Raw genomic sequence first — 279,908 nt, forward strand, 5'->3', positions numbered from 1 at the left:
GGTAAAATGATGTTTTTAACTTAAAATTAAATGAATAACTAAATCAATGAATGAAAAATAAATAAATAAAAAATAAAAGAGTTAAATAAATGAGTTAAGGAAAGAAATCATGAAAAAAGTTGTCAGATGTCAAAATTCGAACTTGAACGTCGCTCGTGTCTAATGCGCCATTAAGAATGAATGGGGGATTTTAAGGCACAAATTTGCTAATTATGCAAAAACGGTAAATGTTATGAACAAATAAAATACTAGCAGTCATGCCGTGAATTTTTGGAACGTGTGAAAGTTGGAATGGAGTGAATCGGTTAAAGCATGTGGGAGTAGTTAGGTGTCAAAAAAGTGGGAGGAATAAATTGTTTAATAATAATAAGAAGAAAAATAAAGTAGAATAACAATAGTGTGAAGGCCTTCGCCTTCACACTAATAACAATAGTGTGAAGGCCTTCGCCTTCACACTAATAAGAAGAAAAATAAAGTAGAATAACAATAGTGTGAAGGCCTTCGCCTTCACACTAAAGAATTGGGAGACACTGATGGTGTATACTCGCCTGTTTGTGTGACTTCGATTCCGCATTGACGGTGTGCGCATGACAAAATCATAAAAAAAAGTTTAGATTATCGATGGATCATTGTTTTGTGGCAAGCATTTAGTCCAACACGCGAAAATACAGATGTATTTATAATCTATCAATGGGCAGATAATTTCCTGGACGGTTGTGTAAACAAATGGGGCACTTCTTACGTTTCTAAAGGTGCGCTCGATTTTCTACCCAAATTAACGTTTTATTGATTTTACATGGATACAACATACACAAAAAAAAAAGGCAATATCTGGCCATTTATAAGTTATATAAAAATTAAATTTCAGAGTCAGTACTTAAAATGAATTGATTGTTTAATTGAAATAATTACTTGGGTAAATCGATCAAATTTCCCTCAGCCAATATTTTGTTACGTCGATGTTTGTGAAGTTGTGACGCCATTGAAGGCATGACTTCTAACCCCTGGGTCACAAATCGAGCATACCTTTCCTAGAAACTACTTGGTAGAGTAAGACGACGAAAGTTTCGAGCTCAAACTGCCATCTCAGTGAGTTCCTCACTCTGTCCTTATTTGACTGCGAGTACTTCTAAGCAGGTACAGAACGTGATCACTTTTGCCACCTGTGCTTCGTCACTGCAGCCTTCCGCTCACCTGTCCACACCTTGATGACGTAATAGGCTGCCATTGAGTGCGATAGACAGTAGTTTCGGTCTCAACGTAACAAGCTCCCCACACTTTTGAGTGTTGATGAATGAAACCATCATAATGTAACCTAACAGCGATGAGTTCAACCTGTGCAGCTAGTTAAAAGTTGACAGTGCAGGCAGGTGATCCCTTCAAAATGCTCGTTCCTGAATGAATTGGCTGTGAAATGTCTTCTGAATATACAGTTTGCTTCAGCAAATATATAATTTTACACTTTTATATTTGTGTAAAAAAAATTACAGACTGGGGAAAACTATGAGGCTCTGAGCTAACAACTTTTCCGCAAGCTGAGTATTTTACACAGCTTCCTATAGGTGCCACAAGGTGGCGGTAGACTGTTCAGTTCATTACGTTCTATTTAGTTGTTAAACAAAACACTTGGTACAAAACAATGTATGATGAAATATAAAAACAGATTCACAAATGCTCTTTGGTGAAATAATCTTTATTGTATTTCATATGATAAGCCTTCACTTGTGTGCCATTAACTCTCATTTTTACACACCAGATAGTAATATATTCACACAACGTTGCTAAACACGAGTAGACAGCATAGTTCAAGTGGACAGACACGATTCCGAAGAGCACAAAGCTGAGTATTAAGTTGTGGCAAGTCATAAAAGAGCGCAAAATCTACACCCCCCCCTTTTAAAATGTACTTTTAAAACCAGCAAAAGCCAAGGACCAAGGTGTTAACTTGAAACCATGCCCTAATAATTAGTCTGTGGTTCACACTGTATGTGTGTGTAAAGTGTTACCATGACAACATATGTATTACAAGAACTCCTTTCTTGCTGTAGGACAACTCCTTGAGCCTTCATCCCACTGAGTAGCAAACAATTGCGAATGTTTTCCAAGGCAGCTAATGTCGCATTCTCATCAGGGTTCATTCAAGTGTTTGCCAAACACTCACCAGATGTACAAAAGACGTTCACCTGAACATTTTGAATAAACTTGTTGGCAACTTTGAACAAATCTTGACCAACTCCGACGTGAGCACAATATTTGCTGCCTTCGAAAAACACTTGCTCAGTGGGATAGGGAGATAGGATCCCCAGCAGACACACAAATAAATAAAACAGCTTTTCAACATGCGTCTCAGCACATTTGGTCAAGCAAACAATTTTCATGTGTATGTCTGAGTTACTGAATAAATAATCACATAAAAACAGTTCTACACGAGCAATAATAGCAATACAGCAAAGGTTACTGCACCCAACGTGGCCTTTTTACAGCGGGTGTGTTAGTAAGCTTTCTTTTTTTTTTTTGGCGGACAAGCTCTCGTCGACCGTCTTGAGAAAACGACGACGGGTCGAAGCCACCAATCAGTCAGCTGGCTTCCCTTTTTCATGTATTTTACAATGTTTGTGGCTTGATTCAGTGCACAACGTTGGTGAACAAAACAAGCAAGGCATCTGTGTCGTTGTTCGTACAACTCCTGCATGGCGAGCATGCGCTGCGATTTAAGTGTGATCAACACAACACGGAGGATCAATGGCACGGTGGGAGAGTTCTCAAGTGGGATATCTAGTAAGGTCTTTGTTAGTATGGTGAAATTGGTATTTGAATGCTTCTGGCTGGTTACCAAGACAGTTTGGGGTTACGCGAGACGACTTTACCGCTTGGGATAGGGTCTCTAATGAATGATACACATGTGCACGGTGCAGTGAGTGGTGTGGTTTGGGACTGCTTTGCTCACTCTGGGTCTTGGATTATATAAAAAAAAATAAAAATCCTAAATTTGTCAATATATTTTGTTGATCTGCTGATCATCTATCTGTTGAATTTCCTTGATCAACTGCAAGTTCCATGTGCTAGTCTGCTCTTTGTCCCTGCAAGTGAGGCACTCCGAAGATAACTTTCTTGGGAGTCATTATTTTTCTTCAACTTCTACTTTTGGCTTCCTACCACACAATTAAACCAATGGTAAACTACCGTGCTGTGGCAATTTAATTCAATATGCACTATTAAAACTCAATTTGGCATACTAGTAGGACAACTATGTTACTGAGACAAAACTGTACAAGTTGACTACTAGTACTAATGACTAAAAAACCCGAATCGTTATAACCAGTGCAGCACAGGGGCTTACCAGAGTTGCATACAAGTAGGCTACTAGCAGAGGACGGGAAAATATACTTTACTAGTAAGACGCACTTGATCTATTTGATCAAATATGTGCTCCAACATTTTTTTGAGAACAACGATTTGAGCATTTGTTTGATAACCTTTAAAGGAAGCTACTAGTGCTATATGAATACTGATTAGTCTAATGCTAGTCTAAGCATAGTAAATTACACAAGTTTGAATTGTGTCCAATTTGGCTAAAAGTGAAACAACTAGCGGAAAAGACATTACCAGTAAGACAGCTATTCTACTAGTGGGCTAACTTGTAAAGGTAAAGAGCATTCTAGATGAACCCTAAACTGGATCTCAAAGTTATGGGATGAAAGACAAACAGCTTTCCGTGGAGCAATCTCATCACTCACTTATCGACGCCTCCCGCTGTTAGTATGCGACAAAAACCTTTGTGTGACGATTAGTAAGATCTTGTCTCTACTTCCTTAAAACACAACATAGATGTGAATAATAGTAAGTAGCCATCTTACAACTTCTCTATTGTAGATACAAAAAAAATGTTCAGAACCAAACCTTGCGCAGTCATTAAAACCACCCAAAGTGGTCTTTTTTTTTTCTACGTGCCCAAAAAAAAATAATATAAAAATCACAGCACAAAGACTGTGCGATAACCAAAAAAGCAGTTAGCTAAGACAATCTGCGCTTCAATTTATATATATATATATATATATATATATATATATATTATCGGAATGCCATGCAAGTTATCACATTGAAAACGCGCATCGTGTCCCTTTTAATGTCAATGTGGATTCTCTTGTTTGGATTCAGTAACGCATATCCACACGCTCACTCTCCAGTGTTTGTTCCCCGAGTGGCTACTGAGAGACAAGCTGTTGTTGTTTATGGTGGTGATGGTGGTGGTGGTGTGGGGGACTGAGGGTGAGGGTGAAACAGACTTGATGGGCTGGGCTCCAGTGTCGTGTACTAGCACGAGCAGCTGCTCTCGGTGACAGTCATCTCTGGCTGCTTCTCCAGTTTGATGTCGATCACTGACTTGGAGTTAAGCAACGAGCAGCCGTGACTTGCAAAATCTTAACTTCACTATTTCGACTTTGTTTTGTAAACCGGAGAAGAAACAGTCCTCAAAAGGAAATAGTTATACGAGCGGCTCACTTTTTTTTTTTCTTTCTTTCTCAGAACACTTACTCTTACTCTCACGGTTGCTAAAAAAAAAATTATGTCAAGTGACATTCTCGTTTTCTGTAGATGAAAGTTTGGTCTGTTATTAGGATAAAATCTTGTAATCTTTTCTTAGTTGTATTTTTCTCACAATAGTCATATTATGAAATGAATGTCAACATTTGGCAAAGGGAGAACAAGTGAATTTAAAAAAAACACAACTTTGAAAAGCAGAGTCATTTTGAAGGATACTGTCTTCTTTGCTTTTCTCCGCTGTGCTGTCCATCCCAGGTAACGCAGCCGCAACACGACGGAACAGCTGCAAAACAGAAGATCCGAGAAAAGAATATGAATAATCAACACGATTGTTGCATTTTTCAGAGATAACTTTCTCTCATTCTTAAAGTCAAAGTTTAGTAAAGTAACGTTTTGACAGTTAAATTGCAAAATACATACAATATTTCACCTTTTATTCTTGATAAGTTGCCATAATGTTCCAAAAAATAGGACCATTTTTATCAAATTTTGTACCAAAGAAACAACGCCAAAACTGCCTTTGCTTTTGTATTCATGCCAGCAGGTCAGATTGATACGATACATAATCATATTTGATTTTCAATTTTCCTTAAAAAAAAAAAAAGAAGAACCCCCCCCCTCCCCACACAAATTATTTTTCAGAACTCAGTCTACAGCGACTGGCTTACAAACCCCCATAGGTCAAGGAACTCCAGTTTCAGAACCTTTGGCTTTGAGGACAATGAAGCAGCAAATCTTTCTCCATCAAAGGCAGGGTTAGTGAAAAGAAGAGTGAAAGGGGAGTGTTGCATTGTTAGCAAAGTAGCCAGAGAAAGCATAATATCTCTACCTGCTTGACATTGTAGCCAGTCTTTGCGCTGGTTTCAATGAACATGACATTCAGTTCCTTAGCTCTCTGCTCGCCCTCCTCCGTGGTGATCTGTCTGCTCGGGTGGATGCAGAGGGAGGTAGACGCGGATAGGGAGAAAGAAGACAAGGCCGAAAGAAGAGGGAAGAGAGGGGATAGAGAGAAGAATGCTTGCTGAGTCTTTGTTTGAAAGCTACCGAGAGGTTAATGTGGTTACCACAGACACAGAAAGTCAGAGCCAAGAAGACGCTATGCTGGCTAGCGGCGGAGTCACGCTCTCTGACATGAAGGACAACACGGCCGCTTCGCTGGCCGCCACCAACCTGTTTGACGTTATAGCCAGCCTTGGCGCTGGTCTCTATGTACATCACATTGAGCTCTCGAGCTTTCCTCTCTGCCGCCTCAACAGAAACTTGCCTGCCGCGGTCCCGGGAAAGGTGGCGGTGGTGCGTGTAGGAAGGTGGTGGGTGGGAAGAAGACAAGGTGGAGAATCCAAAAAACACATGCAAACACACACGCAGAAATGAAAACAAATCAAAATGACACAATGAAACTGAGAAAATAACCCAAATCTGAGACAAAGAAAAAGACAGTGAACCCCCTCGTTGCAGAGCCAAGTGCTGTATGAAGAAACTATGAAAAATATTCATAAAATTGTTAATTTTCACTGTGCACTTGTTTTTTTTTTTTTTTTGGGCTACTAAATTGAACGTTTTTCAATTGAAATACTCTGCAGCACCTACAAATGCCTCTTGTTCACCACGTGACAAGACGTCACAGTAAATCGCCTTCCCTGCAAAGTGCAAAAAGGGCTTTACCCTTTCCACATTTTAAAAGCACTTCAATTTATTGAATTACACTTTTCTTAATGCTTGTTCTCACACTCACTGTACAGGAATGGGGAAACGGCTCTGAAATTTGGAAGACAGAGACTCGATCCAACCAGTTAATAATCCGAACAGGGTGTGCAGTGTGCTTTGCTTCAAATTGTCTTTTTGTCACACCAAACAAAATAAAATAATTTAAATTTTAAACAATACAATATTCAACCTAACCATAGAATTTTGTCTAAAGAAAGCTTAATACTAACATATAATGGGATACGCCAAAAACATGCTACCATTAAATTAGCATTGACGTTACAGAACTCCCAAACCTTTAAACCACCGCTACTTTAACACGGACAAACAGAGAACACGACAAATGTCAGGTAAGATTTTCTCTGTCCTCCATGGGAACGACAACTGTGAAGGCAGATCACATTGTAGCACAAAGTGGTGCTAGACACACTATGAATTCAGACTTGCCTGATTTCTGTGGAAGGACATTAAATTGCTTTGAAATCTGAAATATAGCGACGGAGGCACCAAAAAAAAAAAACCTGGTGTAATGGGGGTTCACTGTAAAAATTACTGAATCATACTCAAGTGGCAAATTATAAAGACAAACAAAGATGAATGAGGCACACTTTCAGGAGGAGATGTGGGATTCCCGGCTCTGGCCGAGATTTTACGAAAACAATCCTAAATGAAACCTCGCCATGGTTTATTTGCAGGGCTTTTTCTGACCAACACTGCAATTTTATCCCAATGCCATCCACACACAAGTGCAAACCTTTTATCCGCCAGGTCTGTTTTGTTCCCAACCAGCATGATAATGACATCACTTCCTCTCTCCGTCCGTACGTCGTCGATCCACTTTGAGGTTTGTTGGAAGGAGTTGAGATCTGAAAGTAGGATAAAATGACAAGGTATCAGTGTACACACACATTGCCGCATTTCCGAGCTGTACTTTGTAAAGGTGTGACAAATAGCTACTGAGTACACTTATTTTTGTTTGGCTACTTCTGTTAGTAAGCAGACGTATTAAGAGTCGGAAAATGTAAACAGAAAGGTTGCGACGACAGTGTCGGAGGAATCCCAGGTGACAATACTTACACCCAGTGCGACAATATTTGGTACATACAGCTCATTTAACAAAATATGAACTGCGCTAATTCCAACATTTTGGGAACTTGATTTAGGGGCACTGTCTCAATAATAAGCTATTTGTTCCATGGATAAGATAGGATCATTCGTGGATACGATAGGATGAATAATAAGTATTATTATTATGCAGTATCCAGAATTGTTGAGTTTCTTTCAGCCAAAGTCATTGCCAAGAAAAATGGCAAGGTGAATGAAACATTTGCAATGGCAACTGAGTTAGCTGAGCCTCTTCTATGACTACTCGTTTTGTCTTTTGGGGGATTTTCCAACAGTATGCAGCCACCACAGGTCAGTCTTAATCCGGTCATGACCTGGTCCTTTTTGTCTGTGGTGTGCTGTGTTGGTCATCTGGAATAACAGTCAGAACCGATGTGGTGGTGATAGACCAGGTTAGATTGCGCTAATGTAAAGCAAAAGTCTCTCGGGGGAACCTAAATAAAACGTCGGTGAACAGCCCTGACTCACTGGTGATGTCATACACAACCACAGCAATGGTAGAGTCACGGATGTAGCTGGGAATTAGGCTACGGAAGCGCTCCTGTCCAGCTGTGTCCCAAAGCTGGAGTCGGACCTGCGGGGGTGGAACGGTGGGGGAGAAAGGTTGGAGATAAAGAGCAGAATAAGAAAGGGGAGCTAGGAAGAAAGGACTAACTGCAAGCCACGCTGTTTTGGATGAAGGAATGGAGTGGGGGTGATGAATTGGAGGTGAGCAGCTTAATGCAGGGAAAGACAAAAAATCAAAATAAAATAAAAAGACGCCCAATCATTCTTTAGTAACGTTCCACCTGGGAGGAAATGTTGACTGATTCATTCCATCAGCCTGTTATAATTAATACAGCCTCTCAAAAACAGAGCGTGGACACCCCCCTCCTTGGCACCCCACCAGCCAAAGCATTTTGCCCGGGGCACTCACGGTGGTGTCCAGTGGGGTTCGCACAACATGAAATGCCCTCGCACGCCGTACTATATAAGCAAAGGACAAGGAGACGAGGGCGTGATACCTACTGGCTATGTCATAAACCACAACTGCAGCGGCAGAGTCTCGGATGTAACTCGGGATGAGGCTGCGGAAACGCTCCTGTCCCGCCGTGTCCCAGAGCTGCAGCCGAATCTTTGGCCGCCCGTGACACATATGAGCACGCGTGGGGGAACAGGTGGCGTTTCGTGACCCAGACAGATGATGGGAGAAGGAAAAAAAATAAATAACAAAAAAAGGAACTGAAAATATGATCATGTCTGACAAAATGAATGACACTGTAGGATCGGGTTAAAAAAAAAAAAAACTGTGAAAGGGTGATCATGTGGAAATGGTAGGGTGCTATACACAATCAGCCAAAGCATGCTTTCAGCATTCTAACAGTGTTCAATAATCCTTTGGTAGTCATGACAACAACAACAACAAAAAAAGGGATAAAATGTCTTACCGTGCGATCTTCGAGGTACATGGTTTTGGACAAAAAGTCAATGCCAATCGTTGCCTGCAAAACAATCACTGTATCAAAACGCTGACATCAGAGCAACACAAAGCAACACATGATGTAAACAGCGGAAGCAATATACAAGATGGATTATTGCTCAATCAGCAGTATGCAGAACATAGTCCTTTTTCCAAATGGAATTTCATAAAGCACGAGTTATCACCGTTTGTGCATTATTTCACCTTTCCATTTTTTTGTTAACAATCAAAATGAGAAACTGATGCAAGGTTTCAATGTAAGAAAAAAAAAAACGATATTTCACTATTGATCTGGCCTCAAGTTTCAATGAATTCACACATTCTGAAAGAGTGAGCTGCCTCAGCAACCGGGTTTCTGGTCTAGAAGAACGTGAGAGACGTGAAGACGACGAGACACACGACGTCAACAGATTCCAGCATCACCCAAGGTCGTCACTTGTTATCAGAATTCAACTTGAGTGTTTGATGCTTCAATTTATTTGGGAAATTGCGTGACGTGTATGCGTGGATTTACCTGGTAGGTGTTGTCAAAGCTGTCATACATAAACCTTGTGATGAGCGAAGTCTTTCCCACTGGAACAAAAACGCAAGAGTTTAAGCATCTTTGACGAAATGACTAAAACATCAAATGTCATGCATAGCTAAGAAATCCCGCACCACAGTGAGCACAACTACATTAGAACCATTTGTAGCATTCTATGAGTTCTAACTACACTACTAGACTTCAGAGAAGTACGCAACTAATGTGACCTAATCGTTCCACGAGTATTCTAGATGGTCTCAATTGTGAGTAAAAAGTGGGAATGTTCTATACAACTTTTTTTTCCCAGATCAATACCAATATGTGTACCCGAGTCATCACCGACACAGGGCACCTTAACAACCCATACTTTGGATACATAAAAACAATCCCTGATCATTTTTTTCCCCCTATATCCATATACATCTTTTTTTTTTTTTTTTACAATAGCACAAAATTAATGGCTAACACAAATAATACATTCTCGTTCCTGATCATAAATCGGACCCAAGAAACCACAAGATACCGGTTGAAAGTACTGATAACCTGGAAAAAAGGCTGATTATCGGTACTCGCCCATTGCTAATAATAAGAGAGCACTAGGATTTTCAATGGAAGCTCAATCGGCTCTTCTTGGACACACTGACGTGATTCACCGTTGTGAACTGTTTGAGCCCACACGCTGAGCTGGCAATATGGGTGGAGCCATTGAAACGGACGGAAAAAAAAAGATGTCCATATTTTCAACAAATTACTGCAAAGCCTGAGAGTTTGCGTTTCGTGTCTAGCACATAAAGACTGTGTAAAACCACGTAAGAATAATCAATTTATTCTGCAGTACATTGTCCGACGGCATTAGATTATCAGGGAAGGCCAGCGGTTTCTCCTAACCTCGATTGGCCGATGTGGCTAAGCAAGGTGTATCTCGAGCTATAAATTCGGGATGTTTAACACGGTTCATTGCTTCGAAACAATATTATACCGCAATCAGTAGTTTGACTGTCCAAAAAAAAAGCGAGTTGCAGCTAAAATGTACACCTCGTTCGCTTAGCAGAAAGTCAATAGCTACTAGCTAATGTTGGCTAACCTTTCACATTCAATAATGTCAAGGTGGAAATGAATTACAAGACGTTCGTTTTGTGTTCATTCGAAAGTAAATCAACAGTTTAAATTCCCCGGACGACGAGGTAATGTCATATGAAATCACATTTGGCTCAAAAGGTGAACGCTGACTCGGTAGCACGAAGTGAGCGATGACGTCATGACAATTTAAAGTGGTTTATTGTGGGGAAAATGTCCCCAATTTTTGTGTTTTTATAAACCATTAATTGCAGAAATGCGAAATTGTCGCCGTGTATCATTGCACTCTTCACCCCCCCATCGCAGACTTCAGGCCGCGAGCTAACTCAGCAGACTAGCTAGTTAGCCGGCTGCTAACGTTATTCTCCTCCACATCCCAGTTACCGATAGCCAACTCCGGCAAACGGCGTTCAGTCTTCAAACTCACCGCTCTGCTCGCCCAGGAAGACGAGCTTAAACTTCCGTAGAGGGTTGCCGAACTCCCCACCGCCAGTTGTGGTCGACATTTTGGCCCAAACAAAAAATATGAAGCAGCTCACTAGCCGGCTTTGGATTGTGATGTGATGTCTAGACCGGAGAAACGAGAGCAGTCACAGTACAGCAGTGGATCGTCATCCCCTCATTCTGCTTTCGCTTTTTCCCTTTTTTCTTTTTCTTTTGAAACTCCTTAAGACGAACAGAAGTGAAACAGCGCGACCGTGAGGCTTTGGGGAAGACTAAGCATCGCTTTGTAGACGGCAAAATGCACAAATTTGATGTAAAGATTAAAACCTGTCCTTTAGATCTGTGAATTATTATCATATCAGCAGCGTCATATCAGTGTTTACCATAAACTATGCTTCATTTATTTTACACACAATGACTGTAATTGGGATTATTCCATTCAGATAGTGGTCGATAAACCTATTCGATTCCTGTAATCAGGATTTTTCCATTCTATGATGGTGTTCGATAAGCCTCTAATACAATTCCTGCATAATTCCAGTAACATGTACGAACCAACGTCTTGATTTAAGATATAAATCGATGTGACAGTACCCTAACCCTAGTTTGAATCCCTAACCCTAGTTTGAAACCCTGACCCGACTTTAAACCCTAGTTTGAAACCCTAACCCTAATTTGAAACCCTAGTTTGAAACCCTAACCCTAGTTTGAAACCCTGACCATCGTTTGAAACCCTGACCATAGTTTGAAAACCTAGTTTAAACCCCTAGTTTGACACCCAAACCCCTAGTTTGAAACCCTAACCCTAGTTTGAAACCCCAGTTTAAATCCCTAAACCTAGTTTGAAACTCAAGTGTAAAACAGTAGTTTGAAAATCTATACCGAGTTTAAGACCCCGGTTTGCAACCCTAACCTCTAGTTTGAAAGCCTAACCCTAGTTTAAAACCCTAGTTTAAATCCCTAACTTTAGTTTGAAACCCTGCCCCTAGTTTTAAACCTTAGTTTGATACACTAACCCAAGTTACTTACCTTGATTTGAAACCCTAGTTTGAAACCCTAACCCGAGTTGGAAACCCTAACCCTTATTTTAAACCCTAGTTTGAAACCCTAAACCTTGTTTGAAACCCTAACCCTAATTTTAAACCCTAGTTTGAATCCCCAACCAGCATTTGAAACCCTGGCCCCAGTCTTAAACACTAGTTTGAAACCCTAACCCAAGTTTGAAACCATAATCCTAGTTTTAAACCTTAGTTCAAATCTCCAACCCTTGTCGAAATCCTGACACTAGTTTAAAACCCCTAATTTGAAACCCTAACCCTAGTTTGAAACCCCAACCCTAGTTTGGAACCCTAACAGTGAACATAACTGTTAGGATCTGAGAAACAAATACATTTGTATACAGACGTCATTCAGTTAACAATGATTTTGAAAATTCTTTTACTCAAACAAAAACCTTTTTTACTAATTCATGTTAATGCTGTATCATGGCACAATTAAATCCTCTTCAGATTTGCGGATATAATAAACAATACAAGGCTACCAGGTTATATTTCTAGCTCATGTCAGTGAACTTGATACATTACAATGACCTGGGCTCACGCCTGGTGCTGCAGTCGCCACATTTCTGCTGAGTGCAGTGCAAGTATGAAGAGCAAATATCAAGCCAAGTAGCGTCCCACTGAGTTCTGCACTCTGACTAGTAGAGAAGGAGGGAAGTAGGAGGACCCAATGGGCAATGCTCAAGGCGGGCAAAAATAAGAACGTCGAGGTTGATCATAACCATATGCTATTTTCTCCTAAAGTAAAAAAAACAAAAACAATAGGGGATAGGAACATTTGGGAGACTTAAGGAAATAAAACAAAAACATGGACAAATCCTTGAATGAGGCGGGAGCAAAAGTGAGGGCTTGCCAGGCAACACATCTGCAAACTCATTTTTCTGTTTGAATGTCAGGAAAGAGACTGGGCAGGGCCTGAGGCAGAGGAAGTGATCTGCTATTTCACACACTGCTGGTGAAGTTCAGCTCTCGACTACGGTCTCGGTCATCTGGAATGCGGAGTCACCTCCTCCGTCTACCAGAGGTCGTCTCTTTCCCTCTTCCACCGCCACCTCCTCGCCGCCGGACAGTGCGGACAGGACACGAAAAGCGGGATTCTAGGAGGAAGCCACATCTGAGCAGATTGCCTCTAAATGGAATCTGGCTCTGGAAAAGAAGCGGTAGAGTCATCAGCTGAACATTTTGGAGGCTGTTCCTATTCCCTTATATGGCAAGAGAGCTGGGAAATCAGTTGAATTAGTCTGGATTCTTACTTGTATGTCTGCCTGTCTGCTTTCAGTGCTGACTTACAGTTTTGCCAGCGGAATGTCTGTCTGTCGGTGTGTATGAGGCCTGGCTTGTTTGTTTTGCTTTTCTCGGTGCTTCTTTTCCTATTTGCATGCGGAGGTTTTGTTTTGGGACAACAAGAGAAGGGCTTGTGTTTGTGGTTGGCAGCGCCTGCTGTTTATCCCTCTCTTCCACCAGACTGAAATAGGAAAACACTCACCTGGAAGCCAAGAAGTGAAACAGCCTCTATACAAGGACGACTTGGACTCCAACTGAATAGCCATCATTGGTTGATTTTTGGACCCCCATCGCCACCCCCTCCTTCTGATTTCCCATGGAGCCAATACTTTTGAGAGCAACTTGATTGAATTGATGTGATACGCGATTGATAGACTTTAGCATCAATTCTCTCTCCTCATGAGGATTTTCTTCATTCGACTGTTTCTCAACATCGGTTGCCATGGCGACGGCAGCATGGTATCACCGTGACATCAGCCGCGTGCACGCAGAGGACTTGCTGGCACGAGCCGGGAGGGATGGAAGCTTCCTGGTCAGAGACAGTGAATCAGTGCCGGAAGCCTTTGCTCTATGCCTCCTGTGAGTACAATGACACACTTCTTGAATTGGAATCATCTGACTGACCACCATTAATGTGTTCGCACAACATTTCATATTATGTTACGGTGTTCAGCTTGGTGAGGTGTGGCTCAGACGTGGTATTTGTTAGATGAAAGTGTGACTCAAGGGTACGATCTAGTTCTAACACTCACATGTGTTTACGGTCTCAAGGTCGTAAGCCAAAGAGTGGCGTCATTACAGGTTGAAATTGGTTTCTTCTTGGCCTGACGCTAAGTAGCTAAAACAAATCACATTCATGTTAGTGCGACTCTAGATATACTTGTGTTGTCACGTCAACATCAAAAATATTCTTAGAATTGTACGTTTTTAAAAATTGTTTCAAAATTCTGTTTACATATACAGTATGTGTCATTCATTACAGGTAAAAGGCCAAAGCTAATATTAGCCAAACTCTGGTTAGCATGCTAACAGAAACAACTATACCCCCAAAACGCTTTCTTCAATCAAATTTACTGGAGAAGTATTTTGCTGAACTCGGCTGTCATAGATTTTTGACATGACCCACATAACACGACCCTACTACGAAAACAGAGGAAGTTAGTTAAAGCACCAAGAGCTTATAAAACTCTATAAAAATTAGAACCCCCCCCCAATTGGAAAACAATCCGCAGGGTCCACTCCCAAGATCGTCACTGTCAACATCAGCCGCTTTGAAACGCTGGCAAAAGCGCTTTTCCCATCGTACTGCTTCTTTCTTCCCTCGGGCCCCATGGAAGAGGGCGGGTTCTCCAGTGACCACACTATGCTGACTTGGTCTTGAGCCTGCGCCAGACGCATTCCTGAAACTGAGCCGGTTCGTCCGCACCGCTCCCTTGTGCCCCCCATCCCCCCTTTCCCCTATATATTCTCATCTAGCTAATTCTGGGGATTGAATGAAATTGTACAGATCAGACAGGAATCTTTAACAATGTGTTTCTGATCATCGTGGTAGTTTCCAGTGGTGTCTGCGTCCTCACGTGACCAATTCATGACAAGACATTCCTTTCATGATACCATGTCAAAAACCCAACAGCAGGCATTAACACTTTTGCTATCGGAAGTAAAATAGATAATCCATCCCATACTGCAAACCTGAACCATTATAATAATGACTGTGTCAATCAAACCCGAGTAATATATATGATTTTTTTTTATTGTTAAGGATACCTTTCAGGATCTAATTGGTGGAACTGTAATTGCCCATTATTGTATATGTCACAATACCAATAAAATCTATTCCAATGTTTATTTTTATTATTTCTGTAGATGGTCAATTATAGATTGAATCGAGTGCAGCTGGACTCGTGTTTGTTGTTTTGCCAATGTGTGTGTTTTTTTCCCCCTAATATTTCAAAAATGTAAAAAAAAAAAAAAAAAAAAGACATGGCATGGCGATTATCTTAATACGCTAATGATATTTAAAAACATAAAACTCTACCCACCCCACTTAACATGGACATACCTAATGTTATGGCAACTCACATCAAAGATTTCTTCAGCGCCTGTTTTTACTCTCTGGCTTGTACAAGTTGTTTTTTCACTGCTTCATGTCATCTGGTCCTAATTGTTTGTCTCATTTTGTTAAAGCCGTTTTGTTCTTCTCTAGGTTCCAACGCCATGTCCATACATATCGCATCCTCCCCGATGAAGACGGCCTCCTCGCCGTGCAGGTATGTGACTTGGTTTCCTCGCTTTCATCGTTTCTTCTCCTCCTAGTGTACTTGACCATAGTAAAAGCAATTATCCTCCATGTCAAAACTGGCCCAAGTAATCCAAATAAATGTAGTTTATTTGATAAAAGAAGGTATTGTTAACGCCTACTGTAAGGAGAACAGAACCACGTTTGTGTTTCCTCTGTGTGGCCTCGCAGTAGCGCCGTTGTTTTCCACGGCATCTCTGCCGTGCGGCCGCATGCTTGTCGGATGAGCTCAGCAGCTCAGCCAAGACTTGTTTTCATGTGTCACAGATTCTACCCCCGCACGAGGTCAGTGGCTGGTGTGTGCGTCTTGTTATTGTTATGCGCACTCCACGTTTTGAACCTATCGGAGGATTTTGTCCCAAAATAACCTTTTACAGCCCGACATACTTTGAAAAATATCCCTGGCACTCATTTCTGTGATGACCGAAAAACTCCCTTCAGTTTTTCCATGACCGGCAATACAAAGCTCCCAGATACATATTTTTTTTTCCTCTCCCAAATTTTTGCTCCTGTAACTTGCAAGTCGCATGCTTTCCCCTGTATTTTTTTTTTTCCCCTTTATTTTTCCAAGTGAACGACTGCGATATTTTGGGCCCGGTCTCACGTTACACTTCAAATTGGTTTGATTGTGTTCCAGGAGATCGTTGTGGTCTGAAATACCATTTGTAGCCAGATCGATTTTTTTTTACCAACTTAAAAAAAGACTAGAGGGAAAAGTGGTCTGCTATTACACTTTCATTTCCTGACTTTGTGCAACTGACTTCTTGATGCCATTCCATTCTTAGCGGAATTAAAAGTTGCATTTCTTATATCTGCACTTCTTTGTCTGCCTTTGAAACTTTGAATCTCAACTCTTTTTCCCAATCTTCAGCTTTCATAATCATTGAAGACTTTGAACTCATTCATTGGCAGACCAGTTCAAATGAATATTCGACGTCTATAGCCGTCAGTGGCAGTGAATGCGTTAACTGCTTAGACATGTATCATAAATCTCCTGCGATTGGTCAGCAACTAGTCCAAATTCATCTAGGATAACCTCCTGCTCACCTGCGGAGGACAAGCAACCGAAAATAGATGGATAAAATCGACATTCATTCCCACAAGTATCAGCGCTACTTATAATAAATGTAATGACGTTTGTGCGCGTCGATGTGTCAGCAGACCACACAAGGAGTGCAGGTCAACTGTTTCCGAACACTGGAGGATCTCGTTCTTGGATACCAGCACCCGCACAAAGGCTTGGTCACACCATTGCTTTACCCGGTCCCCCGTGATGCCGATACCGGAGATGAGAGTTCAGGTAAGCCTTGGAGATTTGAAAACAACGGCAACTGCAGATTGCAATTGCTTCCATGTATGTGTGCGCAGATGATGAGAAGACACCTCAAAGTTTGGCTCCTGCCAACACGGTCAGCATCGCAACACCAGCGGCAAAACCAGAGCCCCATGCTCGATTCCTGGATCAGTTGCAGGAACTCAACACATCCAGGTATCACCCTTTTTTTTTTTTTTTTTTGCCCGTGCTGCTTTTTTTGTTTTCTTGAGTGTGAGATAAAATGAACACATTGTGTAACATCTTTCTCGCCGTATCTTCCAGCACTGCCAGCGATGTGATCGGACTGCTCAACGATTATCTCTTCAGCCAGCTGCCCCTGGACATTGAGGACGTGCATAAAGGGGCGACGAGCCTCTTGCACCTCAAGCGGACCCTGGGTCTTGCCTGCCAGGGCCTGAACAGGTCAGCGTTTCCTTGGCATCATCACTGAGGCGCCAAATGAACAACACTGATCACTTTTTCACCATTTTGTGACTTAACAGCCTTATTCCAACAATTGATTCAATTCATTTTTTCCCTCAAAGTTCTCCTCACGTGAAAGTCTTAGTTTTGATACATTTGCAATAAAAAAAAAAAAAAAAGTTGTCATTTTAGTGCTGAATCTTAACACAATGTGAAAAAGTGAAGCTGCACTTTGTTTATTATTATACTAAGTAAACCTGGTTCTGATCCGCAGTGAGATCGACCTGACTCTCTCGAGTCTGGAAACTCTGGCCAAGGTTTTTGACCACCCTAGCTGCTCTTTATCATGCACAAATTCTCAGGTATGAAAACACCGAGTGTGAATCTAATCCTTTCTACCTGACTCAAACAAACTCTGATGCCTGCATGCAACAAAGGGTCCCGAGATGGAGATGGACGCCTTGCTTTGTAAGATTTCCGCCTTGGTCAGCCTACTTTCGTCTCTGGAGAAAAAGGTTTGCATTTCCGTTCTACCTCTGACTCATAATAAAAACAATGTTCTTACTGATGTGTGTGTGTGTGTGTGTGTGAAGGTACTCAAAGCTCTACAAGATGCAGTAACCAATCACAATCTGGCCGTGCAGCCGAACCCTCCTCCTTCGGAACCAACGGCCACCGTTACGTCGTCTGCCAAGAACCACGAATGTCGTCCGCTGCCAGTTCACTCCTTTCAGGTAACCTGCCAAACCTTTTCTCACAAGCAAAAAATTAAATAAAAAATCATCCGAGTAGCCTACATGGTCCTTAAGATGGGTGTCAAAGATATATAAGCATTTCCATAAAAACTGTGGTTAGTGTGCTGAATTTTGAAAAATGCAAGTACCGTACTTTCCGGACTATAAGGCGCACCTTAAAACCTAACATTTTCTCAAAAGCCGACAGTGCGCTTTATAGTCCGGTGCGCCTTATATATGGACCAAATTCCTACATTTAAACTGGCCCGAAGCATTGTGTCATGAAATCAATCATAAGTGGCCCGCTGAAGACTATGAATCATGAATCAAAAAGACTGGATCATTATTTTGTGATTATCAAGTAATTTGTTGCGTCTGAAGTTGAAATAAAAAAGATAAAATGGAGAATGGTTTGATTTGGATTAAAAATCTGGCATGATGCATTAATGGTGCGCCTTATAGTCCGCTGCACCTTATATAAGGACAACCTTTTAAAATGGGCCATTCATTGAAGGTGCGCCTAATAGTCTGGTGAGCCTTATGGTCCAAAAAATACGGTAAATGTGCACACTGTCAGTGAATTCAAGCCAACACAACCTGCTAGATTATTTGCGGAATGTGCTCGCAGGTAAAGATGCTACGCTACGGCAGGCAAAGCGTTTCTGTAGATGTGGATGCAGGCGTGCTGCTCTTTGACAGGAAATCCTCCTCATTCGACGTGGAGCGGGTCTCCCACGAAAGAAGTACGTACACGCTAATCATTAGGGCGCTCTCGGATAACTTGCCTAACATCCTTTTTTCTACATCAGTCCTTCAGGTTGTCAAATACCAGAGTAGTCCCGCCAAGGTACGCCTGGTGATTGACAGCCACCACAATGCGCCACGGGAAATGATATTTGAGAGTACAAGGGTAACTATCCATAGACTATTAGTTATTGATAACTTGAAACTTGTGCTCCAGACCCTACTTTGAAACTTTTTACTGTAACATTGTAGAAATTAGGTTTCATTCTTGTTTGAGAATCTCATTTTAGTAGGTTAAATGCCGCAATTCCATGTTGTCTTTCAGAAGTGCCACTCCTTCTGCCAACTCATCCAGCTGATGAAAACAAGGCACTCCGAGTTGAGCGAACCTGACGTCATCTCTGTTTTTGTCGGCACCTGGAATATGGGTAATCCCCCCCCCCCCCCACACCACCACCACCCGGCCTCCCTAAATACAGGCTATGTTTGAGAAGCGTCATTATCTGGGTTCTTTCTTGTACTATTTTGCATTCGCAGGCGGTTCCCCTCCGCCTCGCAGTTTGCAGTCGTGGGTCACCTGCTGCGGTTTGGGGCACACCCCCGACCAGTCGACGGCGTCGCTGCCTCATGACATCTACGCCTTGGGCACGCAGGAAAACCCCCAAGGGGAAAAGGAATGGGCGGAACATATTAAAGTGGCCCTTCGCAGCCACACACAAATTGACTTCAAACAAGTATGTTGTATTTTCATTCACATGTCGTTTTTGTGTTATGAGCACACAACCTCACGCAACAATATGGGTAAATTGATTTGTTCATCCTGAGTACAATTAAAAATTGTCACTGCAGCAATATTGTTTGTTTATTTCTCATTCTGTAAATTCCACAATATTCAAACTGTGACGATTAACATTTGCATATTCACACGTTGGAATCGAAATAACCAACATTTAGTTTCAAGTCAATATTGGCGCTAGTTGTAATGCAGCAATTTGTCCTGTAGGTGGCAGTGCAGTCCCTCTGGAATATGCGCCTGGCGGTGTTTGTCAAACCGGAGCACGAGAGCCGCGTCAGCCATGTGAGCACTGCCAGTGTGAAGACTGGCTTGGGTAACACTCTCGGTAAACTCCTTGACGCCACAAATTCTAATCAATATAAAGATGAACGTTTTCAGATACGTTTTTGTTTTGCAACAGGAAACAAGGGAGCAGTCGGTGTGTCATTTCACTTCAATGGAACTTCTTTTGGGTTTGTCAACTGTCACCTGACCTCAGGAAGTGACAAAGTTCTGAGGTACATATGGATGAATTTTGCCCTTCAGCTCCTTGTGAGAAAACAAATTGTGCAAAAAAGTACTGAAATGATTGCCAAGTATTCAAATGTTTAGAGAAATACAAATTAAATTCACCTCCTAATCTAAAAGCCACATATCACTAACTTTGTATGCATTCTACATTCACCTCTCCATCCTCTTCATTTTTTCGTTTTTCAGGCGGAACCAAAACTTCGTGGACATCCTCAGGCTCCTTTCGTTAGGAGACAAACACCTCGGCGCCTTTGACATCAGCCTGCGCTTCACCCACCTCTTCTGGTGCGGAGACCTTAACTACCGACTGGACCTGGACGTACAGGTGTCGTTAAAACCTCGGCGTACATTCGCCATACAAATTGTGCTCACTTGCGACCAATTTGCCGCTGATATTAATCATAATACTTTTTTGCTGTTTCTTTCAGGACATTTTGAAGCATGTATCCAAAAGGGAGTTTGAGGAGCTCATGTGTGCGGACCAGCTGACCCGAGAGAGGCACAAGAGGAAAGGCTTTCTCTATTTTCGTGAGTTGCACTTTTATATCGGCAAAAAAATGTGCTCTGTGGATGACTTAGTCAGTCATCACAACCGACTGCATTCCCTGAATGAAAGATTTGATTTGTATATTCTTTTTTGAAGTTTTTCTACATTTCTTTTTTTTTTTTTTTAAGAGGAAGAGAAGATTGCATTTCCCCCTACCTATCGGTACGAAAGAGGCTCTCGAGACTGCTACCTGTGGCAAAAGTACAAGACTTCAGGGGTAAGTAAGCAGGATTTTGGTCTAAATATGCCTTTTACAAAATCCTGTGGTGCAACATGATAAAATACGAAAACAACTTTACACACATCACAAGCATGCCACGGACTCGCTACTCCGAGTAGTTTATGTGTATCGCAATGCCAGCAGCTGCCACAACTTCTAAAAATAGCATTTAAAAGATTTCAAATGGGAATGCTTTGCATAGTTGAAAAGGTCTTTCCCTTCCATATGATAAAATAATCTCAACTAACACATGCACTGGTTTTCTGGATTTACCGCATATTTTATTTCCCCCGTAGGTGCGAGTCAATGTTCCGTCATGGTGCGACAGGATTTTGTGGAAGTCGTACCCTGACACGCACGTAATGTGCACGGCATACGGTAAGAATGAGATGATTCGAAGAACGGAGACAAATTTGTCAGATGAACTCATCACTGCCATTGACGGCTATAGACGTCGAATATTCATTTTAACAGTGAATGGAGTTGAATAAAAAAGAAATATCTCTCGTCTCTTGCCAGGGTGCACAGATGACATTTTCACCAGTGATCACTCACCTGTTTTCGCCACTTTTCAAGTGGGCGTGACATCTCATTTCAGCTCCAAAACAGGTATGCTTTGGAAAACATGATTGGAATACCAGCAGCTCTCCTCATCATGTCAACACTTTTATCTTACATGTCAAACAGATCCAGGTGCTGGCGTGGAGAGGGCCTGGATTGAGCTGGAAGGCATCGAGGCCATCGTGAAGACAGCCAGTAAAGAAAAGTTTTTCATTGACTTTTCTTCACCTTGTCTCGAAGGTACGCATTTTCAAAAGAATAAAACCATGTCACGTATTGCAAAGTGTTTTGTGGAGCCTCGCCTCGCGGATCCGTCCGTGACGTGACTATGTGTCTCCCTCAGAGACACGGCGTTCAAGTGAGAACGACTCTCAAAGCTGTGACGTCCCAGGATTTCTCAAACTGGCCTGGTCCTTCAAACAGCTGCCCAAGGTTAGCGGCTCTCAAACGCCGGTTTGCCTCTTTGTAGCTGCTCGCTAGCCGCTTGCTAACTCGTGTCTTTTGTGTTAGCTGCTTCCGCACAGATCTGACATGGACTACCTCCAGGATCAGCACCTGCTGCTGTCTGTCAAGTCATGTGATGGTTTCGAGTCATACGGTAAAATCATGTGACATCCAAATGTCACTCTTGTAGGTCATATTAGATGTTTTTGCGACCTTTATTGAGCCAGCATTAGAAAAAAAAAATCCAAAATGGTGGAATGAGCAGATTTGTGGCTTACTTACAATTGACTACAATTGTGTCAAACGTGATTTGATAATGAATAATTGTAAAAAAAAATAATTTGTTGATCTATAGGCACATACTAAAGTTCAAAATGTCACCTGACATTTTATTCCTCCAGGTGAATGCTGTATCGCTCTCCGCTCCCTTGTCGGTGCATCGGAACAGTTTGAGACCTTCCTGAGCCACCGGGGTGAAGAAATCGGCTCCATCAGAGGACGCGTCCGCATTCACGTGCCTAAGGACCGACGAGCAACCCGCCAGAAGTCCTACGGTGGGTGCGACGCAATCTTTCCCCTCTGGCTTCCTTCTTTGCACTCTGTCTTCCTTCTCAGCTTTCACCTCCAGTGGCACTGCGTTTCCCGGTCTCTCCTGCCAGTCTCACATTACTTCCTCTATTTGGTTCCTCAATGTCCGCCTACCCCACCCTCCCCCGGCTTGGCTTTGCACTTCCGCTTCCCCTTTTTGGCTCCCGATTTGACTGATCCTGACCAGATGCATCCTGAGACAGTTATTAAGTCGCCAAGGTCAGCACACACAGAAAGCAACTGTGCTGTCACGCTATAACAAAATGATCTCGCACATATATTGAGGAAGATCATTTTGAAACACATTGGCTGATTTGGTCACTTTATGGCTTTTGGCTTTTTCAGAGTGTTTCCGTTTCGAGAAGGACGATAAATGTCCCAGCCGAGGACACATGTCTCCTGCATCCGCACGAGTCCAAATGAACAGGTGAGGATTGACATTGTCAGTTTGTGTCCAGAGGTGTTTGGACTCACCTCATTAATCCTTACCTATTTATACAATGTCAACTCTGTATTGTGTGTTAATCACATGGTGACAACTTGAGGGAGGAAGCCACGACGAAGACGACCAATGTTATTGTACTTGGTGGAAACTAATCAAATACAAAAGGAAGTCAATTGAAATAAAAAAAAAAGTGGGCTTTAAAAAGAAAAATGAACTGAAATTGCATTTCAGAAGTGCCATAATAACTTGAAGAGAACGCACTCATGTGTGGCAGGTCCTCAGCAGCTCCTCCCAAGGCAACACCAAGCAGCTACACCAACCCGGCCTACTTCATTTTCGAGGGTGTGTCGGTGGTCCGCGGCATTGAGGAGGCCCTGCCCCAGCGGAGGGACCCGCACGTGATCTGGGCCGGGAACGAGGCTCTGCAGCTCCCCAAAATCTCAGGGAAGCACGTCTTCAACACAAAACCCTGTCGCCGATCAAACTTTACCGAAATCGAAATTCCCGCCGTCCTTCCCCAGTACGCCGCTGCGTCCGTTCAACTTCAGATGCCTCAAGCCAACTCCTCTTACGAGCTTTTCCCCGCCAAAAAGCCTTCTCCCATATCTCCCCCCAGCAGTAAAAGCCCCTCCCAATGTCAGGAGTACATTTCAAAACCTAAATACCGCGCTACAAACATTTGCCACGACTCCATATTACCGGAGAAGAACCTGAGAAACTTGTACATGAATCAATCTGCCATCATGCGGCAAAAAAACAGGAGGGATCTCCCGGAGAGGACCGATCCTATTAGGAAAACCAAAGCGCCGCCTGTTTTCCAATTCACCCCCATTCCTGTACCTTTGAGCCACTCTCGGCCTGCTCCTTGGGTGACGGAGCAGCAGCAGCAGTCCGGGCGAATCGGAGACAACTCCCTCACCGCTTTGCAGATTGCCAAGTCACTCAGTGAGGTTGACTTCTTCCCCTCAAAGCAGGGCGCTCCATCCTATCCCAGCCAGAAGCCAGGCTACCGGAACGAGCCTGCGTTCCATATGGAGAGGCGCCACAGTTGGGAGAATGAGGTACGAGGCTTCCAAATGTGCTAGCAACCCGTTAGCAAATAGGCCATTTTATAGCCTTGGTTTTAAGCACAGTCCCCATCCAATTTTTGGACATGGTATTGACAAGAGAAGAAAAATGTGCATACTCAAACGTCATAGAAATATGTATTTAAACTGGTCTCATTTGACCCAAGTGACAGATGTTTCTCATCAACGCAGGTATCTGTGCTCCAAGGTGCTCCAGAGACCGTCTGCGAGCTCCTCAGTGCCCTGGGCCTTCAGAAGTACACGTTGGGACTCAGCCTCAATGGCTGGGATGATCTGGATTACTTCAGGTAACACCGCCTTTCTTCTTTCACTAAAGGAAGGGGCCGCCGTCGCAGTTTATAAATCGTCCGCACACAGTTTACGTGTCATAGTGCAGCTCTCTTTGTCTACTTCACAGCGGCATTACAGAAGACGATCTATGTGCTGCAGGAGTCACCAATTCTTCTCACCGGCGCAGGATTTTGGAGAACCTGCCCAGGAACTGGAACTGAGATGCACTCCATTCATTCCATTCATCAAAGACATTTATGGCTAAAAGGATGGCGTTGGTCAGGTTTCATTTTAGCACTCCAACTTCAGGGATTTTGTCTAGACTTGATGTTTATGCCTCCTCCGTCCAATGAGAGTTTTTAAGGTACATGAAGTCTGCCATGTGCAATTTGGGGATGATTTTTCTTGAGCTTTTCACGAACCGCTGCTCGATACGGAAGCTACAAGCCAAGAAAACGATATCCGCTTTCCTTTCGCCACTATGCTAGTGTTCCTTGCCGCACGACGGGAGTCACTTTAGCTTTTTCTTGTTTACTGAATCAGAACTGGGTTGGGTTTTGATTCTCTTTGTATTCGCTTTGGTTTTCAAACAATTCAAACTTTGACCAAAAATATGCTCTGAGAAGTTCTCAAAACATGATCAAAAACAGGCGACGATTGGAAAGTCCTAATCTGCATCCCTCCGAATAAGTTTTTATTTGATCTTTTGCTGTGTGTGAACATTAATAAAAATTTGACAGTGATAATAGCCCGATTAAAATGCTAACTGCATTAACAAAAGAAAAACTAAATGTAAGCCTAGCCACATTTTTTTGTGTTGACAATGGCAATTCATGAATTTTAAAATTACCTGGTGAAAATTTGTTTTGATGAATTTTTAACCCCTTAATAGGACTATATTGTGCCACGGCTTTTTGCAGGAGTCGTGACTTGCCATAGAGAGATAAGAACTCAATTGAAATGAACTCTGACACAGCATATTGGCAGCAAAGCACTACTTTTGTCTGAACAAAGCAGATGACTGTAAAGTAGGTCCTTGACACCAGGAGACCACAAGATGGTGACCAATAATTATACAAAGCTTCATTTTAACATAGTTCCTTGCCACCAAGATACTGCAAAATGGCAGATATAGTACTTTTATTACTTTAACCCAAACACCAACATAGCAGCAGCTAACAAAGTAGATGTCCCCCTCCAAAAAAATCCAATCATAGATTCAAATACTTTACAAGTCAAATCCTAAACACTGTAATTGAGTTTAACCGGATTCCCATAAGGTTTCAAGTCGTACTGAATAAAAAAATTGAACAAAATATTTGCTAGTAGTCCCAGTGTACTCATTCACTGTAAAATGTGCACGATATACAATTAATATTGATTTTTCTTTCTAGGTGGCATTCATTTTATCTGCATTATCCGAAGGCAAGTGTTTGCTCTTTATTCACTCTCTCCCCACTGAGTGTATTTTCTACCATGTTTGAGCCTGCAGCCCAGCTCATAAAATCCCACAAATAAACCTATAATGGCATCATATCCATACCGTACATATGGAGTCAAGTCGATTGGGATCTCTTTACACTCTCATACTTTCTAATCAGCACATGTGTCTGTACACAAAAGTGCATTAGATGACCTTCAGCAAGCAATCCCATTTGTCTGTTTTTACAGTTGACCAGTAGGGGTAGAAGATAATGTTTCTTTCATTTGAGTGAGCAAAGCACACAATCACACTGCACTAGGCAACACACTCAAATTCAATTTGACAGATTGTCTTGTCTCTATTGTATTATTATTATTTGTTTGGTCTGGCTTCACATTGACTCTCGCCAAAATCCCAGTGTGACAATGACCATGTGCATTTTGCTGCTGTCGTTACTGATTAAAGATCAACCAAACAAATCTTGTCAGTTTACTGACCTCTAGCTGCTTTGTCCATGAAGTCATCACCTGGATGTGTTTTTTTTTTTTTTTTTGGCAGGACGTACTCTAGAGAGGGAAAAACAACAATCATTAATATTTCCTCTTATCTCTGTTTTTGTTAACCATTGCTCTCAACAGGCATTTTATTAGGTACATCTGCTCTTCCTACAACCTGCAGTCTGGCTTTACATACAAAATACTGTTCAGTTTTGTTTGAACGTCATGAGGGTTGACATCATGTGAGGGTCAAAGAGACACTCTAAGAAAGTCTCAGGTAAATTATTAAACACATTTGTTTTATACATTTATGTTTTTACAATCACGCATTACTGTTTCGGTACTCTGGGAACAAAGCAGGTGAATCAACAAAATGGACTGCCCTCAAAGGACATTCATCATCACAATAAACTTTAAAGACGGAAATGTTGCATCAGTGTAAATATATGACTCAACATCTTTGGGGAGCTCTCCGAGTTTTTTGGGAGGAGGATGAGGACCATGTAAGTCACACTTTAATCTTCCTGTTTAAGAGAATGACCCATGAACATGACCACATTTTAGTGTTTTAACTTTTTTTTCCTGACAGTTGTAATCACTGTTCATAGTAAGTTATGCTTATGAATTATTCTGATCATTGCACCATTCCAGATGAAGTTTGCTCCCACTCAAAAATAGACTAACATTTACTCTCACTGGCTGTGTCCATTTTTTTTTTGTTAATTCAGAGTCAAAATTCGCAGTTACTTCCCCACAACTGATCTTATTGATTTCAACTTTAAAGTATGACACGACGACTTTGATATAATAATAAGAATCACTGGGGGAAAAAATGGTTTCTTTTTTTTTGTTCATGCAACTACACAGTTCCCGCGTGAGCGTGCACTGAACTTCTTCCTCTGCAACAAGAGCGCGCATACAAACACCCACCCAAATAACTTTGCGGTGTGTCTAATGCACTCCAGCCGGACTTGCGAACATCGGCTTTTGACTTTGCCCGGAACAGCGATCGGAGCGGGAAAAAAAAAGAATGCCGAGGAGCACCACAGTGCGTTCGTTGGGGTCCCCTGTCCTCATCTCAAGCGGAGAGGACGCCGTAGACAACACAAACTTCGAAAGGTACAACTTTTTACTAACACAAGTTAAACATAAAAGTGCTTGAAGACACGCTTTCGGTTCGACCTAAATTTGTCACACTCCAAGTGTGTATACACGTGGAATGCATGGAACAATCTCTGGGTAGTTTTTGGAACATGTATGGACATTTTTGGATGAATGATTAAAAGTTACTTAGACTAAGTTACTTACAGCTATAGTATACAATCATGATTTGAAACTACAGCATAATATGGGATAAGTGACACGTTGTTTTAAAACTGTTGCCTAGTTTGGCAGCATATATGCTGATTGTATACAATCATTGGTACACATGCAATATGAGAGTTGTAGCGATTTTTATGTCATTCAAAAAATAAATATCCTCACGTGATTGATATTTCTTCTTCCGCCATGTTAGAGGTCAAGATGGGAAAAACTGTTGGACCGACCTGTCAGATTTTGGTTGTACTAAGTTCATTTTGTTTCCCTTGTCAATCCCTTTTTTGGTTCTTTTATCACAAACAATTTATTTTAGGTTACATTACTTGACATGTTTCGGCATGTACTTCATCATGAAGGCGGAAGTACATGCCGAAACATGTCAGGTAATGTAACCTAAAATTAAATTGTTTGTGATAAAAGAACCCAAAAAAAAAGTGACTGTCAGCTTTTGCTTTCTATCTTTTTTTCCCCGTGTAACTAACCTGAATCATTTTGTATCAGCTATATTATCAATGTTTTCAATCTTTTTATTTTATCAATATTTTTTATCAGCAGGTATTATGCACTAAAGTGAGACAATTTACAATTCTCAAACAACTCGTTGACTTTTGTACAGACGTGCAGCAAAACACAATGAACGGCAAAAGTTCGTGGTATCGACGAAGGCCATGTTTTCGCTATAATGATATATTTTTTGTAGTTAGTTTCATAAACAAAAGATGTAGTTTCAGTTAGTTTTTGTCGTTAAATGATTAATTTTACTTTATTTTGCTTCAATTTTGTTAAGTTGAATTTCCAAAAATAACCTTGATTCAACCCATGCAATCCTTGTGCGCACCTCAGAGACTCCTCATCCTCGAACGGTTCTCTCGAGACCTCCTGATTCGGGACAGCACTGGTCGCCATGGCAACGCCGGCGTACATCCCGGTAGAGTCCAACCAGTCAGTTTTGTTCACGTCTGTCTTCAACGCCAGTTGCCGCTTTGACGAGGAGTTCAAGTACATCCTGCTGCCCGTCTCCTACACGCTTGTTTTCGTGGTGGGTTTGGCGCTCAACGCTACTGCCCTGTGGACCTTCGTCAAGATGCGCCCATGGAAACCCAACACCGTCTTCATGTTCCACCTGGCGCTTTCTGACTTCCTATACGTGCTATCGCTGCCCACGCTCATCTACTACTACGCCAACCGCAGCCATTGGCCCTTTGGTGTGGCGGCGTGCAAAATAGTGCGCTTCATGTTCTACGCCAACCTCTACTGCAGCATCTTATTGCTAACCTGCATCAGCCTGCACCGCTACATGGGCATCTGCCACCCCATCAAGGCACTCAGCCTGGTCAAACCTCGCCACGCCCACTTGGCGTGCGCCGCCGTGTGGGCGGCGGTGGCGGTCTGCTTGGTGCCCAACTTGGTGTTCGTCACCACGTCCAGGCGGGACAACGACACCTTGTGCCACGACACCACCAGCCAGGATTCCTTCGAGGAGTACGTGGACTACAGCTCGGTTGTCATGACGCTTCTGTTCGGCGTGCCCTTCCTGGTCATCGTGGCGTGTTACTGCCAAATGGCGCGCACCTTGTGCCGACCCCGGAGAGGCTTGTCGGCCAATCAGGTGTCGCGGCAAAAGTCCGTCAAGCTCATCGTGGTGGTGCTGATGGTCTTCGCCGTCAGCTTTGTGCCCTTCCACGTCACGCGTACCGTCTACTACACGGCTCGCGTGTTGCAGCTGGATTGCCACACCCTCAACATCGTCAACTTCACCTACAAGATCACAAGGCCGCTCGCCAGCGTCAACAGCTGCATCGACCCCATTTTGTACTTTCTGGCCGGCGACCACTACCGCACCAAGCTGTTTTATGCGCTGACGGGGAAAAGACAAGCCACCGCCAGCCAAGCGCCTGCTCAGGCTGCGGCCAATAAGAACGCGAGTATCGCTCTGGTCTACTTGAGCTTGGAAGCTAAAGTCAAGCGCGAAGAGGAAAAGATGTAGAAATTGGAACGATTGTTTTTTTGTTTTGCACTGACAGACGAGTCAATTCTGCAATTGACATCAACTTGGACATACAGCAGCGAGCTTAGCAAGCACAAGTTGGAGAATATGGATTGTAAAACAAACTCAAACTGTAGCCTTTGAGTAGATTGTGTTACTTTTACTGTATTTGAACAGAAACAGCTTTGAAATAGTGTCCTTTTCACATTGGAACTCATGTTGCAGGTGTACCTAATGATGTGACCTGTGAACTGCAGAAAACTACTGCCAGCTGCTTTTGTCTTTCACTTGAACATCTGTTCATTTGCTCTCTCAACGAGAGGCGCAAACGGGGGTGGAACGTCGACTATCTGGTACTGACTCCTCCAAATCTACACGTGATTCCTCTATTAGCTTTGGGACTTGTGTTGAAGCTTAGTCGGCTACTAGGCCAAAAGCTGAAAATATCTTTTACATAAGAAAATTCACCCTGGTCTTGATATGATCACATTAAGGCTGCAAATGTTGATCTGGTTGTTGTCTTGGCCGTGTTGTTGTTCCGTGAGGGATCCCTTTCATGATTTTTCCAAGTCGTTGGCATAAAACATGAAAGAAAATCTTAAAATCCTGAAGGACAGTTGTTGAGAGTTGAGGCTTATTTAAAATGTTGAAAACAATCCACGTTTTAAAAATGTCTTTTTTCACTTTTTATATTATTATTCACTTTATTCTGAACTGGCCCATCAATCAGACGTGACTGGTCTAAAGACATTTTCCCAATGAATAATGTCTGACCCCAAAGGTTTATGATCCAAATTGCCTTTACACAAGCCACTCATCAAATTTTGAAACAGTACAGTATCAGCTCAGCTGCACCACCTAACGGTTTGGTTATAAAATACATCTGTGCTATCTGAATGATCAGTTAAGAAAACTGAGTGTGAATTTAAAATGTCGGAAATGTGTAATCTATACTAGTCTAGACATTTATTTGTTATTTGCTGCGCCTGACTGAATACCAAGTGACAGAACAACATTTTTGACCAGTCTACGGTGTCATTAAGTTCTGCTTTAGCCGACAAACTTTAGATAAACGCGATACAGCCGCTTTAATTACAGATTTTCTTCAAGGCTCGTCTTTAGAGGCAGATCGGTCTTGAGTATTAGTATTTATTATTCTGCAAGACGGCGTAAGTGAGAAAAAAGATGTGATGTTCTTAGATTTCTGAGCTCAAGGACATGAAGGACTATTATGATCAAAAACTTGATTTGTGACATTTGCAGGAGAGAAAAAAAAAACCATGTTTCCTTTTTGTGTCCTTCCTCAAGTATGAGAAAATAAATTGGCTGTGGGGAGCACGTGTCACACGTCTATTCAGCGCAAATAGCCTCGCCTTTCCGCGCCGCACTGTATTCACCACAAAATACATTTCCATCAGCTTTAAATCCATTTAGTCGGAGGACCTTCAGATATATTTTCACCTTTTTTACGCTATAGAAATGCCAATAAGTGTCAATAATGTTGTGAACTCCATCATGAGGGACCTTTTTTTTTTTTTTTTACTATTATTAAAGTGTTTCGTCAGAAATGCATGCATTTTTCTAGATTTGATGTCTAAAGAAAGCATCGCGTGTCTAATGTCAACCACAAGGTCAATCTGATATTATGAATTTAATTGAATTTAGTTCACAACAGTCATTAGTTTCTTATATTTGCTAATGAAGAAACGTTTTTTTGATAAATATGATTAGATTGTGAATGTAATTACCCTACTGTTCTCTCCAATATACTTAAACACTGTAATATAAAAAAAATCAATTTGTTGGACTAAAACAGTAATTAGGTTTGTAAACTACAAATAAATATGAATGGTGTTTTTGGCAAATTGTAAGCGTTTGCACAAGAAAGCATGCAAGTTGTCTCCTCCAAATCAATCTGCTGAGTTGTTAAAGGTTTGATAAACTCCTAATAATTTGATGTGAAATATGGGAAAGATCATTTTGACCAATTCAAAACATTAAAACACTGAGTTAAATTTCCCAGGTGCAAATTTGATCAAGTTTGTTGTCTTGAAATTTTGAGTTCTTCCATTTTTTTACTGTGAGATACATTTGTTGAACAGAAAATGTAACAAGAACAACAACAAATCTCCTGAAAGCGCACTTAATTTCTCTTTAAAAAAATGATTGACCATTGATTTGGTTGTATATTGAGAAATCTGTCTGTCTGTCTGTCTGTCTAATCGTTCTCGTTCGTCCGTTCATTCATTCATTCATTCATTCATTCATTCATTCATTCATTCATTCATTCTTCCCTCATCAGGGTTGAGGCGAATAAGACGAGGCAGCTCAAGGACGCCGGGCGAGCGGCTGAATGCGGCGGCGGAGTGCAGCGAGTGACACGGCAAGGAGGGAAGTTCATTATCCGGCTGAAAAGGAAACCAATGGCTTTCGGCGTTGCCACGGCAACAGGCCTGTCCTTTGCCGTCGGCCCCGTGATAAGGTACTTCACAGCATTAAGCGCAATTATTGCGAAGTAAAAGGGAAAATATTGCTTCCCATTGAGAACAGATGTTAGTCATTGATTGGCATGGCCTGTTCTTAAGAAACTCTTTCACCCACACGGCGACTCGCTGTAACCTTTGAGGAAATGTGATGGGCTTGGAGGGGCTGTTGTCGCACAGGCGAGTGTGAGTGACACGAGTGACACTCTGCTGCCGCTCTTGTACCTTTGCTTCGGCTTCAAACTGCTTTTAGAAACCCAAGAGCCACAAAGCTTTCCAACTCCGAGAGAGAAGTCCAAAGTAAAGAGAGCAAAAAACTTCTGGCTATTATTTGAATAGTTTAAGTGTGTCCAAATGTTGTACTATTATTTCTTAGGCCAATATCAATCCACATTGTCTACCCTGGCATTCATATTTCTAAAATACAAGTTTGATCGGTCTGCCATTTACTTTGTGTGTAATTCCACTGTTGGCCACGGGATGGCGGCACACGTTTGACATTATATAAATTCAAAAGAAGAGTGAAAAGCCAAAGTTTACTTTCAAGATCAACCAAATTTGTACTTAAGGTTATTCGATGTTAAATCTTCTGTTCTGCTTTTTGCGCCTCCAGAAATCGAGGGCTGTCGGGTCATTTTCTAGTGATGGGTCCACGAGGCGTCGTGTGTCGTCCCGACACATTGGCAAACTGTATTGACACTGTGTCGCTGACTGCTGACACCCGCGACACCTGCTGGACCTTAAAAATACTACAGACATCATAGTTGACAGAAGTGTTGGCTCGCGAGTGAACGATTCGTTCAAAAGAACGACTCCTCTCAGTGAACGAGCACGTTAACAAAAAGGTCAAAACTGCATAAAAGATATACATTTACAAAGTCGCCCTACAGCGTCATTACCGACATTTAATGCTTTGCGCCTGCAGACATGAAAGATCATAATAAAACATAATGACGACCATACTAGAACGCACATGCAGACGTGAGGAGCGTAGAATTCAAATAACATCTCAATTTGATTCCATCATGGTGAAGAATTGAACTGCAAACGCATCCAAAATGGAAAACCATGTCACGAGTGTAGCAGAGTTAAGGCTGATGATTTTGAGTTCAACAAGTCCCGTACAACTATATGTACAACAGCCTGCTTGAGCTGCTCCAATAAACCATATAGTGTACGTACCTTCCAAGCAATATGAGCCAAGGTTTCATAGTGTAGTGTTTATTGCTCTGGACTCTCACCCCAGCGACCCGAGTTCAAATCCGGGTGGGACTAAAAAAATGTTTTATCATGGATTTGCAACACACATTTAGGGGTTGAGGTTAGGGCTAGGTTTAGGGCCTAGGGTTAAAGATAGGGCTAGGGTTAGATCTAGGGTTAGGGCTAGGGATAGGCATCCATCCCGTTGACAATGCGCTTCCTTTAACAGAGCTTTGGCGCGCCTCCTTGACAGACTATACGACTGCTCGTCCGGTCCCGTGACCTTTTTAAAGCGATACGCGCACCTACACGGGGCTTCGCTTGATGAGCTCAACATGCACCGACGCATCGGTATCGCCGGAACCCTCACTATTATTTTCCAATGTACATTTTTGTGTATATTTATTGATATATATCGTGAAATTGATAAGTTCTGGGGAAAAAAAGCACGATGGTTACTGTGAACACATGGGTGGATCGGTACTCGATAACGGTCCGCGCAATATTTTTGTCAAATGTCCCTTTTTGCAGGGGATGAACTGGCACGTACTGTGCGACATATTGTGCGCAACACAGCTACGTTCCACATCATTAGTACGTCATTCTACCGTGACGAGACACAAAGGCGCCTCGGCCTTGGAGGTCCAGCAGCAGTGTGGAAGTGCAGGCTGGGCGGGATGAGTTGATTTGTCCGAGACCGGAGTGGATTCATATAATGGAAACTGTATGCCAGAGTGTGTGTGTGTGTGTGTGTGTTGGAGGGGCAAATTGTTTTAACCCCTATTACAGCAAGCGCACAGCGCTCCTCTTATCAAGGCCGTCGCAGCCTCTCATTAATATTCCCGACATATGGCTCTGCTGCGTGTATCATTGTCTATTAATGGAAGGGATAATCGCTCATTCAATTATCAGGCAGTCAGCAAAAGACCAACATTGGACGTGTTTTTCAGCAGCGTGGCGAACAGCGAGCCCCCCCTGAAAGTGCAGCCGGCGATAGAGGCGGATTACAACATATTAGCAGCCTGCGAGCGAGCGAGGCCAAGAGTCAGTCAGGCATTGGACGAGAAACACGAGTAACCGTCGGCACGCGTGTGCACCGACAGCCGCTTGAGCATTTATTTAGTATCTTTCATTTCCATGACGACAATTTAGAGCCACTATTGGTGTCATAGTATGCAGTTCAACCAAACCACTGTCCTGGACTTCTGATATTATTTGGCCCAATGGAAGATTTATATTTCACAGTTAAGCGCTTCAATTCACTTTAATACAGTTCCATGGCACCAGGATTTCACAAGAAAGTGGAAAATACTACTTTTGCATCAATGAAGCTCGTTACTTCACTTCTTCGTGGTTCTTTGGTAGTGGTAACCGTTAACAAAGCACTACTTTTTTCTAAAAAAAAGGCACTTCAATTCTCTCCCACGTAGCTTATTGGCAACAAAATGCCACGTGATGCGCCAAAGCACTACCTTTGTTTAGACGAAGCTCCTCAGTTCATTTTATTTTAGCTCCTTGGTAACAGGATGACAGAGGATGACAGCAAAGCACTATCTTTGTCTTATGGTAAAAGTTGTTTGATGGTTTAAGAATTACTGTAGCGTATATGCTAATTTCAATGAGCCTCTCTTTGACTTTTTACACATTAAGCTTAGTTTAAAACTCCATCAATGCCTTTTCTTTGGAGAATTATGCAGTGAGTCAAAGTTAGTCTTCTTTACCTTTTCTTAAAGTGATTTTATTTTTTCAGTTTTTTTATTGTTTTCATTTTTTTTATTGACGAGCACGAGAACGACAATAAAAAAAAATAGTTTTTGAGAAATACATTCAAAGATGTGTTGAAATTGTGTTGAAATGTTTAAAGAGTGTGGGATGGGTAAAACTATCACCTGTAGGTCTGAAATGTGTCCCCCCAGTGCGGGGGGGGGGGGGGCACTGTAGGCGGTAGCGCTACTGATGATAGTCAGATCTCTCCGACCTTGTTGAGCCAACAGGCGCCGACGCAAGGATCAGTCTGTTTTCCACGAAGACCTTTTAGTGGCATATCTGTGGAGCTGTCTGGCACAAATGTGAATGAGTGAGGAGAGGAGGGGAAGTGAAATGTTCACCAAAATCCACAGTTTGATACATTTACACACCCTGAATGCAGCACGGGGCCTTTGTTGGAAGTGCTTTTTTTTTTTTTTTTTTTTTGCAGAACGCTCACAGGGTCAGCCAAGTTAGGAAAGTAATTAAAGCTGCGGAGAAAAGAAAGCATGCTGCCATTCTGATTTTGAAAAAAAATAAAATACAATTTTAATAATGGGAGAGAGAGAACAGGGGTGGGGGAGGAGAGAGAACGGTGTGGTGGGAAGAAGAGTGTGGGGGGGGGGGGGGTTCTGCCTACTTATCAATAGTTGCATTTTTTTTTTTTTTGAAACGGCATCGCTTGTACATTGGCGGGGCACAAGTGGCCTTCAAAAAAAAAAAAAAAAGGCGGGAACATTAACATAGTGATTTGATGCGTGTGGCAAAGGGCCTGAGCCAATATCACAGAGGACTCAGCACTCCTTTTGTCTGCTGGGACTCTGCTCCCCTCTGATATGAAAATTCAATTATTTTATAACTAGATCTTGACAGTCCACGCTCGCGCCTCGCCAGCTGCATCCGCGCGCGGGGGGCCGCCGCCTCCTGATAGCGAGAGGGAGGCCTTTTCACACAGCGACGTGTTTTTAGAAAGGGGGGGGGTGGACAAGATTGCCTAAATGTGTTGCATTTAAGGACTGAAAGTTAATCTAATGCAGTGGCCATTATCTCACCTCGGTAATTCCAATAGGCTCCTCAATCTGTGTTTACGCCGCCGCTGCAGCATCCTCATTCTTCAACATCTTTGAATCGCTTTGCATTCAAACGGTTAATTTATTTATTTACTTTTTAGCAACTATATAGGAAAAAAGTTTGGCAATGAGGGATGTCAGCATTTTTCCAGGTGGAGGACAAATTCAATGTAGAATTGGAATTCTGTCAAGAGGTATTATTAAGCTTTTATCTAGTCAGACAGTGTATCGGGACTTTTTCCACATTTTGGGCTCTCCAGAGGAGTTTACACCATGTCGAGATTCGAGTCCGTGACTGACGCTCCACATTTAAAGTGAATGAAAAGACTCAAGTCGGCTGTGGACACTCCCACAGTGACGCAGCCCCCCCACCTTGTAGATCAGCCGGCCTGCAAAATGACCAACCAAGTCTAACTCGGTGCAGCTCAAAATGAATTCATACAATAAAAAAAGTTGGACATAAAATTCATTTTATAGACAATACCGTTACAGAAACCAAAGGAAACAATGGAAACAAAAAACAACGGTAAAACAATGGAAGCTTTTATTAACAAATTGAGGTAATAAGAAGATAGATAAAAAGCTTTTTGGAAATGTTTCTAAATGTGTTAAGAATAAAATTGAAGAAATCACCTCACGTAAAAGTAGTCCTAATTGCCATGAAGCTAAAAATTCCATATGCTTTACTTATGTCACCTCAAGATGGAAAACTGGATGGGTATTTTAATTTTTGACAATAATTGTTAAAACTCATTAGGTTAGTTTTCACCTCGAGATTGGAAACTGGATGCTTTTTTAAAATTCTCGACAATAATGATTAAAAGTCGTTAGGATAATTTTGGACAATCATGATTAAAAGTTGCTGGGTTGGTTATACATTTGCATTGGCCTGTTTTATTTCAAATTGCTCCAATGTGAAACAAACCTGTCATGTCCGTGCCAGAGCACGCTCGGCCGGCAACTAACCCTCAGCCACACCCCTTCATCACCGTAAAGTCTGTCACCTGCTTCCTCTTGTTACCTTATGTATTTAAGTCCTGTCCGTGTGTTACTCTTGTCTTCTGTGCCTGGTGTTCTGTCGTCAGATCCCCCCGGTCTTGTCTGGAGGTTCACGGTCAGAATTTTATCCTTGTCCAAGTGGGCTTCTGTCTGTCTGTTTGTCTGTCGGTTTGCTGGCTGTGAGTATCTGTCCCGTCTGTGTCTTGGGTTCCCCACCTACCTCCCTTCCAACTCCCTTTCCCTTCAATAGATCCTGGTTCAAGCTGCATTTGGTCACCCTGGCTCAAATCATTCCTGACAAAGGTAAATTGTGTCCAGATTTATTTTTGCCGAGTCAGCTCATTTTACTCGGCTTGTTTTATTTCTTATGTCACTCATGGCTCTGTGACCTTTGAACTAGAGTGTGTAAAGATTATGTAACCACAGTTTTGTGTTTTTTTTTTGTTTTTTTTGTCTGTTTCTTTCCATCCTCAGCTCTTCAGCATAAGTTTCCAGATGAATTGCACTCTCTACCTTTTTACTCAAACCCACCCACGTGGGTGAGCTATATTCTTGTCTGTGCCCCAAAACTTACATCTCGAGCTTGTTAGTGAACATCTGAACTGCCTCCTTGGTGGCGTCCAAACAGGCATTCAGCCAAGCTTTTTTTTTTATATTTAAAAAAAAAAAATTTATTACCAAGTTTCTGGTACAAACCTTTTCATTAGTGCCTCGGCCCATTGTGAGTGTTCCGAGGGGGGTCTCTTCAGATTAGGGAACAGGAAGCAAGACCCCCCCCCCTGTCCCTTCTCCAACTCTCCTGTTTTTTTTTAAAAATGTGAGGCCCACTGTGCATCGCTTATAAACCCACCCTGGGAGAAGACGTACCTGACTCCCCCTCATTAGGCCAGCGTGTAGTGGGCGCTCAGCTCCCACCGAAGAATGGAACTAATTATCATTCTCTGCAGGGGAGGAAGGCCATTAGCACTTAATCAGCTCTAAGAGTAGTATTCGAATCGGGCAGCCGGTGAACGCAATATGCTTTGACTACCAATTGGCATTTTGCACATTGTTGGAAAAAGTGTTCTCACCCAGAAATGACGGATACTTGAACAAAGTTGTGCCATGAACATAAATTGCACTGCGACCTTTTGGTTGCAAAAGAGATGGCACGAGTCACGGAAAGTGGTGATCCATGGATATGGATCAAACTAACACCTGTTGGGAATTTTGAGTACTTGATTATTTCTGATCATGTTTTGTACCTGTCACAACAAAAAAAGCTGATTTATGATTAAATTTGGCAATTTTAGGGGAAATAAATATCTCTATCAGTAATTACCTACAGCTACCAAAGAAATTAAAAATAGCTTACTAAGATGGGACATTGTGATTACCTAGGAATTTAGGTTAGCATTGGAAATGCATAAATAGTTGCATACTGTTTTCTTTCTGTTCTGACTTTCACTGCTGATAATACTGGTTAGGAGCACATTTTAAGTTTTTTTTTTTTTTTTTTTTTCCCTTAAGCTAATTTCAATTTTTGTTATGCGTTTGACCTAGAAAAGCTTGGCCAATGCAAATTGTCATTTATAGTTGTGTTTTAGAAAAGAAAATCTAAATCACTCTTCAGTATTGTTTTAGTATTATGAAATGTGCAAATAAAAAAGAACAGATTTGGAAACAAATTCATAAAAAATACTTGTGTATTTACAAAAGATTCTAAAATATCAAAAGCAACATGTCATTTAATTTTTTTTTTTTTTTTAATTAGTCTCTAAATGTGTATGACAAATACTGGATGATTTTTGCTCATGTAAATGGCAAGTGGGTCAGGATCAAGAAGAACCAAAGCAACCTCCCCTTTGGGTAATCTGAGCAGCAGAGAGCTGTCATTTGCCATTTGGGTCTGAATAGGATTGAATGTCGTTTTCCCACCAGGAAGGAGGGATGGAAGTATGTTGGGAGGGGGAAACAGGCAGTGGTGTGTAATGCTAGAGTAAAATTAGAGCTTTGATGGCAGCTAATAGCATGTGATTGGTGGCACCCATGTTGGGTTTCCAGGAAGAACGCCTCGGGTACATTTACGTCCCTCGGCCAAGTGCTGACACACCTTGGAGATTATGCCAGGCCAGGCCAGCCCAGCCTCCCTTCCCGCAGCTGTAATTTCTGCCCGATCGGCATAATTACACATCTCTAACTTCAAGCCTACCTGTGTCTCCTGTTTCCGCTAACTGTCCAGCTGGGTAAAATGTTTGTTCTTGTGTTGCAATGCCTTTAAACCCGTTTATTAAAAAATCTACAAATTCAAAACATTGTGGGTTTTTTATTTTTATTTTTTTTATAGATCCTATGGACAGTCGAAATCTTTGAAAAGGCTCAGCATTATGTGGTCTAAAGTAAATAAGAAAAGAACATTAAAACACTTCAAGCTTTGAACAATAAAGTTGACCAAAATTTGAGTATAATCGAAATCTTCAATTTTCATTTTCTGATTTTCTTAAAGTCAAAATTATGGCTGTAATAGAACTGGTCCATACCAACACTCTAAGGCTCACATTTGTATATACCCAAACCACTTAACTTTGCCTTGCTAAAATTTGATAGCACTGTTTAAAATAAACATACACAGGCTAATAAAACTTAAAGCGTCTAGAGTTGCAGCAGCTAGACAAACAATAACTCACTCACTCACCCGGTCTTACAAATTTTTAAAAGATTTCTGGATACAAGTCGTGTGATGTTGAAACTCCATCTGACTCTTCTTAAATCCACATCTAAGTATCCATATCAATCTGCACCAGTCAGCTCCAGATTGACAGACAGACAAGACCATGAGCTGGATCATCTTTATGTCTAACCCAAACTCAAAGTAAATTTGAAGCTGCATTATTACATTGCATTTAATGGCTTGCATTGTTTGTGCATGTTGTTTTGGCCATCACATCACTTTGTGCTGGCATCTTATTTGGGCTACGATGCTAGCTAGTGGTGAGCCTCGTGTGAAGGTAATTTGATTCCTTTTACTAATACTGTCAGGTATGTAACACCAACTTGTGTTTTTGTACATGGTGTTGATGCTTTATGATCCTCTCTGTTTTGACTGTCGCCACAGTCTTATGACATACCTTATCATTTCAGAATTATTTTTGAGCAAGTGCTGCCAAAATGAATCTTTTTCCATTCAGGATCCCAAAATAACATTGTTATACCTCGCAATGGGATAAACTAACCTTACGACCAAAGTTAAGCTCACTTGTTTTTGTCACCGGTCAAATAGAGTGTGATGCATTGAGCTGGATATCAAGCCTATGAAATAGATGCTTCCCATATGCGCATGCAGATTGCTTTGTTTTTTGGAACCCTTTCACAGCCATTTCCACAATAGCGCTCTTTTCGTGCCCGGCCGAGCCTCGGAAAGCTCCAGGTCACTTTTCCCGGCCAAGTTTTGCAAGCTGCCATGTTGTCTATTCTGCTCAGCTATTTAGGAAATGTTGAATATCAACAATGGCCTTGACTGGTGCATTGTCAACTTTTGTATGAAGCAATCTGGACTGAATGAGATGGCTCCCAGAGCGGTTGCGAGGGCTCAGCTGCACACCAGTGTGGGACCCAATGCCTCTTCTCTTCCTCTCCCTGCAGACCCGGAGACTGCCTCGGTGTCGGTCCTGGCGAGCTGTGGATGTCGCCGCTTATTCTCCCACTCCTGGAAGGTGTGTCCTAACGGTGGGGAAAGGCAGCCATCGGACAACCCGGTCACTACTCGGTGAGTGCTTTTTATTTTCTAGTCGGAGGGGGAGGAGAAGAAAAGAGGGAGGGAGTGTTTCAGACTGGGGGAGCTTGGGCTTCTTTGCTTCGCTGACAGGAAACACCATGATGACGCCTGTTAGTTTGTAGAAAAAAAAAAAAAAGATCAGATATGTATAATACAGCACACCATATGGCATTGATATGAAAATATGTCGAAAAAAAGGTCAATTGGTTACAGTGGTTGGAGCATGTAATTTTTTTTAACAACACAAAATTTGATTTGATGTTACTTGCAATGAATGTGACAGTAATTTCGATTCTTAAAATCATGTGAATTCACAAAACAGTCTTTTCAACAAGTTTGAAATTGTTTTCATTTACATTTAGGGATAGACAATATCATTTATATCAGATTTTTTATTGATGATCTTAATTTTTTTGCTGTGTGCCTTTATGTCTTGATTTTTACATAAAAAAAAATCTGCTTTTAGCTGTATTTTTACCACACGCACATGTTCAAGCATTTTCTCTTGTGAACCGCTTCAATGCATTTATGTTGCAAAATTTAGCTTTCTGTGTTTCTAACCATTTCATCACTACTTAAATGGACCATTTGTTCCCTTTTGCTTCGGGCTCGCATTGCAAATCTCACCGCTCATCCGTTTCTGGCTTTTGTCAGATGATGCTCGTAATACCCATGGGCAGTTTGACGTCAACTTACGTCCACCCCTTTGGGCTGACTGAAAACGGGTGAATTATTCTGCTTCATTGTTACTCCACAAATACTGTGTTTTCTCTCGTGTGGATGCATAGAACACGAAAAAAAACAAAACATTTTGCACTTGACTTCCACTTTCACTTCATATCTAGCACCCTCTGGCACCAATGTCGTCCTCCGGCTCACCTCTCGTCGCCCAAGCGAACGCAAGGTGACCAATTTCCTCCCGGGCCATCCATTATCTTGTCAACACCTTAGCAAGCTGCTAAGCTCTAATGAAATATGCCAGAATCAGACCGCTCATCTCACCACGCTCAAGGTAATTAATATATTTAGAGGGCGATGGCTAACTCTTAATTAAATTAGGCCTCCTTTTTAACGAGACCTTGACTAGGGCCTAAATGGATGAGCGCTATCGTCTTTATCAAGAGCCTGGCTGGCGTGCAACACACGTTTGTCATTTGGGCTCCATTACGCATCACGGCACACTGTGATTTATAAAGCTTGTTTGTTTCTTTATATGGAAGGAAGGGTGGGGGGTTAATAAATCGCCCCCTCTAATTAACAAGCTAAACCTGTTTGCCCAAAAGGCCGACATTGCCCCGCAATCAGAGTTGAAAACATCACATCATCATTTTAGAGGAGAGTACAGATAACAACCGAGTGGCATTAATCATGCGCCACCCTTTCCCAAAAAAGCTGCGCTTAATTAATGAATTAAAGTTGTACTGCACATTAATTTTGCATTTTGACAATATTATCTTAAACTAATGAATTTGACAAAGGGTCTGTTTAATTTTTTTTTTATTATAAACGACGTGAGATTAGTGGGATCTCAATTATGGGCTAAGACAAAAGAAGGGCTGCTTTGCTTGAGGCCACAGCACAAAGTGCCGACTTGGCATTTTCTTCCAAACAAGAAGCGCAAAAAAAAAAAACCCCGCAGAAAGTTCCTTTTGTTTTTGGGGAGAAAGTGAACATGGCAACGATTCAAAAGATACACAGGCAATAATGAGCAGCGTAATTAGCCCGTAATGGTTTTGAAACTGATTGTTGTCGATTGTTGCTCGATAGTGTCATTCAATGGCAGAAGCTTGCTTAGTTTCACTGTTTTTCCTGTGGGATGCTTGTCAGATTATTATTATTTTTTTATCACATTGCATCTGGTGCTGGTTGTGATTGCGAAAAACAAATGCCGCCTATAACAATAAATTTGTTATCATGAAAAGCTCAGAAGTCATGTTGTTGCAGTAAATGAGTGAACAGACAATAAAACTGTACTCACCGTTATATATTCTTTATCCTCTGCGAAGATAAACTATTTTAGTGCCGCACTGATGAGCTGAATTTCAAGTTACTAGATATATTAATGACAATTTAGTACATATCTTGGACTCTTTGACTGCTCCTGATCAAGGCCCTTCAAAAACCAACAGGTGCATGCACACAGGTTTATATTCTTCTCTTGTCACCTTCTTCTCCTACTGCCGCTTCTTGTTGTGTAAAATGCCAAAGCACAATATAACTTCATTCATCCTTGACCCAAGGTCTGGTGAAACATTCCCAGTAAGTCCCGTAAATTGGAATTATGACTCATCCCACCTACTTGCACAAACACAAAACGGTGCTAAACAAGAGTGCAACTCAGTGGCTCAGAAGCGCAAGCACATCCCGACTCAATTTCTGCCTCATCGCCAGCCGATCCACTGCGGCCGTGTCGTTTCAATGTTTTATTTTTCTATTTAACGCGCCATCTAGCAAATGTTTGAATGGGGAGAATTTCTCCTCATCTGGCCACAGCCAATTGTCTCAAAAAAGACCTCGAGGAGCAAAGATAATCATGAAGGAATGCCTGCAATGATGTGCTCTCGTCTGCTTTTAAGCCTCATTACGCAATCAGCACTATTATTAGCGCACAAGTCTTACTAAGACGCACATTAGGTATTTAAATTCATCATAGAGTTTTTCCCCTCTGCTTAAGTAAAATTGGCCTACTGGTGCACAAATAAAGATTACCAGGAAACTGAATACACTGAAGTTACCCACTAGCTTGACTATTCAAGACTAGAAAAAAATAGAATAACTTAATTGTCATTGTACAACACAATTAAGATATTCATCTAGTGGGAGGTATATATATATATATATATATATATATATATATATATATATATATATATATATATATATATATATATATATATATATACACATATCAACAATATATAACTTGTAACTTGTAGATACTACTGAAATGTGTTGAAATGCGAATTACATTTCTATAGTATAACTTATTTGTATATACTATGTAAATGTGTTTCAGGTTATCTATATGCCTTTATTTAGTTCATCTGTGACTGAGAACACGTACTGATGACGTAGATGGTGCAGAGACACGTTATTAACCAATTTTTCTGATGCATGTGTTTTTGTGTGCTCTGTAGCGCAACGTTTGTGACTGTAATAAGTGAATTAATCAAATTAACATGCTTAGTCGCTTATTGAACTAAAAAGGTGATGTAGGCGTGCTGGCTTTTCTTGCGTCAAATGAGCCGTGATTATATGTACCTTTTCTTTTTCTATTTCTTTTTTTTTTTTTTTTTTACCTGCTGCCTTCAACGGCAGCGACTGCTTCTCTGCGTGCGTACAAAAGGATCAGTAGAGCGTGCGTAAACGGCAACTTCATTTGCATCCTTGCTGCATCTCTTTCCCGGCCAAAGAAGAAAAAAAAAATCTGGGAAATCTTAATGAGACACATTCCATTGTTGGCCCACTGTTCCGCTGTCACTGAAATGTCATTATTGCTTAATGACTTTTTCTTGCTAAAGGTCCACATGCAGTCTCGCTGGCCTCAAACAAACAACAAAAACTTCCTGGGTGGTGCTGGTGATGGGGGCGTGTTCAATGCATGATGGCCACTTGCGATTATATCGGAGTATGCATGTTACCAGCAGGTGTTGGAAAAAGAAATAGCGCCTGATTTAAAATGAGAAAAAAAAAAGCAAAACGTAATTTTTCTGGAGAAATTGAGACTAAAAATGATCAAAACAAATGTGCCAAAGAAAAGTGAAGGCGCTTTAAAAAAATGACTATTGGAAGATTCCACCCTAGTTAATATATAATAATTTCAACAATTACTATGAAGATTAAAATGTGAAAATGTAATTGAGATTAAAAGTGGCTAAAAACTTTTGAAGGAATGAAGATTGACGTGTTTTTTTTTTTTAAGAATGTGCAAATACAAATCGAAAAAGAAAGGTGGGGATGCTTTTAAAGTACACATAAAGACTATTTTTAAAGATGGTAGCAACTCCGTCCTCTTTATTTAAAATATAAATACATTTTATGTAAACCAGGTGAAATTGATATTTAAAAAATGGCCTATATGAGATAGAAATCTTTAAAAGCTATAAATAACATAAAATCTTCTCTCACACAAAAAGCAGTAGAGGTGTTTTTCAATGAAATCGTTTTCTGTTCTTTTCTTTTATTCTAAATGAAATGTTCGCTAAAATGAAGTAATACGCATATTTTACACATTGTTTTTAAGAATCTAAAATTGCCATATTAAAATAATAAAATAGATCAAATATAAAAAGCAGTTTTTTATATAATAAACCTAATAACCAAATAAACCTAATCATTGTGATTATTGTTATTGTTCCTTTATGGGCGCTGGTGAACTTGAGTCAATAAATCACATCCACGTGACGTAACGCACACTATGCGCACGTCTTACATAGGCAGGCGCTCATGTAGTTGTATTGATGCGATTCAAGGTTTCTTTGGAGGCATCTCAAAAGTGAATGTATTTTTCAATTGTGGGTTTACTGCCCGTTATATTCCCTCTTTACCAGCTTCGAGCGCACACCATTTCAGCCTCATTTGGACCTGCTCTCTTTTTCCAAACACAATCGAATAATTGCTTGAATGTGCACGATATTAAAGTGGGTAATGCAGCCGTTTTTTATTCCAGACGATTGCAAGCGTCCCCCCCCCCCTTCTCGGGGTGACGTCATCCCCGCTGTGCTGGTGGTCCCACGTCGCTTAATGAGCAAATTAGCCGCTCTGAGGCCCCTCATTAGCCAAGGGCTGCCTTACTAGTCCCGGTTTGGCTGGTTTTCTCTGTCTATCTTGCGGTCTTGATGGCATTTCCATAAGAAGATTACAAGCGGATCAGCGCTGAGATGTGCGCACACGCACCTCAACAAAAACGTGCAGGCGCTAATTGCTGCTTACTTTTATTGGCCTGGTCCAATTTGTCAGGCGCCATTGAACGGGGAAATTAAACTGTTGAGTTATCCCCATTGAGGAGTCGTTCTCTTTCTATTACAAGCCATAAGCATGATTTCACTCTGTAGAAAGAGTAAGGTGAAAGCGCCTACATTTGCTTTGAACGTGAACGATTTGCTGGTAATTCATCAGACCTCAAATTAGATATTCGGATACAAAATGCAAATGATAATAAACAAATTGCTCTCAAAGTTGCACTATGATGAAAAAAAAAACAGTGAACAGTAGTAAATGTATTATTATTATTATGATTATTGCTAGCCAGTTTTAATATGAATAATTAATCAATTTAAATATACTGTACATACATTAAAATGTACCCACATCATTATAACAAACAGTTTTCAGAGATTAAATCCAAATTTGTTGAGCTCAAAAGTTAAATACAACTGAACTGTTCTGTTTTCCCCACCTACCACTAGAAGGCGCCCACGCGACATCAGTGACATCAACATTTTGTGTTCTTTTTGGTGGCCAAAACATTACTGGTGAACTTTTGAAAATGTCCTATTAAGAAATTCATCAGTGTCATGATTATATATTGAATGGATGGATAATTTCAATCGTTTTTTGTGCATGTTAACATCCTTGTTCAAATGCACTCCATTTTTTTTAACAGGGTACTTTTATAAAACAAAGAGCTGAAACATAAAAATCGAAAATTAAAAGTAAATAATGACAATTTATAACAATGAAAATGATGGATTCAGAATAAAAACATTGTTTTGTAAGAAAAATGCAAAAATAATACCAGTTTGTGGCATCCAAACACTTGCAGCCCCTCCCTCCACTGTTTCTTCAAGGCAAACTTACAGTACTCCATTACAGTGAATGCCTGCAGTTCAATCATTGGCCTGTTGGTGGTGGCAAAGTGCATCAAGATGTGTTCAGGGAAAAAAGAAGAAGTGGGTATTGAAAGTAGACAGTTCAAACAAAGTGTTTAATGTCAAATTCAGTTATTCATGGTCAAATATGTTTTTGTGGCTATTCATAGTGTTGTCCATCAATGTATTTTTGTGTTTGTGATCAAAAAGCTTTTTCAATGGCAAACTCGCGTATTAAAAGTGTAATTTTTTTTATTGAGGCATTTTGAATAGAAATAGTGTTTTAAGTAGAAAACTTCCATGGGAAACAATCACTTTTTCTGCCCAATTTCTTTTGTTGTTGGACAAAAAATACATTTTATATCATCATCCGATCCAATTTACAGGCCAAAATATTGCAATCTTTGAGTCAAAAGTGCCTTTCTTTAGCACAAACTAATGTTTTAAAGCCAAAAATATGATATTAGCTGCAGTGTTTTTGAGAAGCGTTTCAAAATACGTGGCAAGTATTTTATAGTTACAAAATCAACTGTTTGTAGAACCTAATGACATTTTCAATCACACATGCTGCATTATTTACTCGTTTATGAGTGTTAAGAATCTAGACGCTGACTTATTTTAGCAGGCAAAAAGAACCAGAACCCTTGACCCCTGACCCTAATCCCGCGTATCCCCTGCTCTCAATGGTTGTGTCATCAACAGGTGTGAGGTTTTGGGAGTTTCAGCTCATTTAGGGAAGCAAACACATGGTAATGTCTTCATTTTCATAACCATTAACAAACACGCGCACATGCACACAAAACAAGCGTCTCTCGGGAGGGGGTGGAGGGGGCTGGGGGAGAGATGGCCACTCCCCTCCACAAGAGGTCGTTGATGCATTACAAATTTCGCCTTAACGAGCAGCAAGAGCTTGTTTGGAACCGAATTTAGATCTGATATGACAACAGGCTAAGCTGACTGTGCTTGAAAACGGTCAAGAAAATCTTTTACTGCAGAAAACGCCATTTCTACTGTTACACGTTAATATTATTTTCATCAAATTTCAATATAAAGGCATCTCAAGCTGTGATTTATTTGTTGACAGCATAGAATTTTTTCTTTATTTTAAATAATTATTTTTTATTTTTGGCATTTTTGTTAAATCGGTTAGGTCCACAATTCCCATCTTCACCGTCGTGTTTTATGATGTCAACAAATTTGCACAGGCTTCTGCATTTCACTTGCATGAAAGAGGAAACAACGCCTTTGAATGTATGCAATATACTACTAAACTAAACAGTGAGAAACAGAGAATGAAAAAAAGCACACTTGGCAATATTTGTTTTTGAATTTGGAACTTCTGTTTTCAGTCGTTAAAAAAAATAAACCCGCCAAATGTCATTTTTGTAAACAAACCTATAGAAAACTCCGAGAAAATGATCATATTGTATTTCCTCCTCAAGCAGTATTTGCAAAAAGTTAAAAACTAGCTCAATTGTCAACTTTTTTTGCATTCACCTTCAGCAATAAACAGGCGCAGCCCTTCGAGCGTTCTGATTGGCTGTCGGGGGGCTTGGGGAGGCTCGTTGTGATTGGCCGTCACTGGCTCCATCAGACGGTCCGGGCCCCGGCCTCATAACACGCGGGGCTTGGCCAACAAGTTTGCAGATTTGAGAAGCAAGCCGAGGAGCACCTGCACGCCGACTTTTTTCCTCCTCTTTTCCGGAGACTAAAACTTCTCTTCGACTTTGGGCGCTCTTTGCCCAACTTTTGTTGTTGTTGCTGTTGCTTTGCCGCGAGAGCGCGCAGCCATCCGGGGTCAGCCATGTACAACATGATGGAGACGGAGATCAAGTCCCCGCTGCCCCCTCCGCCCAACTCGGGCTCGGCTCCGGGCTCCAAGGGTGGCGTTGGGGTGAGCGAGCAGGAGCGCGTCAAGCGCCCCATGAACGCCTTCATGGTGTGGTCCCGGGGCCAGCGGCGCAAGATGGCCCAGGAGAACCCCAAGATGCACAACTCCGAGATCAGCAAGCGTTTGGGCGCCGACTGGAAGCTGCTTACGGACGCCGAGAAGCGGCCGTTCATCGACGAGGCCAAGCGACTGCGCGCCATGCACATGAAGGAGCACCCGGACTACAAGTACCGGCCGCGCCGGAAGACCAAGACCCTGCTGAAGAAAGACAAGTACTCGCTGTCCGGCGGGCTCCTGGCGCCCGGGGGCGCGTCCGTGACCAACCCGGTGCAGGTGGGCCAGCGGATGGACGGCTACGCGCACATGAACGGCTGGAGCAACGGCGCCTACTCGCTGATGCAGGAGCAACTGGCCTACCCGCAGCACCACGGCATGAGCGGCCCGCAGATCCAGCAGATGCATCGCTACGACATGGCCTCGCTGCAGTACCCCATGATGAGCACGGCGCAGAGCTACATGAGCGCGGCCTCCACGTACAGCATGTCGCCGGCAGCTTACGGCACGCCGCAGGCCGCCGTGGTCAGCGCCGCTGCCGCCGCAGCCGCCGGCGGTGCCGCGGGCAACCCCAACCCGGCCATGGTGGGCCTGGGCTCCATGTGCAAGAGCGAGCCCAGTTCGCCGCCGCCCGCCATCACGTCGCACTCCCAGCGGGCCTGCTTGGGGGACCTGAGGGACATGATCAGCATGTACCTGCCGCCCGGCGGGGACAGCGCGGAGCACTCGGCCCTGCAGGGCAGCAGGTTACACAGCGTGCACCCGCACTACCAGAGCGCCGGGACGGGCGTCAATGGGACCCTTCCGCTCACGCACATCTGAGTGAGAGATGCTTGCTCGTGCGAAAATTCTGACTTTTCCAAAATAATAATTCAAAAAAAAAAAAGTACTTGGATACTTGAACTTTGGTTGCTGTAAAAGCGAGCCTGTCAAACTGGAGGCCTGGGGCGGGGGTCACGTTTGGCCAGTAAAGCAAATGAAAGTCAACTTGGGTACATTTCATCTGCACTGAACTGGTTTGAAAAGCATTTATGTCCACCAAATCGCTTCTTAGCATGACGCTAACAATACACCCTTTAAACTGCTGTGTCCAAATAACCCCAATATGGGTTCCTAAATGGAGCAGTTTTAAGAATGTACTTTAAAAAAACGACTCATTTCAAATCTTATTTCTTTAACAAAAAAAAATGTGGCAATTGTGTGTATGTAATCCTAAAATGAAGTGATGATAAGTGGCCAACAGTAAAAGTGAGTTTGACGCCCCTGCAAAAAAAAAAAAGAAAGCAAATCAGTTTTTTTTCCCCGTTTTGAACTGAGATTGAATCCACTTGAGTAAATTGCATTGCAAACAGAGGAAAGGCAGTTTTATGATCACGACGGTAAGCAATCAAAGTGATGTAGAAGAATTGGACTTCTATATATTACATAATGCCACATTTTCATCTGCGCGTGAAAAGGCAAGTGGCCTCGTGAAGAGGCTGGTTTATTTCAGAAAAAAATGTTTACACTTCATTTGTAGAATGACATCTGTCCATACTTGTAGACCTTTTTTCTTTCCTCTCACCCCCGCCTTGTTTTTTTTTTTGTTTTTTTAGTTTTAAATGAAATATTAAGACTGTGCTGGTCGCAAGAGCAAGTTTTATTTATAGTTCCCTCCTTCCTCTTTTCTTAGCTTGTGAGCCCGATATTTTGTACATTTTTGTGATGGTTTGTATTTTGCGTTTTTTTTCTTTCTTTTTGGCAGCGTCAAGTTCACTCGTTCTTCAGAGTGAAAAAAAGGTTGTTTTCTTTTATTTAAACTGACGTTTCTACTTATTTTAAGACCACCTCTTATTCTTAAATGCAGAATAAATTTGTATGAAACACAATTTTGAGATCTTTGGTTTTTATATTGAATGTGATAGGTGGAGTGCGGATGAACTTTATTTTTATGTCACAAACATTTTTCCTTTACACCATTCATTAACCTTTTAGCCAAAAGCTTCTCATTAAAACTGGTTAACAACAATATTGCCATTTATTAATAACCACATGAGAGATTTTAATTATGTGTGACGTGGTCAACGCTGCCACATTTTTAAGCCTGCTACATTTCAAATTGGTGTATTGTAATTACAAAAATAGACTTACAATGCTGTTGCTCAATCCTTGAGCGTTATTAAAGCTGTTTAGTCAAAAGCCTAAGAGAATAATTGCCCGATTTGGTTTTAATTTATAATGCCACAATATCAATCTAAAAAAAATAGCCATATGCTCGCTTAAAATTGTTGGTTTTTAATACACAAATGTTGAATCAAGGCATCTGGACTCTTTGTGTTTGTCCAATTTGTTGTTTTTCTTGTTTTCTGGAAACATCCAAAAAGGACTTGAGCAATATTAATGACAGATTATTTAACTCACTGAAAACAACACAAAAAGTTGACCAAATTCAAAATTTTAAGGCAGCAACTTCAGTAATATTTCAAGTTGGGCAATTCAACAACCTATTTCAAGTGGTGCTCATGTGAAAATTGCATCTCGTGCATTTTCAATGAAGAAATAAGAATTTGACATGCGTACTTAGAAATATACGGTAAACAAACTCATCTTACTTGCGTTGTTGGTTTAACTAACATTCTTGTCAAATTGAAAGTTGTTTTAACTTCAATTACCATTTCAAAAATACCAATTGTGTAACCGCTTTCAAATCGTCTTTTAAAAGTGATAATTGAGCCAGACAGAATATGTCATCTGCATCATGTGGACTTTCAATTGAAATTTGCGGCCTCTCCAGTCCCAAACATGCCTTTAGTGTAGCTTTAAGAGCGGCGAGGCAGCCTGCTGTTGTGGTGTATTTTGGCATCAGTGAGCGGCGGCCACCAAAGAGGTTCTGGGGAGCATGCGCTGGCGTTCCCGCTGGCCTTCCCACACTCTCCTTTATGGCACGACTTGATCCACAAGATGAGCACAGCACCCGGGATTAGCCCCCGCGCACCTTTGTGGAGCGCAAGATTATCCAGACCTCCCTGCATTCACTGGCCTGAGTCGTTCTTAAGTCACTCCAGTGTGCCAGCAAGCCGCCCGTCACTTAATCATACTCTGACTTTTTTTTTTTTAGTAATTAAGCAGCTTCTCTCATTCTTTGCTCCTCAACGTAGTTGTGTGTGAGGTGTGTTGAGTAATCATGCAAAAAAAAAACTCAATCATGGGCGTTTTTCTTGACAATGCCACGTCTTGTCGTTGAGCCTTACTGACATTCCGGGTCAAATTTGAACCATTTTCACATGAGACATCAATAATTTCACAATGAAATTAGATGGCTTTTGCTGAATTAGAAAGTATAAACGACACAGGCCGTGACTTTTTGTTCATATTGGAAAGTATTGGTTGTTGTTCAAGAGTGATCTTGAAACACTCCAGAGAAGTGTCAGTGTTCCCACAACATTAGCAGAGGTTGCCTCAGAAACATGCACTGAGGTCCTGGCTGGAATCTTAAAAAAAGAGAGTCCAAATCTTGCATGGAGATTTTCATATGTGCGTGTTCCAATAAGATCATGTTTGATATTAAAAGGATCGGATCCTAATCAAATCTTGTTTAACTTCACAGTCATCAGATTTGAATCAAATCTTTTTAACATAGCAGGGATCATATATGAATCAAATGCGGTTTGACTTTGTGGGAATTGAATTTGAATCAAATCAGATTTGACATTGCTGGGATGAGATCTTCATCAAGTCTTGTTTGAAATTACAGTGATCAGATTCCAAATAAATCTGGTTTGACATTGCAAGGATTCTTTTTATGTCAAATCTGTTTTGATATTACAGAGATTACATTCCAAATAAATCTGGTTTGTAATATTGCAGGGATCAGATTTGAATCAAGTGTGGTTTGACATTAAAACAATCTGATTCCAATTGAGTCCAGTTTGAATGAATTGAATCAAATGAGGTTTGATTTATAATAGGAATCAAATCAAATCTTTTTTGACATGGCACGGACCCGACCCCAATTAAATCTGGTTTGACAGTACAGAGATCAGATTGACATTGCAGGGATTTGAGAAACATCTGGTTTGAAATTTCAAGATCAGATCCAAATCATATCTGGTTTGACATTTTAGGGTTCAGATGTAAAAAAAAAATCAGTTTTGAAATAATTGTAGTTGAATTGAAATTGAATGTAATTCAAAATTCCCAAGATCAGATCTGAATCGAATCTTTGTACCAACGGCACTCACTCATCAAGTTCAACCTTGCCGATTAGAAATATGAACTCAGGTCAAGTACTGTAGCTCATATATTTGAGTCAAATCGCAGAATGCAATAAATGCTATCCCAATCCAATAGCAACTTTTCAAGTCATGACCCCATTCGCTAAAAAGTAAAAGATCTTAATCAATTTGGATCCCGATCAAAACCAATAAATCTATCCACCACACCAAAGCCGCAAATCTAGCACTTTTTTGAGTCATGACGATTCCAAACAAGAACCAAAACGCTTGATGAAAAGGTGGACCGATGGGAACTTTTAGCCTGGCGGAGGTAATGATGACTAATTTTCTATCATTATTTGTAATTATTTTTTCAGGGAGAGAAATATGTGAGGAAGGTGTGTGTTTGTGCGTGTTTGGGCGTGCGTGTGTGTAATTGTAGTCGGACGGGACGGAAAGGGACAACACTGAACGTTCTGGCGATGAGGCCATCCATGATGGGGCCCTCCCTTGTCGTCCCCCCACTGAGTACCCAGAGGGCCTCTCTCTCTCTCTCTCTCTCTCTCTCTCTCTCTCTCTCTGTTTCTGTGCTCTCTCTCTCGCTCTCTCTCTCCCTCGCTCTCTCCCTCTGTGTGTTTCCCAGTCTCTCGCTCTCTGGTGCCCACTCAGCAAGTGCAGGCATATCCCACTTCCATCTGCCTATGACCTCACAGGCCCTGTTTGTTTAACCTCCTCTCTCCAAAAACTAACCTAATTACAGGCCGTGCACATCATGGATTCAGCAGATTCCCCCTGCCGCACTTCATCGGGCAAACCTTTAGAGTCCGGGCAGCACTCACGCAAGGATGCCCTCATAATCCAAAAAGCCTATTAAACATAACTACCATGTGCACCCTGTAGGAATTGAAGGTATTTATTTTCAGGCAAAGGCAAGCAAGGCAAAGGCATAGCAGTTTTATTTATATCGCATATTTGACGCCAAAGCTAACACTTAACCCGTTAAAAGCAAAGACATTTAAGACATCTAAAAAAACAGAATAATTTAAGACTTTGTAAAGAAAAATTCGGAATGGGTGTTATACAATGAAAAATATTGATACTGAGCCAAAACCCGGCCTTTTTTTAAGGTATCAATACTTCCAATGGTGGTCAATATCAGCATTAGTCGCCTTCTTGTGTAACTAAAATCTGACTAAAGCCATGCTCTAAAAATATTATAATAAACAACAAAGTTGAAAGTCATATTTTAGGCAGCGCCTTAAAAGATGATACTCGTGTTACAAATTATTTTCTGGACCCCTGAGGTATGTTTCTGGGACTGCCTGGGGAGTCCCGCACCCCATTTTGAGCACCGCTGGCCTACATATGTGCACCTGCACCTCCTCTTTTTACTCTTGTGCAACGACATGCCCTGGCACTTTCTTCTCTTTCCTCTGCGTCATCGTGACGAGTGGAAAAAGTCATCGGAGGGCATCAGGCGGCGGAGAGACGAAGTTTGTCTCGATGACGTCACGGAAGCCGCCTGCTCGACCGGCTGGGCCGCTCTCTTCTGCAGAGACGCGCCTTTTTTTGCGAGGTGCACACCCTCGTTTGCGTAATCCCTAACGTGGGATCTCCCGTTGCAGAAAAGGAAGGGCTGATTTCCTTTTGGGGAATCATACTTGCTGTCTTCACAGTTTTTGTTAGTTTTGAATTTTACAGGTCACCAAGTATTGCGTGATAAAGTCAAATATAATTTCTCAACAAATCTGACCTTCCTCCTTCTGTTTGAGTTCATTTGTACCTTTTTTTGTTTTTATTTTAGTCTACGAAAAACCTTGTTCAATTATAGTTTTAGCTCTAGAATTATGGAGTCCCCCCCGCGTAGCGATTAGGGAACGAGCGAGTGATTCCGAACACAGCCTCCGTATTGATTTGCTGTGGCTGGGATCTCCAGGAGGGCCCTTGGAGCCCAGCCCGCAGGGGCCTGGAGAGGCCTGTCCGCCGCCTCAGCCCCTAGCCAGGCCCTGAGTCGTCGGGACTTGCGCGCTACCGAGATTGACAGCAGTGAGCAGTGTGTGTGTGTGCGGGGGTCGGGGTGGGGGTTAATCTCCCTGAACTGGGGCAGATGTTGTTAACAAGCTCCTCTCAGGTCGACTCCCTGCGTGGGAAAATGGCATCAAATCCTCCTGGGGTCAGCGCTTTGGGGCTGACCCACTGAGAGCCTTCCCCTACAAACGGGCACTCCCAGGAAGCAGATCCCGTGGAGCCATCCTCGTACTTTTTTGATCTTCTTCCTTAAGTGCGAGCGCCGCAGTGAACACTCATTGGCGGACTTTTCCCCCCGTCACACCAGTTCTCATTAATGACGGCTGCGGTCGAATCGGGGTCTCACACAACCGCAAAGAATGCCGAGTGGGAAGCTCATCAAAGGCCAGAGCGCCGCCACATGACAAGACGCATCCGCCCAGCAGCGACTTTCTTTGCTTGTTTGTTCCTGGGAAGAAAACAAGATCAAACCAAACGACTTTTGGTCGTTGGTGTTATTGAGGTTTGGATACATTAGGTCAGGTGTATAAATATGATCATGACATATTGACACGGACATGGACACGAGCGTCATCGTTTGGGCTCTAAATAGCATCACAATGGATTTGAAATAAAAATAAACAAGATCTTAACAATCATGAATCAAACTCATCATTTTGAATACTTGGTGGTTGCAAGTTCTATGCAGTCAATTACAAGCTTAAGTCTGGAATGTGTCAACAACTGAGGCTCCATTTCGTTCAGCACCTGCTTACTCTTGATGCAGTTTTGTCTTCCGCTAATGAAATGCATGCCTGGTTGGGTTTAGGTCAGGTGACTTCTTTGCCTTGGGAAACTCTTTTGCCTCAAGTCCATCTCCACTGTGAAGTTCCATATGAACAGATCCTGTAAAAGATGTATTTTGGTTTGGGAAAGGAAACTCTGGACTTTCTACAGATGTATTATTACGGCTGACATGTTGTGTTGGTCACCTGGCTTTACACCACACGCTACTCAAGCAATATGTGCAAACAGCGGCATTCTTTTTCTGTGTCATTAAAAATCAATGAAGGTTTTAATAATCGGCATGTGTGCTTTTGGTGCGGCCGGGCCTGCATACAATACAAAGTCAACTGATCCCGACCTTGCTGGTTAGGTCATCCATTAACATGTCTGCCTGTCAAGCTGTGTTTACTCTGTGCCAAAAGCATACGAGAACTGTCGAATATGAACGTAATAAGGCTGGGCGCCTCTTTTGTCCCTGTGCAAACAAACTACTAATCACACAAACAGCTCAAAGCAAAGTGGATGATGTTTTGTTCTCTTTTTTCATTCTCTTTTTCTTTGCAGAAAAACGTCTGCCTGTTTTCTCCAAGGCCTTTTTCATGTGCAGTGTACAGGTATTATTTATTTATTTATTTATTTATTTATTTATTTATTTATTTATTTATTCATTCATGCATTAATTAATTAATTAATTAATTAATTAATTAATTAATTAATTAATTAATTAATTAATTAATTAATTAATTTATGAATGTATGTATGTATTTATTTCGTTTGTTTGTTTGTTTGTTTGTTTGTTTGTGTGTTTATTTACAACTCTTGAGGAAAAAAAATCTTTGCAAGAACACATGCTAAAGCAACAGTTGGCTTTGTTGCCCATTTGGATTTCAGCCAATCAGAAATCAGATAAAGTTAAATCTGGTGAATGCATTATTGGCAATTGAGGAAAAGGCCAATCCTGTCTGTGTGCGTGTGTGTGTGATTGTGTGCGCTTGTGTGACAAAGGTTGTTATGGTTAAACATCACACTATAATATGAAGTTCACACAAGGACAAACTTGGCGCAATTTAGGATACAAAGACATACAATTTAGGATACAAAATGTCAGCGACCTAAAACACACCTTGAAAGACAACAATGTAAAATATTTTGAAAATAAAATCATTAAAAGTAGTCCGATACAGTATTTGGACTGTGATGCGTCATCCAACGAAGCATTGGGCGGAATATGAACAAATCATCTGATTGAATTAAAATTTTAATCCCGTAGCAGTCAAATCATCAAGAGACCCACTTCCATTACCATCCAGTCTAGTGACGAAACAATGCCGAAATTATTTTTATCGAAAAACTGGGGTCACTCTTATCTCCAGGCAGCACTGCGCTTTGTCGGGACGTTGCCTCGGAGCGTGACGCCACAAAACGGGCACAAGTGGACCGAGAGACGGTTTTGCCATGAACCTACCAATACATTAAGTAGACTTGAATGTGTCAAAGTGCGTTTGGCGCAGATGGTCCCTTTCTGTGGCCCGCATTAACTTTGTCTAGGAACACTGGAGCATGCAGCCTCGTCTTAAACCCGACTTCTTCTGACCCCACTTGTGACCCGTCTTGGAAGGCGGCAGGAAATGGGGCCACTTGTGTACGTGAGCACACGAGCATGTACGCCTTGGGACAGTGTGTGGAGTGGTCGCCCGGCTCCGGGGGGGAAGATTAGGTCTCTGATCTAGGACACAGCTATTGATTAGCGTTTGTGGAGGACAGTGAGAGGGAATGGGGATTGACGGACGCACAATGGAAGGAGCCCTCCGATTGTATGCACCTTCACATGCCACACGCGTGTACACACGCATGCGACCACACACACACATATGTTTTCTTGAGCTCCGTTTAGGCCTGTTGCCCACTTGCAAATGTCCACCTCTTAAAAGGGGTGCATTTGATTTTTTTTTTAAAATAAATCATTCGTCCCAATTATTATTCATTCAAATAAATCTTACATGTATGTACTGAATTGTATAACTTTTAAATATTTGCCAATAAATCCAACAAATTAGTGGGAAGAATATTTAAAAAAAAAACACCTATATATGGACGAACCAATTTTAAATTTGCCAAATTGAGACATAGGGTCCGACACCACAAATATAGTTTATAATTATTAAGTAACCAATTTTCTGGGTGAGGTAAATCAAGTAAATATGCAACATACATTTTTATATAAAATGGAATAAATTATTTGTTTGAATACTGTAAATAATCGAATGACATTGAATGAGCAAATTATTCCAAAGTGAAAAAGCTAACTAAGTTAAACTTCATTTTAAGTTATGTTGGTGGAATGTTTGTTTTGGTTAGGGAGGAGATTGCTAATCATGAGCAAAACTAAATTTAAACCTGCAATTTATATGACAGGGTTTCAACAATTTCAACAACAACACACGTAATGCCGACAGAATTAACAAAAAAAAAAAAAAAGTAACCTTGATCAACCTGTCATACTGCTCAAGCGGCCTTTATGTTTGCAAGCGTGTGAGGTTTATAATGTGAAGCCAAATGTAACCCAGGGGACCCCTTTTTTTTTTTTTTTTTTATAATCGTTGTTGGTGGGGGTGTTGAACACACTCAGCTGCTGACTGACTGTGTCACTTATTGATTAGTTGCCATGGAGAGTTAGTCGGGCCATCTCTCTTGGATGTGTGGCCCGCAGGGTTGCTTCGGAAGCCTCGGGAGGATTCAGCACAGGATTTTTTTTTTTTTTTTTTTAATTAATTGGTGTTGGGATTTTGAGGGTTTCCTTGGAAATATACCTCCCCTGGATATATAAAAAGTTGAGAGCATTTGCACTAAGCAGCGAGACTTAACCGCAGCTTATCCGGCAAAAGCATCAATATTTATGCACACTCCCGCGGGAGTCATAATAAAAGGGATTGTCAACAAATTGTCCAAACTTATCGAGCTGTGAAAACCCCCTCGAGGCCCCCTCGGATTTGCCTACTCATGATCCACTCTCATCTTGTGCTCTGTCATTGTTCCCGTCCAGTGCCGTGAAGAGGCTCTACGTGGGCCGCACCGGTGCCGGCCGGGGGGAAGCTCGGCCAGGGGAGGGGGGCACCGGAGATGGTGAAGGATTTAGCGCCTCAGGTGAATAATGAGATGGTTTGTAACGACGAGTCGTCGAACGAGGCCACATGCGGAGGCCCGAGAGATAAAGTCAATGAATAAATAAATATACAGCTGCTCTACTAACTGTTTTGCGCTTATCTGCAAGATTGGCGGAATTGCGTGGATGATGCATTTTCCTCACCTTAGCCAAATTTAAAAGAAAACAAGAAAATGTACCTCTGATCAAACTTGGCTCGGATCCAAGTGTCTCAACATGTTATACTGCATTTTGCAATGTTTAATTTGAATGTGCAATCAAAGCTCAGAGCCGATAAAACCTGCTTTACACTGGCATGGTTCATTTACTTTAGACTTGTTTTCTCATAAGGTGCATCTCACTTAATTACAAGGTAGAAAACTTTATTTATTGATTTCAGTGGTCCATTTTGAAGAGTTGAATTCAACAGATTTATTCTTACTTATTACTTGCTTGATAATGCTTTTCAGAAGACCGATTTCGTCATCATTTCTATATTTTAACCAAACAAAAAGTGTTTTTTTTTATATATATTGCAGATGGTGGGGTTTTTCTTATCTAACATGTATATTGTTTCATTATTTTTTTACTGTACACTACTAAAATAAAGGCATTCTGATTTATTGAGTAATAATTTGGGATTTTTGTCACTAAATCCCCCGTAACTGTTTTATTACCAACACAGATGAATTTGAATGATTAAACAATGAAAAAATAATGCATTTTTCTTTGCTCTCAGATGCTGTGGGCGTGTGTGCTGGATGTGCTGAAACCACACCAACTGTCAACCGTCAATAAAATACAGCTACCTCGACCTGATTGAAAAGGATTCATGTTCAACTCAGCAAAAATATATCTACCTCAAGTTTCTGGTGGCTGGTATACAACACATTGAAACAACGAGGCACTCTTATCGCCAAGATAAAGCCCCAGCTTACATGCTGGTTGTCAACTTAGACTTTTTGAAAAATAAAATAAATAATGTGGTACGGAAAATAAAAGAACAACACACACAAAGAAAGATTCATTGATGAACCTCACTTGCTTAATCCCTTTTCTCTATTTTGAATTCAAAAAGAAAGAATGAAGAAATCACAAAACTCTAGACTACACTCAATTATTGTGATTTAAATGGACTTTATAAGCTTTGCCTTGAGTTCAATCGTGTAGGCTGAAAATATATTTTTAAAAAAACACACACACTTTGAAATTGCCCCCCCTTTGGAGGCACTCAAAAAATGATGTGAGTTAACCTTAACTTAAAATTGTTAACGCCTCGTCAGAAAAATGCAAAAAAGCTCTCTCGGCTGAAAGAAAATGCGCACAAAGTTGTTAACCCGAAACTTGACGATGACGACGTGGCCCCACCCTATCGTCACACCTTGGCCGCATAAACATGACGGAGGTCCATGCATCATGTAACCCCCTCCTTGGGTGCGTGGCTTTAGTACCTCACTGTGACACCAATCAGAGGGAGATGGCGGCCTCCTTTGTCATGTAAACACCGATTGCTTCTTGTCTTATTCAAATGTCCCCACCCCCACCCCCCCACTCTGCGCCCCTCACTCTCACTCAGCCCCTACCCTGATACCCCCGCCACCCCGAAACACCCTCACACACACCAACTTGAGCCCTCTCTCAAGTCCAAGTAAATCCTCAAGCGTCGGATGCGCCTCGGGCTGGGCGGCCGAGTCGGGCCGGTAAGTGGGGGCGCTCGTGGGGCTATTTCCAGGCTCCCCGTTTCATATTCAAATGTTACAATCAGGCCTGGCTGACCACGGGGGGGCTCTTTATGGTCACGGCCTGGGGTTGCGGGGTCAAGATGCTGATTTAATAGCTCGGCCAGGGGAAAGAAGTCAGGGGGAAGCAAAGGGGGAGCAAGTGATTTCAGGCATGAATAAGCAAGTACATTGAAGCACATTTTTAATACTCCGTCCTAATTCTCCAACCTCAGTCGCTTTCATGTTACACGTGTGCTGTTCGACGGCTACCCAAAGCATTTATTCCATATCCTTCATATCCGTCACCTCACTAGTTGGAAGGCAATTGTGTACACTAGTTGAAAAATATTCTTCGTAATCGTTTTATTTTCAACATTAAAGCCACAAAGATTCCCAATTGAAAGTTGTTTTCGGACACAAGTGGAATTACTGTTAGCATTTTTTCCTTTGCTAGTCCCTCTTTTTTGCCTGCTAATATGCAATTAAATGTTATTCGGACCAGTTGCGCTTTTGTTGTCCGTTCACCACCGAAATGTGGCCCACCATGAAACCGAGCCCGTCTTATACACGGCGGTGGCGTTTTTTTTTTTTCTGCGGACCCGTAGGAGCAGATGGTAGAAGCGAGCGAGGATTAGGACGGAAGATAAGTAAAGTGAGCAGGCAGGTAGGGTGCCACGATGTCTCGAATACATCCTCGTGTTCTGGAGCGGCCTGTTATTCCTGTCCCCGTGGGCGTGTTCCAGACATGGCAGCTCTAGTAACATAGGCAACGTGGCCTGGTTAGTCAATGTCATGCGCCAGTGACCCGATGCAGGCGCGAGATCTTCCTCGTCCCGAGGGTGTGTCTCAATCAGGTGGGCCGGTTGGGGAATAAGGAATTGGGTGTCTCGCTTTGCTCCCTTGGTCGCAAAACGCCATGTGAACTTCCAGAGTCCAAACCTGATTCATTAAGTTTCTAAATTGTGTGCTCACGATAACAGATTGCGGAAAACTGGAAGCTGGTGGCGATGTGGTGGAGTCTGCCCTCCTTTTGTACTTTTTGCTAGTTCTCACCATGCTACCTCATCAAAGAAAGATCTAATGTTTTGTTTCATTCAATCTGTGGACAACAATTTGATGTGTATCTAGGATATAACTGGCTCTGAGTCCGTTTTAAGATCAGTAGTCACCAACCACTAGGCTGCATACCGACCGGTTTCATACCGGACCGCAAAAAGAGACTGAATAAAATACATTTGATTAATCAAGAAGAAATTGGCTTCGAATGTTTGCTTTATGCATTTTTTGCAACGACACCGCATGCGGGTTTGGAATACCTCGCTGACATTTTGATTGACACAGTCAGATAAGAATTGAAACAACAAAGGATAGGGCCCCATTTGGCTTGTTCAATTCAACTCAATGGCATGCTGTACATAGTTTAGAGTAATTGACGGATTAGCAGTTAGCATCTTGGATTAGCAGTTAGCTCGTCTGACTCACCGTTAGAAACTCAGCTGCAGTTTTTATAGATTGGTCGATCAGTCGGCTCATGAGTGTTAGTAGGCGGCCGGGGGCCAACGGTGGGACATACATTAGGGGCCATATCTGCTTGCTCAGATGAAAGGCTGGTGGACATTACCAGCACACACACACACAAAACACACACAAAAGCTCGCTGGTGCCAAGTGCGATCGCTCGCACTGGTGTGAAATCCTTTGAGCATTTTTTTCGATAGTCTCGGTGTCCATCTTCAGATCCACGTACCTCTTTCTCTTCACTAGTAGGACAATTCAACGCACTTGTACAACTGTGTCTAACCAGTCATGTGTTTCCCAAACTTTTAGTCTGCGAATGCATAAATAAAGCCTATGATGCACTTGTAACATGACTTGGCTCAACGAGCCTTGGATTGTTTGACTAGTTACTAGTGTAGTGTACTAGCGCATGGAGCTTCCTTCCATCTTTCCATAGCAACGTGCAGGATGGGGATGTAAGAGATGGGTGGGTGAAGAGGTTAAATCAGAGTGGGAGGGTGCTTGTGTGTGGGGCGGGGGGTCTCGGTTCCTTCCTCTCTTATCTGCCGACTAACCATTCTCTATTCCCAGCACCCCCCCCCCCCTTCCCTGAAAAACCCCTTCTCTCTCTTTTGTGGCCGGTGCACCTGCAGCCCTTGAGTCTGGGCAATAAAGCTGAAGGATTTGCCTACTGGAGGATGGAGTAAAAGTGTGGGGGGGGGGGGCGTCGTGTGGGAGGGTGATGGGGCGGGGGGGATTGGTCATTAGACAGCACTGGAAACACAAAAGCAACAGGTCCACACCATGTGTTGGATATGGCGCTATGCCATATTCCAATGCGACGTAATGCCGTTTGACACGGGGGGTGTTAGAAAGGGAGGAGGGAGCGGGGCATCGATTTTAAGCAGATTTGCGTGGGGATCTACATCTTGTTTGGGTTGGTGTCATTGTGTATCAACTTGATCCGACACATGATCTAATTGGAAGTCTTTGCTCCACTTCCTCGCACGCTGCCTACTCAGGCATGACCAATGTGTCAGAAAACAAAACAAAAATCAACTTTATATACTAGAGACGCATTTTCTCACTATGATCTGAACCTGCTACTCCAACTGTTGTTTTTTTTGGTGATCAACCATGTGATTTTTTTTTTAGACAATCAGCCAAAAATTGTAATGAAGCAATTAGTGTGCTGACGCTGAACTCAAATGCTCTGGGATGACGCAGAAATGGTCAAAGGTGAGATTGTTGGCTTGAGTTGAAAACTTGTCTGTCATTATTTTCTGAACTTGTCGCACGGCATTGTTGACTCCTTCACATTTTGTTCTCAAATGTGGAAATCTAAATAAAAGAAAATCTTCAACATTATTAATGATATGAATCAGTTGATAAATGATTTTTTTTTTTCCATGAATTAAATGATCTGCAAATCTAAACATAAGTAACCCAGTATTACAAAAAGATCATTTTCCATACAGCGCGTATTTTAATTCACCACCTGTTGTAATGTTATGTTCAGTCATGTAGAACTTGCTGCATGCCAGACCCCCCACATTGTAAATGGCATCAGAGGACAGGACTAAAAAAAAGAAAAAAATGTGACTCACTGGGGTCTTTTTTAGGGTGTAGACTCAGACAAAATCACTCTAAAAGTGACTTAATTGGGCCGTTAGATGAGAGCGAGCGCCGGCCCTCTATATTCACGGCGGCAGGGTGAGGCGTTGGCGGCCCGCTGGGAAAATGGCGGCGTAATCAGGAAGCCGCCGCCTGATCAGGTACGGCAAGCCTTTTTTTTTTTTTTTTTACAGCCTTCCTCATCTTCCACCTCCTCATGAGAGTTCGTAACCCACTGCGTGTGTGAGGACAGGGATGGAGAGATGGCGATCAGGTCCGAGGGGGAGTCGGGATGTATGGACTCGGGGGGGGGGGCTTTTTTTTTTTGTTCCCACATTTGATTATTCAGGTTGGCTGAACTAAATTCTAAACTCATAAAATTCGTATCCCCTCAGGGGAACCATTTGCATATATTTTAGTGCCGCCCCTTCACAAGCTAACTCCTCAAATCCCCTTTTTTTTCTGAGAAAGTAAAAGAGAGAGCCAAGCAAGCAGGCTTGTCTAGGCTTTAAGATGTCACTGCGGTGTGAAATATGGGCGAACAAGCAGCGGCTTTGAAACCCAAACTAACCCCCGCTGGACTCCCTATCCCCCCCCGTCCCCCTCGTCCCCCAATACGACCTGCCTGCCCATGTGCACTGCGCCTAAAGTACGAATTGGGCAACTCTGCGCTAAACTTGGTGCACCTGACATAGCTTAGCTAACAACATAACACAAATACTCCGGTGAAAGTCAAAATTGCGATTTCCGATACATTCCGAATCATATGTTTACATGTGAATGGATAGAGGTACTCTCACATTTGAATAATCAAATTTGAACAACAACGGAGTAACCAAATGGTGTTTTTATATATTCAAGTTTTGCGCTCGATTATATGGCCTTTAAAAAAACGAAATACTGCCAATATTTCGTATTTAAATGTATTCACTGATGTAGTCGCTGCAAGATTTCACATAGAATCTTTATGTATCATCACAACTAAGAGTAACTCAATCAAGCTGTACTTGGACAAGTTGGGTTCATGTTGGCATAACATTCTGTCAAAAGTCAGGCCTTCAAAAAAAAAAAAAAAATAACATTCCAGTTGTCAGTTAGCAACGTCATCAAAAGAAAAGGTTTGGCGCCAGGATTGTTTCTAATACTGGCATTGTCTTGTATTTGCCTCTTTATGCTTTATTAGAACGCCTCATTGTCAAAATGTAGAAACGCCCAGTGACAGGAAGATGTGATAGCTACTGAAGGCTTTACCCTCACGACAAAGTGACATTTATGTATTTCCCAGGTGATCGTCAAGGCAATTTCAGCATTTGAGACCAGCTTCACCACTTTCAAGCTTCATTCCAACCCAACTGTACTTCACTCAGTATGGCATAGTCTTGTTCTATAGCAATGCAAATCATAACCGCAATTTCAATCAACATTGCGTCAATCAAAATGAAATGAAATCATCTGGATGAGTCAAGAAATGTCACACCTCCTGATATGATATTGCCAACAAGGGCTCCAGATCATTGATAAACATGTTAAAGACGTAATGATGCTATTTTTTTTTTCTTCACTGTTGGGTGCAGAGGGTGGGAATTAATTGTTTTCTGCCCCCCTCAAAGAGTAAAAAAAAAAAGAAAACGGTCTGAAGCCCAGGTCTTAAAATTCCGTTTGGTCTGTGTAGCGAGCCGTGCAGATGAAGGGAACACGCACACACACACACACACACACACACACACACACACACACACACACACACACACACACACACACACACACACACACACACACACACACACACACACACACACACACACACACACACACACACACGGGCAGCAATTGGGCAAAGGATGCTTGCGAGACACCTGTTTGCTTGTTTGGATGGAGCTTCACTGTGCCAAGCCGGGCACTGCTGTTTACTGCCCATCTGGAGCCTTGCGGTGAAAGTTACGACTCCTTTGAAAAAAAGGTTGATGCTTGGCATTTTGGTCACATGGGGTGAGTTGCTGTCATCCTTTAACCCTCAGCCACCCCCTCTTTCCAATATTCCTCCCCCTCCCGTGCCCACTCCCCTGGTGCACATGCAGAATGCAGTGTCAGGAGAGTGAGCACTGAGCGCCCATTGTGCGTGCTAACCAAAGCGGAATGCCCGGGTGACAAAAGAGGGAGGAGTGGGCTCAGGGCACACAAAAGCCAGGGGGAGGAGAAGGTTGGAAGGAGGAGGGGAGGGGGAAGGAGAGATGGGCAATCTGCTGGGGGCTAAATAGACCCACTCAGCCCCAAAAACTCTAGGCACCCTAAAACCCTTCCATCAAGTCCCTCACCCCTTAAACCCCCCCCTTGTCCTTCTCCTTGCCTGCATGCATCCTCGTTCTGGCTACTGTATAGCAGCAGATGATGGAGGTCGTTTCGCCTCATGGTGACAAACAAGAGGATGAAGCTCCCTCTGATATGAGTCACCACCACCCTCGGGGTCTCAAACAGGAAGCAGCCAACGATGGCCAAGCTTGATCATATGTTGACACAACAAAGTGACAATTCAGGAATATTTGGGGGAGGAGCAAAACAGCATCCTGTCTATTATAGTAGAAAAATAATTGATTAGATTGCAGACACTTTAACGCACTGGTGTTTTAATATGAAAACAAAACCCACAAAATGTGATCATGTATAAACACATCAAAAATAGTTTTGATATCCGTCTGTCCAACCAACCGGCCCACCAACCGATCAACCAACCGACCGACCGACCGACCCAAACCCACCTACCTACCTACCTACCTACCTACCTACCTACCTACCTACCTACCTACCTACCTACCTACCGACCGACCTACCTACCTACCGACCGACCGACCTACCTACCTACCTACCTACCTACCTACCTACCTACCTACCTACCTACCTACCTACCTACCTACCTACCTACCTACCAAGGTCAACTAACTTACCGCTAGCAAATCATAGCCCAATATAAATTAGCATGTTACTGTAATTATATAAAAAACCGTCACCTTACGCAACCTCATTCGATTGTATTGACACATAAACGCAAAATACAAATCTGAAACGGAGAATGTCATTTATTATTCTTTCTTTGAAAAATCAATAAACTTGGGTGGGTTCAAACAAAAACTACTTCTGTCTTGTAAGGTGTGTGGTGGCGACGAGGGGGTTGCACATGTACGAGTACACACCTGTCTGTTGTCTACACTGAGAGCAATATCATGTGCGTGTGGTATCATACGTCAAAGCGCGCCGCTCCACTCCCACACACAACCCGCGGCGAGGAAGACACAGCCAGGGCCAGGGCGCTGCCTCGCTCTGACAAAACACCAAGACTCTTTCTTAATGGTGCTACTGTATTTCTCGACATGCATGAAGGATGAGCAACCGTCCTTCTTCAGTGCCTTGGCACTTTGAAACACTTGCCAAATCATTTTAATTAGTTTGATGACAATGGCTCATTTTTTTGGGCTCAGAAGATGAGGCAACGAGAAGACAATGAGCTATTAAGATACTGTATGTATCGATCTACTGTGGATCACTATCGGTGGTGACCAAGAGAACGCGGAATAATGAAATAAAACATTTCAACGTAAATGTGTATCTATTTATAGGAAGGCGCACTCAGCGCACAGGATTACTGATTTTACACTGGGTGACTTCTGATTGGCTCTGTTCGCTGTCATGACTTATTCGGAATGAGGTACAAAGAATTGCGTGAACTAGAAAGGCGTCTCAAGTTTTACATTCGATTCGCTGGAATCCTGGAGGCAAGTATGTTAACATTGGTTGGCAGCACACACTAATTATGATCACTAAATTAAGCATTACACACTTTCCAGAGTAAATTAGTGGAACATCTTTGTAAGAACTGGTTCCTTTGGCTTTTCAAAATGTTTCCATATGAATACTACAATAACATTGATAAGTTAGAGCTCCTACAACAATGAACCAAATAGTAAATGTATATGTGCAACAACAGTAATTTGCGACATTAGTTGCACGTGCAACAGCAGATTTTGCTCGAGGTTATTTCCTTAAAGCCTTTGCTGGAATGTAATTTACAGTATGTAAGCAATGTGGCTCTGCTGGAATCACCACAATACATATAAATGTAAATATTCTATATCATATTTTAAGCACAAATATTACATCAACCTGTCAACTGCTTTAACATTCTACAGCTATATATACTATATATATATATATATATATATATATATATATATATATATATATATATATATATATATATATATATATATATATATATATAACAACTACACATTTATAAAACAGCCTGATAATAAGTACAAAGTGTGAAAAGTGAACAATAATATAGCAGAGCAGTGACGTGATGTTGCACAACATAAACTGACACAATCAGTTAGCCAATTTCAATTGAGTCACAAGTGTGGCTGCCAAGTATTGTTTTAAAATACTTCATGAAAAATGGTCTTGTTGAAGCACACCATAGGCTGGCTGGATTTCCAATGCGTGCTTTGCACCAATACAATTGCCATACTGTACACGTCATGGAATCACATACCTGTTATGTTATGAGTGAAGTCAGGCCTAATGTGGATAAAATTCCATCAGATGTTTCTCAATGCAAGTTAAGCGTTACCCTGTAGATGGGATCTTGGCCAAGCCACTTTGTTTTGACACTTCCGTATCCAAACTCACAAGCACAAACGAAGAACATTTTCAAGTAGCTGAAGTTGATTAGAATTCAAGTCCAGACGCTCTCAGAGACACGATCTGACGTCATTAGGCCACGACCCCAAAAGGTCATAGACATTCGTAGTTGTTTTTGTGATGTAGCTTGTCACAATATATACAGTTCTCAACATGCATTTGTTTTATATAAAGTTTTATCACGTATTAGCCTATACGATCCAGTGTTTTGCTTACTTACGGGAACTTTTCAGAGTCACTTTGAAGTGAACTTTCAACCTTTGGACTTCCATCTCTTTGGTAAATGATGACTGCAGATCAAAGGGAGGGCAATATAAAGAATACTCCCTTATGCACGCTTAAGATCTGAACCCCCGCCCCCCCTTCTAATTCAGGCAAACCTCAGTCATTCCCGTGGTATTACCATATTGTGCTGCGGGGCACAAGGTAGCTTCCCGTTTTATCTGGGCCCAGTTCATAGGAAGTGGCTTGCTGTGTTGTTTTGGTTGAAATGCGGAGGGGTCAAATGCAAGCCCCGGGGGAATGTTTAGGTGAAAACTTGGCGGGCACGGACCCAACACCCCTCCACTTCCTTGTTACGTTGAAGGAGACAAAAAGTGAACCTCATCTAGACTACAAAGAGTTTGTTATCATATAGCCGGAACCTTGGAATAACTAAATCAGAAGTCCCGTCAAATCCCCTACTGCTGATTCTGTCGTGGTAGAACTATTGGCACTCAAAAGCTCCCAGCCATGCTGAAAAAGCGCAATGTGGTTAGAGAAAGAATCCAGTGCAGTCTGAATGTCATCTTTCTTTCTTTCTTTCTTTCTTTCAGTTTTGAGCTTGTTGAGAGACATGAATCGCATGATAGCCAGGCTAATGTGTGCTAGCTAACATGCGGACAACTTCAACATCCGTACACCACTGAAGTTAATATAAGGAACTTAACGGTAACATCAAGTCAAACATTTTCTTCCACGCGTTCCCACTAGTCTAAACACAGTATTCTGAAAAATAATGGCTTTGTGGAATATGAATAAAGTTTTGATCCATCAGGGTGGCCATTTTGCCTTTGTTTTTGTTCCCTTTAATTTCCATTACAAGTACATTTAATATCGGAAAACTATATTTGATGATCTGGGGATGAATGCCAAAGACTTTTTCTTCTATCAAAGTGATTTTCTTTACTTTAACCCAAATATAGCTTCAGGTACAAGACTTTGGTCTGTGAGTGCCAGGTGAGTTTGTTATGCAGCCTCCTCTGGCGTTGAGCTGGGCAGCCATCATTGTTCTGGGGCCGCAAATCACCCGTGCCGCAATCAGGCGCCCCGATCTGGGCTTCCGTGAGCCCCCGCCGTTCCTGATGATTCCTCCGCTGATTGGCCTAACTGGACTCCTGTCTGTGGCAGCAGATTAGCATGGGTTGTTTTTTCTCTGTGGCATACGGATTGGGCCGTGTTAGCATTCACACCTCGGCGGGGCACCCTGGGGCTACGGAGGGGCTCACACATGCAAAGGAGAACCTGACTTGGTCTCAAGGTCAACTTTGATATGATGAGTAATAAGTAGCAACACATTTCCCATGATTTCAGCAGCAAAGTGATCCACTAGCATAACTGACAGAATGTTACTTTAGATAATAGTGGCTGCGGCATGTATGGAAAATTTGGGGACGTATTCAATGATCTTGTTTCCATAGCGGTGAACCTCAGCACCGTCTCGATGGGAATGAATCGAGCAAAATCGTTTTTCTCCTGGGGGAGAGAAACATACTGTAAAATCAATTGCGCTTTGACACTTTGATGTGCAATCTGGAGAACTGTATGATTCGAACGCTTTGGCCTACTCAAAAACTCATCTGGCTCACAGGGTTGCTTCAAGCTGTCTACGGTATCCCATTGCAGATAATATTACAGTAAACACACCTCGGCAGACCTCTACAATATCACATCAGAACCTGTCGTGACAATAATCAAAGTAACGTCGTGTAAGGTAACAAATGATTTTATGTGTTTCATTAGAGCTGCATTAAAACTGAATGGTGTTTGTCTTTGCTATGGTTTAGTATAGTTAACAAACAGTGGGAAAATAAGCTAAAATGGAAGAAAAAAAATCAACTAAATCAAATCAAAAGGATATCCAATTGAAAATACATTCCACGTTTAGAAAGCTAACTAAAATATGTCTATCGTTTTCATCTTTGTCAATTCATTTTATTTTCGATTTCTATTTTATGAGTTTTTCGGGGTTATGTTGAAATAGTCTTTCGATCATATTTATTTCGGTTTCGACTTTTTGGTCATGAGGAAGGACAGTTGAGCAGTTGTTTGGGAATTGTTGTTTACTTCACTCTATTACACAATATTAGTGATCTTTTTTTCACTACAAATATGCATAATTTAAAAACATGTTAACTTGATGATAAAAAAACTGAAATCAAAACTAATTCAAAACTAACCAGAATGCAAAATTCCCAAAATATTAAAGCTAGGGCTGGCTGGCTGGCTGGTGGACGGATGGGCTGGGTGGCTTGGATGGTAGATGGATTGATGGATTGATGGATGGATTGATGGATTGATGGACAGACAGATGGATGCATGTGACCTGTGATCAGGGTTTTACCTGGATAGGCTCAGGCATAGTCACAACTCTATGATGAGAAGAAGAAGAAGACAGAAAATTAACAGAAGGATGTTTTTGGAGTGTTAATGAGACTGTTAAGACACCTTGAAAGACGTCAACAAACAAAGAGGGAGACGCATATAGGGAGATCGAGAATATTGCCTGGGGTGTACATGTCCTCTGTCCTCGTGTGACTGAGCAACCCTCCTTGACAAGAGTGTAATGAGACAATTATGCTGAGTGAAAACTCGTCCCTCCAGTTTTAGAGCATTATGTCACATTTCAATTTACATACCACGCCATCCGCCATTACTCAGATCTCACATTCTCAACACGTGCCAGTCACCCCTTGAAGTGTGCTCAGTTTGGTTGAAAGATAGATAACACAATTGCTATTTCAACCGATTGCCGTGATATTTTGTGGAAAGGGTGAGACGATTAGAAGTTGTGTGTGGGTTTTGATTCTCCACACAGCATAAACTGTATTGAGAATGGATATTTTGAGGTTGCGCAATTCGGGGACAGACACTATCCACACTTTACTTTTTAGCCACAGCTATATATACATATGAAATTACGAATAGAAACAATGAAATCTTACTGCCACTCCGGCCTAAACGTGTTTTTACCATCTCTGCATTTGTCATCTGGGTCAGCAATCACTCAACGTGCGTGTGAACTCGGGTCGGCTGTTTATCTTATACTCACATATTGACATTATACGTCTGTTCGCTTGCACCTATTGTATTTCCGTGTTTACTTTCAGTAGGGGCGGGGCTTGGGGTCCAAGGTGAAGAATGGGCAGAGGTGGGCGGGTTATCCCAGGAAGATCGGCGCGCTCCAGAAACTCGAGCTCGGGCTCTGTAAAAGACAATGAGCGGAACACGTGAGAGGCGTTGCACATGGCGTCTAAGGTTACCTGTTTGTCCTGCCTCACTTTGAACTTTTGGCCTAACGGGAGCAAACCACAGCTCATCTCACTTTTACCACTCCAGCGCCCCTCCACCTTGCTCCCGACAATTACCCGACACATCTCTGTTACGTCGCACCTGGCCTCGGTTTGTGTGTGATGGTTTTGTGTCCTGCCCCAAACGATTTTTATGTGCGTTCGTTGTCTTGTACTTGAACGAGTTTACGCAAAAAAACTACTGAGGTGATTTCCACGCAGCTTTGCAGGTGGAAGAAGTATTTTTCCCACATTTAAGTTATAATCCACTCACCCACATTCCCATTTAGTGTTGCTGTTTTGAACAGAACATTCCAATGGTTAGAAATGTAAAACGAGGCTTTTAAATCATAAACAGTTTGAAAACTATAGGCGTGTCCTCAAGATTTGTTGGAACACCTTGTTCAACTGGAATACATCACAAAGGGTCATTTTCACTCAATGCCAGCCCGAAGCGGTTGTTAAGTCGGATTTAAAAAATCCTTGTAGCTCAATAAGTTCTCATCTTTCAACAGATTTTCCACCGTTACCCTCAAAATTTGATATCTAATTGGAAACAAATTCCTGAATTCACTTGAAGAAATTCAGTATTGTTTTCCTCGAATGAGTGTCGTTGGGGTTGAATGACTGACTACATAACAGGTATTCATACTGTGTGCAAGTTTGCGCACAGGTTTACATCCAGCGCAGCTTCACTGTTCTGCTGCCTCCCACCCCGAAGGCCATTATGACTAATAATCTCTCGAGTGCATCACTCACCGACAGTACATCTCAGTTCTTCTATGTTAGTGTGTTTGCTGTCTGTCTCTATGGACAAAAGCGCTGGCTGGAAAGATACTAACACCTACGCTGCCAACCTCCCATCCACCCAATCCGTCCAAGTAAATCATCCATCCATCCATCCATCCATCCATCCATCCATCCATCCATCCATCCATCCATCCATCCATCCATCCATCCATCCATCCATCCATCCATCCATCCAACCACCCGTCCATCCATCCGTCCATCCGCCCGTCTAGAGTACACAGCTTCCATTCGCCAGGCAAACCGGACTTTCAAGGCCCACACCTGTTGGACTGTGGTCCTCTCACCTGTGCAAATATAAAGGATAGCAAGGCGGAAGGGTGGAAAAAGAGCAAAATGGAGCGCTACATCCTCGACCTTGGGTTACTTGGGCGCGGCGGAGTACAGCTGAGCAAACGCGCATAGCCACAGGACTTCACCTGCTTCTCCCCGCTAATCCCTCGTCGCATCGCGGCTCATGAGACGTTCTTTTATGAGCGCCTGAATGGAGATTTCCTTTGAGGTTACGCAGTTGATACACTCGCTAAAGTCACTTTTGTGTCGTGGTTACAATGTGGAGTAATTGCTCGCCTCGGGCGACACAGACTCCCTTTAAAAGTGCACCGGCATAGTGGAAGGTTTTCTACTCTACCATAGACATATGCGGATGTGATTCAGGGAAGCCTTTCATCTGCAGGCTGAGGTTTTTTTGCTCTTTTGGAAAATGTAACGCCAAGTAAAGCATCTCGATGACTGAGCAGCTCACGTGCTGACACTGAACACTTGTCTTGGGTAAAAGCTCTTCATCAACCTGGCAATTGTGATGCGAAAAGTGTTTGCCGCAATACTTCCCACACATTCCGGAGCACAGTGACAGCGCAGGAACAAACATGTTTCGCAACTGCAGTGAGCTAAGACCAACTATTACGATTATTTTCATTATTAAGTTCTATTAAAAAGCAGCAGGGTGTACTGGTGCAATTTCCTGACTTTAATTGAAATGAGGCACATATCTTACCTGGGAATTATTTTTTTTTTACAGATGGACAGAAATTTCGCCTAAACTGGAATTGTAAACCCACGATGACATTATCAGAGAGCATATTCAATAAATATAATTCCGAAGATGAATCAACACTGGAAAAATAGCAATTGTTGCCGGTTTCAACTTAATTTAGATTTGATCATGAAGTCTAATAATTCAAATCCTTTAGAAAAGAACATTTATGTAGGAAAGGACATTTTCAGAGTTGACTGGAGCACTTCAGCCAACATAAATGAATGGATGAACACATCCAATGTTCTTTTCAGCCTTAAAATTATGAACTGCCGTTTCCTGGACGTATTGCATCATTTGTTCTTGAATCTGTTGCAAAATGTGGCTGCCATGAATGCGAAATTTACACGTCAGGGGAGCAATGTTGCTGCGACGCTCGTTTGGGCATTTATGGGGATGGCGAAGTGAAATCAAGTGAAATATATAACGCCAGGACAACAAGCCTATATGATGACTCGGCTCCTCTTTTCTTGCCCTGTGTGCAGGTTCGGGCCTGAAAGACGTGCCAGACCTGCTGCCAAAGCATCGGCCGCCACCTCACCCTGCAGACATGGCTGACACACACGCACACACAAACACGTACACACACACACACTCATGAGTTTTTTCCATGATTATTTACCACAAAACAAAGTGACTTGCCTAATTTTGTGGACAGAATGAATGTGATGTATTTGGCAATTTCAAAACGCAGTCATCGATCAGCTGTGTTCGACTTGTGGAAGTTTTCTTGTCTTTCCATGCAAAACCTCAAATTGCTTGATACATTCCTTAATGTTCTGCACTGCAGAGCATGAACTATGCAAACCTCTTCAAACTCTGCTTTTGTTTTTTTTTACTCGCTTTTAGTTTGAACACTATTGAGGGACTGAGCACAGAGCAGTAGCTGCTCATCACAAGCCCGAAATTGACCTCGTAAAAATTTCGACATAAATCCCAGCAATTGTGGTTACTTAGCAACTTCCGTCAAAAAAAATTTGAGTCGAGACAGTAGACGAGAATTATTATTGCTGTTGGATGGAAGTCCAAAAAACAATATTTGATTTTAATGAAGTCTGTTTTGAACATTGTAATAGAGGGCGTTTTCTTTGTGAAATTAGACAACTGCCAAACAGACAGATGACACATGGGGCATGGCACAAACCAATCAATTATAATGAACATGCAAACTGAGTGGCACAAATATGACGTGATTGATCGGCAGGTGGACCCTGCCCTAGTGAGTAGAAGTGCTACAGAAAATAGTCCGATGGCCTTAGCTGAAGGTCGTGACGGACAATAAGGCTGCGTGCTGTTTGTATACGTCGCAGCTCCATGTGTAGCATTGTTGCTAATTTAGCTCAGTCTGTCTATGGAGTTTTCCATTCGAAGTTAGCATTAATCTACCAGACTTTGTTTTAAATGTCTTTTATCAAGCTTGTGAATTTCCCCCGAGTAAGCTGGGCTTGCGCCAGCTTTCAATATCCTCCAAATCAAAGCTGAGTGAATCCCTAAGACATATTTAGCATTGTTGATAGTAAACATCATGACTATTCCGGCTATTTGTGTGTCCAATTTTGTGCTATACATTTCTACGCATTTTGTTTTTCTGGCTCTTTGCAAGTTTGCGTCAACCCTTCTCTGCTCCCACGATGGCACACATTCTTGTCATGGCTCGGTCGTGTGTGTCTCCGTCTCGGATGAGGGAGCCGTCACACACTCCTGAAATGTCTGTGTTTGACACAATCAGGCAACGTTCACACGGTCCTTCCTGACATAAATACACTGTAAACACAAACACATGCACGCGGACGACTTGTCATTTGTCTCATGGTGACAGCCAAGTTCTCCCCTGTGCTATTTTTAAAGACCAGGTTACACCTACACGCATTCTCAAAGGGTTGGACCACACCCACCGGGTGGTGTCGCATGCGTGCCGAGGAGGGAAGTCAGTTGAAGAAACTCTCAACACTCGTGCAGTTTGCCAGTCTTCAATAAACCAAGGTACCACCCAAAAAATAATATATGGACGTACATCAGTATTTACGGTCGAATCAGACCAAATTTATGCCACACCAGCTAAAAATCAGCTCAAATACTCCTAAGCAAATCAAGTCCATACACTATTTTGAATGTATAACCAGACTAAGGTTGGGAATCCCTGGAGCTTTCTTGGATTTTCTTCAGAGAACCTTTGACAAACGCCAACTCAGCTGTGTGTGATATTCAGTTTCAGGTGTTAGCACGTCAGTGGTTGAGAATCATGACACTAAATTTCTCCCCTTCAAGGCATTACCGCCTACATACTTGGAAATACGGCGCCGACTGATTATCGCACGCGCCCAGCATGTCGGTACATAGCTCTCCCACGCAAGGGCCTCGCTTGTCACTTTGCTGTCCCAACGGTCAACTAGCAAGTCGGCCCTCCAAATCGAGAGAAATCTTCAGATAACTTTACTTTCAGATTGTTTTTGTTTGATGTGCGTGACTGTGCTGTGCTTTCAGATGAGTCACACCTGAGTGTGGTGCAGCGTGTTTCTCATCAGGAGATAACTCAAATGATCACTCGCAGTCCTTTGTAGTTTTTTATGCTGCATCACGATTTCTGATCGTATCTGCAGTTTGTACGTTTGTCCTCCTCTTCAACGGGCCTCAAAACCAACTTCCGTGATATTTCTTTGTGCTTACTAAGTGTACACGGACCACCCACTTAGAAACGGTTTGCAAGACTGGAATCCAACTATTGACGGTACTAATTGATTTCCACAAAGCACAGTACAGCTTTGATTTTATTGTTTTTTTGTTTTTCAGTCCCGGCATTAAAAAAACAGACCAATTATTTATAAATGCTCGGACAGATCCTGTCAAACGCCTAATAGGGCCGAGCAAAGCGATGTTTTATTATACTATTTTTATTTGAAGGCCTGTCTTTTGACAAGATGTGTTACACGTTCCGTATGTTCTGATGGAAGGTTCGTCAGTCCGTCACGTAATGGACGCCCATTTACTGATGAACGACGAGGAACTTAAAAAAAAAAGATGGATTAAAGCACTGACTGAAGTATTTTTATAATTATTTTTTTTACGAACCAAAACATGTTTTTAGGTATTTGATCAGTCTTAGCCAGTCATTTGTCAACATAGTTGAGAAACAAGATCGAATTCAAGCAGTTTTTTTTCAAAATAAGTACATTACTAAATGACACCAAATTTTCCTTTAGAATTGTTCCGCGACATTTTGGTACGATGGGGTTTCAAAAGATTTATAAATGTAAAATATGTGCCTTGGTTCAATAATGATTGAGAAACTTGGAGTTAGATTTATAATATGCCACGGGTGACAATTGCTATCTGTATTTTTGACTGAGAAATTGGCAAGCACATCAGAAAGTTAGCACAGTACTGTACTGTACTGTCATTTTCCTGGTATGCTGCCTATCTGCTGTTTGAAGCTTCACCAACTATTTGCCCTTACAACAACAACAACCAGTTGCCAGGTGTGTCTCATGAAGAAGTGCGGTCAAAGAGTCATGCTTCAACAGCAAAAACGCAAAGTCCAACTAATCCTACATGCATTTCACACGCATTACTGTCAACTTCGGGAAAAATCAACAACACACTGCACTGTGGAAGGAAACACTTTGGTTGTTGCTACAATACATCATCTGTCTATCTGTCTGCTCATCCGTCCATCCGTCCATCCGTCCATCCATCCATCCATCCATCCATCCATCCATCCATCCATCCATCCATCCATCCATCCATCCATCCATCCATCCATCCATCCATCCATCCGCAACATCTTTTGAATCTATTTTATATTTCAATTTTTGTACAGATAAAAAGTTTTTAGTTCTTGCGTAAGGCTGAAGTCGTATTCATACAGTCAATGACCGTTACGTTGAGTGTTTAAAAATCAGTGTACTAATTGAAAAACAAAACTCTTGTGTGGGAGAAGAAAAATGTGTTTGTACAAAGTCAGACGAACGCTTCTCAGTCTACCTGTGTGTAACTTAACACCCAGGCCCTCATTGCTTGTTTGTCTACCTGCCTTGTGGTGTCTTAACCTGTGTCTTTAAACAAACCTTTCCACAAAAATCACTGTTGGTTCCTTGCACTGTGCAAACAACTTTTTTTTTTTTTTTTTTAATTCAAGCCCTCAAGGGAAGGAGTGGTGTCATCTGTTCACCAGCTCCTACTAGTGGCTCAAAGGGGTAATATGTGCAAGTCAAGTGAACATGCCTCTCACACTTTCCCATGAGTGCTGCCTTAACTCGTGTTAGCCGTGTGTTGATGATCTAATTACGCAAAATTCTGGTAATGATGGCGCTGCAGGAATGGAGGAAACAAGCCAAAACAAACACGTGCCGCGACGTGCACATGGCGAGAATTTGCAGCTGACGGGCGAGTTGAATCACTTTGGCTTGGACGTTCAAGTGAATCATAGCACGGCCCGCCTGTTTGATCCTGTGCAAGCCGCAATGGCTCTTCCGGTTCGCTCATTGGTTCAGTCGCCGGCGATCAGTACGCACGTTACGATTTTTTAACATCTGAAATGATCTTCACAATGGGGAGAGGCCACACAGTGCAGGTTTACTCAAAATCTTGGAACACGTGTCACAACACATGATCATCTTTTAGAGTTATTAGATAATATCCATCCATCCATCCATCCATCCATCCATCCATCCATCCATCCATCCATCCATCCATCCATCCATCCATCCATCCATCCACCTGTCCATTCTTCCACTCATTTTATTTATTTTGATAAATTGGGGATGGAGGTGCTCACCCTACCTGAATTTTGGCATGTGTGTACCACGCTTTAATCAATTCTTAAAATTGGAAAGACCCAAAACTGTCAAGTGAAAATCATCTCTTATAGTGTTTATTGTGCTTTAGATATTCGAGAAAAAAACCTTTCTCAATGGATAATCAATTAATCAATAGAGCAAAAAATATCAGGCATTCCCTTTGATTAAATGGAAAAACGTTTAAGAAAAATCATTTTTACCTTGTGATAATTGCTCAAGATAATTTTTGGGAGACATCCAATAACTGTTCAACATTGATCAGAGGAAGTGAAAGACGATTTTCGGTATGCATCCATTGTTTAACGATTTTCTGGATTATCTGTATGTGTGTATTTTATCTTTCTCCCATCTCTCAATGTAAATGTGATCTTAGCTGAGGTTTAACATTCATTAATTGGACTTGACACCACAAAGTGATTCAGTTGTCATTGGGAAGGAATGGCAGACACAGTCGAACCCTTAAAAAGCAAAAAAGCCATTTTGTGGCTACTTAGCCAAAAAGGACCACATGCTTTAAATACATTTGATGTATAGTATGTTTAACAGAAAAGTTGGCGATAACACACAACCGTGAAGTTTCGAAGAGTTTCAACTCAGTTCTGTTAGCCTACTTCCGTCTTTGTTCGGGTCAAACCAGCTCCAAACTCAGCCTCCAACCAGTAACGTTTGGCCCAGATCGCAATATTGGGTTACAGATGCATTTCCACGGGATTGTCCTAAAACGGGGACAAGAAGAAGTAAGTGATATGACCATGAGGAGATCATATTAATGGAACGTATACACAAAATAATCCCACAGGACTTCCTGCCTGTTCCAATTAGAAGCCGCACCCAGCGAGACAGGTAACAGGAGAACGCCTTTCACAGGGAGAGATTGGGAGAGGTGCTAAAACGTACACACACACACACACGCACACACACACACACAGCCAGTTGAAATGTGATTAATGTCACTGTCACTTTAATAGTTTGAAACATGACCCTAAAAATAAAAGCTTTTTTTTTGCCAGAAATTCAAAATCAGTAACATGAATATTTCCTCAAAGGATTTAGTTATAAGTGCAGGCACTATATACAGAATTCGAGGTATGAAATAACATACAATGTGTCTAATTGTATGTAATCGACATTTAGGCTGTGTATAGGTTAAATAGCTCAGTCTTTAAGACTGAATTCAAAAAGGACAAAAATCATGTAACAAAAGATCAGTGAAACACAAAAGAAGCTAAACACACAAATAAAGAATATACAATAACAATAAAAAATGACGACTTCAGCTTTGTGACACATCAACAATAAATCGAAACATACTGAAATCAAGTTGGGAACTAAATACAGACAAACTGAGGAGGCGAGTCACACCTGGACATGGCACAAGTAGCTGGAAGGAGCTGATTGGTTGACAAAAGGAACAGGTTAACGAGAACAGGTGAAGATGAACCAAACTAGCAGACAAGCCATGGACGTGACACAGGAAGACAAGACATAAAAAAACACACATCCATTTCTGTAATAGTAATGAAACGAATTGAAAATCAGACTTAATTATTTGAAGATTTTTAGATTTATGTGATACATCGAAAGCACGATTAGTCCAAATCTAAGGTAAGGATTAATAATTGTCTTTTGTTTGGTTTTGTATTTGTTTTTACCACGTTAATGTCTTAATTGCAATTTCTGATTTGTTGCATGTTATTTAAAAAAAAATCAAATTGGCCCAAAACATTTGAACATGAGGGTAATACAAGATAATATACACCAAAATATATATTTTTAAACACTATACTAAACTTTCTCATGACCTTTTTTGTTGATTGTTTGCGAGAGGTCACATGGTTCCACTACCTTAGAGCAAAACCTATGCAAGTTTAAGTGAGCAAATCTATGATTCCTTTTAATAATATTCCACGAAATAGTGGCGGAGAGCATGTCGGTTGATATGTGCCTCAAACCGATCGGTGCGGGTTCGCCCACTGAATATGCATGTGTGTGATAGGGATCTTTTGTGGGCTGCGTTATAAATTTTCATCTCGGTGGTGTGTGTGTGCGTGCGTGCGTGCATGTGTGTGTGTGTATCAAGCAGTGTCACTGGAATCCACAGTGTTGTGAGAGCGCCATACCTTTCAGCTTCATTAAACCAATTTCACGCCGAGGTGAGCTAAGAGAGGAAGCTCTGAATCCAAGCGCTGCCGACAATGGAGCATTGAGGGGACGAAGCGAAAGTAAATTAGGTACCACTTCACAGATGGCAAATTAAAATCTGAAAGTTGGATAGGAAAAAGTTGAGCTGAGATGATTATGTCTTTATTGTGCCCTCACTCCTCAATCTAGAACCCCCCCCCCCCCTCCCTTTAGCAAGCACCTTTGCCCTCCTCCTCCTCCATCTGCAACCCAACTCTAAAAAAATAAATAAAAAAAATAATGATCTATTTCTTGTCCGGTAATTGCTTTCTAAGATGCTCCCACTCAAAGAGCCAATCTCTGCTTATGCTCTCCCTTTCATCGGATTAATTTGCTTGAGTCTTATCAGCCACAATTCATATCCAGGAAAATCATATGAATTAAACATTGATGTGAGCGGCTTATTTCGAGGCCGCCGCTGACCTGCCGCCAACGTCAGAGTGCCTCATCGTCTTAACGCCTCGTTGTTTGCCAACACAACACAAACTGTAGACGTAGCGTTTTAGTCCTTACGTGAGATAAGACAAACTCATTTTTAATGGCCGTTTGTGAATTTATATGTTTATTCAACAATGCAAGTCCTACTAGCCTCTTGGTGACCTCCCTGATAAATTTTCTTCTTGTTTTCCGATCATGTGTGATTACAAACATGTCAGGAAAACACCCACTAGAAAATTTCGAGATATATGGCAGGTGTATGCTTAACTCTGATCACAGACTCAATGTCAGTTTAATGAGGGTGTGTACACTTGTGCAACCACGAGATCGCAGATTTTTTTTTTTTTAAACTTCTTTTCCAATTGAGTTGTACAGGTAACGTTAATATTTTAGATCTTTTCGTTTCAAGCTCAAAGCTTTGTGTGGTGAAGTTGGTGGCAAATGTCAAACAAATTGACGAGACAACAAGGCACATCTATTTGGGGAAGATCTATATAATTTTGAACACCGTTTTTTAAAGTTTTTTTTACCCCCACTAGTTGTTAAACACATCATGATAAAAACATTTTGACACTGAAAACAAAACAACAAAATGTAAGTGTATATTTTTTCCTTAGTCCAAATTCCAAAGATTACCCAATATGATTTCTTTTTCAATCAGTGAGTCATGTCTTTACCGTTATTGAAGTATGATGGATGAACTGCATGTGAATGTTCATCCAACAAATGCATCAGCATGAAAACTGGGGTCCTTCCAAAGTGGGAAGCGGGAGGGAGGGGGCTTCGTCACAACAACCAGGCAACTTTAGTGGACTTTACTCTGCTTTTACGAGGGCAATGACGGCACACACATACACACAGATGGATCACCCCCCCCCCCGCGCAGCCTCCCGTCCACACGTCCTCCAGAACCCTTCACGACCCCCCCCCCCCTTACGCCATAAAAGCATCCAGAAGGAAACAAAGAGGGCAGGTGCTGAAGGCCGCATTGAGCGCTCACCTGCACCCGGCAGGGGGGGGTTGAGTGTGTCCAGCCGAGCCAAGAGGCCCTCCAACGCATTCACGCCGACACTCAGCAGGCACCGACGCTGACGGGACGCGTCCGCCGCACAACGCTGCAGCTCAAGTTCTTTTTTTTGATTAGGCTTTAACAGTATAGTACAATAAAGGTGCAGAACAAAGATGTGTGGAAAAAACAAAAAGATGCTCACATTTTGTCATTTTTCCGGAGAAGACCCAGAAACACCCGAAGGAAGCACTCCATCTTTAATAAGATGGGGGTGTCATAAAATGGGGTGTTTCTGAATAAAATTAATTAAAAAAAAAAACTGTTGACAACATAAACATAAGTGCACCAAAAATGGTATCAAACCCGAGACCTGGGGGCCATATATGTGACCTCTGAAAGCATATCAAGCAGTTCACCTTTCAAAATAATTGCTGAAATCTGTGTCAACGTTTCACATATTTCTATGCAATAAATTAAAATGTTGCGTTACTGCGAGCATTTTATTGTTCTGTAACTTGACAAAACTATTTGCTTCTGTCATCAGCCCCCAAAGAAGGAAATGTGGGCCGCGGTAAAAATGGGACACCTCGGAATACATCAAGACAAACTAAAATATGATTAACATTGTTATCCATTTCATAATAAATACAATTCATTAAAATGAACATGCAAGGTAAAAAAAAACAACCCACAGAGCCTTAGTCTTGAAAACTTTATTTTCAGCCTTGCAGGTGTTCCTAATAAAGTGTCAAGAGTGTAACAGTTGTTGCGTTTAGTGGAGGCGAAGCACAGGCAGGCAGATGGTGAAGCCCAGCAGAGCCGCAGGTAGAAGACACGGCGACGGGGCAGGCCAGCAAGCTGTCAGCAGGGGAAGGCCACCGCTTGCCGCCCGGCCTCGAGTGACAGATGTGTGGTGAATCTTTAACCCGGCTCGTCCGCCCCCGAACTCCCCCCACCACCTCCCGCTCCCGTCGCACCGCCGCCGCATCTGTCCCCTGCACCTCGCTAGTCGAGTTGGGCCCCCTCCTGTGAGAAATAGACGCCTCAAAGGAAAGGAGCCATCACTGGCCTTATTGATTAGTTTGGCCTCATTTTAATGACCTCTGGGAGTCATTACGGCAGGCAGCCATTGTCTTTGGGGATTTGTTCGCACTTTCTCCCGCCATATGGGAATCCTCCTGTTGCCAACTCAAAGACTGCCAAGAGTAATAACTTGTGGAATTAAATCTCAAAGTACAGTCAACCCTGCTTATTGCCAGGGTTACGTTCCAGACCCACGCCTGTTCCGAAAATCTGCAATACAGTGAGACCATAGAAAAGTTTGGGATATAGTTTTAACTCTACAACTTGCATTCAAACATTTTTTTTTTTTTTTCATCAAGTTAAGTAGTTCCTTAGCACCTGCTTTCATTTCAAAACATGGGAGCCTATTGTATAAAATCACTTTGAAGAAATGAAAAGAAGATTCACACACTGGCATAATTTTTTTGTCACTTCATATTTTGACGTTTATAAAATAGATCTATTAAATTGACAGTCTTTTCTGTGGGAATATTTGCTTTAAATTTTTTATTTTCTCATTGTAAAAAGGGAGGCTCCACAATATTACGACTATATCGATCGATCTCGCTTTCCATGTATCCATCCATCCATGTGTGTCCCCCCCGCCCCCCCCCCCATACTTACTGTGTCCGTTTCCTGGCTCAGCCAAGACAGTGGCCAGCGATGGTTTATTTTAATTGAAAATTAGCAGAACAAAACAAGGGCAAGAGGATCCCTGAATGGGCCCCGAGCACATCGCCCCCGCCCCCCCTCTCCTCCAGCAGCTCCTTTGCCGTTGAATAATGCATATGGGAGAAAGTAAACAGCAGCCGCGGGCCTTGCCGGGGGAACAATGGGCCGCACACAACCCATCCAGGGCGCCTGATTTTATTACGGGCTTGTCAATCCGGATCCCCGCCACCACCACTGCCACCCCTGCTCCACTAATACACCCCCACCTTCTTCACCCCACTACCCACCCCAGCCTGGGAAATGTGGGACCTCGGCCAGACAGCAGCTGCTGACCGCTCAGCACTGACCCAACGCACCCAACAACCTGCATGATGACTCTCACACCACTGCATACCTACACTGGACATTCATTGGATGAGCGTGCATGTGTGTGTGGTTGTGTGTTAGAGTGTACGTGTGTGTGTGTGTGTGTGTGTGTGTGTGTGTGTGTGTGTGTGTGTGTGTGTGTGTGTGTGTGTGTGTGTGTGTGTGTGTGTGTGTGTGTGTGTGTGTGTGTGTGTGCGCGTGTGCATGTGTAGAGCATATAAGCATGGAAAACTGACATCCTACTGCAGCAGTCGTATTCAAATGTCACTTGCTTTAAAAGTTATAAGACCTTTCCGTGACGTTGATGCTATTCGTTAGACTCTGTTTCGCATTTTGAATTGTTTGCTAGCATGAAGCCAAACTGACCAAACCCAATTGGTTGTTTTAATGAAACATAACTTTCAATTTGATTGAAAATTTTTAACACATAAATAAATAAATAAATAAAAATGGGAAAAAAACTAATAACAGACGAGTATGTGCAGCGAACGTGGTAGCACAGTCTGTAATGTTTTAAATGTAAAAGATGTAAAAAATATGACAAAGTTTTGGTGCATTTACTGTTGATGCTGAAGCAGCCAAATCAGTACTTTTACTTTTACCACTACTTTTATTTTTGTGTACAGGTATCTGTATAAAGTCCGAGTACTTTTGCCCCCTCTGCTTCTGGAGCATTCACTTGTAAAACTTGTCATCCACCACCACACACATTCTTTGTATGTGTGCGTCAGCCAGGCCATTGAGATTCAGGTCTTGCTCGTGGCCTCAGTCAAGTCCCAGTTGCCATGCCGACAGGCCAGTGGTCTCCCAGGATGAGTAATGATGGGATGCGGCCGGGCACTAACGTCCCAACAAAGACCTCATTACTACCGCAGCACCTCATAACGCACCATTGTTGTCGAGTGCTCCCCGACATTAACCTGCCTGCACTTTGGCTTCTTCCACAGCGTGGATGGCATTTGTGTGTGTGTGTGTGTGTGTGTGTGTGTGTGTGTGTGTGTGTGTGTGTGTGTGTGTGTGTGCACATGTGTGTGTGTGTGTGTGTGTGTGTGCACGTGTGTGTGTGCAAGTGTGTGACTTTTGCTCACGAAGGTTGGTCCAAGATTGTTTCATCCCAGAACTTAACACGACATTTTTTTAATTTTTTTTTACATTAGTTTACATGACAATAGGATTGGTGAGCCTGGAAAACAAAAAGTTATGTTTGGGGTGTGTCTTTCAAATTAGTGTTTCAAGCCTGGGTTAGGGTTTCAAATTATGGTTCTTAGTCAGGTTTTGGGTTTTTATCTTTAAGGTTCCAAACAAGGGTTACAATCCAGCATGATTGTTATTATTATTATTATTATTATTATTAAGTAGTGTTTTAAACAGAGGTCAGTGTTGGAGTTGGAGGTGAACCCAAAAGGGTTGTGTAGACTTGAGTTCAAATCCAAACATTGTGAATCAGCATTGAGCTGATATGCTGCACACAAATAAAATAAGATGCTAATAGCGCTTCTGTTTTTTTCTTTCAATAACCCAAAGGTCATGGTTTGGAAAAGTGTGAAAATTGTGCCAGACAGCGACATTATGTGACTCACTCCCGCCTGGTGCTTTGTGACTTCAAACATTTTAATGCTACAGAGGACATTCGCCAGCCAAGTGTGAAGTGCCATAAGGAAGTGCTGCGCAGAGGTGTTTGCGCATGTCAATGTGTGTGTGTGTGCGTGCGTGTGTGTGTGTAGGCTTGGATGATGCCACAGGATGTTTGAGTGTTTGACTTGGTCTTAAACAACATCCTCTGACAGAGACACCACGGGCTGCAGATGAGGCGAGAGATAAGACGTCAGCGTGATCTAGGCCTTCACCCCGTCCATTGTCCCGCTTATCTCTAATGAAGCGTTATTGCCCGCTAATGATGGGGAGGAGGAGAACCAAGGCAGGGGTTTCATCACGGATGGAGAGCAAAAGTATCAAATTGGAAAATGGGGAATGTGACATTTGATAAGGACGATAGTGTTAGTTTGTACGAGACTATATGTTTAGAGTCATCCACGTAATTTTACGTTTTCCATGAAAGCATTCTGCTCTGATGATGGAAGTCACAATCCACCTCTTTAAGTTTAGGTTTAATTAAAGAGGCACTGATTTCATACTAAGTACGGATATTTGGGGGTAAATACTTCAATACAGACATCTGGAAAAAACAAGTGACCATAATTATCACTGGATCTTTTTTTGTATTTTGAGGATTTTTAATCTAATGCAAATGCAATGATGATAATCCATCCATCCATTTTCTGAACCGCTTTGTCCCCACGGGGGTCGCGGGCGTGCTGGAGCCTATCCCAGCCGTCATCGGGCAGTAGGCGGGGGACACCCTGAACCGGTTGCCAGCCAATCGCAGGGCACACAGAGACGAACAACTATCCGCACTCGCACTCATACCTAGGGACAATTTAGAATCTTCAATCGGCCTACCAAGCGTGTTTTTGGGATGTGGGAGGAAACCGGAGTGCCCGGAAAAAACCCACGCGGACACGGGGAGAACATGCAAACTCCACACAGGGAGGGCCGGAGCTGGTGCGCCACCGAGCCGTCCTATGATGATTAATATACTACATAAATATTGCATTTGAAATTTCAGTTTTCCTTGAGATGAAAGGCAAAATGGAGGGTTGTGAACAGTACCAAAAAGCAGTCAGCATGAGCAAAACACACTCAGACTTTGACTAGAAAAAAAAACAACCAATTCCCCCAAATTGTTTTTTTTCCCTCAATTGTATTGCACCGATAATAGGTGGAAATAGTTTTGATATTACTCATCTTAATCTCATTTTTTATATCACAAAAATACTGCCATTTGAAGATGGGTGTGTAGACTTTTTCAACGAAGTTATTATTATTATCCAAATCCATCGCATGCATGGCAGTCGTATGTATTCCAATAATCCCTGACGGGGTGATTTATTTTCTCTAAGGTGGCGTCTTTCTTTCAACCCGATGAGGCGTTCACTCAGGTGCCTGACACAGGATGTCTTGCTCATCCTCTCTGGTTTCCCCCGCAGTGCCGTACAGGGTGGTGGGGCAGGTTATCGGTCGGAAATCACCACTCCCAGTGCCAAAGTCCACCAGAGACCCAGGAGTAGCTTCGGGATTCACGTGTATCACTTTCGTGGCGGGAAACTGAATACCCGCTTGTCGGGTGCAAGAATTATCGAGGGTTTCTGCGAGCAAACAAAGTGAAGGAGCATTGTGTTTCCAACCCTAACCCTAATCCATGTCAAGCGTGCTCAAATACAAATCCACAAATACTAATATATTATATATAAACTTCATAGTCGGTCAGGCCAAATTTGATAATACATGGCGGAATACAAAGAAACTTGGCTTGCCTTCATAATCAAGCAAAACTGCACGGACAGCTCAGGTGACGATTCGAGGGAGGGGGGGTGCGGAATTGTGCTTGGATGTGCCCCCGAGGGGTGAAGACTAATCCTGAACCAATGGAGGAATTGAGGGATAGACAGGCAGGATCTCGTGCTAACCCTAGCTCTAACCCTAACTCTGGCCCTAACCCTAGCCCTAGCCCTAGCCCTATCCTAGCCCTAATCCCAACCCTAACCAACCCTAATCCTAGCACTAACTCTAACCCTAGAGGTAACCCTAACCCTAGCCCTTACTACAACCCCAACCCTAACCTTGGCTCTAATCCTAACCCCAAATTTAGCTCTAACCCTAACCCTGGCTCTAACCCTGACCAACCCTAACCCTAGGTCTAACCCTGACCCTAGCCCTAACCCCAACCCTAACCCCAACCCTAAACGTGGCTTTAACCCTAACCCGAGCTCTAACCCTAGCCCTAAGCCTCACCTTAACCTTAATTCCAGCCCTAACCCTAACTCTAACCCAACCCAACCCTAGCCCTAGCCCTAACCCAAACCCTAGCCCTAACCCCAACCTTAACCCTAGCCCTAACCCTGGCCCTAACCATAACCCTCAACCTAACCCTAGTCCTAACTCTAACCCTAGCCCTAACCCCAACCCTAACCCTAACCCTAACCCTAACCCTCACCAACCCTAGCTCTAACCCTAACCCTAGCCCTCACCCCTGGCCCTAACCCGAGCTCTAACCCTAGCCCTAAGCCTAAACCTAACTCTAACCCCTACCTAACCCTAGCTCTAACCAACCCTAACCCCAACCCCAAGTAGGATTTCATTTGCCTGGTTTAAAAAATATATGCTTAGGGTGTCACTTTAGGGTTTCAGATTAGTTTTAGGGTTTTAAGACTGACACTCATACACTGGTGACCATTCACGGTGCCGCTGTGCATTTCATGTAAGTGTATAAAAAGGAGGAAGGGGCGGCTGGCCTGTCATGATGGAGTCATTTTTTACACCATCAAGTCATTTTTTACATCACAAGTCATTAAAAAGAAATCAAGTGTTGCAGTCTATTATTAATTATGCTCAAAGTCATTAAAAATCAATTTTCATAACAATCATTCTTGAACGCAATCACTTCAAAAACTTCATATTTCCAAATATACGATGATGATTGTGGTGTTGCTTATCCTGAGTGCCTGCAAATAAATCACTTAGTGGGACAACGCAAACAAGCCCGGAGACACCTTGCTTGATAGGAGCAGATATTTGGTTACACCTGATAAGATTACATTGGAGACAGAGGGATGAAGAGGAGGAGGAAGATGAAGAGAGAAGAATTCAAACCCAGCCTCAATTTTGTGATAGTCTTCCACCGGTCACAGCGTAGAGATGCGGGGTAGAGCTAATCCTCGGCTCGGGAAAGAAACGGTTTCCGGGTCAAGACGTGTTGAGAGCGGATGGCCAACGGAGGTCAAAGGGTCGTGTTTACCTGGAGCAGGTATTTCCTCTGGGAACTGATAAGAGTCGGGGAGGGGAAGTGCTCGGTTCCAGGTGAGTGCAGAGGGGCCCGCAAAATGACACCGTGCGCACCTAGTTGAACCCCCCCATACATACATACCCACCTTCACCTCACCTCCAAACCCCAAACCAGCATCAAGTCCCGTCCCTACGTGCACGCAGGTCAATTACTTTGAGTTTCCATCCATCCGTTTGCTCAACCATTTCTCCTCATGAGCGAAGCATGCTGGAGCCTATCTCAGCAGACTTTGGGTGAGGGTGGACACCCTGACCCGGTCGCCAGTCAATCACAGGTCACAGAGACGAATGAACATTCTCACCCACACTCACAGCCAAATGCTCGATCGGTTTACCATGCAAGTGGGAGGAAACCGGAGTACCCATAGGAAACCCATGAAGGCACGGGGAGAACATGCAAACTCTGAACTGAGAGGCGTGTCTTTTTAAATACTCATTATTTATAAATGTGAAAAAAGTGAGAAAAAAAGTTCATTTCAGGTCAGTCACAAGATACTTTTGAAGCGTCACCATATTTGTTTCTCCTGCTCTTCCTCCTCCACTTCATCACCTAATTTAGCAGACACGCATAGTGCGTACAAAATTTACCTCCCCCCAGGGTGGGACTGAGAAGAGTCAGTGAGCTAGAACGTGTTAACAAGCATAGTCTCGACCACTGTATTGAAAGACATGCACACACACACACACACACACACACACACGCACACACGCAGGCACACACACACGCACACACGCAGGCACACACACACACACACACACACACACACACACACACACACACACACACACACACACACACGCACACGCACACGCAGGCACACACACACACATGCACACACTCCACCTGCACACACAAAGTTGACTGGACACAAACGGTTGGGGGTTAGGGTTACTTAGGTTAGGTTTAGGTTATTTCACAATCAGGCCAAGTTTGTGTTTGTGGGTCAGGTCTCAAAATTGGAATTCAATATAGAATTTGGGTTTGTGGTCCACGTGGTCATTTAATTCATTGTCCGTTTGAATTAAGAGGGCATCCTTGTTTGAGCGGAACCTAAGGAGTTTGAGAAGCTCCGGTCTCAACGAGGCTGTGTGAGTGTGAACATCTGCGCAAGCGTGCGTGAGAGTGCCACATTGTGCAGGATGTACAATATGGTGAAGAGATGGCATAAGAGGCATAGGAGGGCAGGAGTGCGGCCTGCCTGCCTGCCTGCCTGCCTGCCTGCCTGCCTGCCTGCCTGCCTGCCTGCCTGCCTGCCTGCCTGCCTGCCTGCCTGCCTGCCTGCCTGCCTGCCTGCCTGCCTGCCTGCCTGCCTGCCTGCCTGCCTGCCTGCCTGCCTGACTGTGTGTGTGTGTGTGTGTGTGTGTGTGTGTGTGTGTGTGTGTGTGTGTGTGTGTGTGTGTGTGTGTGTGTGTGTGTGTGTGTGTGTGTGTGTGTGTGTGTGTGTGCGTGTGTGCGTGCGTGCGTGCGTGCGTGCGTGCGTGCGTGCGTGCGTGCGTGCGTGCGTGCGTGCGTGTGCGTGTGCGTGCGTGCACGTGATATGTCCTCCAACGTTCTCGGAGAAAGCCTCATTAGTGGCAAGGAGCTAGCGAGCTAGCACATGGCCGCCATTGTGACCAATCCAAACATCAAGTCCTCTCCATCCGAGCCCCCCACTTCAGAAGCCCCCGATCAAATCCTATTTTTTAGGTTCCGCAGCTGCCCCGCTCTGACAGAGCACTTAGCCGTGTCATTCTATCCGGCTCTCCGGGCCTCCACCGAAACAGGCCTGTTTTGTGCTCGCTCGTCTCTGATATGACTCCAGAAATGGAAATGAAGCCATGGATCTTCATTAAGGGGAGGCAGGTGTCCATGGAGACCCGGCCCAGGTGAAGGAACTGGGAGTGTGTGTGGGAGTGTATGTGGGTGGGGGTTTGGCAAACTACTGGAGAGCGGGCGGGGCGGAATTAGATCAATGAGGGTTTCGATACTTAACATGGCAGAAAATACTCTGTACTCAAGTACAAGATGGTTGTGTAAAAAAAATTGATAAGCATATTTACGAAAGTAAAATGGGACATGATGAAGTAAAAAAAAAAATCTCAAAAATACAAATTCATTTTCATCGTCAAATCATGAACTATTTTAACGAGTTGATGCAATAAATAAAAAAGCTGAGCATTTATAAATGGCAGTCGCTAAGGTCAGCCCTCACCGAATTGCAAACAGTTAACTCAGGTTTTAAGGCTCCATATACAGTATACTGAATTTTTTTAATTTTATTATTGAACCTCAAATAATGGCATCATGGTCAACCAAGACGTTAATGGCCACAAAGAGAATGAACGAGGGATAATAAAGAAAAAGCACATTTTTAGTCTGTTGTCAATTCAGTGACTGCATTTCAGTGACAGAGACTCTTCACGCTTTGCTTTCTAGCCACAGGAACATAGAAAATTACTATAAATACAGAGTTCTATTCTAAAACACAATATAGGTATTGCGAGTGACACTTTTGCTTCAAACCTCCAAACATTTTTTTTGTGCAAATTTTCAATTGACTGCAACAGCGTTAACCAGCGGTTAGCCGCTCATAAAAAAGTAGTAACCGTTACTTCAGACAATTCTAGCAGAATCATTTCTTAGTGAGGCCATGGATGTCCATGGATGGGTAATATTTTGCCACGTCAGGCCTGGCATACACACATTTTACATTTTCAGCATTATAACGTGCACATAAAATGTCTTCAAAATCTACTTAAGTACAGTAACTTTTTGTATGTGGTTACTTCCCATTGCTACTAATTGATAGGCCTGAGCGACCCCGCTACCCCACACACACACTCCTTCGCTGTGCCCCCCTCCCTCCCCCCAGTCCACCTCACCCTGCCACCCACCTCCACCCCAGCACTTAATTGCCCATGTAATGAGCTGCAGTGAATGGGATTACTTGTGCGGAGGCACTTGAGGACCTTGTGCATCGGGGGGCACCTCCTGCAGGCCCTCATCTCCAGGGAATACATTTTGGATGATGTTTTCTATGACGCATGGTTGGGGGGGGGGGAGGGGGTTGAAGGAAAGGCAAAAAAAAAAACCCTCATCTTCTTGCCGCATCTGTTGTAGGCGCATTAGGCCCTCCACATCCTCTCCTTCATCCCAACCTCCTGCCTCAGCCACTCACCCCCTGTCAGCCTTTGTTTCCCTAATTATTCATTACTGTGAGGTGGCCTCCGCTTTGAAACCTGTGGAGGTGGATGAGGCTTGGCGCTGACCCATGATGCACCAGAACATCCTGGAAGCCTGAAACGTGTCCCTTTGTGACGGGACACCTGTTATATCTCCATCCTTCATCGTGCATTAACAACTCGGGGGAGAACACAACCACCATACAACGCCTGTGCGTGGAAAAGGTCATTTCCATTTTTGTCTATGTTGTAAACGTGTTTGGCAGTTTGAGACTTGGCGCCGTTAGCGGGTAGAACCATGTGATCGTTCTCCCAGCATATGAGTGAAAAGAAGTTCATTAAGTTAAAGTAAATTATCAGTCAGACAGGAAAGTCAAATATAATTAGGGAAGCTGGCTTTACGATGTTGATGGAGGATTCAAACACAGAAAAACAAGGAGGCAAAAATCATTAAAGTTAAAGAGACACAAGACAAGACTGGCTGGAGGTAGCTGATTGGTTGACACATTATATCAAGTCAAGTTTATTTTTATAACTCCAAAACACAGAAAAGTCTCAAATATTAATGACATCCCCTGATCGTAACCCCAAAGATGGTAAGGAAAATTAAAAATACAAACAAACAAAAACAAAAAAAACTCGGGAAAATGACAAAACCTTTACCACAAGGCTACAATGAGTGCAGAGCGGGCACCATTTATCACACAATGTACTACGAAACAATCTGAAATAAAGTCATGTCGATGTTCGTTTAATCAAGTGAATTGAATTCGTTTTTAAAAAACAAAATGTTCAAATAAAGGTTTGTAAGAGTGATGTTAGTTTAATTAGCTTGGCTATGGTGTTTTGCGTTGTGTGTTAGCTTAAAGCTAGCGAGCATTCCTTTGTCAATGTTATGTGGTTGTTTAAATTGAACAAGTTGTAATTGTCTTTTTTTCATGTTTGATTATGGATCAAATAGAAGTGCCATTCCCCCAAAAAAAATCATGTTCACTATCTACAAAACCGCAGCTTGCTGTAAAGTACATCACCGCGTTACAGCGTTAATTTGTATCTGAAATGTTTGCTCGCCGGTGAAATAAAAATCTGTTGAGTGATAGCATCCCCCAAAACGTGATCTCACTGTATTTTTTAAATCCCGGGGAGCGCCAATGCAAATGTTTACGTTGCGAGTTTCCACATGTATTTAACACTGCGGTTTGGCGCTAATGCCCGTATGTAAAGTGTGAAGGAGGCCTCTCCATGGTGCCCACGGCCGCTTCTCTTCTCACGCTGTTTTTAGTAAAATATTAGCCCCCGCAGGCCTGTGCGGGGCGGCTGACAAATAAGAGAGCTGTTGTCCCCCTTCTCTCACAGGGCTGAGGGTTAATGATCCCAGTTTCGGGGGGTTAAAGCCCGCTACTAGGCCTTTCTCCCGCACCCCAGCAGATGTTGCCGGGACTTTAATGTGGTTATCAAATCGGAGTGCCCTCTGAGCCCCGGGAGCTCATTGTGTGCCGGCGCATTCCGGGGCTTTGCCGTGGTGACGAGGCATCCTAGGGGCCAAGCTGGCCTCCCGCTGGCTCCCCCACTCATAGCTGACAGTCCACCCCCGTCCTCCTCTCCGCCGCCTCCCACCACCTCCTTTTCTGGCCCTGAAACTGTCCCCTCTGTGTCATAAAGTCATCCTTCAGCGGACTCTCGCAAGTCACGCTGGGCTCACAAGGACTCACTCTCGCTGGACCACTTGGAGAGTTCAGAGGTTCTCAAACTAGGGTTCGGGGGTCCGCGAACTGTTGCGTATATTCAAAATACGCTCACTGCCAGTCGGTTCAGAGCATTTTGACATTTTCAAGATCAGAGGATATTTTGTTCAAAGGTTTATTTTTACACCAAATCTAGCAAATAGACACACGTTTGAGAATGGCTTTTTCATTCTTTAGAATCAGCACAAGGGTGTGTGTGTGTGTGTGTGTGGGGGGGGGGGGGGGGGGGTATAGGTGGGTTGCTCGAAATGCAGCCATTTCTTCTAGTGGACTCACAAACTGCTCACCTCATGTTTTTTCACTGCAAGGTAGATTTATTACTACAGGAATATAGATTTTGAATGTGTCTTCTACAGAATCAAAAGTATAATTTTACAAATATAAAGGAGTATTTTTTTCAGTTCACTTGTTACAATCGTTAGCCTCGTGACATAATTGCTCAAGTCACTTTCATTGTACTGTTACCAAGAACACTGATAATTGTGTTTTCCTTGTCTTCTGAAAATATTCAAATATGACTTAAGCAACCATGCTATCCGGCTAACCATGTTAAATTTTCATCTCAGAATGACTTACATATATGGCGTTTGTTTTTTTGTCAGATTCCTTTTTGTAAAGCAGCTGTGACATTATCAAATTTCAACTCGTAACATTACAAATTTATTTTCTCTCAAATAGACAACATTACAATATTAATGAAAAATGTGTAGTCACCAACCGGTCCAAGGATGTGCAGGGCACCTGGTACCGGTCTGCACAGCGCCCCCATCCCCGTAGAGAAACATTTACGATAAAAATTTGGGCCGAACGTATTCGAAGTGATCAGAAGTGACTTCAAAGGAACAAAAACCGTCGTGAACATTTTCCAACTTTTACTTCGAAAAATTGGGTTTACGAATGAGTGTCGATAAATCGGATGTATAAGCTGGTGAGGCTTGTCCACATGTAACACGCTACCGCCGCCACCGATCCAGGCAGGCGTCACGGCTCCTTTTCAACTCTGACACCTCCTAAGGTGTTGGAGATGAGCCTTCGGGTGAACCTGTGCTTTCACATGCACACACACGCACACACACACACACACACACACACACACACACACACACACACACACACACACACACACACACACACACACACACACACACACACACACACACACACACACACACAGAGTGAATGGCAGCAGCTGTGGGATTGTTTGTACACAGATGCGTGCATGCTTGATGATAATTGCCTCGCAGCTGCACTCAGGAGTCGGAACCGGGAGCTTTTTTTTTTCCTTTTTCAACCCCTCTCGTTAGCTCAGGGCAAGAATGTGGGAAACGGCAGTCATCTAGTAACTCAATTAAGGACCACCCGACCCCACAGGCCCTGAAAACCCACACACACACACACACTCATGCGACTGCTACCTTACACCTTGCTGCCAAAAGAGAGATGAGAGTGTCCGTATTCAAGCTTGTGACCCCTGCAACCTCTTTCCTGGCCTGGGGAGCTTCAAGTGTTTAACCAGTAGATGAATGGATGGATTTTTGAAGTATGAAGTGGGGTACACGCAAAACAATAATCAGGTGGATTTGGGTATTTTACTTCCCTTTTACAAAGACCTGATTAGCGGATACGTTAAAGATTGGCCTTGGGTGATAATCCCGTGAAGCAAAGTGTGTTAGGAGTAATTTTGGAAGATTTGAGTCCTCTGAAGAGCCAACAATCAGAAATTTTCAATCGGTTGATAATGTTAAACCCGGTTAGTATTTACGTTTGAAAATTATTAGCCAGAAGAGTTTGCAAATGAATTGTCATTGCTTGACAGACTTGCTAAGGGTTAGCCTAGCTTCTCGTGTTTCTTCTTCTCCTACTATTCTCTCTGGATGGCTTGTGACATCATCCTGCCTCTCACAGGTCAGTCCTGGTATTACGGCAGATAAGTAGTGTTTCACATCTACTTTACACCAAACACATAAAAAAAAAAAAATCTCTTAAGATATTAAAAATTGGTGGAACAAGTGAATAATTGCCGTTCATAGGAATTGTCATTTTTCATAGCACATTATCTTCGCACACCAGATGGATGGGTGACAGTTCGGCAGAATTAAAAGCACTTTTGCAGTTTATTTGATCACAGTTTTAAAATAGCTACTAATAAGGAAAGGAATGGTGGTGTAAGGCGATGAAATGGATTGCTTTAATGCAGTAATGTATCAGAATACCACGGGAATGATGACAGGCAACAATCAAGGTGCTCAATTAAGTGTGTAACGCTCCGGACATCAATTACCCGACTGATTGATGAGGCCAAATGATCCGACTCATTTTCTCCACGCGGCGTGAAAACAGAAAGGAAATTTTGTTGATGAATGATTTGAATGTGCAGCCACATCCCATCAGTTAAGTGCATTATTTTTTTTATTTTTTTTTGGGTGAGTGTGGCAAAGGAAGTCAAATTCCAGAAATAACACTTTTAAAGAATCGGAGCGAACATTGCAAAAACAAATATAGCTAATGGTTTTAAAATGCATTGTGTAAAAGCAGTTAATGTATCAGCTGAGTTGTATTTCTTTTCTTTATTTCCATTGAGGGCCGTGATGTTCCTGCGGCCCGCTGACAAAAGCCCGAACAATGTTTGAAGAGCGCCTTGAGAGCAGTTTGGACGAAAGCTTTGGGGTGTTTTATCCCGCGCATGTTGTCAATGTGTAGTGGGATAATTGAAGCGATCCTCCACGATGGGATCTATTTATACGGAGCATAATTCCCTCTGTATTCAGGCATTATCATGGTGTCAGTACAAGCACAAAGACACAATAAGGTCAATATAATGAAACTCCAAAACAATATGGTGTTGTTCAACCCAGAAAAAAAAAGGGGAACCAGCCCAGATTGTTTGCTGGGCTTTTAGTGAGCTCTTTGCAAAATGAGCATCATCATCGTGTCATAAATATGTTATTAAAATTCAAAATCCAATTCATAAAGTAGACACTAAAAAGGAAAAATAGTGGAAATGCACAAGCCATTTTAAAATCTAATTTTTATTGCAGCAATACTACAATTAAATCTGTATTTCTACAATTCACTACTTATAATGCCACTAATATCGCAGCCTAAAAACAATGTGCATACTGATCTAAATGGTCTAAAATGTTTTTTGCATTTAGGCTCTTAATTAATTCTTAATTCCAATTTTGCGTGAGAGCCAACAGCATCCGCAGCAACGCTAAAAAAAAAAAAATACATCGGTTTATCTGCTTTTTTTTCCCCCCTATTAACAATTTGACAAACAGTCGTTTTATAACCGGCCCATATCATTCTGCTTGACTTTGCCCCTCCGAGGCTGAATTCAGTTATTGATTGCCCGTTCAGTTTCACTTGGAAAAGGTTGATAAAAGGAGGTTTTCACTTTCTCAATTCGATGTGACAGCTCCCTAACAAGAAGAATGGACGGAGCCCATTCACAGGCAAATCAAGCTAATCCAGCGTGCCCCCGCGCTCTCAATGGAGAAGTCACAGTCCTTCCCGGCCCATTCCATCACTTGTCCCCTCAGCACCCCCCACCCCTCTCTCTTCACAAGCCTTCAAAGTTAGCCCAACTCCTCAGAGAGACAACATTGCTCTTTGTGCGAGCCTCTCCCTCACCAACACACGGGTAAATAGCTTCGTAAATGTGTACCGAGTCAGAGCGGAAACAAAAACCCGGGTGCATAATCAGTTTGCTTTCGCTATAATCTGCTTTCTTTGCACTTCCAGTTCTGTTTGTTTTCCACCTGTTGCTTTCGCAGGCCGATATGCAAACAATTTCAGTCACGAAAGTGTGAAATTGTAGAAAAATGGAAAAAAAAAACATTTAAATTTAATAAATTTGAACATAAACAATAAAGGTTTCAGGTGTTACCTGCAAAACTCACTTGTTTGCTGTTTTTTGCAATACGCATGCAACCTAAATTTAATGTTCAACTACATCTGTGTAGGATAATAAGTCTGTGGTTTAGCATTGGCAAAATGTGCCCAACTCGCCTTTGTTACCCGGATGCCAGAGGCATTTTTCAAAAACGTTTCAGCATTCTTAAATGTTATGAAAAACTATTATTCATTATTTTTTAATCCCCAAAATCTCACAGATTGTTTTGGTGAATCACACATAAAAATATGAACTATCATTTAAGTGTTAAAAAATAAAATGCATGAAAACAACAACAAATATTTCTAAATTGACTATTTAATGACTTAAGAGATAAACAATTTGAAGTTTGCATATTGGTTATGATATTGAATATCTGTGGCTGCAAATGTATACAAAACAACTTTTAAGATCATTAGCATAAAATAATATTTCCAGACACACATATTCTTTATCCTCTGTAAAGACCGTCTGGTATTAATGCAGTTTATTTTTATATCAGGATGTCTGTACTATACTGACCCCAAAAGGCGAGGAAAAAAATTGTCCATTGAATTGAAGCAAAATCTGTGATTAATTCTTTAGATTCTATTTTATTGTCATGACTCTACAAGCCATGTTCAAAGCCAAAGGTGTATTAGTGCTTAAAATAATTTTTCACCAAAATGATTCCACATCTTTCATTAACATTCTAGCTCCTTCCACATTTTTCATTCATAAATAGCACATGTCTCTTTCTAAATTCATTTTCAATCAATAGCATTCTTTCCTTCAGATTCAACGACATTGTTAACGCCACACTGGCAGTTTTCCAAAAACACATGGCTCAATTATTGTTTGATTAATTGCGGAGTTGGGGATAAAGAAGAGGACAGACAAGGTTCGTGTGTATCACACTGAGTAAGGAAGGTTTGCGAGGATTTGCGCACAGCCTGAATGTTGATTTTTCGTAAGGTTTCGTTCAAACGGTAACAAAGACGCTCGGCAGATAATCGCCAACAGTTTTAATAGACGTCAACGTTTTTTCTTCCCAACAAGAAAAAGTCTTTGCAACCATCTGCAACCGTTTGCAACCTTTTAGGAACACTAACAAAATGTGAACATTTGGTACGGCTCAGTGAAGAATTGGGAATGCATTTCTGTTGGCTGGCTGACAACTCAAACTCAAGTGGCGGCATCCAACATCTGAGGCGACACGGATAAGTCTGAATGTAGCGCCCAAATTGGTTTCATTAGGCAAGTTTTCTTTTTTTTTTTTTGGTCAACATAAACAAGCTCTTTGTGACGTCTTTGTGCCACTTAAAGAACTTTACAAGGTGTCGTCCGTCTTGGGTCAGGAGAGCGCCGAGGTCTCATTCACGTCTGACTTTGTGCGTCTTTGTGGTGGGCGTCTTTCAGGTGAAAGAAAAGCGGGGCAGATTAACATGACTTTGCTTTATCCGCCACATACAGTCCTCAAAACCATAAAACACGTCCCAAAGGCGAGTCGGCCCCCGCTCTGAATGCACACTTGTTCCTACTCTCAATTCAGCTTTCAGCCCCCTCTAAGGAGACAAGGCCCAATCACAATATTGTCAAGGCTCTGTTGGTTTTCTGGTTCAAATCCTTGTTCACGCTGTTTGCTGAGTACTCATCTGCTGTGACAGCCTTCAGACAAACACTGAGTCCTGAAAGAGGTCTCCCACAACCAGATCTTTCCTGCTGGGCAGTGGCTAAAACGCTCCTTTCTCTCCCCATCAAGTGGAACCCGGCCTATTGAGCCGGGCCCTGGGATCCTTCCATTGAGGTGGGCTACGGGCCAGCGCTTCGCCCCTTCTCGCCCCGGGCCACCCTCATTTTCCAGGGACACCTGTACCCCTGAAGTCCCATCGTGGGAAACTTCGCCACCTGAGCGTCGTCGGGAGGCAAAGGATGCCAGCGAGACCCGGCTCTTAGAACTTTGTTTACTGGCAAACGCTCACACGGATTGAAGCTGAAGGGGATTAGGACTTCAAGAAACGCAAGCCAACGCAAACATGTTTGCCTGGTTCTGCTTCTTTTTTGGGGAAGTTTGATCGTATTAATATTAGTCGTTTATTTTTTTTATACACAAAATATGAATGAATGAACACTAAGACAGATAATGGTGAATAAATATATTCCCGTTCTAGTAATTTATAGTAACTTTAGTCATTTTTGACATTTTCATTTATCACAATGGCACTCATGGTGATTTGCTGACATGCCAAATCTGACCAACTAAATACTGAGGAGCACTAATTCAATGTCAGGCTTTTTCTTTTCAGTATCAGTCGCTGGTATCAGCAGCTTCTACAAGTACCCGATACCTTACAACAAGCCCGGTCTCCTTAATTAACAGAACGGACAAAAAAAAAAAAAAAAATCCAAGTAGAGAGTGTGAGCGGGGCCTACTTTTGGCATCCCTGCACTCGTATAACATTTGGATGGAAAGCTCGCAAGCTCTCTCCGGGGCGACGCAACCCCCTCTCAATCTCCATGGCACGCTGCGAAAAAATGGCATCAATTAATCAACATTCATGGACCGTTTACTCGAGCTCCCCTTTGTGCGCGGCGGCAGGGTCGAATCCAGACAGAGAGCAGGCTGTTCTGCGGCAGCGCAGACTGCGTCACTCCAGCCTTTGTGCGAGAAGACCATCAACTGGTGTTTCAGGGAAGTCTAACCCCCCCACACCCCTCCACACCTCCCTTCCCCTCCCTCTCAGCCTCTTCCTCTCGTGCCCTCTCGGTACTTGGGGCAGGAAGCGCTGTCTCTTAGAGGAGGCCATCTATCCACCCATCTATCCTTCCTCTCGCAGTCCAATTGACAGCCATGTATGAAGAAGACATCTGTCCATATTTGAGCACATTTTTCTGCAAATGATGCCACCCCTCCATCCTTGTCAATGTGCTGACACTTGGCCCGCATAATAACCTGCCAATTCTTTGAGGCGCAGAAGAAGCGTCTTTAATTGCCGCCTGCGTTACGAGATCCCCCCCCCCCGCCCCCCTCCCCTACAATTGCACAATCAATTACGGCGGAGATGCCTTTCCCCACGTCGTGATGTTTGCCCCAATTTACTGCACTTTTCATGCACTTGTGCAACTGTGGCTCGCCCTTTTCACAGCATGCAAATTTGGCACATTTGGCTAGAAATGGCGCGTAATTGCCCATATTGAAATCTACACCTTTCTACGAGAAGGTTCCTGCCAGTTAATTCTCATTAAACCTTCTGCGTGAAGAAAAAAAAAAATCCAATTGCATCACGCTGCCTCACGAATGCCATCTGTATCATCTTGTGTTAAAAGCAAGGAAATTGGGGATGAAATGGATGCAAACCTGCGCCCTTCAAGATAGAAAAAAAAACCCACAAAAAAAACGTGCGGAGCGTGACATTTGTTTTGTGGAAAAATTGTTTGTAACTACAAAAAAAATGTTGCACTTATAAATAGTTTCAAAGAGCAAAGTCACTATTGGCAATAAAACCTGCAAGCTTCTATGAGAATTTAAAAAAAAAAAAAAAGAGAGCTACCGAACTTTATTTGGGATGAAACAGAGGCACTTGAAATGGTGGCAGGTGTAGGCTGAGTCCCAATATGAATATAAGTTTGAATTTTATTGGTTAGTTCAGAACACAGCCACATCCCCACTTATAAGAGTAGGCACACTTGCTTTTCTCCCCCTTTGAAAAGATATTCTCTATATTTTTTTTACCTCCTAATGAGATCACAATAGCTGAAAAATAAGATGTTTTTGATATCACCAAACACTTTTGAACAGGGGACCTTTCTGAGTCTGTCTCTTCAAAAGTGGTGACTACACTACCAGGCACAACTATTGACAACTCCAAATCATCCTTCTAACCAACAGGTTAAAGAATGAATTATAGTATTTATAATATTAATATTATTTTAAAAGGAAATACTAATAATGATAACATTAAAATGGACTTCCTGATACCTTAATAGAGCGATCACCAAGATAAAACAGAAGAACATAATTGACCATCATATGTTGTTGCCTGGTGACGGTTTGAACAACCAAGTATTGTATAAATGTTTTGAAGCATTTTTTGAAGCATTATACTTTCATATTTTTCAAATTCATACATGATGGTGTTTGATTTAACAAAAACACACACAGCCCAATTAGTAAGGAGGTCCAATGCGGCTGGCCTCTTCTACATTCCAAAATCTGAATAGTGTGTCAACCTGGACATGCGATCGCCACCAAAGTATTTTCCTTTCCTTTTATACGGCCGGCCGTGTTCAGCGTTGTAGTCAAAGAAAGACAAAATAGTCTCCTTCTGAAAGACCCTCTGAGGCTGAAGTGGTGGCCCGAGCCCACTCCAGACAATGCCTTACAAGATACTGTTTAAATTCATATCCGCTCCTCTTTTCTTCCAGGGGGGACACCTCCACAAACCGCTGACCCACCGATACACAATTAGAAGTGATGCGGCAGTTAAGGCGACAAGCAACTCTGTTTAACAGACTGTCTTTGACCCTCCGCCATTGAATAAATATAATGCCCCCCAATGAGGGTAAGACACTAGGCTGGAGTGAAAAGGGAGCCGATTTTAAGCTAAGTAGTTAAAGACCTTTATGGAGTATAACGCCATTATCTCGGTTGAATAAAAATAGGATTTAGTGTTTTTTTTTCCACTTAATTTCAATCAAAAGAGTCCCCACCTTACATATTGCACTGGTAATGTAATGGAGAGAGTGCCACAAAAAAGGCTTTGTGGTTCTGACACCTCCTATAGTCGCACCGTGTTGTCCTGCCAGCAAAAGGAGAGAAAGAGATTTTCTTCTCGGCGTTGCTATCTACAAACACATTCTAATTGATGCTGCCGCATTCCTCCACTGGACGCATTCAGTGAATAACGAGCCTCGGACTGAATGCCCATGAATTGGTCTCCACCGAGCAAAGCAGTAAAGCCTTACGGGCCCCCGGTCTCCCCACACTGTCGTGGCGGCCAGCGAGCAACGCCCCCCCTCCCACCAAACCCGAAAAAAAAAAAAAAAACTTCCCCAAAAGCTCTTCTCTTAGCTTTACCGCCCATTAAAGCATGACCATTGTGCGGGGGGGATGCGGCCCACAAAGGCTGTCAATCTCTCCGGGTGCATGCGAAAAAGCTCGGACTCACACAGACTGGAGTGACGGACCAACCCCCCACCACCTCCTTCACCCCTCTGTACCCCTCAAAATCCTCTCCCAGAAAACTTCTCAGCTAACTACCCCCCCCTCTCCCCCTTCCACAACCCACTCTCTCCCTTGCTCGCTCTCTCTTCAGGCCCAGCGCACAAAGCATCAATCTGTCTTCAGCCTCAGCACCCTTGGCCCTTTGTCCCATGTGCAGGTGCCTCTGAAAGCGCCCACGGTCGCCCCGGCCTCCGCGCACGCCACGCCTAGACCGCGGACAGGAACTGCTGACAAAGGCCCAGTGTGGGAATGAGGGATGCGTGCAGGGCGGGAAAGGGGGTAGCGGGGGTTGCGGCTGTGTGTGTGTGTGTGTGTGTGTAGGGGGGCTCTTCTAAGACAGATGGCTAGGGAAGTCTCCCAACTCTTCCACAGGGGCTGTCAGTTTAAATTCACAAGTACGACGGAGACACACCAGAGGAGAACCGGAGAGGGAATGCCCAGCAAATTCTGTAGGCCTGCACTTTCATTCAACAGCCAAGGCCTTTTTGTGTTTTGTCACAAATCCATCATGTGTTTTGGGGCACATTTTGTGACTCCAAACCAAATTTATTGGCCAAGTTATCAATTTGGCTCCGGTACAGTAGTAGTTTGGTAGCGCGTACCTGAGGGAAGGAACTGGAAGAGGTGATGGGGTTGAGAGAATTCTTCCCGCCCATGTCTTCATTCTTATAGCATGCATGTCAATAAGAGTTGTTGTTAATAAAAAATAAAAAATAAAAAATCTCGACACTTGGCATGTGGACAATATCAGAGACACCTGTGGTGGAGGATGTTTCCCAAAGTCCATGATCATCTCTACTTTCTTGTGCATCTTCAGCTCCAAGTTATTTTGGAGCATCAGCTGCTCCAAGACTCATAACCGTTCATCAACTCAAAAGTGTAGATCATCTGATGGGACGTTTTTTTGGTTGGTCTCCAATCCACTACAAATTCTAACTTTTAATGTCTTGTGTATGACAGAACTTACTCAACTACAAAAGAACTGGGAACACTACACTCTCAAATGCTTGAAACTACCTGAGAAATGTTTTAAAAAAAAAAATCATCCCTAAGTATGAGAGCATTTTGTCGTATTTTGTTGAAAAGTCTGGATGATTTTTTGAAGACATTAATGAAGGTTAGATACTTTTGAGTATGCCTGTTTTGTTAAAAATATATATTGCTTCAGTGCAGAGGGAAATGATCAAATGCATTCAGATTCAATTTGGCCTATCACACAGCTTGGTCAGGTATTTAAAGGTAAAGTATTAAAGGTTATTGATCTGGGGTCGGCGTGAGCACAGAATTGGATATGTATCCTACCATTTTAATTACTAATTGTTTGGCATTTTAAATTAGCAGCTGAACACGGTTTTATGTAAAGGATAGCAAGTATCTGTCATACCAATTGGATTTGACAAAAGCAAGGGAATATTTTGATTTCCTGTTGCCAATATGTATGTACATGTTTGTAGACCTTGCTTAGCAATATATCTATTTTTAAATATGTTGTTGTTATTATTATTATTATCATTATTATTATTATTATTATTATTATTATTATTAGATTTGTTATCTCTGTTAACAGCCATGACAAGGATACAACCTAATGTTTTTATGATTCGTATTTGTGTTCTTGATTGCTTTCCCCCCTTCCAAAAATAATTTGTTTAATGTTTATATGACTGCGACCTTACTTGCCTTTCGCCTCCACGCTGCAAGTTGACGCAGTACGTCATTTGTGTTGCTCGGCTGCCATCTTGTGGAATGAGATTTGAATGACAGCAATCTGTTGCACGGTCTTCAGCGTGCGATTTACGAGCCAAAAGATGTACGTAATGTTGAGGTTACGAACGTTGTGCAATAAATGCATCTGTAAGAATTTAGGATTTGTTATTTGTTTTATATTCAAGGCTTTGAAGTGTTTTAGCCCAAAATAATTAATTAAAAAAATTTAAATTAAATACTGACATTATTTAACGACTAAAATTTGTTTGAACGTCGTAAAAGGTGGACTCCAAATATCCAGAATTTCAATCGTTTAAGCTCTATTGAAATTATTAATAACGATTCTAATTCAAATTGTATATAGTGTGTCAAGTGTTTTGACAAAAATATTCTCTCAAGTCAAATAATGCATATTAGACTGGATAAACATGTTGGAAAACATGTACTACCGTACCGCATATTGTTTTCCACTGGCTTTATTTACATTTATGAATTATTTTAAAAAATCTAAAAAATCTATATCTCTTCTATAAGGACACTAGATGGTAGTAGAGCCTAAAATTCAAGACAGAGCCACATTCTATTTGGGCGCGCAGTATTTTTTTTCTTGATGATATACTAGTGCACTGAGAAAAGACAAATGACTTTTTTTTAGGCTAAAACAGCAGTCTAGTTTGGAACAACTTCAAATTAAAATGATTGACAATAGGTTCTGTAAAGTGTTATTTCTTTGTTGAAATTGAAATCGTATTTTCACATTAGAAAAATAGTATTTTGTTAAATTGCACTACTTATGTCGTGTGTTTTCTTGACATTGTAAATTCGCCCAACTTATTTTGTGTGGTGATAGCTCTTTTTTTTGTGACTGAGAGTGCTGACTAAAATCAGTAGAGGAAATGATGTGAATTGGATTGATTGATTGATTGATTGATTGATTGATTGATTGATTGATTGATTGATTGATTGATTGATTGATTGATTGATTGGAACTGCACAGTGGCCTTATGATTGTCATGTTTGCTTTAAAATATTTTAACTTCGAATATGTTGCAGCTCTACAAATCATATCTCCTTACATGGAGCGTTTTTAATTCCTGTGACAAATAAACGGAGTGGTCAGGTCACCCAACGAGACTTACAAATCATTTGGCACATGCAAATTGCTGCTTAAGTCAGCTTCAAACACAACACGCCCATACAAACAAATTTCCACCTACAAGGGCCAATCAAGCTCCACATCAACTTTTAACAGCCAATGTACAGTGTATGTGTTATCATTCACTATCACTCTCAATTGTGTGTAATAAATAGTAAGAATCCAGTATCTTTACACACAAGTTCTGCGAATATTTGTGGCTCACCTTGGAGATTTGTAATTGCCAATAACTGCCACTGGAGGGCGACAAATGACTACTTCGCTCAATAAGGAAAGGCTGTGGAGAAGAAATGAAGCAATTCACATTGTTTCTCCTCATATTGAGTATAAAAGGGTGTTCACACTTCTACAACCACGTTTATTTAGTTAACCCCCCCCCTTCCAAAATATATATTTTTTATTTCAATTGGGTTCACTACAAGTTATAAGCCTGTAGATAAATGATTTGTCGTGTAGAGTATAGCTACTGTATCCTTTTCTCATTAAAACGCTTTAATGATCACCAGAGGGAAATTCTGCAGTTATTTTATGTCTGTATGTGAATTTGAAGGGAAGTAAGCAGTCAATGTAAGGCCCTCAAAAGAATGACAGATAAAACAGGTTATATATATGGAAGATATAGATACAATATGCATACAGACTGTAGATTTGTGAGTGACCTAAAACTTTTGAACAGTGATGCATTATTAACATAACTGTTAAGTGGAAACCCAGATTTTAAGATTCTTTGATTAAAAGAAGTGAAAGATTTGAATGTGACTACATAAACAAAAACACCATTCAACCTGACGTCACACCTCACGTTCAAATCTGACGCTCACTCGGAGGAAGGAAATTGCGGAAGCGGCTATTGTAGTCCTCAGGACCACGTTACCCAGAGTGCACCGGGGGGCAAAGTTGCCGCACCTTCAGTCGGGAGGGGCGAGCAATGCTTTACTGGAAAAAGACGCTACCAGCCGACAGGCACTCCGCTCCACTCCACTTACGGAGACTTCTTCGCTCGGGTGGTGACGCCACCGGCACGCGTCGCCGGTAATCACAAGTTCACCGATTTTAGCGGCAGTATCCGGTATCACCGGTATGTGAGTCAGGCGAAGACGCGAGTCAACCCGGTTTCCTGGCGGCAGCAACAGGGCGCCCAAATCAGTCAGCCAGGCAGCCGCCAGTCAACCAGCGAGCGAGATGTCCGCGTCGGCTCAAGCCCGGAGCCTTGAAGGGAAGAAGAAGCGCGACGGGAGAACCACGACGCCTAGCCTCTTGGGCGAGAGAGGATGCGAATGGTGACGAGGTGGCAGAGTCTACGACTACAAGACCAAGGGAGAGGATGTAGCGTCGCCGCCGTGAAATTTCCAACTAACGTCCGTAGAGTAGAAGATAGATAGCCGAGGAGGAGCTAGCTTCAGTAATATTTACATGTAAAGTTGCTTGAGCTGGGGGGCGCGGCGGGGGGAAACAGTGGAACCGAAGCCGCCGGGGAGAGTTGAGGAAATCAAGATGCTACGAAGAAGCCTCAACCGACTGGTATGTATCAGTGTGTGTGTGACTGTCTGACATCCACACACATACACGCGGAGTTATGTCATGACACCCTCGCCTGGTTTGGATCCTAAGCTAGCTTTATTAAAGTGCTGCTTGCGAGCTGGGTATAAATTGTTTGCTCACAGCTGTTGGGCTCAATCGGACGAGATTGAACCCCGGTGGTAGAGGGCTAAGCGAGGCGAGTTCACAAGAGTCAGGGAGTCACGAACCATTTGCAAGTTGACCCTCACCCCTTCCCAATTTTAAGGTCATGCACGCACGCAGGGATTCCTTCAGCTCACTCACCACATCTATTGAAGTTATCAAATTGTTGGGACAACGTAGACTTACTTCACAAATATAGACCTGTGTGACTTCGGGAGGCAAGAAGGCAACTTTATTTCATATACACTGTAACTAAATTACAGCTCTGGTGTAAGATCTTGTTAAATGGTACAATTTATAACGCATCTAAATGTGTGTATAATATGGCAGGGATTGCTTGAGTGTTCTTTCAAGGAAGTTGTAATATAACTAAGAAATCATATTTGCTATAGTTTTAGGGCTTTGAAGGATGGACGGTCGGCAAGCCCATCTTCCAAATTCCCACCAAATTCTTATCGATCAAGCAATCGCTGATGTTAGTTTCACAGGAAGGAAATTACTTTCGGAGTTGCACGAAAAAGCAGAAACAAAGTCACATTGTTCATTGTAGTAATCCGTTGGCACAAGCAACCTGAACCGTACAGCGTCTGCGAGCGTAGGTAGGAAATACAAATAACGCCGATGTGTGACCATCTCTCGAGTCTTGCCAGGTCAGCTCCAATGCGCTCCGTAAGGGAGAGGATTGCTGCTGTACTTTCCTTTCGCTGTGAGCTGTAAATAAGATTTTGTGCAGAGACTTCAGACATGGATGAGCACAGCGCTGTTATCTCGCCCTCCTAAATCACACCACCCTGTGCTCACCCACGGGGGAGGACGAGTGGGGATGGGGAACCGCGTAAGTGCTTCTCCCAAAATCACCAGATGAGGCTTGTTGTTTGTTTTCACTTGACTCTCGCTCCATGTGCATTTTCTGGGAAAAGCATTGAGAATAGCATTAGAATGAGCAATGCTGGGTTTTTTTTATTTTTTTTTGTTCCCTCTTTGCCAGGCACTGGAGTGGGCGAGGGTGGTGGTGGTGGGGGTGTCTGGGCTCCAGAGGTTGTAATGCTTCTGACAGGAATGCAAAATCCCACAGTCTCCTTTGATGTGGGTTGAAGCCCTTGAAGGCAACACTGTGTTCTCAGAGAGGTGGAGCCTGGCACAAAGGCGATAGTAGTAGCAGCAGCAGCAGCAAACCTGCGACAACTCACAACTGTGCAACATTCAAGGTCAAACGCAATCCTTTTTCAGAGTATTGTTTCTTTTGTATGAATGCTTGAAAGCAACTTCATTCCAGATACAGAAAAGTCTGAGGAGAGACATTCGCATACATTCCCTTGATCAACAGCATAACAGTTATCCGTCGGAATTATCGTCCGATGAGTACTTATTTTGTTACATGTGTCGAAGCAATCGTCACTCACCAGGCTAAACCCCGCCTTTTAAAGCCACACACATTCAAAGTTCCAGATACTTTAGGGACATGGGAGGATGCTAATAATACCTGCGTCTTGAATTTTTCTTTTTGATTGGTGTTGTTGGATAATGCAAAATCATTTCTTACAGAAAACAGTTCTAAAATTACAATCATCACCTTAGTGTTGACTACACATGCAAAAAAAAAACAACAAGTTTTCAAGCTTTAGCGTGCAAAGCACAAGTGATTTTTGAACTAAGACTCTCCAGTCGGATCAATAAAATGAACAATTTAAGAAACTCCTACTTAAAAGTGCTTCTTTTTTTCTTAATTGCTGTCTAAGTCTGTGACTTTTTCATGCAACTCGTCAGACACGTGTCATGAATCATTTATTGACAGATAAGAGACAATAGTCCTTGAGCAGACAGAGTTGTCTCTTTGGTGAATAGTTAAATGCTGAGAGGGTCCGAAGGCCGCATAAACAGTGCGAGACAGGACAGTGTGATTTATTAGGCCCTTTTTGATTAGAATGCATATTGATTCTCACTCCTCAGTTTAACCGCCGTTATTCTCACACCGCAAGTTAGCTGACCAATCCACCTTCAAAAATCGCTCATTTGTTTTGCTGCCTGTGCGGTCGGCCCACCGCACTACAGAGCTCGTCTGCAACAAACGGGAGGAAAATGTAATGCCGCAGTTTCACTGGCTGATTGAAATATAGTGAAGGGCAGCCAACTGACTCAACTCAACTCCGAACCTTGAGTGAAACCAGTGGGTGGATTTTTATCTTACTTGATGGACTAGCTAAAAGGCGACCGTCATTTTTTTTGGCGCTCATCCATTTCTGTTCAAAAGCCAGGTTGAATTCTCAGTTTGTACATCTGAATAATTCAGCTTTCTTCATTTATTTTGAATTATCTCGCACATGGTTGCTCCCGCCTGACCCGCGTTGCCTCGCCAGGCTTGTGGCACTCCAAATGCATCCTCATCATCCATATATGCATAAAGGCTCCTCCGGAGAATTTCTGCCGCTCAAAGAGTGGCGTGAAGAGAATAAATACAGAGATGTCTGTATACATATGCGCTTTTGTCAGCTGAAATGATTCAGTAAGAAGAAAGACGAAACTGAAATATCCGTATCAGGATTTAACGAGCGCGTGGGAAACCAAAAAAAAAAAAAAAAAGCGTGCTACCCACCTCCTGGACACAAAACATTCAGATAGTCAACACACCCTTTGGGCAACTGCTGACAACGATTATCTCCGTGTAAACTTGCGATTTTAAGCTAGTCACAATTCATAGAAAGTGGAATTAGTTAAAATTCACCTACTTTTTTCCAATTTTCAGGACACAACCAATCACGGCTTGTCAGTTTTCTGAAGCTGAGCTGTGATTGGTTGTGACCCGAGATGACTACTGTGATGTCATTTTCGGTCGACAAGTGACTAAATGGCCGCCCCCTGCGAGCTAAATTAAAAACAGGTGGATTTTGCCAATTTAATCCATATTCCCCCAATGGAATATTAACAGAATAATGTGTTTCAACTACTTGGGCTGCATAGAACATATTATTGAACACATTTTTGGGTGGACCTCCCCTTTAAGTGTAGCTGAATATGGCGATTTGTCGCATACAGAAATAGTCCGAAGAGCGCAGGCAAACAGGCACTTGGCCTGAAAAACCGTCCTCCATTTATGGCCACGCACACGCTACTTTAAATTCTCTTTAATTATAGATTAAAGTGTGACTAGACTGCAGCTTGAAGTGTCCTTACTTTTTGCGGAAACTGGAGATTTTTCTCCCCAGGAACCCAGAATATGTATATTTTTGTGTCAGTTCCTCTTTTAATTCCTATCAAGTGTGCCGTCAGAGAAGTCATACTAATTTGCAGACCAGGCCTCAAGCCCACAGAATCAAATGCTTTAAAATAAACGCGTTAATAGATCAAGTTTCCCAGTGAATATCAAATCTATTCCCAGTTAAAGCTTCAACTTTATCATCCTTTAGTTTGTTCTAGTCCGCTAAAATTTAGTCTTCATTCCTATTTCAAGGATGTTTTGATGCTTTACATTATCTTCACTTTATTTTTTTATTGATAGCTCTATTGTTTCATTCCTTTTCAATACACAGAAACAAACAAGCACCAAAACCAAGTAGTGAAACATTTCAGGATGCAGGTTGACTTCATATTTTAAACTAGTTTCCCCATTTAAAGTTACATAAATTGTCATTTGCTGTGATGGTGTCACAATGAATTTTTTTTTTTTATATTGGTCCTTATCCTTGAGAGGATAATTAAGAGGGAAATTATGATGATGATTATTGTTATATGTTATGACCTCAGGCATTTTGACTGCTAAGGTTTCACTGTACATTGAACCCATGTACATTTGTGGTTAGGGTTTTTTTTTTTTTTCTTTAGAACCTATCCGACATTATTTCCAAATACACTCACGTCCATTGTCGCCAACTGTCATTTTGTCACAAACCACCTTTCTATTTCCACAGTTGCATTCAAAATCAACAAGTGAGTTGCTCAAGTAGCTTTAACGCAACACCAAGTGCATCTTTTGCGAGGCTTCAAAAAACAATCCGAGGAAGCAGCCCCTGACATATACCCCCCCCCCCAAACATCGAGGGACTCAGTGCGATGTAGGCCAGTACCAGCCCGTGGTACAGAACACTCAGTGTCTTGTACAGCTGCTGGGATCCTCACAGAACAATAAGCCTCACAACGCCTATCGGATGAGGCCTTAGTTTTTACTTGGATCATCAGTGTGTGCAAACACCAAAAGTGGCCTCTGATATGGGAGGTAAATCCCTTTTCACCACCGGGTAGTGGCATTGGCCTTCTATCAAATTCTTGATTAATATTAATGTGGATTATTAAAGTGAGAGTGTGTTCATTAAATTGCAGTTACTTTATAGTCCGCCGGCATTGATCCATTCAACTGTCAAATTACTTTTTAATGCCAAGACATATAGATTTGAAGAGACCAAAAATGTAACTTTGGTCGGTTGTAATGGTAAAAACAATCTGAACACACACCAATGGTATTTATTTTGTTTCAGCTCCAGTACATTTGAAAATAACTATGCAAGGGGATTTTTTGTAGCCCACAGTACAAATTTGTCACATAGGAAATGAATAAATGATGAATAAATGGTGTGACAAAGACTATCGTTGGGGTTTGATGTCTTTGAGGTATAACCCAAAAAAGAAATTGAGGATGTAATGTGTTAGTTTGCCTCAGACTGTCCAACTAGCACGCAGTGAGTTGTGTAAGAGTATTGTCTGCGAGAGTCACAAGACGAGACAACCGCGTCTCCTCAGGATAAGAAATGGCACCATTGTACCCGGTAATGCTTTTGTACCCTTGACGCCTCACTTTTGTTCCCTGTGAGCTCTGGGATTTGTACTGCAGTTGCCGTGGAGTGTAATAATTAGCCCCGTGGGGTACATTAGTGTTGAGTGTACCCTTTAAAGGGCAGAAATGGACTCCTCGTGTACAGCCGAGTACATTTTGCCCGGTGATTGCAAGCAATTTTGTTAAAGTGGTGTTTGTTTTTTTGTTTGTTGCTACCAATATGGTTAAAAGCTTCAGCTTATTTTGAAAGTATGTATTTGGTTGTACGCATTACACAGGATCATATCAGGATCAAGTTGCTCCCTAAAGCCTCTTATTGACAAGTCTCAAGATTTATTTTTCCTCTTTGGAAGTTGGAAAAGAAAATGACGACAGGCACTAGACTGATGGAGTAACTAGCATAAATGCTAGTAGTGTTTAAGAATTGTCGAAGTGCTGTTTAGATTGACTAGAAAGAATTGTTGAAGTTCAAACGCAAGTGTCGTTTAGATCGACTCGCAGACTGCCCGTCATGACGTCCTTCGAGGTTTTATTCCCTAAACTTTCAAAGCCAAACAACTTCTGTGCTTAACTTGTCAAAAATCAATCTTCTCAAAACATACAATACATTCCACTAAATGGAAATGTTAAGAACTCATTCAACTCATTTGTATGGCGTTTGCTCCATATCAGCTGCTGTGTCCGTCTTCAAAGTGCCGTTCATCATTACGAACACGTGCAGGTCATAAAGAAGTCCTAGCTTAGTTCCACTTCCCTCGAACCTCTCACACCTCATTAAATGTGTTGAAGCACATTTTACTGGTGTGCTTTCTGTGCAGCTTTATGACACACTTTCTTTGCTTTTGGGTTGTACCGCCTTGCTGCCCAAAAGCTTTAAAAACGCACAGTTAGCGTCAAGATACTTTATGCATGCCCACTTTTTCCTCACGCAACACAAAATTACACTCATTGTCTCTAAATTATTTGATTTTTTTACCTCTTTCAATTCTTGAATTACACTATATCCACCATTCAAAAGGAATTCATAGTATTCGCCTACAGTGACTCACATGGTCTGAAATGCCATTGTGTAAAATTGCACAACTGTCCAAAACTTTTCACTCCAACCCGATAAGCCGACATAGTTCATTGTCTGCCACGGGACATTAAAACCTGAAAATATTTCCCCCTGACTTGAATCACGAGTTAAAATATGCCACTTTAGCACTCGGAAGTTCTAAAAGTATTTAAACCTATTTAACATTCAAACTTTAGATCTTTATTGCTTCTGCCAAATGTTTCATACCCAAAGTGGTGCATTTTGTGGTTAAAGTAACAAATATTAATCTGAAACGTGTTTGGCCTACTTTCATCGGTGGCGCTGACACACTTCCAAGCTGACGCGATGAACCATCCATCAAAAATAGGTTAGCTCCCATGCTCACTGGATGAATCTGAAATGAATCAAGCTCTCACACTCAATTGTCGACATCTAATAATCTGGTTTAAATGCGCATTAATACATGTAATAATCACGCTACTTTAAAGTGCACATTTAAAAGAAGAATCCGTGTAGCCAAACCTTTAGAAAACATTCAATTTGTGATCAAAAGTGTTTTAGAGACATCTAGTTGGTTGATCAGTTGTTGGGGTGTCAACCTTCTAAAAATCCTAATTGGCTAATATTTTATATATTATATTTAAAGAATGCGCTAAAAGTGTGCTGAACTGTTGCTATAAATTAATTGTGATGGAGTGGTACAGAAAATGGATGGAGCTAACAACAGAGAGTATCGCCATTGTGGCGAAATAAAGAGTGAGCGCGTGGCAGGTCATCGGTTCCGAGTAAACGTCAGAACGTCTTCACTGTGCGAAACTGCATCTAAATATACTTTGATGGAACGTTTCAAGATCACTCAATTGCCTAATGCACCATTCCTTTCTTAATTCAGCTCCATTAAGGGCCGCTTATTGATCGAATTGGTTTGTCGCTGAGACTCTTTCATCAAGGAACGCCGTCTACTTAGTATTGACATGGTAGTGCTCCACTCTTGGCTGTGCTTGCTAACTGTGTTAGCATTGAACGCAGCTTTTATACATCTGACGTCAAGGCAAATGTCATCAGTGGAATTTCTTGTATGCAGGCGAGCTCACTATTCTTAAAGCTCAATTCCAAAATTGTACTTATTGTATGTTCTGTGCAGCCCAACTTGTCGAATCTCATGTTATCAATATTTTGTGTGTGGACTATGAATGAAACGGTCAAAATCCATCCATCTCAGGCAGCAGCCATTTTGCTACGTGCTGTCAATTTAAAATGACATCACAGGTCTCAGGTCAAAACCAATCACTGCTCGCCATTCTTTTCACGCCCGTTGACCCAGTGGATTTTTTTTCCCGTTTATTCTGCATTCTCTAAAGCACATTAATAACCATAAAAAGGAAATAATTGAAATTTTCTGAATAAAACCAAGATATTCTACTTAAGACTAATAAAATGTGACCCTGTTGTCAAAAAAAGCTAAAAAAAAACGCTCTACATTGCCGGGTTTATACATCGTCCAATCATCAACTGTTTAATAGATCGAAGATAGAAGCCTGCAAATATCCCCTCCTAAAAAAAAAGTGAAAAGCCACCACCGTCGACGTGGTGTCACTTTGTTTGCCCTGATGTCTAAACACACAAAACAAACAAAAAAAGATGACAAAATACACACAAAAACAGGTTTTACCTGCTGATGGAAAACTTAAGCGGCCCCTAAAATGCAGTACAGGATGAAATCAGCAACAATATATTGCTAGCTATCTGATACCAATCCAATCGTTCTCAGTAGGCCTGATTTTGATGTATTTCATTCCAGGAGTTTTTTTTTTTATTACCACGGTGCATCTCCAAATTATGCCACTTGAGATTCAGAGTAATGGTCGCTTACTGTGTAAATCCAGCTTTGGGGCTTCCGACATTTCTTGGTGAATGTCATCAGCAAAGTCAGACCTTGCTTATGCAGCTTTTCGCCAATTGTGTGTTTAATCTATATCAAAAGCCCGCAACAACCTTTCGTAACTGTGAACACGAGCATGGCTCAAGGGCAAACCGCCCTCGAGAGCTTGCCGCAGGTAAAAGATCGCTACATGTATCTCCGAAAAGGTGTTATTTTTGTTCGTGAGTATTTCAAAACGCAGAGGAGGAGAATGATTCAGCCGTCTGATAAATGTACGTGCAACAAAGAGGGATGCCGTCGTTGCTACTGAGGGCTAGTCGTCGTTTTATGATAAAAGAAACAGGTTCTCCCTTTTGTTCTCGCCGCTTTCACAGTCTTTCCGTCTCCCTCACTTAATCCTCTAGCAGCCGCCAGCTGGGTCCATGTGGTCCTGCAGAAGGGCTTATTGATGTGCCATCCAAGATGGAGATGGGAGATTTGACAGACACACTGAGGTGTGAACATGGCGGCAAACATTTTGGCTGCTTCCTCCTGTCCGCTGTGCAGATAGTATGAACATTTAAAGAATGCATAAAAGCAATGTTTATTTCACCCGTAATGCCGAGCAAATGGTTGCATCATCTGAAATTCTGTTGAGTTGTCAGTCCAGGTTTGTTTGATTCTGAAATCCTGTAAGATCGCCGTCCAGGTCGCTCTAATTTTCCCAGGCGCTGGCGTAGGGCCATGATTCGATGTTCATTGTAATTGGCTCCCTCGACCCAAATGCTGTTAAGTTTTTTTATGAGATAAATCTGATCCCCAGCTTGCCTTTAACAATTTTACAGTGATGGTATTGCCAGGAAATGTGGAAACGTGAAGTATGAGTGACCAAAAACGAGAAGCTTTAGAAGTTTAGGATTGAGTCTTCTCGGCCATGTGTACTTCAAGCTAGTCGTCTGGTAGTCCATTTGGTTTTGGTGCTAGATTTATTTTATATTCCTTCCAATTCTAGCCTTAATCTTGTATATTTTTGTCTTTATCATCTTCCACCCGCCGCCATGCTCACTCCTCCTGCTCCTCCCCGCAGTTTAAAGGCGACGAAAGAAGAGTCGACAGTCGGACTATCTACGTCGGTCATCCGCCATGTTCTGCCAGCGAGCCTTTCATCCCGCCAAAGTTTTGTGACAACAGAATTGTGTCGTCTAAGGTAAGACGCACTTTTGGGTGGACAATTGCATTGTAAATAAAACTGCAAAAAACACAACCCCTTAAGTTCAGTCGCTGTGGCCGTGTGTCGGGGTAAAGCAACTTTAATGTTTATGTTCCTCCGTACCTGGGCTCTGTCATGCTTTTGCATTGGCCCATCGCCACTTTTCCAACTCTCGCTTGCCGTCCCCTTTCTCGCAAGCCTGCTTTCTTTTCTCATTAATTTCCCCTCTCTTTTCTCTGGCAAAACAAGATGGACTGTTTTGCTGTGGTTGCATTTCAACACCTTCCCCCGTATCTGATGTACTATCTTCATAAACACGACCTTATTGCTTTGTCTGTGTGTGAAGAACGTATCTCAGCATTCCTTCCTACTTGTGTGTCCTTTTTTTCGTGCTGTCGTATCGCCATTGCTTTTTAATCCACTACTACCATCAAAAGTGGGGACGAGCCAGACTATTAAAATTGTAAAATTTGAATGTAGATAATGAAGATGTTTTTTTTGTTTTCAAGTTGCTTTTTTTTGTCAGGTGCACAAACCTAGCAACCCACCAATCTAAGGCAAATAAGATCATCTGCCTTTTGGCAGATAAAGTGCACTGTTTCCTTCTCAATGACATCAGCAGCAGTTATTCTCACTTCCAAACATGCAAAGTACTCCGCCGGAACAGTTGCCAATGTCATTGGTTTACTGGCACTATTCAAGAGTATCGAAATTCAAGGTGATAAATCTTCAGTTTTAATCAGTGCAAAGCGTGGCTTGTCTCTCTAGTTAGTCAGTCTAATCTCTTGCACGTCGCCTCTGTTCTTCCTCCCAGACTGAATACAAACGTGGTGTAAATATTAAAATACGCTTAAAATGATTTGTATTTCTGTACTGTTTTGTAATCACAAATTTGTTTCCTTCCCGCAGTATACCGTGTGGAACTTTTTACCAAAGAACTTGTTTGAACAGTTCAGAAGAATTGCCAATTTCTACTTCCTTATCATCTTCCTGGTGCAGGTGAGGAATCATTCACAAAATGCACAATTCGCAATTATTCAGTCTACCTCTTGAGCTTTTTGGTCGATACCGACCAGTCTCTGGTCGCCTCCCTTCCATTGTCTCTCTCTCTCCTTTCCGGCTCACGCAAATCCCCCCCCTCCCCCTCCTTTACCCCTACCCAGCAGCTGTCACCGCAACGGTAGCTACAAACAGGTCCTAGTGTAAACAGTCGCCCCGATGCGTCCTCTCATTACATATTGACTGAATGAGCCTGCGGAGTGACTGACTGCCCAAAGCTAATTGGTAAACTCGGAAGTGTCTCCGGGCCGCAAAGGAAATTCCATCATTATCAAGTGGTGTGGACTTTTTCCTCCCTAGCCCAACTGTTGACAGAACAGCCTGCATATTCCAGTTTGGCTGGCTGGACTTAGCTAGCACTTGAGCAGGGATCCATTAGATTTTAGCAATACTACTACTCTAAAGGGTATGCTTATTGTGACTTTTTTATTGTTTCGATAAACATCCATCCATCCATTTTCTGAAACGCTTTATCCCCACGGGGGTCGCGGGCGTGCTGGAGCCTATCCCAGCCGTCATCGGGCAGCAGGCGGGGGACACCCTGAACTGGTTGCCAGCCAATCGCAGGGCTTACAGAGACAAACAACCATTTGCACTCACACGTAGGGACAATTTGGAGTGCTCAATTGGCCTACCAAGCATGTTTTGGGGATGTGGGAGGAAACCGGAGCACCCGGAAAAAACCCACACGGACACGGGGAAAACATGCAAACTCCACACAGGGAGGGCCAGAGGTGGATTCAAACCCGCACCCTCCTAACTGTGAGGCAGACGTGCAACTCGGTGCACCACCGAGCCGACTTTAGAAAAACAACAAAAGAATAATATTCAAACTTGTTTAAAATAAATGCACTTGTCTTCCAGGTACGATCCTAAAGAGTTGTGTTCAAGTAACGGTTAACTTGAACTGGGTTATTCAGTAACTTAAATGAGAGTCAGCATTAAGCAGCGCAGTTGTAATTTCTACCCCGCCACAAACCAAATAAGAAGCGTTCTCAAAATTATGCCAGTCTCCATCACAGACTTAAAGTTCTTGAGTTCGGTCTGTTGTGAGTTTGCCACTGTACCTAATGTTGTGGCCGAGGAGGGAATGCCTCGGCTGCGTTTGGCGTCATGGGTGTTGCGGGTTTGCTGACAACTGTTTACCCAAGCTGCAGCGTGGCTGGCATTTCTCCACTAATCCAAAGTCGCTAGAGGGTTTTCTTATTTCTAACTGCTCATTTTTACCTCCCATCCATGCGGGGGTTCTAATATATCAGAGAAAGCAGAGAGGGGAGATTAACCAACAGGTATACATGCACTCCTTCTTTACCTCATCTCTTGAACAGAAAGAAACCTTTTTCACTCCTCTGTGAGAGCCGGCGTCATGGAACTCTTCTCTTCCCCTTTTGTCATTTGGTGTCTTTTCCCCTTTTTCGGTCCCTCCCTCCCTCACACACACAAACACACACATTTCTCTCCGCAGCGCTGCACTGCCAACGTCAGCATCCAGGAAGTCCTCTGTGTGATTCTGAGCACCACAAATAGGCACAGGCTGATAAAAAAGCACCACTCTCCTATAAATAGCCCTGCGTGTCTTTGCACGAATTTGATCAAATGGGAATAGGAGAATGGCGTGAGAGCACAGGAACCATGGCACTGAAAGCTCCAGAGAGGAAAAAGGCGGCAGAACCAGGAAGAAGAAGAAGAAGGGTGGGTGGCGTGAAGAGGGATGAAGTGCGAAGTGAAGGAAGATGACGCAAACACAAACATGCATGCACACGTTGCCCTGGGACCTGGGGGTGTTCGAGGGGATCTTGCTGTCTCCCTCTCACTCTGACACACTTTGCAGCTGATACGAGAGGTTTGTGCGGGGCTGATACCACACCGACAACACCACGGAATATATATATATATATATATATATATATATATATATATATATATATATATATATATATATAATTTTTATTTATTTTTTTATTTTTATTTTATTTTTTTTGCATTTGGTGCAGAGGGGGGAAACATACCTGGCTGTATTGCTCGAGTGTTGCAAAGGCTCTGCCAGTGTTTTTGTTTAATAGAAGGACATCTGTTTTGTATCTTGATGTAATTGATGAATGCTGGTTGGGTTTTTTGACGTGCTATTAAAACCACAAAGGGAAGTTGACACAACGCTATTCCAAATATGCTTGTTGTGCTGAAGATAGTCCATACTGGACTATTTTGAGGAAGAGATTGCTTTTTATACACCACTTTCATCGTTAAATTTGTCACAGAGATGACAAATGATGAATCAAACAACACTTTAGGCTGGAAGTTTGTTCTGTTTTTTTTGGGGGTTTTGTTTTTCTTCCGTGTTGTGGTTTGACCATCTGACTGGTGCATCACAGGGACATGCATGGAAGTTTGTGGTGTTGTTTTTTGTTTTAAACTTCCCCTAATCAGTCAATCCTCCTTTCTAAACATGTGACTAAAGGTTTGCTGTAACTTTTTTTTTTTTTTTTTAGATGTTTATTTATTTATTTAGGTGGTTGGAAAGTTAACTCTAAGACCTTGTCTTCAAGCATGGCTGGGGAAGTTTATGGACTTAGGGAAAAAACTCAGATACATCTATACTTTGCACGATCTTCTTTGGACTACAAACTAGTCAGGACTGAAACCATAGTATTGCATGAGGCCATATTGTATCCTCGCTTTTGCCTCGGTTGCTTCATGAGATACAAATGACCCCATTTTTAATTTTCAAATTACGAGCCACTGTTGTGGCTTTTTTTTTTTCTTCCCTTCGACTTGACAACAACATTTGAAATGCAAGTGCTGTACCTTGGCAGTGAACTCTTCCCACTTCACAAGCACTTACACATGAAGAGTTTGTCCAAATTTGATTTTAGGTTGTTCTTTGCCACTCCCAGTTGAAGTTTACGGTTAAACGAAGATTGCCTGAGGAAATTCAGTCAAGTTAAACAAGCAATAAGAAACCGCATAAACGGGATAACAAGTAGCGCTGATGTCACTTTATGAGGTGAGGCAAGGCAGTTTTAGTTGAATTGCAAACTTCATGAGCAAGCAAACTTGTATACCTTTCAATGGATGCTTGAACACGCGGTGCAGCAACACATGTAGACAGACAATCAAGACTGAAGCTCTATATAAAACTGTGTCCATCTGGCCATGGTGTCCATAGAATTGAAGCAAAAAAAAGACAGATTACGTAAAATATAGAGTGATTTGGACTTTTGGGGGCTTTTTTTTTTTTTTTCACCACGGCAGTCTAGATGTCTTGTGGGACCACACTGCCTCTCACAGGTCAATCTTGTTACTACGAAACGCATTGTTTGGTGCGCTGTTCTGGTCCTCATCACGCGTGTCACATTTTAGAAATCGATTTTTGTGTGTTTGCATTCTGCTTTTATTCCTACTTTCACAGGTGATTGTGTTCTGGCTTAGTGAGAGCGGGATCAGAAATTCCAGTGATAATCTCATGACGGTTACAGAAGGCCGTTTGTGTGCGTTTAGCAGGAAGCTTTGGTCAGGTGGTTGCTCCGTGACAGGCTGTTTGGGATTACCCGATTCCTGCTCCAAATTCTAAATCACCGCCGTCGGCGCCAGATAAAAAGTAACATGCTTCAGCTTTTGTGCACGCCAAAATGAAACTGGTAATGCGAGTTGGACGATGTTCTGCTCCGGCATGACCGTGCTTGAAAAATTAAGCCATCTCGTGTCTTGAACATCAGTTCCTCAACTGTGTTTCTCACGATTCAGCGGGGGTAATAATAACACGCTTTTCCAAAACACAGACTACACCCTGCATTTAGTGAAAGAAAGCCTCCCCCACCAAACTACTTCCTCACTCATTCCTCCCCAAAAACACACATCTGCCACTGATAAATTCTGCAATGTGCTGATTCAAAGCAAAGAAGGTCACAAAAGTAATACACTCTTGATTTTCTTTTATTTGTTTTGTTGTTGTTCCCAATAGGTGATAGTGGACACCCCCACCAGCCCAGTCACCAGTGGCCTACCCTTATTTTTTGTGATTACAGTGACAGCGATCAAGCAGGTAGGATCCTGGTCAACAAGCTGTGTGTGTGTGTGTGTGTGTGTGTGTGTGTGTGTGTGTGTGTGTGTGTGTGTGTGTGTGTGTGTGTGTGTGTGTGTGTGTGTGTGTGTGTGTGTGTGTGTGTGTGTGTGTGTGTGTGTGTGTGTGTGTGTGTGTGTGTGTGTGTGTGTGTGTGTGTGTGTGTGTGTGTGTGTGTGTGTGTGTGTGTGTGTGTGTGTGTGTGTGTGTGTGTGTGTGTGTGTGTGTGTGTGTGTGTGTGTGTGTGTGTGTGTGTGTGTGTGTGTGTGTGTGTGTGTGTGTGTGTGTGTGTGTGTGTGTGTGTGTGTGTGTGTGTGTGTGTGTGTGTGTGTGTGTGTGTGTGTGTGTGTGTGTGTGTGTGTGTGTGTGTGTGTGTGTGTGTGTGTGTGTGTGTGTGTGTGTGTGTGTGTGTGTGTGTGTGTGTGTGTGTGTGTGTGTGTGTGTGTGTGTGTGTGTGTGTGTGTGTGTGTGTGTGTGTGTGTGTGTGTGTGTGTGTGTGTGTGTGTGTGTGTGTGTGTGTGTGTGTGTGTGTGTGTGTGTGTGTGTGTGTGTGTGTGTGTGTGTGTGTGTGTGTGTGTGTGTGTGTGTGTGTGTGTGTGTGTGTGTGTGTGTGTGTGTGTGTGTGTGTGTGTGTGTGTGTGTGTGTGTGTGTGTGTGTGTGTGTGTGTGTGTGTGTGTGTGTGTGTGTGTGTGTGTGTGTGTGTGTGTGTGTGTGTGTGTGTGTGTGTGTGTGTGTGTGTGTGTGTGTGTGTGTGTGTGTGTGTGTGTGTGTGTGTGTGTGTGTGTGTGTGTGTGTGTGTGTGTGTGTGTGTGTGTGTGTGTGTGTGTGTGTGTGTGTGTGTGTGTGTGTGTGTGTGTGTGTGTGTGTGTGTGTGTGTGTGTGTGTGTGTGTGTGTGTGTGTGTGTGTGTGTGTGTGTGTGTGTGTGTGTGTGTGTGTGTGTGTGTGTGTGTGTGTGTGTGTGTGTGTGTGTGTGTGTGTGTGTGTGTGTGTGTGTGTGTGTGTGTGTGTGTGTGTGTGTGTGTGTGTGTGTGTGTGTGTGTGTGTGTGTGTGTGTGTGTGTGTGTGTGTGTGTGTGTGTGTGTGTGTGTGTGTGTGTGTGTGTGTGTGTGTGTGTGTGTGTGTGTGTGTGGGGATATGATAATTCCCCCCAAAAGACTTCTAACCTAATCATAGACTTATTCTTCATTATTTCCATTTGTTCTTTCTCCTGAAATGTACATGACTAATGTGTTCTGGACTTTGTAATAATGCACTCCTGCTGAATTCTGATTAGGGTAGACAAAAAAAAAGGGGCCTCTGAAGGACTGACCACAGGGAACTTTTTCAGTGAGCGTAATTCTTGTCTTTTGTTACCGCTGTGTCCCCCTTCAGATGTATTGTTTGAGAACTGACTTTTTAGTCGGTACACCGCTGAGGCTTTGAAATGCACACTGGTGGCCGGACTTCCTTCTGTAAATGTGTGTGCCCCCGCTGATAGAGCTTGATGATGGCCTTTGGTTTGAAAACAGACAATGTGGCCTTCTGGGTCACTCAGCTGTTGGCAGCCATGTAGATATGAAAACAAACGGAAAGCATCAATTATTTTTCCATGTAATGTGTGCAAAGCTCATAAGGGGACATTTGTTTAAGGTTCCTGTATAGTGAAATAAAGCAGCGCTAATATAATTAAGTTGAGTTTAATTCCCTACCTTTTTTTTTTTAAACCATTAACCGTAAAGTGCCCCAGAAGGTCCGAATTTCTTTGACGTATATACATTAAAATGTGCCCCCCCCCCCGCAGGGCTATGAGGACTGGCTACGACACAAGGCTGACAATGAGGTGAACAAGTACCCCGTGACAGTGCTTGAAAACGGTCTGAGGCTACGGAAAGAGAGTGAGAAGATCAAGGTAGCTTACATCATCACTGCTAGCCTGTTGAGATATAGCGATTTTTCCTGGGAAGTGTTTGAACTGACCACTAAACAAATGATATATTTCACTTTTATGCTGATGGTTTTAGGAAGTCTTCTGCTAATATTTTTGGCCGTCTAACGTATTAAGTACAACAACGCCGTTTTGAACATTCATTGTGGATGTGTACCCATTTATGAGAAATAAATGTCACTTTTATCTAGGTGGGAGACATTTTGGAGGTGGAAGAAGATGAGACCTTTCCCTGTGATTTAATCCTGATCAGATCCAGCCGTGATGATGACACCTGTTTTGTTACCACTGCTAGTCTGGATGGAGAGTCCAACCATAAAGTAAGGTTTAGTTGTTTTCAGGCGTATAGTCCCAAACAGAGGGCTATAACAAAAAACTTAGTTTTTTTTGTATTACACTGTTCCAGAGTGTGTTTAAACTAAATTGTCTAAAAACCAAAGCGATATTTCCTATAGGAAGTAATGTAAATCACAATAATATATTTGTTACGTAAAAATACAAAACAATACATTGTATTGAAGTTCAAATTGGTAAATAGTAGTGACCAATGAAATACGTAAATGAACATCTAGCATTTTACTTTGACTGCACTTTGGTTTGTGACCTGGTGGCTTATTGAGCAGCACCGTTGAAGCTAGTTTGTGCTGGTTTCTTAAGTGTGACTGCTCAATTCATTGGCCCATCTCCTGACAATATTTAATGTGATTTGAGACTCAGGAAATGTTCCTCCGTCTTGGCAAGAAGCAACGATTGTTCCTAGTCCAAAACCAGGCAAGGCTCACTCTGACCACGCGAACCCAATAGCCGAGTTTATGTAAAACCATGGAAAGGATGTTGAATAATAGACGAGTTTCGAGACATGAAAAGGCAGGCCATTTGACTGAATAATCAGTGTGGCTTCAGGAAGGGGAAGAGTACGGTGGACCATCTTGTCCGACTGGAGACCTTTATACGTGAGAGGGAACATGTGATGGCAGTCGACTCGAGACCTTGACAAAGAATGAAAGTGACTGCTCAGTAACTCACCTGTGGCCAAATGAAATGTAATGAAAGTGTTACCATGCTGTATGCTTTCATTTCTTGAAGGTCTGTGTTTCGCTGATTGTTGCTTTAAGATTAAAAGCTTGCATCTAGGAATACGCTTTGCAGGCTATAGAAAATAGTTTTATTATTTTAAATGTGTTGGACATTCATCCATTTCAGGAAATTAAGGCCTGAGTCAGTTTTTTTTTTTTTAAATGAAAACTGAGCAGGTGTATAAAAACTCTGCCAAAATGTGGATGAAAAAAAATGTGTTCAGGACGAAAAGGAAGGTTCCACCGGTTATTCCAGGCTTCTTTTTTTTTTTTTATCATTTGTCACCATGCCAATGCGTTCAGGGGATTTTACTTTCCCCCCATTGTGTCAGATTCATGACGCTCAGTCTCTTCCTCATCTTCAGACACACTACACTGTTCCAGACATAGAGAAGGATCTGGAATCCCTCAGTGCCACTTTGGAGTGTGAACAGCCTCAGCCTGACCTTTATAAGTGGGTATTCAACACATTCACACTGCAAGTCTACAAAAAACATTCATAGGATTTCTGTCATATGTCCGAATGTTGTTCAACAGATGTAGACATTTTCTGGTATCCTATTGGGAAAAAAACACAAGGATCACCTTAACCTGATGAAAGTAATATAAAAGAGGCATTGTTAACTCCCAATCATTACCGAAATAATTTGAAACTAAATTTGTTGAAATGCGTATTGACAAGAAGGAAGGAGACGAGGACAAGTAGGAAACCAACGATTTTGCACGCGTCTGTATCTCTGCTCAGCAAGTCAATAACGGGTGTGCTTTTTTTCTGCCAGGTTCGTCGGCCGTATGCACATCTACAAAAGCAATCAGGAGCCTGTAGTAAGGTGAGAGCACTCAATATTGGTCCACCAAGCACATGTTGAAGTCAGAGACGGATTAAAAAAACTCTTTGCGTCATCAGTGAATCCTTTTATTGATCCTTCATTGTAACAGTAGTGCGCTGGTAAATTTAAAAGGGTCTGGCTTGGATTCAGGAACTCCAAAACTAATGGCTGCTTAAACAAATGCCAGTGTCTCCCTGCGAACGAATGTCCCTGCACCTTTTAGAGACAGTGCCAGCTGCGCTGCCAGGTTTCCATTTTATGAAATGAGAAGAATGTGGAATCCACTGCCCCCAGTTTGACTTTAACCGATGATCCTGTACAGGTCTTTGGGCCCGGAGAACTTGCTGCTTAAAGGAGCAACCTTAAAAAATACGGAGAAAGTCTGCGGTGAGTCTACGTTCTCATGCATCATGTTTTATGATCAAAAGTAACAAAGTGTAAGTTCCTCTTGTGGGTTATTTAAGGTGTCGCTATTTACACTGGGATGGAGACCAAAATGGCTCTCAATTATCAGGGCAAATCTCAGAAACGCTCTGCTGTGGAGAAGTAAGTTTACACCAAGGTGCAAGTATGGTCGCCCATGTGTGACAGCAACCTTTTCGGTAACCGGGCATTTTTAAATCCCCCCCCCCCTTTTCTCAGGTCCATCAATGCCTTCCTTTTGGTGTACCTTTGCATTTTGTTGAGCAAGGCCCTGGTGTGCACCACGCTCAAGTATGTGTGGCAAAGCAAGCCCGGACAAGATGAGCCTTGGTACAATACAAAAACCCAGAAAGAGAGGGACACCAATCAGGCAAGTGATTTTTATTTTATGATTTTACAATGCGTATGCTAACGTCAAAGGCAGCAGCGTCACGCAACATATTTTTAATCTTGTTTTACAAGCTTCACCCTTTACTGATCGGCTCTAATAAAATTACGCAGTGTAAAAACTGCACCGCAGACCAACACTGTGAAATTGGCCATTTCATTGACTGTTAACCTTTTGCACCAATCAACTATTAACATTTCAATCCAAACAACGTGGTTTATTACCCCAACATTGCAACAAAATCATTGTTGCGACACCAAAGTAAGATTTATCATATCTAATCTGCTTCTCTTTCTCTCACCAGTATCTAAAGATGTTCACCGACTTCCTGTCATTCATGGTGCTCTTCAACTTCATCATTCCCGTGTCCATGTACGTGACCGTTGAGATGCAAAAGTTTTTGGGGTCCTTTTTCATCGCCTGGGACAAGGACTTCTTTGACCCTGAAATCCAGGAAGGGGCGCTGGTCAACACTTCCGACCTCAATGAGGAACTGGGACAGGTCAGTATTTACAAAGATTATTAGGGCTTAGTGTGTATTCAGACCTGACTGTTTAAAAGGATCAGGGTTCGATTTGAACGCTGGTCCGAACCCTGGTGCGGATTAAAGAACTGGACCGGGGCCCACTTTTTGAAGTCGTCTCGGTTCGCTTCCAAACAAACTCTGGTGCGCTTCGCTTCAGGTGTGAGTACAAACAGCGAAGGTCTGCACCAACAGTACAAATATGCAGAGCAGGAATGCAGTGCGTAAGACTCTCATGTTTTCCGCCATTTCCGGCTCTGTGCTCTGTGTGCCGCCCTGGTCATTGCTGTCCAGTGGATGTGTATACTTCACTTGCAAAATGTACAGTCTGAATAGGAACCCCACCAAACGAAAAAAAAAATGCATCCGCTTTGGCCCGGACCAAACAAGCGGACTAAAGGACTTTTCTGGTCTGAATACATCCTCAGATTGCAAACATACGTCTTAGACGTAGCTCTTAAATTAAATTATGCAGGTGTCACCAAATAAGAAGTCAACATCATACTATTAAATTCTTGTGATGAAATGATGAAACATTAACTAACAGACAGTGATCTCCAACCGATGCGCTTTTAAAGGCTAATAAGTAACCCCAAGCAGTCGGTGTCATTTTGTCTTATTTAATTTTATGGCACTTTTAATTGCCGTCAGTTGCCATTGACATTTAGATTTGCCCGCTGACTGAGATGACAGAGATGCAAAGTTAATGCGGTGTGCAAGGTTAATGATCAATGCAGTGTTACTCTATCAATGGGACCGACTGTTCAAATTGACAACACTTTTTTTTTTTTTGTGTGTGTGTGTTTGTGCTGCCTGCAGGTGGAGTATGTCTTCACGGACAAGACTGGGACCCTCACTCAAAATAACATGGAATTCATTGAGTGCTGCATCGACGGATACCAGTACAAGCATCAAGACTTCGACGCAGAAGTAGACGGATTAAACTCGGAAGTAGAGGCAGACTTATTTTGTGTCACAGATGGGCCCATGACCAAACTGAAGGAAAAAGCTGACAGGGTAGGTGTTTGGAGGTAGCGCCCCATCTGTTGTACACAAGGGGGGGGGGGGGGGAACAACTACTCACACATGCAGCAACATATGGATGCCTGTGATATCGCTCAGTGCTCCGGAAGGCCCTTCACAGGTCACCCACATACAGTATTTGCCGTGTCAGCATATGTATCCAGCTCTTAAGTATTGATGGCACGAGTGCCTGGAAACACTTTGTACACTGCGGCACAATGTGTATGAGATGAAGGAAGGAAGGTTGTTGCAACACTTGAGTTGATTTTTTTTTTTCCATGTGAATGTGTCGCTAGGACCGCGAGGAGCTGTTCCTGCGCGCCCTTTGTCTGTGCCACACGGTTCAGGTGAAGGAGTCCCCTGAGCAGAGTCCAGTCCAAGGTGGCGGCTTGGTCGACCAGCTGGATGCCGTTGTACTCAGTGCCCCTCAGGAAGAGAGGGGCTTCATAGCGTCCTCACCTGATGAGGTCGCTCTGGTCAAGGGTGCCATGAGGTAAGGAAAGGGCTGTGAGCTGCTGCAGGATTCATTTTTATTTACAATGACCATTTGGAATAAAGTTGTGGTGGTTTGTCTCCTCCTGCCAGGTATGGCTTCAAATTTCTGGGTCTGGAAAGTAAAGCCATGAAAATCCTCAACAGGAGCCATGAAATCGAAGTGTAAGTTAGTACATAAAAAAAAAAAAAACTCACTAAAGTTCTTCTTTTAGGTCTTCTTGGATGATTTTTTTTTGTTTCTCTCTTTACAGCTATGAGTTGCTTCATGTGTTGAATTTTGACCCAGTGAGAAGACGAATGAGTGTAATTGTCAAATGCAAGTCAGGTGAATGGTCTCAACGTTCTATTTGGAGTTTATTTACGTACCACCTTTAACACGCTTGTGCTTATCAATGTCCTACAGGTGATATTGTGCTCTTCTGCAAGGGAGCAGACTCCTCCATTTTCCCTCGCGTCAGACAGGAGGAAGTGGAACCGACACGCGTGCACGTGGAGCGGAACGCAAAGGTGGGCTGCCTGACACATCTTCGCACATCTGACGAATCGCGATTTGTTCCAAGTTCTCTTGGACGCCATGTACTTTGTGATGCAGGAGGGCTACAGAACACTATGTGTGGCTTACAAACTACTCGACCTGGAGGAGTACGCCCAGGTGGACGCGGGCCTGAGGGAAGCCAGGCTGGCTCTGCAGGGCAGGGAGGAAAAGCTTGTGGCCATTTATAACGAAGTGGAGACCGGCATGAGCCTCATCGGCGCGACTGCTGTTGAAGATAGGTGGGTGTGTTTTGTTTGTTTTGTGTGAGGTTGAAACGTCACAAAGCTCAGGACACTGTCACCTCTTCGCTGTCTTTCTGTGAGATGATACTGCCATCTTGTGATTAAATCGAGTACATACGCAAAGTGAGGGATTGGAGGTTTGCTTTTGTTAACGAAGTACAAATATTTCTTTTGCAGACTTCAAGAGGAGGCCGCAGAAACAATGGAGGCTCTGCAGGGGGCCGGCATTAAGATCTGGGTCCTGACGGGAGACAAAATGGAGACGGCAAAGTCTACCTGCTTTGCCTGTCGCTTGTTTCAGATGACCACCGAGCTGTTGGAGCTAACGGTGCGCACTCTCGATGAAGGAGGTCAAAAGCGCGAGGAACGACTGCACGAGCTCTTACTCGAGTATCACAAGAAAGCGGTGCAGGATTCGCCAGCCTTAGAAAATGGCATCAGCGGGTTGGTTGTCTAAACTTTGGTGGTGATGTACAGTAGCTCACAAACATGAGCTCACCATTTTACGTAATTCATGTTGATTTGAGGCGACAGCCATAAGGATGGTTACCAAATTTAATTTGGTGACTCATTTTTGTGACACTGTATCACTGCACTAAAAAAAAAAAAAAAAGAGAGTGTGACATTCTTTCCAGTGCTTAAATCCTTTGTGTTTTCTTCATACAGGAACTGGTCGGTTACCAGTCACGACTACGGTTTCATTATTGATGGAGCCACTCTATCAATGGTGCTCAACTCCGCCGATTCCAACTCCAGCCACTACAGGAACCTCTTCCTGCAGATTTGTCAAAATTGCACCGCTGTGCTCTGCTGCCGCATGGCTCCATTGCAAAAGGCCCAGGTCAGGGAAAACATGGGCCCCATTCCTCCATTGTCTACTGAATCAAATAATTCAATTCCTTTCAGAATTCTCATTTGCTTGCCTCATTCTTTTCTTCAGATTGTAAAACTGGTGAAGAACTCCAAAGGCAACCCGATAACCCTCTCCATTGGTGATGGTGCCAATGACGTCAGCATGATTTTGGAAGCTCATGTTGGCATCGGTAAGAATTCTCATGCTAAATTTGACACAAGCAGTAGAAAGTCCTTTGGCTTCTCATTTCCTCTGGATATTTCAGGCATCAAGGGTAAAGAGGGTCGGCAGGCGGTGAGGAACAGTGATTACGCCATTCCCAAACTCAAGCACCTGAAGAAACTCCTCCTGGCCCATGGACATCTCTACTATGTTCGAATTGCACACTTGGTTCAGTATTTCTTCTACAAGGTAGCAGAGCAAAAACACTTTATCCTATCCCCTACAAATGCTTTTGAGATGATCTTCACAATCGACCGTTTTTCCCCTTCAGAACCTGTGCTTCATCTTACCTCAGTTTTTGTACCAGTTCTTCTGCGGCCATTCTCAGCAGGTGAGTATGCAATGAGAACCCTGAAAGTTTTAAAAATGTATTGATCGTCAAGTGGTTGTTCAACTCGCTCCGCCCCATCTTTCCCTCTGATTGACCCTTTGTTATTTCCCTCAGATGTTTGCACTTCCATCCATGCTAGATGTTGCCTCAATCATAGTAAAAATGTCCGGCGTGTAAGCATAGCGGTATCTTAGACTCCAGCGAGAGTTCTGAATTTAAATATTAGATGTCAATCTATCAAGTGACCTTTTATTCCCTAAATAGGTCATAGATCAATTTGCTGTGAATCTTTCATGAATAAATATCCTCTCGCTCAATGTGCTTGCTACCAAACATTTGCTTAACCCAAGTTCAATGGAAAGTAGCCTTCGTTCGAGGCCGGCTTACCCCAGCAGCGGTTTCCTGCATGGTGGTCATAATTTGAATCTATGAAGTTGACAGACTTAATTTCATTCAGCTCACTCATCTTGTGTTTGCAAGTGACTGTGCTTCGTCACTCCAAGACCGCATGGTCAGCGACCAGTCGACATCACGCTCTAGTGGGTCATTGCCGAGTCGTGAAGTTGACAAATACATTTTGTCTGTCGTGTATTAGATTAATGAGCGTATGTGGATCAGTTTTATCCTCTCCTTGATAATAACCCCTGGTCCCCCCCACCCCCGCCCCCTTGCCATCCATTGTGGCCGTCTTCCCCAGCCCCTCTATGACGCAGCCTATCTGACGATGTACAACATCTGCTTCACCTCTATGCCCATCCTGGCTTACAGCCTCTTGGAGCAGCACATCAGCATCCAGGCTTTGCTGAACAATGCTCCCCTCTACAGGTACGCCCTGGAATCTTCCCTAGATCGCAGTCGGAGGCTGAGATCATTTTCATGAATGCAGGGGACGTTTTGTTGTGAAATACAAGTTACTTATTTATTTCATAATACTGAAAATATATATTTTTTTTATGCTGTTGCAATGTTTTAATCAGTCATCATGATAGATGCATGAAAGTTGCATCCAAGCATAAATTAATGAATTGGCACCATCATCATTTAAGTGAAATGTCTAATGTTACTCTTGCCATGTACAGAGAGATTCGCAAGAATGCCATGTTGCGATGGAGGCCCTTCATGTACTGGACGTTACTCGGGGTCTTCCACGGTTTGGTCTTCTTCATCGGTGTGCGATGTTTGTTCAAGAACGCCGCCCTGCCGGATAACGGCCAGGTTTGTTTTTCGCTCCTCGTACGCTTTGCTCTGTGAATTTCCTCAGCTCACGCGCTATGTGTATCTTTGCATCCAGGTTTATGGCAACTGGTCATATGGCACAATCGTCTTCACCGTCCTCGTCTTCACCGTCACACTAAAGGTGAGTAGCATGTTTTGATTAATAACATGCATGTTTGACGGGAAAATGTTTCATCTCGTTCTTTTGTGTCCTGTCCTCTCCTAGCTTGCCCTGGACACGCGACACTGGACATGGGTCAACCACTTAGTAATATGGGGCTCCCTTGCATTTTACGTGCTTTTCAGCTTCTTCTGGGGAGGAATTATTTGGTGAGTAAACAGATGATCTGGACTTTCTTGCAACCGGTGTGAACCTTTTTGCTCTCTGCCCTCCCGCAGGCCATTCCTGAGGCAACAGCGTATGTATTTTGTGTTTGCCACCATGCTGAGTTCAGTGTCAGCCTGGTTGGTCATCATCTTGCTCGTCGTGCTCAGCCTCCTGCCAGAGATCCTTCTGGCCGCCTTCCGCAAGCCCTTCACCCCATTTACTCAGCAGGTAACATACACACGCACTCACGCAAACGCTTTTTCTGCCCCAGGTTGTTTATTAATTTTTGTTTGTGTAATCAAACCTGCTAAGTTGCGCTTCTTTCTTTCTGTTGGATTTAACCATGTCTTAAGATGTGTTCAAGATGCGTATTTTTTTAATTTTTTTATGTGAACCTGCTAGTCCACACGACTAGCTGTTTAAGAAATTCAAACGGGACACAACATTAGGTACACCTGTATTGTGCCAACCGGTCAGATCAACAGGTGTGCCCTGGGAAATTATCCATTTTCAGTGTAATAATAATAAAAAATGTGAATTTAACATTTCGAAAATAATGTGGGTCTCCTGGTCACAAACAGTAAAAGCGGCATCACAAATTCTGTCCGTAGGAAAAAAATAATAATTATTCATTCCTGCTTTTATTGTTGACATTGCTTGTTCTATAACTTTGTATTTGTATTGGTACTAATTTTCCCTCCTCAAAGCGCTTTTAGCACTTAACGCTTTCTCCTCACTCTGCTTCACTTTCTCTGCTCTCGTTTCCCCCGCGGACCCCCGGTCTTCATAAAGATGAAGCACCGCCTTCCTTCCTCGGGGACTTCTACTATCTTCATGTTGTCGCAGACCGCTAGCACTCACAGCTTCTCGTGGAGTGACTGAGGTCTCTTTTCTCTTTCTGTTACCGTTGACATCTACCCGCTCTTTCCGCGTGTGCACTTTGATGTTCCTTTCTTCACTGTACTCACCGTTCTCACGTAATCCACGGATGAGGGAAGAAGCTGTATTGAATCAGTTCAAACCTTGAATCTCAGCACTTAATTTGGAAGGACTGAGAATCTCTGCATTTCTTCGAATCTTTCGTGATTATGTGTGCGGTCATATCATTCGGCCGTTTGTCTCCTCCCAGCTGCGCCTGTTGCATGTTCAGCGCAGCGGGGTCGCTTGTGCACGTCCGAGCATCTAGGTCTGCATGAGGCTCAAGTCGCCATCCGCATTATGGACACGCACCGCAGCCCCCCTTGTGGCCACTGCATTGTGTTCGTCTCTGCATGTGTATGTTTGTCTGCTGCAGAGTTCAAGGCACGGCCTTGCTCAAAAGCCTCATATGATTTTTTTTTTTTTTTTTTTTTTTTTAAATAGACACTCACATCATATTTAGATGAGGTAAAGGGGAAAAAAAAAATAAAACTTTGCCCACCCCTGGTTTATAGAGGCTGGACCTATAATTACATAGTACGCCATTTTAGAATGTCAGAGCGACTACAATCTCAAACCACTTCAGTCGAAAATGTACAAAGTGGCTTTGACTAAGGTAAGCAACTAAGGAAACAGGTATTTTACTCGTCTGGTTTAAAAGGTGCTTTTTCTGTGTCCATGTGTCTCACTGTATTAAGACTTTTTGTGTATTCGTGCCACTTGTCTGACAGCAATCATAAGACTGAGAACGACAATGTCTGTCTGTCTGTCTGTGCCTATGGTGTATGAGGAGCCATGCGAGACGTAATTCAGGATTATCTTCTTTTTTATTATTATTATTTTTTTTTTTACCGTTTTCCTGAGCAGATCACCACATTCAGAACCAAAGCAAGAGTTCTCCATGCTGGAATTGTCTTAAAGCAGTAATGAAACTATTTTCTAAGTGGATTTCAGCATGGTGTGAGAAAGGATTTCAAGTAGTATTTGTATTAGCATTTCACTTGTGGGTTTCAGCCGTGTGTATTCGCAGTAATCCTGAATTATGTCTCCGGCGGTCCTTCATATGCTTGTCAGTTCAGTTACGTGTCCTCTTACCCCACCCTTCCAGAGGAATCCAGTTGAGTCGAATTCGGGGGGCGTCCCGTCCCCACGCTCGTCAACCAGGCCCCTGCTCATGAGAACCTTTACAGATGAGTCCAATCCTGTCATTTAAACAGGTACCGGTCCATCCCTGGGCCTATGAAGCCAATCTAAAGCTGCCTACCAACCCAAGCCCCCCTTTAGCGGATGTCTCCACAATCCTGGCTTCTAACTTAGTCTTACTAGGCATCGATTCCAAACACGACGTGGTGTGTGGCTTTGTGTTCTTGAAGCTGATATTGGTTGGCTGAAGAGATGCACCACTATCTTGCAAATTTAAGTTCATTCTTTAACCAAAGTTGTGCATTTTAAAATCATTCCAATGGGTCTTTTCAGCCTCCCTTTTGATGCCTACCTGACCTCTCACCCCTTCATCACCCACTTTAAATCAAAACGTGTCTTCCGAGTGTGCTGATGCCATCGTTGTTGGGTTTACACACGGGTCAGCTGGCCTGTGTGATTTCCCGCCTTTGCGGTTGTTGTGCTGTGACGTGATCATGTGTGCATGTTGGAACCGTGCCTTCACTATTTGTGTCAACCTCAGTACATCGGCACGGTGGAGAGGTCACATGATTTAAAGAGTAGTACTCATCCTGTTTCTTTTCGTAATCAGAAATTGGCACCCTTATTTCATTCTCTAGGTGTTTTCATCATATTTGTACACGCCAGGGTGCCTTGAGCAAAAATTGACCCCTCGATAGTTGCTAGCATGCTCACGCAACACATTAATTTACCTCAAGGCATCACTGTCATTTTAACTATATAGAAAAAAAAATGCTATGTTGCCATTATAACATAAAAGCTGTCAAATGTAAACACTTAACATTTAAAGAAATGGGATGATGAGGCAATTTTCCTATGAGTGGTGGTGACTAACAATGATAGAGGTTTTTTTTTTTTTTTTTTTTAAACACTTAACACTCGGTTTCCGGTGTTCAAAATGTTCATATTGCAGGTCTCAACTATTGAGTGGTATTTTTGCCAACATCTTTGCACAACGATATGAGCAACATCCTATCTCACGCTTCCCTCGGAAGCTGCAAACTTCCACCTATTCTCTCTCTGCAATGTGAACATCACAGGGTGTAGCCCATACTTTTTTTTTTTTGTGTGTGTGTGTTGTGTTTTGACCACATCCTGTAGTCAGTCAGAGCTTACGTGTACGTGCGATTGCCAGTGACTTTTCAAATGTACAATGGCATCTGGCGCTTAAACCCCCATTTGTGTTCCCCAACTAGCTGCCCGACGAAGACCAGCTGTGCACATCCAGGTAAAGCAAGAGGACAGAGTAATAATCACTTTTTGCAGTGGTGAGGAGAAGCCAAGTACAAATACTTCCTGACTGTACTTAAGTAGACTTGCAGGTGTCTTGACGTTTTTGAAAAAGGTCAACTCAAGCAAAGTTGAGATTGTGATCACGGAAATGGCGATCGTTAAAGCGTTAAACATGTTTTCATTCGCTTGTCAATTATTTTACTGGTTCTTTTATCACAAACAAGATATTTAGGTTGCATTACCTGACACTTAGTACTAGTACCATATGACCTGGTTCATGGTTTTAGTCAATTCTACTTAAGTACAGTGTGAGCATTTTTGCCCCCTCTGTGTCTCTTCTGTGTGTGTCACAAAACTTTATTTAATCAGGGTAATTTGCCTCCCCTATTTTTTTGTCCTTCTGGGTGCACTGTATTTTCTCTTTGGTGACGTTTTGTCTAATTTGTGTTTTGGCCTTTCTTTTCCACAGGTGCATAGATATTGACCCTTTTTTTTTTTTTCTTTCTTTTTTTTGTCCAGGCTGCAGCCGTGGCTCTCATCTCTTACAAACAACTGATGGCTCACCACTGAAGGGATGCGGCAGTGGCAGCGGCCATATTTCAGGGTTCTGTGCCAGTCAGGTCAGACGCATGATCACCACGGGAGGAGGCAAAACAGCATTTCTGACTCTTAAGGAGAAAAAAAAAAAACTGTCCGTCCTCTCGATTAGTTTTGACAGTCTAACACACACAAACACGCCACCCATGCATGACTACAGAGCAGCTCACCTTTTTTTTTTTTAATGTACTCAGATGAGAGACTTGACTATTGTCTTTTATCTACAAATGAATGCATACACAGCTGCCTTGTCCCCAAGCTCTGACTGCTGTGTTTTGACAAGCAGTTACATTACCACTCACTCTTATGCTCGACTGCATGAGGGGAAAAGTCTTTATAATGCAATGTTTAAAAACCACAAGAGAAGGACGAGGTATGTTTAATGGTTATTTTTTTTCCCCCAATATAGATATCTGGGCTATCACTTTTTTTTATTTATTTTTTTCAATCAGTGAAAACCTGTCATTTGAGTTTTAGTTTGCTAAAAACCCGTCCACGCGCTCTAAAAAAAAAAAGCCAAAAACGTGTGTGTCTGTGGGTGGTGGGGGGGGATTAAGGAATAGATTAGCGATTTAGGGGCAGTGTGACAAAGCTCATAGCGTGACCTCAATCTTCACGCCTTAAAAGTGTTTATGTTTAATTTAAAAGAGTCCATTTAAGATGAGATTTAATATATGTGCTATACTGTACGAAGCTCATATGCTGAAAGCCAAAAAAAAAAGACTCAGACATTTGTGACTTGAAAGTGTTGTTTTTTTGTGTGGGTGTGTGCATGCCCACAAAATTCCTGAACGGCTCAAGAAAAGCCACAAATGCCTGTGGGAAACTTGCATTAATTTGCCTTTTACAGTGGTGCCTTGACTTACAAATTGAATTGGTTGCGTGACCATGCTTATAACTCAAATCTTCTTCAGGTATTGTTTGCAGTTGAAATGAATGGAAATGCCATTCATTGCAGCAGCAAAAAAAAAAAAATTCCACAATAAAGACATACAGTAGTGTCACAAGTAAATTAAAACTAAAGAAATTGAACAGTTTTTGCTACATTTCAGTTTTATTAGATCTACCACAGTGACTGGTATTTGCTAGCCCATTTGTAGCATTAGCAGCTATATGATAGCAATAAGCTAACACACGTTAGGGCAACATGAGGTTTTAAATACAGATTTTGAAGAATTGTTCACTATCTGCCAAACTGCTGCTTGTTGTGAAGAGATTTGATTTCACGATACATTTTTTTTGTTTTGTTTTTGCTCACAAGTCAAAGCAACAACAAATTAATTCCAAAAGCAAGTCAGGTCACGAATATCTGAAGGCATCACTGTATTTGGAAAGAAATAGGGCCAAATCAGCCGTGGACACGTTGCTCTTTAAATGAAGCTAGAATTAGCCAAATGGCCGGGTTTGTTTGACAAGCAACTTGAAATGAAATCCTAGGAAAATTCTTTGACCACTCCTGCACTGTTGACGAGACATCAATGGTTCATCAAGGCACGTGAACCTCACTATGTACATGGCATCCCACTGTGAGGAGGTGATATTATCAAATAAATATACTGTACAATGATGCATTCCCTTCAACCATCCAATTACTTTTACATACATTATATCGTGCGTGAGTTTTTCCACACGAGTATATTTTTCCGTATTTATTAAGGTATCATTTGACTCGCAAATGTTCTATTTTTCGGTCTTTTACTATGGAGTTATCTTGTCTTGATATTCTTACAAAAAAAAAAAAAAACTTGCTTTCAGGCTTTATGAGTTACCTCCTGACTGCACTGTGCTGGCAAAAGAAGTCGAGCCTGCTTTGTTATGAAACTTTACAACCTCTAAGTGGCATCAGTGATGCCAATTTCTTTTTTTTTTTTTCCCCCCCGACGGCTTTCAACCTTTGTGGAGTTTGTTTCCCATGTCTAAACAGAAATCTCAAGAACGGATTGTATTTCTAACCCTTTTCTCTTTTCCCGAGCTACTTTTCTTGTAAGAAAATCAAAATGTACCAAAAACCAAGAGGTTATGGACACCGTACCATCTTGTGCCCTTTTTTGGCTCGCCAGCCTCAAAACACTCCTTGACCTCTAAGATGAATGTATTGAAATTCTATTTAAATTCTGAAAGTTTCTCTTTAATAAAGACCATTTTTGAAGATAAAAATCCCTGTTCTCATTTCTGTGTGCGCGTGTTTGAGGACACCAAGCAGATGCTGTGCAGTAATGAGACTGCTGGCAGGATAAGCTGGATCAACTGCACGGCTGCTTCTGAGCTGCGTCCTCCCCATCCACGCAGAAGTCTTTTTTTTTTTTTTTTTCAATTGCCTTGAGCAAAAAGAACATCGGGGCAATTGTCGACGCCTCCTGTCTACCTCCACAGGATTTTTTCTGCTTTTCCAAGCCGCCTTGAAGCATTTTTAAGAATTGGGTGTCTATTAGATGACACCTGGAAATTCATTCCAGGAGTGCATGATGGTATGCCAGTAAAGTCTGGGAAAAGTTTAGAATTACTTCCAAAATGAATGAGTGGAAACTTGGAAGTTTGCATTTGAAACCAATACCTTAATAGCATAATAGCGCAGTCACATCAATTTAACCTGAAATGGCAATACACAGCTATATTTTAATTATTAAGCTGACAGTAATCATTTCAATTCTTTTCAAAGATTTGCTTCTTGATAAACATTAAAAGGTAATTCCTGAAAACGACCTAATGGCGGCCTAGTCATAGTTTGAACTCCATACAGGAAGCGTGTCTATCACAGTTGCAGCCCACTTCGATTTGAGCTAAGAAAAGACTCAAGTGTGGGTCGCAGTGCTCACAATGAAACGCTTGTTCCCTTTGAATGTAATTGTGCAGTGGCTGGCTAAGGGTGTGTTAGGACTTTCATGCTCTCTCACAAAAGCGCTCTCTTCCACAGCTGCTTTGTGTCGGTGACTACGAGAACACTCGCAGTCAAACAATCCTGCCTACTGTAATGCTTTCAGAGCCCAAAGCCGAAGCCATAAAACACAGGAGCATGAATTACAGCCAAGAGTTGGCTTGTTGTCAGGATTTTATAGTGCAAAGCTGACGCACTCAAGCTCCGAGAGAGAGAGAGAGAGAGAAGCTGGAGGAGGGGCAGTAGCCCGGCCCGGCAGGCAGCTGTGGTCAGACGGAAGGAATCATGTTTGTTGTGAGTGACAAAACAGCTGACTGAATGTTTGCTTGACTGAATGTTTGCTTTCATGCAGTTCAAGGTCAGCAAGTTCCGGCAGCTTGAATGAAGCCCAGCGGGGGGATGCTCGCTTACACGCGTCAGCCGTGTATGTAGAACAGGGACCAGGATGTGAGAAGCTTTGGATTACTCCAGCCGTCTGCCGTGCGGCCACTCGGAGGGGAATGGGCCCGGCCTCCACGCAAGAGGAGTCCATGACAGAGTCGGAGGAAGAGATGGAGAGCTACGGCTGCCTCCTGCAGGCCCGATCCCAGCTGGAGAGCACACTGCAGCGTGAGTACAGGCAACTCAAACTGGATGGGTGCTGGAAAATATTGCAGGGATTTTTCAAAAGTCTATACACCCTTGTTCAAATGCCGGGTTTTGCTATATTTAAAAAATAAAAAGACGAGATAAATCATTTAATTATTTCCTGCCCACTGTTAATGTGAGCTGGGAAACTCAATTGGAAAAAAAAAAGAAAATAAGAGAGAATGCGGGGGAAGAAAATGTAATTGCATAAGTGCGCACACCCTCATAGCTGAGCATGTGGCTGTGTAAACAATCAACCAATCGCATACTAACACCTGCCGCAATTTAAAGAGCTGATTAACTGCAAATGAGGTTCAAATGTTCTGTAGTGCAAGGTCACTTTACTTGTATAGCACATTTCATGCACGATTCATGATTAAAAAGGACATTTTATGAATAATATGTGGGAAAGAAAACAATGCATACACTGAGTGTCTGGTAGGTAACTTTTGATTCTTTTTTTTTTTTTTATCAATGCATGAATGTGGATGTTGTGATCAATATTATTCATGTCATTCAAGGGATTCGGTTACCCGTTTGAATCTATCACAGATGGTTTTATTTACAGAATTTTTATTGCTAATAATTTGCCGTGTTCAGTCGCCACAGCAATTTGGAAAATGTGCCTTTTACAAAGATAATAATGCTCCGTTTGCACTCAAATGCAAATTTATCTACCACACACAATGTTCGTAGTGACTACGCTGCTAACTGCTAGTACTGAAATAAATCAGCAAGTGCTGTAAACACTGAAAATGTTTCGAGAATGTGAGCCATATATCTGAAAACTGTCACTCAGTGGAGGTGTTAAATGAATCTGCTCTGTCCTAATACGGCACAAACGTTGGTATTTTCCATCAGGATAGTCACCAAAGGAGGCAGTACTGAACCCACAAGTTTGAGTTTCACGGATACTGTCACCTCCCCCCCGAGGATAATAGGATTACCTTGGCAAGCTTATCTCATTGTTTAATTAATGGACCTTGGCATTTTATGTTAATGCGTGTGTGAACTGAGACCACACAGGGGGAATTCTTTAAAAAAAAAAAAAAAAATACAGTAACATGCTAGTTAGGTTAATCTTACAAGTGATCATTGATTGAAGGTTCAGGTGGTATTTGCATCGTCTGTTGTAGCTATATGAGAACTTTCCATCAAACAATTAAACAATGCAACCCCAAGCTTGTCTTATCAAGATAAATAAAATCTAGAAAATAACAATAAATCACGATATTTATCTCTTGTGTACACAAGAGACAATGTTGATGGGTTAATTTTTAGTGGTGTTGTCATAAAATTGTATTTATTCTTAGGTGTTTTGGGACTGAATATCACTTTACACAATTTAATAATACATACATTGTCTACTCTTAAGAAAAAAAAGCACCCATCAAAAAACATTCTTCGTAGTTTCTATACAAAAATGTTGTGCAAGTCTGGGAAATTGTCCGTTGACACAACACTGGTGTTAAACTCGTGAGAAAAAAATGTGGAATTAAAAACGTGGGGATTAAAAGCGTTCACATTTGGGAGTCAGACACAAGTATGATGCTCAAATCTGAGGTCAAACGTTTGTTGTTATTTTTGTATTGGGTTACATCTTTAGGAGATTATTTGTTCTGTATCAGACTGACCACACGTAGCATAAAAAACCAGAGTGCTGCGATGGTTTTGTTTGAATTTGGTCAACACGGATAAATGCCACCATGTCAGATTACATTGCAAGACTTTTGGGATTTGCGAGGATTTGTAGGGGGTGACAACTAAACCTTGTTTTCTCCAACATTCCTTCAATGGGGATTATTTGGTTCCCACTTATGCAAAACCTGGAAAGATTGCGACAAAACTCAGAGGAACGCCGGCCGGCCGGCACGCTTAGCGGGTGCGTGATTGTTTATCCGGGTCACACTGTTTGGCTGACATCGGGATGCTTTCAAATGTGCTCAACGGCATTAGTGCCCCAACAAGTACAGTAACGCATCAATTATTATCGTATGAATGCTAAATTGCATATACTCGGGTGTTATTCTCTCCTGCTTCACAGAATCTTTTCAAAGTAAAATTCACAAATAGAAACTTTTATTTCCCTCTTTGAATGTATCCACTTTATTTTCTTTGATGGAAATATACTGTAAAACCATCTTCAATCCTGAACTGCAGCACAGAGTGTAAATGTCAACTTATCCTAGGTAACTTCATCCTGGCCCGGGTTCAGATGCTCTCAGTTACACACACGCATCAAAAATTCAGAAGTTAGCGGCCGAGTTCATTACAAATAAGGGCTCAACTCTGGTGCACTGTTGTACCCTAAGGAATATTTCGTTTATTATCTTTTTATTTTATTTCATTTAAATTGTAAATTAAACCAAATGAATTCTTGTTTAAATGGCCAAATCATATTTTGAAGGAAAATAGCTTAAAATGAATGGAATGGAATAGAAATGTACATGCATAGACATTTTAAGACAGACCATTACTAGTAATGAAACAAGTATTTTTGTATTTGTGTTGGATTCCAATTGCATCAGCTAAGTTTTTATTTTTATTTTCATTGACTTTGTTCATCTCCGTCTTTCCTCTCGTTTCTTTAGTTGTTAATAGTGTAAATCGTGAATTATTTTCTATCTCAAACAAATTTAAAAATGTGCTTTTATAGTTTCTTGCAGGTTTATGTTGGTATTTATTATACAAAGCATTTTGTTTCCTTGAATGTGATATCAATAGTGGAAATTGTCAAGACACAGCACAAGCACTTGGAGAATTTTAATTAGAATGTACATAAAACCGAATCCAATGGTGTAAAACGTCTCCCAACTTATAAAGAAATGGCTCTGTTCGTGTTTGAGACTTTTCTATTCTTTTGCAGAGGTGACAGTTCCAGTGAGCATGAAGGAGGTCGGTGGCTACATCGAGAAACAAGTCGCATACCTGTCAGGTGAGTCCTTATCCCACTCAAAAAGGCTAAGCTAATGTGAAGCGGCACCACGGAGAAGACCATTTATTGTATATGTGTCCCCCCCCCCCCCCCCAGGTGGTCGCGGAGAACACTCCAGTGTCATCATCACGCTCCCGGAAAGCTCCGCCTTCCGGGACATACCGGAAGAGGCCTTGGCCAAAGTCTTTACGTACCTCACACTCATCCCTCGGTGCGTGCTTACATCTCGCTCTCACAAATTGCCCACACAAGACATGAAAAACATCGAAGAATATGTCGCCCTGATGTAGACGTGTTTACCTCCTTGTCATCCCTTTGCGCTCAATCAGGACACTTCACGTCTCTCATTGAAATGATTACCACAACTCTTCAGTTACTGAAAGTTTAGTGTATCTTCTGACCTCGAGTGGAAGATTATTTGTTTTGCCCGCCTGTCACTATACATGGCTAGGATAGATAGATAGATAAATTTATTGTCATAAATCTGCGTTCAGTGTTCTTACCCAATAATTAAAATTGTTCATTATAATGATACCAAATTCCCATTTTTGTGTGCGTGCCATATGTCTGTGGTAGCCTGAATTCGCTGCAGTGCACCAAACGTTGACATTCTGAGCACAGCCTCAGCGTGGCCTCACCGGACAGGCGCTGTGTTAGATGTTCTGCCGATGTCAGCACTTGCAGCAGTCGGGAATTCTCACTTGGCACTGTAGTGTCTTGACAAATCGACAGGAGCATGTTGTCAAACGTTTTGGGTTGCGAGAGCCCCTTTTTTTTTTTCACTCCCCCCCCCCCCAATGAACAACTATCATGTGAACCCTTAAATGTTGTGGCTATTTTTATTCATGATCGTTTTAATATAAACACGTTTGATTGAATTCAATTCTGTTTGCCATATGACAATCACCCCCACCCCCCCCCCCCCACATAGAGCAAGGCAACCAGGAGTAAAGTTCATCATCATTTTAGACCGGAGATTGGACACATGGGCTTCCATCAAGACTGCATTGGCCAGAATAGCAGTGAGTTTATTTCCATGGTGATTACATTTTTCCATATGTCCTGTACGACTGTTGTTCATAGAGCATTTGAATAATCCCTTTTTGTCAACTGATGGACAGACTGAGGTTTGATAGGAGACAGAGAGAAGGGAGCAAAAACAACAATAACAAAGAACTGCGAAATGGTAAGGGATGGTTGGCTCGAGATCTGGCGGAAAGTCCGACAAATAGGCATACAGCACAGGTGTCAAACTCAAGGCCCGGGGGCCAGATACGGCCTACCACATCATTTGATGTGGCCCGTTTGTGTGTCAATACTAGAATTGCAAATTGTCTTCACTTTGAATCATCTTTTTTTTTTTTTATATTTGACCAGTTTTTACTCGTCTGATTTGAAAACTGGTTATTTGTCAGTTTGTTTTGTAGCTTTATAATATGAGGTACTCGTACATTTATTTGGGTTGACAGTCACATTGGCCCTTCGAAAGAAGCTATGACTACAATGCGGCAAAAAATGTTTGACACCCCTGGCATACAGGAAAAGACACTCGAAACAGGTCACTAGCCAGTCGCAGGGCACACAGACAAACAGCCATTCACACTCACAAGAACTCCTACGAGCGATTTGGAGTTCTCAATCCTACCATGCCTGACTTTGGAATGTGGGAGGGACTATACAAAGTAGTCCAACGTTATTAATACATACAGCTTCGGGACAAGGCTGGACGTGAGAAGCAGAAAACACGTCAGATTTGAACTGGGTCAGAGCGGCGAGAGCAATATGGAATGAGTTGCAATCAACACAGGACAAACCAGATGACTAGATATTCCATATTGTTTTGAGAAACTGTTTGCAGTGGTGTACAATTGCTCAGCTGCGTCACATCGAGATTGTTTCTAGTGTTTTGGGACAGCCTGGCACCGGTAGAAATGTAAAACAACCCCCCCCCCAAAAAAAAAGAAGGTGGGATGACGCGGGCTCTGCAGAGAGGATGAAGATGATGATGATGATGATGGGGCAGACACAGAGTGTTCGCCTGCATCCGTCCATCCTTCTTTCCTTCTCCGTAGCAAGGCTGCTGCTGATGCTTTCCTCGTGGAGCTGTAAAATAATACAAGCCGGATAGATGTCCCACTATCACAACATGGCTGAGACATGTTGCCGGAGAGGACTCGCAAAGATTCGGACCAGCCCGGTAACGATGATTTTTCTTCCCCCCCCCCTCCCATTCGCTGCAGGAGTTTGGGTGAAGTTTGAGGGCGGGAATGCGGCAATGAGTGGAAAGCTGTGTATGTGTGTGTGTGAGGGGTGGGCACTTTTGCTTAGTCATGCTCTGAGTGGAAGGAAAGAAAGAGAGACCTATCTGGGAAGAGTGTGTCATGCATGTTTGCAACCTTCCATTCACATTCACACGTGCATGCTTGACGTCACTCGGTCACTTCAGGACAAATCAATGTCAGCATTACGACAGGTCCGAACGCGTCACGCTGCTGGAAAAGAGATCATTACACACATAAGAAGTATGACTTGACATTTGAAAGCAATGCTGCACTTTATTAAAAATATACACAAATACCATCATTAGAATGTAATAAGTATGGTAGTTTGTCCATCATTTGAATTCAATCGGCCAAATGGCCACTAGGGGGCAGTGTGCAATTTAGTGAAATACTATACGTTGACAATGAAACATATATTGTCGCATATGATAAACATATGCCCGTGAGTATTCTTATATGATCTTTCTTCATGTATTTGTTATTGAAGGTTTATCATTTATTAAATATATAATTATAATTAAAGCAAATTTGGATTGTGTGTTAGCATTAAGCTATTGTACTTTTGAAAGACAAAGTTAATGCGGTTTTGGATAGACGACTTTGGAAATTCTTGTCGATAGTTGGCTACACATGCATCTCTTGGATTGACTGAGTAAAATCATTTTTCTACGCAGTAATTAATTTATTGCTGGGTGGCTGGTGATTGGAGGTGACCGCCATTGTTCACTGGCCTTGCAAACAAACTGCAGAAGTGTAACACAAGACAAGCGTTAAAGTACCGAATCAAGTCGACTCGTTTGACTGCGTGACGTAAGGTGCTTAATAACTCGTGTGGCATGCCTGAATGATTTACCAGACGAGAACCCGAGATCTAAGACTTTAAATATGCAAAAAGCAACTATTTGCAAGCTGTCTGCCGAGTATGTGCTCATTAATCGAATGCGCTTAAGAATTTTAGGATAAAATGTAACATGATGCAATTATCTACTGGTGTCACTAGTTTTACCAGCGACAAATTATTGGCATATCGTAAGTCATGTCTTCAAACTCTGAGTGGTTGTTTTTCCTCAGGTGTGGTTGTTTCTTGTATATCTATCACAGAGAGTGCCAGAGACACCCGATTTATTCTACAGGTCATATTTATCACGGTTTATGTAATGGTGGTGTGTTTTGTTGCAAACTGTTCCTCAACATGAATCACAGATAATTTTTCTCTTGTGTTCTTTGCAGGCCTCCTTTCCGGGGAACCTCCATCTGGTCCTAGTGCTCCGACCCACCAGTTTCTTCCACCGCACCGTCACGGACATCGGCTTTCGCTTCAGCCAGGAGGACTTCATGCTGAAGATGCCTGTAAGGCAATCTCCACTGTACTATTTTAGAATGATAAAATTATTATTACAAGGGTGTGAAAGCATAATAGATAGACAATTGTCTCCACTTGCTTTGCAATTGAACAAGCGGGAAAACCTCAACTCGCATGTATTGATAGTGTCCCTAGTTTATTGAATGTGACCCCTGACCTCTGAGTTTGTCACCCCTGGTTATCTCGTTTTCAACATGATCTATATACTGGATTGGATGTGACCATTCAGGTGGTGATGCTGAGCTCCGTCACAGACCTGCTGAAGTACATCAATGAAAATCAACTGACGTCAGAGTTCGGAGGCACCCTGGACTACTGTCACAGCGACTGGATAGTTTTAAGAACGGTACTGTATATGGACGCTTAACAAAACATAAGCCACATCAATTATATTTATATTTTACAACTTAGCTGTAGTGTGTGGTGCATTTCGGACCTTCAGAGGGGATTTTAGTAATCCATTTCTTACTAACGCGATAATGTTTAATACATTATTTTACTTTGTGTGGTGTCAAAGAAGAGACAGAAGACTGTTGAAAGTAAATATTTACAATCTAATACAAGTTGTAAATGTAGGTATGTGTAGAGAGCTTTCCACTGTACATTGTTTACTTTCTAGCCAATCTATTTCTGTTCCAGGCCATTGAAAGTTTTGCCGTCACAGTGAAAGACGTCGCACACATGCTGCAGGCCTTTGGCACTGAACTGGCCGAGACCGCCATGCCTAGCGAGGGTGATGCCATTCAGAGTCTCCTGGACTCTCACAATGAAAAATACAGAAAGCTCAAGGTGCCTTTTATTGACATTGTTACAGTATAGAAGCATTTGTTTGAATAAATCCAAATTTGCAAGCCATGACTCAGCAGAACTGACATCATCAAGCTAACTGATCTGACACTGGGTAGCTAGCTTATGTTCTCTTGTGTTTTGCATATTTGATTTGTGCTCTTACACACATTAACAGAAACGTTTCTTTTTATCAAATAGTGAAGTTTGTACTCGAGTAGTTGGCATAGCAGCTAATGCAGCTAGCATATACTGCTGAGCAAAAAATCATTAGCACTGATTTGTAACTACGATAGTTTAATTCAAATAATGAAATTGAATTAGTATTCATTTTGAGTTTTCATTTCTTTAATTGTAAAATTCTTATTCAAAAATGTTTTTTTAAACTATGTGTTTCTCAGGTGCTAACAAGGTTGCACCAAACCCTGCAAACTATGATAAGGAAATAAAATACCTCATTAACAAGTATTTCATTGCTATAAGTTTATCATCCTGAAAAAAAAAAAAAAACATTATTGTAAAGTCTTGATGGATGGTGATAACTTCTATCATCTGTGACAGGAGGCCATTCGATCTTTATCAAAAGAGGGTCAACATCTTTTGTCAAGCCTGGAGACCACCACCACTAGGGACAATAATGACCCTCACTGGGATGTCCAGCTGGACTGGGAGACGGTTCAACGGTACATACATTGATAAGATGCTTCAAAGCATAACTTGTAAGTAACAGCATTTGTTCTTTATTTAGTTTTTGGGTTTGTTTTTGTTTTCAGGCTCCTGACTCAACTCCAAGACATGGAATTGGCCTTTGATGGCTACTTTGAAAAGCACCGTCTGAAACTGCATCAGTACCTGCAGCTGCTCACGTATGAGCAAAGCTTTCAAGAGGTAAACGTACAGTATTCAATAAAAATCGTGTACTGGTTAGAGCCGAGTATAATCTCATGTCATTTCAGGGATACCTAAAACATAGCTTCTCCCCTATACTGGTCCAACTGGTGACCTCAGAGTTTCCAACCCTTCATTTCTCCCTAGTGACTTTGTGTTGATGACATTTCAGATGGAATCGTGCCTGTCTGGCGTGACGTCTCAGCAGAGCCAGCTGTCCACGACGGTAGACACGCTGGCTCAAGCCGAGCAGGCTCTCAAACAGTTGGAGACTTTGGAAACACTTGCTGAGGTTTGTCACAGGTGTCTGAAATGCTCCCGCGCCGTTGATGAAAGCAAAGCTCGCTTTTGGATGGACAGGAAGCCGTGTCACGCTCCCAGATCGTCGTCCTTCACGGGCATCAGCTGTCTGCGGGACACCACTACGCCACGGCTCTAATCATGCAACGCTGCAACGAGCTGCGGCATCACTGTGATAGCCTCAATGCTGCTCTGGGGAACAAACGCTGTCATCTCCTGCAAGCGCAGCAGCTCCTTAAGTCTCTGGACCAGGTAGTTCCATGAAAGTCAAGTCACAGAGTACAGATACTTTTGTTTTTCTGACTACCTTTTTACTTCCTATATTTGAAAACAGAAATGTATACTTTCTTCTCTGTAGTTTGTCAAGCTTGTTACTTTTTACAAAAATGGTTCAGATTCTGAATCGAATGTTTCACTCTATATTGTTACTCAATTAACTTTATTGTAATATTTTACAAGCATATGTATTTCTATTTAAGTAATGGCCTCAGAACCTTTTCCATCTCTGCTTCCAGTTATCATTAGCTAGTTTAGCTTTTTTCTTTTACTTGTTCCATGTGAGCGAACTTGTCAACATTTTATTTTGATAGCATAGCAAAATCGAGAGATGTGTGCCATGTTATCTTTTATTTGACTTTTGTAGAGTACATTTTTTTAGTCTTAGTGCAAGAATCGAACCAGATTTTTTTCATGTCCTGTTCATCTACAAGTATCTCTACTTGAGCAGAGTAACAGTAGAATACTGACAAACCTATCCTCATAGTTGGTCTTCTAAATAATTTGTCCCCATTGTTTTTTCCCGCACTTACACCTAGGCCCAGACCTGGTGTGACGATGGAGCCTATATGCTGGCCAATCAACTTGTAGAGAAGTTCCACTCCAAGGAGGGAGCACAGACTGCTTTGAAGGCCATCGAGAGCTTCCTGGAGGGTTCGCCCTCCATAATGACATCTTCACCTGAAGTTCTGGCTCTGGAGTATGAGGCTGTCATCACTTCTCAGCTGCAGGTACGGCACATTTGGATTTGTTGCAAAGTGCCAAACCATCAAGAATCTTTATCATCTTTATCAGGAGAAGATAAGTAAAACGTTTGAGAAGCACGCAGCGGTGCAACTGATGATCCAGAACCGACGGACCGATCTGAGGAAACTGGCCGACAAACACGTCCGACCGGTCCAGCTGGTGGCCCCCCGTGCTGAGAACCCACCTCGCTCAAAATCGCCAATTTTCTCCCCCAAGCACGGTACAATCTAAGCCTGTGTTAAAACATGATAAAGAAAAGGACCTAGCTGCTGTATACAGTACAGCGTGTGCGCTTCATATACATAAAAGACACTTTCATGTTTGTCCCAAGGGAGGTTGCGCCCAATTAATTCTCTATATCTTTTACCTCAAGACATACGGTAGTACATCTATTAATTTGTCCTTCTTGTGCATATACAATAATAATAATAAGGCTTTTTTTTAACTCTAGATTATCTTATACACAATACAGTATATGCTAGGGCCCGGCTGATACAGATTTTTTTTGTGGTTTATGCAAATACAGATTATCGATACCGGATGATTAATTGGATTATTTTTTTAAATGCATTAAATAACTGCCCTCTCCATTCCAGTTGAAATTATTATTAGCACAGACTGATGTGATTGCACGACAAATGTGCACACTCGCACTGCTGTATTTCAGCAAGCTGACAATCGGATCTGCTTTTTACAGCTGACGGTTTGAAATTCACATTTGATCTCCCTCTCCCTGGAAAGAGGGCATCCCGAAAAGGCCCCAATGCTCGCAAAGTAAGACATTTATGTATTTTCTTGATTTTTATTTTTTATTTTTTTTAAGTGAACATGAATTGAAAGCTGTGTTTTTCCAGATCGAGGTCATTCATGACTACCAGGAGAGCCGCAGTTGTGTGTCGTACGGCGTGGAAGGAGAGGACAGCCCGGATGTCCTCAAGCGGTGAGGAAGACACGCCCATCTCGTTTCATCTCACCATCTGTCCGTCCGTTGATATTCAACTCACTGATTCGATATAAAACAACGGTGGGCAAAGTATGTTCTTGGCCCACTTAGCACTTGCAGTACAAATGAGTTGACGAACATCTAGACACATAAGCCTCATCTTGGTGTTGAAGTGAGTTTAGAGGGTGCAGTTGGACAAAAGCTGTGCTTTGCTACCATATCAAAAACTTGTTGGTACCACTGAACTAAGTTGAGGTGGTTTAGACATGCGTGCATAGTGCTTTGCCACCGTCTTGTGCCATCCCTAAGCATTTCTAAAGCCTTTTAGGGGGAGTATAAATACCTTTTGAGATTTGTTTATCTATAAAATAAATATATAACAAATACAATTATCTTGGTATATAACATTTATATATTTTACAAAACAAAATTTGTAAAATTGACATCTACATTAACTGTAATGACACCCTTGTGGCTCTTCCTTAGTCTAACTTGTGTGGTTTTTTTTGTGGATGTTTTGTTGTTTGCGTTTGTCACAGTCACGTGATGAGAGAGCTCATTGAGACGGAGAGGATCTATGTGGAGGAGCTGCTGTCCGTCCTTCTCGTGAGAACAAACTTGCGCATCCTCACCGCACACAATGAGGTCATCAGGCCCGGTGACTGTGATGCTGTTGCAGGGCTATGAGGTAGAGATGGACAACCCACTTCTGGCTGACCTCCTGCCGCCCGTCCTGCACGCCAAGAGAGGAGTCTTATTCGGAAACATGCCCGACATTTATAACTTTCACAGCAGGCAGGTCCTCCACGGCTGCGGCATCATAAAATAAAGCAAACATATACTTTGCTTGCATTGTTATAGATTATTGTCATTAGACATTTAATGGTAGAGTGTCCCAGTATTTTTGTTAAAAGTATTACCTCAAATCATGTGTATTTGCTTGTACCTTTTTTTTTTGGCAACCTAGCATGTTTCTCCAGGATCTTGAGGGATGCCTGGACACTCCTGAAGGTGTGGGACTTTGCTTTCTTGCCAGGGTGAGAAGCAAATTATTGGCAAAAATGGCTCCATGATTGTATGCAAATGTTATTTCCCCCCCCCCCCCCCCTCCACAAAATAATGAGGATTTGTGTCAGCAGAAGGAGAACTTCCAAATGTACGAATGCTACTGTCAGAACAAACCACGTTCTGACGCTCTGTGGCGGCAGTTCTCGGATTGTGCCTTCTTTCAGGTCATTTGTGCACATGAAAATCTGCATGCACGTATAATACAATCATAATTTGTCTGTTTAACTTACAAAATGTATTTTTTTTTCCCCATTCAGGAGTGTCAGAAGAAACTGGGCCACAAACTGGGCCTGGACTCTTACCTGCTAAAACCAGTTCAACGCCTCACCAAGTATCAATTGCTGCTTAAGGTATGTCAATATCAATAAACAGTAAATCAAAAGGCCCATTTAATTACATGTTGTGTACTTTTTTTTTTGTTACACTTGTACTACACTCCAAAAGAAAAATGCTCCCTTACTTTGATATCACGTCAATTGTGATCCAGTCAAGACCCAGATGAGAAAAAAAAAGAATCACAAATTGTGAATATGCTGGGAACATAATTATTTTTTTTACAGCCATTAAAAACCATATTGCCCATAATATTCAACCCTGGTGAGGGAAAGCGCTCTAGGAAATTAATGTTTCCTTTTAAATGTTGATCTGTGTGTATGCTCCCAGGAGCTCCTGAAACATAGCACCGACTGCAAGGGATCATCTGAACTGCAGGGAGCGCTAACAGCCATGCTGGACCTGCTCAAATCCGTCAACGACTCCATGCATCAGATTTCTATCACAGGATATGAGGTGAGGCCTTTATGTATATTTTTTTAACTGCCTGTTTATATAGAACTGCTCATCTTTCTCGCACTATTTCAGGGGGACATTTGCGAGCTGGGCCGCGTGTTGATGCAGGGTTCTTTCAGTGTGTGGATCAGCCACAAGAAAGGGCCCACGCGCATGAAGGAGCTGGCCCGCTTTAAACCCATGCAGCGCCATCTGTTCCTCTATGAGAGCGTGCTGCTCTTTTGCAAGAAGAGGGAGGAGCATGGGGAAGGTTGTGACAAAACGCCCTCGTACGGCTTCAAGCATTGCATCAAGGTTAGCCTTTCAATTCCAGCTGGCCAGGCATTTTATAGTAGATTGTCAAACCTAAAATGTCGCCTAAGCCATTCCTGAATCAGGAAAGTAGAAGGCTCATGGAGTCAAGGAAGTTCACGCGTTGTAGCTGTGCTTCAGCTTCACCACTAAACTGCTACAAGGTTCCATCATTTATTAGGCATTTAGTTTTAAGGATAATGTTGGAAGGAGAATCAAGGATTTTGGGATCGTTTTTGTTATATTCATCCATTTCATTCTTTACACTCGGATAGACGATTGTTAAAAAGAAAAAGGTTAATTTAAAATTAAATTTTAAGAGTACAGGCTTCTTTTTCAGAATAATTAGCACATTTCCTAAACTAAGATGTATTTTTGAAATCTACTCAAATTATTTTACCCTCATTAAACTGACATTCATTGACAATTTCAACTTGAAAAAAAAATGGCTTTATTCATGTAAAATGGCAATTTTGTTATTCCAACCTAATACAAGATTAAGACTTTAAAAAAATGTATGACATTCTCATAGCAATGCAACTGTTTTCCTCTAAAAAATACAAATTTAAGTTCACATTACTATGTTTTTCCTAAAGCATAGCCCACTTTTGATTCTAATTGCATTTCATTGACATTAGGATTATGAAGGGGGGTCTTGGGAAAATGCCTGACCAAACCACCAAAAATCACCACAATAAAAACATTTTTAATCAAAGAAATCTCTTTCAATCAAAACTGAAAAAATGATCAAGGCATAATTTCCCATCTATTTTACTGCCTCTCATAAGATTGCCAATGTGTTTTTAATAAATCCTGTCCATATTTATAGAACAATCTCAAAAGATCTGCTGATGGGTTATTAAAAGTGTTGCTATTTTCACCTATGATATTTCTGAAGCTGTTGTACATGTGATAGGTGATGTGTGTCTGTCTGTATGCAGATGACTGCTGTGGGGATCACAGAAAACGTCAAAGGAGATCCTAGGAAGTTTGAGATCTGGTACAGTGGCAGGGAGGAGGTGTACGTGGTTCAGGTAAGGAGTCGGTAGAAATAGTGATTGGTCACGAAACAAATGGGTCGCACGTGTTGTTCTGTTTTAGGCCCCCAGCGTGACAGTGAAGATGTCCTGGCTCAGCGAGCTGCGTCGCATCTTAACCAACCAGCAGAAGTTACTGCGAGGTCAGTGCTGGACCTGCATGCCAATAGTCATAGATAATAGAAAGACAAAAAATAAAAAGTATGGTCTCCTTCCAGATGAGATTCATCAAAATGGACAACCAGTAGAGCACATGCATCTTTCTCCACCACCATGTGAAAGGTCAGTGCCCCTCCCTCCTTTTATTTATTTTTCCTGGCTATGGACCTTTTCACAATGTTTGTAAACTTTGCATATTTTAGCAAAACAATGGCTAACTTGTTAGCTAAGCTTAGACTAGCGTTATAGTGACCTATCTGTTTAAAAAAAAAAAAAAAAAAAAATCAATGAACTAGCTTCTCAATCACTGATCATGCTAACTGTCTAAATTATGTCCACTGAGTAACATCGTAACTTACTAATGGGGTTAACTAACGGTATTTTTTTTGCCACTCGCAAGTACGAGTGACGTCATAATGAAAAGGTCTATTGCGATTCAGATCTTATCCATACCAACACAACATGGTCAGCTGGTGTTGCAAGATTCAGCACGAGTCAACGTGACATCACCAAAATCCAATTTTGCGTGGGCACAGCAGCCACCGTGTCCTACTGTGTGTGGTTGCCCCTGACCCCCACCCCGTACACCCACCCCTTCACTGCAGGGCCTTGCGGCCGTCCAGAGGGGTTCCGAGGGGCTGTCTGCCGGGGCTGCGCTTGGTCTCCGCAACGTCCAACGTGTTTATGTGCCTTCGCCCCCGAAGCCCCCGTCCCCGAAGCCCCCGGCAACGGCCCCATCTTCGCCCCCAGTGCCACTGACCTGCCATAAAAACTCAGTGGTAAACTCAGCCCCACGTGTTTGCATAGTGGCTCTCGGCTTTGCATATCACACAGCAAACGTGAATTGTGGGACGTGTTCGGAAGTGCGCTGAGCCATTCCGGGTGAAAACAACATTAGGTACAACCACTGCAATCCATCCATTCAGCCATTTTCTTTGCAACTTGTGGTCTCAAGTCCTATCCCGGCTGACATCGAACGAAATGACGTACACCCTGGACTGGTCTTCAAAAAATGAAGCTCTGTCATCATTATGCCGGTGTACCTAATGTTGTGTCCTCTGAATGTTGTCCACCTGAACAGTTCTGAGGCTAGCCCCTTTCATTCTCCTTATTTTGTCATGACGACTTTTGAAAAAGGCGGCTGTTATCTGCTTTCCGAAACCAAAACAACAGTTGAAAGGTTTGTATTTATTTTCCCCTCAACTCGGATCTTGTCACAAGCTTCTCTCATGCTAGCTAAACACACAAACGCAGTCCATCCTTTAGAGAAGCTAGCACACGGCTGCTCCATTTCCCATCATGCCGTCTGGCTGTCTGAATGCTCATACATGCGCAGGCAGCAGCACGGAGGTCATTCCATGAGTGCCATCTTGACTCTTAAGCTCGTCTCCAACAAATCACTCTGTATCGTTTGTGTGTCATTGCTACCAGTAAGCAAGAGAGAGCGTCGCTCAGTTCGGAGGACACCGAGTCGGGGAAGAGCAGCCCGGACGCCCAGCGGCGCGCCCCCAAATACCAGCTCAACCGCAGGAGTGCGTACATCTTTTTGAACCTTCCGCCACTTTTCAACACTAAAACAGAAAGTTTTTCCCAGGTTGGCCGGGAGCTCATCATCACTCTGTAACCATCTGTGAGGGTCTGGATGACACGAGTGGAGGCCGGCACGCTTTCCACCAGCCTGACACGCAAATGGTGAAACTGGTGAGACGCCTTACAATCAGTCCTCTTGAAAGCTAAGAAAATATTTTCTAGAACCTTTCAAAATGACCTGTTTTGGATGACATAAATAGCGAGACAACACAAACAATTCAGAAGTGAAGCAGACTTCATTTGCGTTATACAGTAGCAAACTGAAATTAGCATTTCACATAATTGGAGTATTTTTAATGAACAAATTAGTCCAATTATGTGAAATCCTGCACTACATGCCGGTCTCTAGTGACATATACTCACGGATGGACTCGCTATTTGCGTGTCAGTCTCGAGGCAGATACCGGGCCTTGGCGGACTGCCTACAAAACGGACCGGACAGCGTCCTCATCAAATGTGGCGATGTCATCCAGCTGATGTGTGAAGACGACAAAGGCCGCTGGTGAGTATGCGTTTTACAAGTGGATTCGAAAACATGTCAGTCGTGTTAAGGAAAGTGTTTTAGTGGTGTTTATTAACAATAAAAATACAATCTATGTGTGTGAGAGGCAATGCTAAATTTTGTTTCTGTCCAACACTATGTATTTGTCATTCTTTTCCTCCTCACTTCTCCGGTCAGGCTGGTGAAGAATTTGAGTCGCCACCAAGATGGTTTTATTGCTTCTGCCAGCCTGCAAGTGACCATAAGAGGGAGCAGTCGAGCAGGCTGCTCCAGACTCAGGGGTAAAAGGAGTTTTCGTAGAGGTGGCAAAAATACTCTCTTTTTACTTAAGTTGAAGTACAGTTTAAAAATAAAAAAAGACACCGGGAAAAGTCAAGAAAAACACAAGTTGTCCACTCTGAAATACACTTTCCAGTATATACGGTTTACATTCCACCACTGGATTTGAGTTTGTCTCGAATTCTGTTCTGCTTCCTTGCAGAAACTGGCAACGTCAGGACAAGAAAGCTCAGTTCTCCATAGTGAGCGACGCACGTGATCAGACCAAAGAAGGACATCCCGTCCTCATTTTGTGGCACTTTAAGGCGTTGGAATTCTTCACACCCTCACAGGTTGGAATTGACAATCCGTTCTGGTGTCGCTCCCCCTCCACACACACATACAAACGTCATATATGACCAGCACAAAAGCTGTGGAAGCCTTGCGTCCTTTCCCAAGACTCCACAGTGCAGATGCGAGCAGGAATGTCTCCGTTTTTTGGCAAGCATGAGTGTTTGCTTTGACTGATGAAACACTCGATCCAAGACTGGGTTCAATTTCCTACGGAATATATAGATGTTTGACTGTGAACATCATCCTAGAAAAAATGGCTTGAAAAAAAATCATGGACCTGCACAAAATCAGAATGCCTTGATATTATTGCAGTACTCCCTGGAGACACTAGGGGACATTCTGCACTTTCCCAGTATCTGAGAACTGCTGTTTTTTTTTGTTTTTTTTATATATATAGACACCCAGTTGACATCATACCCAGTTTCTAAGGGAATTTCTAGCCATTTGTAACGGGCCTTCTGTACTATTCCTCAAGTGCCAAAATGGGGTTTTCACTCGTTTTATTTTCCTTGTCAACTTGGGGCGCTTATGTCTTAGTGAGCAAATTGTTTCAAGAGGACAATCTCCACAACAAGGAAGGAAAGTGGCCTATGTGTGTGTGTTTGCCTTTCTAGATTCTTTCTGTGTGTGTGTATGAATGAGGGGGGGGGGGGGGGGCATGTGCATCACCTACCTTCGGCACATTGCTCATTCATTCCAGTCAACCCCCATTTATCATCGAGGATGTGTTTTATATTTGTTGTGGCCTAACATGGTACTACACCCAACTTTCAATTTTGACTTGCTTGTATAATGTAAAACCTCATTAGAAAAAAAAAAAACTGACTTAAAATTCTGCAGCCAAGATACGGAAGATGATGATGGGCACGAATGCAAGCAACTGATGGGTTATCAAGCTGCGTGTGCTGCCTTCTTGCTTCCTGTTGTTAGCCCCGCCCTCAAAGCTTCCATCACACAAGCCGGTTGTCTTTAATGTGAGATAGACACCACCGTGTGTTGTTCAACGCTTCATTAAACATTGATGCCACGCTTGTATAAAATGACCAAATCCGAGTGAGGGCCCCTCTTGGGGAGCGGCTTTTGAAATGTATCTTGAAAGCAGCAGGAGCCTGCTTACATGACATTGTTTGTTCAAATATTTATTTGTCTTTGCGAGCTGCCCCCCCCCCCCCAATGAAATCAGATCTCCGTTCATTCCCGAGAGCCGTGATATTGCTTGAATGCTTACGTAACAAAACAAGCTGTGGTTTTGTAACTGTCGTGAAAATGCTGCTGGTTTTGCACAGATTTTTCCAAACATGGAAAAAAAAAGCTCGACGTATTCATTCATCTTGTCAAGCCAAGAAGCCTAAACTTGGATTCATATGTTTCTTGCAACCGGGTAGAATAGTTTGCACATTTTTTGCAAAAAAAAAAAAAAGAAGCAATCTGGTCAGTGGTTACTGAGATATTTATTGCAATAACTGCAGTGTAAATAAGCCTTTTGATAATTCCAACGTTTCAGAAATGCAATATCTGTCCATAAACGTTGACTGATTTGATATGTCCCATTTTCAGGGTTTGGATTAAAGCCTACACCGACAAGAAAACTGTGCCGGTGGTCTCTTTGTTGCTTTTTGCCCAGAAAACAACACTGATTATGCTTCTGTGTGAAAATTCTTTATTTTTTATTTTTTTTCCTAATCAGCAGATGGCAGCAAGTTGTTGCAGTGCAGCAATTTGCGGTACACCATCTGCCTGTCAGGTTGGACTGAATTTGGAAAAAAAATTTCCCCCCCCTCAATTTTATTTTATTGGAATTTTTGGACTGAATGAAGTCATCAGCATTCACCTTAGGGTCCAAATTTTGACATTGCTGATTTCTGTCAAGTTGCCGAGTCTGGAAATGGTAACTTCACGCTTGAGTTCAATACACCAAGAATTTTGAAACATTAACTTTTATGTTCTCATGTCTGTCCGAAAGAAACAAAATATGAAAAAAGGATGTCTGCAGTGGCTTTGACAATTTATAGAAATCTCAATGGGTTCCCCCCCCCCCCCTTAATTCAATAAAAAATAAAGGAAGAGTCACTGTGACCTGGAATTGCTAACCAATCACCCACCATGCATATATTCATCTTTCAAACATGACATTAATTACATGTTAAAATTCTTCCCTGCAGAAAAGAGCTGTTCAAGTTTAACGCGACTGTATTTCCTCCATATCACGTTCAAGCGGAGGAGCTTCCAGGTGGTGGTTCAGCCCGTGGATCATGTTGTGGATCCAGTCGACATAAAGAGACAAGCGTGTGTACACCCCGTACTTGCCGTCCTTGGCGCATTCTTCCCCCCAGCTCACGATGCCCGTCAGGAACCAGGTGTTATTAATCTTGTTGGCGTGAGGACCCCCGCTGTCTCCCTGGCACGCGTCTTTGGCCTCGTTGTAGTAGCCGGCGCAGAACATGGCGGGGGTGATCCTAGCGCTGCTGCTCAACTTGCACTCTGTCCGGCTGGTGAAGGGAACCTCGACTTTATTCAGCACGTTGGACTGGAGTCCGAGGTAGCGCGTTCTGCCCCAGCCGCTGACCGTGGCGGGCGAAGCTCGCTTCACCAGGGCCTCGGTGAAGGCCCTGGGTCCGATGCAAATGGGCCGCACGTCGACGGTGAAGTTGATGGGGCTTTGGAGGTGGAGCAGGGCGATGTCGTGATCGTATGGGTTCACGCTGACGTTGTACAGTGGGAATGTGTGCTCCTGGGATATTTGGATGTCTTGCTCTGTGTAGTCTTTGACATTTATGTTGTGCTCACCTGCAGGAAGACAGACACGACATCAGACATCCCGAGAAAGATGCCGTTTGAGTGTTTACGCCATATCCAACTTGAGGTACTACATGGTACAAGGTGTTCTCTAGCCGGGTCACGGCACTCCTTCAAATGTTTTACTGAGCTCATGTCACAAACTAGCCGTCCTTTTCATGGCAGTATGGAAGGCTTGGGAGAGGGAAGATCTTAAAAGGGGGTCGTACCCACTCTGACGAAGAAGGGGCCCAGTGCCTCTGTCACGCAGTGGGCAGCGGTGACGACCCAGCGCTCGCTCAGAACGGAGCCCCCGCAAATCACCTTACCCTTCTTTCTGTCTATCAAAGCCACCTGCACAGACAGACAGACAGCAGTCTAAGATTACGAAGTTGACCTCTTACAAAAAGATGGTCTTCATTTTTGTCGTTATTTAGCATTATTTTACTTCACCGCACAACAAAGTGTCACAGGAGGGCTATGCCACAGATACATGTAGTCAATGATACTCACCCAAACTGGAGAGTTTGTAATTACCTGCCAGGGGATCTCTGCTGGCATGACCACGTCTCCGCCAACAATGCGCCTCATGGGATATGGCCCATTTTCGTTAAGGGTGGCCAACGTAGACCGAGTTGATCTCATCACAGCGGTCCTGCCGCACGGGAACTCGGCTAGTAAGAGAAATATTTAGTACTATAATTTTCTTCGATGATTGATTGTAATTTGACGTTGATCTACCTTCTGGTTCACAGCTGATCCAATCTTGCATCAGCTTGTATCCCTCCGCACAGTAACATTTACCTCCCGCAGTATCCGCAGGCTCACAGAAGTGCCCACAGTCTCCGTTATTGAGATCACACCTTTTAAATAAATCTAAGAGAGGACATTTCTTTTTCTTACAACTGATAAAAGTCCAACCGAAAGTCAGCTGGGGTATTTTCAGCTCACCAATTTCACAGTGGTCGCCGGTGAAGCCGGTTCGACAGTGACAGGTGTATGAGTTGGAGCCGTCTTGGCACAAGGCCTGGTGCAAGCAAGGATTCGACTCGCATTGGTCACCATCTGGGGATGCACAGCACACGACTATCGCAAAAGATCAGCCCACCCCCCCCCCAACTGCTTTTCAAGCGAGCCGCCATATACGTATATATGTAAAATAGTTGTTTATAAGATAAAAATGGATTTTGTCATTCTTACCAAGATACGCTTGATAGAACTCCAACTGTAAAAACAATGATGCCCATTTCAGTGACCACGAAAGCAACCAAGATGTGCATTGATGGTGAATAATGTTAAAAATGGGCAAAGACACACAGTTTTTTGTGAATCCTCAAAGATCTCCCTGGCCTCCTCAGCGTTACAGACTTCTTCCATACATTCTCTTTCCAGGTTGCCCTCCAGAATCTCTTCAAACACGCCCGTGTTCGCCCGCCTGGATCGCTTCAGGACACCGTCGGCCGCTTTGTCAGACAGAAACACTGGGCCTGCAGCCAAAAGCAGGTCAACTTTCAAAACCAAACTCATAAAATACTAGAAACAAAATATGTTTGGACCTATTGTTCATGATCGTACCTCCAGGACTCAGCTGAAAAGTGGACAACAGCACACAAACTAGAAAGATGTTCGCCATCACGAACAAACGCAAACTCCAAAGTGCACGATGACTGTTTGCACATGCCAGCGACACTAAATGTGAGTCATGTGACTTATTTTGTAAGTTTGGAAACATCTGTCTGGGCCAACATGGGGTGCGTTGATGTCGTCACAATTGTTCGGCAACCAATAGCCTGTCCAACTTATAATGATGATAATAATAATGATAAAGATAATCATAACATATATATATATATATATATATATATATATATATATATATATATATATATATATATATATATATATCTTCTACCTAAATGTCACCTTTTTCTATGACTAACTGCGTTCATTTTAATAGTCAAGTAGTTTATCACGTGGTCCGTAACCCGTAATGCCACTGACACCTCTTGATTGTCGTTTTTATTTTTTTATTTTTTTTTGTCAGAGCTGAATGGAGTGCACTTTGTCCTTTTCTCCACAAGAGAGCGCACAAACACCTGCAACATAAATTCAGGCAAGACGATGACGCGACTATTTGCATTGCGTAAAACACAGAAATGGCCAATATATTTATTTACGTATATACGTCGAGATATTTAGAGCTGATGTTTGCCAAGTTGGGATAGTCTCCTTCCTCGAGTTTCAAGCAAGTTTTTGACTATTTGCATTGCGTAATACACAGAAACGGCCAATATATTTACATAGAGATACTTAGAGGCGAAGTTTGCCAATCTGGGATTGCCCCCCCCCCCTCGACTTTCAAGCAAATCGTGATAACTGTGGCCCAAGAAGCCTGCAAACGTAACACTTTCTTCGTGCCATTTTGTGGTGTAAATGTATAATCACTGTGGATCAGTTGCTCTGAAATCCTCCCCCTCCAAGGGGAAATCCAAAGGCATCTTGGGTGTTGGCGGCTATTGATCGGAGTGCTTTATAATTTATAATTCATTCAATCCTGGACCAACTGCAACTTTAGATAAACAAACGTTTAGGATGATATTCGCGCCTACTGACAATTTGCAGTCTTCAAGCAAACCGAGATGTATGCTTTTGGAATGTGCGAGGAAGCCGCAGTTCGACGTCAACCATATCCACAATTACAAACATAAGAACACTACCAACAATAATAACATCATCAAAAAAAAAAAACTAATAACCACAACTGTCACATTAACAATGGAAAAATATAAAGACAATAACAGAAGCCACACAAACCAAAAGTTTTGTAACACAACAATCTCAACACTGTGATCAAAAAGTCCAGAGCAGAACTTTCGAACTGCGAATCAGATGTTTGACCCACAAAGTGCTGCTGTGTTGTGAGTTGAGAATCCAAACATGCTAGTGCAGTTGCGAAAATGGATGAGTGGAGTGTAACAATCGATTGGCGAACATCTCCTCGACGTCTTCACTCACTCTGTGGCAGTTCGGCCCGACTGGGGAAGCCGTGTCGGGTTTAATTACTGTAGCTCTGTCTCCACAAAAGGGTCACACACGGATGATGAGACTGAAACAAAATGCTACTCAAACTAGCTTGGTGCTATTCATGTTTTGTGTACACTTTCTCTCGGGCTAAAGGGCGAGATAGGCCAGGCTGGGAACCAGATTGGTGGATGATTGTCTTGTCGCACTACTTTTGGAACTTAAACAAGCGCCACATCAACCAGAGTGACTACTCATGCTGTTAATGTGAATTAGTCCATCATGTCCCGAGCAAAAACGTTAGGAATACACACACGCATAATATCCATGCAGATCAGCTGTCAGGCTGATAAAATTTACACGTGAACTCGATGACATGAGTGTAATGAAAACACAATCTATGGACGGGCAAAGTCAATTACGGCGGCCTGCGTGGCAGAAATACGAGACTCTGTCGTCGCTTTCGACCCCGACCTCTCTTGGATTTGAAATAACTCGCTGACCCCGGGATGACCTTTCGTGGACAGGTCAGATCGCATAGAAGGAAGGAAGGAGCGGTGCTGAATGGCATCCATCACTTAAATGCGCAAGCCTGTCAAGCCGACACCATCCCGGAACGGCCGTTAGCATCTTACCTGCAGCTTAGCTTACATCAGATTTCCTCACCACTCTCATTTTGGATTTACATTGCATGGCTCAAGTGACACAAGCCAGTTTGTTTCACTTTCAAGTGTCACAGTAAATAGATGCTGCGTAAATAGGAAAAAAAAAAATGCACTTTTATTTTTAGCCTATTCATTATTGGTCTGAATAGCCTCACATTTTAAAATAATGCTTTGACGCCATCTGGTGTACCTATGTTTTATAACTGCCTCATTTACACAAGCCTTAGCTTTGTCTAACAGACAAAAAGCAAAAATAAATTAAAACGAAGCTCCTCGTCACACTTCAACACAAGGATGGCGCAAGGCTACCAAGCACTACTTTTGTCTTGATAAACAACCTCGAGTCATCTCAACATACTATGGTTCCTTGGCACCAAAAGGGCAGCCAAGCACTACTGTTGTCTAATTAAATTTCCTCAATTCACTACAGAATAGTTCCTTGGCATTGGGAGGCCGCTAGATGGCAGAAAGGTACTACTTTTGTCTAAAAGGTGCTTCTCAATTCACTTCACCAACCTTTTTGAAAGCAGGAGCTACTTCTTGGCTACTAGACTGAACTGGAATCATATGTCCCAAAAGCTCAGCATATCAGCCGTGGTCAGCTTGAACTGGAGCACAACTTGCAATCAGAGGCGGATAAATAACCACGCCGCGTGCCATTGGAATATTCATCACACGGCAAGCATCCACCTGCTCCTGTGCATGACGTCAGCATTGATCTCCTTCACAAACATGCCAGGACAGAAGGTCTGCATACAGATGCAACAGAAAACACTTCAAAATGATATCGGATCATATTTTGTTGAAAGATCCACACTCTGAGAATCCATAAATTGTCAGTGCTACTAAAACACAGAAGCAAATTCTTTTCAGGGACAAGCCACTCTTTTTTTTTTTTTTTTAATTCGTCTTAGTTGTTATGTGACAGCAAATATGTGACATGTTTACACAAATTGTCCCGTTATAGTCTCAGCTAATGAGACTTTGTACTCATTCATGTTCAGATACATCACACATTAGAGTGCATGTTAGTGACGGCCAAAACCGAGCTGCGGTGCGACGCTTCCGACGGATGGGCTCGGGCCTTGCAAAGGGCAAAGGGGGCCACAGGCCATGCTCCCAGTGGAAACACAACCCAGTGACATTTTTAGTCGTGGTCTTCCTCTCCTCGCTCGCTGCCATCACCAGGCCAATCATTGCCTATGGTGGCTCGCTGCACTCCTCCGACCTGCAAATGTGAACCCTCGCTCGGTGGAATATTATTTCATGAGTTTTTACACTCTACAGGCAAGTCAGAATTTGTATTGTGCCCAAACTGCGGACTATTGGAAGACATGAAGGAATAGTACAGTACAGCTGCAGCTGGCAATTATTTTTAGTATTAAGTTTTGGATTGATTATTTGGCAAAAGTTGACCTTTTATTATCAAACACATGTCCAGGTCCCCAACTTCATATTCTAATGTGACGTATGAGTGTGTAGAGCTTTAAAAGGCAGGTCCTATCCTGGTGAGTGACATGGGTGTCAGCCAATGAGTGTAGACTTTGCTGGCTGTTAACTGGCTAACCTGCTTTGCTTTGATTTATTTGAATAATCCTTTGAGGAGCAAAGTGGAGCAAAATGAAACGGCAGACGATGTCCCCCTACTCATTTCAATTAATAGTGGTTGTCGCGACAAAGCGGGGAGAATAATATAAAATACATAGTTTCAAATCACTTGTCACCTTTTTTTGTCACTTTGTCACAAATGTAACTCGTAATTTGCAAAAATTAAGCATAACAGAACAATCTGCTGTCTGGTGTCTGATTTTGGACTTTAGATTGAAATGGTTCTCACACTTGTTTTTTTAAATAACATGGTGATAATGTGTCATTGAAAGTGAGCAAGAGTGTCTCAAACATCTCAACCAGATTAGAGTGTGGCGAAACGTTTGACAGGCATCCAGTTTCTTCTAAAAATAGCAGACATAAAGATCGTGTGACCCTCAAGGATCCAGGTCTTGTTCCTTGGTGTCCGCAGGGTGCGGAAAACCTTCCAGGCCAAGACGGGAGGAATAAACCTGGCGAGATGATTAAAAAAAATAACCTCCGTGAACTTTTATGATGTGCGTAAATAGCCGGGATTTTTCCACCACCTCGCTCCATGTTGTGAATGTGAGGGAAAGGATGTGGCACGTCTTTTAGGGTTAAGGGTAAGCATGGACTGGTGATTTTGTGTGCGTGAGTGTATATGTGTGGCCTCTTTAAAGGATTACATGTTTGCCAGCCTTGGCGTGGATATTTTTTCAAGTTATTTGAGATGAAGATTGATGGGCTGAGCAGTTTATGAAAAACTCCACCTTATTACGCAACTGCCAAAACAAATTTTGTGAACGTTAACAATTTCCTCTCCGTACAATTAATTAACCATGCCAGTTTTCTCAAATGCATGAATTCCATCCATCTTATGGCCATTAAGATATAGTTTGTATGTCTGTAAGGTTTATTTAAATGCTTGGAGTGCATTATTCCTCTACCAAAATGTATTTTTATTTGCTTGGTCAATCTGGGTACGATATTTCATGCATATAATTTATTTTAGACATTTACAATCAGATTTGAGAAGAAAATAATGTTATATTCTGTGCATTCATAAAATCTATTTGTCCTACTGATTGCATTGCAGGCAACATGGCCCTTTTGCTTGCTCATCTGTACATTTGTATTATATACAGCCGTTGATATAATTTCGTAATTTGAAAGGTATATTTGCTCTGGATTGGCACATATAATCTTGTCTTCATTTCTTTTTTTTAAGAATAATAATCACAAATCTATATATTCTCTTTTTCTCTCTCTACCTCTCTCACTCATCCATCCATCCATCCATCCATCCATCCATCCATCCATCCATCCATCCATCCATCCATCCATCCATCCATCCATCCATCCATCCATCCATCCATCCATCCATCCATCCATCCACCCATCCACCCATCCACCCATCCACCCATTCAATCACATCATCTCCGTCACGTGATCACCGCGGGAGCAAAAATGCGCAAAGAGCGCCGCGACCAGACGCATCATCTCGACACCAGCTCTCGAAAAAGAACTCACTTGCCAGCCACATCCACGAAAGTACAACGGGGGTGATTATACGAATTAGATTTAGATTGGGGAGACCGATTGGGAGGCAGCCAATCGTCGTGTGCGTGACGTGGAGCGCGCTGGTGTTGCGTATCCTGTTGATTGTGACCGAAGAAGGGAGAAAAAGGCTCAGACAGATAGTCGAAGCTCCACCGACAAGAAGCCACACTTGATGGCCCCACTCCAGGCTTTTGTTTTTACATAGAACCTATTTTTTTTTTCTGCTTTTAGAACCCCCCTTATTTTTTTATTCTAGCGCCATTTACTGCGCGTCGTGCTTTTTCTCTCGCTTGTGTCCATGCAAATGAACAGCATCGATAGTGGGAGCGTGTGTTTTTATCCACGTGCATTGATGTAGCACGCAACGAGGACGAGATAAGGTAGGATAGTGGAAACACACGTTATTTGCTTTTTATCTATGTGTGACATTTATGGTCCACGCAGCATCCTCACAATGTTTTGTTTTCACTGCTGGAACCCCTTCCACGCGCACACGCGCACACGAGCAAGAGGGACCATTGTCTCCTCACTGCTTGCCCGATTGCGCGTGAAAAAGCTGAAGAAGGTTGACAATGCAATTCGGGTGACCCTTTGCTCCTTCCTCCCTCTTTTTAGAACCCTTATCTCAGCACGTGGAAGGATTTGATTGATGACAAAGCAGCCATCAATAAGGATTCTTGTCTAAATCGGGAATTACGCATCCAAACTGGGATCTATGAGCGGAAAAGTGGCGAAGCCTAAAGAAGACAAGGATGCTTCCAAGGGTAGGTGGTCAGGTCGCTTTTATTTTGGCCTTGCACTAAATGCTTTATTAACACAGTTTAAAATAACCATAAAAGAAATCAAGGTTGTTCGCACCCCCCTCCCCCTTGCATGGTGCACCGGGTTACTGTGAGCAATGATGGTGAGCTGTTGTCAGCATGTGGACGTCGCAGGCCCACATTGTGCACGATGAGCTTGTTTTGGTGATTGCAATGCCGCAGCCAATCATAGCACGCATGTAGATTGTGGAAGAAAAAAAAAAAACAGGATGCAAGCGGACAGGTGGAGATGTGTCCATTGTCTCCTCTTGGTATCCTGTTGAATTGTCTTAATCTCCTTGCGGGGGAGGGGGGGGGGGGCATACATATAAACCATTTTTTTTATTTTTTTTTTGTACCCAACTGAGAGAACTGGAGTGACCGTTTTATCGCCATGGTGACACGGAGGAGTTACCAGAGAAACCGGTGCATGAACGCCAAACAGGACATGCATGCATGCATGCATGCATGCAGACTCTTTGGGGAATTGGACTTTTTTTTGCCAAAGTTTGAAGTGATTACTGCCGGATTGATATTTGCCTACCCAAGTGACCCATAAGCCATGCTGAATTTGTGAAGAAATAGGCTTCATAATGTGTATTATTTCATCAACTTTTAGAGCAGTGGAGTGGAAAGTGTCTTTGGGGCAAGAGCACCCTGCCTGAGTATCGGCCTCATCACATTTAAAATTTGAGTCCTCAGTCAATCTAAGGAAATATTTATGATTTTATACTATAAGCCTGTGGCTAGAAAGCAAAGTGTGGAGAGTCTCGGTTGCTAAAAGGCATGGACTCTATTGCCTCATTTGAAAACGAGCAACATATATCACGTTAAGGCGTTAAAGGAGGAAAGTTGTTGATATTTAGAATTCAATCGTGGAATATTTTCTGTAAGTGACCAAATCTTAACATCAAAGTCACAAAAACGTTATTTGCCACAAAGCCAGGCTGTTACATTTCCTGTGCCAGATCATCTTATATAATTTCCCCTGCATTCATTTTCACTCATATTGGCAAATTTCCATGCCTTGATGTGTTACCTCATCTTCCCGAATTACTGTAAAATGCCCTTGGGCAACACTATGAAGATTTAATGTTTGACAACAGTGTGTGAATATTGGAAAGCACGTAAAACAAAAGCGCTACATACACACTTGTACCAAGAAAAATCGGAATTTATGTTTCTTCTTAATTTCAAATGCAATATTGCTCAGTTCGTGACAGTTGAAATCAGACAACTCTTAAGTGTGCGTCTGTTTTGTGCTGACTGGCGAGTGAGAGAAATGTGCTGGCAAAATTGATTCCGAGATTAACCTCAAGAGTATCTTTCCCTCTTAAACTCCCCCTCTAAATCAATGGCCCCTGTGAATGGCTGACTCACTCAAGTTTCAATCCAAAATACATCTTCATAAAAGCACAGGAGGATTCACAGAAAGGCACGGCACGAAACAAAAAGTCTGGACTTGATAATTGATTATCGTAGCCTCAAATAGTTTGTGGTTTAAAAAAGCACAACGTGACATCAGCTGTGTAAAGTCATGTGATGTTTACTCTGGCATTCATTTTGACAGTCTTTATTGACGTAAGCCAAATTCAGATGGCTGCTACTATATCATTCATTCTTGCATAGTGGTCATCACACATCTGGGACATCGTTAGCTTACCTTAAGCCTTAAGGTAAGCTAACGATACCTAAGGCTTAAGGGATGCTGTGAGTATTGTTAGCTGCAGCTAAAATTGTGGTACGCATATTGAGGATAACGCTGGTCATTTGTTGGTACTTTAAGTGGAAGATTTAATAAAGTATTGTGTAGTCAAGCCAACCACAATTGTCAAACAAACTTGCTTCATCTGTAGCTATGTACAGCTGAACCAAAATAAATAATTTTAAATTGAACGTTGATAGCCTAGTTAATAGATTTTTTTCAAGCAATTTTGTTTTTATTTTATTGGACATAGTTTTGATTTAATTTAATTTAATTTAATTTAATTTGATTCATTAACCATATAAACCGTAGCGTCCATGTTTGTGCGATGTTGTGGCCACCCCCGTTTACATGACAGCCATGTTGTTCAAAGTGTGTAAGTTAATGTTGTGGCCTCTTTAGTGACAGTAATGTGATTTCTTCCGTGCGGGTCATCCAGTCAAGGTCCCCCTCCTTTACTTCGTCCTTGTCGGTGCGGCGCAACGAACGTGTAGAAGGATCGCCGCCTATATCAACACCAGTGAATCACCTCGTGTTAGCTTCCTCGCCGTCCTTGTGAAGCTAACGCAGGGCGACAAAGTGATGTGCGGATGCATGACTCACGCACTCCCTCGGCTCTGCCGGGTTTTCGTTTCTCAACCGGAAAACTCGAGTCTTGTTTGAGAGCAATGCCATGAATGTGACTTTTACAGCTCTTTGACCTGTACAATTTGATTGAGATAAAAACATCTCAACATGGGACGAAAAATCTGATAAAATGGGGTTGCACAAATGTGCACACCCTCTTATAACTGAAACATAGTTGTGTACAGAAATTGACCAATCCCATTCAAATTCCTGTTAAATTGAAGGCAGCACACACCTTCGTAGACTTTATTTAGCTTTGCAGCAGAAGCCTTAATGTTCTGTGCTAACACTGACTGGTTTTTGGCACGCTTCATAGTAAAATAGTTCTACCTTGTCTATTAGTCTGGCATTTTTGAAAGGTTTTGTACTAACTCTGTTATTTGGAGCTCTTTATAATTCCCTCCAGCCATTTTTTTGTTTTTGTAAGTAGTATGTCAAAAAACGTCACTCTTCGGACCTTTAACATCTTCCCACGTTGTTTAGGAGAATTTGTTATCGGTTATATCTTGTCTACTCTTTTTGGAAATAACAAAAAGCTGGCATTTGACCTGGAGTGTCTAGACTTTTTTTTCCCATGAATTATTTCACATCACTACAGTCATGTGCATATTATCATTCACAAGAGTCAATGAATGGATACCTGACAAGTAAGGTGGGAGCTTGAATGCATCCACAATACGTGTTCCGGCGAAAGTGCGGGTCTGGCGCATGGGTTGAATGTCAAAATTGTTTCACAGTTCTGACGCAGATCGGGCCGCGATGCCCGGAGCAAAGTGACTCGCCTCGCATCAGAGATGTGCCACTCTCGGTCGCGGCATGGCGTGCTGATAACTTGTTTGGGAGCAACGAGGACTCGTCCTCGCTTCCTGTGTCGGCTCGGGTTTGGGAGTGATGCTGTTGACGTGTGATTGCTGGTTTGGATTTTTGTTTTTGGAGGAGACATGGAAAAGCTTTGACCTACTATATGTACTTTTCATGTCAAATCAGACCTGATTCTTATTTAGCACAAATTAAAATACCCTAAATGTCATTCTTAAAATAACCCTAAAATAAAACCATCGACAACCCATTTTTATTTTTTTTAAGTACGGTGGCAATTTTTGGGGAGAACTTGAAACAATTCCAAGAAATGTCTGCATTTCCTCCACAATTGCACAAGTTCCTGCTAAAACAGCAGCTGTTGATCTTTGATCTACAAATGTGTGTATGTGTGTATGTGTATATATATATATATATATATGTGTATATATATCATTTTTTGGTTGGTTTTTTTCCCAAAATATTCTGTAGGTAGTTTATGATTAACCATAGGTGTTCAGAAATAATTATACCCCATAATTCTGACATCCAATCTCCATTGGAAAAAGGCCCCTAATCTTTAATTATTGTACTATACCCTCAAAGAGCGAATTCAGAATTCTTAATAACATGATGTCATCCTTGCGTGTGTTATTAATAAGAGCTGAACAGTTTTAGTCTTGTCAAAAGAAAGGCCCTCTGTGGATTGCTTTTGTTTGATTTAAGAACTGACAATCTTCCATAAAGTGCCACTTAGTCTATTTTGGAACGTGCTCTCTATGTATGAATTTTTTTGTAGTCTATTTCTAGCAATATATAATACCACCTACCATTGTCATGCAGACAATTCTCAGTTGTACCTCCCACTGAAGCCAGTTATTCGTTCCATTTTTATCTCCGTACAGAACAGCAGTAACACTGATGGCGTTAAATGAAAGTTGCTCTAAAACAGCTGTGGTTATCAAATGCTCGCATTTTTCTTCTTCCGTGACAATGCTCTTCTTCTGCCAATATATCACTTTTCCTCGTCACATTGCAGATGGAACTGTACATTTCTCAGTGTAGAGGAATCGGTCATGTTTATTGATTAGATCCAAGCGGGTTACCGGAAATCCATCCATCCAATTTCTGTAGCGATTGCCCTCATTGGATGAATTGTGAGTCAGTGGCAGTGAGGTCAATTGCGAGGGCACGTGTGTGTGTGTGTGTGTGTGTGTGTGTGTGTGTGTGTGTACATCTAAGGGCTATTGAGAGTTTCAAGGTGTAGCCACTAGACATGGAAACGTGGCCAGTGACTGAAACAAGGAGCTGAAGTTCTGTGTAAACAAGCGACAAGCCTTTCCCAAGGGTCCTAGAATTGGAGTTCATCTCATGGTTAGCCAAGTCACCTTCTGACAGCCATTCCACTTCTGAGACAATCTGTCACAGAAGGCGGAGGAGTATAGAAAAAAAGAATTCCAGTAACGCGTTTTTTTTTTTTCCTCCGATAGTGTCTCCTCCATGCACATTGCGTTTTCATTTTACTCTATTTAGAAGTATTGTCCAGCCTGATAATTGCATGAGGGTTTTTTTTTTTTTTGTATTATAAGTTTTATTTGTTGTTGTTACGTCACCCATGCCAGAAGTGTTTTGCCCTCAAAGCCTCTAAACACTTGAATATGCATTTAGTGCATTAGTCAGCATGCGACTCTAATCTACAGTGCTTCTGAGGTGAACAGCTTTGGGAGCTCAGTGCCCGCTGGAACCATTTGCCGCTAATATTCTGCGTCCGCACAACTCGCAAAAACAATTGCTCAACTTCGAGTGACCCTGATTGCTGCCTCACTCCCGCTCTTGTCTTCACTAACTGTTTGAATCTGTTGGGTCATACGTGCTTAATGATCATCAACGTGCTTTGTTTTTGTTTTTTTTAGTGATGGATCCATCACGTAAACGCCGCCATCTCATCCCAAATAATAGCTTTGTCTCGAACTCCAGATAGGTAATGGATTTGAGGATTTCGGATTACTGAAAATGTTACTTTTAGAAATGAACACAGTGGTGCAACTGGAGGTAATCCCGTGTAAATATAATCCTCGTAATTGCGGTGATGGTGATGTCGCATACCACCAGGAAGAATAATGATGCGTTGGCTTGAACGAACGTGAAATTGCTCCGATCGCTGACCCGTTTTTCTGCAATGCTAATACCTGAAAGCCAACTTGGCTCAACACTTTAATGGACGGATGGATATGTGAGGACATTACTGCCTTAATATCTCCTAAAAAAACGATGACCTCAGCAAAAATGTCTTTGAGTAGTTGGCATCTATTTTCTCATTGGCTGGAGTGACCTTGTCAAAGGTATTCATCCATCTTGTACATTTCACTTTTAAGAATACTCCATCTTGTTTTCAGAAATCATCCTTCTGCACTCTTGGAAATAAAGTGGAGTGGGTTTATTTTTCATGGACGTAACCCGGTTAAGACTATTTCATCACATTTGCCTCAGTTGAAATATTTATTGCAAAACGTAACGCAATCGGCAGATAACATTTTTTTTTCTATTCTTATTGCTGTTGTTCATGTGGGATGCGACGACATGGTGACTGACGTGAGCATTAATGCTGAAACCTCCACACCACAGAGAGCAATCGGAAGGATGTCATGTGCAATGATTGTGCTTTCAAGAGTGTATGGATGTTCTCGGGACAAATATTCCTCAGTCAAGGTGTCACGCTTCCAGCATGTTCCAGTCAGGTTTTACAGCATGCTGATTTCTACATTTTAAATCCCAGCCAGGATTAATAGTTGCTGCGGACATGAACTAATTAAAGTTGGTGAAAACTATAAAGGAGATTAAGGCAAAGACGGAAAGCGAGGCGATAGGGCGAGACCGGGGAGGCTAATAAACACGGGTTACCGCCTAAAAGTGAACAACTCAGGCGGGCGTCAAGCCAAAGTTGGAGAGTATTCTTAACCAGGAGCAGGTTGCATTCATACAGGCTAATACCATCCGTGACTAACTCACAGTGATCATTCTGCAAAGTCAAGTTGGTGAGTAAAAAAAAAAAAAAAAAATGTACAAAACTGCCCCGATAAGAAGATGCGATGCTGACCAAGAGCAACCAATTTGAAAAGCTGTTCATTAATTAATGTGCTAAGTGACCCTTAAACCTCGAGCGAGGATGCCACGCTCCTTTGAGGTTAATACTATTGAGTGCATCGATCTGCGGGGCGCTCACTCAGAGAGGCCGCTTCATTAAGACGGACACGTGGACGCAGTCGCTAGACTGATTAGTCGAGAATGCCGCAAATTACCGCTGATGAGAGTGTGACAAAAGGGATGCTGTGAAAGCAATTACTGACATTTGTAGAAAAGCTCAATATCAAAACATTTTTCTTTTTACCGTACACAATCTGGCGCCAAGACGCAAGATTGAACGGTAGCGAATTTGAAGACACCTGCGAGTAAATTTGTGTCTTAATATCTAAAAGGGGGCCAGAACTCTTTGTGTTAGCTTCTTCTTGAAGTATAATACGGAAGATGATATATAACGGAAAGCACCATTCTGCAGGGAAAGCTAAGCCATTCGGCGTTGATGAGAAGAAGGAAAGATGGAAGGCTAATGCTACCCTGGTGATATATTCAAAGCTGAGAGGATGAAAGATGAACAGGCACAAGGTTGGAATCCCAGCATATGGAACCCGGAGGCATGAGATAGCAACCTCTCAAATAAAACGCAGACATATGCCGTCTTCTTGTGCAGCATAGCGACGCTTTCTATTTGAGGAACGTTTGAAAGAACGCCGAAGCGCTACATTGTGCGCATGATGGCTAAATATAGCAGCGATCCTTCACTGGTCCCTGAAGCTAATTTGACTGAGTCTAGAGAAGGCTGAACATCACGGCCGCGCCTGCCTGCTTCTCATCAGGGAGACCTCATTTACATAATGAAATGCTGCCACGGCAACCGCGGCATCACGCAAACACCCGAGAGACGCCCTCCGCATGGAGAGACACGCTTGATTAGGAATAAAAGGTGGGAGAGCAGCTGTAAGTGAGCTGTCCTCTGGGGTGGTTTCATTCTCTTATGACTCTTTGATATGAACTCGTATTAACCCCAACGTAAGGAAAATGCTGAGACTCTGCAAAATTGCATCCAAATCTGAAGTCACATAGAGCAGTGGTGGGCAACATGTGGCCCGTGCTATGACTAAATATTACACGGGCTTGACTTAGGGCTCACCATCGGGGTATGGAGTTGGAGCGAGAGACAGTTCTGAGAGGTTACGCGTTTTATCTCGGCTTAAACCTTCATAAATTACTTTGCGTGTTGTGTGGCATTCCAGAAAAGGTCCACGCTGAGTTCATTGAAGATTCTGCATAGGTGAGATCATGAATGCGTCCAGTCATGGGTGTGCCCTGCCTCTCGTCCAAAAGTCACCTGGAATCATTTTCAGATTACCTCTGAACCTAATGAGTCTAAGCAGGATAGAAATGGATGGATCTTCTCCTTCACTGCCAGGCCCACCTTGGCTGACAATCCTCCAGATAAATCAATAGCCTGTAAAATAAAATAAAAATCTTCGGACCATCTGGAAGGCAATTTTTGATCTATAGCTCACTCGCTCACATAATGTTGTCTAAACTCTATGAAGTCGGATCCTGTCAATTTCTGCAAAATTTACACACATGGACTATTTATCATAAAGTTCAGTGCCCACACTGCAGTATGGGGCTGGTTGGGGCGGGGATGATGATGAGGGAAGTGAAAGGACGAAGAGCGAGAGTGAGAGTTGGCAGCCAGTGATCTAACATTAATCTATAACAGCGCAAGTGACAAGCATAAAGAAGATGAACGGCGCTTCAGGCCAAATGGAAAGGTTGCACCCAATGACAAGAAAGCGCTTTGGCTTGAGTTAAAGGTTGGCATGGAAAATTAAGACGGGGACAATCTTCAAATTCTTCCGTTTCCTCATTTGACGACACACTTACTGGTTACAACGCTTGCCTCACAGTTCAGACTTGCAATGTTCCAAGTCTGTATGTGTGAGATACTTGTCAATGTTACCTTCAAGTTTCTGCAACAAATAATAATAATAAAAAAAAGTAGCCTACTTGAATATCTGAATTGTATGTGAGCTCAAAAAGAAGCACTTCAAATGGTGGCAGCTGTGTGATTCCATTTAAAATGGATTCAAATGTGAATGATTCAATCTGACAACAGCCGCACACCCAGTTACGAGAGGGTACGCACACTTGTGCAATAGCATTATCTCGGCTGCTCTTTTTTTCCCCACACACCCAAAATATTTGATTTTTGTTGTTATACATTAACGGTTGGTTCCATTTTTTTTTTCTTTTTATCTCCAGAACATGGCATTTGAAGAAGGGTGTGTAGACTTTTCCAATCTACTGTGTGTGTCAGATTGCTTTTTCCCCACTATTGAAGCTGAGCCGATGTCTCTGTAATTGCTTTTATTCGTATGAGTTTAAATACTCTTTGTGTGTTCATATCACGCGGCGACGATTGAACGGAAACAATGATTCGCTGCTGATTTCAATTTGTCTTGCTCGAGTTTCCCCGTTGTGGAGTTTACCTTGCATAAAGGGCAAGATGAAAACATCGTATGTAAAATGACTTGATTATCTGCTGAAATGTCACCATTGCGTCGACTGATGGGATACTGTCAGAAAGATGATTCTATCAATAAAAAACATTGGCCAGGTGTTCCTTTAGTTGCGTCTCGGCACTGATCGATCAATAGTCACCGTCCATTGCCCTCATATTGATTTATTACTTGGGCTGTTTTCCATTTGTCAACTGTGTCAGTCGGATGATACAAAGGTATGAGATATTTATGACGAAACAAGAAATTGGGAGGGGCGTGTTACAAATGCTTCTTGTGCTTATTTTCAAATATTTTTGCTCATAGTTTCTAATTAATGACCATAGAAAACAAATCCCATGTATCTTAAAAACATTTTATTTTTAGAATCAAGTATTCCGCTGATTATCCCATTCACTCATTGAGTAACCAGGAAAAAATGTTCAGTGTATGGCTTTAAAAGGCGGGGCTTGGCTTGGTGAGTGACGTGGGCGCCAGTCAATTAAAATGTAAGGTTGGCTCGCTGCTAATTGGCTTATGTATTGAGTGACTTAGCATGAGTTGAAACCACCATCAGCTTGTGTCGAGTTGTGTATTTTCATACCATTTTATTCAATAAAGTGATTTCAAGTTCAGCAGTAGCGTTACGTTTTGACTATTGATGATGTGCTCCATGACTTCAGCACAATAATTACATCAGCACTCCATTTAACAGTATTCTAGCAGGAGAAATTCATTGAATATTCCATGAAATTGAGTTCCAAACTTGGTCATGGAATGAATTCAATTTAAATCAAGGTGACACTATACCACACAATGAAATGTCTTAATGCACTTGAAATCTCATATTGGCATGGCGGCATGAATAATAAAAGGTACTGTGATTCCTTATATTGCCAGAAAAATCACAGCTTATGTGCTTGCGGCAGCAGTGACGACATGAACAGTATCTAACTGGTATTTCAGTTGTGCTCACCCGACTCAAATTCAAGTTGGTCATTTTCTTTTTTAGATTTGTTTGAGCAGAAGGTGTGGAGGCTGTCCTGGCACTTGTGCCGCAATTAGTCATCACAGTCGCTTAATAGCTACACTTGGGTGCCTCTTTCCTCGTGAGGGTGAAAAACGGTCTCTATTTGTGTCTTGACAGTTCACTGTCACCTTTTGAAAGAGTTTTTTGGTTTTCTTTGCTTTATGTTTGATGAAGAAACTGAACATGGGGAACATATCTGAAGCCTTATCTTGGCAAAAGTCGTCACACAAACAAGATTTTTGGGGGTTGGAACTCATCAGAAGGGGGCCGATGGCAAATAGTTGTGTCGATAACAAATTGGCAATTTAAAAATGAATGTCAACTACTACAAAAACCTCCCCCCACCACAAGTATCTGAACAATATTGGCGTCATCGGTACAGTCTTGCCTGTCCACCGACACGTAGCGTTCGTATAAAAAAAAAAAGTCAGCTCAGCTTTGATGCAAGATTGACAAATGTGACATATCCCTACAATATTACGCACAAATATTGATTTCACTTTAACATGTGTTCACTCGCACATTCTAATATGGGTTGGGGGCAGGTTTTGCATTAGCTGGTACTGACAACTGTGAAACTCTTCAGTATGTGTGTGTGTGTGTGTGTGTGTGTGTGTGTGTGTGTGTGTGTGTGTGTGTGTGTGTGTGTGTGTGTGTGCGCGTTTGCGTGCGTGGGTGTATGCTCAGTGCGTCATGCTGTAAAATTTTTGAGGGACAGATGGCAACTCAGGCTCAGTGTGACTTATTTTACTGGACTTCTGTTTGGCTGCAGGTCTCCATCCTGTCTTGGCTGCAGCATCAAAACCTTAATAAATAAATGCACGCACACACACACACACACACACACACACACACACACACACACACACACACACACACACACACACACACACACACGCAGAAGGTCTTGTGGAGTAGTATCTGGCATTTCACCTCTTTTTTTTTTTCAAAAATAGCTTGTAGGCTAACTGGGCTGGATATCCTTTTAAATCCCACCTGCTGCATCTACCTGACCTATGCTGGAATTAAATAAAATGCAACTGAGAGAAAAGTCTTCTCATAAGAATATAGTTGGCGAATGAACAAAATACTTACGTTGGGCTTCAGAAGATTGCTTCTCTCCTCAGTATAGGGCCCAACTCAGTTGGATTTTTGTTCTTCTTTGAGGCAGATTCTGATATTTATCAGAATGAAATTCTGATAACTAATCAAGGAAAAAAAAATACAAAATTTGACTATCTTATAATACTTTGTTTTACAAAAAACTAAAAAAAATCTGTCAATTTTTTTCCCAATCAAATTGTTGTACAAATAAATATTTTAATACCACCATTCCAAATTAGTATATAATTTTAAAAAATGTATTGCAAACTGTTAACTGTGTTTTCTACCAAATCCGAGACATTTACCAATTCCACTTGACTTTATCAATATTTATATAGTGATCAGTAACACAGGAACTGCTACTGTAAAATCCCACGTCATGTAAGGAACCAAAACTTCTGATACTGACATACGGCAACATGTTAACAAGAAGGTCCCGTCTGCTGCGTGTCAGTCCGTACGTGTTGACAGCATTCTGTCAAATTAACTTTGTGGAAGACGAGTCACTTGTATCAAGCGTCAAGCTTTCCTTTCATAGCAAATGTATTGCCTTTTGTGATCACAGTAAGTATAAATGTCCTTTTAAGGTTGAACAGAGGACACAAATTGCAATTAATTTCAAGCAATCAAGCGAATAACCGGGTGACATGTTTTAATTGTTTTTCAGCTCTCTTGACGGCACAGTAACACTCGAAGCAATCAAAGGAGCATGGCTTTTAGAGAGCTTATTATTTAGCATTTTTGCTTTGAGGCATTTTTGATCAAATATTTTGAGTGATTCACAGATTTTCATCAATTTGTTAGGTAAAATATTAGAAACAACCATCAGTGGGATGCAGTGCAAGAAGAACAACGGTATTGTGAAATCAATCCTTTGGACGTTTTGCTACAAAAGGGCAGCTTTTGAAAATCGCTCTCCGACCTGTAATCTTACAAAAATTATCTCAAGTGGTCAGGCCAGACCTTAATAATCAGACAATAATTATCCACTGACTGCAAACAAATGAATGAAAGATGTGTTCCACAAAAATGTGTGGGGGCGTAAATTTCACCTTATCGATCTTGGAGCGGAGGGAGACAGCTGGATGATGAGAAAAGGGCCGTAGCTCTTGATGAAATTTACGATGGCTTCTCCAGCTCTCCTTCATCCTAATTTCTCCCTAGGTAAAAAAAAAAAAAAAGCAGACAGTGGAATCTCTAGAGTTAAACGCAATACATCCTGGCATTTGATTTGAATTTTCTCGTAGGAAATCATGGAAATTCCATCCATCCATCCGTCAATCCATCCATCCATCCAAGCAGCAGATTGGCATAATGAAATGATTGAACAATTCTTCCAAAAAGAGGCTTGTAGTCTCAAGTTTACGATACATTTACAAATAAAAGCGGAATACACAGCGTTGATTCAAGCAAACCACATAACCTTGCCTTAAAGCGGCCTGCTAGCTTAGTGCTAAGACACAATGCAAAATGTGCTAACAAATAGCGTGAGTGTCGTGGTGTTGTAACCTTTGAAGCAATACATATTTGAACGCTAAGCAACACATTTTTCCTTTTTTTAAATTTATTTCTGGATGGACTCCAAACCAGACGACCTTTAGGGTGTTCCAATTTAGAGGTTTGCATGTACATAAGTATTTCCCATTCCATCACAAAGTGTTTCCTCTTGATCGATGGATGTAACAGATAACGTGCTTGCTTTGTTTCTAGTTTTTGCTCCAAATAGCTCCCACACAAACAGGCTTGGTAATATGGATCAATATGAAGCAAACACATCCATCACAGCCACACATTTATAATTTAAATCACCTGACTCGAGTTAACAAAACGAAAAAAAACGAGGTGATATTTGCTCATGTAGCCAGTGTTGAAGAAATCCCATAGGCAAACATCATGTCATTATACCAGAATGACAATCCAGACGTATCGCCTCATTAACCGAAATCCAAATGCAGCAGGCATTTAATTGCCGTGTTGCTGTTGGTATATTTTGCGCCTCCCCTTTCAAAACTGTTTGGCTCTGAACTTATTACAACTAGGCGGCATCTAATTGAGGAGTTTGTCTTTGCAAAGCGATTCTCGCCAGCCCGCCGCTGCCTGGCGGTTAATGAGCGCCCCCGATTGAAGGAGGAGGGATAAAAGACGACAAACGGAAGAAGAATGGCCCGATGGTGGCGGATATTCATGCAGTGCTCGCTGTTGCTTCTGCTTGTTAATGCAAAGTTGTCTGGCTGCTTTATAGGTGTCCGAGTTTATTCTGTTGAGATTCGCTGAAACTTTTAGTCCTTTGATTTAGAGGTAAAGAAAACCTCAAAGAGGACCAGTTTGCAATAAACTTGCCCCTAAGCGATAGCTTGTGCTCTGAACTGCATTACTACTTTTTCCTAAATTTGCATTGCTGACTCACCACACGACCCGAGTTGAATGTCAGTGGCTTTTTTTTTTTTTTTTTTTTCTTACATGTAGTCCGCCATTTACGAGCTCCTGAACGCTAGCTCGATTAGAAGCACTGTGGAGCGGTTTCTACTTTTCCTGGAAAAACTCTGCACCGATTGTTTCCTTTTTTTTTTACAAAAGTTGATTGAATAAATTAATCAATCTGAAAAAGAATGACGCTGAAATTCATCGTTGTTAATTGAAAAGCTGTTATGATGTTAAATCCGAAATAATACAATACTGCCATCTGCTAGAATTTTTGTTATTACACTTAAGCTTAAATTTCACAGCCAAGGTTCCATCAAAACATCAACTGGTAGGAATTTCAATTCATTGCAATAAGGAACATCGACTTGATATTCTAAATGAAGATACATTATCTCAACATGTTCTTACCTGAAATGACTTTTTGGACCAGCTTGAGTGAGCGAAATATGAGCCTTTGTTTTGAAGGTTGTGCATTTGCGACAGTATAAAAACAGACCCTCCCTCATTGGTGTTCATCTTGAACTAATGCATTTCCCATCTGGTGTGTGTTTATTTGTGTGAGTGGGAGGGGCGTACTCGCACTCCTACCTGTATAACGTGGACGGAGCATGCTCAGGTCAGTCTTGTGTTTTGGTCCTCAAACATCACCTTGTAGCTATCGAGACTTGTTCATGTATGAGGGAACATTCGGGATGTCATTCAGTATTAACTTTCCCCGCATACTGCGGAAATGATTGAAAATGTTTCCTTGTGAGCAGCCAGCAGTGTGATGAAATATTCCATCATCGTGACAAAAGCGTGAATGCGATTTGTGCTGCGTGTCATTGATGATCATGGATATTTCTCTCAACAGTAACAACGAAATTCAATACGTGTCCTTTTTCCTCGCTGAGCTTCCTCTGCGTCATTACCTGCGATGCACTCCAGCATTTTTTGGATTTTCAAGAAAGGCTTAAAATCATTGTGCCTGTCTACTTTGCTTCTCAAAGTTAACACTCTGCTAAAATGCTCTGCTCCCTGGCTCAGCAATACTTATAATTCACAATGTCAAGTTGTGACATCGCCTCGGTGGCCAACGAGCTCGTAATGTACTCGGCCCGAGGTTTATACTGAGCCGTTTGCATCGGGTGGCTTGTCAAGAGTGTAGCCCGGGCCACGAATGATGACAAACATTACTTGGATTTGTGTGATAAAGCAGAGACGCTAGGTCAGTTGAGGCTTACACTTTTTACATCGACTATTTTTTGCGTGAATTACGTCGAGGAGCGAGCAAGTCTTCTTAATTTGCTACACTTTGTAAAAAGGCTTTTCTTTTTAAGGTCGATAGTGACCAATAAATGGGACGGCTAATTCAAAAGAAAACGTTTTAGTTGTCCTAGCACTTTAAACAACAAAATATGTCAATAACCTCAACCTAAATTTTGCATTCTTTCTACATTTTCTCTTTGTGACAAACAAAAATGATATGAACAACATCGGGGTGTGGATCCCAGGGCACAGTGGGAGTGCTTGAAGAACTGTAAGCAGCTTAAATATCCGTGATGTTGTCATCTGCTCTCAGCTGAGCTCCCAAAATAACAGGCCCTCCGGGTAGCGACTGGAAAAGCAAAACAGGGCCAGCCAGTCAACGGACGGACGGACAGACATGCAGACAGACAGACAGACCGACCCAGATCTGGCCCAGATTTAGATCCACCTAAACCAAGATTGGACACATCCAAACAAATGTATTACATTTATATTATTAGTATCAGAATTATTATTATTAGTCGTATGGAGGAGATGGTTCTTTGAAGGTTCAGTGTCAGTTATTATTATTGATAATAAAAACATTTTAAAAAAAATGAATGTGTGTGTGTCATATATATATATATATATATATATATATATATATATATATACACACACCCATATATGTCTGACTCATATATGCCTGTCTCTACCAAAGTCGACTGCCACTTCCTTAACCCTCAGAGGCTACCAACCGTAGTGCCATTGGTTATGTTATGCGAGAAAGCCTTAGCTCTCAACCGCCTGAGTTATACGTAAAGGTCGGATGGTTCTGACTGAGCCAGCCTCATTTATAAGGTCTAGCTGCATGAGTCCCTGCATTATTTATGATCCATGACACCGGGTTGCGTTGGAGAAGAGTTGTAAGGGTTACTGAGAGAGGAAAACCCATCTTTCTTAGGCTTTGCGTGTGTTGCAAATGTTGATTTTTTTTTTTTTCATCAGGGTTTGTTCGAGGTCACAAAAGGTCACCAAGACCTCTTTGGGATAGGGGCTTTACGATACCCACTTGATTTGTGATCACTACAGGTGAAGAAACAAAGCAAAAAATACTTCAAAAGAGAGAGGCAAAGTCAGATCCTGATGGACTGACATATCGGCAAGAGATATTCACCATCCATTGGCTTAATTGGGGGGGGGGGGGGTGATTGATGTCAGCTACAAGAAGAGTTGGTGTAAAATGTGATGTTTGCTAGCCCAAAACCAAATTCTGATGTTGAAAAGGACATCAAAGTTAGATGAACTTGTTCTTTTAATATTAGCTCATTTAGCATTAATACTAGCCAGTTCAAAATATTACAGTATGAGTTCCTGTTTTGCCACCATCAAATCCTGAATCAATACTAACTAGCTAGCAGACTTCTCCCCTTTTGCCAGATGTTTTAAAGCATTTTGACTGATCTTTCAAGACACTCAGAATATTCTGTGGCAATATAAGCACCAAAGATACCTCAAAAGAGCAGACCTTTTACCATAAAAAGTTGGTTTGCAGCTTTTTTTTTTTTTTTTGTTCCTCTGTAAATCAACAACAAAACACTTTCTAACCATACGGTAAAGAAAACACCTACATTTCACAGACAAGGCGGGTGAGACCAATTAAAAAACATACTTGACAAATATGTACGGAAGAGGCATTTAGTTTCAGATTTTAGTTAACGAATATAAGCATCGAAGGGTTTAAATTGGGGAGTTGAATCAGTACTCGTACTTTGACCAGAGTCACTGCCACGAGTGCATTGCAGGGTAGCTCACCCTGAGTGTCACGTGCTCAGTACCCAACTATGTCTATGAATTACTGCTTTTCCAAGGTCAGAAGCCTAATTGCTACCATGTCATCAGCTAACAGTCCCCCCTGACCCATAGTAAACCTCCACCTGCCGCACCCTGACATCAATCCTACTTGTCAGCCCCCTGCTTGTGGTCAGCTGTTGAGTTGCCTTTCATTTGAGGCTTTGATTGCTTGCTCGCTTGCTAGCTAAGCTGTCATCATGCACTCGGCCTTGGAGTGGCATTTTCACACTCCTGCTCCTTCATGAGTCCAAATGCTCGTTTACAAGTCGAGTCAAGGGGCAGGCTGACGTGTTGACTCGAAGGCATGGGGGCGGATGGAGAGAATGGTTTGGCTGTGAAGTTTTAGCCGTATGTTTTGGTTGCGGTGCGACGGCTGCAGAGGACCTCTGAGGTGCTGGCAGAGGGATAATAAAGCAAGCCGAAAAACGTCATTGGGGTTACACGGCCACGAGGGTCTATCTGAATCCTTTTGATGACAGACAGAGACAATCCGATCAGCTTTGTCGGTAGACTCATGTTAGGGTTTGGGTTGAGGTTAGGGTAAGGGCCATATACGTGGAGTGAGTCACAAGGATGACATCATAGAAAAGTGACAGTTATGTTGTGTTGTGTCCGGGCTGCTATATTAGTGTAGCAACAAAGCTAGCCCAATAAGCCAAAAATGAAAATAACAATAGAATTGCAAGAGGACCATTTTGGATGTTTCACACGATTGTATTGACTCATCTGAATCCAAAATACACTTCTTGCGTGTTACATCATGACTCGTTTGAAACGTAAAAGGAATCATTACGTAAGCAAATGAACGATTCCTGGCAATCAAAATTCGTTGAACTTCAAAAAGAACAACACATCTATTTTGTCAATACTTTTGACCTACCAGTGGATCGCATTGATTTCCGCTGGGCTGTGTCATTTTTATGAACGGTGACATGGATGAGGCCATCTTTTTTGACTTGTTAACAAGTGCTGCTACGGATCAGCCCGAGTGTCACCAGCCTTACGACCTGATTTCAGATGCCTCAGTCCTTGTTTGTGTTTGCATGCTGTCTTGGGTTTATTCTTAGCACCGCTTCATCTCAGCTGAATGGGACATCTGGCCATGTGGCAATGCAATGATAACGTACGGAAATGAAGACTGCATGTTGCCTCTCCAGCAATTGTGGCATTTATCTCCAGTGTCTTGCAGCTGCAGCTTTCTTGTTAAGAACCCACCCCTTATGGTGACTCTTTAAAAAAAAAAAAAAAATGTATAGGCAGTAAGCCATACTTTAAATTAAAAAGCTGGATGAGTTTTTACATTTTAAGAGGTAGCATATTAATGAGCAATAATATTTGATGTGGGCCATTAGCACTTTATTTTCTCAGTGTTTTAAAGGTATTGCGAATAACATAAAGTGCGAAGCCGGTGATTGAGCCAACACATTGCTGCAGCACGTGACCTTGAAATATTGAGCACTTGCATTATGTCATTGGCAAATATTTCTCCTGAAGAGAAGCAACTATTTTTTTTATTCATGATTTGACTATGTATTGACCCAAAAGTCTGGACAAGTTTGAACCAAGTCAATTCCTAAAGCTTGTAGTGCATTCGAGGCTAGTACTGAAATTTCAATAGATACATTCACGTCTCTCAAATAAAAATGGGTGCCATGCAGATATCTCTTTGACATGAATCACTAGGTGAGGCCCACTTAGCTCCAACTTGACAACACAGACGTGAGGTCAGATAACAAGATCATGTCGCAATTAATGCAGGATTGTTATACTTGTATATAATCTATTAAAGCTTTATTGAGCAGAGCACTGACTGGCCGGCGTCCCGCGAGAACAAAGTGCTTCATTTCGGCAATGTTGCGGCGTTGCTTTTGTCGATGTCGTCATGGTGATTATCGGCGACACAGAGCAAGCCGTCTGCCCCCTTTGTGGTTCAGTCGTATTGGAGCGGGCAAACACGTGCTGCAGCTTTAGTAATCGCTCCGTGCAGACGCTGAAAGACGTATGAAATCGTTGAGCAGTTTTCCAATCATATTAGTGTGACGTGAGGAATCAGCAGTTGTGTAGTGGGAAATGACGCAGTTTCACTTAAGTGGTCTGAAAATCCTCATTTATTCCCCCCCCAAAAAAAAGTCTTTATGCTTTAATCCTGTTGACTCGATGGGTTGTCAATTGAAGAGAAGGCCGGTCCAAACTAATTGGAGTCAAGCGGAGAGACTTGGGCTCTCATTAGGACAAAACAGGTGGCTGAAAAAACAATGAACGCTTTCAACCAAAAAGAACATCTTGGTTTGTCCCGATGCCCCCCCAGGCCGGCGTTTCCTGGTGCCTCGGGTGAGGACCAGTTGACAATCAGTTTTCTTACTACGCTCAACACAAATGAACTTCTTTTATTCTTTCATTTGACTTGGTTTTAATTATTGTGCTGTCATTGTTTGTTCATTGTTTGGACCTGGAAGCCGATGATGAATTGCCAGTACCTGGTGACAATAAAGAGGTCATTATGTAATATCTGCATCATTTTCACCTAAATCCCACCCAAATACAGATGCGGTGTTGTGCCGTGAGATTTTTCTCCTGGTATATATGAACTTTGACTGAATAAATGTTGGGAAAAACTAAATCTGATCCATTGATCCAATCAAAACAGAAACCAGAGCCAAGTATGACACTTTGACCCAATGACCTACGCTATCTCTGGAAAGGCCCCGCGGGGTAATGTGCCGCTTTGGTTACTAAAACTATTTGAGAGCTGATCCCACCACAGATCTTGATGGTTAATGAAACTCAAGTGGTTTACTTTTTGCCATTTCTCACCAAAGCTAATATTTAGTTGGGGCCAACATTTTGAATCAGTGACTGTAGTTTGTGCCAGATCGACTGATTAATGTGATGACCTCTTGAGCCACTGAAGTGTGCAAACGAGAAAAGTAGATAAACATTGCGTAATATGTCCTAAATTCTTGTGTGGCTACTTTATTATGTCCTTTTTGTTTTGCTTTTAGACCATCTAGAATTTAAAGGGTTATTTATTTATATACTTGACTCCAGTATTTTTCTTCCTAATTACCCCCGCATATTACTATACGACATACTGTTTTCCCACTAAATTCCCTTCTTAGCTACTCGGATGTTTTTTTTTTCCGTGTCTGTCATCTTCATTTGAATAATGCTGCTGTAGTTTCCATAGTGAAGGTCTTCTTGGATGTAAGCACAACTTCCCATAGCTGACATCATGTTGATCTTATTTACACAGCAAACTAGTTGATAGTAAATTAACAGCCATCTGCTCGCAGCTCACTCAATTTTACCTCCTCACTCGCTCCAAGATGCAATTAAACAACAATCAGTTCCACATTACTGATCTTTTTTTTGTCTTAATTAACTATCCATGTGTTTGCTGATTGGCTGAGAGAAGTCACATGGTACACCCTATTTTTAATGGACCATATATTTCAACGTAGGGAAGAACATGCAAACCACCGAGAATGAAAAAATAAAAAAAGGGCAATTGATTTTAAGGAAATGTTTATTATAAAATGTGGCTACAAATATTGGTCCTTATAGATTGTGGTTGTCAGTCGATGAGCGATTTGCACTGCAAGTGAAAGCAAACGTATATTGAAGAAGCATCGCTATTAGCAACAGCCTGGGTTAGTCGCCCAATTGCTCATGGAAGTGCTTCGAGGTCCCTGGAGGAGTGTAGATTTCCATGTCACGTTTGCGTATATGTGTGTGTGTGTAGTGTGTGTGTGTGTGTGTGTGTGTGCTGTTAAGCATCAGCGTCTGCTGTGCGTGGGTGGTTTGATAGCGCTGAGTAAAGCAGCTGTCTTAACCAGTTCCTATATAATCTCTCTGATCAGGCTCCCTGTAAACACCGAATCATAAACCCAGCCCAGAGCTGGGCCCAAATTGGAGGGAGGACTCGCACATACTTTCCTGGATCAACACATTCACCCACAAAGGGTAGTTTTACACAACCTGTCTAAATGTGGTGGGAACACCAACAGACTTTTAGTCTTGCTATCGGATGTCTGGTCAAATTTGACCTAAATATGATCGAAGCTCTGTCCTCTCCAAACAATTTGAATTTTCATAAATGGGCTCATGTCCTATGAAAATCTCGGCAGCAGGCTCTGTGTCATGTGAAATTCCTTCAAATGCAGAGCTGGCATGGGAGCAATGAAATACATTGAAATATTTTCACCGTCACACTCGGATGTGACATTTTCTCATCAGGTGATGCGGGGAGCTTCCCCATCCTTTTCGCCTCTTTCTTGTCACGGTAAACTATCAACGGCGCTGTCGAGCATTTGTGAAAGTCACAGCAACATGTCTGGATGGGCCACCTGCATAATTCATGTGGCGAGGTTGAGCTAAATCCTGCTCTCTCACGCCCCCCCCCCCCCCCCCCCCCCCCTTTGCTTGATGTAGTCTCCAACTGTAGAATGGCTACAGGGAGTCATAATTCGACCACCACACACAGACATCCAGAGGAAATCGTAAGACTGTAGTTCCACAAAAATGTGTTAGAATTTATTTTTTTGTCAGATTATACAGGTGTATCTAATGCAGTGTTTTGTATTTGTTGTCTACATTTTATATCGAGAGAATAGCAGTTACAACTCAATTGACACATTTTGCCACTTCACTTGAAAACGTTTCTAGTTTGTTTCTAGTTTGTGTGCATCACACATAGCTTAGGAAGGAAATGTATTGAAAATTAGCATCCGCCTCCTCCGACCAAATAATAAGAAACTGTGCATCTGATTACCACCGATGGCTCTTTATCGTTGTCATACATGTGCCTGCTTGTTCGATGTGTGTGTGTGTGTGTGTGTGTGTGTGTGTGTGTGTGTGTGTGTGTGTGGGTGCGTGTGTGTGTTTGCGTGTCCGTGAGTGTTAACAGTTGTGATGGCTTGGCTGATGAGGTAGTAAATGTTTACACAGAGGAGCAGCAGCGTGTCAACAGGATATCAGGCCACTATGTGATTGTGGAATGCTTTTCAATTCATCTTCTGAATCAGAGCGCTAAAGTATTTTTTTGTCATGATGTCTTTGGAGTGGCAAAAAACTGCGAAAATGTGACTCTTTGGATGTTTTATGTAATTCTGCACGGAGGCCAGGCGAGCTGGCACTCGTGGGTCGGAATTGACCCGTTGGCATCGCTTTTGTTTGTTTGTTTGCCTCTTTTCCACTCGTATTGTGTCACCAGGTTAGTGATTCACAAAATGAACAAGCTCAGTTTATATAGCTTGTTTTTGAAATAGGTTCAGTGTTCTAAAAATGAAATAGTTCTCTCTAATCGCTTATCGACCAGCCGATGCTAATATGCATCGAAATATCAGCCCCGATGATCAGTCCAGCCGATAATTGGCGCATCCCCAATTTTTGCCCCAAGTGTCAATGTATGTATATAGCAAATATCGTATAAATATATGTATATATATGTATAATGTATTCATATGTAATATTGTAAATCTCTGTGCGCCCTGCAGAATCTAATAACGGGATGCAAAGCAACTCATTTAGCTTTCATGGTTATCTAACATTAGCCCATACAGTCGACGTATATGCCGTGAAGCGAGAAATAAGCTGCTTGGAGAGAAATGTCACCCTCCCCCATATAACAAATATTATTTATAGGTAATGTGTGACCATGCTGTTGTGTTCTTTGTGCGAAGGAGTCACTGTACTGATCATTTTATGCATAAAAAGATGACAGATGTTCCCAGCAAAAACCTTTGATGAATGCAATTTATAAACATTATCTTCCAACAGCAGGCTAGTCAGCGCGGTTTAATATTTGTGTGATGAGCAGGCGGCGATAATGGAACAAATAGGACTGGTATATTATACAACTTTTGATGTGGATTTGCAACACTGTACGTTGCTTATTTAAGCTGTAGTTTTTCCGTTGTAGCTCATTCCATCTATTCTGCTGCTTTTTGTGTACAATAGGTATTGATCTCATCCATACATGTGAAAAAAAGCCAAGTCACAATTTCTAATCTGTCATATTTGGATCATACTGGATTGTGTAGTTAATGTCTTGACCCATGAGTGGTCACTGGGCTGGGTTGTCTCATCTTGCTGATTTGAGAAAATTCAATACATGCATCAACTGAGTGTAACATCGATGAAAGGTTTCGGCCAAGGCTGATTTTCAAACCCAAAATGATTCTTTATTCTACGTGGCACCAGTTTAAGCCCCTTTAGCATTGCATTATTTATTGTATATTTATTGTATATTATTTTTTTAATATACTTTTTTATTTCATTTTATTTGTCTTATATTTATAACTATATATATATATATATATATATATATATGTATATATATATGTATATATATATGCTATATATCTCTCACACTGCTATATACACATATATATATATATACATATATATATATATATATGTATATATATGTATATATATATATATATATATATATATATATGTATATATATATATATATATATATATATATATATATATATGTGTATATATATATGTGTATATAGCAGTGTGAGAGAAAACAATCCTGGAGCAAATTATTTTTTGAGAAACTGAGGCAAATTGGTAAAATATACCATGCACTAAAATTATAGTGTGGCGATGGCATTACTAGTGTTAAGTGGCCTTTGTTTAGTGGTCTGCAGAAGCCTCACTGAATTAAAGATAGATTCAATTCATTCATAACCTGAAATTCTGTTCTCCACATTAGCATATGAGTGAAAATATCTAAGCACAGCAACCATCTTTCATAGAGCCACATGCATCATGTTTGGCACCACGTTTGTCAAATCCCTCTTTGAATGCATCCACTGTTTGTTTTTTTCAAATGTATTTATTTATTTTAAATCATGTCAGACACACACTTTTGTCTCACATGCGAGTGGGCCTTTGTGTGATGTTTTACAATTCAGTCCCACACAACTTCCATCATCCACCAGGTTCATAAGACCGATGACATGCATTTATGACTCATCAAGTGGTGTGTGTTTGTATGTGTGTGTGACTGTGTTTGTGTGACTGTGTGTATGTGTGTTCCTATGTGCCAGATTGGGCTCTCTCCAAGGCCTCTCCCTGATGCCGGATCAATATGCTTTTATATGAGTGTCCATCATGACTATTTCATCATATCCATCTTGGCAAACAGGTGCCGGTATCAATCGCTGTATTCACACCTCCGTTATGCGTAACAACAAACGGCAAGGTGACAGGCAAACAGATTTTTGTCCAACTTTCTCACGAGGAGTCTCACTCCACCAAAACCATTCCACAAAACAGCATACTTGATTCTCCTACTTAGGTAAACGGCACAAGGATTGTCATTTTATTTTGGCGAGTTCTATTTGTCAAGCGCTTGACGGATGCGTTCCCGCTGCTTAGGAGCCATAGCTTAGGTAAATTGAGCAGATTGGACGTCAGAAATTGAAAGGCATTCCCGTGGCACCGGCGGGGCTCCACTTGATAAGACACGTCCTTGAACTCCACTTGAAGATAAGACAGGTTTGAACTCTTGCTGCCCCCCCGTTACGTAACACCTTGTCTACACACAATCAAGCAGTCTCGGACAAGGAGGCGCAGGATGGTTATTGCATATCACTTGCTTTATACTCCATGTCGTCAATATTGCCTGCACCCATCACATCAGAGCTACTATGGCAATAAATAAAACTAGTAGAGGCCTTCTCTGTCAAACGTGGGAGGTTTGAATAAATGAGCCAGTAAGCCAAGCGACATATAACTCAACTCTGCTTCTTCTATTTGGACTCAGCTCACCCTTAAAGAGCGATTTATTTCTGTCAGAGGTGCAAGGATGTGTTTTGCAGTCCGCTGAAGGTCCAGAGGAGCAACACGGGTGCCGGTAGATCATCGACTATAATGAACCCTGGTGACGGCTCACTCCAGAGCGCTTGTGCTGATCGGGAGTGAGATGGCGGGCACTCCAACGTCATCCATCAATCGCAATATGTGCTCTTCATCAAGGCTGTGGCAAAAGATGAAGGAGACGGGCTGTAATTGATGGCCGCCACCCTCCATCTCGTTTGAGTCCACTTCATCACATGCGTCCGTGCAGACAAGCTGGAATTAAGCTTGATTTGATGAGACTTGCGTTTGGGGGATTGAAGAATCGAGATGGGCAGCGAGATTGGAGCGTCCATGTTTGCATCGCCATCAGTGAGTGTGGATTTTGAATCCTGGCTCAGACCTTTCTGTCTGGACTTTGCTTGTTCTGGTCGCAAGGGAAATATACCTTGGCAAAAAAGCATAGATTTCACTTTCCCCAGCCGCTTCATCCAGTTTTTCTGAAGGGATCCGGGGATGTCTCCAGTCTAGCTGAGAAACTCTCCAACTTGTCCTGGCTCTTCCCCGGAGGCCTCCTGCTCATGGGTTGTGCCCGGATTACCTCAACGCAACGGTGTCCAGGAGGCATTCTAAACCTGATGCCCGAGCCACCTCTTTTTGGTTCTTTTCAAATCCTCTCCCAGATTACAGAGCTTGTCAACTCCAAGTGAGAACTCAGACAACTTGAGAAAGATGTCACCCACTTGTTCTAAAAACAACCTAGGCAATAAAAATGAGACTTCACTTTCCCCAGCCACTTTGTCCAGCTCTTGAGGTGACCCCAATATGTTCTGACACCAAATGAGAAACTCTCCACCACCTTCTTCTTGGTGGGCTGTGCTCGGAATGGTATGCTTGAGTCTTCTAAACCCAAATCTGGAGGCTCCAACTCACCTGGCAACCAGAATGAGAGAAGCAGAGCTAAACGAGGATCTAGATACAAGAGCCAAATGCAAGGTTGCAATGAAACACAGTTAAGACAGAAGATGTTGGCTGACCTCCAAGTTGTCGGCCGCCATAAAACGTTTTTATTAACTTAACTGTACGAACATTTTAGTCTTTTTAATAAATCATGGTTGTCACTTTAACCATATTGTATCGAGCAGTCAGCACAGAGTCTTGTTTTGCCCATTTCACGGAACAAGATGCATGAGTGCAATTCCAGCTGCGGATTTCTGTCCACGCACACATTTGTCCGGGAACCTTTTTAATTGACTTCCGTTGTCTATTGCAATTCAAGCTAATGAGATTAAAGCAACCGTCCACCAGGGAGTTTGATTCTGAATGTCTACTGAGCTCTTTATGGACATGGTGGTGGCGTGTTCCTTATTTCTGGAAAGATTGCATTTGAGGTTTTTTTTTTCCCCCCAATCAATTTGTGAGATGTGTGAGAGTTAGTTCACCTTGATGGATGGCTACGGACCTCTCCGCTGCCAGCAACTCAGTTGGACCTGAATGAGGTCAAATATAAGGAGGAGAAACTATGGCACCTTCTCAGTCCTTTCTGAGCTTCATTCAAGTTTTGTAGGCTCGCCTTGTCTTGACCTGTGCAGAATTGTTGTTTTAGGTGGTTAAGAAGCCTGTATGAGGAACAGGAGATGCAGATACTTTATTGTGCAATGGATTAAGTGATGAAATGTTTCTGCCTGTGCAACCCTGATTACCGTCTTCTGTCGGTGAATGTTTTATGCAATGTACCCATAAAGGATGCTGATGTTGAGCATCAACTGGTCTCCTCTCACTGTGGCAAGGACTTAAGATTTTATTAGGGACTTCTTTCTTTGTGGAATTAGCTGTCAGACATTTTTTGACATCATTATTAATGATTAGAGCGCAAGTAAATGTTGTGCCTGGGTTGCTCTTAATTGGGCGTTCCTTTTTTTTTTTATGCGTGCCTTGCTGTGATTTAAACTCAGTTATTTTGTAATTTGCCTAAAAAGATCAAATGTATCAAATGTAAAATTGTTGGGATTTTATTTCTGATAAAGTAGCAGAAATTCTCTGCAAGCTGTTACTGATGGAACCAACTGGCATTCCAATAATTAAGTTTATAATTTTTGACAAATACATATTTTTATTTACAAGGAGAAAGAGTTTATTTTTTTCAAAAATTGTATTCGTCTTACCTTGCAGTTTCTCTTAGGTGCCTTCATTAGATCCAAAGCAAGAGATGTGTAAAACAAACAAACAAACAACAACAGAGGTAATATTCAGTGGCCATCGATATGGAGACGATCATTTCTCATTCACATTTTTCTTTCTTTGCAGAGGATAAAAAATATATCTACCTTTGTGTAATTGAGTGAGTAAATGTCCATATCCGAGCATGTAAATTTCCATATCTGTATCCGGCTTTGTTTTAAGAAAGAAACCCTCAAGTGGGGGGCACAATAAACAAGTCGAAGCTTCATTTTTGAAGAATTGTTCTGACCAAACGCTGCTTGTCTGCTCGTATCATGGGGGGGGGGGAGGAGCGTAAATTGCATCACTCTTTCAGTCTTTCTCTCCCAAGTATGAAAATAAATGCATTATTCATACATGTTGTAAATGGAGGTGAAATGTGGCATTGTTGTTGGTAATAGCGACTCTTTGGTTCCTCAGTGGTCATTTCCATTCAGAGGGAGGCACACTTAAACCCATTAGAGAAAGAGAAGACCACATTTATTTGCTCTGATTTTGTTAGTTGCTAATCCACCAACAGCTCGAAAATGGGTCAGTGATTGGCGCCAAGCTGGGCCTGTGCCCACAAGAGAACAGATGTAACACACACACACACACACGCACACACATAAGCACGCAGGGCTTTTCACAGCATCCCTGGAGAAGTTTAGACACATAGGTTCATATATGTGCGTGTACAATAAGAGCTTAGCATTACTCGGGGTGAGCATGACATTGTTACCTGGTGTGACCCGGGGGTCCCGTGCATGCTTTCACACTTGCCTGCCTGCTTGCGAATGGGATGCGTGTGGAAGTCGAAGTGGAGATACTAGCGACTTACTAATGACTTGATCTTGCAGTTTGCACGCTTGCCTTGCAGCTTGTTGCAACTTTTGCTGCAGCCCTGTTTTCAATGCCTGCCGTAACATGAACATTCAAGTCAGATATTTTGCTGTATATGTCCCTTCATTTTAGATGTGTGCTTTTTTTTTTTTTTTTTTTTTAAACTGTCAGGCCTTGATTGAATTTACAATCCTTCTAGGTTCCACGTCCAGACATTTTAGATTCTTTTACTGCCTAAAGTTCTTAACTAACAAGTTTTATCACCAATATAAAATATCTATTACTTCTTTATTTTAAACTTCAAATTCCAGTTGGTTTGTTAATCAACTCCCAAAATATATTTTTTTGATGTATTCTCAGTGTGACATTTTTATTATATTGCCACTATATGCTGCAGGGGAGATCCCACTTAGTGTAAGATTCAATCCACTATATAAAAGTATTTTTTTTTTAAATTGGTTTGGTCAAAAGTAGATTTTGATGTAAACAATAATATATAGATGTATACAGGTGAAGTTGGAAATGACCATATCTGACTAAACATCCCTAAGGAAGTGCCAATACATTAGCATTAACACAACTCAAATAGTTAAAAAAGAGACATCCTAAATTTGAAGCAGTAACGATCATGCGTTTTGCCATTAAAGTCAAAGTCAAAAGTCAAAGTCAGCTTTATTGTCAATTTCTTCACATGTTAAGACACACAAAGAGATCGAAATTACGTTTCCCACCGTCCCACGGTGACTAGACACATTACACAACACATACAAGCAAATAGCACAAAGACTAAAAACAAATTACCAATAGCGATGAATAAGTAATAAGCAAATAACCCAAATAAATAAATAAATAAATAAATAAATAAATAAATAAATAAAGAAAGAAAGAAAGAAATGAATAAGAGGAGCATTAGCAAGGATGCTTTACGAAAAATCTATAGGCAGTGGGTCGGTGCAGCAAACTAAATGTGGTGCCACAAGTCATCAACTAAGGCACCTGCTGACGAGCAGGTTTCAATTTTTAGGTTCGCTGCCAGGGAACCAATGGCTGGCCTCCTGTAGTCCTTGAAAGACACAAAATGACAGCATCTGCTCAAATATTAAAATGAAGGCAATCTGGGGTCGATCAATAACCTCCCTTATTTAAAACTGCCTTGGTTGAACTCTTTCTTTCTTTTTTTCCAATACATTTTCTGTTGTTGTTGTTTTGTTTTTCTTTCTATGTGTGTGGTGAGTTTTCTAACTTCAGTTCATTCTGTTATGGCACCGCCGCAGTCCAGGATGATGCCGCCCCAGGTACCCAGGAGTACATTATGTTACGGCAGGACTCCATCCACTCTGCGGATATAAGGAGTAAAGGGTCCCCGTTTCGTGCTAAGTGTCACGAAATCTTCTGCTGCCCGCTGAAGCAAGCCGTCCACAAAGAGAACGCTGAGCCCGAAGGTTTGTTCGCACCCCCTCCTTGTTTTAATTTGCTGATGCTCCCCCCCCCAGCCCGTATTCGTCCTGCCCCCTCCCCCTCTTCCCACCACCAACCTCTCTCTCGTATTCTGTGTGAACTGATAGCTCACTCTCCTCCAGACTCTAATTCCTGCCCCATTTTGTAGAGAGAAATTGCTGTCCTCTTCCTATTGTTTGTTTTCAAATATGCGTGTATGTCAATGTTTAGCTGATGATTCCTTGCAGAGAGCCTGCAGGGTGACACCATTTTTAAGTGAAAACAGATGGGGGCAAAAAAAAAAAAAATGGTTTGGTGTGAAAATGATGTCTTGGAGCATGGGTGGGCAAATACCGATAGATGTATCGGGTCAATATTTCATCGTAGCGGGTTGTTGCAATGGCAGCCGATACCAGTCACAGATACCAACGTGCTCACTTGTGGCTGTTTTACGATCAGGAAGTAAAGGGCATCCCTGGCTGCCAAAATGTTTATTTAGATGTTCCGTATCCATGTCAATCATCAAATATACCCTTTAAGATGCAATTAACACATTTGTTTATTTTAACGCTTTTAGTGTGTTGCTACCAAAATCTATACGTTAGTTTGCTAATGCCATTTTTGCATTTTTACTTGCAAATTCTACCCATCCTTTTATATGCCCGTTAAGATGCAAGTTGGTGGTAACTCTTCTCACCAGTTATTGACGGTACTTGTTTTGGAGTGTGCGTCATCAACTTAGCCAAGAGCTAATAGGGTTGCTCGACTCTGTGCTTCCATTATGATGCCCAAATGAGTGAATCAGGTTTGAACATGTGGCGCCACAGATGAGTCACAGCAGCATTGAAGCTGCAAAGAAATGCAGGGACACAAATCTGAGAGTCAACCAGACTCCCCTGTGATCAATCAGCTCTCTGCATCATTCGCTTGAGTTTTATCTTCACTACCTCTGGATTCTTCAGCTTTCTTCGAGAATTGGTGCGTGTCACTTTTTTACGATGCGCCGTCTCTCCACATCTGAAACAAAATAGCACGCCTGAGGGGGCAGATTTGTGTAAATAGAGCATTCATAATGCAGGAGACTAAGAGACTTTGTGTTTCAATGTGCAAGCTCTGTGATTTATAGTTCGACAAATATCCACATTGACGTGTAAACACGGAAGCATATGGGATGAGTAGTTCCCTCCGTCAAACACTGCAAGCTAGGCCTGAGTCTTCCATACTCATTCTATAAGGTCATGAGTTTTAAATGGTGATCTCCAAACATGGCTGTACTTAGTAGCCCTAATCTTTTGCCACTCTGATTAAAAACTCAATCGTCATTGGTCAGGGTACACAGCCCTGTGGAGCTCCATTACTTTTCACACACTTTTGTTAACATTCAGAGTGAAGCCCTGTCGATTCTCAGTTCATCATTCACAAATTCACCTACTGGTATTTGTGTAAGCTGTAGCTTATGGTTGAAAAAAATATATATATAACTCATCGGTGATTGTTTCACATTCTGAATAATAAAAAAACAAAAACAAAATGAATGAATGAATAGTTTTGAAGTTTGAAGTATGAAGTGTTGCTTTGAATATAGCAATTGTTACATAATGGTCAAAATCATATAATATTAAATGAAGTGACTCAAGTGAGTGCTAAACTTGTTTTTATGATTATTTTGTTCATCTAAATCAAAGCTATAAGTTATTTTCCCTAAAGGCCGAATGTAGTTAAGCACCTGCTCTGCTTCGTATTCAGTTCACAGTCTACAGCAATTAGTCTCATCCGTACAGAGAAAAACAGCTCATCGGCTGCTCACTCAGTCGTACGCCGACTCTATTCATTTCCCACGTCTGCTGCAAGACTGTCGGATCCGGTCCCGCTTGGCAACCGCGGGCCTCGGAACTTAGGACAGGCGCATAATAACTTGCTTGGTTTTGCCGTTGACCTTTGTCTCTCAGCGCCGACTCTTGTTTGTCAAAGTCTACGTATTGATGAATAAATAATGTGCGCGTTAATGTGATTTGGTGCCTGGAGAAGTTCGACTAGCTTGGCAGAAAAGTGTCAATGTCACATCTGCAGTCTGGCAGCGCTACTCTGACCTTTTTAGGGGACCATCTCAAAGCTTACTCGGGCCTTTTTCATCATGTTGAAGGTTACCTAAGTTTTTAGACATTAAAAACTCAGACGTCTTGTACCAAATAATCTAAGACGATATATTAAAAAAAGCCAGGAAAAATGGAAAATTTGACCATTTGATCACATCCTTGAAAATCACAACTCAGCTTTATTTACAGATGAAATAAAAAATTGCAATTCATATTTGAAGTTGTATAACAAGTCACCAATGATATCATTTTGCCCATTGATATCTCAGCTTTTGTAATGAGCCTCATTTGAATTTGGCAAGCGAGTCTTAATGTCGGGTTCACCAGTCCATAGCGGTCTGCCTCCAACTTCGGCCCCGTTTCCTTTTAACGTGCCGGCCTTGACGCTGATTGTTTGTTTACTTGCTTGATAATGGTGCTTAATTGTCTGGAGCGTATCCAGGGTGTTCCACGCTTGCTTTTGCCAATACTGTCAACTCAAGTGATCTGTGGGGGAATCTATTTTCCCTTCTATACTTTTGCAGCTTCGTAGGGAATAACAGAAGCAAACAAGCGATTTATGATCCCATAAAGATGATGTACAAAGATGCTCGATGTGTCTTGTAAATTAGCCGCTTCGATAACTTTACTCCCAACGAAGCTCACGTGGAGCGGTCTTGTCAAATATTCATTCCCTTTCACAGCATCATTAGGAGCCCGCTGTGATCAAGGTCATTTTAAATGCCTGCGCCAAGACAATGGAGAGGTTAGATATAAATACTGCATAGTGGTAATGAAAGGCTCATTCTTCAAGTGGCAACTCTGCCAACCGGCTGCGTGTCGCATGCGGCGAGCTTCACCCGAGCCCGCAGCGCTACACTATTTGCCTCCGCAGGTGTTTGGCAAATGAGCCCCGATGCGAGTTACTCATTTGGGTCGCGTGACGTGCCCTTCACCCGTGACGCCATGTCCTAGCGGAAATAGTGGTCAAAATCCAAACATTTGTCAAATCAATGTTTCGCAAAAGGTGATTAAAAATCCACTTATAGTGACATGTAGATGACATTGCACCCAAGCGAATGAAAATATATAATATATATATTATATATATATATATATATATATATATATATATATATATATATATATATATATATATATATATATATATAATATATAATATATAATATATATATTTAATAATATTTAATTGATGAGTTTTCTGTTCATCTCTGTCCCTCTCTGGGATTTGTTTTTGCCATCTTGGAAATTGGAATTGGGCCAGTGTTACACTGATAAATCAAGAAAGAAATACTGAGTGCAATAACTGTGTGGTTCTAAATTAAAACCTTGTGTGTCTCTATTCATTTTGGCCCCTAACTTAAAAATGACTAAAGTGGAGTTGGACCACTTTAATCATCCTTTTAATCACAGCCTGTCATATCGACCGACGTAAAGTGTTTTTTAAAGCCGCACTTTTTTTGTTTGTGTTTGCACACATATTCTCCGGCAGGAGTATTGATATAAACTGTTAGCGTAGGATTCTGTCATGTGCTAATAATGTGAAGGGAAAAGGGCAACATGCGGGTTTTGATGAGAAACAGAGGCTCTTCAGTATAATCATGGAAATGCCACCAAAAAGGCTCCCGGGCATGCATGGACACGTGTGATCCGGTGGGCTTCTGTTGCGTGTTTGCGAGGAATGTGATGTAATGCGCCAAGTGGGCGTGCCGACGTTCGCATGCAAATCATCCTCATCATCCTCATCATCATTATTATCACAAAGCCACCATCTCTAATCTGCTCTTGAATGCCAGCGTGTTGCTGACTACGTCCTAATCTCTTTGACCCAGCACGATGACGGCGCAGATCGCAGGTCAAGTCTGGAGATCCAGGAACTTCCATGTTTTCTTTTTCTTACCCGACGACATAGGTGTCAAACACAAGGCGCGGGGGCCAGATACAGCCCGCCGCATCATTTTATGTGGCCCGCAAATATAAATTCTGCATGGACTTAATGTCAGTACTAAAATTACAAATAGTCCTCACTTTTGAAAAATTGACATAATGCTTGCAATTTTTATTGCCATTCATATTTTTTAAATATTTGAACAGTTTTTACTAGTCTGTGATTTCAAAACTAGTTATCATTAGTTTGTTGTGTACTGTGAATAATATAAGGCATTGACAGTCATAATGGCCCTCTCAACGCAACTATGACTACGATGCAGCCCACGATAAAAAAGAGTTCGTAAATATACACGGCAGCAACTCGCTTTACCCGTAGATCGTTACCCCGAACCATTTACGGAGCTGGCTTTAGATGGGAGGGGCCCGGAGGGAACAGGCGACATTGTGTAATTACTCCCCCTCTGGTCAAACAAAGATATGGAGCCTACTGTTATGGAAGGCCCCAGCGGAGGGGACGTATTTGATTGTAATCCTACATTGTGCTTGTGGAGCTTTCTTCTTGTAAGCCAACAACACGTCAACTAAAATAACAGCCTTAATATTTACGCTAGACTAAATGGTACTAAAGAGAATACTGTAGTATCTGTACCATTGCTATAGAGACCTCTGCACGCAGCGCAAGAAGATTGGTTCAGGAATAAGGGGGGGCGGGCACAAGTTTTCGTCAGTGTTACTGGGGGCACCACATAGCATCATATACGTCTTAACGAGCTGCATGACAAACATCGCATTTCAAATATGGACCAAATACAGCATATTGTACATTATAGTATAGAGCAGGGTTAGTAAGACCAGGCGGAAAAGCAATTAACCATGTCTGCCATCTAGTGGTGAATGATGTTATAACACGTTAGATCTATACAGAGGAAATTTGCTATCTGCAGGGGACAGCGACCGGCCTGGAAATCACAAAAAATTGCATATAATTGACAGCCATTAAAATTCCTTGGATTTTGCAATAAATAAATTTAATAAAATTTTTCCTTAAATTTTCAAAAAATGCTTTGTGCTCTGTTCTTGACTAGGTTTTCAGAATTGCTGCTCGTGGCAAAATAAAGTGTTTTCTGATGGGGGGGGGACTCTCCCATGCGTGCAAATGGACACTAGCATGAGCGCGAGAAAAAGCGAGGATTGCACTGAGTGGTTTAGGGTTAGCTGAGCAGCAGATGTGAAGATGAGGAAAAAAAAAATAATACTTGTGAAAGAGGCAAAATACAACACACACTAACACGTTGAGAAACAAACAAAATAGTAATAACGCACTTTTGTGCCATTGGATCATTTGCCTTGCCTTTCTCTCTATTTGATGACATCATTAGCAGAGCAGAACCGAAGCAAGCATTAATGTGAAACGGGGTTCGTTCCTATTTAACCGTTGGCGCAGTCGATTAAGATGCTGCGTGAGAGAATAAACGGATTACTGATGTCACCATCCGCAGCGGCCGCTCGCTCTTTCTGCTTGCACGCAGGTCCTCGCAACGTGTCCAACAACATCACATCCAGTTTGCCCTCACCACTGCTACCGTTTTATTACGGAACATTTGCCCCGTGTGTTCAACGTACTAGTTGGTCTCAAAATGACCTGTTTTTCCAGCATCTCCCCGCAGGCGGCTTGTTAAGATCCCATCGCCGTGTAACGTAGACAAAGGGATTAGATTGGAACAATGTGTTGGGATTTAAGCCCGCGTTGCAATATTGCCAATCTGAGGCCTGACTGTGTTTTTTTTTTTAGTGGCGTTTCACACTATGTGCAGACAGAGACCCACTTTTGCCTCACTGCTGCATTTTGCCCTACTTTTTATTCCTCCGCTCTGGATGGTTCTCTATCAGCGCTGCAACTGCTCCTCCCAAACACTCATCTCGCACCATCCATCACCATTACGCTTCTATTGATTGCTCTCCGGGTTGACGTCATCAGTAAGCGTGGCGGATGATAATATCACCAGAGGGTGCCACTAAAAAGTTGATTCTTTTATGTGCTGAACTTCATATTAATTGTATTGCGTAGAGGATATGCTGTTAAAAAGCATATGGGTCATGTTCCCACACTTTTTAGGAAGATTTGCTGTGGATGACAGGGTGAACATTTTTTTCATTAACCTCAGCATTCAAAGTGAAAATAAACATCTTCTGAGAAAAGTTGTAAACATCACTGCCAAGTTTGCATTGTTGATAAAAAAAAAAATTTGGTTTATACGTAAAATGGGGCTTCAGAATTGTAAAATTGGTCACTAAAACTGTCTCAAAATGTCAATCAAATAGCACTTCTACTACCTCAAAAACATGGATGCAACTTTGTCAAGCAGTTTATATATGCCTACATATATCTTTTTGAGCTAGGTACATCAGCACCAGGGCTTGTTTTGTGCTATGCCAATGAGGCGCTCTAAAGTTTTAACGCTGGACTTAAAAAATAATATCTACTGTGAATAAAAAAAAAAGAAAAATTCCCCCTCCTGGCTTGCGTACACTCATGGCAAACAATGAGGCACTCTAGAGCAGCCATGCCAGAAAAGTATCCAAAGCAAAGATGCATTTTGAAAGCATAGCTACAGTTTCATGGCTTGAATTTCTTATTTCACAGAAGAGGGGCATGTTTTTGCACATGAGGTACGTATTGGCGATTATTTGAACAAATAAGAAACTCAAATGTTGATAATGAAGGTTTCGTTATTGCGCGATCCCCACGGCGTTACCGGCCACGGCCGCGGTGGGATTAACTGGCATGCGTTCCAGTTCTGGCTGATCTCGAGTCAGCTACGACGACGGCGCAATGTCACCTACGCGGGCGAGTGTGGCAGCGGTGGAGGGAATCCAATGAGCGACTGTTTCCAAAATAAAATCAGCTTCAGTAATGTTCACATCCAACTTGTATCCACTGCACATTTGACCCCATTGCATAATTTACAGTTTTCCTTAAGGACGAGCCACGTGATGGGGTCACACAGAGGACAGAAATGTGCTTAATAAAGATGAAAGCCAAAGGGGTTCTTTTTTGAGGGAACTCAAGAAAGCGCATGAATTAGATTGATGACAAAAATGTGTAAGGTTACCATGGAGGCTTTGCTGTGTGGTTAGATTTGTCATCTAGTATTTGAACACAAAAGGGGCATCAATATATTTAGACAGAAACTATATCAGCACTCACCCGCATATATCCTTTATCCTCTTTGAAGAATGACCAATATTCATCCAGTTAAGCAGTCACTTGTAGTCGTTTTGAAACTCTTCTTTTGTTTGTGTCTCGATGACTGTTTGCCCTGTGGCAGCCAAGTCATGCACACCAGAAGGAGCTGCAACGAATTATTCTAGATGCATGATTATTTAACTGTCAATATATGTTTTATTTAAAAAAAAAAGACATTTTTATTTTAAAAAAAGATTTACATTTTTTGGGGGGGAGGGTCTAGGCTGGAACAGTTTAAGGACGTTTCCATTTATTTAAATTGGGAAAGATGATTTGAGAAGTACAAGTCATTTGGTCACTGAACGAAGATCATACAAGGCACGACTCTGTCTCGTTGTGCAATATATGAATTTTTATTTATTTTCCTATGTGGGACGTGTCAGGTATGATTTGCTGAGAAAAGCTTGAGAGATTTTAAAAAGTTCTCAAAAATAGTCTACGAACACCAACAAATCGAGCATCCCTTAGTGTATAGAGCCCTAAGTAGAACATTTACACCAGGTTTGCGTCTGAGATGATATCTTTTATCTTCTCTGTGATGTAGCACAATAGTGGAACACATATAGGTCAGTATCACCTCACTCGCTGTATTTTTGGGCCATTACTGAGGTAAAATTAGCACCGTTTTATTAATACAAGCATTCTGACAGCCTCTTTGACAGCAGCCCCCTCAGATTCCTTCATTTGATTGTTTTGTCCCATTTACTGTGCCGAGCCGAGAGTCCGTTTCTTAGCAATTAACGGAAGGAGAAAAAGGGAATAAAAGGGACTGGGCTATTTCAACTGTCTTTTCAATTCTAAAAAAAAAATCCACCCGGCTTTGCCAAAGGCCCCTCTTTTGACTCACCAACTATAATTCACACTTTTGATTGCTCACTTTTTGGCAATTGACCATCTCCTGCTATTGATGTCCCTCCTCCACCTAGCTCCTGTTGTGCTGCTGGCAAGAGCCAGACTGGACACGCTTCTGACAACACTCATTTAGAGACGTGTGTTCTTTTTGGAAGGTAGACCGTGTGTGTCTTTCCATTCTGCCTGTTGTCCAATTGCCTGCATGTGTACAAACATTTTATAGATCCCATCCCTCAGTGTATTTTATGTGTATGCAGGCTATAGCTAGGTAAGCGAATTTATTATTTTATATTACAACTATGTTGTCTTTGTGTGTGTGTGCACGCATGCTTTAATTCATCTGTCTCACACAATTGTACTGGGAGCATGCCAGCAGAAACTATCAGTCAGTCACCCACAAAACCTTCGGGCACTCATTACCTATTGCGTCAATCCCTTAATTTCCCTCATGGGATTAATAAAGTATATCTCTGTCCATAAATGCAAGGTCAGCAAATTGCCGCGCGCATGAACAATGTCATATATCTCGTTCATGCAGATAGTGTTAGATGTGATTGTGTTTGCCTTGCTTGTGGTCAGTAAAGGTCCAGACTGCTATTTATTTCATACCTCTTCCACAATTTGTGCGATGATGAGGCAAACTCGCTGAAAACAAATGTCTGGCAACGGCCATGCAGCCTGAAAGAGCTCCAGCCAGCGCTTTTGTTTCGCTGCCATATTTAGCCTCCATTGATGATCTGTGAAAAATATTTTGGTTGTTTTAGTGCCGGAGGGGAAAAAAAAAGCGAGATAATTTGTGGCAGTCCTGATCACGAGCACTTTGAAGTCAATGCTGAACTAAAGTTGAGAAGTTACGTGACAGATGCCATAAATTCTGTCGGTGCCTAATCAGCTGCAGTGTGTCTGTCTGTCTGTCCGTCTGTCTGTCCGGGTAATTGAAGCACACACTAAATGGTTGCTTTTAAATACCACAAAAGGGTAGCAAAGCACTTTATTAGTTAGACAAGGCTATGGCTTGACGAAATGATGCTCCTCCCCACACTTCAATATGGATACTTGTTACCACAAGATGGTGCCAAAGTAATATTTTTCGCATTAGACATGGCTTTGCCCCGTGGCACAAAACCACTGAATAATGAAGATATGGTCTGTTAAAGTGAACAAATTCACTATGTATACATAAATCTTACTTCATGTTAATTTTAAGGTTTTTTTTTTTTCAGTGGTGCTAGCAAAATATTTGCAGAAGAGATGGCATAAAATTACTCATGTGCCATGTGTTTGATATACAAACCGCAGCTACTACTTTTTTTTTGTTTTTATGTAACCTTGCTGCTCTTGTGTGTTTTCGGGTCATGCGTTGACATGATTACTAGGAACCTCCCAGTCAGCTTGAGTTTGTATAACAGTCCCCGCCACCCGTCTCCTCCACTGGAACCTTAAGTGACTGGTGCTCTTCCATGGTAATACCCAACCCCCCATCCTTCCAACGTTATGTTTCCTCGCCCCTCCGCCCGCGTCTCACACACCCTCTTATGCATGTGCAGTCTCCATGGTAACGCGTATCACGCGGTAGCGCACAGCGGTGCAGCGTCTTGTCTTGCACCTGTAAGCACACGGAAGCGGAACCGCAGTCTACAACGTGCTCGGAGCCGTTGTGTTATCCTTCACGTTAGGTTGACTTGGAATGTTTGCTGTTTCAAACAGCAGCTTTGACATGGGAGGCCAACTAAGGTGAATAATTAAGGCAAGGCAGCCTTATCTTTGTAGCACCATTCATAACCAAGGCACCAACCTTTCTGTACTGCCACAAAGCAAAAAATAAAAATGAAATTGCAAGATTAAAATCAGGATGAATCCCAGCATTAAGGAAAAAAACACAGCAATAAAATGAAAGCAAAAAAATATATATATATTTTGGATTCATGAAAACGCAGCAGTGTACAATTTCAGTTGAAATTTAAATGTCATAATAATTTGGAAACACCCAAGGACAAGGCACCATTGTGGCACAAAGGGTCAATTGAGAAGCTTCCTTTAGACAAAAGTAGCGCTTTGCTGTGATTTTGTACCATATTGGAATCAAGTGCAGGGGCATCATCTGGACAAAAGGTACGATTTGATGCCATCTTGTGGTATCTTTCTCCCAAAGAACCACATTGAGGCGAGTTGGGGAGCTTTGTTTAGATAAAAGTAGTACTTTGCTGCCATATCGTGGCATCTTGGTGTTAAATCACGACTGTATATAGCAGTGAGGAACGTTGTAGTTAAAGTTAAGTCCAGACTCTTCCAGCAGATACACCGTAATTCTTAGGAACTTCCGCAAACACAGACACACCAGAGCAGTCTGTGATCGTATTGATTGAAATGATGACTTCCAGAAATGTCACTATGAGTGGTCATCACTCCTTCCAGACTGTCTCTCTTCTAATGTTATTTGCATTTAAATGATTCGTTTCCAGGTTTGATCCTTTGACTTTATGTGACAGCTGAGCCCATGTTTTGTATTTATTTATTTTATGGCAGACAACCTGCAGATGAAGACGCGTCGGTCTAGGTGTTTGTAGTAGAGAATTCAAACGAGACAAATATAGTTTGGCATATTTTATTTCGAAACAGAGCTTGCAGCAAGAACGAGACAAGGCAAAGCTTTTGGTGTTTTGATGGCTTGAAATAGCAAATAATAACGGAAACGGTGTCGATTCTTTGGAAGTAGAACTTCTTTCCCCCTCCCGATTTTAGCCTGATGTCTACTTGCAATTAATTAGTCGTAAAGTTCACTCCATTGCCGTAATCCAGCACGACAGCTTCATTGAATGCTTTCGTAATTGTCCATCGGTGTGAATCTCAGGTGTGTGACCAGTCTTTGGTGTACCAATGTCACATTCACAACGTCTCCCGAATGAGAATAAGTCCTGTTAAAATTTAATTAAAAAAAGAAAAGAAAACAACCTATATAAAGTGGCCAGTGTGCTTGCTGCATGAACCCCTGGTAGACAGTTGTCTTCTGCCATCTAGTGGTAATAATGGTGAAGCTATAATAACTGTCGTTGACGGTCAATCTATTCACAGTGGTAAATTGCTTGGCGATAATAATAATAATAATAATAATAATAATAATAATTAATAATAATATACCACCTTAAATACACGATCATGAAGCGCATGGACGGAATAGGAGAGCATAAATAAAGCAAAGTAACACAAATGCAATCATAAAACCTCACATATCAAAACAAAGTGAGGAACCCATTTAATGAGTCATGCATGCCTGTTCCCCAAACAAACCCAAACCCAAATAGGTCCAACAGTACAAATCTAAACTAAAAGATGGCAACAACTGAAAGATAGAAAGTGGACCATACAAGTAACAAAAGCGTTCAAAACACCCAAATTAAAGCCCGACTCAAACATGACTAATCATAGGAAGCAAGAAATGACAAATGGTGTCAAGTAATGCAATCATCTGGCATCATTCTTCAGTTTCTCCGGCGCTGTAGTGAACCGAGCTGGTTGTTATTGTCAGCGACAAGAAAACCCCGCCCATCCCCACTCGCCTGGGACATTGGGAAAGCAAAAACATGAAAACCTGCAACACAAACAGAGATAACCAGAATACAGTCAACCTCTGCATATTTGCAGTTGGATCAAAATCGTGCACAAAGGTCAACTCCTCAACCCAATGCACATGAAGCTTAAAAAAAAAAAAAATCGGAAGATTTAAAAGTTCTTGTCACGTTTATAAGTCTATAAATAGAAAGCATCAAAGTGACGGTTATAACTACCAATAAGTACTTTTATGGGTTGCAATAAAGCCAGTACGGCACATGATGGATTGTCATCAATTTGTCAAAGTTTATAGAAGCAGACTGCGTTTTGTTAAGTCCTCATTGCAGCTTTGCCAGAGGAGATAAATGTCCTTGTAAACGCTCTTTGAGGAAGGTACACACCGCCCGCCCTATTGTTGTCTCACTCGATTGCGTCGATATTTGTTCGGTCCAGAGTGGAAAGGCCCACAATAACCGGTTTAGTCGGCGCATTATCGGATCACTTTACAGTGTCTGTGTAACGTGAGAGCAAAGTCTTGTCTTCTCCCCCGCATGACAAAAAAGTGTCAATTTTTCGACCACTTTCACTCTCAAGCCGTCCGCGCCGCGCACACACGCCCGCGTCCAAATGAATGTTTAATGAGCCTTTAAGTCCTAATGTCGCTTAATGTCCTATAATGATCTTCCCGTCGGTGGCCACGCCTCGACGCTCGCTCCTTTCTCACGCGCATCTTCTGACAGTTGTTGTCCGCTGCCCGCTCCAACTTTACTGCTCCATTCCGCCCGACGCCTGCCGACTGCAATCTTCTCAGACTATGAGTTTCCCTTTAAGAAAAACAGTCTCAGGTACGCTGCGGGGTGTCTATTTTTAACATTCTTGATTATGTTTTTTTTAGTGTTGTATTTGTAGCGTGTCTTTGGAAATGTGTGTGCGCTGTCCTTGGTGCTGAAATGTGAATCTGTGGCTAATTGTGGCTGGTTGAACTTTATGTTGACGTTTTTTGTGTTTCACACCCAACGTACGTAGTTTTTCTAGGTCAATGGTGCTTTTAAGGTATACTTGGCTCTTATTTTTTACAGATTGAGCAGAAATAAACCTCTGTGAAATCAATTCAATGTTGGTTGCGTTACGAGAAACTCTGCGATTTAGGCAGCATGGTGAATTTAGTGGTTTCAAATTGAGGATTTTAATCTCGATTTTGACCTCACTATGTGGGTTTACATTTTAGAATGGGGTTTCTCCGGATACTTTGGCCTCCTTAAAACTTGCATGTTGGGTTCGACTCTTAATTGTTCTTAGTTGCGAATGTGAGTGGTAATTGCCCAGAAATTGTAAACATTTTTCATGCTTGTTTCCTAACCCATTTGCTGGGTTGATGTAGATTTTGAGCAGATTGGGTTAATGTTGACGCAGCAAAATAGGCTGAAGATTGGATTTGAATGGCCTGGTCGCCATTCTTGACACTTTTGCTGTGTAGTGAAGTTGGAGTAAAAATAAAGACAATGTTTGCAGGACATGTTATACACGCAAAAAAAAAAAAAGTTGGTCAAAAAAAAAGAAAAAACACAAGAAGGTTTCAAGAATTTGACCCAAATTTTGCATAAATCACCCCAAAGGTCATTTTGTACAAAAAAAACCCCAACAACCTCCAAATTGTTTTTACTCAATAACCTTGTTTAACCCAAATTCCTCACTTGACCCAAAAACCTTTGCCTAAAATTGTGTTATTTGATATTTATTTGATATATATCTCAACCGTTTTTGGAATGTTGGCTGGATTTCTCAGTGAGTGGATTGCTTGATTTTGGATTAGCGTTCAAATCGGGTCAGTCATTTGAGTAATCTTAACCCATTTATACAACCTATGCTTGGAAATTGAAATGGAACCTTTTTTGCCTATTGCTGGTTGGTAGTCGGGGTGTGGAGTGTTAATTACTTCAGTTCTACCTATGGACACCAGAGGGAGGCATCCGTCAGTTAGTCAAGCTCAGAGTGTCTCGGCGCGTGAGTGTAGTAGAATCACTTTGTAATCATTCTCTGAGATAAAATCGTCTGATTTCAGATATGTTTTAAAGTAGACAATACAGCTACTTATATATAATAAATGATCTAATGATTTACAAAAATAAGAAAAAGATGAGGAAAAATGAGAAAATTCAACATAACAGTGTGCCTCAACTTAGTAACTGTGGATGTTTTCAAAGTGTACTAATAGCATGTCTTCAATCAATTAACACATTTGAATGATCAAATTTGAAAAGGGAACATATAGTTTTACTCCACACATATTTTGAAAAACTGTCAATAATTTATAGTATTTTGTGTGTGTTCGATCTTCCTTATATATTTTTCTTGTTCCAAGATCAATAATGACTTTTCAAAGACCAACATGTGCATGCTACTTCGGGAGCCACCACAATCGTGGTGGGAATACAGAAGGTTCTTGGGGCGGTTCCAAGTATCTTCTGTTATGAGAAGTACATACTTATGGCATGTACACTTTAAATATTACACCCACACCACCCCCCTGTTTCTAAAAAAAAATCATAAATGCAGTCCACATAATTTAGGATTTCTGCTCAATATGCTACTTAGCCATCTTTCTGTCCCATTTTCAAAAGAATCAAATCAGATATGCCTTATAATACTTCGCACACGTGCCAGCTGCATCTGAGTGCGCTCTCACATCCCCCCCCCCTCCCCTCTTGCTGCTCATTGTGCGAGTTGGAGGTGGGATGCTCTCAGGCAGCGCTCGGCAGTCTGCGCTTCGCCTCCAACATGAGGCGCTCACCGCTGCTACTTGGCCTCGCCTCCTTTCAAGAGAGCAACCAAAAAGCCATGTCGCTTCTAGGTTGACATCCATCCGAGCCTCTCTCCCGCTTTGATCTTCATCTTCGTCAACTCGTGAAGACAAGCGCGTTGCGAACAGGTGTTTGCCGGTGCGGCGGCACGGTGGAGCTTCGCTGGGCAGGAGAGTGTGTGCAGCCGCAGGATGATGCAAAAGAGCTTCAGAGAACATTTGCGGAGAAAATGATGCGGCTGGAGGGAGAAACTCTTGGTCCACGATGGAACACCTTCTAGGTGAAGTCAATTCCCGACTTGGGATCCGGATTTCATTTGACTGACTGAAGCTGCTTCACTGAGATTTAGTTAGCAAGCAGTGGGACCTCCATCTCAGCTTGTGACTTGGACTCAAGACAATCTTCCAGCTGCCAAAGTGGCCATGGCGGCAGCCATCGCTAGCTCCCTCATCAGGCAGAAAAGGCAGGCGAGGGAGCGGGAAAAGTCCAACGCCTGCCGCTGCGTCAGCAGCCCCAGTAAGAGCAAAGGAAGCTGCGACAAGCCCGGCCGGCTCAATGTATTCTCCCGGGTCAAACTCTTCGGCTCCAAGAAGAGGCGCAGGAGACGGCCAGGTCTGTTACGTAACATTCTCTTCGACTATCGGGAGAAATGTGAAATATAGGACTCGTTTCTATCCGTGAGTGAAACAGTGAATCATCTGACAAAGTTGGGGCTGAAGTAAAAGGAATCACGCCTGATGTTAAGGGTCCACTGAGAAGCCAACCTGCGTCATCAAAAAAAAATCCCCCTAGATACAGCATGCTCATATACGTAATGCTGAATTTGTTGCCTTTATTTTGGAAAACATGTAATTGTTTACTTTAGTTAGAAACGAGGATTAGCATTTAAGACATCGCAGTTGCTTTACACTTACCTACTCGGTGTTTACCAACTTTTATTGGATCAAGATATAAATTTAATTTGACAAAAATCTCTCGACTCATCATCACATTATATATACTTTGTACAGTTTACTGTGAAAATTCTTATTAAGTGTGTAACCTTCACGATGAGTAATGTTAGTTATCAGCAAAAAACAACAACAATGCAAGTAGAATAATCATTCTCATTATGGCAGAATATTAAACCTGTTTATATTTTTTGTAGCTGTCATTGTCCAGGTAACCCCTAATGACCTTCGACCTTAATTACAAGCCTTGGTTTTAGAAGAGGAAGTGATGGTAGTTCCCATGTGCTTCTTTTTAACGTGGTGACATAAGTCTACTTTTTTGAAGCCTTGTGTTTTGACTTTTACAGTTTGGTAACTTTTTGGCAAATGAAAAGGTAAAACAAAATAAATAAATAAATAACAATAAGTAACACACAAAGATCGGTTCAAGTTTAATTTGCTTTCATTTTTTTCTTGTGTAACATGAAGCCTTTTTAGATTGACAATTTGAACATGACTGGTTCATTCTCAGAAGCGTGCCAGTTCAACGTGGGTGTGCACACTTGTGCAACCACATTGCTCCAGTTCCTCTCAAAGATTTTAAAACGCTGTACCGGTCACAGGTCACATTAATAATGGAAAAAGTTTTGAAATCTCACTTTATCCTGGCATTTGAACAGGGGTGTGTTGACTTTTTATATGCACTATCCTCAAACACTGATGCCATAGAACTCAATCCTCAACAAGTGAGCCAGAAGAAATGTGACCATATGCATTTACATTGCTCTGGAAAGCAAATCCAAATCCATTTCTGGTCCATTTCACTGGTGAACCCACACACAAGGAGACTTGAAACAAATCCACTTTGCATATATTACTATTGAACCGCCGCATTACTTGTTAGTTTGTGTTGAAATATACTCAACAAATTGCTGACTAAGTTTGTTTGAGAACACCCTCCAACACGAGTACTTCTTTCATTTGCATCTAATAGAATATTTACAGTTTCACCCGCCACCGAGATGGAATGGCAAGAAAGCTTTGAGTGAAAGCCAAACGGGAGTATCAGTAAGATGAAAGGCCTGGTTAACCGCACCTACACTTGGGACAGTAACAAAAGCGTAGAGAGCATTTGGCTCTTATCAGACAACATGCTGATGGAAGACAGTCGGGCGGCTTCTTGTCTTTAGCACTCATGCCCTGGCGAATGAAATGTTGTTGCTTTGGTGACTATGAAGGTAGAAAAAAGGAAGAGTCATCACAACAAAGTGTTCTCACATAAACCTAAAGCCCCGTCCGTCTTCCACTGCTTCCACAGAGCCCCAGCTGAAGGGGATCGTGACCAAGCTGTACAGTCGACAAGGTTTCCACCTGCAGTTGCAGGCAGACGGAACCATTGATGGAACCAAGGAGGAAGACAACGGCTACAGTAAGTCTCCGAGGAACGCCCGCTATCCAAATGTCTCTTCAACCCTATTTTGTTTATTTACTTTTCATTGTTGTTTGGGAGAAAACAACACAAAATACAAAAACAGTGGTGGCTGCTCAGGTGATGATGGCTCAACAGGAAGGTCACCTCATCAGCTTGTTGGGAAATGCTACAGCTGAGAGTCCTAGCATGCAGATTTCATAAAGAGTTGGGTTAAAATAAAAGTAAAAAAATAAAAGATAAAGCTTATTTTGGGGGCTATTCATTTAATCTAAAAAGTTGGGCCTGATGACTCACCCCAAAAACAGCCCAATGTTTTCTGCTGTTTTGGGTTTTTCATTTGACCCAAGTGTTGGCATTAAAAAAAAAAAAAAAAATATATATATATATATATATATATATATATATATATATATATATATATATATATATATATATATATATATATATATATATATATATAAAAATTGAAACCCTTTTTGGTCTCATTAAGGTTATTTTTGACCCAACTGTTTTTACACCCTTTCAAAGTGCCGGGTCCAAAATTGGACCGACCCACTAACTTGGGTCAACCCAACTTTGGGTTGTTTTGAACAGTTGGGTCGAATTGACCCAAGTTAGTGGGTCACTTCAATGGGCTCACCTGATCTCACGTCATGTCATTTTTCTTTTTCCACGTTCTTATTTCTGTATGTTTGTGTGTTTTCCACTGCCGTGAGAAAGTTCTTTTTGTGTGCCACACTCTTGTGTAAACCAATACGTCCCCATGACTGCCTCTCCACCCACCTACTCGTTGTTTTCCAACAAACAGATTAAAGCGCAGATCAATGGGAAAAGTAACAGCGTAGCCACTTGTCTGCTGTGGCTATATTACAGCAGCAATGGGATGCTTGTAATTAGCTGTGCTCTCCCACCAGCACACTGTTTAATGAACTTTGCCGCCGTGCGAGATTGCCGGGGAAAAGATCGGCAATCTGCACTAAAATAACACTTTGTCCAATCTTCTGCCTAAATGAAATGGCAGCAACATTTACTAAACAGCAAGCAGCGGGAGTGCCAATGAGAGAAAAAAAAAAAAGACAGAATTATACTACACTACACCTGCATTGTAAAAAAGTGACCTTGCGATAGTTGTGAGCAGCAAATGAAAGAGTACTGCTTGAAATGGAAAAAGGAGGAAGAGTGAAGACTTTGCAGGACTCCAAAAATAGCGTTGTTGGGTGCTGGGTGCGCTTGTCTCCATGGTGACGGGGAGCGCAGTCCTCTTGGAGCTATTGGTGTCTTGTGATGGTGGGAGAGGACCTACTCAAACGCACACGCACGTACAAGCAAGAACAAGGGTTTGATCCTCGCTAGCGTGGCGCACTTCCCGTCGCTAGAACAAAGTCAGAAGGAGCAAATTAGATTCCAACATAGCCCATCAATTTTGTTCAAACAAACTATTTTGGAGTGACAGGCGTCTGGAGAAGTGGCAATTAGACAAGGTCAAAGGCAGGAAGAAGGCCTCGCTGCATTCTAAATGTGAGAGAGGAGAAAGAAGTCTCAAGTCGAGATTTTGACAGAGATACTCCGTTCCAGAATAATGGAGTCCCAAAAAAGAGAATGATTAACCACCGGTGGTCCGTGGCCGTCTAGTGGTTCATGGCAGTATTGCAGGTGGTCCGTGAAATTGGAAATGGAAAACAATTGTAACATTTTTAAAAATAAAATGGATTTATTCTTTAGATTTGATTTAGTTTTCAGCTAATTTTGTGAATCATGTACCCATCCAAATGATGTCAAATGTAGCTGAGATTCCCAAAATAGGACCCCCCCCCCCCCCAATTCGAATAACTAGCCTGTATAGATGTATCCTCCTTCGGTGCAAAATAAAATAATATTCCGCCAAAGCAGTGATTCCCAAGTTGCTTCTTGATTATAATTGGTGGTCCCTTGGACAAAACCAGTTGAAAACCCCTGCCAAGGGTCTTCAAGGGCCTTTGATTGATCATAATATCACAATAACAATGTTTTTTTTTCCCCAAACATAAATATTGCAACTACTATTTGGTCCAATGAATAAATAATCACAGACTCAACATCATGAATAAAATTAGCGAGAGACTCTAATAACTTAGCGTGACGTCATCAACAGACACAAACCCCCCCCCAAGCCGAGCTGACCACCCTAGTAGATCTGGTACCAACATTTATGAGTTTAATGTTCCACTGAACGGAAGTTGCTCAAGTTGGGAGTATGAGATGGACTTTTTGAGCAATCAACCTATCTATTTGTGTCCTCCAGCACCCCCCTCAGCAATATTTGCACCTGCAAAGGTCAGTTTGTAGTAAGAGGCCAGCACCGGCTCCCCTCCTTCAGGGTTTTCAGGTGTTTTCCCGGAGCCAGGAACTAATTGGGCTCCCCCGTTTTGAGATTGAGCGGCTGGTAATCCATGTGAACTGAAGAGGACTGATGGTGTGCGTGTGTTGCAACATGAGTGGAGTCACCTCAGTGAGGAGGAGGGCATTTATAAAAAGACTCCTCGTTGAGAGATGTTGACATGTTATCAAGGAAGAGAAAATGGAGAACAACATGCTTCCATTCTTACGGAAAGGTCGACTTCTTACACAAGTTCGTCCCGTCGGAAAGTTACTGAAAGGATCAACGCCAACCTGAAATGACATAATTCATAAATGACATCAAATGAGATTATAATTATTTTCCTGATTAAAAAAAAAAAGTGTGTCCCAATACTTTTGTGTGGTCACTTTTCCCGATTTGCCCTCTATCCCCTTTTCCTCACGATTGTGCTGTGTCGGCGACTGTCGCAGTGCCGCCTCTCCGGAGCAATCAGGGCTTCGTGTCATGCTCCATTCCAGCTGGACGTGCAGACACGTGGAGCCGAGAGAGCGGAATGGCCGGGTGACGGTTATCGAGCCTCTCGGCCCACCAAGAGTTGACCGTTGACGAGCCTTTGCAGTTTGTGGGTGTCTGCGCCGTTCAAGCGATAAGGATGAATGTAATGGCCCATCTAAAAGCTTCTAGGGGCCACTTTGCTCTGAGATATCCAAAGACACACACCATTGCAAGGACACGCCGTGACCTACGGCTCAACTGATATGAGAAGCGGAACTCAACACATATATTGTGGCATGTTTACTTCAATGCTAAACTTGAAGATTTAAAAAATAAAAAAATCAAGTCAGATTTTAAAGCCACAAGATATTAGTCTGGTTGCAAATTTGCATTTTTCTTTGTTGCTTTTTTTCTTTATTTTTTATTTTTTGAAAAACTAAATCCAACTCACTATGCGACTGTTCTCATCATCATTTTTGAAAGCGGCACTGTTTGGGACCGTATCCAGAAAAGAACCCACAGCAGTGAAGTTTTACTCTCTGTTGGTTGTGTTTTGTTGCCTTTATTCAGTTTGCAGGTTCCCTGCCAGCATTTTATGGAGCACAGACGCTCTTATACAACACAAGGCCGACCGATATTAATTAGATGTACCTCATTGACTGGCGAGGCTGCTGTTGCTGCTGTCAGCTCTCGATGACACAAACAGAACTCACACGCAATGCGTTTGCAGTGTAAAAAAGCACCGAAAAAAAGATTATTTGAACAAGTTGGTAATCGTTTTGTGACTATGCACACAAAACCTAAAAAACAACAACAAAGCTAACAGATTAATCACACACAATTATAGATATATAAAAAAACTTGAGCTTTCACATTTGCATTCCGGGTCATAAACTAGCAACATGTAATAAAGCCTTTAATGGTGCCTTTTAAAGCACGAGTAAGCAATAGTTGTATTTGTGTTAGCCTTGGGGCTGTGAGGTGTAATTTGATTTTATACTGCTCTTGTAAATATGGATTGACTGCAGTGATTGAAATTCGTTTGATACCCACTCGCTACTAAACCACAAAAAAAATTGTTTTAATGGCATGAAGACATGATCCGTTTACTTGCTGGTTGTTTACAAATGTCAAGGTCGCAAGTCTTGAAATAAACATTGTCCAATCGAATGTTTGAGCTCTATTCTATATTCTAATTCTATTAAATATTTTAAATGACTTTTTCTTCTCCAGTTTTTCCCCATCAAATGACACCTGAACTATTTTCTAGAGGATCATATTTAAAAAATTTTGTTTTGCATAAACATTTTTTTGGATTGGTCTTCTGAGGATTAATACATAAACTTGGTCATTGGTTTATTGATATAATTTTTTCATATCATATTGATATTTTATTTATTGATGGTGTTCTGCAGGGTTGTGTTCTAAGTCCTATTACAATTGCCTTTACATTTGCTTCTCTTGTGTGTTTCCCTCCAGCCATGTTCAACCTTATTCCGGTGGGTCTGCGAGTGGTGGCCATCCAGGGGGTGCAGACCAAACTCTACCTGGCTATGAACAGTGAGGGCTACCTTTACACGTCGGTGAGTATTGGAGTTTGTGTGTGTTGACAAATAACTTGGATTTGAAAACATGTTGCGTTCGAGGACATCTGCTGCTTGGCGTCAACTGTACTTGCATTCAAACAGTTTTACAAACTAACATACTGTACATCACGAAGAACTAACAGATGGACTTTATTGTGCGTCGGGCTGTTAAATGTCATCTGCTGTTGTTAGTACAGTCATGCTAATGAGATCAGACGGTCCATGCTCACAGTCTTGGCGTTTATGCCTCAAACAACATGGCAGCTGCTGTGTGTTATCATAAACAATGTTAAAGAGGCCAAAGTGGAGTATTGCATGTAGATTTCCTTTGGGTTATCTTTTATTGGGAAATGCTCAGATGCTACAATTGATTTGTATGCAACTGTCAGCATGACTGCAAAGGAAAAAAGACGTAGTAAACGAGAAACAAACATGCACTTGACAGACAATCCTCGTAGTCAAATTAGTAAAGATTGTTCTCCACCACTAAAGGTCGCAATTGGCTGCGTCAATCTTCTGTTGAAGCAAACAAGTTTAACAAAGTTTGTTTTGTTTATAGTCTTTTCCAGGAAATAGTTGCCTTCAGGGATTCCCACGCCCATGACCTTTTTATTTATGTTTAAATTGATTAATTTGATTTGGCTTCTGGGACTCATTCGATTTGAGTGTCTTCAATTTAAAAGTTAAATGTTTTACAAGAAAATAAATCAAATGTAAGGTTATTGACAGTAGTGAGCAATTGCTTGACAAATTAGCTCACCTATGGGCAAAATATCACACTAATTGAGATAGACTACACTATCTGAAGCCCCTCCCACACATTTACACACTATTTATATTTTAGCACTACAGGAGTCCACGAATCCCAGTGAGTGAGATTCAATAATGTGTGCTGAGTGTGTATATATATAAAAAAAAAAAACGTATGCAGCATAACGTAAGATTTACGAGATAAAAATCCATATGGCGAGGAGCGATGTGCAAGACTGGTTTTGTTTAATTTGTTTTACGATGAAGTAGTTTTACAAGGTGCCTTAGGATATGAGCTGTCGTTTGGCTGATTGTTTTTTTTTTTTTTACATGTTAGCGTCGTATGGTGGCATCAAGCTGTTTCATGCCATTCCTGTCATACAAAGAATAAAACAGAAAAGTCTTGAGAGTATTAATTATCCTACTCAAGAACACATTTTGAAGTTCTGCAAGGTTCAATGCTAAGTCTTCATCTCATTAAATAAGCTAAATTGGAGCTCACATTTTCCACTGTGTAATGGGTGGCACCGATTATGCTCGTCATATATGCGATGCAGGAGAATAGAAATGCTCGCATTAATGTGGCCAATATTTCAGGGAGTGAGTTGCTCGGATTGTAATTATAAATTTACAAAATGAATAATTCCCATGATTTTCTTTTGGGCCATTTGATATTTATTTTGCTGTCATGTGTGAGCTTGCAATGCTATATGTATGTTTTTTTGCACATGTAGAAGTATACATGAAGTAATAAGAGCAAGAGCGTGAGAGAGCATGAGCCGTGAGAAGAGAGCATGTGTGGGAGAGGCGGAATGTACCAGTGAAAATATATTCATCCAGCAGCGTCAATGTGTGGGAGAAAAAAAAACAGCAATTAATATGTATTTCACTTTACTACTGCATTCTCTACCTTGGACTTTCACAACAAGTAGAAAAAAAATGCAAATGCGCTCAATGTAGAAATGCAAGCTGATTAGGCTTAATATGTAGTTTTGTTCAATTATGAGCTAAGTGGTGCTTAGCGCCCACGTTTCACATGGTGTTATTAAATTCTTGTCATTTTTCAATTACACTGACTCACCGATGCTCCGGTTTCGTCGGGACCGAATGAAAAAATGAGAGCGAAGGCCTTCTGGAAGGAGATCTTTATGAGGTTACGTGGGTCAGTGTGACTGACGCATGCTCACTATTTGGCTAAGACTACTTTTGAGTTTAATCCAGGAAGTAAATATAGACAAAAACATTCGGCTGAGTCACAAGGTTTGAGTAAGAAAGGAACTCTTTTTTTTTTTTTTTTTTTGCTCAACCACAGTTGTTAAAACTTAATAGCAACAGAGCAATTGATATAATTACACTAGAAAATGTGTATTTGCTAATTTTCATTTTTAATGTTGTTTTTAAACCGAAAATGCTTCTATCTGTGTGCTTGAACTTCCCCTTTCATGATACATACCGTGTATGTAGAGCTATATCAATGCAACATCCCGACTTCATTCCAAAAACAAAAAGCCCTTCATTGTGCTCTGGCCTTGTTTTCCCATATTGTTAAATATGTACTTTGCTCACATCCATGCCTTTTCAACCGTGCAAGCTCAATACCTTTGGTAAATAAGCATCGTTGTCACGTTCTACTCCAGTGATCTGTGTCACTCATGTGTGTTGGCTGGAATGAGGAGTGTGTTTTTTTTTTTTAAAAGCACACTCAAGTTGCATTCTAATCCACTACATTGCAGACAGGGAATGAAAAAAAAAAAACCAGACTTGGCAAGGGTTATCTTTCATTGTTTGTCTGGAATTGCACACCGTGCCGGTTCCAATGGCGCGATGGGTGTCATTTCATCTCGGATATGGCAGCCGAATACACACGGGGCCTCGCTAGGCATCGATTTGGCCTGTGTTGTCGAAGATTAGCCGAGCGGCCCATATCTCCTTCGAGGCGATCAAATCCAGGTATTTCTCCTGCCTCTGATTGGATCAGGAAAATATTACTGGACAGTGATTACTCCCCAGAAGGCAACATAACACGATTTAAGAGTGGATTATATTTGATACCGCATCATCCACTTAACAGTCGCCTGTTAAATGCTAATTGCGTGTTAGAGCAGCACTGGCAATGCAAAAGAAACAGGAAGTGAGATTGTAATTGACTTGGAGTGAGTCGTACTGTAAGCTTACATTGATGCGCTTGCACTGGCCCAAAAAGACTCGAGTGTTGGAGAAATGCCGCTGGGTGTTGATGACAACAAGCTAGTACAGAGGGGGAGAAAATAAGCTGCTGCAGCCACCAAAATCACAAGTAGGACAGACAAGGCTGAAAGTGAGCCATGTAGTTTAAACCATTATAGGATGACTATTATAACAGAAATTCATATTTGAACAGATGGGAAATGTATTTCATTAATCACAGGCATGTATTATTTATCCTCTGTGAAGAGCAGCTGTGGCCAAGACGTAGACGAGTAAAACAATTTCTATCGAACTGAAGCAAGGACTGTTTAAGTTCTTGACATTTTTTCAATTAAGTAAATACTATGTCTGTTTTTTTTTAAATTAAAATATTTTATTATTTTTATTACTGACTGCTTTTTTATTAATTTATTTATGGAAGGCTGAAATGGAACAATCGTATTCCGTTCATTTCATTGGGGAAAGATTTGCTATATGATTATAGCCGCTGAACAAATTGGCTCTTAAAGGCACCAATGTAACATTCTACTCTAAATTTTTCAAATGCAGCTCATCGACATAATAAGTAAAGTGATATCTGGGCCTTGATGTAAGGTTTAGCAGCATTTCACCATTTGGCTGTGGCCCTGCAAGACTTTTTATTTACCTATCTAGTTGATGTAATGGGGTTCATTAAAAGTCCATCTCAACAAAGCAGGCAAACCTGAGAGGGAGGGAAAGCACTTGGCTAATATTATTACAATGACTATATTGTTCTGTCCTCCTTTAAATAATTTGCCCTTGCTCCATCTGCCACTGATGTACGTGATTTGATTTATTTTTTTGTCTCCACTGCCAAACGGTGACTCTGCTGGCTTGTGTTCCAAAGAATTTCACTGTTTCTGGCTACCACGGTGCATCTCAGAATAGAAATGGGGATCCCCGCCATTTTGTCCCCTCCTTGTCAGTCAAAGCAAGTGTGTCACCCTCAGCCTGTCCAAAAGAGCAGCTCGTCTTGGCACCAATCGAGCCTGGATATGAATCTGTTTCTTTTTTTTATTTCTTTGGCCACGTTGAATAGAAGTAGCCAAATCCACATAAGCTAATTACCAGAGGTACAGCAGCACGACTGGCTCGAGAACTGAGGATCTTTTTGCTGCCTTTCCAAACTCCGCTCGTGCATCTCCGAGAGCGGCGACGCATGGTAGATTTTTGAAAGGATACAGTGGAGGACTATGAGGAAGGTATCAAACAACCCAAAAACGTGATTGACTGATGACTCGCAATAGTGCAAAGAAAAAAAACAAGGAGTCAAGTTGGAGGAAGTTATCCCAAGGGATAATTAAAGTTGAGTCTAAGTCTATAGGAATGGAATTATAAATGCAGTGTTCACAAATTAAATTTGCTCTATCACTCTGTTCAAAATCCGAAACAACATTGACAAACTGAGGTTTCCTAAAGAATGTATAGATTGCAAATATGTTTTTTTTGTTGTTTTGTGGTGAAAATTAAACACCGAACAACATAAAACAAAGTGAAAAAACACGTTACTGTGGCAAATTTGTGTGTCTTTCGAGGGTACAGTATAATGACGGTGCTGTTCTTACCATATGTATTGGGTCGGGCCTCTTCTATACTACCCTGCTTGTAAATTTTGAAGCGATCTTTTTTTTTTGCCTAGTGTAATACTGCTGGTGCTTAAGCTTGGCAATGCTAAAACAGTGGATGCATCAGCCTAAAAAAAAAGTTGTTTTGTTGCCGCAAGGTACACTCGCGCTGGATTTTGGCGGGCGCCATCCTGCGCAAAAATGTCTCTCTTCCCGAGAGTGGGCTAAAACGCGATTAGACAAGTAAGAGATTTTGAATGTTTGTCTTGTGCCTTGCAAGGTCTTAAATAACACTTAAAAAATAAAAATACATAAATATAAAAATAAGATAAACATTTATTTTTTTTGACGGAAAGGTTTTGTCTTCCATAATTTATCAATCCAGGATGTGTTTACATCAAGCAAAATAACGGCAACTGCAAAATTACATATCGAGTAATGTTTAGTTTTGGGGAAATGTCATATGAAGATAAACGATAGTGTCCTGTGAAATCAAAAATTCATTGAGCCTGGATCATAATGAAGTAGCCATGCATAATTAACAGCTCGGAGGCAAAATAAGAATGTGGTCATTATCGCTTATTCTATGTTTTATTAATGCGCATCTGTATCTGTCATTTGTGTTATCTGTGCAGTAATGTGCCGCATTATTCTCGATGGTAAATTCTATGAATATAGATTCTCAAGAGGCAAACGGCTTGAATGCAAATGTGTGCAAATGTATTGTATGACGTAGCACAATTCAATGCAATTCTATTGATTGCTTTTTTTAAATTGTGCCCCCCCCCCCCCTCCCTTTTTAGGAACACTTCACGCCGGAATGCAAATTCAAGGAGTCTGTGTTTGAGAACTACTATGTGACGTACTCCTCCATGATCTACCGCCAGCAGCAGTCAGGCAGGGGCTGGTACCTTGGTCTGAACAAGGAAGGAGAAATCATGAAGGGCAATCACGTCAAGAAGAACAAGCCGGCGGCCCACTTCCTTCCAAAACCTCTAAAAGGTGACAAAACCTTCTCCTTCGACATCTTGTCTAACGTCATGATCGCAATTGGATTTTCGATCCATTTTCCTATTGGTTCAACGTTGAGTTCTAAAATTTAAACATACTGTTTCTTATTCACAAAAGAAGTTAACGCTTTTGTAAAATGACTTTTTTTTTTTTTTTTTTTTTTTTAAATGGTTTTACCAGGGGTCATAAATCAACCAGTAAGTCATAAATCAAACACGACATCCTGTTTTGACATACATAAGCCACTCTAAGCAGGCGAGATCATTTTGTGATGCCGCATCCTCGTCTCTTCTGGTCGGCCTCTCATTAGGAGTCCACGTTGCGCGCCCCTTGATACTGCTGTAATAGCCTTTCGCTTTCATTTAAGCGGCCATCCAGGGGGTTTCAAATACATTTAAGGATTAATGGCCATGAAATGTTTGCCTTTCCTTATACTGCGAGAGGGCAACTTCAGGAAAAGAACAGAAAACACTCAGATGAGACGAAGGAACGGAAGTCGGTTAAGTGTCATATGCGGGAAATGCACAAGGACAAAAAATGTCAGCTATTTTCGTGACTACAAGCTAATATTTATTTCTGGTTATGTATAAAACAAAAAAATATTTTGTGCAACTCTTATCATTTTGTCCTGTATCAAAATAATCATGTTACGAATCTTCTGAGCGAACATTCTATTAAGTACACCTGAAATAAGATTCAAATTGGTGCTCAACGAGGTGAAGGATCTTGAAACATCTTTTGAAATGAAGAGCCGCTAGTGTGGCGAGCTGAGTCGGCACGGGTAACGAGACACGTCGCCGTCATCAGTATTCTCCCGGTGGCTTGTACACATTGAGTGATGTGATTACGCAACGTTGTCAAGATCTCTGCTCTCACCCCAAAATGCTGGGCTAAGTGAAGCGAGCGAAGGAATGCGTCTGCTGTTTCCGCCGAAGCCTCCCTTTGGGATGAACACGGAGTAGCATTCTAGGCAGGAGGATGTCCACGGGCATCCTGAAACCGAATACCGCGAAAGCTCCGCAAGATTCCAGCGATTTTTTTGTGGCTGCTGAGATGCAAATTGGGCGAATGCTGCACACACAGCAGAGGCGAGGCACATGCAAGTGCTGAATTTATAATGCCGGGCTGTGAATATCGGATTTGTTTTTAAGTGCAGCACCAACTTGATCTGTTGTGACGTCTCGATTCAGCACTTTGCAGCCGGTCGCCATGCATGAATTCAAATGGACTTTTCTTCCCCCTTCCCACAGTGGCGATGTACCGAGAGCCGTCCCTCCACGACCTAACGGAATTCTCCCGCTCCGGTAGCGGCACGCCCACCAAGAGTCGGAGCGCCTCGGCCATGCTGAACGGCGGCAAAGCTGTGAGCCAGAACGAGTCGACGTAGCGCCGCCCGCCCGGACTCCACCTTGAAACCTTACCTCCAGCAGAGCGTGAATCCAAGCAGACCCTCTCTCTCTTGTATAAGCGGTTCAGCACTCGCTGCCACATACCACGCATTAACAGCTAGAAAACATCAATAACTCTAATTACAAAAAGGCACACGCACATTTAGAAGCATTTATCACCGTTTCCAACACAAGCGCATTAATAGCAAGACGTCATGGCACATTACCCATTCTGAACACAAATCCAGTCACTTTGGGGCTAATTTATGATCTATTTACTCAACCACTTAGCTCATCTATTTGTTCTTATTTCACCGCACGCGACAACATCTCGGAGCTCACCTAGCTCGGCTGCAGGCACTTGTGCGTCCGTCAGACAGAGACCGGCGGCGAGCGGGCATTCGGGGCAACCGGGCGCAGGTCTCGGAGGCTGCGGGCGTACAGTACAAGCCCCCGATCGGTGTCCCATCCATGCTTCTGTGAATACAAAGCCTATAAACCTGGCCCGACCCGGTTCTGCCGGTGACCCGAGGCTCCGGCCAGACAGTAGCTCTTCTTGCGTCCTCGTGCACATGCTCAGAGAGCGAGCTCTCTAGCATGGGGAAGCCCAGCCTACGCTCGGCTGACCTGACACGCCAGGTCCCGGCGTGGAGACGCCGCAGCTATCCTTCTTTCTGCTAATTCCACAACTAGCCAAGAACGTTTCATTGATTTGATCCACCATTTTTTTTTTTTTTTTTTTTGGTTTGTTTGTTTGTCCCCTCTTGTTGTCCCACCCTCGCCGTTGTTCAGTATTTTTGGATTCCGGCAAACCAAAGACTGAGCGAAAGAGTGTCCCTTTAAGCCGACAAAGCCAGTACGAAGGCAAAGCTGGATTTTTTGTTTGTTTTGTTTTTTGGTGTTTCACCCCAATGTACATTTTTGGGGGGACTAGTGCAAACATGGAAACAGGAAATGATGATGTCAGTCACACTGGAGTGTTTGATTTTTTATGAGAGGATCCGCTCTACGATCGAGGTACGAAATGAGTATTCAGTGCCCCCCGCCCCCTTCCACCACTGCCCCCGTTTCTCTTCTTGTTCTGTCACAAAGTCTGTCTCTCGTCCTCGTGGTTTGTTTCCTCCGTGCTCGTGTCATAACTCCTCGTCATCCTTTTTGCTCAACGTCTTCTGGCTTGACCATTGAAATATGGCTCCCCAGAATGCTCGTTCTATGTTTGAGTAACTTGTTGTGGTGATGATATTTTCTATAATTAAAAAAAAAAAATACTGTGGACTTTTAGGTGGCTTAACATTTTATAGGGATGTCATATTTGTAAAAGTATGAAGAAAAAAAATGGGTGGGATGGGCTTCTTAAATTGACTTCTTCCCTCTCTTGCACAGGGCATGTACAAAACTTAATGATGTACAAAAAAAGGACCTTTTTGTGTCCGTCGAAGCTACGTATGACTTCTTTCTGATCCATGCTTTTTGCAGGACTTCCTGTTCTCGGTTCCCTCCAGGTGGTTTGTTTTGGGTAAATCTATCTGTTGCATGGGAGAACGCAGGGGACATCTGGTCTAGAGCTGCATGATGTAGGCTAAATGTAATTAACCCATGTTGGATCATTTGTTCCAAGCTACCAGGATAAACTTAAACAACATTATGCAGGCAGACATCCAGGCTGCCTGATGACTTCCAGTTGTTTATTATTTGTTGTATACACAAAAAATGCACTAAATTAAAGGTTTATATTAAGATATACTTTTAAAACGTGTCACGGTTTCTTATTTGATTCCCTTTGCTGACTTTTTCCACCGTCTGCATGTATACACTGTGAGTGAGTGTCAATACGACGAAACTGTTGTAGGACTCCGCACACGTTGCCGCTCACTCAAGCTTATTATGATGTTACCCTGGGAAATAATATTTAATTGTCTGTATTATCAATTGTTTTTTTTTCCCCGAAGCCAAGTCAAAGCCTGCCTTGTGAGCTGTTATAAGTAAGCTAACCCTTTTTTAACGCATTGCAATAATGTCTCCAAACAACAGTGTTACCAGCTGCCTACTATTATAATTATGAGAATTACACTTGAGTGCTACTTAAAAGTATATTTTAAAAGCGGAGACGGGCGATACGTTTCAGGGTGGCAATTAGGGAACTTGCCGTCGCAAAGGCGAGGCAGGAAATGTAAAGGAGGTCAGGTTTTGTTTGAGGTCAGCTCGCTCTGTCTTGTCGCGGTGAGGAGCACTTTCGCTAATTGGGGGCTTTGTTCATGATGAGTCCCCTTGGGTGGATGACCACTCTAAATGTCAGCCAGAAAGCTGTCAAAATGGCATGCAAAGAGGAAGAGTGTATGAAAAGTGCAGAGAAAATCAACTGAAAATATTGAGAGCTTTTGGCTATCTTCAAAACAGACATTTAATGTCATTATGTTAACATTAAATAGCACATTGAAGAGTATTAAATACAGTGTGGTCACTGTATATATATATATATATATATATATATATATATATATATATATATATATATATATATATATATATATATATATATATATATATATATTTATTTATTTATTTATATATATATTTATTTATTTTTTCCTGTGGAACCAAATCACACCTCTCCAAAACATTTTATACAATAATTAAATTAGTTGATTTTTTTTTTTTTTGCTTACATGCAAATAACTGGCGGTGCCAACATCACCTCGATGTTAGAGGCCATAATAAATGAGTCAAAAAGTAGCTGGTCGATGTGGCGCTTCCACATCCTCACCGTAGCACCTCCCCCTCCTCTGAGGGTTGGAGACAGTGGAGGCATCAATTTGGTCTTTGGAGACTGCCTCATTACGCCCATCGCTAGCAGAGACAGGAGAACTAATAGGCTGCTGTAATATTGGCCCTGATATTAGCTACTTCATCGTTCATGTCGTTTGACATCTCCCTACTCCCTTCATTTCCTTTTGCCCGTCGCTAGACTCCATTCATTAGGTGGCGACAGTCCAATTCATTACAGAGTCTGGCTGCTTCAAACACGAGGACGTGAACACTATACTTCTCGGCGGCATCTTTCTCACCAAACTAGCCGTTCATCCGGATATTGTTAAGTCCCCACCTAAAAACAAGATAAAAAGCAGCTATGATTTTAAGGCGCCACTTCACTGTATGGCAATGCTTAACTTGATTGCCATCGTCTGTTGATTTTTCAAAACATTTGTCATTGCTATGCTACCAAAAGAAAGAGTTTCATTTAACGAGGCACCAAAGCTGAGCATTAGTGTGCGCTTTTGTGTTCGATTTCTCCAACACAGTTCTCTGTTTTTTTTCTTTTTTACTTATTTCATGAAGATTTGACATTAGTGGATCATCACCATCCGCAGGATAATGACAAAGTTAAAAAAAAAAAAAAAAAAAAAAATCTAGTAAATGTATAAGCTGCAGCTCTTGATATCCATTAAAAGATACTCCAACTCTGTTGCTAAACAAAACAGCAGCACTCCGGCACAAAGACAGCCTCTGTGAAATAATCACGTTTTTTTAATTTTTTTTTATTGTTATACTTTCTCCTTCTATTTGGTCTTAAAACTACACAAAGTGAATCTGTTTTATCTGTGCTTTGTATGCGGTAAACTCACCGTTACTTATACAAAATGACTTCCTGGACTGAGTGCACTTCATCATAGAGGTTAAGGACAACAATACGTAACTGCTTTTCAACTTAACTAAAGACCTTAAGGCCTCTTTTTTTTTTCAATTGTCACTGGAGATTTGTTTTACAAAAAGTAATTTTCCGCCTGCCAGTCAAGAAGTCAATGCGTGAAATTACTGTCATTATCAAAATAGACACGACTCTATAACTCCAAGAAATGAAACCCATGTTTAAACAAGAAGACCATTTAAATTGATTTAATGGACTTAAACTAATAGTTGGAATGGCACACTAGACAATTCAATTGTATTGTTATTGTTATTTAATCTAACAGTTTCTCAAATGTTTACTGTCCCGGTATTGTATCAACACATTATCTACTCACACTTTCCAAGCGTTCAACACCAAGCAGTGCATATTTCCATTAATTGTGATTCCATAGCCAGAAGTCTTTTTTTTTTTTTTTATGAACTAATAAAGCAGTGCAAATAATAAACAGTAGGCCACCCTGCTGTGACCAATGGAGGTAAAAGTCTGCAGAGCGAGAGGATGTCTGCTCCATTAATGATGCATGCATCCCTGAAGGATTATTAAATGTCAGTGAGGCAAACGGCATAAAGCTCTTCCTCTTTGGATTGATTGGCGTCCCAACTGTTTGGATTCTAACAATAAAGTCCATTTTGGCTAAATCTACTGTATGTCAGAATCGGATATGACAAATAAGCTGCTTTGTAGTCTTTTTGTAAATGTCGTTGATATTGAGAGTACCTGTGAGTGTTTGCTACTTTGCCAGGTGTTTTTCTCACAAAACAAAAGTAGTAGGATGGGATCAAAAAGACCACTTTGACCCCCACAGTGAGAGGGCATACACCTGCAAGCCCCCTCCCCCCCTGAATTTTATTACCAGCCATAAAAAAAAAGTAAAAAAAAAAAAATGACCAACTGTTGAAAAGGTTCTGATCACATCAGACAACTTTCATGATAGCACGTATTATACGCACAATCAAACAAATATATGAAGCTCAATTTAGAAATACTGTTTACAAAATTTCAACAATGTTAATGTTAATTATTTAATTCAACAAATATTATGTCACACCTGGATTTTGGGCTGTTTTGCTGCTATTAGCCTTGAGACTGTGATTCAATATACTTGACTAATAACGTTATTTCGATCATCAATTTAGCTAAATGCTAGCAATGGGGGGAAAAAAAATCCATGTTGTCACACAGGAATAATTTTTTTTTTTTTATTATACAACAGGATGACACTTCAATACGTTTGTGTTTTGTTGCTTCCAACTGGAATTGCTTCATGCAGTAAACGCTGCCGCACAGCCAAGCGGCTCCCTCCGGGCTGGAGGAACCGCTCGTTTCCCCAGCCCGTTATTTCATCTCATCCTACCTAGCAGACTGCAACGTCAACACACACTCACTCAACCCCCAACACTCTTGTCATTATTTTTTTTCTTTTTTGCCATGAGCACGTTTTTAGAAGCAAGCTATGGGTTGGCTTCTCATCACCTGTTTTCCTCTCACAGCAGCACGTTGCTCCCACCGCAGCTCTCGTCCATCTGTTCTTTGTGAGCAAGAGGGAATCCCAACTCTCGCTTCTCTGCGGTGGATGAGGTCAGGTGCTTACGTAACTTGGTGGTGGGGGGGGGGGGGGGTCGCAGCAGACAAGCAGCACTCACCTCTGTCATCTTGCATGGAAAGCAATAAGACAGGAAAGCAGCAGCCAGATCAATTATTTAGTCAGCTTTTGCAGCTTGAATGCTTTCTGCCCTCCCGCTGTGCCACAGTGTAGCAGACAGCTTTAAGGTGAAGGTCCACGTAGGGGGGGGAAACAGTTTGCCTTCCAGTTGTGCATCTGCACCCACAGCTCATCCCACTTAGAACAGGAAGTCAAACATTTTTTATAATCACCTTAGGAGAAATGACAACTTGATCTAGACCTTCAATATATCTGCGGAGATTCTCAGTCGGAGACAATTCCAAAAGGTTAAGAGGAGGCCACTGGTTGCATCACCTGGTTTTGAGATGCTGACTGAAGAGCTAGGCTGCTGTTGTATTTTTGCTACTTCTCAGTTTTGGGGGTGGATAGTTGGAGAAATATAAATATGTGCCCTGCAATTGGTTGACAACACATAACATGGATAGACTCCAGCGCAGCTCAAGAAATGGATAGTTAATTCTGCAAGCATGCTTCTACTAGATTTATCAAATTCTATTTTGCTTGAAATAAATGATTTCCTGGTTTGAAGCCAACCCCCTCCCAGCATCTGCAAGCTTGCTCACTCTGCGCATCCCTGGATCACACGTACAGCTCTCCTGCCTTGCTCTTCCACACAATTACACACAGCTTCTCACTTTCTGCTCGGCTATCTCGCCTTCTCATCTAGAAGGCACTTTCTATCGTTCACTTTCTTTTCGCCGGCGGCTACGAGCCGTCGTTTTTATTCTCCGTGCAGCTATGCTGCTGTGGAAATTGCTTTAACTTGAGTACACCTTGGCCTGCCTGTCTAATCCTTTGCTGCTGATCCCTTTACGAGCTAGCGCATAGTGAGAATCGTGGCGAGAGCCAAGAGCAAACTGAGAGCCCCATCAAGGGTTGATTGAGGCATCAGGCTCCAATGGAGAAGAGTGTCACTGTCCATCCCAGAGGGACGCAGAGTGTCAAAATACAAGCCGGTATTTAATGAAACCTTTTGACAGCTGCCCTACTTGTGACATTTTTCTCGCCCACAGTGTCCATTTTGCTGCAACGCTTCGTTTTCTTGTCGCCCATAGTCGCATGGTAGTTTTTGCTGAAAATGAAATACAAGCAACAATGTTGCTCCCAAGTTTGTTTTGCTCTTGCGCTCTGTGTACGAGCATAACTCAACACAGAGTCACACTTTTGACAGTGAAATGCTGCTGCGGCTGCATCTTGGCTTGTGTGTGTGTGTGTGTGAGTGTGTTTTTTTTTTTTTTAAATTGGCTCGAGTCAGCAAAGGAACAGCAGCGCTCACATCTGTTGTGAGACAACTCGCTCTGACATCATTGACAAACGTGTTATCGAGTGTTCCTGTCAATGTTTGCTTGCCAATTGCTAATAATTGTGATGACTGATTACCACAAAATAAATATACATCATCACAGCACATAGAGATAAGCCTAGTTTTAAACCCTACTTTGAAACCCTAACCCTCGCTTGAAACCCTAACCTTAGTTTGAAACCTTAAACTTAGTTTTAAACCCTAGTTTGAAACCCTCACCCTTGTTTGAAACCCTAACCCTAGTTTTAAACCCTACTTCAAAACCCTAACCCCAGTTTGACACCCTAGTTTAAAACACTGACCCTATTTCTAATGGGCATTTGATTCCAGAATTGTTTTGCTCTTGTTTTTAAATGGAAGCAGGAGTGTTTGTGTTATGGATTTATCGATCATGTTTGAACATTTTCCTGTCTTTAACTGTTGAACTCTTCTCACATCACATTGTCAATATCTACTGTTAAAGAAGTAAAAGCTTGTTGATTGAGGATGGGCGAAAAAGCTGAAAAGTAAATTGACATTGTTCATATTCATGTTCCATCTTTCAGGTTGAGCTGGTGAGTTGATTTTGGTTTAACCTTTGACCTTCATTTAACACAGATATGCATTTTAATACTGCCTTGAGTAACGTGAAAGCGTTTCCCGTTTTTTTTTTATGTTGTGGACTAACTGTACTGACAGCGTGCATATTATTCATGCAAATATAATTCACAGCACTGTTTGCAAAACAGCTCGTGAACTGAAGGAGAATTCACTGTACATCACAGAAAAAAAAAAAGACTCCTTGACATAATTCTACAATGAGATGCGGAGGAGATGGAGGAGCACGCTCGGTCACACTGGACGGCCAGCGGAAGGCAGCCGGTTGCCATGGCAGCAGCGTAGTCCTCGCTGCTGTTGCCGGGTCCGCGGTGGCTGGCAGCTGGTTGGAGAACAGCAGCAGATGGAGCGAAGCAGGTTTCCAAGAACACACAAGCACCATCCCTCGCCAGCCTACGTGTCACGTCCTTCCTCGTCATTATCCACGAGGCAGCATGCGCAAGCTGCTCCGTGGGGAGTTGATTGGGCTTTAACATGCTTTTAGCCTTTTATGTGGCGAACTGAAATGAACAAAGGGCCACTGTGTTGCGTCCATCCATCATTTACACCTTTTATCATGAAAAGGGTGCAGGGAATCGACTATCATTAGGTTAAAGACAGGGGCAAAAACGTGTTCTACCGCTGTTCTCGGGTGCGACCAAGCCCAATCAAGAGGGTTGTAATTGCCTAAAGCTGCCACAAGATGGTGACAAAGCACTATTTTCAATTAGACAAGGCTATGGCCAGACTAAATGGAGGCCCTGCCCTCACCTCAGCCTTGGCATCAAAACTCCAGATGGTGCCGCATAAACAATTTTTTTCTCAGTATCAAAAACATTTTCAGTAAAAAACGGTGGCTAGGATCCACCCCAAAACTCAGCCAATAGGCAAATTTACAAATAGGCTAAGGTTCATTGCAAAAAACAACCAAATTTTTATTTTTATTTTTTTTCCATTATTTTTTAAATTATTATTATTATTTTGGATTTTTTGTTTTTAAATTTTTGCAAAATGTAATAATGAATAAAAAACAATGAAAAAAAATCGAAAACTAAATACAAAAATAAATAAAAAAATAAAAAGATTTCATTAAAAAAAGTTTTTAAAAATCCCAAAATATAAAAAAACAAACATAAAAAGAAAAAATATATTTAAAAAAATAATAATAATTAAATAATAAAATAAATAACAGTGAACTGTGACGTAGTAATTCCTCTCTATATCACGGTTCGTTTATTGCAGTTTCACTGCATCATATAGGCCATATTAGGCCACTATATTATGTGTGAAACTGCAATAAACAAACCACAATGTACGAAAGAAGTATAGTAATCCCTCGCTACATCGCGGTTCGTCGCATTTGGGCTTGCTTCTATAGCTGCACGTGCGCATGTCCCTGCACGTTGAGCATCGCATGGTGTTTTTCTCCGAGCAGAGGAGGCAGCTGAAAGCGATAACCAGCAGCTCACAGAACCCACGAGTGTGAACTTCAGCAACTTTGCAGACCTGCTCTCACCCTGCCCAAGACAAATCTAAAATTAGCCTGGCAGTAAGGAATAGAACAGTTGCTTTCAGATTGCTTACACAAAAACTGTGTCGTGATGATCGCATTTTTTTTTAAATGAATAAGTGCTGCTCATTACTATTCTACAAATCTGTCACAAGTTGACCATTGAATCATTTGTCTCGCTGTGCGGTTCCCATGGCAACTGTAATTAAGGTCCAGCAAGATGGCACTGTTTCCAATTAGAGGGCAGGCCTGCGGCGTGCCAATTGGTTAGCGTGTCTTTATTGTATGGGTGGCGCGGGGGTCACGCTTTTAAAAAACGGGCCGAGCAAGAAGAGAGATGAGCAGCCTGAGTGAATATGATGCGGCGTGATGCAACAGCTTTCTTCAGCTCACCTCCTGTGGATCATTGCGCTGCAGAGACTGTTCTTTGCTGCAATCTGTAATCTGTCTTGATAATAAAGTTGGTTCAATAAATCTCTGTTAGGTATAGAAAGCAAAAATAATCACACACAGTACTGAAGAATAGGAGTAAAGATTCGGCTCATTTCATTTTTAAATGAATTTTTACAAGAGGTGTCAAAATGTATTGAGTTAAGAAAAACGAATAGCATGCTACCCCACAGAGAGCATCATAAAGTTACTCAAGTCGAAACAGACTTAACCTTTACAAATTGAGAAAAGTTCAGTTGGCAAAACATGAACGGACTTGTGTTCATGTCCTGATCTCATTAGCTCAGTGACTGAAGGCTGAAAATAACAAACTAGTTGCAGTGTTACAACATTTTGTCATCCCAGTACTTACAGTATGTGGCTTTGTGTGTATTTGTGCCTATTTGTACATGAGGCTGTCAGGGATGAACCCCCCCCCCCCCACATACACACACAAGACTTCTAATGGCTTAATAGGCACCCCGTTGTGCCTGTCGAGCCCCCGGAGAGGGGCACACTCTGAGAAGAGAAGAGTACAAAGGCGCAGGCATGTCTCTTGAGAGGAGTCCCTTTGTGGAACTGAGGGCCACTGCTGTGCTAACTGTGGCTGGCCTCATGGTGATTACTCTCCCATGGGGGTCCGCTTTGTGGGTCCTGACACCCAGAGCCTCACCTTTACATAGCCCCCCGCTGCGCCCCACCAGGAGGCCTAAGCGCACCCCTGTCCATCACCACTCGTTGGCACAAGAGGCCATTTCCTTGACATCTAAAGATACATCTGTCTGGACCTACTTGTCTAAGACAAATAGAGAGGAGAAATCTATTTGTTTCTTACAGGTGGTCTGGGTCCTTCCATCTTTTGATGGGCAACAGGTGGATGCACAGGTTTATCGTACCTTCTGCGAGGACTTACGACTCGGACGGCCGTCTGCAAGACTTTAATACACAGTGGAGAAGCAGAAGGCACAGAAAAGAGGACACAGTCTTCATAAAACTACACAGGTCTGATAGCACAGAAAACAGCTAGTTGTCAATGGGGTTAGCCTTGCTAGCTTTGGCTAATTGAGGAAGGAGGACATGCTGTTACAAAGGATATTTCTTTTGCAAAATTTCAACATTATTATTTGGTACACATGCAAATTAAATTTTGGTACACATTTGAGCAAGGATTATGGGAGTTGACATGTTTGACAGATACCTCACAGGAACAGTAAAAAATCTGTATGGTGAATTTTTGGGAGCCTGACTAAAATGTCCTGTCACACTATAGGATGGCCTAAAGATGGGTGGGTAATCCTAATCCAAAAATGTGTTTGCATGAGACTGCTCCGTGGAACAAAATTGTTGTACTGTGTTGGGAAAATATTACTGACATGAAGCAGACTTTCTTTTCATTTATAATCAACTGTAAATAAAATCTTTTATCATCCCTGCAATGATAAATGCTAAAAAGTGTTTGCTTCAATCACATGCTGCATGTTCTATTTCAAATCCATTATGGTGATCTATAAAGGCAGAATCATAATCCCTGGAATTTAGTGTATGACAAATAGCACAATAAATAAAAAAAAAAAACAAGCAGTGTTGCTGCAGTCACACAAGTAATCAACAACTCATCAGTCCTAATGTAAACCAAACAATAATCTGAAATTCATTGTTGCACAATATTGCCGCAGCAGATTGTCGATGCGGTTATATCTGCTTCTCTGATCGATTTCTGTCCCTTTGTATTAGCCGACACGCAAACAGTCATTTTTCACCCTCGGGTTTTGGCAAGTATTGTATTAGGAAGGCTTCTATTGAAAGGACACGTTAGATTTTAACTGCTGATGATGGACGATCCATCTGCATCTGTCCGCAGCAATCAATAGTCTCTCTAAGCAGGAAGCCTGTGGCTGGATAGCTTCTCCTTAATGAGCAAATCGTTGTTTCTGGAGGGAAAGGAAAAAATATATATACGGCTTCAGATATGGTGGAAATCGGCCCACTTCTGATAGAAGATGGCAAATTGCTTAAGTGGCTTTTCTACAGAACGGCAACACGGGATAAAAGATAATAGAAATCTTTTACAGGCTGTGTGGATGTATAGTATAGTATCGGAGGTCTTTGCCGTAATCCTTTGTGGCCAAAACTAATCTATTCACTAATATGGAAAATTGAGAACATTTTCCTCACAAAAGCAGGACATACCTTAAACCACCATGAGAAATTCCAGACCTGACTTATTTGACTTTGGGAATATTTGATTGTCATCATCCATGTGTTGTAAGCATTACTTGCATTAGGTGCCACCTTACTGGAAAGCAAATCACCTTGGTGTTGCATTATTTACTCACTGAAGGAATGGCCACTAGGAGGCCAAGCAATTCTGAGCTTCCAAGGTGAGCAGCTTGCAGCTAGAAAATTGAAATCAACTATTTATGACATTTCCATTACCAGTACCAGTTCCTTCATACTTTTTACCTGTTTTTATGTGTGTGTTAGTAACAGCTGAGCAACTCTGCGACTATGGAATAGGTCAGTAATGGTTATGACCTTTTATGGGCATTAACATTAGACCATAATCAAATCTCACAATTACATGAGCGAAATGTGTTGTGGTCGGATGAAATCAAAGGTGGATTTTTGGGCTGTAATTTCAAAATGTTATGTTTGGCGTAAACTCAAGATGAGGCAAGGCAGCTTTATTTTGATGAGATGGACAATTCAATTGGTGTCATCAACTTTGTGTCACCATTAAAATTGAAAATCGTCTTCACTTTTTAAAAAAAGAGACGTTGCGAGCATTTTTTTTTAACCATTCATCTTTTTAAAAAAATTGAACAGTTTTTATTCGTCTCTGATTTCATTTCATTCATCAGTTTGTTGTGTAGCCTATACTGTATATAATATGAGATGCTCATACATTTATTTGGGTTGACAGTCATAAGGAAGGAAACTATGACTATGATACGGCCCACGACAAAAATGACTTTGACGCCCGTGATTTCCACAATAAAAATTACTTTTAAAAGCAGAGATGGGTAGTTAAGGTCAAGAAAGTAGTGCCGTAGAGGTGCTGGTTCTCAAACTGGGGTGCTGGGACACTCGGGATCTGTACGGTGTCACTTGGGGGGGTCTGCAAAATCATTTCCAAAATATAGTCACTAGCAAACATCCTGTTGTATATTTAGTCAATCCAACTTTTGATGCATTCGAAGACGACATGAGTCAATGAGGAAATGGAATTGTTGCGGCTAATCTTTTGTTAACGGACTATTACGGCGCTTGCGGAAGCTTTTAGGGCTACAACATTTCTTTACTGTGGATGATAAGGAAAGGAAATGGATGAGCAAGGCACAGAGAAAAAACAATTAGTAAACCAAAATTATCTCGGTAGTACTCTTTGTCGGACGTACAAAGAACAATGAATTTAGTCTAATAACAGCAGCATGTGCGGTGCTTTGTAATTCTTGACGATATTTCATAAGCTTGTCCCAAGTGTTCTTCATGTCGAACGAGTTTGATGGTGCCTCACTTACTTCTTGAACTGAACAAACATGCATTTAAAAAATGTCATTTTCTGGCTGAATTAATGGGGACAAATTGGAATAAGTGTTGTATGTATTCTGTTGATTTTGAAGACTAACACACACACACGAGCACGCATACACACACACAAAGGAGAGAGAAGAAAACAAGCTGGTGGTCGCGTAATCACCCGTGTGCATAAAGCTGCATGACGGCGAGGCCATCTTGAGGGGATTGAACAAATTTAATTAAATTCTATTAACTCAAGTGCTTTTTGTTGTTGTTGCTTAATGACACCGGAGGATGCAACTTTGCATCGTCAAAGAATACGATTGTTTATAGAGATAGCACTTTCCAGAGAAATTGTGGGTTAACGTGTTAGAGATTATGCTGACGTGAAATGTTGTGGAATTTAGGGGCATGTAGGAAGTATCAAAGTTGGATAACATTCAAGTATGGAAAAAAAAAAATAGAAGGATTTAAGGAGTGCAAAACTTTGTTCCATAGAGGCCTGAATGATTTGAACACTTTAAAGTTGGGATGGTCATATATGGTCAAAGTATGAAAAGAGTTGCGAAATTGTTTGCATTGATGGTGACCAAGGCTGAGGCGAAGATGAGAATTGCAGACTGGGGCCGACAGGCTTACGTAAGGTCGGTTCAAGAAGCCGCTGTTCTAATGATTAATGCATGTCAACTAGCACAACATGGACAGAAGCTGAGGAGCCGCAGAGGGACCGATCAGGCGGCAGACAGGATGGAGGCAGACGTGTTGGGGGGCTCAGGTCATGGCAGACAAAGTGCAACTGGCTTTTAATTTAGGGTAAATTACACGGAATTGCGTTGTTACTTTGGCCTCAATTAGATTTTTATTAGTTTTGTTTTATTGTTATATCAGTTTTAACCCACTTAGTTTCCTTGTTCTATTTGAATATAGTTTTTTATTTAATTTGTTATTTCTTGCATGAACTGCAATGTAAAATATTCTGTATTTTCAATACAGTATGTATGACATTGAGACCTCTCTGAAACATGGAATAAAAATAAAATATCATAGTCATCATCAATTATCATAATCATAGTCATCATAATAATGATACAAGTTTTTTTAAAATTAGCACATTCTGTTGATTGTCTATGATTGTTTTAATACCATTGATAAAATGTCCTTTTAAGCTACCGCACTGTAATAATTTTCCAGGTTAAAATTTGACTTTGCCAAGTATTTGTAGTAGTTAAATTTAACTGTGGCGGGGAGCACGGGATCAGTTTGAAACATTGGGTCATCTTACAATAAAAAAGCTCTTGTCACCTAATGAACAGAGATTAACGGTTGTTGCTTTGGCATCCTTTTTAAGTAACGCAGCCAGGAGACAGGGGTGGAGGTCCACGTCAGGGTTGTCTGCCAGTTGCGCTCTCCCTTCCCTCCCCGAGCTTTTGTTGTGCCGCTCTGCAGCCTTTCGCCGGCGGTTTTACACCAAGCAGCGGGGGCAATTAAATGCTCCATTTGCTTCCCCACACGAAATTCTATTCACTTTCCTCCTGTCTACTTGCTTCCTTGGCGTGAGTTACGTGTTCAGCTGTATCACCCGTGATCCTAAAACCCCGTCTTGACCTTTTGACAGCACCCACTCCACATTTAGGGCCTCGTAATCAGGCACAGTTGGGCTCTTAAAAACAACTACGCGACGTGCAAGTGGGCTATAAATTTCTATTGTGTAAAAATTCTGAAAGCATAAAGTTGCCTGGCTGTCAAGCACGACTTCGTAGCTTTTATTCCCAGCGGTTATTTTTACTACACACACAAGTTCTGTTTTAAATCTTGTAACAAAAAATGAAGTAGAATTGAATAACACCATATGGTTTGAATTGTTTTCTTTTTGACAGATATATCTTTGAAAGTTACTGACAAGTTAATCCCTATGTACAAAAACATTACTTTAAGGAAACAGACACTCTCCAAAGAAGAGTCAAAGTGTGCTCGCTCCAAGTTGTTTGTAACTCCCAGTTGAAGTTTACTGTGAAATAAACACACAAAGCAAAATAGAATTAAATATTGTATCTTAAAACACAAAAAATATTCAACCAAACAACATAATAATGAAAGTCAGCTAGCTTAATGCTAGCAGGTTACAGTGAAATAGCATATGTCTTAAAATAATTGTAATTCTTCAAACAACTGCGACTTACTTTAACAACATGAGAAAAAAGTAAACAACACACAGGAATAGAATCTCTCTGCTCTCCGGAAACAATGAATGCTTTTTTTTTTTCTCTTGTTCTTGCACTTTTTTTTTTTTTTTACACTGCAGCTACAGCTAATAGAGTTCACTGCTGCCAGGAATTGTGCAAAGAAACTAGAAAACTGATATTTCCCTCAAATGACAAGAACTGGTAGTAGCTGAATTTTATGCCAAAAAAGAAGGTTTAAAAAAATATTTGAAGAAAATCGATGAATTCCACATTATGTAAAATAAGCCCTCAAACAAGCTGAGAGAGTAGTGAAATCGATTAAGACCTGAGGGTGGAAGGAAATTTGAAAGTTTGGGCTTACAATCAGTCGCATCAGCATAATCAGAAACAGCTAAAGTGCCATCGTGGAGTGGGAGATAATTACCCCGAGCGTGGTTCAGTCTACTCCTTCCTGTCTTGCTTCCCCATCTTCAGAGTGTGCTTATGTAATGCCGCTCTGTGGAGGCTGACAATGTTGGATGTGAGGGAAATCATCCCCCCCCAAAAAAAAATTGAGCTGTGCACGATCATCTGCATCAATCTGGAACATGTCAGAAGAGAAGAGGCTACGACACATAGTAGTCGACCAAAAACTATTTTGCTTTATTTTGGCATTCTCAATCAGCAACACAACATGCTGAGAAAATGACGCAGAAGCGGGAGCGGGCCAAGGTCAGCGAAGGAAGTGAAGAAGAAGAAGGCGCGTTGAAAAGAAGATGTGGGTGGAGTTCTCTTGAAAAGCAAACAGAAAGATCACGGCGCAAGCTTTGACTGACTTGGTGGGTGGCTGCAGAGGACTTGCGCGATTGATGCAACTACACTCGTCAGTTTCCTTAGGGGTCAACGCGTCAAGGGACACAGATGAGAGGCGGAGGCCTTGCAATTAACTTACTCACTCGCTGTCATACCACACGGAATGCCCATGTGCAGTTCAACAACAAAAATGCAAAAAATTTCTTGTATTTTCACTTCCTGTAAGATATCATCTTTAGTTAAGCTCCCTTTTCCTTGTTTGTGTTTTTTTCAGATGGAAGAAAGATGGGTTTTTTTTTATTTACTTTAATTTGACAATGTAGTGCCTACCCGCTACTGATTTGTATGTCTGTACTGTACTGCCCCCAAGTGGCCATAGCACAAACAACCAATTTTTCTTGAAGTAAAAACCCAAATTGGCATAAAAAACAACAACCTTTAACCGTTTTGTTACTAATTTGGCTGGCGGTGTTATAGATAAATGGAATTTTCATTCATTCCAATGGTTAACATTGTTTTTGAAACACAACTGTTGCAATGTCAGTCACAGAACAAATTCAATTTATATTTCAGGACACCACAATAAATTGGCTCTCTATGGAGATTGTCTAAATATGCAAATAATCTATTCACACCTGAAACTAAAACAAATGTTACTTTCATAACCCTCCAGTGAATAAAAATAATTCAGTTTCGGAAGCAAAAATGCTTTTCTCCATTTCCTGTGCGTGTCAAATTCAGAATTCTGAAGACATCAAAATGTCACTCAAGTACAACACTAACATTTTCATCTTCCTATAGATTTGGTTCAGAATGTCGAGATGAGACTCGGAGCAGCTATAAAAGCATGTGTCCTTCCTTTTTCGCTGTATGTGGCCCTGTAGAAAAATTCTTAACACCCCTGCTGTAAAGTCTATAATGGACATCCTTACTTGGCTGAAACCACTTCCACTGTTGGACCGACTTCCTTTATTTTTGGCTGGTCAATTAGGAGTCGCCACATATTCAACCACAACTTGCATTAGTGCTCTCACAAAGCGGTTCCGGATGAGATTGCAGACCCACACCTCATCTCATATCGAGACTTAGAAACCATCCAACTAATCCTGGGTCAAAAGATTGTTTTTCCACTTTAAGGAGGAGTTAAAATAGAACAATCGCCCGTCATTTTTAGCATTAAAATGTGTCCCCAGAGAATAATGTGACAATTATTTTTATAGAAGTCCACTTATTGTTTGGGATATAAATAAGCCAACGAGCTCTTGTGAAGTGACAGTTTTTTTTTTTTTTTTTTGGAGGGTTGGGTTCTGCTCACTGCAGATTGGATTTGAGAGATAATGCTGCCATCTGCTGGAAATAAAAGGAAGTGATTATTGAATGGGCAATGGAAATATATTTAACAAGGATTGTAAAGATGGTGGGATGGCGTGTTAAATTGCTTGCTTTGGGTTGCATGGACAAATTGGGAAAAATTGAAAGTTTGGGCTGTAAAGCATAAAACATTTCATCTTTTTAAAAACACTTCTCCAGAAACATTGATTAAGGATTTATCGCCCATCTATTAACATCAGACAGGTCACTCATACATGTTAAAAAGATTTGTATCTCATTATAAGACGGTATGAGGATATTTTCAGCCCGTGCCAAGAAAGCCTGACCTGCAATGTACAGCACATGGCTAGACTGAGCGTTTGCTCACAGATGATCACGTCTCAGACATCATCCTCTTTCCCAACTCATCACGATAATTCTGCGGCTGGAGGCGAGGCAGGATACGATGGGATGGGATGGAAGGAGGTGGGCGCTTGGGCAAAAAGATATCAGTTTATCTGGCGACTATTTATCCGCTCTTACTAACCACCATTAAATTAAGGGAGCGTGTGCAGGAGCTGCTTGACGTGTGCGGTGAGAAAAACCTCGCAGGATTACGCAGTGGTAATTAATAGGGCGAGGCCAGATTATCAATCTTGGTATATCGAACATGGCAGGAGGTCTCTTACTAGACATACTGTAAACCTCCACACCCCCTGCTGACCGGACCCCTGCTGGGAAATGTCTCGACTCGCTCCGTATTAGACATCCTTTGACTATTCGGCATTACCGCCACTGTGTCAATATGTGCACTTTTACACAAGACCATCATATGTAAATTTTATCTGTAGCATTATTTCTTACTATACTACATATTAAGTTGAAGTATGCAGAACTAATTATTTACACTTTACAAGTTATGGCTGATTGGTAGATTTTCTTCGGACATGGTGATTTTGTTTATGTAGAATTAGGCAAGATGAAGTCAAAGAACGCATATCTTTTTTTCCCCACAGATCATATTCATCATATACTGTCAAGTCATGACTGTATTAACAAATATAAAATATTTCTATTTGGATTATTTATGTAAAAGTAGAAGAGCAAAGACTGATATGTATTTAAATACAAAAGAAAAAAGGATTGTCATGGTCCATTATAAGTATACCATACACATTTTGTACATCACAACTTGTCACCCTTAAAGGATCTGCATAGAAAATAGTTTTGCTCTTTTTATTAATTTGGATTTTAACGCTATATTGAAAGAAAAGTCTTCCCATAAATTTAGCCACAAATATATTTGGATCTTTGGAATTCTTTTAAATAAATTCCTGGATGTGGAATTGCTTTTGTGAATCACTTGCGTAATTGTAGCAGTATTCAAGTACATTCATCGAGTAGTAATTAGTATATTTCAATAGTTTCCACCACTGCACGTTTGCGAGGCAGTTTGAGAGTGGTAGCATAATCTAACTGGTGACAGGGTTGATCCCTCCTTCCCTTCCTCCCTCTCATCGACTTCATCCATCAATTCCAGATGAGTAAACACACGGAAGGACATAGAAGCGCACACTTGAAAGACACAGGAAGCAAGCTGCTTAATGAAGATGACTTAATGCTGTCTGAATCCAGATGTAATGCTTGGGAGCTCCAATTTAGGGGTCGCGGAATGGAGGGGGGGGGGGGGTCCTTGGGGGGTGGGGTATAGTAGATCTGCAAGATGGCGAGACTTTCATGTTCTCCTCCTTCCTCAACGCACGCATACATTTCATCACTTCTTGGTTTCTCTCACCTCGCTTCCACTTTACTCTTCAAGCATTTGTACAGTAAGCAGGCAGCCTGGAGAGATTTACTCTGGCGCGTCCTCTAGTGGCCACATGCTCATGTTTCAGCAACAGATGATCCTGTCAGGTCAAAAGCAAATTTTAATCAGAGATGGATTTACAAACAAAAAAACTACCAGTTAGTGAAGTCTGATACTTATTTAACAAGGATGATATAAATCTAAATTATGATGTGTCTCACAACAAAAACAAGAGTTAGCAATGACTTCATTGCTTGTTATGGACCTAATGGTTTGATCAAATAAAATGAAAAGTAAGGCTATTTTGCACACATTTTCTATTGCGCTTGTCCTCATAGGGTTACGTGACCTCTAGTGACTTTCAAAACTATTTGAATGAGTGTCTTATGATGGATAACTACTAAAGTTTGTATTTGTAAATATCCAATAACTCCAAATGAAGTTCCTCAATCGGCGCTTGCGGCTTATTAGCTGCAACTTTTGTCTCAATAAAGAAATCACAGCGGAATGACTACGTAATGGCCTTTATTTACTCTCCATTAAAAAAAATTTTATGTATGTATGTATGTGAAATATATATATATATATATATATATTTTTTTCTTTTTTGTCACAAACAAGCCAAAACCAAAGGGATGTAAATGGTATTTACGTTTGTTCTGTTTGCTGCTTTCACTACAAACGTATCCAAATGTATGTTGTCCCTTAAGACATCGCCAGCTGGGCATAGTTGCGCGCGTGTCACAATAATAGAACGTTCACACCCAGCTAACAAAGGGAGACGTCGGAGGCATCAATGTGAGGATTAAAGTGAGTTATGCAAGGCATACAGTTAGTCTGTCTCATGTGTATTTTGTTTTGTTGACCAAACTGGACTCCTTGATCCTCCCTGGAGGCCCGATAATAAGCTACGTAAAGTTTGGAGACATTCAAAGTACACAAGGACTTTGTGTTTTCGTTGTAAACAAATGTTTTTGCACGCCACCCCGGTGTTGTTTGACGGATAAGCGCCCTCCGCTTTGCCTCTCTGGGGGAGATAAATCGAGCGCTTAGCATCTTAGGCGGCCGAGTCTGGCCCACTCTGCTCGTCAGGCTCCATCCTTAATTACATAATGAGATGAATTAATTGACTCTATTAATCCAGGTGACCATCTGTTGGCCAGTCGAGGTTCAGACAGTGTGAGCTGTGATAGCGCAAGCCAACACTCTCGTGCCAAGCGTCACGGACAACCTTAGAAGACCTCCTCATTCAATCAGACTTTTTTTTTTGGGTAGTTGTTGTCGCCCCATTGCACCAACTGTAGCGGGGGAGGGGCCACCAAGGCTTCTATTCACGGGGATGTCAAAAAAAGGGAGCGGCTTAGTGTACATAGACACTCCTTGTTGCTGCGGCTCGCCTGTCACACTGTAAGGAGGAGCAACAAAGCGGCAGCTTGGTTGCAGTGTCATGTTTGAATAGGCAGAATGGGATATTATTTCTTTTTTTGGGGGGTGGGTGGGTGGATGGGGGGTACTCTCTCTCTCTCTCCAGATGCCCTAGCAACAATATTCATTTAAGTACATTGAGTAGGAGTTTTGATTTCTGTAACCATCACAAAAATATTTTTTTGTTTTTTTTTAAGAATTTTTTTTATCAAATCATGAGAGGCCAATTATTGGTATTGATTTAACTTTCACATATTGATAATCAGAACTCGTGAAATTTTGTTAGGCCCATTATTAGTATGTTTTTCTCCTGATATACTGATTATCAGGCTCAATTTGAGTTGATTTTGAACGGGGCCAATTATCACTATGTGTTTACACTAACTAATAATCCAGCATAAATTTAATGGATTTTTTGCTGATTTTGATTCGGAGGGCGGATAATCAGCGTGTGTTTAACCTCATTTGATGGAATTTGAGCAAGAGAGGGTGATTGTCTTTATTTCACCTACTGATAAAATGGGGCTGAAGCTTTTTTTTTTTTCTGTTACTTACTTTCATCTCTGTTGCTAAGCAAAACAGTAGCACCAACCAAAGTGCAAAGTCTTTCTTGACATAGCAACTATTCCCTGAGCAGCATTAAACAAAACAAACCTTCATATTTGTTCCACCCAGACTCTACATTGTCCATAGGTGGTGTTAATGTGGAACGTGTTTATTTTTTTTTCTCTCTCTATATGTGCCCTGTGGGTGTACCCCGCCTCTCACCAAGTCAGCTGGGATAAACTCATATACACACACATAGGAGATAAATCATCAAGCTGCGAACAAAAACCTTCTTCTGTGTTCCATGTGGTCTTCACCACATTTAAAATCTCCAAACGCATGCTGAGTTTGAATAAACTGACATTTCCTATCCGCCCCTTTTTCCCAAACGGCCAAAATAATTGCTCATGCATTTATAAATGTGAAAGGCTCGTCCACTGGTGATGAATTTATGGAAGAAAACAACAAGATGTACACATGTTAGTGGTCACTCTCTCTAATGCTGCAGCTCGCTAATGAAACCAAAGGAAAGGATTAATGGGTTAGCATAGTCAGTTGTGTGTCACGATGAAGCATTTAAATAGAGAGTTGTTGTGCTAAAGAAAATTATTAATTCATTCATTCTCAGTCAGTTGGTCCATTTGATCACCATCAAAAACTGCAAGTATTTTTAAATTAAATTTTAAACCACTGGGATTAATAATCCTGCAGCCTTTCATAGTTGGCCAGCAGAGGGCAGCACAGAGCCTTTGTGAGCAAAAGTGCACTGGAGGCTTCAGATGTGCCCCCGGTAAGCTTGTTTTTTGGTCCCAGTATAAATTAGTGTGAGCTGTAGATGTGTTCCAAGGTGTCGTTTGAGTGTGAAGGCCATCGGCCATTCTCATCTCACCTCACTTTCTTAGCTCAATGTGGAGATGGTGAGAGAGGAGTGATCATTTCGCGGTTTCTCGCACCGCAAACTTGTGGAGGCGCGCACAAACCAAGTGCGCGGAGCTTTTTGTTGCGCTAAACAATCACTTTCTTTTTTTAGGACTGTAATGAGCAAGAAGGCAAACTTGATGTAGGAGGAAGAATAGAGACACATTGAGATGACATATATAAATTAACCAGTGCCAGACTTTTACCTCAATGGGAGGGGGGGGGGGGGGGGGGGGGAGAAGGTTTCTTTAAGCCACCCACAGATGCTGTTTTTAACCCAAAACCTTAATGGGAATCTCTCTGGCCTATGATCACGTTCCAGTCAGGCCCCAGTGCCCAGCTTTTTTTTTCTTCTCTTTTTTAACACGGGAGTATAGCAAAAAAAAAACCTCTCCCTCCTGTAGCAATGGGCAGCTCCTCTGTGAAGTCCAAGATTTGGCCAATCAAACCTGCTGCTCTGCGCTTACTTCAAATAGGACTCCTCTCCCCCCCCCCTCCCTCACCCGTGCGAGCCCTCCTCCATATCAGGCTTGCTCTAAAAGAAGCCCTCATCTTCCCTCTGACCACACAAGCAATACGCTTATTATTTTATGGACTGTCATCTTTTGAACAGAACCTAAAAGTGTGGCTTTTTTCACGTGTACTCCCTTCAAATGAGGACACGGGCAATACAGCAGCTTGCGAGCATGTGATATCACCCCTGATGTTTTGCATCAAACTAATTCCTTTCTTCCCACCCCAACACACCCGGCTCCCCATGTATGTATAAAAGCATTCTAACATTTAGTTTGCCCCATTCTGGCAAGGGAGCGAGATCAAAGCGAGAGCTGGCCACACCTCATCACGGAGGAAATAACAGACCTTCTATTCCATTACTGAAATATAATGACACGTGATTAGTTGTGTATGCAATCTTTCCAAGCGCTGAATTAACTGGTATTTACTAGAGGAGGGAAAAGATGCTTGGTTATTTTTTTGCCCCCCACTCTCTGGTGGTCACAGTCATAATCAGAATTAATCATATACAATGGGGATGAATGTTATTAGGCCATACTTTCTGAAAGATGATGAAAAAATAAACTATATGGAGTTGTAACCCCTTTGTAAGCAACAGAAACGTGAAGACAGACAATATTATAACAAACCCACCATCATAAATTCTTTATCCTCTGCATAGATAGATAGATAGATAGATAGATAGATAGATAGATAGATAGATAGATAGATAGATAGATAGATAGATAGATAGATAGATAGATAGATAGATAGATAGATAGATAGATAGGGGATCGTATGTTTTCATAGCGTCGCTGTCCGTCAGAAACCTCTTTTGTCCAAATATGGTTCATCTGATATTTTGGGGCCAAATCAATACTATTGGTCTGTCTCCAGTTATTCTTGTATTCATAAAGCATTTCAAAGTGTTGAGGAGCCCTTGAGAACAAGTCTATTAACGCTCTTCAATTGTCCGAGAATTGTCATAAAACTTTGCCTCTTTTCTCACTCTGCAGGAGCCGTCCTCTCGCCTCAAGATTGATTTCTATTTTATTTTTTTAGACAATAACAAAGCAAACATAGGCTGGATATTATAGTTTTTTGTTATTGTAAAAATGGATTTCTTTAAAGCAGTTACAAAGTCAGTTTGCGTGCAAATTCATTTTCACCTATTACACTGCTCATCGTTTTTGTTGATGGCATCTGTCACGCGTTTGAAGCCTTTGAAAGAGTTCTTTTTTCCAAAATGACAACCATAGTGTGGTTGGACAATCACTGCTTACCTTTTAGTCATGACAACAAACACGTTGACAACCCGGTTGGCAGCATTACACTTCTTTTTTGTACGATTTTTCAATTTCAAGGTCAGAAAGACGGAACTTAAGATGGAGTTGAGCGGCGCACTCAATCAGTGTAAATACTGTGAATGAAGTCTGAGGGCACGTTCGCTTTGATTGAAAGCAAACACAAAGGAAAGAAGGGATAACTTTCTTGCGAATGAAAGGTCATTGTGATAGACTGTCCTGGCGGAGAATGAAGACATGGACTTTTGCTTCAACGTCTTTGTCACTACTCCCAAATAAAGTTTACTGTCAAACTAAACACAAATCACCATTGACAGTGCGTTATAACTCTTAAGGCTATAGATATTTGAACACAAATGGAGTAGCAGCACATGTAGACAGACAATGAAAGAACATTATTGCACAGTTCAGTTGTATTTCACTTGAAATTCAACACATTTACATTCAACTTAAAATGGGATACAGAAACGTTTTTTTCTATATAAATGCGGTGGTAATGTTCAAACTGTGATTAATATTACAGTGCCTTATAATAATGGTAAATATTATTTTAGGAAAATAAAGAGGGCTCATTTTTAAGTCACTGGTTTTGAATGCAGGTGTACCTAATGAAGTGACCAGTGAATCGGTAACATTAGTCAGGGAATTTCAATGACTGGCTTTTTCTTTTCTTTAGTTAAAAGCCACCAAATATTTATTTTCATATTTTTGTGTATTGCACAAATGTTCAGTCACCTGAGCACACCCGCTCCCTCCTCCATATCGGACAAAATACTTGACACAGAAGCAGTCGATCGGCACCGCGTTGAATTTGTTCGTGAATATGAATTATTACCACCGGCCATTCTTTATCTTTTCTTCCCCACACGATCTTTTTGATGTGTTCTCAGCCTTAAATTATGATCTGCGTGAGGACACTGGAAATAGCTCTATTAGTTTGAGTTTCTTTAATTGTGAAAAGTAAACATGGCTTTTAGGCGTGAGCGCTTGATTAATACCGAAGCCTACAAAGGGAAATGAATAGCCAGAAGCCACAGACGAGTGTGTGTGATTGACTTTTTTCATGGAGCCAGAGCGCAGACAAAGACTCAAAAGGGGGTCCGAGTGGAAAGAGCCTAAAAAAATTGTGCCCAGCAAGCTCCTTCGCTATTTTCCAGCTGCCTTTTGTGACCCGGGCAACATTTCTTGAATTGTCACTGACTCTCCGGCACCATCTAAACACATCAGTCACAGGGGCTGTCTTATTTATTTTATCTGTTGTTTTCACCCCCCCTCCCTTTTTTTCTCTTTTGTTTTTGTTTCCCTTCGTACTGTCAGGTATTTAAGCGGCCTGCCGGTTTTATAGAGCTCCCTGAATGGTCTTGATGGACTCGCCACTCAATGGACAGCATGTGACCCATCTGACCGTAAGCCCCTTTATGTACCGCCGCTCTTTGTTGTTTTGTTTTTGTGTGTTTGGGAGGAAAGAGGCAAAAAGGAGCACTTCATTGGGTAGGAGGTTACCAACTTGCTCTGTTGAGACATTTGAGAAGGAGGGGGGGGGGGTTCATTAGGTGGGAGTCAAACACGGCAATAAATAATAACTTGTGACCCCTCAGGATTGAAAAGTGGGAAAAAAGTTCAATTGTTGATTGGAAGAATATTGAGGTGTCTAAATTTGTTTTAGCAGCTTGAGGCATTTAATGAATATGAACAATTGAGTTGGTCTTAGCTGTTTTGCAAAAATTCTTCGTGGATTCTCAAAGGCATTTTTTATGGCATTTTTATGGGAGACTGGCGACGAATGGGGAAGTTTGAAACAGTCGTGAACTGTTTCTTTCCGCCATATTTGGTTTGGTTCACACAGGAACATACACGTTGGTCTTTGTAGGCTCATGAAGGAACCAGTATAAGAGTCATGTGTGTGCATGACCACAAGGGAGTCCAAAAACTCTCTGTTTCCACCACATTTACCTCGGTGGACTTTGAAGAGTCATGGGGGGAATTGGAAATGGTGAAACAGTAAAACCGCTTAATAATCACCATAAATATTAAACATAACAAACAGAGGTCACACAGAGGTCAGCGGCTGCCCTGATACAGGCGCAATAAACTTTTCCTACTCTCTGAAACATTGATTGTTATTCATCCATATTGTCAAACAAGTTGTTAATAGATTGGGAAACAATATTCAGCTTTTAAAAAATTCAATTTTGGCACGGGCCAAAATGAACAGTGGCAACGGTTAAAGATTAAGAGACAAGTCCACCCCCGCAACACCTACATCTCATTGGATCCTAAATTTGCGTGACTGGCCAGGATGAGATTTTTGCTGAGTCGCCCCACAACAATAGCCTCTGGGAATTCTCTGTGCCCAGCTGTGCCCCCCCCCCATCACACCCCCACTACTCGCTCCTACTTCCTGTAATCATCCCCACATGTGGCGGTGGCATTTAGCTCCTCTACCATGGCACACATCATTAGGGCCAGCTTTAAGCATGTCTACCATGCTCCAGGCCAAAGTGGCTGGGTGGCTGAGGGGGCTTTCTTTACGGAGGTGGGAGGTAAGGGGGCGGTCGCTCGGAGGTGGGCCTTTAATGAAGCGGCCACTGAATCGTACCACCTAGAGAGGTTTTGACAAGCTGAGGTGACCACGGACGGCTGACGCGGCGGCGCCCCGACGCTGCAGCTCCTTGTCCGGCGTTCACGTGAAGGGGAGTGTCTGTAGGAGTGTCGTGGGGGCGGGCGAGGGGGCAAGGGTCAATCCGGTGAAAGCTGTAAATCCCAGAAAAAGGGGACCAGCCTAAAGGTCAGCCAGTCATGGTGATTAGAAGAGCCATCTACAAGATGCGGGAGAGGCGGAGGTGCCACAAAAGAGTCCCCCATGCAAGCCATTGTTTTGCCAAATGCCACTTTTGACGACATGACTTGTATACTTCCGCATAATGGAGAGAACTTCCTCTGAGGAGAAAAGGAGCGTTTAAGCTAACATATGAGAAACATGCACTGATGCCTGCTTTGCTGACAGAGAGCCTCAAAATGGAATCATTATTCCATGTATCCATTTTTTATATTGCTTTGTTTTATTTTTGAACTTACAAATATACATTGCAGCGTTTGTACTTCCCACCATGTGGGTAAAAAGGCTAAATGATTGACTTCAAGTTGAGCTACATATCGAATGGGGGTGGGTGCGTCGATTCATATTTGCCATACATTGGTATTTTTCATTATTTTCACCATCACCATGGGCCGTTGGAAAAATGAGGTTGTTATTGATGAATGATTCATGCATGTGGGTGATTCATCACTAATTCCTTTTAATACGGATAGCGCCATGCACGCTATTCTTGCCATCAACATTGAAGCGTGATCAATCGCGTTGCTCTCAAAGGCCGATTGAGATGGCAGTAATACCATTCACTGCGTATTACTTTTTTTTAACCGCTAAAATGAATAACTATTAAATACGTGTGATAAATTGATTTTACTATCTAGTACCAAAAAGTCATTTGGGGAGAGTTTTCTGAAATTGATTGTGAAATGCTTCTCTTTCATTTGACTCAATTCTCATGAGTATGATTCCATCCAAAGTTTTTATTCGGTAGAACACTGTGCAAAAGTTTTAAGCTGAATATATTCACAGCATTTCTAATTACATAGTACAACAAAAACTAAAAAGACAGACTGAGTTAACAGCATTCCAAACAAAATATCTTAACAGAGAGATACCTTTCTTTGCACCCTTGAGAATGTTCAATAAAGTGATGTTAAATGTTCATTCATCCATTTCAATCTATATTTATATTTAATTCACATTATTTACTTTTTGTTAAATATATATTTGATCATTTTAAAATGTATTTTTGTTGATATTTGTGCATGTCTGGAACAGATTAATTCCATGTACATTATTTCCTATGGGAAATATTGTTTCAGTTTTTGCGCCGCGATTCAGTTTTAGTCAGACATCTGGAAAAAATTACTCACCAAAAGTGGTGTTTCAAAGTGTATTTTTTGACTCGGGTGAATACACGCCTCATATTATTATTTTTTTTTTGGGGTCAACACTGTGGCACTAGTGACATGGTCTGAGCCTGCACGAGTAGAACTATAATTTATTGAGGCAACCATGAATGCCAACATGTATTTTGACATCCTGAAACAGCGCACAATCCCTCCCACTAAAAAACTGGGCTGCCAGGCAGTTTTCCAACAGGATAATGATCCCCAACAAACATCCAACATAACCACTTCCTTGCTGAAACAACAGGGTAAAAAATAGTGCCACTCTTATAAACTCATTTTTGTATATTATGACAATGGAACATTCAAAAAGAATTCATTCCAGTTCTGTATTTGTATCTGAATTCTAACATGCAAGACATCAGTTGCCTTGTTATGCGGGATAAAAGCATTCGCTTCCATTTTGTACGTGAGCTCAGTGTGTATACAAACATGGCGCGAGCGGTGATGGCCGTGCTCGCATTGTGCCGGGCTTCTCTGATGAGGTTTTTCAACTCCAGAGAAGTTGACTGCGCTCCCCCAGCTCAGTCGGCAACCCAACTGGGCAAAGGGTGAATGATGCGCGCCACTTAAAAGGAGCCGTGGCAAAACAGAGGCGTCGCCATGGCCTCCCCCACATTCAAGCAACTAGCCTTAAATGAGGCACAAGTCACTTTGCCTTCCTTCGTCCCTTCTTTGAATTGCAGCAGAAGAAAGAGAAGAATACAATTTGAGCCCGGGCCAAAGCCAAGGGAAGACCTGGATGGGCCTCAAACTCAAGGCCTGGGGGCCAAATACGGCCTGCCACATCATTTTATGTGGCCCGTGAGGACTAATCAAATTCATGTCAGTACTAAAATTTGTAATTGTCTTCACTTTGAAAAAATACAGATATTGGTCGTTTTTTTTTTTTTACCATTCATCTTTTTCAAATATTTCAACATTTTTTTACTTGTCTCCGATTTGATTGGTTATTCATTAATTTGTTGTGTAGTCTACGCTGTATATAATCTGAAGCATTCATATATTTATGTGGGTTGATAGTCAGAACGGCCCGCCGAAGAAAACGATGACGACGATGCGGCCCGCGACAAAAACCAGTTGCTTGGACGTTCTTCTTTTAGCAGAGAATGAACAACTATGACGGGAGTCGCAAGCGCTTTGAAATTCCCATTGAGGATTGCTATCTATATATATGCAAATAAATGAATTGATTAAGATGATCAACAATTTTTGTTGATTTTGTCTCAGGCAGGCAAGTGGAGGGATCACTTCAATCTTTCACGTCGTTGCATAAAAGCCACGAACGAGATTGGAGGCGTACGCGGGCTGAAAAGGACCGCCCCTGTTTGCTAATGCTTCTCTCTCTATCTTTTCATATGAGCAGAGCTTTCATTCCATCCTTTTTGGCACAAAAGAAGAAGAAGAAAAAAAAGTTTGTCAGTCCCCTGTTTCTTTAGTCGTGCGCTTTCTTCTCCATGCTCTTTCTAGTGCCTAATCCCAGCCATGCATGAGCGATCAGTTGTGTCCTGTTGTTTCACTGTTCTGCTAGTTTTCTATCAGTAGGGTTCCTCCTTTGTTCCTTTTCTTCGCCAGACACAGAAAAGGTAAGGAGAGGAACGAGTAATGAAATCTCCTCTGTAGACTTAGGCCTTTGTGTCCCCTTCATCGGGATTTTCACATGTAACTCTGACTGTAATTAAGGCGGATCGTCGCTGTGATGCGTCTCTCGGCTGCCTTTCCTGTTGCCCTTTGGAGACTTCCAGGAAGCCGACATCAAAAGCTCATATCTGGCATATCTGGAGACCGGTAGCCGTGCTTGTTTTTTTTACGTCGGTGTAAAATGAGGCGTGACGGGGCCGAGACGCCGTTGTTTTGACACCTACGCACAGAAGTTGGGATGGGCCGTGGTCCTAAATCACTGCGGGTCATCCAGAAAGGACCTTTCTCGCACTTCAGATGATTTTACTTGGCTATTATTAGCCTTACAAGTTGTTGAGCTGTTTCCCTTTCCAATATGCCTTTTGTACTTCATTCAGAACGGTGAAATCATTAAGATAAGATACACAAGACAACTCGTTATGGATTAGTATTTTAGAGGAACATAGTTTAGCTCAGGGGCACGAGGCCTTCAGCCCCAAGTTTTCCCTTCAAAAGTGATTTCCTTGACTTTTATCCAGGGAAGGAGATTGAGAGCCGATTCTCACTGGTAATGGTAGCAGACAGCAAAATAAAGGCAACCTGATAGAATTATATCTTGATGGATGGCCGTTCATATTATCACGGAATGCAGGAATCAACAATTTTATAATTCATTTTGAAAGCGGGATTGTGATTTGTTGCAATATATCACAGTTATTAAAAGGAAGACAACTTACAGACACATGATTTGCCTTTGCGGGCAATATAAAATGATGTGTCGGACCGTATTTGGCTGCCGGGCCTTGGGTTTGACACCTTTGATTTAAGATGATCCTTTAGAACAAGGGCTTTGTCAACCTTTTGGAAACTGGGAGCTAATTCTTGGACAGTGCTCAGTATGAAGAGCTACCCATTTCATACACATTTCTGAAGTAAGAAATTTGCTCATATTCTGGAAATGCTCAAATCCATCAAAATATTTGATGTGTGTATCTTGACAACTGTTTTATGACCAATGATTTTTGTTAATCCAGATCATTTGTGAGTACTGTAGTTTCCTCCTCCACTGTTTTCTAGTTTCTTTTTTTCATGTTCGGATATAACATAAAGTACTTGGGAAAAAAAAGATCTGACAAGGCAGAGACGTAACTGTTTTGACGTCTCGGCACAAAGCAGCTCACTGATGTTTGGATGTAGTATCATCATAAACAACTCTAGGCCATGCATAAAAAATCCTTCCCAACCAAACCATAACAGTAACAGACTTGTATTTTAGGGGTGTGTGTGGGTGCGTGTGAGGGGGATGACGCTGTTTTTTTTTTCTTCATCTTGGTTTGATATTTATTACAAAGCAAGCGTGCAGGGAAAAAAAAAAAAACTTTCTTTTCAGTGTAGTAAGTAGTACTGTCATTAAAAGCCTACAATACCGACAGCCGTTTAAAAGGTTGCTAGCTTAACTCATAGCAGACTTATCTGTAGAAGGCTTGATTTAATTACAGATACGCATAGAAAAAATAAATCATGGTCTCATAACAAGAATAGTCATCAGTGTATTTATTGGCTAATTGGTGCTTCTGATAAAATCTCGTGAACTCTACCCGGCAACAGTTGGTTACAACAATCATGTCTTTGTGCAAGTCCTCCTTGTTTTACGTAAATACAGACTTAAAAGACAATTTTTGATCCCGGTATGGTCTGATGAATAAGGTGCATGATGATCAATATACATAACGGGTCAGTTCTGATTGTGCCCTGTGAACTCTGCCTAGCAACAAGTGATGAGACCAAAAAGAAAATGACCAATTAAAACCTGCTGAAATGTTTCCTTGCTTTGGGTAAATTTCAATTTGGAATTCTAATTATGATCGAGTACTGTGGTTTTCCTGTGAAACTTTTTGTTTCATAATAATACATAGATTTGTGCATCAGGCAATCCAGTGGAGGGGTGTGGTGTAGGCGGAGGTGATGCTTATTAGCGTGATCATGGCACTGGGCCTTCCATATGGGCTCAGTAGGGCCAGCGGCTGAGGCGTGTTCAAAGGGACATTTCATTGTTACGGGCTGATCTCTAATCTCTGTGGTTGTCTGTCCTAATTAAAAGTCTTGCAGGCGCGCGGGGCGTCCGGGCCTCCGCTCGGCAGGAAATTATGATCGCAAACGTCTTCCTGTCGCGTCCCGCACTTGGCACTACAAAGTGACGCGGGCCGCCTTTACCTGAATAGGCTGGAATCAGAGCAGACAGCCGCATCATCCCGGCTCTTAGTCTATCAGGGCTGTGCACAAGTGGCCATTGTTGACGCCAAAAACAGGATTAAGGAGGGTCTTCCAGGGAATTGATTTTCATGTGAGAACAATGGCGGGGCGCCGAACACTGGGGCCTGGGTCTGAATCACACGGCCAAAAAGCTTTATGAAAAGGGGTGCGCTGAGATTAAAGCAATCAGGTTCTTTAGCCCCACTCCCTTTTTAGGGGTTACCCCCCCACCCCCAACTCCCTCCACCCTTGTCCCACACAGTCATTTAAACCTGCAGAATAAAGTGGGAGGAGGGTGGAAAAAGGCACAAGTTGTTTACTTTTCTTGCTCTTCACAAAGGTTCAAGAGCAATCAGCGCCATGATGTAGAACATTGCGGACAGCCAAAAGATCTGGTGAAGGGTGGGGTGGGGGGGATCTTTTTGGGATGGAGAGAGGGAAGGACGCATTTGTGGGGGCGAACATGACGCGTCATCGCGAGGGGATCAGGGGTTAAGGATGAAAGGGACGGCCGCCTTGTCCTCTGTTTTTGGCCGCCTGCGTGCAGCTGTGGGCGCCATTGTGGACATGCTCATTTGCATACGTTTGGCAGCAGCTCCGGAAGGCGGCGCAGGGGGCCAAGAATGAGCAGCCCCGCTTTAGAAAATGGAGGCAAAAGGGCGGGCAAGTAAACAACCAGCGCACGCAGATACATAGTCACGCATTATCTGCATTTACCAAGAAAACAAACGGAGGGGGAAAAAAAAAGACGTTGGTATTCTAGGGAAGTGTAAATATAAACAGTATGTTTGTCCAAGCCTTGTTGGGATTTTATTACGCTTTCAGCCAGACATTGATGTCGTTTTAAACTGCCATCCGTTCTTTCCATTCATATGAAGTATCATTTATTTTTAATAAAAATGAAATGTAATATATTTTCTCAGGGTCACATATTTTCCTGAAATTTTTAATTGGGCACTCTTTCCACAGACAGCAGGGGGCGGGGTGATGTTATTTTGGGATTTTTTATTGGAAATGTGTTTATTTTTAGGTTACTTGTAATTTATTTGTCATATTTCATCAACGCAAACACTTTTTGTTTTTTTTCTGTTCACAATTATAACATTGGCAGTGGAAAACTTCCACATATTCGAATGAATATGCTGATAATTCTCCTCCACTTTCTCCATTTGGTCAAATCCAAATGGCATCATCGGCTCAGATGAGGGGTGTGTCTCTCCCAGACTGGAGACAGGTTTATTGGGCCTGATGAGTGTTAAGCTGCTGCGCCGGCCGAGCCACAATGGAGCCTGTGATCTCCTTTTGTGTCTCATTGGGAAACACTGGTGCGCTCAGCGGCTCCCGCTCTGTCATTAGACAGATTGTGAACAGGCTGCACAAGGCCCCGGCCAGGGATGATGGAGCCACCAGACACTTGATTAAGGGGCATTATGAAGAAAGTCCAGAATTCAACGTGTCTGTTCAGTGCTATTGTGCCGCCGTGACATATTGTGCCAGTCACCTGACATTTTCCACAACATGAATCGTGATTACCCGATATATTTTATTTTTGTTTGCTTTGACTTGCAGGCGCAAACTGAAAACCTATTTCTGAGTGTATTGTACAAAACGAATTGTCCTTACTCAAAAAAATGGAATATTGCTGGTGTCAATTGGCATCCTTCTACTTCCCAAATGATCTCTTCTGGAGACCCCCACCCAAAACAGCACATTTGTTTACATTTAGCATTGCATTGTCAAACTGAGCAACCCTGTTGCAAACACTTGAGATTTCTTCGTAATTTATACAAGTAACACCCAAGTACAGATTTGTAAAGAAAATACGACATTTGCCAAATCGGGACAAAAAATGTCGGCAAAATGAAAGCAACATGTACATTAAAATCTTCCAGGTATGATGATGATTATGAAAACTGACTTTTACAATTTACAAGATGGTAGAAGAAGAAGATATTTCTTTCTGTCTGCATAACTGCATTATACAATACTGCCTCCTGGTGGCCAAAGCAAGCACACTAGAAGGAGAAGAGCAGTGAATTGGATTGCAGCACAAAATCACACAGCTCGTCATCCGTGTCTTTCACCTCATTTGGCAGAAATATCTTGCAGCCAGTATTTAGTTTGCCTGCAGAATAAGAAGGAATTAGATGTCGGCGCATATGTTTTGGTTTCTCTCGGTGTCGTCTTTATCCGAGCCCTATCTTTGATGTCCTCCTGTTATTGTAAGGCCCGTCTGTGCCGCCCTCTGCTCTCGGGCGCTTTGATTCGCTCCGGCGGAGGTTAGGGGTTAGCGTCCAGAGGTCCGGGGGCCAGGCCATCGCCACTTGTGTCTCAGAGAGGGGCTGACCTCTGGACCCGAGGTTTGGTCAGAAGGACTCGGAATCCCGCCTCCTCTCTTTTGACGCGCCCTCTTTCAAAGCGCTTAATTAGCCGGGGTGGCTAAACGTTTAGCCCGGCCGTGAAAGAGTTTGGGAGAGTATGTGTGTCCAAGACATTGCCCACTTTTTTTTTTGTGCGTGTCACAAGGTCTTTTGAAACAATGAGCCACTTGGACAACTTGTTTGCATAGGACGCCCAGTGAATGGCACGGTCCATTCACGGCGGCTCATTCACCGGGAAGAGTTTGGAGAAGGCCTTTCTGCTAATGAAGAGAAGTCCTTGACATGCGCTGGTTTCCTCTAATCAACTCTGTAATTTGCCTTCTCTTTCTCCGTCTTTGTGTGCGATATGTTACAAGCGACTGCGGAGGGGGGACGCTCTTATCTGACAGGCGGGCGCTTGGAGCCCGTGAATAACGGACGTTCTGCATCTTCCCCTAATCTTGACGCCGTCTTTATCACGGGGGCCATTAATAGACAATTCTCAGAATACGCCTTTTCATCACGTATCCAGCCAGTGGTCAGGGATTTCATCTCATATCCAATTTTCTCTTCATTCTTCTCCCCAAAAAATCTGCTAGAAGTGCATGATGAGCCTGACTGTTCGACTCAGCTGCGTCACGCAGCATTCATCAGCGGCTAAACATCACATCTCACGTCTGCCGTAATCACTACCCCGCTTGTGCGCAGCAAAGCGCAAATAAAGTCTGTTGGCTGTGGGTTTTTTTTTTTTTTTCCCCCGACGAAGGCATTACCGCTCCCGTTTGCGTGCTGCCTTTGAGCGCCGTGGAACACAGCCGTGAAGTCAAGGCTGCCTGTCATTGGCCTCAATTAAGGTGCGGCAATACAAATGGGAAAGCGAATGAAACGATTGCATCAAACCCTCGACTGCCACGAATGCAGCTTTACTTAAAAACGAGTATTTTGCTATGCTTTTCAAGCAGTATTTTTCTGGTCATGTTTAATTAGAGGCTGAACACTTTTGTATTTGAAGTATTTGCAGTAAAACCTTCTGGAAAAATTAAGAAACTTACCATTGGTTTCATGCAATTGTTAAGAAAATTGCAATACAGGGATGTATAGGTGTTTCGTGAAAATCGTCAGTCATTGTTTTTCGGAACTTTTTTGTAATAAAGGTACTCGTGGCATTGGTACTTGGTATCGGTAACGGAGACTCCTCAAGACTTATACTCGTACTGGTTGCAGTTTGATAATAACGGTATTGATCATCCCTATTACTTACAGTAGGCCCATCTTCCTTCCTTCCTTCCTTCCTTCCTTCCTTCCTTCCTTCCTTCCTTCCTTCCTTCCTTCCTTCCTTCCTTCCTTCCTTCCTTCCTTCCTTCCTTCCTTCCTTCCTTCCTTTCTTTCTTTCTTTCTTTCTTTCTTTCTTTCTTTCTTTCTTTCTTTCTTTCTTTCTTTCTTTCTTTCTTTCTTTCTTTCTTTCTTTCTTTCTTTCTTTCTTTCTTTCTTTCTTTCTTTCTTTCTTTCTTTCTTTCTTTCTTTCTTTCTTTCTTCCTTTCTTCCTTTCTTCCTTCCTTCCTTCCTTCCTTCCTTCCTTCCTTCCTTCCTTCCTTCCTTCCTTCCTTCCTTCCTTCCTTCCTTCCCTTGCTTCTTTCCTTCATCCCCTAACTTCATTTTATGAAAGTAAAGTCAAAGTTTAATGAGAGAAAACATATTTTCTAGCAATAGAGTAGGCTATTTGATAATACTCTCATTAAGATGTATAGCAACAAATGTCTAAACACCAAAGTCAATTAATTTTATGACCCTTTATTTTTTCGTGGGTGAGTGCGAGTACTTACAAGAAAAAGTGAATTCACAATATGAACCAACAAAAGGCGAGATTGTGTTCCACTTCTCTTATTGATTTCATCATCATGTGTTTTATTTTCCGTCATCCTTTGTATTAGACACGAGTGAGTCCACGCAGGGTCTCTCTGATATAGGAGCGATATTGATCCACAATTAGGTCTCCATGGCTTCCTTCACCAGGAAGAGAAAATCATTATTTTATTCAAAGCCGCATATACGTCTCTTGGCATACACTCACTTAAAAGAGGAGATGCCTTTTTTTATTTTTATAGCGTCTACTTGCGTGCGTGCACCTTTTTGCACCGTCCATTGATTCCAACATCATCTTAAAGACTCAACTCACACGCCTTTTGTCCTAACAAGCATGACAGGATTTCAGGAGATTTACACTCAGCCTGAGATTTAAACATCAAGGCTTAACCTATTTCTTTATGAATAAAGACTTGCACGAGGATGCAGAGGCTTGCCATATAAAATTATGATTCATTCCTTCGTGAATCAATGAGAAAAATCATCCTCGGTACGTTTGTTATTTATTGCACTCACTTGATGGCTTGTCTGCATTAATCAAGCGACTTGGAGCACCGAAACCAGGAATTTGACATTTCATAATGGCATTTGTATTTTCAAATCAAAACATACAACATTGTAGAAGCTGTATTTCATAACTTTTTTTTTTTTTTAACCCGAGTTATTAATATTTACATGCTGTGCCTGCATTTTGTTCTGTACTCTTTCAGAACTCGGCCACCTGCGGTCTGGGATCGATTGACTCTCCAACACCAGCAGATTCACTATCCGGAGCCCCCGCACGCCTCCCACCAGCGACCCCCACCTTCAGAAGCCATCCCATCAGTGGATATATCAAGCACGCCAACAGGATTGCATGCTTCTTAATTTCTGATGTTGGCATGATTACGACATTTGCCCCAATTTGGTGCTTCATTGCAAACCACACAAACACCTCGATGTAGACGGACGGTAGATCAGGAGTGCCTCGTTTAAAAAAGGAAGAAATACACCTCAGCTCAGAGCACTAATACTTCTCGTGCCCGGTGGATGGGATTGGTAATTATCCTTAAAGTGGGCTTCCAAACCAAACTAAATGCAGTCATTCAATGCTATGTAGGCCTAAGCATAAAAAAAGTAGAATATCCAAACACAGCTGTAAAAATTGCGTACTACACAAAGTAATTAGAAAATATAAAATACAATTAGAATGTCATGTTTTCTTTCTTCAGATGCAGTTTGGCCAGTTTTTTTTTTTTTCGACATACAAGTGGACTCGTCACAGCAAGCAGCAGTTTGGCACATGGAGAGTTTTTTTTTTTAAAAAAAAAAGCCATTTGAGGTTTAATGTAATAAAATTAACAAATACAGAATTACCTGCTGTGCATTTCCAACAAACACATTACTTTGGATGACCTATAGCTCAATGCTAACACACAATGCAAAATGCTTTAGACCTGCTAACAAAACTAACACCAATGTTGTTCTTGGACGGCCAAGACAATATTTATTATAAATTTATTTTCAATGGGGGAAGATGCTATAAAAAAAAAAAGAGGCTCATTTTCTTTTTGGGGGGTGCCATTGTGGGCCTGGCAATCCATTTTGGGGTATGTCAAACCAGTGATTCTCAGCCTGTGTTGCACCCAACAGTTCCCAAAACACATTTATTTACAAATATTGTGCCTTTCTTTATCATTCTATGCCAACGATGTATATAGTGACAGGCAGAAGATTTTTCTGCTACAGCCTGTTTTAATCCAAATGATAACCAACCTGTGGGCCAAGTGGCATTTATACATGACTCTTTCTTCTCCCCACCCCACACACCTTGCTGTCAGCTTTTTACTTTTACAAATCCCCGAGGTGATGAAGTATTCTATTATCAAGGAGGCTCCCTCAAGGATGAAAATAAACAGCACCGACCGCAAAGTTTGATATTTCTTAGCCCACCCATGGGTGCCGAGGCGCGTGGGGAATAACACATATGGATGATGCTACAGTGCCGGGACGCCACTCGCCGAAGATGAATGCATTACAGTGCGTGTGCGTGTGTGTGTGTGTGTGTGTGTGTGTGTGTGTGTGTGTGTGTGTGTGTGTGAGAGAGAGAGAGAGAGAGAGAGAGAGAGAGAGACAGAGAGAGAGCACGCGAGTGTGAGAATGATCTACTTGCTGCCTCAGTCTTTTTTTCCCCCTCCCAAAGCGGCCTGTCTCGGTGGTGATATGTGGAACATATGGGAAATTATTGTGGGGTTATAAAGGGCTGTTGCCTTCAGCAGACATGCAATAAATTAAGCAGTTTGCACAGAGGAGGAAAAACGCCAACTCTTTAGGAACACTTAGTAGAGATTTCCTATAAAGACTGCTCGCCGTCTCTCCCCTTTCCGCTCCGGCTCCCTCATTCTCCCTCTCCCGCTCTCTCCTGTCATCGTAACACAGGCCACAACACAATCTTTGCCTGTTCTCCCGGTTGGTGGTAGCTCAGTGGGATGTAGCCCCACAAATTACACACAAAAACCTTGCAGAAAAAAAACAAAACATGCTTTAATAGTTTCCGCTGCTTTGCACACAGCGAGCATGTGTGGAACTGCTCGGCGGCATTGTTGGTCCAATTAAATGGATGAAGACAACAGTGAACAAGAAGAGGCAGGGAGGGAGGCTGGTAATGGAGGCCCAAAATGGCTGCAAACGTACTTAAAATAAAATGACATGGGACAAGTTGGAATTTATGGATGGTAAAGGAAGAGGAGGAAAGAGGTGGAAGGAAGCGGCGGTGGGCACGAGAGGAACTATTCACAGAATGTTAGCGAATCAAAGCAACCTGGAGACGCCAAAATGGAAGAAGTGAGCGACTTCAAAGTCGCGGTGTGATGAGCAACGCACGAGGAGACAGAAAGTGCGTGCGTGCGTGCATGGGGAAGAAAGACAGCGTTATGGGATGATGTCAGCAAAGGCAAGCCGCCAATAGAAGAGGTTTGCTTATCGCACCATCACAAAAATCAAGCCAAAATTATACTACAAACATGAAAAGGTAGAATTTCAAACAAAACAAGATCATTTGTGACCTTAACAAAACCAAATAATAATAACTTAATTCAAGTTATGGAAATTCAAACAATGATTCGCCAACCATTCATCACAAAAAGACGACTGGCATATTTAATCGGCAAAACTTTGGCCAATTATCGTTTCTTTTAAAAGGCTTAATATCAAGCAGATTGATTGATCATTTCCCAGAAATAATCCTAAAGTTTCTTCATTTGGGCTCAATCCGAAATATTCTGTTGCTGTGGTAACGCGGCAATAAGGACAGCCCTCCTCCCAGCTGTTGGCGGGTTTTGTGCGTGTCGAGTCGAGCGTGTGCGTGTTTGTGTGCGTGCACGCGTGCATTGATGCCGCCGCCGTGCTGTGCGTGCCCTTTCAGTCTTCAGAATAGCGGCTCGCCTAATCTGTGAAAGTTGCGGCGCTCTGAACCGTCCGCCAAGCCTTTTCCCACTGAAGCCACGGCCCGGACTCGGCGTCCGGGCTTCTCACTTGATTGGTCCCTCCCGTGGCTGGACTCTCCTCCCCGCTGGGCGCGGGCCTTCTCCCCCACCCTCGCCGGGCCGTCCTAATCGGCTTCCCCTGCACCGTAATTCAGCAAACACACTATTCAAATCAGAGTCCCGGAAGTGGGCCTATGTTGAGGCTCCGACTCCTGACTAGTCCACCTGTGGACGTGCAGAGACGGGCTGTTAACTGTTGCATGGTGCCGCAGCTTCCAGCAGATGATGTGTTTATTTGGATGAGGCCGTGAGAAGAAGCTGTGAGCGGTAACTATCTTCTTTTTGGGCTTCAACACTGAATCCACCCTGCAGGGACACAGGCCTTTGATATGTGACCATTTCAAACACACAATGAGACCAGTGTTTGTGTGTGTGTGTGTGTGTGCGTGTGTGCGTGTGTGTGCGCGCGCAAATGGAAAAACACCAAGTTGGTGTTGTGCGAAAAATGTGAGAGCAATTTGTTTGGCAAGGTCCAAAACGGAAAGGACACTATATTAAGGACACCAGCACATTTCAATTTGATCTTAAGTTTTGATTTGAAGTTTTGCCTTTGCAAAGACGCACGAAATCAGGCCCAATATATCATATTTTCAACCTTTACCTTAAAACACCAACCCTACTTGGAAACCGTAACCATACTTTACCTGTAACCATACTTCAAACCCTAACATGATTTCGAAAACCTACTTTGAGACCCTAGTGAGGTTCCAATATAAAACAAAGACAATGATCAAAGTAACTTACAAATCTTTGAACATAATACGTCATGCAAAACGCTAACAAAACTAGCAGTAATCTTCCAGTCGGCAGTGAATATTTGATAATAAACTTATCTCAATGCAGCTGTAAAAAAAAATGTTTACATCACTAAATTGAAGCTGTCAAAAACAGAATCTCTGTTACCGTGACATCTATGAAACAATGTAGAAACGTAAGCAAGCCATATAAAGTCGCCAGCCACAATATAAAGACATTTCTGCAATGATCCACTTTAAAAAGTGTTTGGCTCACGTGCGTAAAGTACCACGCAAAAGTCCAAGGTCACCATCACCATGGCAATGCTATAACGATCACATACGAAAAGAAGAACAACTCCTTCAAAGGCCTGGCAATGGCATGATCCTGACTCTATTAAATGGAAATGGAATAGAAGCCGAGCTAATGCTAATGCCTTTATGTGTGTTTTTGTTTAACCGGTCATGTCGGATGGACTGCTGTGAAAATGGTCATTAAAACAACAAAGCTGGCGGTGACTTTTACACTGCACTATACGTTTCCAGAAAAGACAATCGGAGGAAGCAATAGCTCCGATGTCAGTTTGGAAATTCTCATTTTTGCGTTAAATCCAGTCATACAAGAAAGTAACAAATTCGACTTTATTTGTACGCTTCATTGTCTTTTGCTGACTTTGTCTAAATAGAATAGATTTTTTTTTTTCTAGACTCTACGGATGACGACTGTCGCCTTATCATTCAAACACGAGTCCTAACTTTTTTTTTTTTCTTTTTTACACACATCACCCACAACACAAACTCCAAATTCAAGCAGGCTGCAAAACTCCACTGAGGGTTTCTTGTGCCAGCGGTGAGGGAGCATATGGGTGCGTCCACGCAGGTGAAAGCCGCTGACCTGGCAAAGAGCTCTAAAGGCGGCGACACGTCAGACGGCGCCGGGCGTCCTGGCACAGGCGTTTCCCACAACGCCGATCAGACAGACGCCCGCCACTCGTTAGCTTATTACGCTCTTATTAGGGACATTTTTGCCTCGCGCCGATTGGCAGAGCACCTGCCAGCAACCCTCTTCACATGGCCCGGCCTCTGTCGGAGCTGATCAAAAGACATTTCTTCACATCTCCAAACGGCAGGGAAAGAAGAGAAGAAAAGAACCAGAGAAGAAAAGAGCCAGAAGGGGGCATACTGCTCTCTCGCTCTCTCTCTTTTGCTCTACTCGGGGTTCTTTTTGGTGAATGACTACTTTTCACAATGCACCCGCTCCACCCCCTATCATTTTTTTCACTCCTGGCACAAAAACAAACAAAAAAAGCATAACAGCACGTCCCTTCCGGTTTTGACCGAATCAAAAACAATAATCCTCAGGTGAAGAATGCGCCTGCAGAACAACAATTCTGAGAGAAAGGCAGGCGTTTTTTTTTTTTAGGGGGGGGGGGCTGGTTATGAGGTCCTCACAAATGGGCCCGGCTTCCCAAAAGCAGGCAGGACCCCCTCGGTAGTGCTAATGAAAAGTGTAACTTTAGCCTCCCAGCTGTACGTCTCAATTCATAATCCTTCCCCAAAATCCTGGCCATAGAGCCGCCTCCCTCTCCCATGGTGCTCCCCATCCTGAGCCGGCCCGGGCCTGATTCAGTTTTGTGTCCACCTCGCAACCCGAGCGCTGTCTTGGGCCGTTTTCCGCAGTTGGGAAAGCAGGTTTGCAGCCCAGTTGCGTTGACACCCAACTCCCCTCGACGCCCGTCACGACGACACAGTGATCCTGTGTGACTAGAACACGGACATTTTGCTTTCTCTCTGTGGATTTGTCCCTGCAGTATGGAGGTGAGTCTGTGGGCTCACATGTCCATATGTGGGTGCATGTGTGTGTGTGTGGGGGGGGGGGGGGGGGGGGCAATGTGGGGGCACCACCTTGGGTAACCATGGCAAGTTACCTGGATTGACAACATCTTTCAGACTTTTTGAATAGTGAGAAGTTTCATTCTGTAACAGAAAGTGAAAGGAGAGAAATCTGTAACTCAGTTTTGCTTGGAGACGGCTGAATTACAGATTTGTGCAAAGTCGTTTCAGTAGGTCCTATGATGTCATTTTGGCCATTCATGAGCATGAAGCTCCCCATTATGGGTTATCTAGGACTCCAATCTCATTATAATGTCAAAATCCCAATATCTACAATTCCAGTGACACAGATTATCGAGAATGTTCCACGGAGGTTGCAGATATCCTCATTACAGTTGACTTGTCCGGCTCCAATTGGAAATATCTCAAAGAGAAGTTACAGGTGTTTCCAATTCACATTTTCTCCCATCTTCTACTGAATTGTTGATATTTGTAATGACAAAATGCAAATATGTGACATGACAATTGCGGTTAGGTCGGATGTGATGTTCTTCTGACAAGGTAAATGTGAACCCCAGATGTGGGCAACACATCCGCAGGTTGCCATAAGTTCCTGAACGTGACTTGTCAGGGTCGCAGGGTAGGAAGTGACGAGCAGCTTGTGAGATGCTGCACATTGTCAGACTGCGTGTGAGCATGTAATTGTTGACTGGTTTGCCGTCACGTGACATAGTATCTTATGAGGTTGGAGAAAATAAATTATAAAGTAACTTCCTGGCATATGCCATCTGTGCAAATGCCATTACAAATATATCGATTCCCGCAAACTAATTGATAGCATCAGAGTGAATTTGGACATTTCAGAGAGACCAAAACAATTGAGCCGTCTCGATAAAGGAGGCCCATCGGGCTCGTACCTGCACGGCGTGACCGAGGAACAAAGCGAGATGACCGGTGGCCAGATCAATTTCAACTGCGGTCGGTTCTCTTTGCGCCCGGGCTCTGACAACAGCAGCAGTGGGTGGTTGACGGGCACATCGAGGAAGGGATCATTCCATTATGTGAGTGTGTACCTCCCCTATAAGACGAGAGAGAGAGAGAGAGAAGAAAAAAAACAACATCTTTTAATCTTCTAGCATCGACTTAAAGGGTTGTGTATAATTCAAATAAATAAAAAAAACATACGTCGACCACGATGAAGTGGAAAAAATAAATATTAAAAATGTGGGCTTGAATATCAAGCACAAATTGGACCAACGCAAATGCAGACAAAATGGCCGCTGTTGCTAAGCAAACAGGGAAGAAATGAAGCTGATGCTCTTTGAAGATTTACACTAAAAGCATCCCACTCCCTGCCCGATGCTGTAAATAAAATAAATTAATAAACAAATCCAAGAGACAAACACACCCACACCCACACAAAAAGTTTGTGTTAAATCTTCTCAATTATGTCCGCCTCACACTACGGACTTTTGTTGAATTTTCCGGCAGCGTGAATTTTGGAAGCGGGCTTAAATAAAATAACACAAACTTCTCTATTACAATGAGTGATTACATAAATATTTTGAGGCAGAATGTGGTGTTTGGAGATGACTGTGATGTGACAGCTTCATATGAAAGTCTGTTTGAGTCGTCGCAGTTGAAAGCACTTGCTAGTATGACACAAGGAAAGTCTTCAAACGCCTTACCCCCCCTCCCCCCTCCCTCCCCATGCGTAAGGTTAACTTTGAGTAATCATGTGAGAGAGAGTTTTCTTTGGAAGCCCCGTAGAAAAGGCGGAGGACTGCTAACTTTCTTCCCTCACTATACTTTTACTTTTTCCTCACATTTCAAGTGTGGGATGGAGGTAACGTTTTTTTTCGAGAGGCTGAGCCGTTTGCTTCAAGTTACAAAGAAACAAAGACAAGAAAGATGTCACTTTTATTTAGTTGAGCCTTTTGAGATGATTTTAACATAAGCGGATGACAATAAATACTTGGAATTGCTATGATGTGATCTGTTTTTGGTTTTTTGAAATAAATCAGCAACAACAACAACAAAAAAAGACAAATGTTTCTTATTTGTTGCATGCTGACTATATGTTGAACAAGTGTGCTAATGAGAAGATGGGAGGGCGCTGATGTTTGAATCAGCCAAACAGATGGCTGAAGACTTTTAATTGTTGCGAACTGAGAGTACGGTTACATACAATTCGATTGGACTCAATTGTTTGATTTAGTTTTTTTTTTTTTTTGCTTTGATGAGCAACTGCAGCTTGCATTTATGCTTACATACTAATATTTGTTGATGATGGAAGCGGGCAGACAAGTCTCTTGAAGAAGCAAATGAAAGAATGGTCCACCTTCAACTCGAGAGCTCATGAAATCTTTGCTTTTGATATGTTTTACAAAACGTAAAAAAATAACAATATCATTTGAAAACAGATGGCATCTTCAGCAAACTATAGCAAGCTTATTTTAGTGTAAACAGGAGAAAGGGTTTATTGAAAAAAATGCTACTCAGAAGCCATTTTGAAAAAAAAATTACATTTCAAATATCAACTTTTTGACATAACAGATTATTTGTTCATTCGAGTTCACCGTCGTTTTGTCTAAATTAAAAATTTAAAAAAATATTTGGTTCATGCTGCCTGCTTGGTAGATTTTACATTTATTTAGCTGTTACCGTATTTGGTGAAATTGTCACAAAAATTATGCAGTTAGTTTTTTTTTGGGAATAATGTATTGGATAATTTTACCACAAAAATTCAAAAAACATTGTAGACAAATTACGGGCTACACTATTTCAATTTTGTTAAAATGTCTTTTGCTTGGCAAAAATGAATTACAAAGATGCAAAATTACAAAACGTATTTATTATTATTAATAGTATAATATTGATATTTGTTTCAATAACACAAAACACCCTTATTGTCATACATCATTGGTATATGAAATCATTGCGCGTAAGGAAAAAATGCACAATTTCTTTCTGTGACATTTTAATATTAGTGTTTATAATTAGGGGATTGAGGGGGATTTGATTTAGTTTTTTGTATTTATATTTTTGGCCGGTTCTGTACATTCCATTTCAAAATGCTCATATGAAATCACAACAGTTGGAATATCAAAACTGGAAAAAAAAAAAAATAGGTGAATTAACCTGAAAGCCAAGGTGGAATGAAGGGGTAAAAATCACAGCCTTTTGTTATAAAAGGTTCCCCACAATGGTCCAGCCTGTAATGGCCTCACCTGAATGATTTCAAATTTTGCCTTAATGAGCCCACCACCGTTCCACCTCACTTTTTTTCTTCGAGTGGAAAAAAAAGGGAATAAAAGAAGAAAAAAAAAAAAGAACAGATTCATGAGACAAATGTGAGCTACTGACAAGAGAAAAATAGCAAAAATGTCCTGTAAAGGTGCTCCAATTTCACACTGTCAAATTAAAGTCTCCTTATATTTCAGGCCTATCCTGATGAAGACTGCACTTTGCTTTCCGGGCTTCCTTTCGTTGGTATATTTACATAGAATTTAGGTCATCTCAATTTGTCATTTAATTTTCACTTAGATGATTAGACAGAATTTGTAAATACAATTGTCAGCTTGACCTACTAATAATTATTAGCACTTGCATGGGCTACTTGGATTTTGTTGACTTATATTTAGCATAAAAACACATTATTCAAGTCAACACTGAATGTTGAACACATCACAACAGTTGTCTGAACCCTGCTTGCTGTCACGCCACTCGCTCCTACAATGTGTGCTGCTGCACGTCACTCAGCATTTGTTTGGATGACAACAGGACAGGCGCACGTCGCACAAACGTGCGCGTGCGTGCCTGCGTCCTGGCTGCAGGTGCTGACTTGATAGACTTTGACGCATACATTTGCAAAGCAAACAGCTTCGGATGCTTTTAGCCTAAAGTAAGTTTGCAGAAAAGAGCAAATTAGTTCTTGTTGTGTTCCAATACAAAAGTACAGAGGAGGTACTGTGGGTAATTAATATCATTAACAATGTTTTTGAAGAAAAAAAAAAAAAAAAAGAAAGTCATTCATGACAAAATAAACAAGGCTTAAGAGCTTTTTAAAAGTCCAAACGTAAGAGAATAGAAAAAAAAGTTTGAAACTGGCGATGAATCTTGCTCTACTTTTCATTTGGTTGCGGATTTATGAACTGTTATGTTTTTGTGCATGATTTGCTTCTGCTTTTTTATTATTACATTAATTTGTCCGGTGCAAGTATTGGCAGCACATTTTGTACAGCTTACTAGGTTCTAATATTTAATATGGGAGTTTAAAAAGTGTACGTAAAGCAAGTCATTCCTTTGTAGTAGACCACTGACACTCATTCTCATATTGTCATGAAAAGTGAAAACAATATTATGCAAGAAGCGCGGGAAAATTCATTTGTGACACTTGGGAATTTTTCTGTGATCTATTTATTTATTTTTAAATTGTTGTCTAAAAGTGGGAGACATACTGTACACATGCCATGGGAATAAAAGGTTAATTATTAAGATGTATCTTTGTGCTAGCTGGTTTAAAACCTTGTTGGTAATTATTGTAAAATAATTAGCATGAGAAATGTCTTCATATAAATCAATATAATTAAAGGTGGTTGTAATTTGAGAATTTGAGAAAAGTGTGAATCAAACTGGTAGCGCTCACTTTCAAAAAAGGTAGTGACACTTGCTATGCTAGGTTACGCTATACGCTAATGCTACAAGCAAATACTGTATGTTCATGCATATGCCGCTGCTGTTTCTAAAAAGGGCTAAAAAGGTTGCTCTCATTGTAACGGTTGGATTTTAGTCGCGAATCACACAGACTGAAAGTAGTTCTCAATTTTTTTGGACCATGTAAAAAAAAAATGTTGCTCTTCAAGTACCACCACCGCCATCATGTTCAGCATTAAAACAAAGTTAGAATTGTGGGGCACTATTTGAACATGTATACTGCATTTAAATATGGAAAACCTATTTTCCACAGAGCCTTTACTTAAGAATAATTCAATTAAAATGTATCGCATATTAAAAGTTCAATGCAAATGTATTGAATTTCAAAGTCAAACACAACTTGGGCCGTGACTGTTCTAACTTTACTGACTTTTAAAGTCACTGCTTTAAGTACAACATTTTAGAGTACTAGAAGTAGTAAGTACTTCTGGAGTTCAATTAACACTGCAAACTGGGCGGCTAACTGTAGCAGACAATTATCCAAACTGGGCCCAGACGCCGAAGAGGAGGCCCGTACAGAGAAAGTGTTCACTGAAGGAACCAGGTCGATTTGGGTCGTCAGGCAAGGTGCGAAACCTCACCCTGACTTTGTAACGCTTGCGAGTGGAGCACCGCTGCCAAGATAGGACGATATCTCAACCCAATCTGTCACCAAATGGAGTGAAAAAGAAATGGCGTGCCAAGAGCGCAACTCTAAAGTCTTCGCTAACACACACACACACACACACACACACACACACACACACACACACACACACACACACACACACACACACACACACACACACACCTCCTTATCTCCATTTCATTACACTTACAAAATGGCCCATAAAAATGTGGATTCATGAAGTTTTCTTCACACATTAACAGAATGGCTCTTAAAAAAAAATAGGTCACATAAACTCTTTAAAGCAAAGTCTTAGTGCTGTTCTGTTAATTGCCTTATTATTTTCCACTTTGGAGAACTTTTATTGGGATTTATACAGCGCTGTGCTCTCTCAGTGGTTATTTGGACGGCTGCTTTTGGCGAGAGGAGTTGAAGCCTTCGCACGTCTGCCACCCTTTTGCACCGATCTGACAGGGACGGTGACAGACGAGGCAGCTCTGGCATGTCGCTGACATGTTGCTGACATGTTGCTAACATGCTGCATGCAAGGAGGGGTGTGGCGCAGAAAGTTAAGTCAAGTTAAACTATCTGGCTTTTTTTTTGTGTGTAAATTTCTTCAGATTATTGTGTGCTTACATACCTGTATAATAAAATGCGACAATGTGTGAATGTTATTGTTCCTGTGACAGTGATGATGAAGTTCTATTCTATTTTATTTAATAAGACAGCATCAAAGTATTCAATGTACTTGATTAAATGTTTTATCCTTTTTTTTTTTTTTAATTCAGAATTATCGTTCACCTCATATGTTCAAATGCAACATGATGTTTCTACATTATGTAAACCAATTTGTATTTTTGGAAGGCTAAAACAGCAATTTAAGTTATAACAACTTTAAAATATGAATTTCTGACTTTTATGGCAATAATTTTAGTTAGCACAAGCAAAGTTGTTTTCTCCAAAACAATTTGCTAAGTTGTTTTTCCTCATATCTTTAGTAAGTTAGGGGATAATACAAAGGACAATTAGATCTATAGACTCTTATTTCTTTGTTGAAAATGGGGAAAAGGCAAAATTCCCATTAAACATAGCATCACAATGCTACAGATATAGTGACGTCATCATACACAAGTTCCTCTGTGACGATATGTCGTTAAAATGCGGAACGATATGATGCGTGCCTATTTTTCATGTGACTCGTAAATAAATCAGTTTACAATATATAATCTAACTTTCCCAACACTTGTTGAAAACATGCAATCCTCCACTAGATCAAATACAAATTGCCCTGCCACAACAACACAAACGCAATACTTATTAATATTTACAAATGGAGTGAATGTGCTGGATTTCATAGCACATCTGTGACAAACTACCTGCTGTGGGAGATAAAAGTAGCTAAAAAGGGGCGGGGAAGCAGGCTTGGGCGGGAGCGGCTTGGGATCAAGAGGCAGGCTCCTCACTGGGATTCTCAACCCAGTTTAACACCATTTTGGAACTATTGGAATTGGTTGGCTGAAACTTTTGCACACTTGATATTTTCTGGAACAAACGGTTCTTTTTTGTGTCACAGTATTACTAACCTTGAATGTATTACCACATTTATTTGCTATGGAGCTGCTTTGGTTACTTAGAGAGATTTTCTACATTTATTGGCATGTTTTTAGTTGGAAACTGACATTTTTTGGGGGGGATGGTGGGGTCACAAACAACAAATCTCTTATTATTACCCAAAATAATGTGATTTAAGCATTTAAGACTCTAAAATTAGTTTTGTTAAAAAAAAAATGGAAAAGAGCTGTGTATTGTGTGTGTGAATTTGGTAAAATTGTGTGTGCGTTGGAGATCCTTACTAAGATAAAAAAGTTGCAAACGTTTGAAAACCATTAAGTACAAATGACTTCTATCAATTTGCGTGCTGCGGAAATGCAACTTTTGCTAAGTTGAGTCTTTCTCCAGTCCTTTTGTGATAATATAATTGAAGCTATCCCAGCGAGGGGATCAGTCGGTCTGACTTCACTTTTACAAAGGGCGGAGGATTTCATTGACTTGCTAGGGTTTGTTTAAATCAGCTCTTTTGCACTACAATGGGACGGACAACCTGCGTCTATTGAGCCGCTGACTTAAGCGGCAACCTGAGGCCGCGTTAAGGAGCAGCAAATGAATGCGTCTGCTTGTCTGTTCGGTTTGGAAGAGGAAGAATAATCGTTGGGAAAGGAGAAAAAGAAAAAAGAAAAAAAAAAGAATTATCCCTGGCCAAATTGAAACTGGCAGAGAACGCGAGGAGTGCATGTGGCAGTGGGCTGCTCTATAAAGACATCTGCTGATTGCACAGTTTGGGGAAAGGCAGTTTGAGGCTACATAGACCAGCCTGGCAGGGAAACGTGCAAAAAAGAGACGGCAGGAACAAGAGACGCTCGCAGTCAGTCACCTTGAACATGAGGACGTATGTACACCCACTGGACACGACATTAGGCACGCCAGCGCAATCCAACACGAGCTCCGTCCAACATTTTGTCTTGACAAATATAATGTGCAGTTGGAGTGAGAGGTAGTATTTGGAGCTCAGTCATACTGAAAAGTAACAAGCTGGTTAAAAAGATGCTCTTTTGAAAAATAGTTCAAAAACATTTGTTTCATTCCAGTAGGACTTTGTTGTTTTGATTTGTTTTGCTTGTATTAGCGATATGTTTATTATGATATATAACCAAGGTGAGGTCCATGAATGAAGTTTACAAGCTGAAAATAAAATATGGCCAAAATGGGCATCTTTTGGCATATTTGATATCAGAGTGCGACTCTGTAGGAGAGTTATGGGCCCCATACATGCCATCGCAGTTATGGCCGATAACAGTGTGACATTGCAGCAGTCACGGCCATGCAGCACTTCACGTAAATAACACCCACACCCTTCTGCCACGCTCCTTATACATTTGAATCAGTGTTGAATGCACTTGTTTCCATCATGGACCTCCAGAGTTTGAAGAAGAAAATACAAGTTTATACATGGAAGCAAAAATAATTAGCATTTGACTGGAAATGTTCTGTGCCGTGTTGTGGAATTGACATCATATTTGCAAGCATTCCCAATGTTCTGACCCCAAATATTGGGAAAACATCAGTTGTTTTCCTTTTCATGTAAAACCCTAATATATATATATGTATGTAAGTCAAGTCACTGATGAGTCAACTACTCATTTCAGCCCCATGTAGAAATCTCATAGCTTATTATGATAAGTAATTTTAAATGTTATACTGCTACCTTATATTCTTTGAACCAGAAAGTGGCCTGCTAACTTATAGCCAAACCAAACATCTGTGCTGGATTCCACTAAACACATGTCTACCGAATATGTTGGAGTCCAATGTGACTGCGAGCCACTGGTACCGATGGCGGTTGTTGCAGATCAACAGTATTTTTGCACTCTGTCATTCATTAACATCTAACGTCGCGTGTTGACAGGGCTTATGAAGACATCTCCGGCATCTGGTTCTCCCTCAGCTGAGCCACATGTGCTCCTCTGATCACAACTAGCCACCGCGTTTCTTACGTGTGTTTTCACCAAGTCTGCCCTCTCTCCAGCGACCTCTAACCCAGATGCTCTCCTCTGCTTTGTTGTGCAGGTCAGAGTCCAAACAGACACAGCCAGACGCATGGCCACAGTTTGGTAAGCAGATTCGTAGGCAGGTAGGTCTGCTCCAGGTGCCCGCTGCCCCCGCAATCCTTCCCGCAGGGATCCCCCACTGCTCCGAAGCACTCGGGTCAGGGCCGAGGACCCAGTGGGCTCCGAGCGCAGGTCACGAAGGGCTCGGATGGGCCAGAGATGAGACGGCGGACTGGCATGACGACTGGGGTTTCATGTGGCGCCGGACTGGGCTATGTTACCATGTTACTTTGGCTTTAATCAGCTCCTGCAACTGCTACTTCCTGGTTGACGGGTCCTAGAAAACCGTGGCCCTGTAATTTCTTTCAGGTTGGAACTGTTTCGTGATGTCTACTTACAGACCATTGTTTATTTTTGAAGATTGTCAAAAACAATCACGGAAAACTGTGTTGTCCTCAATTGTGGGACTATAAATTTGAAACAGAAGGAAAAATAAATCCTTGCAAGATTATGTTCTATGAGCTCCCAATAGTCTGAACATTTTATTGAACATGTAATGAATATTGTTTTTGAGGAATAAGAATAATCTATTCACCCTCTGCTCTGGTCTGAATGTGACATCAAAGTGCCCTCGGGTTCGCATTGCAAACGCCACGATTGAACTGTTTTCTGGGATTGATCACCGATCTTTTTGGTATAAATTCACTTGCAATGTCATCATAATTCATAAAGAGCAACAAAACCCATCAATCGTTAAAAGTTATTGTGTAACTTTAGACACTACATATCTCTTTGGAATGAGAGTACACCGCTTCATAACTCGTAATTAAATCAAATGTGAAGGCAGTTCCTAATTCTGCATGTACTAACATCCATTACTTGTAGTAAATAATGTTCTGACCAATCTAGTGAAATGGGCTAATTTCTCAGGTCACACCTCTCACGGCACACCTTTTGGGAATCTGTTTCGTGCAGATGCCATCGACGAGATCTCCCTTCACAAAGACGTGTTAAGTAACCACCGAGGGGGTAGCAGTGAGAAATTGATCTCAGTTTAGATGAGCTCGAATCATCCACTCTCCTCCTTTGTCCCCGCCAAGTTGGTGGATCTCGACTTAGAACTCCTTAAAAGGGAGACTTCACAGCTGGCTAGAGCATACTAATACCCTGGACTCATTAAATTAATGGGAGCCTGATTCCCCTTATACTCCGTGTGCACCGTTGCCCTTTGAGTTTGCCGGGGCTAGAGGCTGTGCAGCACTTTGAAAGCCCTGACCGGCATATTGAACGTGTTTTAATAGAAGCCTTTGGAGACTCCTGGTAAGATGCGCAGTAACTCTTTGCCTTCAAGTCCCCGCACCTCTCTGTGTGATCTCGTCACATCGCCGCTCTATACTTGGATCCAGGCCCGGAGACAGGAAGGAGACTGCGTGCGGTAAATGAGGCCAGAGGTGTCCATATCTGAGCAGAGGCCATTCTTTCATGGAGATGTGAATCTTTTAAGACATGCGCCCGAGTCCGCTTTGATGTAGAAAGGTGCCGGGCATAAGATGGACAAAGAGGGCTTTAACACACGGACGTTCGGTGCAGTCGCCTCTAGGGTCGAGAGTTGGGATTCTTGTCCAACGGTCCTTCTTAACGTCGTTGATTTAATTACTCCGCTCGGACACGTTGTAGAAGTGCTGTGAATGAACGGGAGTCCCTTGTAGCGTCATTATGAAAGTCGCCGTCTGCCTAATGGGAAGACATGCTGAGAATCGTTCCATAATGCACACGAGAAACCAAAGATTCATCGCCATAAGCGGAATTCTGAGGTATGAAGTGCAAAGACTTTTTTTTTTTTTTAATCTCGCTACAGTATTTATAGAAAGGGTAAAAAAAAGAATATCAATATGAGTTCTGCATATTTGCTTAACAGCTATAAGGTGAGTTGGTAAGACAAGAAGCTCTAGAGAAGTCGTAAACAAAATCCAAGCAGGAATTCATCAGTCTGTTCTCTAATCCCAAATATTAAAATAAACATAATTAGCACAAGATTATGACAATCATATCGCATTTGAAGCACTCTTAGTAACAAACAAACAAAATATATTCAATTTACAGATATAACATTCTCTTGTGAAGTCATGTTAACTTCTTGGAAATCAGTCAAATCGGATTTTATATATACATGTTTTTCCGATACCGTAAAACTAAAATTTAAGATTCTACATAAATGTTCAAAGCAATCGTGATAGCTGTATTCTTTGCCCTACTGGTGGCAAATTATTCGGAACGGATCTCAGTATGATGCAACGCTCACTGGTGTTCAAAGTCCGTCTAGCGGGCCATATGCGGCCCAGCATCAATGTTTCAGCAACCCACACATTGTTAGCCTGATAGCATTAGCGCTGACAGTCAGAATATCAAGGAAAACTACCGCAGGCAGTGTCAATAAAAACTGATATGAATGGCAATATTGCTTTCGAACATTGTACCAAAAGATGAGACCATTCCCAAAGATAATCTGCGATAATATTTCTTCTTTGTGTATCAACGGGCGAAAAAAATGTCTGAGTCAGGCAGTCAGTCTTGCATCATGCAAACACTTCGTTATCCTTTACGTGACGAACATCAACAATAAACCCTAGAGTACCACGCGACACTGATTTTATTTCCATATCCGCCTCTGACAGTAATAATTCCTCGCAGCCTTTGATCGCAGCCAGATATCACCAACATGGCTGCATCCCGTATACGGCTCCTCGCTGATGGTAACAAGCAGTCGGCGTACTTACATGCCTCCCACTCCGGAGCGTCGTAATTTATTCTCATCACTCGGGATGCAACTCGCAGCGACAAGGATCCACCGGTCGCCGTGGTACCTGGCAACAATGCAGGAAGGGGGGGGGGGGGATTTGATGCAATCAAGAGGGGAAGGGCATGGTTACCGGGCAGGTTTAGAGCCACGTGGGCTCCCACTGTGACCCTGCACTCATCTTTGTAACATTGGCCCAAACAGAGGGAAACCGCGCTGAGATCTTATCCCACAGAAGCCAATTTCCTCTACCAAAGTTCTTCTTCTCAGAGTGTGGCTCAAGCACTTCAAAGTGGAGAGCCATATAGAGAGCACGATTCATTTGGCAGCACATGTTGTCCGCCTTCAAAAAAAAAAAAAAAAAAAAGCCAAAGCTCGCCGCTAGACGCTCGGCAGGGCTGATTCCGGCTTCAGAGAGGGGAAAGAATTTGGCGGCGGCGGCTTAGGGCGCCCATCCCCAATCCAGAGGTGGGCTCTTTTTCATCTCGGCACAGCCTTAGTGACTGGGTTTGGTGACTAGGCGCTTCACAGGTGGGAGTCGGCCCGGGTCAAAGAAGCGCGCTCACTAAGGACGGGATTTGCCGCTGTTATTTTTCTATTAGGGCAGAATTATGCTAAGCCTTCAGAGGCCATCTTTGTGTTGCTATGGCAGCCCATATTTCCTACCAGGTTGTGACCTTGAATGACTACAGTGCAAAGCCAAGTCGCCCCCGCACCCTTTGAGGATTAGAAAGCAGTGTCTCTTAGTTATGCAAAACACCTCTGATATGATTGAGCCTTGAATGGCTGAATGACAAACTTTATTGAGATCGCCTCTCTTTTCATCTGATTATTGTCACTCGATTATTTCCAATCACTTGGCAGGGCTTCAAACGACGCTTTGTTAAGAGACCACGCCGAGCTTTTCTTTTCCGGCACCTCAACAAAGCTCATATCGCTGGACAAAACAGGCATGAGTCACTGCGGCTGCAGACAACATTTCTCAAACAGAAATAAGATCAACTAAATTACAATTGTGAGTAAAGAAAATGAATACATAAATAAACTTCAGTTAAAACAACAACAAAAAATACAATCAGAATATACACACTACATGGTGATAACGCAGAAAAAGAAACGTCCGATTTTATTTAGGGAAAACAAGCTTTTCTATGAGATTTGACCTTCAGATTACGTAATCTTCATTTTTTTAGGACTTTTTTGGAATTGGCCCAGCCAAAGCAGAGGACTTGACTTAAAATGATTCCTCTGTCACTTCACAAAGGAGCGCTGGAGTCAAAATGTGCAAGCAAGATTGTTGCGTTACATTTTTCTTAACCGAGAGACTCCATTGCTCAAAAGTTTTAGAACACCCCAATATCCCCCCCCCCCCCCTTTTTTTTTGTTTTATTCAAAGTTAAGTAGTTGGAGTCTAATTAATGAGTTGAAATGGTATAAAAAAACAGATAAGGCTGCTAATAAGTGTGTGCAGATGTAAAGCCCATCTGATCTACCTAAGTTATTAATTGTTCGGTGCTTTCATTTGATTCTACAAAAAAATGTATGACTTTCAGTTTAGAAAAAAAAAAAAGTTTCGTTATGGCTGTGTTCACTAAATAATCAAACACTTGGTTGTAAAGTTAGAGCTAATTAGAAAGGAAAGGCAAAGCAAAAGGAGTTAAGCAGATCCCAAAAAGTGTCATGTCCAATAATTAATTGGAATGAATTATATGACAGTGTTTAACAAGTAGGTTCTACTTTACTGTTAAAATTTTGCCATCATAGAATGAGTGAACATTAAATTGCAAAACCAAAAGGGCTCATTGAAAGCGGATTCATATGTTGTCTAATTTGGTCTTTTTTACTCAAGCATTTAGGTTGGCGGTCAAGATGGCAACATTTCTAGAAGACCTTAAAAATTGTCTCTCATATGCAGCCAGGTTATATGTCAGCTATGTCCAAAATGTATACAAATAATTTGTTTTGCTTGGATTTTGTGTGTCACAATGTGTCCAGCTGTTTTGAGAGCTGCCATCAAAGCCGCAAGTGAGAGACGCAGGCGAGGCGGCCACTCAGAGCTGCAAACGGAGATGATGCTTTGAAGGTACCAGATTGACACTATTGTGATCACAATGCACAACAGGAGGCGACTTTGAAGGGGAAAAATGCGGTGAGTGTCGACTTTCGCGGTAGAAACCAAAAACATGCGTGGAATGTACGGAAAACAACACGGTAACAGAGGTACAAACTCGGACCAGCCAAAAAAATATCAATAGGTCAACCTCTCACAATCTCTTGTGATAGATTAGCGATACACTAGCTGTGAATATTGATCGTTCTCATTGACTATGAAAGGAATTCCAATGTTAAGAGGTCATGGCTCTTCCAGATGGTGGCAACCAGTAATGGGATGATGTATCTGGGATGTTTCTGAAAAGTGCTGTTGAATGATGTTAAAAAAATAATAATAATAATCTATCAAGTGGGTTTGTTTTAATTTTTTTTTTTCTCTCGGTCAGGGTGTTTTCTTGACTACATGCTACACACAATCAAATGACTCGAGAGTCAGGTTTCCCCACACATATCTAGAATTTTGGTCCTAAATATTAGACGTGTTTAATAATTCAGATTGTTGGCCCAACCCATTTCGACCCCTGTTTTTTTTTTTGTTTTTTTTCCCTCGTCCGACCAAGTTTGTCGAAGGCAACCTAAGGATAATCTCATGGGCCAATCTTAGAAGCAAAAAGATAGTTGTGCCTTTGACATCCTTGGTTGGGCGGGGCAACAAAGCTAGCCCGATTATCTTGTTACGTGTTGGCACACCTGAGGAACCAGAAAGGTCAAGGTCAAAATCTTCACTAAGCTCTTTAGCAGGACTTTACTTCATGGCTGCGCAGGCCATCGTCACTAAATCTTAGCATACAAATGATACCACACACCCAAGCAACCGGGACTTTCTTTTTTTTACTCTAACACAAAAAAAATAAAGCAGTGCCACCGCGGAATCAGATTGAGGTTGTCAGTTTGGGAATCGATCAGTCTCAGTCCCGTGTCGCATTCCCGTCAAGCGGCAGATCCGCGTCGGATTTTGTGGTGACAGTGACAGCGCTCCAGAGAAGTCCCCATGCAGCACAACCAAAGTGCTGTCGATCATCGTATTTTTGACAAACCCCTCACGCGTGTCTCTCAATCTAATCGGACTTTGAGGCTCCTGTAAGACAAAGACAGCTCGTCGTCTTCTGCCAACGCGTGTACGCGCACGGGCGTGCGCTCGCCGCCCAATACTTCTTTTCAGTCAGTTGTTCAGCCAAGTTTGAAAAACATGACAGTCACATTTTAGCTACTCTGATGTCACCGCGTATTTTTATTCCAAGCTTGAAAGTTCAATCAATAAGAGGTTTGCTTCCACTTTGATGTGAGGTCTCCAGTGAAGTGATTTTTAGCATGCTACCTGCCTCCGCTCTTGCCTGTCACC

General features: G+C 41.9%; 8 protein-coding genes and 3 long non-coding RNA genes across 29 annotated transcripts in view; 7 read left to right on the forward strand and 4 right to left on the reverse strand.

Moving 5' to 3' along the window:
- Positions 1-2,500: 2,500 nt before the first annotated feature.
- rab41 (RAB41, member RAS oncogene family) lies at positions 2,501-11,176 on the reverse strand. 7 transcript variants are annotated; one of them, XR_015068737.1, is made up of 9 exons: positions 10,864-11,148; positions 9,351-9,409; positions 8,805-8,858; positions 8,386-8,491; positions 7,007-7,118; positions 5,716-5,809; positions 5,375-5,468; positions 4,762-4,828; positions 4,301-4,379 (listed from the first exon to the last, which is right to left on the reverse strand). XR_015068737.1 is itself a non-coding variant. In XM_085936289.1 (8 exons), the coding sequence occupies exons 1-8, from the start codon at positions 10,940-10,942 to the stop codon at positions 4,315-4,317; spliced, it is 636 nt and encodes a 211-aa protein (XP_085792415.1). In that variant the 5' UTR covers positions 10,943-11,176; the 3' UTR covers positions 4,162-4,314. The 7 variants fall into 7 exon arrangements, 6 of the variants coding, with proteins under 6 accessions (XP_085792377.1, XP_085792393.1, XP_085792415.1 ...); XM_085936289.1 differs by lacking the exons at positions 5,716-5,809; positions 8,386-8,491 and adding an exon at positions 7,846-7,951 and having other exon boundaries at positions 4,162-4,379; positions 10,864-11,176; XM_085936280.1 differs by lacking the exons at positions 5,375-5,468; positions 8,386-8,491 and adding an exon at positions 7,846-7,951 and having other exon boundaries at positions 4,162-4,379; positions 10,864-11,153.
- inppl1b (inositol polyphosphate phosphatase-like 1b) lies at positions 10,025-26,094 on the forward strand. Of its 3 annotated transcripts, none has more exons than XM_085936214.1 (28): positions 10,025-10,168; positions 12,835-13,801; positions 15,429-15,492; positions 16,680-16,821; positions 16,890-17,010; positions 17,119-17,259; positions 17,534-17,621; positions 17,697-17,774; positions 17,853-17,993; positions 18,622-18,736; positions 18,803-18,903; positions 19,063-19,165; positions 19,275-19,471; positions 19,741-19,858; positions 19,934-20,030; positions 20,230-20,368; positions 20,472-20,571; positions 20,719-20,807; positions 21,107-21,188; positions 21,330-21,419; positions 21,498-21,611; positions 21,715-21,803; positions 21,882-21,969; positions 22,217-22,369; positions 22,749-22,830; positions 23,123-23,909; positions 24,108-24,223; positions 24,334-26,094. In XM_085936214.1, the coding sequence occupies exons 2-28, from the start codon at positions 13,665-13,667 to the stop codon at positions 24,425-24,427; spliced, it is 3,666 nt and encodes a 1,221-aa protein (XP_085792340.1). In that variant the 5' UTR covers positions 10,025-10,168; positions 12,835-13,664; the 3' UTR covers positions 24,428-26,094. The 3 variants fall into 3 exon arrangements, with proteins under 3 accessions (XP_085792340.1, XP_085792355.1, XP_085792348.1); XM_085936229.1 differs by having other exon boundaries at positions 16,683-16,821; XM_085936222.1 differs by lacking the exon at positions 10,025-10,168 and having other exon boundaries at positions 12,326-13,801.
- A 1,006-nt stretch (positions 26,095-27,100) lies between these two features.
- On the forward strand, positions 27,101-31,858 carry LOC147060485 (P2Y purinoceptor 4). Of its 2 annotated transcripts, none has more exons than XM_085905863.1 (2): positions 27,101-27,245; positions 28,290-29,794. In XM_085905863.1, the coding sequence occupies exon 2, from the start codon at positions 28,351-28,353 to the stop codon at positions 29,431-29,433; it is 1,083 nt and encodes a 360-aa protein (XP_085761989.1). In that variant the 5' UTR covers positions 27,101-27,245; positions 28,290-28,350; the 3' UTR covers positions 29,434-29,794. The 2 variants fall into 2 exon arrangements, 1 of the variants encoding a protein (XP_085761989.1); XR_015065499.1 differs by lacking the exon at positions 28,290-29,794 and adding an exon at positions 31,736-31,858 and having other exon boundaries at positions 27,108-27,245.
- Positions 31,859-36,999: 5,141 nt separating this feature from the next.
- On the forward strand, positions 37,000-38,968 carry LOC147060486 (uncharacterized). Its single transcript, XR_015065571.1, has 3 exons — positions 37,000-37,110; positions 37,182-37,234; positions 37,406-38,968. It is a non-coding gene; the product is annotated as an uncharacterized LOC147060486 (long non-coding RNA).
- Positions 38,969-40,550: 1,582 nt separating this feature from the next.
- sox3 (SRY-box transcription factor 3) lies at positions 40,551-59,548 on the forward strand. Of its 2 annotated transcripts, XR_015065470.1 has the most exons (3): positions 40,551-40,676; positions 55,991-56,040; positions 59,308-59,548. XR_015065470.1 is itself a non-coding variant. In XM_085905467.1 (2 exons), exon 2 carries the CDS (start codon positions 48,300-48,302, stop codon positions 49,260-49,262), a length of 963 nt encoding a protein of 320 aa, XP_085761593.1. In that variant the 5' UTR covers positions 40,551-40,676; positions 47,999-48,299; the 3' UTR covers positions 49,263-50,455. The 2 variants fall into 2 exon arrangements, 1 of the variants encoding a protein (XP_085761593.1); XM_085905467.1 differs by lacking the exons at positions 55,991-56,040; positions 59,308-59,548 and adding an exon at positions 47,999-50,455.
- A 47,107-nt stretch (positions 59,549-106,655) lies between these two features.
- Positions 106,656-137,365, forward strand: atp11c (ATPase phospholipid transporting 11C (ATP11C blood group)). Of its 6 annotated transcripts, none has more exons than XR_015065562.1 (31): positions 106,656-107,300; positions 116,215-116,334; positions 117,247-117,336; positions 121,358-121,438; positions 123,239-123,346; positions 123,574-123,702; positions 124,824-124,912; positions 125,238-125,288; positions 125,611-125,675; positions 125,753-125,834; positions 125,931-126,081; positions 126,404-126,601; positions 127,442-127,639; positions 127,942-128,138; positions 128,231-128,302; positions 128,392-128,465; positions 128,544-128,647; positions 128,733-128,914; positions 129,095-129,361; positions 129,584-129,758; positions 129,858-129,960; positions 130,036-130,181; positions 130,264-130,323; positions 131,021-131,148; positions 131,403-131,538; positions 131,615-131,680; positions 131,765-131,868; positions 131,938-132,094; positions 133,893-134,001; positions 135,163-135,234; positions 135,719-135,792. XR_015065562.1 is itself a non-coding variant. In XM_085906391.1 (31 exons), exons 1-29 carry the CDS (start codon positions 107,274-107,276, stop codon positions 133,995-133,997), a joined length of 3,465 nt encoding a protein of 1,154 aa, XP_085762517.1. In that variant the 5' UTR covers positions 106,656-107,273; the 3' UTR covers positions 133,998-134,001; positions 135,163-135,194; positions 135,719-137,365. The 6 variants fall into 6 exon arrangements, 5 of the variants coding, with proteins under 5 accessions (XP_085762517.1, XP_085762519.1, XP_085762520.1 ...); XM_085906391.1 differs by having other exon boundaries at positions 135,163-135,194; positions 135,719-137,365; XM_085906392.1 differs by lacking the exon at positions 106,656-107,300 and adding an exon at positions 112,065-112,219 and having other exon boundaries at positions 135,163-135,194; positions 135,719-137,365.
- Positions 137,366-138,644: 1,279 nt separating this feature from the next.
- On the forward strand, positions 138,645-157,474 carry mcf2a (MCF.2 cell line derived transforming sequence a). 2 transcript variants are annotated; one of them, XM_085906396.1, is made up of 30 exons: positions 138,645-139,280; positions 142,165-142,233; positions 142,330-142,444; positions 143,165-143,255; positions 145,746-145,865; positions 146,108-146,224; positions 146,518-146,667; positions 147,226-147,347; positions 147,438-147,552; positions 147,725-147,844; positions 147,913-148,104; positions 148,668-148,859; positions 148,924-149,095; positions 149,573-149,649; positions 149,730-149,815; positions 150,358-150,424; positions 150,498-150,613; positions 150,786-150,855; positions 150,958-151,050; positions 151,144-151,236; positions 151,550-151,675; positions 151,748-151,969; positions 152,908-153,000; positions 153,068-153,146; positions 153,222-153,285; positions 154,594-154,694; positions 154,757-154,863; positions 155,142-155,254; positions 155,432-155,556; positions 155,736-157,474. In XM_085906396.1, exons 1-30 carry the CDS (start codon positions 139,172-139,174, stop codon positions 155,774-155,776), a joined length of 3,357 nt encoding a protein of 1,118 aa, XP_085762522.1. In that variant the 5' UTR covers positions 138,645-139,171; the 3' UTR covers positions 155,777-157,474. The 2 variants fall into 2 exon arrangements, with proteins under 2 accessions (XP_085762522.1, XP_085762523.1); XM_085906397.1 differs by having other exon boundaries at positions 138,648-139,280; positions 155,432-155,535.
- On the reverse strand, positions 157,201-160,354 carry f9a (coagulation factor IXa). The gene is made up of 8 exons (XM_085906399.1): positions 160,217-160,354; positions 159,959-160,128; positions 159,842-159,866; positions 159,593-159,706; positions 159,383-159,517; positions 159,179-159,315; positions 158,872-158,995; positions 157,201-158,653 (listed from the first exon to the last, which is right to left on the reverse strand). The coding sequence occupies exons 1-8, from the start codon at positions 160,272-160,274 to the stop codon at positions 158,046-158,048; spliced, it is 1,371 nt and encodes a 456-aa protein (XP_085762525.1). The 5' UTR covers positions 160,275-160,354; the 3' UTR covers positions 157,201-158,045.
- Positions 160,355-165,388: 5,034 nt separating this feature from the next.
- On the forward strand, positions 165,389-224,755 carry fgf13a (fibroblast growth factor 13a). Of its 3 annotated transcripts, XM_085905643.1 has the most exons (7): positions 165,390-165,836; positions 166,072-166,220; positions 194,748-194,915; positions 211,593-211,703; positions 216,019-216,122; positions 221,452-221,650; positions 222,910-224,755. In XM_085905643.1, exons 2-7 carry the CDS (start codon positions 166,172-166,174, stop codon positions 223,044-223,046), a joined length of 768 nt encoding a protein of 255 aa, XP_085761769.1. In that variant the 5' UTR covers positions 165,390-165,836; positions 166,072-166,171; the 3' UTR covers positions 223,047-224,755. The 3 variants fall into 3 exon arrangements, with proteins under 3 accessions (XP_085761771.1, XP_085761769.1, XP_085761770.1); XM_085905645.1 differs by lacking the exon at positions 194,748-194,915 and having other exon boundaries at positions 165,389-165,836; XM_085905644.1 differs by lacking the exons at positions 165,390-165,836; positions 166,072-166,220; positions 194,748-194,915 and adding an exon at positions 209,768-209,957.
- LOC147060492 (uncharacterized) lies at positions 176,906-178,273 on the reverse strand. The gene is made up of 3 exons (XR_015065502.1): positions 178,164-178,273; positions 177,103-177,211; positions 176,906-177,026 (listed from the first exon to the last, which is right to left on the reverse strand). It is a non-coding gene; the product is annotated as an uncharacterized LOC147060492 (long non-coding RNA).
- A 50,553-nt stretch (positions 224,756-275,308) lies between the features above and the next one.
- Positions 275,309-279,908, reverse strand: part of LOC147060493 (uncharacterized) — a 6,068-nt gene continuing 1,468 nt past the window's right edge. The window contains exons 2-3 of the long non-coding RNA XR_015068323.1: positions 276,435-276,521; positions 275,309-275,391 (exon numbers count right to left, since the gene is read on the reverse strand). This is a non-coding gene — a long non-coding RNA (uncharacterized LOC147060493). The remainder of the gene's footprint in view (positions 275,392-276,434; positions 276,522-279,908) is intronic.

This window comes from Syngnathus leptorhynchus, chromosome 2 (genome assembly GCF_054491065.1).
Source record: "Syngnathus leptorhynchus isolate UIUO chromosome 2, UIUO_Slep, whole genome shotgun sequence".
In the NCBI taxonomy this organism is placed as follows: Eukaryota; Metazoa; Chordata; class Actinopteri; order Syngnathiformes; family Syngnathidae; genus Syngnathus; species Syngnathus leptorhynchus.

What these genes read in the sequence shown, in the direction of transcription:
- rab41 (XM_085936289.1), bottom strand. Translation starts at nt 10,942, where the DNA reads ATGTCGACCACAACTGGCGGTGGGGAGTTCGGCAACCCTCTACGGAAG. An exon ending in GGTTGTGTATGACATCACCA is followed by an intron (nt 7,119 to 7,845) that starts GTGAGTCAGGGC and finishes TCCTACTTTCAG; the next exon opens with ATCTCAACTCCTTCCAACAA. An exon ending in ACAGACCTGGCGGATAAAAG is followed by an intron (nt 5,469 to 7,006) that starts GTTTGCACTTGT and finishes CCACCCGAGCAG; the next exon opens with ACAGATCACCACGGAGGAGG.
- inppl1b (XM_085936214.1), top strand. Translation starts at nt 13,665, where the DNA reads ATGGCGACGGCAGCATGGTATCACCGTGACATCAGCCGCGTGCACGCA. An exon ending in GACTGGACCTGGACGTACAG is followed by an intron (nt 20,369 to 20,471) that starts GTGTCGTTAAAA and finishes TGTTTCTTTCAG; the next exon opens with GACATTTTGAAGCATGTATC. An exon ending in GATGATCTGGATTACTTCAG is followed by an intron (nt 24,224 to 24,333) that starts GTAACACCGCCT and finishes TCTACTTCACAG; the next exon opens with CGGCATTACAGAAGACGATC.
- LOC147060485 (XM_085905863.1), top strand. Translation starts at nt 28,351, where the DNA reads ATGGCAACGCCGGCGTACATCCCGGTAGAGTCCAACCAGTCAGTTTTG.
- sox3 (XM_085905467.1), top strand. Translation starts at nt 48,300, where the DNA reads ATGTACAACATGATGGAGACGGAGATCAAGTCCCCGCTGCCCCCTCCG.
- atp11c (XM_085906391.1), top strand. Translation starts at nt 107,274, where the DNA reads ATGCTACGAAGAAGCCTCAACCGACTG. An exon ending in GAAGAAGCCTCAACCGACTG is followed by an intron (nt 107,301 to 116,214) that starts GTATGTATCAGT and finishes TCCTCCCCGCAG; the next exon opens with TTTAAAGGCGACGAAAGAAG. An exon ending in TGAAGGAAAAAGCTGACAGG is followed by an intron (nt 127,640 to 127,941) that starts GTAGGTGTTTGG and finishes ATGTGTCGCTAG; the next exon opens with GACCGCGAGGAGCTGTTCCT.
- mcf2a (XM_085906396.1), top strand. Translation starts at nt 139,172, where the DNA reads ATGGGCCCGGCCTCCACGCAAGAGGAGTCCATGACAGAGTCGGAGGAA. An exon ending in ACTTCATGCTGAAGATGCCT is followed by an intron (nt 145,866 to 146,107) that starts GTAAGGCAATCT and finishes GTGACCATTCAG; the next exon opens with GTGGTGATGCTGAGCTCCGT. An exon ending in GACTGGGAGACGGTTCAACG is followed by an intron (nt 147,348 to 147,437) that starts GTACATACATTG and finishes TTTTGTTTTCAG; the next exon opens with GCTCCTGACTCAACTCCAAG.
- f9a (XM_085906399.1), bottom strand. Translation starts at nt 160,274, where the DNA reads ATGGCGAACATCTTTCTAGTTTGTGTGCTGTTGTCCACTTTTCAGCTG. An exon ending in CGGCGACCACTGTGAAATTG is followed by an intron (nt 159,518 to 159,592) that starts GTGAGCTGAAAA and finishes GTCCTCTCTTAG; the next exon opens with ATTTATTTAAAAGGTGTGAT. An exon ending in CAGCAGAGATCCCCTGGCAG is followed by an intron (nt 158,996 to 159,178) that starts GTAATTACAAAC and finishes CTGTCTGTGCAG; the next exon opens with GTGGCTTTGATAGACAGAAA.
- fgf13a (XM_085905643.1), top strand. Translation starts at nt 166,172, where the DNA reads ATGAGCGGAAAAGTGGCGAAGCCTAAAGAAGACAAGGATGCTTCCAAG. An exon ending in AGAGAACGCTGAGCCCGAAG is followed by an intron (nt 194,916 to 211,592) that starts GTTTGTTCGCAC and finishes CTGCTTCCACAG; the next exon opens with AGCCCCAGCTGAAGGGGATC. An exon ending in AGGGCTACCTTTACACGTCG is followed by an intron (nt 216,123 to 221,451) that starts GTGAGTATTGGA and finishes CTCCCTTTTTAG; the next exon opens with GAACACTTCACGCCGGAATG.